Here is a 218,666-nt window from a genome sequence, read left to right on the forward strand (position 1 = left end):
CCACTATAAATTAAAAAATGATTAAAAATTATATCTTATTGTTTTGAAATAGCATTAATTCATATATTGTGTGATTAAGGAGACTTTAATTAACAAATATAAACTGTAGAACATGCAGATTGATATATTTTTATAACTTTTACATTGCATCAAATGTTGAGGACTCAAATGGCACCCGTTTGGTAGAATGACCCCTCTATACTTGCAGGGTAACCCAAGAACTAAACAAGAGCATGTCAATGTAAGTCTTTGGACTACCAGAAAAAGCTAATGGTTACAGTTTCAGAACAAAGCAAAGGGGGCATCTTATTTGAGGGCTCATTGGACTGAGAAGTTGTAGTTGAACTGTGTGAGTCATCACTCTCCACACTGACTGTAACACCAAGCACCAGGCACTTGCGGAAATTAAAAGTTTGTCTCTCTACTATACCCCAAGAACTGAGAAACTGTGTAACAACAAAGGCATGCATTCATCTCCATAATTTCAAATGAAAAGGTCAAAAATTAAAATTAAGGTACACCCTAGAGATCCATGAAGCAGCAAGAAGGACTGTGAGCTGGCTGCCCAGTGTTCCTGTATGCATCTAAGGACAGTTTTAATGCTGACAATGTTCCTGTGGACCAACTACTACTTTACTAAAAAATGCAAGTTTCTAATTCCATTACTTTAGTGTTGCAGTGCCCTCGCTGCTCTTATAGCTTTTCTGGTCACTTGTTTTAGTGAGAATGCCACCCTCACTACCTGCTTACTGCTACATGGCAGCCTGAGCAACTGCTGAACATGAAACATCACATCGTGACAACATAAGATCATATAAGTGATGACAAACCACATGTTTTAGTATAGTAACATGTTTGGAATTTCTTTTAAGAACAATTCAGACGATTGTATTGCTAAATGAACTGTGCACATAATCCACACTGCTAAAATGCTGTGGTAGTCTACACCATCCCATAATCTGCAGCCAAAGCAACAAAAGAAAAACATTTGCTGTTTTCCTCTGTTTGCCTGCCAAGAAAGGGATTTCGGCAGCACTAAAGAGACTAGAGATGAGCAAAATAAAGGAGCAGAGCTGTTTGGCTAAAAGCGTGCTGCATTCTTTGATTCTCAAGGACATTTCTGTGTCCTATCCTCCACCAAGTCCCACATCCTTTATCAAAGCCCACCCCACCCAGCCCCATTGTATCAGTTCACAGTTGCAGGGGGCTTAGAAAATAGAAAGCTATGTAAGCCTTTGGAACTGAAGGGATTGAAGATCCCTGGGGTAAATCTGGGAACATTGAGAAAAACTTGTTCGTTTTTCTGTTGGACTTCTATTCTCAGCACTGTTTCTTCACAGAAAATTGGCTTTTTAAATTTAAAAGGCCAACAAACCTTATGAGCAGTAAAGGTCTTATAAAACACGGTTGTTAAAAGCTAACTATATCATAAGTGGCACTTGAAATGGAAATATTCTGTATACACAGAAAAAGTATTCACAGGCTGATCTATTCAGACACATCAATTTATGTAATATGCCAGTGATTCAGTCCTAGCCACAGTCACAGCTTACGTCAGGAGCTCAAAAAACCAGCGGCCCTGAAGATATTATACAAAACAACACTTGCAATGTTGCATGTAGCTCACAATGAACAAAACATTGAACACATTCATATTCTCCATAGAGGCACATTCTGTGCCACCTGATTTATGAGCACAAGGAGCTTTCAAGGACCTTCTCTAACCTCTATATCAAGGAAAGGCACAAGTATGCATTGTTTCAAAGTGATTATAGATTCAAAAGCAAGATATGCTTGCAAAGAGTGGTTCTGGGTTGCTTCTTTGTTTATATGCTTCTTTGGTTCTGTTCCCTACCTTTTGTTAAATAAAAATTATAATCAGAACACGATGTTGTAGAAGGACTCCTCTATGTATTGTGATCATAATGCAATCACACACTAACATTCTAACACAACCTGATTATCTGGTCAAGTTGTAAGTTGACTGTAGTAGCTAGGAGCTTCCAAAACACCATAACTGATTACAACAAGCCCATGGCATTGTGTTGAACTATTTGCATTTATCACCAATTATTGCTGCACCTGCTGCTAGGCATGCTAAAAACTATAACAAACCCAAAAAATGTCAAACCCAGTCGTTACATAGATCTCACAACTTGTTGCTTTGCACAATATAGCAGAGCTGCTATGCACAGGCATCTCAAAAGAAAACAACCAGTGGATTTTCAGCCTCAAAACAACAGGAGAGCAGTGTAATTATGTGGGCTTTACAGTGAGTTTTGTGTGATCATTTCAGCTTTTGCCTGGCATCATAGGACTACACAAAGACTTGTGTATGGTAAGATTTGCTTCTAGGACAGTGGGTAGGACAGTTTTAGTGGGTATATACATCTACAGTAATTAGACAAAGAATAATAAGCCAATATATTTCTTGACACTTTATTTCATGGTCAGAATCTTTAGGGCCTGAGCACCAAACGGTGCAAGAGCCCTATTGAAACCCTTAGGGTTATTAGGGCCCAAGCACCAAACGTTATATCTTATACTATATTAAATATTCAACACTCAGACGCTTACAGGGAATTTTTTATTTTTTTTATTTTTTTTTAAAGTGTGTGTGTGTTGACTTAAATCTGAGAATTTACTCGACTTTTTCTTCAGAACTGTTAAATTCTGGAAAAAAAAAACAGGTAAAAATCTGAGATTTTTTTGCACAACTTCAAGAAGTTTTAGTGCCTTCTTTTCAGTTGTGTGTGTGTGTGTGTGAAGGGCGTCTTAAGGTTGACTTGAGAATTTACTGAGACTTTTTTTTGGACCTCCTTCTGTCTGAGCCTGGCTGCACTCTCCTTCATGTTTTCTAATCAACTCAATGGTGGCTGCATACCAGTTCTGCTGTTTTGAAAACTTTTGGAGAGAGCTCGTCATTACTGTCCTTGAGCAGAGTTACCTGTTCCTCTTGCTTATGAGGAAGAGGTAGCCTGCTGCTCAAGGTTCAGCTTCTCATCCAGGGAAGACTTCTCCTCCGCCAGTTTGTAGATCAGACTTATTGCAGGACGGCCTGGTCCAACTGTGCCTCAAACTGTTGTGTTAATGTTTCCAGAGAGTTCCAGAGACTGCTTCAGACAGACAGATGATGCCTGCTTCCTTCTCTGACAGCTTGTTCTGAAGGTTTTCTCTGTCCTTTTCCTGTTTCTGTTTTTTCTCCCATCCACTCTTACCTGCCTCAGCTGCTTCCTCCTGTTCTCCCCTTTCTTTCTGCAGCCTCCTTTTCAGCTCCGCCAGTTTTTGAATCAGACCTTTTCTTTTCAGGACAGTCTGGTCGGCCTGGGTCAGGTCAGCTTGCAGTTGCTCCTTTTCCAGTTTCTCCCTCTCCTTGCGTTCCTTCTTTTCCAGTTTCTCCCTCTCCTTGCGTTCCTTCTTTTCCAGTTTCTCCCTCTCCTTGCGTTCCTTCTTTTCCAGTTTCTCCCTCTCCTTGCGTTCCTTCTTTTCCAGTTTCTCCCTCTCCTTGCGTTCCTTCTTTTCCAGTTTCTCCCTCTCCTTGCGTTCCTTCTTTTCCAGTTTCTCCCTCTCCTTGCGTTCCTTCTTTTCCAGTTTCTCCCTCTCCTTGCGTTCCTTCTTTTCCAGTTTCTCCAGTCTTTTCCAGTTTCTCCCTCTCCTTGCAACCCTTCTTTTCCAGTTTCTCCATGTCCCCACGTTCCTTCTTTTCCAGTTTCTCCCTCTCCTCACATTCTCTCTTTTTCAGTTTCTCCCTCTCCTCACGTTCCTTCTTTTCCAGTTTCTCCCTCTCCTCACGTTCCTTCTTTTCCAGTTTCTCCCTCTCCTCACGTTCTCTCTTTTCCAGTTTCTCCCTTTCCTCACGTTCCTTCTTTTCCAGTTTCTCCCTTTCCTCACGTTCCTTCTTTTCCAGTTTCTCCCTCTCCTCACGTTCCTTCTTTTCCAGTTTCTCCCTTTCCTCACGTTCCTTCTTTTCCAGTTTCTCCCTTTCCTCACGTTCCTTCTTTTCCAGTTTCTCCATGTCCCCACGTTCCTTCTTTTCCAGTTTCTCCCTCTCCTCACGTTCCTTCTTTTCCAGTTTCTCCATGTCCCCACGTTCCTTCTTTTCCAGTTTCTCCCTCTCCTCACATTCTCTCTTTTTCAGTTTCTCCCTCTCCTCACGTTCCTTCTTTTCCAGTTTCTCCCTCTCCTCACGTTCCTTCATTTTCAGTTTCTCCCTTTCCTCACGTTCCTTCTTTTCCAGTTTCTCCCTCTCCTCACGTTCTTTCTTTTCCAGTTTCTGCCTCTCCTCATGTTCTTTCTTTTCCAGTTTCTCCCTTGCCACATGTTGCTTCTTTTCCCATTTCTCCCTCTCCTCATGTTCTTTCTGCAACTTCTTTTCTGCCTTCGAAGCTTCTTCTTCGAAGCAGTCTGTGGACTTGCCTGTGGCCTGCAGCTCTTCCACAGTGTCTCTGAGGTGCTGATTTTCATCTGTGGCCTCTTTAAGCTGCACATCCAGAGACTGTTGAAGGGAAATCATGTCCGCTTCCTTCTCCGCCAATGCACTCTCCCATTGTTTCTGCTTAATGGCCATCTGCTGTTTCAGAGAAGCCAGGTCGGCACACAGCTGAGCGTTTTCCTGCTGTAGCAGAGCAATACTCTGGCTCTGCACAATCTTGCAAGTTGTCGAATTGTTCATCTTCATTTGTTCCATGGTTAAAAAAATGGTTCTCTCTAAATGGTAAATAATGCTGAATGCTCTCGTGTGTGTACACTTGAACTGTGCTAAAATACTAAACTTAGCTCCTCAGCTATAACCTTTCTAGACTTTAATATGACATCATAAGACTGACGTCTTATGATGTCATATTAAAGTCTAGAAAGGTTATGACATCATAAGACTTCAGTCTTATGATGAAAGGTTATGACGTCAGTCTTATGATGTCATAGCCTTTGCTATGCTGAAGCAGACAATCCTTGAGTCCAGATGCCTCGATTTAAACTCTTGGATATGATGTCATCATTTTAGCCACGCACACGGGTTATAGTGAGGCAAAGTGATTAACGCAACATATTTAATGACCAGGAGAATATATATATATTAGTGTATGTTTTGATTTGGTGATTGAATGTCGAACTTTTGTTGTTTGTTGTGGTGTTCGCCGTCTCCATGGTAACTTCAATCGGTTAGTACGGCAACATAACACACATGAGATGTTTCAGTGTATCCACGGCATTCAGATTTGTGATTTTAACAACTGTTAAAATCAGTTAAAATCCAAATTCTTGAAATCCAATTGAGCTGGAACTCACTGTGTCCACTCAGGACACCATAGGGAATAGACGCATTCCAAAACTCTTATAAAAGTGTTACGGTGCGGCCGGGGCGTGGCCTCAAAGTTTGACCATTCGCTATTACAAAGGAACTGCCTGTATTTTTTGCCATAACGTGTAGCCCCTCTGGCCAGCCATCATGAAAATTGATCCCCCCCCAAACCCAACAGGAAGAAGTCTGCCATTTTGAAGTTTGCAGCCATTTGTGGTGATTTGTGACCCTGCTACAAAACTTTTCACGCCTCGCATACTTGATCCATTGAGCTGAAATTCACTGTCCACTTAGGACACCATAGGGAATAGACGCATTCCAAAACTCTTACAAAAGTCTTACGGTGTGGCTGGGGCGCGGCCTCAAAGTTTGCCGATTTCACAGTAAACAGGAAGTCCCTATAACTTCTGTGTTCCTCCGATCTGTACCAAATGTCATGTGTATGATCAGAGTCTGACACTAAACACATCTACACAACAATATTGAGGTTTTGACAGAGCGCCACCTACTGGCTACACAAAATGTTGTGTTTTCATAGGTTTTTCTGCCCCTCTGGCCTGTTTTGAGTAGGCTCATGAAAATTAGCACACATATGTATCACCCCAAGGCGCACAAAAAAGTCTCCTGGACACCCCATCCAAACCCAACAGGAAGTCCGCCATTTTGAATTATTTGGTCATTTTTGGCAATTTGTGACCGTCCTACAAAACTTTTCATGCCTCACATACTTCATCCATTGAGCTGAAATTCACTGTGTCCACTTAGGACACCATAGGGAATAGACTCATTCCAAAACTCTTACAAAAGTATTACGGCGTGGACGGGGCGTGGCATCAAAGTTGACCATTTGCCATTACAAAGGAACTCGATCTATTTTCTGCAGTACCACCAACATACTTCATGCAATGTGGACAAAATCTTACAGTACTGCTATGGACACAAGTCTGAACAGATATATATGCTAACAGTATGATACGGTCATAGCGCCACCTACTGGCAACAGGAACCTTGTCTTGTAAACGTGTCTTGTAAGCATCTTGTAAACGTGTACATTTTTGGAAATTAGAGGGGAGCATAGGACAGAAGAGCATAGGAGACAAGAGCAGAGGGGACTGCGATGGCCCCACGGATCACAAGGTGTGTGAGAGCCCACAATGCTGCTTGCAGCTTTAATTCTGTTTATAATGGAAAATAGAAAATATAGATAAAACCTGCAAAAGCTGACAAGTGTTAAAAAACTCTTAATTCTAAAAAAAAGATGGCTAAGAAGTTTATATTCGATCAGTAACATTCAAAGGTGTGAGTGTGTTTTTTTCTGCCCCTCGTGGTCAAGAACATCAACATTCCACTACAAACTGAATTTAATAGACCATGCTAGTCAACTGAAAATACCTCTAATTAGACTGACAAAGCATCATAATGCTCTTGGTTTAAAAAAAATAAACCAGCTTTCAAAATGCACTTAGTCTTTTTTGTGTCGACAATTGAAGCGGACAAGTAAAAGCTCTCTTTCTAGGCAGCTTCAGTTCTGAAGCAATCATTGCTTTCAACACACTCAACCCACACTACACTTCAATCAATGCATGCTGGATTAATAACCCACATGTGTCAGATTCAAGCACAATGCAGCTGCACAAATCTAATGTATGACAAATCTCAAGAAAAGTGCATATGAAGCATATAAAGTGAACTATGGATATGTAAGGCGCACAGATCAATTTCATGTTATGAGCCACAAAACAAACCATTCTCAGAGCATTTAAAGCATGTGATGGTGTCTCAGTTTGGGTGTGAAAATTAAATATAATAAAATGTTTTGTTTTTTTTACATTTCTGTTTGTGTCTGCACTTTCATCTTACCTTTAAGAACAATAAAGCCTCTGCCTGAGTCGTTTCTATGCTTCTGCATCTCGGACACAGATGGTGTTGTCATGGTTTGCCTCCAGCTTCGGTGCTGATAAAACAGAGAGAGCAAAACATTTTTTTTCAAGCCTGGGAAGCATTACCACCCCCGCAAAGCACATAAGATGGGGATAGAGAATACAACAGGGGGTATATGAGATTCAACAACAATTCTCCCTGCAGACTGGACAGCAATAGTTTCCAGCACACTGTTGAGGAGTTTGCAACATCTTCTTTACTTTCAAGCAAACATCAATTATTTACTTTTTTTCTATTATCAGGTCTAATGAAGTGCAGCCTCAACTCATGTGGGATAACATGAAGGAATACTAAATCAAGTCAACCATGGTAAATAAACAAGGAAAGAGAAAAAATATTACATCAGAAAGATGTGACCATAGATTTGATAAACAAGTGTTTATGAAAGCACCGGATTCCATTAGAATACATTATTGTGAGATACACAGAAACAAATTGCAAAAGTTGATCGATTTTTCGACCACACCTGTCAGGAAGGCTGAGGGAGGCATATTTGTATAGCCTGTCACTCTGTCAACAACAGGCATCAAATACAAAGACTTGTCAAGCAGCAGCAGTGAAAAATGTTTCCTACGGTTTCTAATTAAGAGACAGCAAGCAACAGATAAATCACCACCGTGCTGCTGTACATCCACGGCTCCTCAAAGGCCACCCTCAGCTATCTATTACAGAAAGAAAAGCCCTGCCCTTCCCCATGTACACACACTTAATGCGCCTCCTTCCTGTTGCCTGCAGAGCTGCACAGGGCCATAGATGTCATGGAAGGCCACAGGGACTGTAAACAAAACCTCATCCTCCCTCCACATTGATCAGTCAAGGCAGACAGTCTAAAGCATCAGTGATGAACCTCCATTTCCATTTCTCTTAAGGCCACAAGGACAAAACCAGAAAGAGTGTGACGAAGACGAAGTCTTTTATCTTTGTCATGAATCCATTCATGTTGTGAGAAGCTCAGCAAAGGTCTAATTTAACAAAGTTCAAAAATAAGCAGCAGACAGCAGACCAGAAAAGGAAAAAGAAAACTTTCTTTCTGTCAAATATGCCAAAATGTAAAAAAGCTGAGGAAGCTATTTTTTTAAACCCTGACTACATGAGGTATTGCTGCAGTTTGATGCATTCTAATAAATAATCGTATTTTTCTGTTAACCCTGTGTAAAGCTTTCTCGTATATTGACCTTAAACAGCAACCACAGAAGCCTCAAGGACAGTTAATAGGTCATTTAAGGCTTAGCAGGCTGCACTCTGGGGAAATCGACTGATAATAGCTGCTTAGCTCTGCCGATGATCAATAAAGCTACTGGATAACATTTGTGTTTGTTAACTGCTGATACTTCAAAGCTCACTGGCCGACAACAAACAACAGAACCTGCACGAGTAGCAGAGAACAGTAGATGGGGCTCACTACAGTTGTCTCTAAGAAACGGACGTTGGAGTACTCCACTTACATGAGAGGGAAGATAACTAACCCCCCTCAGGCAAGGTGGATGATAGAATGAGTGAGCGTCTCTGAGCCGATGAGCAGCAAACAGAAAGGCTTAGAATGATGGTCAGGAATTTGAGATGAAGAAGGATTTCTGTCAAAATATGTGAGACTCTATATTTCAGTTTTTAATTCAAAAAATAAAAAACACACACAGCCAGCCCAGTCTACTCTTGTCAGTCAGTGATCAATTCTCATGCTGGGAGAAGTTTAAAGACGTGCGCCTGTACCAAAATACAGCACAGGCACACCTAATGATGCATTCCTTTGATTGACAGGACTGCTCTGTGCAGCCTCTCTGCGTACCCTGTGCTTTCATGCTGCATTCTGGATTTAGCTCAAGATGTGATAATTATCTCTGCTGCTGGTATGGATATATTTTAGCAAAATGGAACACACAGAAAAGAGGATTTAGGACATTCAAAATAGCACCACACTGCTGTAACAGAAGTGAAAAACACATACAGTCTGACATGGTTTAATGAAGCGTCTTCAGAGCAAAAACACTGGACGTACCTTCTTTAAGATGTGGTCTGTCAAGTCTTCTGCACGCATGCCTGGACTGAAAGCTCTGCAAAAGTTAAGTCATGTTATCATCAGGATAGATTAAGCCTCTCTTGCTGACAATGAAATTATTTGAGCAATTTGGAAATCTGAGAGCATTTTCACATGTAAGTGCAAAAAGCTATGGAAACTACCACCTGGCTCCATTCTAGTTTGTTGTTCCCACTCCACAGCCCTGCTGGTACCTGTTTACAGACAACTGAATAGAATGAAACCTTCAATGATGAATCCTATTATTTGCGCCTGTGCTTCTGCTACCATAAAAGTCAAACTGTTTGGAGCAGAAAGGCTCCTAAATGACATCATGGCAGGAGAGAAATTAACATTTATTCACTACGCATTTAAAAACTTTTAAAATAAATAAATACCCCTAAGTTGCTTTGAATAGAAAGTAAAGTTTAAATGAAAATTATTTAAGGTTTACTGAATCTGCAGGGGGTCAAACTCAACAAACGTAAACACCTGCTAGCTTAACCACCATCGTGCAAGTAAGTCATCACACAGGATATGTGCAGAACACAGAAGCCCTCTATATTATTTCAGTACAAAACAACCTAAGTAAATGCGTACATATTTCCAGCATAGTCTATATTTCCAGTGTTCTTCCGAATGAGAAGCCTATTTAATTAATTAACTCCGTGTCACAACACATTTAGCATTTAGCATTAGCACTAGCTGGCTCAGTTTACGCCTGATTTCACAATAATTTCACTTTTGTCCCAGCTGTGATGTTTGACCCCTTACCTTCTGTGTGTATGTGCTCAGGCACAGTACAGCAGTGACAGTACGCCACCTAGAGTTCAGTGTTCAGGCTTCTCTGTGTGTGTGTGTGTGTGGTCATTCACAGCTCTGCACCTTCTCTTTTTACCAAGCAGCTTTAAAACCTGAAGACGTGTGCGCGCTCCGCTGCGCGCTCCTCCGAGCTGCTGTTCAATGGGCTGCTTCGGTGCGCGTTCACGCCGCAGGTCTGGCGTGTGGAGATGTCGGCGCCGTCTCCGCGCTCCTGGTGGCGGAGTGGAAACTTTTGTCTCCTTGCAGGAATCAACTAAAAGGACAAAATGTATCGGTAAGTCAGTTAAAAAAACAGAGTTTGTTTGATTCACTCGGGTTAAACGGGGGTATTAGTGTTTTTTTAAGAGTTAATAAATCTATATACGTATATATGTTTTTAACTTTCAGATGTTTAAACAGTGTGAAATAGGACTCTGGCTAACTGGGAAACGTAGTTCTGTGTTTGCTAACTGTGTTTTTTGTATCAACACTTGTGTTTAGATATATAGTAAAGGTGTAGTATAGGTAGCAGTCCACACAGTTTTTAACTCATACCCCTAAAAATATCGTAATATAACACTAACACACAATATGATGAGCTGAAAGGGGGGTGCTTTTAAGGAGGGGACAATAAAATGCATAAAAACTAACAACTAAACCACCATAATTTATTATGTTACTGAGTTTTATTTGCCTGATGCTTATTTCAATATAGAGAAGCTACTGTGTACTTATGAGGGGGGGAAAGAATCATGACATTTGTATTTATGTATTGAGTGAAATAATAATTGTAGCAGCGTTTTAATGTTTTTGGCTACTTTGCATCTTCACTTGTTTTGCTAGCACCTTCATTTTTTAATGCAATGTCTCTACAATAACACTAAAAGTTGGACCGTGACTAAAGTAAAAACCTGCAAAACTTCCTTTTTGCAATTTAGTAAATCTGTGGTGTTGCTATTAATCATCACAGATGCCACTGAGGAATGCGTGGAGATTACTGGCACTCTAAAATACCTCGGATCACTCTTGTTAGATTTCACATGTATTTCCCCAACTGTTAGTAGCCACTAGCCTGTGAAAGGGAAAGCGGCTCTGAAGCAGGAGAAAGCCCTGTATGATACGGCGAGCATAACACCAAATAATCTGATTAAAGAATTACAGCATTCCAAGGCACAGTCTCGTATAATCATCAGGTTTACAAGTTCAGCTACCCTGTGGGTAAAAAAAATAGTGCTTTGTTAGTGTCATGCCTAATTACACATCATTTATACACTATCTAGAGAGCTGTCCCTGTATCCAGTGATAGTTTCTCTCCAGGGTGTGCACACACACAGGCAGCCAGGTGCGGCAGGTGGCAGGTTAATGAGTGACTAGACTGGGCAGAGGGCAGGTATACTCATAGAAATTAAAAGTGTACTTAATCCAAATATACTTCAGCCAGGACTGGAAACAGATGGAAGAGTTTGTTTGGTTGAGGTTTAGATGTGTGTGTGTGTGTGGGGGGGCTTTTCAAAATGACACAGTATTGTGTGCTGTTGACTTGTCTTTAAATGTTTAAAGAATTATTATATTAAGTGTTTTTTGTCCAAACACACAATGTTTGCCCTCATTTTTTATAAACACGGCAAAATAAAAGGTCAAGTCTTCTGTGTACTCAGATAAAGATCAGTTTTATGTGTGCATTGGAGGTGTGTGCCATATTTAGAAACAGATGATTGCACTCTCAACAAACCGATTTCACTGCAGACATTTGCTTTTCCTTTTCGGCAAGACGTCTAAAAAAGCTCAGTGCTTTCAAAAGTAGTTTTACACAAACCTAAAACATTTTCACTGTAACAATAACGTCACTCTTCTCTAGTGACAATCAGACTCAAACCACCAATTATTGTCTCTTCAACAGATGATCGCCTATCTGTAATCGAGCTTGGACAATCAGCCGACCCTGATTGGACCTCTTTTGCTCTCTTGACAAGTCGCTGCCTGCAGCCTCCCCGGGAGCTAGCAGAGTCGCCATGGAGACGGTGGTGATTGTGGCCATTGGGGTGTTAGCCACTGTTTTCCTGGCATCCTTTGTGGCCCTTGTGGTGGTGTGCCGACACCGCTACTGCCACCCTCACGATCTGCTGCACCACTTTGACTCCAAGTCAGTAAAACTGTATAGTACTGTACTGTAAGACGGAAGATTTCAGTCACTATGAGAAATTTAGTTTGTGCAATATAATTAATAAAGTCCAAACACACTTGCACACTTTCATAAGTTGTGCAGTTTACTCTTCATTCAGCTGCTGTGACCCCTCCTACTCTGTCTCTGTTGTTTTACAGACCCACAGTGGATCTGATTGGTGCTATGGAGACCCAGAGTGAGCCCTCAGAGCTCGAGCTGGATGATGTGGTCATCACTAACCCTCACATTGAAGCCATATTAGAGAATGAGGACTGGATAGAGGACGCCTCGTACGTTTTACTGGTAGCTTTATAGAATGACATCTCCTGTTGCTTCTTTATCACTGATAGCATCTCCTTTTTTTCCCCAACAGTGGTTTGGTGTCTCACTGCATATCTATCCTGAAGGTAACACAAGTTACTGCCTTTCTCCTCCTCACAGCATTGTCATAGTTTGTCGTATAATTTGTTATTGTTTTGAAATGTCTTCCACACACAGATCTGCCACACTTTGACTGAAAAGCTGGTTGCCATGACAATGGGCTCAGGGGCAAAAGTCAAAGCACCAGCCAGCCTCAGCGACATCATTACAGTGGCTAAACGCATCAGCCCGAGGTAACACAACACACACCACTCATGACAACTTCATTTTATCACATTACTGCTACGCACTGACCGGCCTGCTTACCATCTGTCTCACAGGGTGGATGATGTCGTCAGATCCATGTACCCTCCGCTGGACCCAATTCTCCTGGACGCCAGGTAATCACATCTGTTTTCCAAAGGGGTCCTTAAGTGACTGACGTAACTTTTAGAGCTATAGAGAGATGCTAGAGACGAGAAATTTAATTTGATGTTGTGCAATTTTCACACCTGCTCAGCCAAACATATCCATTCTGACTCAAAACTGCTTGATATATTTTTTTTCATCCAAGAGCAGCTTAAAAAGGCAATTTAATTTAAACCTGTATGTCCTATTCTTCCTCAGGGCCACTGCTCTCCTCCTTTCAGTCAGCCATCTGGTGCTGGTCACTCGCAATGCCTGTCACACGTCCGGCAGTATGGACTGGATCGACCAGTCACTCCACGCAGCAGAAGATCACATGGTGGTCCTACGTGAGGCAGCGCTGGCCTCCGAGCCTGACCGATGCATACCTGGAGCTGATGCTCAGAGAGAGCAGGCCATCTAAAGCAAACATACACAAACAGCAGCAGCAGCAGGGCATGAAAACGTTTTATCATTGAGCTGTCACTTTTCAGAGTTCTAGCAGGCACATTTTCTGTCACACTGTTGTCAAGGCACAATTCCCAAACTTCATCATCAGTACCCAGTAATCAGGCTGTACAGGGATGTGGCACTATGCTTTACTTTCCACATAACTCACAGAAAAAAACAGCCCTTGGCATTTTTTAAAAATCACACTCACCATTTGGAGTCTGCACTAGAACTACATTTGTAAAGTAGATCTCATGTTCACACACAGGTGGTTTTTTTATGTAACCCTACTGCAGATACCGAGTGAAAGGTCTTTTGAAATTTCTTCTCGAGTGTGCCATCACCCAGCGGTGGGCCTAAATCCACTCTAACCAGGCCTGCACAGTCACATGGAGGCTTAGTCAGCTAATCCATTCTGAGGAAAATAACATCCATTAGCCAGTGAACCCAAAGGGGTTCCAACTCAGTGGACCAATGAAGTACTGATGCGACTTATTTATCATTTGTGAGGACAGTTACTTGTGGATGGTAAAATAATAATATTATATATATATATATATATTATAATCATCCTGCAGATACTCTTACACATCACCAAAGACCAGTAAGCAGTAAATTTTTTTCAGTGAAAAGTTTTTAGCCACACTAGCAATGTGCTGCAATGATGAGAATGCTGGACTCGGGGTCAGATCCTAGAAGCCCTCTGAGACCTTTTTGTAAAACTAATTATGGTAGTCAATGGTGAGGGATACATTTTTTTTAAATCCTGTTTAAAATGTTCCAGGAATATTCATTCTTGTTAGATCAAGCAGGAATAACTGTAATGACTTCTGGGTATCCTAAAACATTTATAAAAGCAAACGTTCTCTCACTATTGATCACTATACATAAACTTACCACTACTATCAGGCCTATATTGGTCTGAACAGATCGCATGCTGTGAAAAGGAATGGTAATTTGACTTAATCTTGAGATTATTTACACGGGCAACAAATTCGTTTTCTTCATTTAGCAGTAGTTGTCTAATACTAGCAGTAATTTGTGTTTCACTGTGCTAAACCTGTCAACACAGGCATGCCAGCAGGTTGACATTAGATTTATGGCTAGTGTGGCTGAATACAAAAAAAAAAACAGTAAAATGTTCAACAAAAAAAGTTCATATATTCTAGCTACTGTTTCCACCTGCTACAAGAAAATAAGGCAAATACACCAAAATCAAAGTAGACCAATACTTTTATCACTGATAGCTAAATGGTACAAAGGTTCCACAGATGATTGAAATATTGAGGTTTCACACAACAATGAGAGGTGTGGGAGGTACATCTCTGTCGTGTCATGAGTGTTGCTTTGAACAGTGTGTTAATTGAGATGAAGCAGAATTATTGTGTTGTTTTTGGGCCAGAGGGATGTTATTGGAGCATGTCTACCTGTCCCGTCATGCATAGCTAATATTAAATCCCCAGGGAGCCCTAATAAGGCATTTACCCACAGCCAATGAACACACTGGCCTTGGCTACAGTACACATGGCACAAAGCTTTATACACAAAAGGCTGGCCGACATATGAACACATCAGTATGACAATGACTGTGAAACTGCATTGAACACACACATGTTTTTTTTTGTTTTTAAGATTTTGGAGACAATCGTGGAGGTGGGAAGAGAAGCAGCAGTTTTCCATTCAGTTAGTCAAAGTTAAGCAGAAACCGCAGTGCACAGATGTTTTGTTGGAGCGATATCAAGTGGTTAGTTTTGTTTGTTTGTTTGTTTACATTGTTTATTAGTATTGATCTTTTTGTGAGCACTCATCCTTATCCCACAGTTTGTTACTGATGTTCTTCTTTTACTTGCACACCTTTTTTTAATATCTTTCACTGATTTGTACAGATAAAATTACATAGCAAAGTGTCTTTTTTTTCTCTGAACCATACAGTAACTATGGAAGAATCCGTGTCTGATAAAAAGTCCACACACTCATACTAATTTAACATAAATAAAAGTGATTTTTTTTCTTCTTTTTATTATGTTGTGAGAGTCCTTTGTGCAGCAACATGATGCTACGATCCCCAGCAGCATCTTCCTTTTGTCAGCGGAGGAGGAACATCCGTAATACTGGAGCATCCATCAGACTCCGCCTGATCTAACAAAACAGCCCTTTGCTTTTCTTCAGATCAATTTGCTTCCAACTTGGGAGGGAGGCATATTCATCTCTCTTCATTTCCAAAATAGTCTGAAACATAATTGCAGTGATTTATTTAAGAGAGAAATCCTTTTATAAATAGAAAGAAAACAAATATTCCTCTCAGAATGTATCATTAGATTATAAGTATGAGATGCTTATATTTATCTGCAACTTCTGGTGAACACTGCCGCCTGCTGGTTAAAAGCCCTCACTGCATACTTTTGCATTAATTTACCTGGAAGTCCTGGTCAGACAGATAGACCTCCAGGTGCTGGGGGTCCACTCCTTCAGGTAAGGGGCACCGCAGCAGCTCTTCCAGAGGGTACTGGGTCTTCATGAGCTGGGCCAGGGCGTCCTGCACCAAGGTCAGCTTCATTCGCCCCGTGTCGCCCTGGTACATATACCAAACAACACCCTGACATTGATAAATGGTCTGCAAGACAGGCAATATCTGGTGGGTCTAGGTTATGTTTCAGAATATTTTTCAGCAAATTGCAAAAGAAAAACGCATAAATTTGATGTGACAAAAATCCCAAACATCCTATTAAGACTTAACCAATGTGACTAACTGAAATAAGTGCATTTCTTTCTCCTTGTGGTCAGACAACAAAAATAAAACAGGAAGACAAACACTCACAGGTCAGAAACGTACCAAACAACAAATCAATTTGAAAGTTTTGAAGGATCTGTAAAATTATAGCTACCAGTCTCCAAATAACACATTTGTTTACCCTAAGCATCGTCCTTAAAGCTTCTTGTGCACACTCACATGATGAGTCATATTTGACACCAACAATTTTATGTGACAGAAAAGGCATTTTAACAAGGCTACACACAATTCTTTCAGGACAAAAGCCATTTATAGAACAATCTCAGTTTTCACTGCTTCAGTGTGAGGGTGATTTTTCTGCTACATCCAGAGAAATATGAAGGATGACAAACAATAACAGCTGAACAACAGGAGTACACAACATCTGATCTCACCTCCAGGTGAAAAACCTGTTCCCGTAGATGCATGTTTACCTGTGCGTGGCGTCCCAGGCTTCTCTCCCAGCGGGGAAAGACATTAGTGAAGGTGAGAGGTTCCAACCCCTCAAAGATGAGGTAGGCCTGTGGTGGCCTTCTTGGGTTCATCTCTAGAATACAGAGCATAAAAAGCCACTTTTTTTTAACCTTAAATAGAAGCCACAGTGCTGTCATGCAGAACATTTTTAACCTCCCCACCTCTGCAGTACTGCAGCGCTGTCTGCATGGCACACTTTCTCTCATTATGCCAGAGGGTCCAGGCCGAGGCTGAGCTCTCCGTCTGCTCGGGCTGACCTTTTTGCCACAGGTAGACCTCCAGACGGTTGTCAAGCAGGAACAAGGCTGGAAGGCAGACGATAAAGAGGGGAATAATTGGACTGTAAAGTAAAATTAGATTAGATTAGGTCTACATTCCTGTGGTAAAATTAAATAACAGAGAGAATTTTTACCTTTTCTTCTTATTATATCATTCAATAGGATAGAATAATACTTCATCCATCCTCATACAAATGAACAATTTTATTTCTATTGGATTCCCTAAGATAAGCAAGCTCATATTCATTGTTTAGGTTTGTCCTCAATTAAAAAAGGACAGTTAGAGGAAATTAGGAGATGTCAGATGTTAGCTTGGTGCCTGCTCTCACCTGGTTGTGGTACAGAATACAGACTCTCCTGTACAAAGGGCATTGCCATCACAAGGCCCGGCAGCCGAGCTGGACACTGAAGCTCCTCGGCCTTAAAACTTCCAGAGGAGGTACTCAGATAGAAGAGGCGAGGTGTGAAGTTATACTTGCCCGGATCTACCAGAGGACAGAAAATGTGGCTTCTTATATGATTTTTTTATGAGGAACAACAACAGTGACAATAGTGTGTGTCGTGTTGAAACCTTGAAGCATGCAGTCGTAGGCCTTCCTGTCCATCTGCCCAAGAGCTGTCCAGAACTCTGCAGGTTCTGAACCTTCCTCCACAACCTCCACCTTCACAGGGCTGCTTTTTCTGAGACCCAGCTCTGGTGGACACCTAACACACACACAAATATTAAAAGTTTTAAAATACTGCTAGTCTTAATTATTGATGATCAATGATGTCCACCCAGATGATGTAACTTACGTCTGTGTGAGACGTTCCACAGTCCTCTTGCTGACTTCTTTGGTGCTGCTGTGAGCTTTACAGCCATTCCAGAGGTACAGCACCCCCTGCTGGCTATTCAGCAAGACAACCGAGCCCCTGGACCTTAGACCAGCACAGCAGCACTCCACCTCTAACAGCAAACCCTCCTCTGGCAGCTCCCCTCGCACACAGAACAGACGCCAATCTGTGACCAAGGAAACATTTAAAAAAATCATTTTACAACATGAAGAAGGGGTACAGGAACAGATACTTCACATAAAAGCAAACTGATTTTACTGCACCTGCATTCGTAGCAGCTTCCTCTCTCCTGCCCATGTGAATGACCAGACCTCCCTGAAACAGCTGCAGGAAACAAGGAGGTTCCTTTCCCTGAGGTACCACCACCTTCAGAATCAAACACAACAAGAGCCCTGCTTAAAAACGTTACCATAGTTACAATAATGATCCTCTATTGTGATGACTCTGACCTGTGACCCATCATGGTTCTTCATCCCAATGGACAGGAAAGCAGCTGTGTCCCGCCCACTCACACTGGAGTTCCGCCCTCGCCACAAAAAGAAGGCGGTGTATTCCTTTGGACCAATGTCACACTCATCAGAGCTGTCTATAACAAAAATATGAATCATCAATAAAGTGCAAAAAAAGATTCAAATTGCAGAACAGGTGTTAGTGTCGTCATCAACACAGACCAACAGTGTTGATGCTGTATGTCCAGCGGATGACATAGGAGTCTCCTTCATGAAGCTGTCCGGTGCTCTCCACTGGGATCTCACTGTCGTCAAACTCCTGGACATGCCAGGTGTCCACTGCTAGAGTTTCCAGCTCCATCTTACGTCCTTCCTCCATCATGATAACACCATGGCCTCTCTGGACATCGACCCCGGACAGCACAGTGTGGATGACACTGTCCCCTTCCAACGACTGACCAGACACTAAAACTTTGGCATCACAGGGACTGAGGACATCTGAGGACGGGGACACAGGCTGGGACAACTGAGCTGGGACGGACTGCAGAGAAGACAGCAGACGTTCAGACTTTGAACATATTGGTTTAGCAACATGAATGTAAAGTGTGCTGCATTATGAATAAACCACTGAACTGTGAGATGAACCTGCGTCTCGTCTCTGATTGTAGCAGCTTCTTCTTTACTGACTCCACTCCTGCATGTCCAGTCCAGGAACTTCTCCCTGAACAGAGCCGTCTCATTGTGCTGAGAGAGGACACCAAACAGAGCCCATACAGGACGGCCCTCACCTCTCCTGTGATAAATAAATCAGGTCTAGACTTACGCAGGATTTAATAGCATGGACACATAGCTGTCTAAGGGTCTCTCTATGTGCAGTGTGGTCATTTATTGTATGAACTTAGCATCTGTAGTGGATCTGACTGGTTCTCCAATAAGCACAGTAAACATAATGTTGTATACACGTAGTGCACAGTGAGAAAAGGCAGCTCTTGTTGTTTATATTACATGGAATAATAGGTAAAGTAGCTGCTGTGGCACAGATCTTTTCATTGCCTGCAGTGTGTACACTCACAGCTGAATGCTGGGGTTACTCTGAGTGGGATCCAGTGGGTTGACTCGACAGTTGCTGTAGTCATAGGCACCGACCCACACTTGATTAGTCAGCTGAAGAGCAACATTTCTCCTCCTGAGGGACACATCCTGTCCATGCCACAGATACACCTCACTGCCGAAATCAAACACCAGGGCCTGGACACACACAGACACACACACACAAGACAATTATGAGCTGGTTAAAAACTTCCTGAAGTATGTGTGAAATATAAAACTGAATAAACAGTCAGGAAAAGGAAAGCTGAGACCTCAGAGGAGCCCAGCAGGGAGATGCTGGGAGTGGAGGCCCAGGCTTGTTCATGAGGCACCAGTCTGTTCTCCACCAGCCTGTAAACACAGTTAGACTCCACCACACCGCACTCATAGAGCTCATCCTCCTCTGGTGCACCTGCTCCTGTGTGGAGAATCAGAAACACAAAAATATGACATACAGTCCATGTTCTATAATATTCCACTTGGACACAGTCAAATCACATAAATTAATTAAATATATAAAAGCACGTGACCTCTTACCTCTGTATTGCGTTCTTCCTCCTAGAAGACTCCAGAAGTCTGCAGCAATGCTGCTGTCAGAGTTCAGTCCCTCCTTCAGATGGACAACCTGGACGGCCTGACATCCGAGGTCCCTCTGGCTCTGGAGGAAGGATGCCAGCTCTAAAGCCTAAGAAACAAATTCCAGTGAACACAGGGATTAAAAATAGTTAACATAATTAAAATTAGGAATTTCCACAGCAAATAATGATAATTAGTGTGATTTTATTCAGCTTTATGCATTCTGTAGCATGAAATTCACTTTAAAATAGGCGTTAAATTATTACAATATAATTTCCATCAGAATTCTCCACTGAGAATATTTGTAATTTCATGAATGAACGGATATTTACTGGCAAACAGGAGCATGTATTTGATTCATATCAGTGGAGGAGGATTTTAATGCATGTATAAAAGTAAACATGTTATTTCTTTTTACCCTGGGCTAATTGTATTGCAAATAATATCCTGCCATGATTACAAATAAGCACATTACTGCATATTGTTGTCTTTGTTATTATTACCTTTGCCTTTTCCTGTTCGTTGGCAAACTCTCCACTCCACAGGATGCAGTGCTCTGGTGTGACCAGCAGGAAGCAGTCTCCACTGTTCAGTGACCGCGCTGAGGGCTCAACCAGACGGACCTGAACATGCCGCCTACCTGTCATCACAGGTGCTTGTTAATATAAACACCAGCTCTATCACAAAGACATCCATGTGCACGGATGAACCGAATCTTTCCCTGCCTTTGATGTGGATGAGCATCAGACTGCTGAAGGGAGGGTACGTTTTGATTGTCTCAGCATCTGAGTGAGAGAAGCAGTCTACAAGATGTGACTCAGACGAGTTCTTAGACTCTAAAGAGAGGAAAACACAACATAAGGCAATTGGGCTGCAATAAGAAAATCAAAGTAAAAAGAAAAGAAGGAAAGTGAGCTCACTCTTCTCTGCTTGGATTCTCTCCTCAGCAGCTGTGTTTACTCTTTCCCCCATGTAGTAGTCCTGCCTGATGTCCTCTCTGGCTGCCAGAGCCCTCAGTGGGTTTCTGGAGCCCTGAGTCCGACGGGACGGACGTACTGCCCGCCTGTGTTCTGCAACAGCTGAGGTCAGTCTGAACACACACACACAAAAATAAATTTCGATTCAGACAATACGCAGTCACTGTGAGTAACAAAAACATGTCAAATAAAATCAATTAGTTTGTGTGCAAGCATTGAATGATTAAAAATAAATTTTTCAATCAACTCAAATCATAAACATCAATGTTTTGTCATAGAAAACTCTCACAGTCAATGTACCACAGCTTTATAGAGGAGCAGCTGTCTGATGTCACAGGTGGCGTGCCTGATATTTGCCTGTTTCCAAATGACATTACACAGTAAAACCTGTTCTGTATGTAAATTGGCTTCACAGCTGACAGTCAGCCTAGTGAGCCGCCATGCAAACACCCTTTTGTCCTGTTCAGCCATGTTTTGTTTATTTAATGTTATTCACATGGAAAACAGGAACATTCTGACCTCCTATTTTAAATAAAACGTACAATTTGTCTTTTCTTTCCCAAGATGATTAAGTTTAAAAGATGTAAAAAAAAAGTCACCAGCAGATGTCTCTGTTACAGCACAGAGGCGGAGAGGACAGGTGTTTGTAAAATGATCATGAATTCATCACAACCCTGTTGAAGTAATCAATATAAAGCTTTGTTCCAACCTGTGCTAAAAATTGGACTCACATGGGTGTGTTGGTCTGGCAGAGGATGTCCAGGTCCTGCTCAGTTTCTGTGGGAGCAGAAGGAGGGGACTGCTCGCTAAAGAAACCTCCACCACATATGTTCGATTCCTGTCCAGGTGTCTCCACCCTCCCCTCCTGAGGAGCTGTAACACAGACACAAATGTAAACATCACAGATCTTTATTGATGAGCTGATTCTGCTCTCCTTGGTGGTTTAGATCTTACCGTCCAATTCCGCCACAGGCTGTGTGGAGATCTCTGCTGAGAAAATCAAACTGTCAGAAACGTGGTTGTCAGAAGTTTTTATTATTTACACTAAAGCTACTCTGACCTTCATACGTGCATGATGAAACTTCTGTAGACTGTCTCCTGTTGTGAGAGACATCATTTCTGTCTGGATCAGGAGATCCAGCATCTATAAGCAGAAAACACAGAATACAAATCAAAGAGGTAAGCATACACTGTAGTATGAGCATGAGAATAAAAACCAGAGTAAACTGACCTATTCTAGTCACGCATGCAGCCTCATGTTCTTTGCTTTCCTGCTGTGAATTTATGTCTTCGGCTTCTGAGATCTCATGCTCAGCTCCTTTAGTCTGCACAGCCAGAGAAACAGAACTGTAAGGGCGCATATGAGCTCCTCTATAAACACCAAAAACAGCAAAAGTAAATGCAGGGATGTGTCACCTTCTGTCTCCACTGGGGCTGACTCAAGTTCTTTGTAGGGGAGGCGACTTCTTGTGCCTCAAAAGACAGATTAGTCTGGGGGTAAGAAGAAAATGGAATGCATGGATAAGAAGGTAGACAGGTGAGGCCAGAAGAAGCAAACTGAGACATAAACTTTTAATCCATCTGCACGATGCACATGCTTAACAGAGAGGTGTGGTGTGTGGATATGATACCTTTCTGTCTAAAATTGGGCATAAGGAACAAATGCATGAGAGAACTGTGAGCACACAATTAAACAGAAAGTGTAAAACGAGAGTCGCAAAGTGTCACTTCATCATTTCCAGACAAATATCTCACTGCAGGAGACAAAGCTGACTCGTTAGCATGAGTGAAACTTCACACGCTGGCTGTAAAAATCACATCCACCTGTGAATCTGTGCCATGACAAGAACTTTCCACTGCAGTGCAGAAACACTCCAAATCAGCCACCCAGCGGCTCACACAGTTACCTGGTTGAAACACATGATATACTGGGGCGTACTGATAGAATAGACAGAGGCAAAGACGGGCTCCTGGGAGAGAAGACAGAGGGCCAGGCTAAAGATATTTAAACAGGCTAGATTTTAGACTGATAGGTTTCAATTCATTAGTCAAAGTCTTACCCAGCACTGAGTGTTGATGCACTCATCATTAAGATTTTCTGACTCTTCCTGCTGAGAATAGCACAAAAAACAGACATAAACAGAAAGACTGAATCATAAACTTGTGTGCACACCTACAGTGGCATCAGCCTGCTGCAGCTGAGATTCAGGTCATTAAAGCGGTCGACATTTAACCACCAGTATAATCGGTCTGTTTTACATTCCACATGACGCTCTGAGACAGTCAGATCCATCCGAGTACATAAACACTAACTAGTCTCAGTGTATTCCCCAGTAACTTAACGCTGAACGCAAGACATTTAGCACATACCAAATCCAAAGTGCTGCCACTGAGAGACGCTATATCTGGTTTCGGTGGTGTGTCAGCCTAATCTACCAGCTTTCTTTGTGTCACTTTAAAGCTGGCCGAAACAGTGCACTCAGTGACCTATAAACAGCTAGAGGCAATATGTTCCTATGGATACAAGCTTTCAATCCAAATATATAACATCATAGTTCAAAAAGGTGTGATGCTTTTTTAAAATCAGTTTATATAGCCAGTTGTCCTCCCATTCATTTTATTATCACAGTGATTATATCAATCCTGTTCAACATGCTGCACTGCATACTACACGATGGTCACTGCTGAACTGCTGATTATTGTCCCTCTCTACTGGGAGCTTGGATTGTGCCGGCTCCCTTAAGGGACTTGTGATAATGGAGGATTTACAAATGTGAGGTGAACCCTTTCCACTACAAAGAACAAATCCAGTCCGCTGAGAAAAAGGAGCTCTTTGGAATGTTTTGCAGAGCTTTGCTCTCCAGTACTAGTATGAGGAATAAAAAGGGATGCAGCACTATTTTAAGTCTATCTTCCTCATCTTTTTCAACACCAGATCTTACTGACTTGTAGAAGAAGACATGTTTCTGTGTCTCACCTGATGCCTGCTGCTGCTGCTGCTGGTTGTATCCTGCGTTTTTGGAATACAATCTGCCGGGGTGACATGAACGAGTCCTGTGGCTTTGGTTTCTCCATCCATCTTCCTCACACTGTCTGGCTCCTCTTCTTGCCTTTTGGACGAGTAAATTACACTTTTGGCGTCACACATTAATGCATACTATCTCATATAACACAAAGACACAGTGCACATGGACTTACTGGACTCTGTTTCCCACAGATGACAGGGTCTGTTCCTGTGGTTCGGTCTGACAGGGCCTCTCCTCCTGAGGAGCATCCTGCTCAGGCATGGCTCTTACTGGTGTGCAAGCAATAGTTTCCCTTCTGTTCCGACCCCTCTGTCTCCATGGAGCAGCAGTCCCCTCTTCACGTCTCACTCTTCGTGGTGCCGCAGAAATCTCCTGCCTCTCACTTTCCTCCGTCCTCCCATGCATCACTGCTTCTCCACAGCCTCCACCATTCTGCTGGTGGCTGATGGGTGTATCCACTTGACCACCCTCCATTCTGCTCCACTCCGGGCCTGCAGAGCGGCTCTTCTTCAGGATTCCCTTCAAAGCCGGCTCAGAGTCATAGCGCTGCAGGCCCTGCTGGGTGGGACCTGGGTCTCCGGGAGTGGGGCAGACCTCTGGTCTTGGCTGGGAGAGACGTAACTCACTGGGTTTTAGGTTGACAGATGAGCCCTGCTGTCTGTCAGTCAGATCAGGGGACAAACAGAAGGCAGGAAGCTGGATGGGGCCTTTCTGGAGCTAAAGATGAATAACAAGTCCAGTGAAACACAAATATTACAGGTAGAAACATAACAATGGCTGCTGTTCTGTTGTTATTTATGCTCTGGTTTTTCTTACTCACCAGACTGACCTCCTCTACAGTGATGGGCTGTGTGCGGTACCGAGCACCCTTCTGCCTTCGCCTCTCTGGGGGCCCATCAGCCGGGCTGGCCCCAAGCCTCCCGGGAAGAGACAGTTTGTTGAAGAGGGCTAGCTTCTCGCTCATACTCAGCTTGCAGCTCTCATCGCCGTCCTCTGCTGACTCAGCCTGGACAGAGGGGACTTCCACTGGAGGTGCTGGTTTGGGAGCACTGCAGGTTTAAAACAGTCAAATAAGTCTTTATGCGAATCTCTTCTTCCCAGTCACTGGTCTCCAGTGGGCCTCATCACAGCACTGGGCACCATGTGATCTATTTTTAGCTGATATGTCAGATGCAATCCTTCTGCTGGAAATTCCCACTCAAGCATCTCAAAATAGTCTTTAAATGTAAACTGACCTACATTTACTGTATAATACAGGTTTGGTAAGACTGTATCGCCCCCCCACCTGATTGCCACAATTTCTTCACAGGTGATTGGCTGTGTAAGAAAGCGATGGTCGTTGCCACGCCGCGTCCTGCGTTCATGACTGACGCTGCCTGAACGGGGCTTCAGGAGAGCCGAGGCCTCGGGGGCGGCAGACTTCTCCAGCTCCTACAGAGGAGTCAGGGAAGACATTAATGCCAGCACATCATATCAGGTTAGTCTTTGCTGCAGGTGGACCACAACATTCAGGTCATATAATGCAGCAGGCCGTCGATGGACAGCGAACACCTGTTGAAGGGAGTCCACAAAAAAACGGCAGCGTAAACTCCCCTCCTGTTCTATTTGTATGGACAGATGGAGGGAGGGGGAGCGGCTCAGATAGCTGGTGAATAAAGCAGAGATCTGTAAGGTGGAGCAGCTTGGCTACTTGCTATATGGCAGTGCAACAGGTCACAGTGTAACCAGAGACCTGCTGGCTTCAGTTACCTCCCTGCCTGCCTCCACAGAGGAGCAGGGCTAATTATAACACAGCTGCTGTGGTTGTTAATGGCCATACAGCGTCTGGCACATTTTCACCTGATGCTTGAGGAATAAAACCGTTCAGGAGCCGACATGTTTGAAGGCCTCACTGTATGTTTCATCTTCTGCATACATTCAGACCCAATCATCAGGACTCTGCGGGCTTCAGTGCTATTTTAAATTTGCACTGATCACACTATAAATTTAGTCTGTCTTTTAATAAGTACCAGTGAAAACAGTGTAACATCACAGCAAACAGTGTATCCATGGACAGCACCTGTTTGGCCATTCATATTCCCCCCGGCATGATCAGGTTGTGTTCTGCGTGCTCAGCGCTGGCTCACCATGCCTCTCAAATTGTAAGGTGAGCAGACGAGGTGACTGTTTATGGCGGGTGGACCTTCAATATATTCAGTTATAATGGCTACATTCATGTTCTGTCTGGTTAGACAAGTTTATCTAGGAGGTCACGAGCAGAAATAAAGATCATGTTTCAGCAGTGCACACTTACTTTAAACAAAGACATCTTGGCTGCAACACTCATTTTGGCTCTGTCATCTGTTTTCACATCCGCTGTGTGAAACAGAAAAATCATCATGTCACAGAAGAGTTAATGAGAACGACACAGTCTCCGGTTAGCGGCTGGAAATAAAGGTGCTGCCGGTGTTAACACATGCAACTTGAGGTGACATTTCTCAATGGACCGCGCTTGAATTTGATTTTATCAGTTTTTCTGCAAGCATTTATCTTGTCTGATTGACAGGTTTTTTCAGCTTATGGTTGTACAAACAAAAGGAAATATAAAAAAAATCTTTTGCATGTGTCAGTCCAGTGTAAGTCCTGAATGAGTAAATTTTTCCAAAATTCTTCAAAATCTTGACCCCCTCAGGTTTATCCTGTGACTCTGTGGTGGAGGATGAATTCTTAGCCTAGCTTAGCTTAACTTAGCTGCTTGATTGTACTAGATACAGTAACAAAATAAACATGTAATATATCAGATACAGGAGTCCCTTTTATTTGTGCACATACATACCTAAGCACGAAATAGAGTACATTAGCATGAGTACTACCTCCACCACGGGCAGTTATGAATAATTTTAATATACCAGTGCCATTTAACAGTGGTGTAAATACTCAGTAATTCAAACTTTGGTAAGACTTGCTTGTAATCTTTTTATGGTGAGGGGTCAAGAGAAGGACTCTGCTCCACTGCTCCACATGGTTTGTGGGACATAAATCTGTCATCACTGAGGACATTAAACATTGTGAGTTTAAAAATATAACCGGATTTATTTCCTGGGCTAATAAAAACAAATGTATGAAGGCAACCGTGCAAGTTGCACACACACACTAAACATTTGTTGGGTTTTACCTTTGCTGTTCTCCTCTTCTTCTGCATCCAGGAGCCTGGCGGGATAGAAAAAAAGGTGAGGTCATCAGGTGAAATATAAACAGGTAGGTGACGTGGAATTTTTAAAGCAGCTCTTTCCGATGCTGCTTGGAATTTACAATAAGACTCTTTGTGCTTCAGTCTGCAGCCCAGACAACCGAGATACTCATTTTCATATTTACATGGTGGTGAAGGGACACTGTGGAGGCAAACTCATGCAAACCACACAACCCATGGGATTATGTAAAAATGCTCCATAAGACACACCTCAGCTGAATCACATAAACAACAATACAATTCAAAGCCTCATCCTGTAAGATGACACTTGTAGTGTTGTGTGAATGCTTTTATGTGTGTCTATTTTTATGTGGTGATAAAAATATCAACACGCCAAAAACAGCCCACTGCAAACAGCATTTTCTTTGGTAGTAACAGACCAGGTGCCACAGCAAACAGCCCCTACCCGCTGCTCTCCTCCATCTCATTGGCTGTGATTGGCTGTGTCCTGAAGCGTTCGCTGGTCTTGCGACCGCCAATTGACCCTCCTGGGAGGTAACGCCGAGTGCGTCGCCGGCTCCCCTCAGAGCCCGGCTTCACAGCCAGGTCCAGAGAGGAGGTGGCTCGCCCTGCATCAGGGCAGCTACAGTAGTATCCACATACACAGAGCAGGAGGAAGGAAAAAGGGAAGAAGATGCTGAGATAAAAACAAATATAGTCACAGAGGCACACAGACTCATGGTCTGGATCACACCCATGCAGGTGACCCTACACTTTCTCGGGCTGCGCTCCACTCTCCGATTGCTGCAGAAGGGCACTTCTCAACTGGCCCACTGACACCCGTGTGTGGAGCTGCGGAGCGTCGAGTCCGAGAGGGACAGTGGGCCCCTCCTCACTCTGAATGCTGGCAGAGTCCTGGCTGGGGGTGGTGGGAGTGAGGGGAAGGAGGTAAGGGTAGAGAAGTGTGGATCTTTTGGGATGATTGGGATGTTCCAAAACACAAAATAATGAAAGGTGCAATGGAAAAGACTAAAGTTGTAGATAGTTCAGGAACAGCTGGCAGAGTACCAACCAAATGCAACAAAGTAACAGACTGGCTTTAAAATTCCCTGCTGGGACCAACTGATTTAGACCTCTCAGTTTTAATTAGAAACAAAGGCTACAGAGCAACTGGTGGAGTCAAGGATCTGGTCCTGCTGAAAGGTCACTGGTGAGGAGGAGAGTGGGTTTAAATGTTGGTAGTACAGCATAGCCAGCCTGGATTACTAGTGTCTGGAAAATATAACCTACTATGCACAGGTTTGGTACTCAGACACAAATGACACACAGATACCCACAATATGCACAATTACACAAAAGAAGCAAAAGCAAAGAAAAGTGAATGAGATTGCTCTCATGGCTCTGTATAAGAGAGGAACCTTAGTGTTTTAGTCTTGGTACTATGATTCCACAGATAAGTATTAACCATCTATTTAGAAATCTTAGGATAATAAATATAACATGCACTGATGTTAAGGTCAATACTTGCTATGTTAATGCCCACTGCTTGAAGCAGGTGAGAGGTGCTGTCAAGGTTGTGTAGCCAGAGTGGTTTTATTGGTGTTTTGACAACTTGCTCCCCAGCATGCTCAGCAGCAGGAGGAGACATAGACAGCTCCACTACTCTTCCTCTACCTATTTCTTATTCATCAAAATGATGTCAATAGTACTTTTCTCATTTTGTTTTTGCAGCATGGAGTTTTTCCATCATCTCACAAGAAATAATGACCTCATTCAGTCCTGACTCACCTTCTCAGGTAGTTGGTCTCTGGAGGAGTGTCTGCCTCCAATCCATTTGTAAGCTCTGCTTGTGTTCTGCCATTCACTCTTTCACCACGGCCGTCCGAGTTAAACATCCCTCTGTGTGCTGGCTCGTGCACCTCTCTCGAATCTCTCCTCACCCATTTAGAAGGAAGCTCCTCCACTGTGCCGAAGCGTTCAGCCAGCTCTCGCCTCCTCTCAGCCTTGTAGCGGGCAATCCGCTCCGATCTGGGCTCCAGGACCGGATTCTCCATGGCGTCCCTCAGAAGGATTTAACTGACTCTTTACTTCTCAAAAAATTGCAGGAGCATTTATGAACACGAACCAGACGGTGTGATGATTCTCCACTTGAAGGCAAAACACAGCAGCCAGTAAAACTCAGATTCCATCAGATCAAAATAATGTGTTTCGCTCATAGATTCCACCAGTCAGGGGCTGGGAAACACGGTGAGAGGGATGTTTTCCTGAAAGATGAAAAAATGAAACAGTTAAGAAAACATTGTACCACTCAAGCTCAACCTATCTTCCTAGAAAGGCCCATGACGACACTGATGAGCTGCTGCCTTCATTATAATTTAATTTTTTTAACAGTGCATCTCTCATCTAAGTCCATCTCCTTTTCATGTAAGATGACCTGTATCGGGCTGCAGTGCCATGCAGGAATCTCTCCTTGCACTGAAACATAACACCACAGCTCAGCTCCACTTTGGGTCTGCAGGCCTCGGTGGCACTGTGCCTGCAGGCTTCTGCGAAAATGTAAGTAACTGAAGCCGAACAAGTCAACGTTATTTTGTTTAAATGTCACCTAATCCTGCATTTTACTGCTGCATGTCAACACACATGCAATATATGATGAGCTATTTAAATTACGATAGGACACACATACAAACAACACAAGCTATTGCCCCCAGCACCAACAAAGCCTTAAGATCATTCATAAATTGTACAAATGTGGCATGATTTACATTAATTTGCAGCAACTAACCACTGCCCATGTTAACAGATAAGCTCACAAATATGTACAAACATAAATGTGAGTTTGCACGTGTGTCTGTGTGCTTTCCAAAACTGTGGATGTCAGCATTCCAGGAAGCACAATAGAGCCCGAACAAAGAGGTGTGAGCCACAGACTTAGTACATGAGATAGATGCTCAATGGTCCTGATGGCAGCAGAGTTAAAAGATCAGTTTCACTGCTGCCCTCAAACTGCTGGGAAGACATACAGTGAGACACTACACAGCACAAAACATCAATAACCTGAAGCCAAAGGAAGGCTTCCTTTGCAGTCAATGTCAGCTGAACAGTGCAGATTTAAAATGATTGAGACAAGACCAACCAGAACAGGAAGAACTCACCCCCCCTGTTCAGACCCAAAGAGAGAGCAACACCCGGGCATCCCCAGTCTCACTGACGCCACACTCCTTTCTGGTTTTTTTGCTGGCAAAACATGAGTAAGAGTTGAGTGTGGCCACACTTGTGTACAGAGCAAAAGTCATGTGATGAGCTGGAGGACTGTTGATTGGAGGGGAGGTTGCCATTGAGGCTCAACAGGGATCATGGACATCTAATCCAGTGGCACTAGTTGACACTAGCTTGAAATGAAGCCAGTGGATGAGCAAAGAGAGCTGATTCTCTAGCTGTTGTCTGGGATCTGAACTTTAGCAGTGATAGCATATTCTAATGAATATGCTTTCATCAAGTTAGACAGAGACCAACATACATTTAAATCTCACATCCCTACAACTTTCACTGACCTGTATCTGAAACGTTTCTATGGCAACTGTCAACTTTCTAAAAAACCGATTTCCCTTCTGGATTCAGATGAGCAAAATGTTACATAACGTACACACTGGGGCCTGAATGTAAACCAGATTAAAAGGTTGGCAAAGATTAAGCCGCCGACCAATTACACCTGCCCTGCCTGCTAAGATACCTGCACTAAAGCCCCCTTGTTGATCTCCATAATTCAAGGACAAATTCTAAAAGGCCTCTCCTGCATGCCACAAATGGAGCCTACTATAATAAATCATGAATGCGGATGGGTTTACACAGCCTCTCGCTGCATTGTCCAGGAGTAACTTACGGCTGTTTTAAATTGTCATCAGCAGCCCCAGACACTGTTAAGCCTTTTAACTGATGTCCACATTACAGGCATGCGGATGGATCTTGTGCTCCCCACATAATCCACTCAACAGCCCCTGGTGAGTTGTACACTTGTCTGTTTGTACGGTAAACACACAAAGTTTATTCATTTGTCCAATAAACAACCGCACAGGATATCAAACCTCTGCTGACAATTCATTTGTTTTTGTCTATTTCAGACGTCCTGTGCTACCAAAGCCGGCTACTTAATGATGCCTTATAATACATTATGTCTATTAAATTTGTATCAGACTAAAATTAATTTTAAAGTTAATTCGGCTGGATTAATGCATTCTCAAAAACAGGAAATCCGTGCGTAAAGTGTGCGTAAAAAGCATTTTGGCACAAAAACAAACACAACTCGCGATACATTCAGAGTGCGACAGTCAGACAGTCACACATTTATTCACAGTGTCTGCACATCTCAGCTATTCTGTCTATTGCGCAGCCCTAACTTTAGCTGGTCAGACAGAACCCCAGGAGGTGACCGTAAAGTTGTTATAAAACACTCAGAACTCGTCTTTGTCTGCCATTCGGTCAACAAACTGTAAATGTCTTGGTTACACACCATGAATGCAGAATGAATTAATACATGGTTACTCACACACAGCGCGCACCGTGAGCCTTCCCTTCCTTCCTCCGCCTGGCGCGGTCCCTGCCCACTGATCCTTCACTGCCGTTGAGTCGCTCCAAATGTAGTCACACTCGCAGCTGTGGATGGCTCTCTCCGTATTATGGGGAAGAGTATAAATAGATGCGCAAAACGCAGGACGCCCCATGCACTGTACGTTTCTCCTGTTGAACTGTGGATTACTGCACAGTTGTAGCAATTCATATGAGGCCCGGGGTCACTTTATGTCAGTCAGTAGATTATCAAGGATTATTAGCTGCATGCCAAGTTGTTTAATTTATAACAGTGAAGTAGAATACTAACACTTACACTGATGACCTCAAACACGCATGTGCAAAAACTTTAAAAACTGAAGACTATGTTCTCCCGCCATGCGAATAAACTAACTGAAAATAAATGCTTAGATTTGTTATATGCTCTACTGCTAAACTACCCTGTAATATATTTCAAAATGGTCACCCCTATTTTCACTGACAGTAACACTGAAGTTTGGTATTTTGGGGTATAGGTAACGTCCAATATCTTTTGATGCCCTGTTAGTGCGTAAACGGCACAACATCGCCACCTTCTGATCACTTTGTGAAATCGCATTAAAAACTGATATAGACACACATCAGTGGTGATGGTGGTGTTGCATTCAAATACAGAGACAGTTATGTGAGAGGTAGTTGTTTATAGAAATGCTTCTTGAATGAACAGTAACTCGTTTAGAGAAATGTCTGAAAATTAGTCAAAACAAACTGTAGTGTAAGCTGTGTTGATTACATAAATATCCTCAAAAAAGTATCAAAAATAAATGTTACATTTCCTTCAATGTTTTCAAGTCTAGAACTTTTAAAACATAAAACATAAACTTAAATGTGTCCATTTTAAAATTCCTAGTTTTAACACTCAGTAACAACAAACAGTAAACATGCACAGTATACTACAAGAGTACATATACTCCCAAAGAACAGTAGGAGAGTGGTAGAATATTTAAAACTGTTAAGAGGGCAGTAAATCATAAATCCAAATATTTCATTCTATTTTGTTCTGGAAGGGGTTTCTTTTTTTGTGCCATGAGATCCACATTCTACAAGTTCGGCATCACAAACTTTTATTTCTTACCAAACCTGACCACAGTCTCTCATGATACTGCTGCTGAACTCTAAGGACTAATAAACATGCCACGCCCTGAACAATGTGGATTTTATGGCAGTTTTATAATTAATATGGCTGACTGCAGAATCCTCGAAATCTTCAGTTCTTCGTAAAGAAAGGATGGGCCAGGGCTTTGGCAGCAGAGATGCGGCCACTTGGTCTGAATGCCAAACATTGCTGCAGGTGAAGAGTTATAGACAATCACTGTGTTTGTAAGCTACTTCTGAATAATGAACTTATTGTCACAATTTTGCTCAGGAGGCTTTGTAATATGACACAGAGACACAAAGGTTGACTCACATTCAGTAGGTCTTTCTCTTCTGCGCCCAGGTTGGGCAGCAGCTTGGTGCAGGAGCCTTCAGGTCCCCACTTGACTGAGTATGAGATCAGGCTGTCCTTAGGCCAGTCCTCCTCACTGGGCAAACCAATCACTCTCAAAAACATAACACAAGAACACAATGAACAGCAACACAGCTGCAGAATAATGACTGAAAAATATGATTATACACTGATGACGCAGAACAAACAGGGATCCCAGGTTATCATTAAAACAAAAACAACAATAAATACTCACTCAAAGATTTTCTGCAGCTGCTGTGCGTCTGTGTATCCCTGAAACAACGGTCTGCAAGACACAACAAAAGTCACACAACAGCTTTATACTCTTTTTCACAACCGCACTAAAGACACAGACCAAGACATTCTTACCTCAAGAGGAAGAACTCAGCAAAGATGCAGCCAGCACTCCAGATGTCTACTGCGGACATGTAAACAGTGTTCAGCAGCACCTCAGGGGCTCGATACCACAGCGTCACCACCTGTGCAGGGTATGGATGAAGTGACAAAAGAATATTTGTCACCTCAGGCCAAAGACCTGAGTACAGTACAAAGAAAAAAAATATATGGATGCAGCTCACTTACACCTGGAGTGAGAGCGATATTAAAGGTGTGGATCCGAGCCAGTCCAAAGTCTGCAATCTTGACTTGTCCACAGCTGCTGACTAGGACGTTTTCTGGTTTTAAGTCCCGGTGCAGGACCATGTTTGTGTGCAAGAAATCCAGACCTCGCAGTAACTGCAACATCATATTCTGGTAGATGCATGATAGAAATCAGCATCCTAACATCCCACTGAGAGCCACAATGGTAAATAAAAATCTGATGAAGATTTCAGACCTTGATACAGTCATGACTCAGGCCAGAAGCCGGAGCTTTTGAGAGGAAGGTGGACAAGTCCTGGTCTATGTATTCCAGCACCACAGTGAGATCCAGACCCGTGTCCACGGGGACAACATGTGCATCCAGCAGCCTGCAGAGCATGTCAGTGAAGTAAAACAGAGGCTTAGAAGGACAGATATATATGTTATAATTACACTTTTTATGTTTATGTGTAAATACAGCCAGTTAAATGACATCACAACAGTTTAATCGTAGTGCATTAGCAGGATAAATAAGGCAGAGCCTTACTTGACTATGTTGGGATGGTTGAAGTTCTCCATTTTGCGCAGCAGCGCCACCTCTCGGATCATGAAGGCAGGGATCCCGGCCTCTGAAGCGGATGCGTTCGCACGTATAATGAATTTCTTCACCGCTAGGAGGCGCCGTGTGTCCCCCACCTCTCTGGCTTTGTACACTCTAGCGTAGGCGCCCTGTCCAACCTCTGCCAGGAGCTCGTAGCTCAGAGGTTTAGTGCCGGTGTCCATTGTCCTTCACGTTCAATTAGCCTGAACTTTCCAGAAAAACGTCAATTTTAGGACGAATGCGGTTTTATATACGTCGCGTTCAGCACGCTTTAGCTGCGGGCGGAGTAAGCTAGCTAACGAGGCTAAATAAATGGGACTTTGCAGGTTTGCTAGTTAAGTATCACCTGTCACAGCGCAGCTGCTAACACACATGTAATGACACCGTTTGATGCAATAAACAATGGTGTTGTTAGTACAATATCTGCTGTTTACGAGTACTTTACCTCGGCCTGCTGCTGAGCGAACCTCCACCACCAACCTGCAGGCGGCAGGAACATGTAGCTGCATAACCGGCGCATGCATCACAAAATTATGATCAAAGCACGCCCCTTCTATTCCAACCAACTAATCAGAAAGCTCTAAATAATATTAAAAAAAGAGAGACAGAAAACTTTATGCATATTGTAGACTCTTTCACTGCTGGACAGAGGCTAGCCTTGCTACTTTAACCCCTGCTGTTCTTCCTTGGAGCACTTTTGGTATCAATAAACAACATGCTACACCGAATCAAACTGTAATCGGTTTATCATTTGCACACTTTAATCAATATCAAAAGCCGTAAAGTGACAATATTGCACAATTAGGCACAAAGTTAAATGCAAAGGCAGATCTGAATATATTACACACAAAACAATGCATATGGATTTCAACATATCATGACTCAAGAGGTCATGATAGCTTGGATTAGCACACTATTTATGTGCATATATGAATATTTCAAATGAGCTTACTAGCAGTATGAGTTAGAAAATTAAACACTCACACTTTATTTCAGCATTAGTAATATAAGATTTGACACTCCAACTCCCTGTATGATGTAGAAGTGTATTGCTGTAGTGGTGTTAAGCTACACTTACTCCCCCTTTAATTTGCCATTAACAAATTTCGTTTTCTTTGCCAAGGCGATGGCATCCAGATGGAGGTTGCGGTTGAGGATGACTGAACCGCAGGTGAGAGCACCCGCGAGGGCGCCAGCGAAGCCGCACAATAACACGTCTTGACCTGTGGAGCGAAAGCAGCGAGTGTGATAAATCATCCATTTTAACACAGAGACAGGATGATGATGAAGATGATGATGATGCAGAGAGACACAAACCTGTCAGATAGAGGTTTTTCACAGGCGTCTGTGGTCTTACTGTGGCGTTGAGCTCTGGGCTGAAACGGGCGACGCCATGATCCGCTCCATAGATCTCACCTTTGGGGGCTCCAATGTAGTGTGTGTTTGTGATGGGGGTTCCTGCATCAATGTACTCAATCTGTATGAATGAATGAATGAATTAATCTATTAAATTCACTATGTCTTGTTTTGACAGATAAACGAGCGTGTCTGAGAGATCTTCAGAGAGATTCTGGTCCCCACCTTGTCTCTGGTTATCTTTGGGAAAACATCCATAACCACCTCCAGAATCGACTCAATGAAAGCCTGTTTCAGCGCTTTGTAGTCAGGCCCTCTGTTTGTCACCTTGTCGTCCTTCCACTCCTCAAACCATGCATATTTGGCAAAACTGACCAGACTCAAAGTAGACTTTCCTAGAAAGAAGGAAAAATAAGATGAAGCTCATAGCAAAACAACAAAGCCCTGACCTGGAGTCATTCTATAATCCTGATAATCAGGAATGCAGGAGCTGAGCCTGTACCTGGTGATCTTTCCTCCCAGGTTGAATCTTTTGCCGATGGAGAGGCGACAAACAGCAGTGGTATTTTTTTAGCAGATTCTTCCCTCTCCCCATTCAGATAGGACTCCACCCTTTAAAGAAAATGTGTCAATACACAATAAAATATTAATCATTAAGAATCAATTAAAATCAGGACACAAACATACAGCTCATCAAAGTTGTTCTCAGAAAAGATCCAGTAGTTGTCTGCTTTCAGGCCCAGCTCCTCCTTTGTTCCATTCAGACCGATGAAAATGCTCAAGCCACCTTCACCATGCTTCATCATGCTCAGCTGCTTCTGGATAGCTGCAAGCACAAAGTGAAACTTTATAAACATGAAAAGTAGTGTTAGAAGCCTGAGTCACTGTCCTCATTAATGTTGAAAAAAAAACAGGCTCTGTGGCAAGCAGCACTTTGCACCTCTACTGTTTACACTTTACAGTCCCCTCGAGTGCTGATAGGATGAGTCACAGAATTAGTCAACAGAAGATAAATCAATGTATTTATTTATTAAATTCATCTCTCAAGAAGAGAGTCCAATTTTTGCTATTTAAATTTTTCCTTTTTTCTAACCTGGCATCGCCTGGAGCTCTTTGGGCAGCAGCTTCTGGTAGGTGTTGAAGATACCAGCATTAGAGATGACCATAGGGGCATGTATATGTATTTCCTCCTGACCCTTCATAACACTCACACCTGAAACCGCAAGAAGCAAACACAGTGAATCATCTGCCAATTGGTGTGACCGTGTTCACATAACTGGAGGACATCACACCCACCACAAGCTTCCTTGGCATCATTCAATAAGATACGGTTGACCGGAGCCCTGACCAGAACAGCGCCCCCTGCCTTCTCAATGATGGGGATCATATGATAGGCAATTTCACTGGCACCACCTTTAGGGTACCAGGCACCATTCAGATAGTGAGTGACCAGCAAACTGTGCATGGCAAAGCTGGCATCTTTTGGCATGTTGCCTGCAGAACAAAGAACAAAAACTGTAAGCAGCGTGCTGAAGAATAAACCTGCTTCTGCTGACAGAGCTGGACTCACCGTAGGTGCCAAAGATGTAGGTGAAGACAGCCCTGAGGTCCTTGTTTTCAGTAAGCTCATTGACAACGTCTGTCAAGCTGCGGGAGGCCATTTTAAAAAAGAAAGAAAGATGTTTGGCAAGGCCGGTATAGACCAGGAACTTGGCCAAGGGGACAGGGCAGAGCTTTAGCAGAACAAGGAACCAAATGCCCCGCCCAGCTTTCTAAAGACAAAACAGGTTATGGTCAATAAAGTAGCTAGTTTTGTTTGTTGTAAACTGAGGTAAACAAAATGACACTCCTCTGCCTGCATGTGAAGCAAACTCTGTTGCAACTCAGTCTGGGAGAACTTATGCAATGCTGCTGCAAATAGAGACCTCACCAGTTACTCTGACCTTTGATTTCAGCCAGTTATTTGTGCAATATCGTCATGGTATGATCATGTCATAACATGATCAGAAATTTGGATAAGGTGGGAAGTGTGTCTGTGCTAAAATGCAGGGAGAAAAGGCATTTGCACTTTGAAATAATAAAGTTTACATTACAAAAATGGGTTTAATCACGACTGAAAAAGTAAATAGTGATATCAAATATCAGTTGTCATGCAACAGGATCCCACCTTGGCCAGTCTCAGGTACTCGTCGATGGCCTTCTCCTCTCCAGGGAAACACTTCTTCAACTCCTCAGGAAATCGGGTTCTACCACTGTAGATGGGGTACTGGCGCCGGTTCTCTGGTGGTCCCAGCACGACATGGTCGAACGGGTTCTCCAGAGGCTCCCACTGCAGCTGTCCGTTAGTCATCTGGTCCAGCATGCAGCGAAACGGCTTGTGGTCCAACAGGTCACCGATGTAGTGGATTCCTGTAGGGCAAAAACAAACAGCATGATCACGAGCCTTTAATGTGTGCCGCTCAACTATTCAATCGAAGAGAGGGGACACAAGAACTAAAGAATTATACTGTCTGAGGTGAGCAGTTCTCCTCACCAACATCAAACTCAAACCCCTTCTCTGTGAATGTGTGGCAGCATCCTCCAGCCCGGTCATGCTGCTCCAGAACCAGGACTTTCTTTCCAACTTTAGCCAGCAGCACTGCAAGTCCGAGCCCACCAACCCCACTGCCTATGATGATGGCGTCCAGGTTTTCAGGCACTCTGCTTGCCACAAAACCTAAAGACATGGAAACAAAACATTCATACAAAATACTGGCACAACAAATAATCCGACAACAAAATGTTCACAGTGTGTTTCAGAGAATTTAATTCATCTATTTATATCTATTTCTACTTCAAAAGGAACATGGTGGACTGTACTTTTTGTAATGATTTCAGAAATCACTTATAATAATGATTTTACAACTTTACATTCCTCTTACTTCAAAAAAAAAAACAAATTTCCAATTAACACCTCACTCCATTTGGAGGTTGATCTTCATTCTTTACATTCCTTATTTACACTCTAACTTGTTACCTGCTCTACAGTGTAATAATAAAAAAAAATAATCGATCTAACTTTTGTTGTTACTCAGCAAACAATTCAAGAGCATCATACGTTAGCCAGAATCTCAGTTCAGTCTGTCAGATAAAAAATAAAGCTGCACTACTTAGATAAACATATTTGCCTCACCTTGCTTTAGAACTTTATTTTTCTCTTTCTTGTCGAAAACCATCTTTTTCAGCGGTTCACGAGTATCCGTCTCAAAGGGGTTGGGCCCGGAGCTGCTGAAGACATATTTAAGTATAAATATGAGCAGAACCACACAAATAATCGGCACAATGATCGACATTGTGACAGTTCTTCATCCAAAAGAGAACTCCTTCCCGACCGTCTTCACTTCCGTATTTGGTCCACAAAAACACCGCCCACACTACTGGCAGGTGACAAAATTGACCAATTAGAGCTGGTCTTCAGGACGAGTTGGGTTCTTTGGACCAATCACCGCCAAGTTCAATCGGGGCTACTCCTCGTCTAAAAAAGACGGCTGCACTGTACTGAACTGTAAATAAACAAAAGCTATCATTGACTTCTGCGTCTTTGAAAAACAAGAAAAAAAACATAAGTACATTAAATCTTAATCCACATACTGCAGTTTATGTCTCCACCAATTATAATCTGCAGCAATATAGCCAACAAAAAATCTAAACTCATAGATTGCCACCTGCCAGTGGAAAAATACAATCAACAGCTTTCATTCCTATCTGTCAGATAAGACGTAGATGCTGCCCTTACAATGTATTTAACCTAACTTCACTCTCCGTGACAGAATGCTCAAAAACCTCACAGTATCTTCTAGATTTTATTTTATTTTTCTGCTCAAAAAAAATCACCTGCATCTTCACATTCATTTCCTGCATCATTAACACCACATGTTTTATTTAAGAAACACTTTAATTGGGGGCATTAACCCCATTGATCATCATCCACACTGCACATCCAGACTGCTGTTCACAGGCCCAGCTCCAACATCCACCCTGAAACCCCTCACCTACTTCAACTAGCACATGTATGATGAGCAGAAGTTCAATATGCTGAAAGAGTTGACATTTTTTGTGTAGGTTTGTTGCCACTTACTGCAGATAGCTGCAAAAAAAAACATGTTTTCAACCAGGCTAATTCTTCAAATAAGACAACACAGGCGTGCCTTTATACAGCAAATAATCAAACATGGTGCATGCTATGTGAATGTATCCTTAATTCATGGTTTATCTGTTATTTTGTATAAAAACATTTTCTTTCTCCTTTCATGAGCAAGAGCTCTGAATTGGATTTCTGTGAATCCAGAGTTTTCAGAAACAACTGTCAAAGTCTGTGGGATCATAAGGGTGGACATTGCATCTGGGTCACAGTTAAATCAAGAGGTGTCATTACAAATCTCATCCCTGCTGATTAATGTGAGTAAACACTGACAAAATGCCTTTACAAATCCATAGCAGTCCTGCCTCCTCAAAAATGATTTTTTTTTTTTTTTTTAAATCTCCAACTGAACTGATTGATTATCAGTCTGTGTTTCAGGCTTTCTTTTGTTAGTACAGTTAGCTGGGGAGGAGGGAAGTTAATATCCAAGAGGGGGAACTCCAGACAATGAATGCCAGCTCTGGCACCATCCTCATGAAGTCTTACAACAACTGCATGACTCTGAGAACAGAACAGCAACAGCCAAAATAAAAACAGACCCAGGGTTCAAGCATGACATGAAAGCTCTGAACAGAAGCCCTTATCCTTGCGCCCACTTTTGGTATATTTATTACCTCTTGTTTTTGAGCCTTTTCCTCATTTAAATTATTTTTGGATTTTAGTTTTTATCTCTAAAACTTAAGGATGACAGATTTATTTTTTAATTGCAAAAACCACTTCCAACATTTAGGAATAAAATAAAACAGTAGGTTTTAGTTCTTTATGTGTAGCGGCATAATCTGCAGTTGTGTCTGACAATATTTACATGTACTGTATGTTTTATGAGTGTTTGGTATCCGGTAACCTGTGCAAACTGTTTGTGTGTGTTTGGTACAATCAAGACAGCTTTCAGATGTAATACAGTTGTTGTTTGGGATGGTAACTACAATGGCTTAAGGTCCGTGTGATTGAGGGAGGAGGGAGAGCAGAGGACCCTCCCTGCCTTCCCGCCTGGCAGCGGTAGTGCAGGTCAAAGTTCAAAAGGTCAAAAAGTAAAAATGGGCGGTGAGGTTCCATTCCTAAAGCAGGAAGTCATCAGTCCATCTGTCAGGTGGTCAGTGTGGTGGTTACGGTCTCTCTGACCCGTTGATGACACTTATGGCGTATAAGCGATGTCACTGCAAAACCAACCCAACCTGAGAAAGAAGCATTGGAGATAAAACAGTCACTGAATGTAATTTTCCACAAACCTTTGGCCACAAGATAAAAATATAATGCAGTCAACTGTCAATTTTGTAATTAATGAAATTAAATTGCAAAAAAAAAGAAGAATTCAGTTAATGCTTGCTAAGCTACTGCTGCTAAGATGACAGGTAAGAAAGAGCTATGTGGACTCAACAGCTTCCTGCATAGAGTGTACTGCATACAGTTAAATTAAAGGACATTTTATCATGTACATTTCTACCCATAACCAGCTATATATATACATTCATACTTTCGAGGTTATGATACCGATAACAAAATCTTAAAAGTAAATACCTTTTCTGCCCCCATGCTGGGACACTTCCAATTGTACAGATAATACTGTAGATTTCCATCACCAATGCCGAACTTAAGCTTCTCCAAGAATGTCTTGTTTTCCATTAGATCCAGTGCATTAAAGACATCAAAACCTTTCTGAATATACAGACAAGAAAATTGTATTAGTGCCTTGTGTGTAAACATTTCAGAGAATACATTTTTTTTTAAAGAGCAGAAACACTCACCGATTTAGCCAGGATGAGGGCATCAGACATCAGGTCAAGCAGCGGGGTGGTGGTGTGCACATTGTAGAAGGAGTATGCTGCTTTTAGACTACGGTGCACAGGGTGATTCATAATGGTGGAGGGCAGTGTGTAGAAACTCAGAAAATCCGTCACTTTGCCATCATTCTGTCAAGAGAACAGAACCCTTACTGCGACTCTGGGTGTACAACACAGCACAACAAAACCAAAGACGCTGTCTCTGATAAAACTTCCTCTGGAATATTCTATACCTCCACCAGGTAAGTGTCAATAATGTTCTCCCGGGGGAGCAGCCAATGTGACACCTCCTCCTGGTTCATGACAGGCACCAGGTTAAACTGACTCAGGTAGTCACGAAGGAGGCGATGCACCACAGGTATATCCTTCCTGGTCATCGGCCGCAGACCAGAAGTCTTCGGGGCCTGAGGAAGAAAAGACAAGATAAAGGAGGAGATATAAAGACATGCTAGAAGAAGAGGTAAACTTCTAACTGGAAATATGTTTTAACACCAACCTCAGGCAAGCGGTATAACTTCATGGTGCGCTGCATAGTCATGTTCCTGCTCAGATGAGAAAACTTCACTTCAATGAGTTTTCGTGGGTTTAAGGAGCGATGCCAGTACCTGTACAGAGAAAACGTCAATAAGAATGCGATGATAACACTGTAAAACAGCGGTCCCCAACCTTTTTTGCACCACGGACCGGTATCATGTAAAACAAAACTTTAAAAAAAAAAAAAAAAAAAAGAAAAACAAAGTGCATAAACAGACTCTTACTCTTATGCTTAATTAGTGGGAGCCTTTGAGCTTTCTCAGCAATGAGGCGGTCCCATCTAGGGATAATGGGAGACATGACACCCGAAGTGTGTTTCTTATGTCCAGTCCACTCCGTAATTTTGTTTTGGCCGTCATTAATTGCTTCAGTCGTTCTTGTTCATGTTTTCTTCCATGGCTTGTCTTTTAATGCAGGGTGCTCGGTCTCGCAGTTTTGAAGGCTTCGTTGCCTCATTTGCGAGTCTGTCGCCACATATCACTCAGAGCGGACTTGGTGTGTGAGAATCACCTGTTGCAATAAATCCGTATTTTAAATAGGACTCCTGATATAGTCTTTTAAATGCGGGTTTCTTTTTCTTTGAAGGGGTAGGCTCCTCTTCTTCTGTCTCCTCGTTAGGCCTTTTCCCCTTTCCGAAGAAGCTCTCCAAAGACGTTTGTTTTTTATTCATTTTTGCTGCTTGTGGGCTTAATTTTGGGGCCGTATCCCGTGACCGAGACAAGCGTCTGGGCAGGTGCTTAAAGGCACAGGCGGATGAATCTGATCGATTTATAAATGAAACAGCTTTCAGACTCAGATAATGAATAATATATGTTTTGCTCAGTCTTTCTGTGCGGCCCGGTACCAAATGACCCACGGACCGGTACCGGTCCCCGGCCCGGTGGTTGGGGACCACTGCTGTAAAATAAGAAAAAAGAAACCATGATTCTTGAGGAGACCCACCTGCATGTGCCCACAGGTTTGGGCAATACTACCCCAGCAGTGTAAACTGCCTGGAAGATGCCCTGCAGGTTAACGCGTCTGGTGATCTCTCTGATCAGGACCGGAGCCACTCGTTTGGAGCGAAGCTTCTTGTGGACGCAGAGAAAGTTGATCTCAACCATCTTCTTCTCTCTAAAATCACAAGAAAACCTTAATATAAAAAACTAACACTGTGTTGAATACAACTTTTTTACAGTTTAACCCAATGATATAAGAGGATTTCAATGGCTGAGATTTCCCCCCACCATGCACATTTTACTTACATGTCATAGATGCGGATGTTGGCAGGAATGGCACTGATGAAGCCGACCAACTTCTGGTTTGAGTTAACCCTCACTCCACAATGCCACTGAGGCAACCAGCCAGGAGGCCGCAGAGCCCTGAGGAAGAGACGAGTGAGTCAAATGAAACAGGTTACTCCCCTCTTGTACTTTTAAACTAAAGAGTAGTTGGCATGTTATAGATGTAATTTTATTTTGCATTAAGGTTAGCATCATCACAAAGTTTAAAACTGAAAAACAGAAATTACCAGAGCAGGAACTCAGGAGAGTAGTCAAATCTAAACATGTTGTCATCATCTTCCACATAGTTCTCATTGAGAAGTGTGTAAAGCTCCTTGAGCTGTTTGCAGTGAAAAAAAACAACCAAAACTTTAATTAGGTTACCAATTAAACGGTCAAGACCAATGGTGTGCCAACAGTCAAGGACTCTGATATTGAACAATGTATTTCCTATCTGTATCTTTTTATTTTCTTACCACAGCAGGATCCCCCAAGTCAAGAGTGTCCCAGCTGAAGCCCTGTGGCAGGCTGTAGGGTTCCTCTCGGATATGGTCTTTGTCAGGTTCGATGGAGCCATGTGATGTCACCGTCTCTCCTGAAGTTAAGAAAACTTGAAGCATGTAATCAAACAATCCCCGTCTGTGGGTTTTGGAGAACACCTGAAAGACACTTCACACATACCTAGCTTAGGTACAGGCTGTGTGTCCCAGAACTGGTAACTCCTCCGACTGGCCTCCTCCATGGTTTTGGCTGGACCTTGGCCAACAGAGAACAATTCAATAGCCTTTTGGATCTCCTGTAGCTTATCAGCTGGCAGAGAATTCACCTATTTGGGAAGATACAAAGAATTAAAGGACAGACAAAATCATAACTGAAATCGGATATTAAACAAATGAATAAATTCCTGCCTTGGCAAGAGGGTCCTGAGCTGCTTCCGTGGCACCAGATTTCTTTTTCTTTTTCTGCTTCTTTTTCTTCTTCTTGGCACCAGTGTCATCACCCAGACCCCGGTCACTGGAACAGGACAGGAATAGATTCCATTCATTTTAAAAACTACCTTCCCACAGGTAATGTGTGTCCTGGTTAAAATGTATTTTCTAAAATACAAGCCTAGATGATTAAACCAGTGCACCACCTACACACACAATTTTGTGACTTGACAACTTCAGTGTCAACTTACCAGTAAGACTTGGTCTCACTAACAGACTCTCATGTCTAACATATCTGTGTGTTTAAGCTGACAAGTGATAGGTGTAGCTCTCAGGCAGGTAGGAAAACTAGCTACACTCGTCCATTAGGTTAAAAAATTTCAAAATAAGAAAGCATAAAGTTGAGGTAGGACAGACTAAACTAGCATACTCGAAACATGTTGTCCGTGTCCCACTTCACAATCAGTATCTGCTGCTCATACTGAGACACAAAATGCAAAGGCCATGAGTATGTGTGTCAGAACCTCCCCCTTATCTTCTGATCAGTGCAAACCTGAAAAACCACACACCCTTACCTACCTACCCCACTCTCTTGCCTAAGAAAGACAGCATACTTACAGAGGATAATCTCATTAGTGTCCGAGAGGGGAGCGAGGCCAAAGCACTGGCCTCTATTTGCAACCACAGCACAGATGGTGAATCACATGACCTCTGGAAGAAGAGTACATGGTATCTATGTGTATGTACATATGTATGTCCATGAGGTCAGTGAGTGACTAGGACAATGGAGGACAAAGGATTCAATGGTTTGTTCTCCAGGCTTCTATGTCAGTGGATTGGTTCAGCCAGGACAATTCTTTGTTTTTGTGGTTGGTGCTGGGGGGATTGCATGTACTGCTGGTTTAAAAAAGTCGAACTCCTATTTGATTCAATTAATAAACGGTGTCACGATTGGTAGTCACATATCTGTATTACATAAAACTTTCACATTTGCATGAAAAAAAAAAATCAAGGAAAAGCACATTCCCTCTGTAATCAAGCTTACTGCCCCTCACAATCAGACAGGGACTGATTTCCAAATGCTGGAAAGCACCGCCTTACAGAACCACTTTACCCATTTGCTCTAATAAACGGTTGCTGCATGGACACGCCTCGACAGTGGCACGCTTGGGTTCCTCTCATGTGTGTCACTGCTGCGTAAACATTAAGAGAAGCTAATGCCAAGCGAAGTAGGATTTCCATTCAAGCCTACTTTCAGCATGAGCTCGTCAAAGCAAGCCAAAGTTCAGGATCTTACATATTTCTATGACTAAAGGGGGAATTAAACGATCCCAACACTCCCAGTCAACTAGGCCAGCGTTGGCATGTAACGTTATTAAACTACGTCTAAAACAACGTGCACGTTTGGTGCGTTTCACTTTTGATTTTGCAACGACTGCACAGACAATAGGAGTTTGACAGCTAGATTAGCACGCAAGCTAACTAGCTAAATGTCAACTGAAGTTGACGTGAATTGCTTCCGTTACAGGCAGTCAACAGCTGCATGAGAATGATATAATAAATTGTCAAACTTTACTAAAAAATACAATTTCCTCCCAGTTAACTAAATGTCACAAAATATTGCGTTTTGTTACATGATTAGGTTCCAAGCGAACTATAGATTTCCTTCTACCCCCATATTACGCCTTGCTATCAGAGCAGGGAAAGCGAAGTCCCGCCTACACAAGAAACAGAATGTATTCTCAGCCAATCAGATCAAAGAACTGTCAAGCAAACGCATACTCTAGCCAATAAGATGAAAGCGAGTGGGCTGAACAACTTCCAACGATGGCTGTCTATCCCCGACAGCTCGCCGAGGCACAGGTTTGCATTCGCTTTGCTAAAGTGTACACCAACGTGTTGTATTTTGTATCGCAAAGCGAGAGAGCCTGGGGTCTTACCCATCGTCAAAGTGGTGCTCTTCATTTTCACAATCGCTGCAGTGTCCGTGGTCCTCTACATCTTCTTTCTCCGGCATCGGTGCTGTCTCATTCTCATCCGCCATCTTCAACCAGGAAGTGAGGAGCTGAGCCACCGCGTGCCCTCGACGCCTTTAAACCTGCCTCGTTGCTATTGGCTAAGAGCGGTGATGGAAGCGTCTTCGCTGCCGTCTGAGGGACCGTGTCCAAATATTGACAATAAAAACACAAAGGTTCATAATCGCGGCCTAGTTTTGAACTCCCCACTTCAAAAGATATAGATGTTTGTCTTTTTGTTTTTCGAACACACACACTCGGATATTAGAGCCATGTGATCCGTGTTTAGGTTGGAATGTTTCACTGAAAACACGTGAGGATCATAAAATCTGGTATGGTGAGATGCGAGGATAATTAGGTTATTGTTGCAAAGTGACCAAAAACAAGATATTCTTCATTTTACAGTTATGGATGGATAACTGTGGAGCAAAAAGAACCCATGTGACCAAGATCTTATTATATTCCAAATAGAATATACATGAGACAGATAATTTCATTGACTAGAAAAATGCATAAATAGCATTTAATGCTTAATGCTACATCATTTTGAAAAGATAGAGATGATAGGATGTGATGAGACAATTAAAATACTGTTAAGATTTAAATCTAAAGTGTGAGCAGCTACAAAGTGTTTGTAAATTAATAATGGATCAGGCAGCTGAGTTCAAAATTCTACCAATAACCTTCTCTTTGAGTTGTCTGTGGCCCAGCTCATTGGTCTTCTGCAGGTTGTAAAAGAAACATTTACATTACACACTCAATAACAAAGCTGGGAAAAAAACAAATGTTGGCATTAGTGCTTTATCTTGCATACATAATACAAACTCACATTCACCAAACAGAAGCTTTAAGGCACTGCAAAGTCTTACTTCACAATTAGTTGCATGTTAAAAAAAATCATCATATAAACTGCAATCTGTGCATCACCATCCATACTTTCAGTGAATGGTTCACTGTGGCCTAGTGGTTGTATTACATTGTTCCAAGTAATGTTAGACATAAGATAAAGACATGCAACCTGATTTGACCTTATTTAAAAACACGTTTTTATCACTAAAAATGTATCTGCAAGTAAATACTGCCTCTGTTTCAAGTGCACTGGAAATACACTGCTGAAGATAAAGTGTCAAAGTCTTTCCACACTCTTTGATGGACTAATCTGACCTGAATTACATCACAGGGTTGAAACAGGAACTTTTTAACATTGTTTTTAAAATGTTGTTAAATGTTTTGTTATTTGTTTATTACTCATAGCACTCATATAAGCTCAGTTAACTTAGTTCAATTAATGATTCTATCATATACTCAAGTATGTAAATTGTTTACTACTCAAATCAAATGAACAAATAATATGAACTAACACGTTTGCCCTGCCCAACAGATATGGGTGTACATATAAGTGATTGACATTAAAATGAGCTTTTCAAGGTGACCCCTGTCAGTGTGTGTTATGAACCACCATCACTGGTTCTGCAGTACTTTGCACTGAACTGCCTGAAGGTCCCACAGTGAATATGACAGCCACTGTGCTGCTTCATCTCTGATAATTATCTCTCTTTCAGCATTGAGAAGGGTTGAGTATAAATTGGACCACTTGAGGTCTGGACTGGGAGACCAGCTGGCAGCAGCAGTAATCACTCTCTCCACACATTTAGAGCTCTTTCTTACAAAGCCATTTGTCGTCAGAAAATTCATCCTTCCATCTGGTTCAGATGTGTCATGCCTTGCCTTTGGCAACGGCCATACGCTCAGACACAGTTTTGATAGGAACCCCTTTGCGGGTCACTTTTACATGGATAAAGAGTGAAGCAGGGGACAGGCTGGAACCATCTGCCTTCAGTAAGTGAACATGTCGATAACCTGAGAAGAAAGAGCGCCATGCACACGTTATAAACAGCAAGTCAAAGCACCAATTTGATATAAGACTGATTTATGCTAACTCTTCTCCCGTACCTGTGCGAAGGCTTGTGAAAGGTAAAGTGAACTGTGCCACAAAGTCATTTTTGGCAGTGTGATCGTGGTCTTCCACTACAAACCGCACCAGCGCCAGTTCAGGAACCTGCAGCTGGAAGCTGAGAGTGCAGTCCCACCGTGGGTTAAAACCTGTAGAGGGCGCACATGTGCTGTAAATACATCATCTGGTGCTGAGCCTTTCAAACAATATGATCATGGCGTTTGACGGAAAAGGGTCCTAGAAAAATGTGTCACAGATCTGCTGCACAGAACCAAGTATGAATAAGCTTGTTGGTAATATTTGTCCCTCTTGTCTGTCATTTCATTGAAATAAGAAATGTATGAATAAACAAGTATGCATTCCTTCTAATGTCCTTCTTTTATTGCTGTAACTCAGTAAACATCTCTAAATTACCATTGTTGTCAATGCGTTGGGTTTTGTCTCTGGCATTATCAATAGCCACCCCATGAATTTCAACCCATACTTGTGGATCAACGATGGAGCTCGCTTTCTCTGTGTTGATTTTAGGCAGCTGCTGTGCTGATATTATCTGAAAAGGAAAAAAAGGTTTAGTACCATTTCAGATTATTTTTATATTTATTTTTGAATAGCCCAAACCCAAAAACCATTTGATTTGTGCCACAGCTTCTCAATGTGTTGCAGCTCACTCGTATAGTCAGCTGGGTGGGCACGTGCCCTGGACCTCCTCCCGTGTTTTCAGGGTTAAATTCAGATGTGCGGCTGCATAAGAAGCTGGGTTTGAGGATGTATCCGCAGCGGCCATTGGGGAGGAAGCGGCCCTGGTTCAGGTCCATCTGCTCCCCGGCTGTCTGGAAGTTCAGGGCCACTACGGAGCATCAACAGGAGAGTGTGATCAGTAACAATGTACTACAACATTACAACCAATGACTCACTATAAGCCAGTGACAACAATGTGTTAAGGCACCAGCTATATGCAGAATTGTGAGTCAGTATATTTCTGTGCTGCTTGCTAACAACCTTTTTTCAAAAGAATTTGAAGAATCTGAATTTGCTTCCATATGAACAGCATGTCAGCTTTGACTAGTCTGGAGTATACCAACCCATCTGGCAGCCGCCGTTCCACATTTCCTGTGGATCATAGTTGGATGATTGGAGGCGCTGGCCAGAGGGGTAGATCCGGCTCAGCTGCACACTGTTGTGTCTTACAAAGAGCTTCCCTGCAAATGAAAAGATAGAAAACCACATGCCGTGATACATTAGAGGCTGATTATATTATCAGTACAACCGGCTGCACATGAAGACATGAAATCTTTTTGACTTTTCCCTTTAATGTCAAGATGCAATTATTTCCACTGTTGTACCCGAGTCTTTGATGAGCTTGAGGGCATCGCTCTCAGAGAAGGAAGACATTTCATTTAGAGCCATTTCAGACATGTTTTCAAACCCACGGAACTGGACGCTCCTGCAGTACACCACCAGATCTGACAGATCAGGGCTCAGTTTAGTGCAGACCTAGGGTAGGCAAATTAAAAATTAAAAGAAATAAGTTACAGAGTTAACAGCTTCACAGACTTACATTTTCTTAGCTGACCTTTGCAGGAACTTTCTTAGGTGAGCTCTTCATGCTGCTTGCTAACTCATCTTCAGAGCTTGAAGAGAAGCTGGCAGAGCTACTGTTCTTGCCCAGCTGACCCAGGTGGGGAGTGTGCTTCTTCCCTTTTACCAGAATATAACCTTTAAGCTCCTGCAAGGAATGCCATTGGAACAAATGACTTCATTAGTAAACCAGACAGCCAGAGGTATTTTAGAAAAAGGTTCCAGCTGTCTGTGTGTGTGTGTATGCACGCTGTACGTCAGGAGAAGGCAGCTCTTTGAGCGGCTTGTCACTGAGAGGCTTGGTGAGCAGTTTTCTCCCCAGGATGGTGCGGAGGTGTTTGGCCATGACAGCCTGCTGCTCAACAGAGCAGTGGTTTTCCAAGGACAGGATTAGAGGGTATGGGGATGCCTGCAGGGGGAGAACACATGAAAACTCTCATGGCTAGACCATTAAAATGCAATAAGATCACATAATAGCAATGCAGAACCCAATAATGTCATAACATAGTGTGCAAGAACCAAAATACCGCAGGGTTGCCTCAGAGCCAAATATGTAACCACAAGAAGAGCAGTAGGTTGTGAAAGCCAGTCAGTTATGTGGAAGTGTTTACTGCTTACTTAGAGCAGCATAAACATGGCATGAGTGTCTCTTACCTTGAAGGCATACTGGTTGATAGTTTCGATGACCTCTTTAAAAGGCACTTTGGAGGTGAGTGTGTGGCCGTGGTAGATGACAGGCTCACCTTTATCTCCATCCCAGCAGTCCAGCTCCACACAGCGGCACCCCTGATTCAGAGCCCTGACAGTGACATATGACATTATTTCATTTTCACCCACAGGAGAATCCCCGTAGGTAGATTTTTTTTTTTAAACAATTGCACCGTTCACTGTTATTTCATCAGTCTCTGTCTGTCTGTACCTGATGTACGGCTCAGTGCTGCTGCTGCTGGTGACTTGGTCCTTGGTGAGGTAAGTGTTGTGTGACGAGGAAATGAAGTAGTGAGCCAAGGGCCGGCTCATTTCCTGGTAGACTCTGGCATGGTCAGGGTTAAAGACATCATTCTCCATAGACAGCATGTACATGGTGAAACCATTCTGCGTCATGAACTGGTTCTTCTGAGCTGCAATGAACGGCAACACGTTTACCATCAAGTGGTTATCTTTCAGCAGGCTTATTGTCGGTCTCTTCTAAATCCTTTAATGAATGTTTTTAGGACCTACCCCAGTCATTGAGCTCGTAGGTGAGTATAAGGCTTTGAGCATGATTCAACGAGGCGTCCTCTCCTTGGTCTCCCAGGAAGTCTCGCAGCTCTGCTGTGGAGAGCACACAGCCGTTGCTCGAATAGTGTCTAAACACGCCGTCCAGCTCGGGTCGCCGCAACAGCTCCCTGCAGAACTCCTCAATCTCTATATGATCCAGACGGCCATCACCAGATCGGTCGCACCGCTGGGACACGGGGGGAGAGGTTTGAGTTAAAAAAAGATACACAGAGAGAGGAAGATGGACAAATATCTAAGGCTGAATGCTTTTGTATTGGGAGTGCTGCAAATCCCCTGTAGGGAAAGCATTCCCATAAAAATTCAACCCAGCTGTGCACACTTACATTATGAATATACGTCTCTAAGGAAGAGAAATTGCATAAGGAAGGAGCATAAAACCAACAATTTCGTTGTAATAGAGAGGTGAGGGACATAGCAGGCAGTAATCCCCCACAATAAAGAAATAAATGACTCTTGATTTGTTGTGGGGAATATAAGAGGGAGAGGATAAAGATGAGGAGGGGGGCTGGTGGTTGGCTTTCAGCTGGGTTGGTAATTGAACACAGACTCTGGACTCCAGGGTGCCAAAGGAAAATGATACCACCCTAACTAGATATGTGCTTCTACCGCCTCCGCTCTGTGCTGCCAGGATTCAGCTCATATCAGTTTTTACCACTTACCAAACGCCGAGAACTAACATGAAGCTCACCTTGAATAAAGAGCGTGCGTACTGCTCGCTCAGGTCAATGTTGATCATCTGAAGCAGACGCTTGACCTCGTCGTAGCTCATCTTGCCATCCTGGTTCTGATCTGCTCGCCTCAGGTAGCCTCGAATCCAAGTGTAGAGAGTTAAGTAGTAAAACCAGACTAAAAAATGGATCTTAGTTAAGGCACTCTGTGAGTTAGTAAGATAAGATATTGGAGATTAAATTAAGTGTATGGCTCCTATAAACCTCTATTTTCTAAGTGCTGTTGTTTATATTTATGCGAACATGGAAAATAAGATAATAAAGTTATACATGTAAACAGCAGCTGGACAATATTATACTCATACCTGCACTCATATTATCTGTTGGCTATGAGAGATTATAATTAAGTGTGATGGTTGGACTATATTTAGACAGCACATTTTTATCTAGTCATTACTGCTCACCTTAGCTATGCTGTGGACGTGGGATGGCACATGTGACAGCAGAGTCAGTCACCATAGCAATGCTGCCTCAGCTACACTATATTTACTGTAGCATATTGGAAATTGGGCAGGATATTGGTCCAGTTTTTCTTTCTGAGTCATGTTAGCCACTCGCTCCCTTAAAGTGCGCAGCCCTCGCACCCAGCGCCGAGCCTCGTCTTCAGTGTTGCACAGCAGGTCCAGGCTCTTCCTGGTTCCCCTGAAGACCACCGTGAAGCACCGGCTCTCCGGCATCGACCCGGACAGCCGCCTCAGCGCTTCGGACTGGCAGCCCTCACGCACGCACTCCACCTCTGTCACCGCGACTTAGAGGAGAGGAGAAAGAAAAGTTTGAAAGGTGCTCGTGTTGATGAGTAAACAGCTTCAGCAGGGGCAGCTAAAGGTCAGATGCAAGGATGTTTTTAGAGATTCATAAAACCCAGTAAGCAGACATAGCTGAGAGATTGTATAATATAACAGTCAGGATAATTTTACACACACACAAATATAATAACACAAGAGAAAGCTCGGGTCCAGTTTATGCTGACGGTCAATGAACCGGGCCTTCTAATTTCTGGTTATTATCTCAGCCTGGTAGCTGCCAGCACAGAGAGGTTTATAAAATAAATAAACCTCAAATTAGGAGCTATGAATACAAAAAGCCTGCGTTAACACTGTTACACTGTTAATGCACTTAGGAGGGCGCTAGTATCTTTTTTAACGTGGGGCAAAAAGGTCACGATTCACAGCTACAAATGATTTTGAAATCACATATTTGCAGAGGTCTGGTGAGACCAGGACAAACCGCCCAACACAAACAACACACAACAACTTTATTCAGCACAGGAGCTCTATTTCTGCACTGAGACGCCTGTTGTGTAGTGATCGCTCAGTCGGGGCAATAAGCAGTGTCTGCTCCGACAATAACCTCATTCTCTCGCTGGAGGTCATAAAAGCCTCTGCTGTCCACCTCTTCAAAATGACATCCACATTCCTCCTTTGTGTTTATCCCAGAGACATGATAAAAGTGACATGCAAGTGCGTGTGCATGCGTGGAAAATAGAAATGTCCTATTTTATGGCGGTATGTTTGAGCATAAGACACAAACAACTGCAGATGTCAGATCAAACTGAACCTGGAGAAGCGGCTGGAGCTTGGAAAAGAGGAACAGAGCCAAGCCTTCATTCTGAACGCACACACAGACAGACAGCAGCCAGTCAGTGTGGCATTATCAGCATCTGTCTGCCGAAGTGTCCACCCTGTCCTCACGCTGCTTGCTGTCATCAGTTTAAGGAGTGTTACATACTGCAGCTAGGTCTATTTCTGGTTGCTGCGGCACAATCAAGACGGCCTTCACCACCCACTGACCCACAAACCTGCCCACACACTCCCTCTGTTAAGTCTATAGCATGGGCACAAAAAGAGCAGGAGGGGGGGGGGGGTGGCAGCAGAGCCAAAGGTTGGGCAACAAGGAAGAAAATAAAAGAGGGTTAGAGAGATTGTTCTCATGTTTGTCAGCTGACACCTTTCCACCTGGAGCTGCCTCGCGGTAAAGATTCCTTCCATGAGACAAAACGAAAGCGTGGAGGAAGATTAAAGAATATGGAACACAATTCCTGTTTTTACCGACACTTCCATTTGTGTTCCTGTAATTTAGGCCGTCATCGGTGTTACTCTGAGAAGCTGCGAGAGCGCTCTAACAAGATATGTGTCCTACATACTGACAACCTCAAACTGATTCCCTGAATAACTTAATCAAAGACATTAGCAGCTTTCTTCCCCCTGTTGACACAACATCCCATTACAGCTAGTACTGCATGATTAAAACAGTGGGTTGAAAATTAGTGTTTAAACATAATGGATGAGCTCTGGGAGGAAGTTCTTTACTGAGAATAACTCTGCTTTTATACTCTGTCTCATAAATGATGCTGTAAATACTCTAGTAGGGAGATTATCAAATCTTGTTATTCACCTCGTGAATAACCCTTGAGGAGTTTGTGTGTTGTTGTTGAGGAAAGATAGGACACTGAATTTTCAAAGGAGTGGAGCCAAGTTCTCAACTTCATTTTAATTTAAGTTTCCTTCTGTGACAGGCCCCAATGATCTCACTTGTTTTTTAACGTGTGAATCCTTTAACCCCTTTATTACCAGGTGTAAAGGTGAGAATGAAAGAAAATGAAGATCCTTGAACATCCCCTTATCGATTTTATCCATTTTGTCACCCCTTAATCGACACGTTTGGAAATTATTCAGACTCCAAATTACAAATAGCAACTTTATGTTTCAGGTTCTTACATCAAAACAGACTCAGATTCTTTGTATAGACTGGAGAAAGAATTTGGATGGTCGGCTAAGGGTTGTGCCATAGTGTTTCCTGATTGGGTCTTATCAGCCATCTTACATCCTTCCCTTATTAGTCACACCCGCATCCTGTGACCGTGTTTTGGAAGAAAATAAAGACATCACCTTCAATAAGATCCCAATCAGCCTTGTCAGCTGTTACAGTTTACTGAATGTACAGCAGTCGGTGGTTGGACTGTAAACAAGTTTTAACCTGAATATCATGAAATCTATTATCTAAGATAACACAGGCTGACTGCACTACATTGCATCAAACCAGCTAATGTTGTTTATGCTAACATCTGATATGCAGTTAAATAATAATAATAGTAATAATACTGCATTTATTCATACATTTAATGATTAGCCTCCTCGCTTACCAAAGAAACAAACAATCCCTTTAATGAGCTAAAGTAGAGGAGAGGGCATGAGACCGAGCCAAGATGAAACAGCTCAACAACTCGGAACAATGTGCAAGCCCAATGAGCGACTGACTCACATCCCTGTTTGCAGGGCACTGGTGCAAGGTCTTCTGCATTACTTCCCTGGAGATCAGTTTCCTTCCACTTTCCTCTTAATCTGATATTGGTTAAGTTCCCTGTCTTTTCATTAGAGAGAAGCAATTCTTATTTATGAGCTGCTCACTTTCAGAGCTCCTTGTCCTTCCTAATCAGCCTCACGTCTTAAAACCAACTCCCTGTTCCTCTTGTTTCAGTGCTTCAACCCTCCTTCATGGCGATGAGTCTGCTCATCCAGCCCACACACACACACACACACACACACACACACAGATTTCATTTTAACTCACATGTCTGCTGAGCTTTGGCTTTGGGGGAGCTCTTGGAGGACTCGCACCACACGGTGAGACCATCCTCCAGCAGCCGCAGGCTTCGGCTCTTCTGCCACCTTTGAGAGCGGACTTTCACCATGTTGGAGCCCTGCATCATCACACGTACGTCCTCATTATCCAGAAGGCCTGGGGGGCACACACAAATAAAACAGGAAGTTTGACTCAGTGGTACTTTGTGTCAATGCGTCAACAGGCAGTTGAATGATGACAGTGACCTTGCATGAGTTCACACTGATCAAATGATCATTTCTTGTCATTTTAGTAACACTTAATCATTTAAGACCTTGTGCTGGGTGTAGCTTTTAAAAGAAACCACCCTTCCTTCAGCTTCATGATTATCCTTGAAAACTGACTGTGTAAATCTAAACTCCATTCACACTTCTTTACTTACACTCTAAACCTCGGGTTATGTTTTATATACCAAACCTTGGAGGAAATGCCCAGAGTAAAGCTGTCAGGGTCCCCCCCCCCCATTTGATAAAAAATTCAGAATTTGAATTTGAATTTGAATACTCTCCAAAGAGAGAGAGTTTATTATCACATGTGATACAAGTACAGATATACAAGGGGAGGGGAGGGACAGACGACAAACAGCCAATATTCAGAACAACAATTTTCCATCTGCGATCAATTTGCCCAGATCAGTAATCAATCAATCAGTCTGGCCTTCATCCCGTGCAGGTGCATGGAGAGCCTTCGACATCTCCTCCAGCTTAACAGATAGTCCTTCCACTGATATCCTCAGGTGTCCAGGCTGTCGTCCGATGTCATCAATCCGTTTCCATCCATCCCCAGATTGGGTTGAAATGTCACAGCTTAGTCCTTTGATCCGGTCCATCTTCAGATGTAATTTTGTCAGCCGAGTTCCCATGAGCCCCGGGTCTTGTTTTATGTCTGCGCTTAGTGGCAATACCAAGGCCAATCAGTAATATTCCCACTAACAATGTCCAGTAGATAAATAGATCCTCCACGTCTTCTAGGGACAGCGCTTCAAGACATACCAGATGCCAGGAGTCCCTGGCGTCACGGTCATGTCCCGCAGCGATATTTCCTTTGTGGGAAAATTAGTGACCAGCTGATTAGCTCCATGTCGAAAAATGTATCCCAAGAATAGCAGAGCAGGGTGTTCAAGAGAAAAAAAGTCACATAACAAGACGAAAGAAAACGGGCCAGCAGAGAGACAGCAGGAGCAGTCAGAAACACGTCTGCACTCCTCAGAGACAGGAAGAAAGAAAAATGTAATTCAGTCATGATAATTTGTAGATTGATTTCTGTCTTGGGGCAGCAGCAGCCCAACAAGCTGTTATAGCAGTTAGAGTGCAGAAGATTGCAGATTGTTTGTCTGGCTGTACCATCAATGGAAATGTAATCACGGCTGCACTCTCAGATCTGTGGGATGTATCTTCATTATTTGGTGTGAGCACTGAGCAGAAAGGAAACAACACTTTTCAATTCATGAGGCATTTTATATGAACTGATTTTGAATAAATCTTGATTAAATGAGGGGTAATATTAGCATTATTGATCTGTTATTCAATCCCTCTATAGATCAGTCAATGTTAATGATCAGTTTTGGCATCTATTTTGTCATCTTTTCTGACATTTTAGTTACTGGCGAATTTAATTGGAGCTCTGGTATAAAGCTTACAATGATTTCAGACAGCAGGGCTCAAGCTGAAAGGAGTGTTTACACAGCAGTTTCCCAAACACTCATTCCAAAGGTTCAAATACTCCACAGAAGGCTCAGAGTGCAATCCAATAGTGTGGAACATTTCTGCACAACTCATATGTAAGATTATGTAATATTTACTAAACTCATAATCTGAACAGACATTAGATTATAAAGGCCAGCTTATTGTTGTGAGGGTGTGTATATTTACATTGTGCAAAACATAAAGAAAATACTACAGGTTTCAGTTTATAAGCTGTACTGCAAACTGCAGCAGCTTAATAATAAACAAAGCAACCAACGCTTTACAGTGCAAGTGTTAGAGGGCATTCAGCCATGCCTCATTGCTTCTTTTTCAGGGATGAATGGGACCTCTCACAGAGCTTTCTCTTTCAAAGAAGCAGCCTGAACAAGCTCTCACTCATCAGGTTTAGTCTCTTCTGCTCACCTCCAAACATTTGTCCACACACAGTTTTTTTCTCCTTCCCTTAAATCACAGCTCTCAATGGCTGCCAAAGTTCCACAGAGGCCTCCCAAAAGCTACAGCATGCAGACACTGTTCTCAGCTCCCTCCCCCCACCAAAAAAAAACTAAAAACAAACTGTGTGCAACCATGGATTTCTCCCATCAGGGTTGAACACAAAGAAATCCCCCTACCAGACCTCCATCCATAACAACCCTGTTTTTCCAAGCTGTTACCGCATGCGAGGCATTCCCACAAGCAGAGCACAAGGACCCGATTAGCTGCAGGTCACCGACCACACTAAGCTGCCCAAGCAGCAGCATGCTCCCACAAAACTTGATTTCCTACCTGTATCATTTTAATATCTACCCACAGCAGAACAGTAAGTCTGCACGTTTGGGCTGATTTACACAGAGTTCATTAAAACTGAGTAATGTGTGCGATTCTTCAGAGCCCCCAGAGCTGCACTGTGTTCTCTTTTCATCGTCTCCTGCAGAAAATCTGCTTGACATCTACTTTCTCAGCTGGTCAAGTCCCTGCATGCCAACTGGTTAGCAACCAAGTTGATGTATTCTAATGCAAACATTTCAACATAGCAAAGAAAACAAACTAGAGGCAACAGAACTGGAACATTAGAGAGAGCAGAAAACAACACCGGGTCTCAAGTTGTACCAGCTGCAACTGCGCACTATTTTGAGATAAATGCTAGTGGCAGATATGCACATATAAAGTCAGGAATGTTAAATTAGCATGTGTTGCTACCTTAAGTTTGCTAAGTAGATATTTTTAATTGATCTATCTCTTCTCCACTGCCATAGTCACCAAACTAAACATTTCACAAGCCAAATCCTAAAATGAAAACTACCAAGAATCAGAATATTTGATTCTGGTTGGTTAATCACAGTCTCTTTCTACAGAAAAGGCCGTTGCTATGGATAACAAATGGTTGCTATGGATGAAATTCAGTGAGATGGTTCACATGAAGCCTGCTAACACACTGATGATATAGGTAGTTGATATCCAGTGTTTACCATCTCAGTTTAGCATGTTAGTCTGCTTATAAGGTATAAAACCAAACTACTAACTATGCATTTGGGGGGATTAAATCATTAAATCATTTTATATTCCACCTCTCTCTATGAAGGTTAGTTTGATTCTTCCATATGTTTTTTGGCACAGCGTATCTTCAGCATACATGGATTTCAGCCATTCAGCTATCAAAATGTTCATCTCACAGAGGACATTCTGGGTCAACTTTTTTCAAATATTAAACAATTTCTGTGTCATCTGCCAAATGTATCTCCTCCTACAAATTTCAAGCTACAGACTCCATTTAAGTCTTGAAACTTTCATTAGATGCTGCTCTATCAAAATTGTATTCAGAATTTTCTAATTCCGAATCGTTTCCGCACGCCAGGCTCTCAAAGTTGGAGTGGTTTTTGAGGTCTCCTCTGCTGTTACCATGGTGACAGGCTGACACACAGAGGCATACAAAGCTCTGAATTGCTCTGATTCTCCAGGAATTCAGAGCAATCCTTCACATCAGCATTCAAAGCAATGCTTCAGCAATCAAACTTGCATTTTCTTCAGGAAATGCCCTTTTCTAGTTCTAATTAATTTCATAGAGGTATGAATCTTTGTACAAAATTCTATGACAATCCATCAAACAGTCAGGCATTTGATCTAAAAGCATCAGTGACAGCTCACAGTGGTGCTGGAGGAAAAGTGTGAACATTGCCAATGCCAGTCTGATTCATCCACAAATTAACATATTAACAGTTATTAAGATTCTTTTTTTTTTTTTACAAACTGGTGAAGAGACTGATGCAACAATCTCTGCATCCATGCTGTGCTAGCATGGATAAAAACAGATCCATATGTGAACACTGCTGGATCAGCAGTGAGAAAACAATAAACACTTAAATGAATCCCATAAGGCACATTTCTCCATCTGACAGAGTGAGCAGCAGTTAGAGCCACCAAGCAACATGAAGACCAAAAAACTAAATATCTATATCAGCCGGTCAGTCAGAGATTGTGACTGCAGAGTCCTCTACACTCAGGCCCACATACCAGCTCCTCCTAGGACACGGGTCACATTTCTCTCAACATAACAACTGCAGCTAGCGAAGATTCTACACTTGCATACAAATAGATAAGTCGGGGTGTTGTGGATATGATACGGGTAAAGGGACAATTAAAGTTTCTTAATTTTATCCCACAGCTGTCACTAGAAAGCAGGTCAGGCGACAAAAAGAGGGGTGTCTAGCCCAAGTCCTCAACAAAAACCACAGATTCCAATTCCAGAGGTGAGAAGAGACAATCAGGAGAAAAGCCTAAATCTCAGGGAGAGAAGGATCAGACCCAAACAGAAAAAAAAATGGCAGCCAATGGTTTTTTAGGACAACACAGAGCTGAACAGTTTTATATTCTTTGTCTTTCATAATGAATGAAATGTCATTTATTTTGCTCATTAAGAAGCAGGATGTGACCACACAGTGAGGAGAATATAATGACTCAGTAGATATCACAAGTTTAATATCTGGACTGCTGTGAAATGTTGTTAACAAGAGGACTGCGCTGAACTTATCAGCCACAATTGGATTCAAAACGAACAACTGAACAATAGAACGTCATGTTGTCTTAAAGTCTTTAACATCCAAAATTGTAGAACAAAAATCATAGAAAAATTGCATTTAGCCTATACAGTAGCTTCAGTCTAACCTCACAAAAACATGTCATGGCTGCTTTGTTCTCACAAGAAACTAATTGGTGTGGCCCCACACTCAACAATAGCATAGGCAACCTCAGACTTTCTCTGTAATCAAATGTACAAAAACCCCCCTGGGGGACATCTGTGGTGACAAATATATTTATCTGTGTGTCCTCTTGTCTGATTCTATCATGGATTATCTTAAAAAAACAACAAATCTCTGCCTCACAGCCACATTCACACTAAGGAGGCTTAGAGTGAGAACCAAATCTTTTGGGTTTTCCAGCAGTCCTGTGACACCACATGACCACACAACTGTGAACTCTACTCATTCTCATCTATGGATGACAAAATGATGTGCTGTTTTCCATCTGATGTAAGGAAGGATTAAAAAGCTGTGAGTTGAAGGCCACCACCTGACCTGATTTATGATGACACATGATGGGAAAGGGTCAGTGGTGGTGGGTGACCTCACCGGCTTCATTATGTAGCATTAGCTGGAACACTCAAACATAGCAGTGATGCTTGTGCATTACACTTTCAGGGACAGAGATATAGTTTCATAACTGAGACATCAGTAATACTTAAGCAAGTGTCTGCATAGTGACAGAGTTAGTGAGCTGGTTCACTGCAGGGGTCTGGATGCTGGTACACACGTGGTGGCTCTGTTCTCACAAATAACAAGCGTTCAGTGGAAATGCCACTTAGTGTGTTTTATTGTGAAATTCTGCACTTATATATATTTGGCACAGCATCATCAGACTTCCAGACATCCACTGTCCGCACGGAGACTCATAACAGGTGCCCTAACGCTGCTCAGCAGGTGTCTATTTTGGGGCGAGGTGTGACTGTATGGATGTAGTATAGGCTGGGATGGGAGCCTGAATCACAGCGGTGGCCTGTGGGAGAGCTCAGCTCGGCTCTTCATGAACACATGCTTGCTTTATCTACACCCTCCTCCCACACACACACACACACACACTAGTGCCACCATAGCTACTGGACATCACACTGTATTTTTTTTTTAATTAAATCAACAGCATAGAGTGTACCTTTGTCTTTTTATAAGGATGTAGAAGAGATGATTTACAACTACTACATCACAGAGGGAATAAATATAAATTATAAATATGATGTGATCATACACATGATAAATGCAGCTGATGAATGAAAAACTCACTGTGACAGTAACATGACTAGAATAAGTACTAATACACTGGAGCAGACCAGTAAGTGTGTGGAATTATCTCATGTTTGGAGGTTCCCCCCTTACCGAGCCTCCTGATGGGGTCCGTCGTCTTTTCAGCCACTTTCTCCTTCTGCTCCCTGGGACTGGTGGTGCTCTGTGGTTTTCCGCTGCCTAACATTATTTCACAACCTCAAGCAAAAGAAGAAAGAAAGAAAAAGAAAGCAACTTTCGGGCTGAAACTTCGTCTACTGCTTATTAGATAAGTCTCAAGTGGGGGTGCAGGTGTCCGAGCGCTGCCCCAGAAAGACCCCGAGCACGCATACAGGCAGAGAAAGCTGAGCGCAACAGTTTCTTCTTTTCCACATGTAAGAAAGTCCCACCCCGCGCTGCTGCCGCTGCTCCTCTGCTCTCTCCATGCCTGTGCGTAACATGACTCCAAACACGGCGCTCCCTACCTCCTACTACTCCAACTCTTGTACAAGTAAACACAGAAGCACCACTAATATGAATCATCTACAGTTTATTAAGTTTTTCAAACATACTGAAGCACAAATTGGAACTTTCTTTGACAAACCTGCGCACTTTAGCGCCGCGTGAAAATTTTCAATTGCGCGTGAATGTCGCACCTACTTCCTAAAATATGAACTTACAGGTGAATTGTAGCTGTTTGTATCTTCAAGTCCACTGCCAGAAAGTAGGGTGCCATTTTTTTTGCCATGGCAACAAGGGACATCCGAGCAGCTGCTGTCTGTCCATCCAGGTGAGGTAACGAATCATATATGCGCACCTAAGTGTGGAGGTTAGACTGATCACAGGGTTAAAATACCTTTACATAAAGGGTCAAACTTTTCCCCAATACAGCCATGTTGTTGTCAGTGAATAAGGGGGCAGCGCCCCCTGATGGTTATTTGAGGAAACTACTTAGCTTTCCACAATCTATTATTATTATTTTTTTCCAAACTCGTCTCCTACAGTCTGCGTGTATTTAAATGATGCTGTTCTTTTATAAAAGAGGAGACATGTGAGCAGAGAGTGCCCATAGCTCCAGAGCAGAGGCTGCAAACTTCATTAAGTCATAATAATAGAAAACAGAACTGATCTGCCCTGATCCTGATCCACAGCCAGCCGACAGCACAAACAGGCTATCAAAAAAAGCAGGTTTTTGTAGGTGGGGCAGAGGAAGCCTAAGGTGATGTTGCTTTAACTTTAATGATGATCTACTGCTTCTCTCTGTTACACCCATCCAGACCTGCTGGCTTCATGCACTCATCCTGTGCTCACAAATGGATGTTAGTAATTGCTTGCATTTACATTAGGAGGCCTGTAACAATGTGTATCTTTCATCTCCTCTCACTTGCAGTAACAACCATGTTAGACAGGGTGAGAGATTAAGTCATGCTTGCTAATCCTCACAAGCTGTGATCTATGCAGAAGCAGCTCTGCTTCCGTAGCTGCTGCATCGCTCCTTCCTTGATTTGAGAATATGGGGAAAGAAAACCCTTTTATGAATGTCTCAATCTCCATGGTCATTAGGTTTCATATTAACTGGAACGTATCACCTCTTCCTCAAAGGATTCCCAGCTCAAGCTTGCTTTTATTTGCCAGAGCTGAAACTCTGCCTGCTTCTATTAGTAGAAACAGAAGGCCTGCGTGTTGTTTTGTAGCCACTGGATTCTCCGGTCTCCACAGGCAGTGTTAGGAGAGACCAGTCACCCACTGCAAGAGGTCACAGACCAAATAACCTATTTCTTCCATTAAAGGAAGCAAAGTGCCTTTATGAAAACTGCAGACACTATATGTGTGTGTGGCCATACTGAAGATCAACACACAACACACTACACTCACCATGTCTTTCATGATGTGACATTCAGTCTACATTTACAGTAGGTGTATGTGGATTATATATATATGAATAAACACAATACACAGCCAGCATTACTGCATGTATACTCCACAACAATGTTTCTTTTCCCCATCAGTTGAATTAAATGCTTTTATTTGCAAAAGTAAATAACTATTATGAACACGTATAGAATATGTATGATTAGATTGTTAGTTTGGCGACTAACACCCAACTAATGCTTGCTAACTATGAGTAAACTAAAGGAAATCTTCAGTGCTGCCTTGCAAGATCAGGCGCTGTCTACTTCCTGAAACTAATCGAAGGTCTCATGTGACGGATAAATAACAACCAGGCCTGCTGCCAGGCTGCTTTTATTTATTAATACAGAGTCCGTGTTCACATGTTGCCACAAAACAGCACGGCGCTTAAAATGTTTAAAATAATCGCAGCATTGTTACTGGGACAGTCGCTTGGGAATTGTCACAATCCAGGAATTACGCTGACCCTTTATGAACACGTTGGCCTAGTTAGCAGATGGCTAACGCTACCCATCTCTGTAGATAACGATGATTAACTTATTTTGAATATTCCCCACTACTGCACCGACTACCGGGTAGCAATGACACATTTCTGTTAGACGTCGATCGATCAATGATTGTTTATTAACTTCTTTCTTTTCAATAATGATGCACCGTAGCATCAACTAGTTGTCGTTTGCTAGCTTAGCTTTATGTCCGATATGCGCGTTTCGTCATTTTGGCCCTGGCACAGCTCTATTAGTAGTGAAATATTGTCGTGCTCAAGCTTATGGTTTATTTTGTTTGTTGTGCATATGGCTTTACATTTTATGGAGTGATGCATTGTAGTTTGGGAGCGAAACCACGTAGCGCCAAATGGCTAACTAACGTTAACGTTTAGCTAACGTTAGCTAGCTAGCTAGCTTATCCTTAGCTGTTAATACGAAACAACAGTGTAAAACTAACACTGCATCTCAGAACATAGGTTGCGCCGAAAAAACTTAAAACTGATCTACACCACTCCGTCCACTGGCAACAGGATTATTGAGCAAGTGTGAGATCGCCTGACCCACCCTTTACCAACGAAGGGCTCGGGAGTGTGATCGTAGCGGCAGCTTCACAATAAATGTCGTTTGTTTACGCTGATTCCAGAGTTCCCCCCAACCCCTGCCCCTAGCCGTATCACTCCGCACAGCACTCAATATTGAAATGGAAACATTTAATTAACTAAATGTCTCCAAAATGACGCGTTGTTATGGTAGTAGACAAGGTAAGTATTTGGATTTTGAGAACGGGACGTTTTAACGGAGTTTGTTATGTGAACATTGAAAACGGACTACATTCAGAAAGTGGACGTCTTCATTTTGCATGAAATATAGGTGGATTGAACTATATTTTTTAAATCCGCCTTGGACCATTTGAGAAGCAAGTAAAAACAAACAATGAAGTGGTAAATACTACATTATCTAATTTCCAGCAACTACGCCAATGTGTCATTTAAGCATATCCACATCAACTTGTAATTCGTAACTTTGTTCTACGACCCCTTCGATTGCAAATAGAAGCGTCCACAAAAATGGCCGGGACTGCTTTCCTGGTGTGGATTGCACTTTTGATGGATTGTTGGAATGGCCAATAAGAAAATACTTCAAGCTTAGCAACAGCAAAGTTATCCTGTTGACCAATCCGGAAAGAGAAAGGTGGGCTTAGTCGCGCTCAAGACTCTACCATTTGATTGGTCCAAATGTTCGTCTGTTATAGTAGACTTGTGGACTATGTAGTTTCATGTGGGGTTTTCTGCCAACGTTTCATACGGTTATAAAACCACAGGCCCCACAATCCACTGGGCGTTACAAACAGTAGCATGCGCATGGCTAGAGGCGGAGCTGCTATATAAACACGAGCTCCCTCTTCTTGAGCAGCACACTGGACACTGTTGTGACGGCAGAACGCGGTCTCCGAGTGAACCATTGCCGAGGCAGCATCGAAACAGTTAATGGTAGTTAGCGACAGTTGCTCTGACAAACACTTGGAGGAGTAACAAGTGTTTACTGTTCGGAAGTGTACTTTTACTTTGTTTTGAAGCGTCAGAGATCAAAGTTACTTTAGTGATTTCGTCTCAGTCTGGAATCCGTATAATTTGTTCAAATTGAGTTTATCGCCTTTTAATGACTTTTGAAGCTCCGTCTTGAGAGCATGGGCGTAATCTAGCATGTGTTAAAGCGGAGCCATCAGAGCGGAGCATCAGGATGACAGAGCCAGCGGAACAGACCCATCACCTGAAAACTTCAGGCAGCCCATCAGGTGGGAGCAGCGGAGTCGCTTTGGAGCATCTCCCAGCCAGCAACCATGGAGCACCACAGAACGGCGACAGGGGGCGCCAGAGAGAGCAGAAACAGCAGCAGCGGGCGGAGAACTGTGCGGATATCAACACAGGCAAGTTATGGCAAATGAAAGGCGACCAGCGGAAGGTGTGTCCTGCCTTAGATGCCGGAAATGAGCACGATATCCACGCAGCAGGCGGTAATAATCACACCTCACAGGGAAAGAACGGCCAAGGAGGACCGCTGCCGGAGACTTTGAACCAGGTGCAGGAGGGTTTGCACATCGACTCCGACACTGGCTTAGATGCGCGCCTGGGCAGGAAAAGGCACAGGCGCAGGACCTCCAAGAAGAAGCGTCACTGGAAACCTTACAACAAACTTTCCTGGGATGAAAAGAAAGCCCTGGAGGAGAGGGAGACCGCTCGGGCTTCTCGGATGCGAGAGGAGATGTTTGCCAAAGGGCTGCCTGTAGCCCCGTACAACACCACCCAGTTCCTAATGGACGAGCACGACCGAGAGGAACCGGACCTCAACACTGAAACCGGTGTCAGGCGGCCTTTAGGGGTCGGTGGGCGCCTGGAGGACACCGGCAGCGAGGAGGACTTTTTCGACAACGAGGAAGAGGAGGACGATGACGGCAGCGGCGGAGGCAGCGATGGTATCGGGAGGGCCGGGAACGCAGGTGGGGAGTTTCTCCAGAGAGACTTTTCCGAAACCTACGAGATGTACCACGTCGAAAGCCTGCAGAATATGACAAAGCAGGAACTGGTGCAGGAGTACCTGGAGCTGGAGAAGTGCATGTCCCGGCTGGAGGAGGAGAACAACCGGCTGAGGCGTGCCGTGGAGCCCGGAGGTCTGACCGTGGAGAGCTACCTGGTCCGAGTCAGAGAGATGGAGAGGGAACTGGAGACACTGAGAGCCCAAAACACGGAGCTGCTCCTGCAGAGTCAGCTCAGCAAGGACAGGGGGCAGGTCGCTACCAATTAAAGGACGCCGGCCAAGTAGGGAAAACCATTTGGATAAGGTAAACATGGGACTACTTCAGTTATTTCATTTTATTAAAAAATAAAAAAGTCATCAGTTTTCTGTAATCAGTTTGTCATCTGGACAATGCAATACTTGACGTTTTCTTTTCTATTTGGACTCCAAGGTTTCCTGTTCAACTGTTCAATTGTTTTTTTTTTCAATATGAAATGTAAATATTTCCAAATCAAAGATTCTTTTATAAAGAGAGGGTATTTAACAACCAGGATATTTTGTTTGTTTCCCTGGTCAACCTTGTTGGTATTCATTGACGTAAACTGTTCTTTTTTTATTTAAAAAAAACAAAACAAACATTGTCTATGTGGCATTTCCACCCTTAAGAAAGAAAGAAATTCAAAACAGAAATTAAGGCTAAATTTGGCCACTTTGCAAAAGACTTGTTTTTGCAGGAATAAACTCCAGAGTGAACATTTTAACAGTTGTGTGTTAACAGTTCAAATAAAAAAAATCTGATACAAACTGTCATGTGTCTCAAAGCCTGCTCAAAAAAAGAGGAAACTGTTAATAAAAGCTGCAGCACTGAGGTATACTGTGCCTGGCTTTTGTCAGATTACAAATGATAACACAAGCTTGTCTTGGTCGGATACTGAAATGGGCCAGATGACATGTAAATAGGAAGAATACGCAGAGGGTGGAGGGGGGGATGGGATATATAGAGGACATGCGCTTCATGAAGACTCAGTTAAACCCATTAAGGTCATTATGATGCTCGTTTTTATGTGAAAAAAAGATTTGGTGCAAACGTATTGGAGTTAAACTAATTTTCACATCTATAAAATACATATGCAAAGACCATCAAGTTTTCTTCATGTGCACGGGCAATCTGTGCCAGAGGGCCTGGAGAGACCTTATTCAGCTGCAGCCTCTAGAGGGCGCCATTCAGCTCATATTTTTTTTGTTGCCTGCATTGCCAAAAAAAACCTTTTCCTGTGCAAAGTGTGAAAGTGTGAAATGAAAAACATTCAGAGTTTTTTTAAACATAGTTCTGTTTATTTACATCATATAACCTTGCTTTAAAGCACACAGCCATGAGGGGAAATGATTTCAGGCGGACAACTTGTTTTTTGTTTTTTTTTTTAGTCCAGTCATTTTTCTTATTAGTTATACTCGAAAGCAATTCCAAATGTACACAATACAATATGTTACATATTCTGATAGTATGTACAAAAAAGATTTTAAAACAATGACACATTAGGTAAAAATCACATTTCAGACATCACCTGCCGAGGTTTCCTTTTTTTGATGAAGCCGTGGGCTGTTTGTTTGTTTCATCTTTAGGAAATTGGATGTCGTCTGGCATGACCTAATGCGGGTTTTAAGGGTAGGGCTTGTTAGGTGTACCATATTCACACACTGTGGATTACTAGGCAGAGAGATGACCTTAGTTTTTTTTAAAGGAAAAGCAGCTGAGAGTACTATGCCTTTTCCCTCTTAGCAGCAACAGTAATAGCTGTTAATGCCTCTGCTGAAGGCAAAGAGAGTGCATAGATGTGTCCTTGGCTTTAAAGTGTGCTTTTCTTTCTGTTAGACCGCTTTAATGTACACATCTTTGGGTCAGTGCCTTGGTTATAACCGTCAACCACGGGAGAGGAGGGAGCAGACCAAGAAATAAGAGAAGGAAATGGAAAGATAAGAACCGAACATGGCACTGCAGAACAAAAACACATTCCAGGAATCAGGCACTTGTAGAACAAATCTTGAGGTAAGACGAGACTAAAAGTTATTTATTATTATCGTTTCGCTTCACTGGGTTATTTGGTCAGGTGACAAACAAGCCAGAACGTCTCTGTCTGTGGCGTTTTTTTTTTTTGTTGTGATGGCAGATCGGTCCCACGATAAAGACGAGAGAGAAACAATAGATTCATGTTGTGTTTTTATTTCCTCCAGTGTACCATTTCCCCAGTCAGGGAGGAATTATTAGAACCTGACCTTATGGAAAACTCCTCACCACGTATCCCCAAGGTAAATGAATGTGCTGACAAGTAGAACCTCCAGAGGGCAAAAGATCCCAAACAACAGAGGTGAATGTGTGTTATATGCCAAATTATAGCAGCCTGTTCAGGCTTCCCCTCTGTCTCTGTTACAAGAGGGAACATACTTTATGTTGAGCTCAGTAAATATGAGCAGATCTGTGGAGGCAATGCTCAGTAATCCCAGACATGAATAACAAAACAAAAAGGATGAGGTCAGCCTTCACAGTGCAGTGAGCTGCCTGCAAACTCTCCAGTATCATCTAACAATTACCAACATTTACATCTTGCTACATGTAGTCATTAGATAGCTGATGATGCAATCTTATTGAACTTATAGCCACGACATAATAAAGACTGGATCTCATGAGATAAAGGTTTTCTGCACAGTGCTGTGAATCAGAGAAAGGCCATCTATGAGGAAATAAGGAACAGGTTTAGTCGTGTTTATCTCCTTTGAACAGGTACGCCCAAGAGGTGAAATCACAATAAAACATTTTTAAGTTTTAACTTTAATACAAAATATATATAATATATAATATTTATATATATTGAATATAAAACAAACAAACAAACAAAAAGAAGAATATATTAAGGGAAACATTTCAAGTAACATCTTGAAAGAAATGACTGTGCACTTGTATGCACATTTTTGTAAACCATTAAAAAAGGAACTAAAAAAAAAGTAAAAACAAATAACATAATATTTATATTTACAAGGTTAACTTAACAAGGCTTTGTACAAATGTTACAAAATTGTTCAACACAAACACCAGCACGCTCAGACATGACCACGAATATTGTTGCGCAAACACACATTAACATTTATTAACAAGCGGAGAGAGAGAGAGAGAGAGAGACGACTGTGTTTCACGTGTTCAGAGTGTAACAGTGTGTGTGGTCAGAGGAGGAAGAGGTCAGGAAGACTGGTGTGAAATATTTTCCCTCTTTAAATGGGTTTTATTTGATTTTTATTGTAAATTTAAGTCTGTCTTTTCCGGCTCACTGAAGTAGGTTTAACAAGAAGCACCATTCTCTCAAGAACCATGCAGAGGCTGCACTTCAGCATCCCCCTCTGGACACTTGAAGGGATTAACCCTTTAATTTAAGTAATCTGTGAGCTACAGGAAGGAAGAGAAGACAGGAAGGATGTTCGCTTATTACTCAAATGAGAAATTCTTGGTCGTAATCGAGGTCGGTTTGTGTCTCTGTATCATTTCTAGAAAAGCACACAAATAGGAAAAAGAAAACAAAAGCTTTGGCAACACTGGAATGCCCCTTGCCATGCAAATGGAGCTTATTTAAAAAAAAGAAGGGTGAGCTGTTTTGTTTGTTTTTGACCTAACCACCGTGAAGCACCTGACCAGAGCCCTGTTTTTACTGACCTGCAAGGGAGTCAAGCGGCTCCCCCTCAGGATCAGCAGCCTCGTTCCTTGGTGTAGTGGGTGGCGTCAGCTGGTGGAGCTCACAGGTACTGGTGGAATCTAGAAGTGGGCGCCTGGCGTATAGATGGTCCCTGGTCGAGCGCGTCTGCATCCCGAGGCAGCCCTTGTGTTTTGATCTGGTTTTGATTGATAGGAGACAATGGCAACTCGTTAACAGTCAATGGGGGTCTCTTGTCGGACGTCTCAGTCGGGGAGGCCACCACAGTGTGTCTGCGCCAGGCCCGTCTCTTCCTGCGAGTCTCGGGTGAAAGCGGTTTCCTTAGTCCCACGCTGCGTAGGTCGTCGGCTGAGCCCAGCAGCCGAGCACGAACCTGCTCAGCTAGAGATTTGCCGCCCAGGCCGGTTGGGGTGAAGGAGGTGGCCTCGCAGGGCAGCACAGCAGACTTGGTCCGGGCCGGGTGCAGGCTGTCCTGGCTGCTGCCCGAGGAAGTGTTGGTCCTGGAGGTGTCCCCCCTTACTCTGGGAGCACCCTCTGAACCAGAACCCGTCCCTTCGCTCTGAGCTGCAGCCCCAGACAGCTCAAACAGGTCCAGGGAGCGAGCTTTGGTCTTCTCTGATTTTAGCTTCTTCCTGGCCAGAGTGTCACACTGGATTAGCTTGTGGGAGTTAAAGGAAGGCCGTGAGTGCAGTTTGTGAGTGGTGGAGGAAGAGGAGAAGGAGGAGGACGAGGGTGTGGTGGAGCGCGCCCCTCCTTCACTCCTCTCTGCAGAGTCCGGCGTGTGTGTGAGGGGAGTGGGTGGGGCAAGAAGGTTTGTGGGTGAGAGAACTGGGGGTTTGTAGTGTGTGTAGAGGAAGCTGCGAGGTGCTGCTGGCGGTTGTGTGTTCACAGGTGGTGTTGGGTGTTTATCGGGTCTCTCCTGGGTGAGGGAGCGTGAAGCAAAGCCGCTCTCATTGTCTGTCTCACTCACCAGCTCGCTGTGCTCATCGTCGGCATCGTCCCCCCTCCCCTCTGACCCCAGGCTCCGTCCTAATGTGGAGAGGGTGGAGTAACCAGAGACAATAGAGCGAGCGTCCTCTGGAGCTCGCCACCTTGGCCCCTTCACCTCCACCTGCACCTCCTCTTCCTCGTGTAACAACGTGGGTGCCTGCCTTTCTCCTGCCCCCTCTTCCTCCTTGCAGCACGGCCGGCTGGGAACAACCGCCACCACCTGTTCTTCTACCTCTTCTTTCGCTCCGCCTTCTGCAACTTCCTCATCATCATCCTCCTCTTCCTCTTCTTCTTCCTCTTCGTCATCATCCTCCTCTCCCTCTGCTCGAGGAGCAGTGTCTCCCACAGGCGACTCTGCCTCCTCTTCCTCCTCTGCCCCTAGGTGTCCAGCTTTGCTTGGCTCGTGTTCTGAGTCGTCGTCGGTGCTGCTGCCCACGCGGCGGGCGTTGTGGCGTTTCCTGCGTTTGCGGCCTGTGACAGCGGACATGATGGACAGAGTCAGGAAGTCCTTGGCTGTGAGGTCCTTCTTTGACCCCCACGACCCCTAAAAAAGGAAAGATGTCACTATTTTCTCCATATTTCTACAGAGGTATGAATTTAGGGTAACTGCGTAAGGAGACGTTACCTTTGATTTAGCTGAGTCACTGTTGGTTGAGTCTGGGGAAAAAGGAAATAGAGACATGACTGGGTCAGTACAGAGGATGTAAACAAAAGGCCAGAACAGTCATGGTGGAGGACACAGAGGCTGTTGTAAAGGAAAAATCCACAGACAAGAAACTGCCTCTGCACTGCTCTCTACACACACTCACACTTGATGTTTCTGAGGAAACAGCAGGTGTTTTTTTCCAGTGTAGAGCGGAAAACACCTGCTGTGACATCAGCCACATTCCCAACATGCTCTTTGGTTTCGGTTTGTAGCGAGCAGTGCAGCTGTAGTTTTTCCGACTTCAGAAAAATCCTTCTGATGAATTTTTAAGAACCGAAACTACCTCTGTGTCTTCAAGTATGACACCCCACTCCCCACCCTGCCAAGGACAAGGACACTGATTTACACACTGAAGTATGAGGACGTAATGATTGGGGAAGTAGGGTTTGGTGTTGGAGGAGCATTAGGAAACCACAGCACACGTCGATGACATCACCAAAAACACAGATGACATCAGTCAGTGAAAGAAGCAGAAATCATTGAGAGTGTGAAAAGAAGCACAAAACACATACACAACAATACAGCTGGTTTTGTCTTTTAAATAAAACTACGTCCAAACCTCAGGATGGACAGGGGATTTGGTGAGGTGGAGGCTAGGTGGAGCCATTTCTTATCATAAGAGGATTAGATCATTTTGTGGCCAGCTTTGAAATGGTGGCTGGCCACAGCACAATATAATTGAAAGGAAATTAGCATTTAAGCCAATTGACACATCAGAAATGGCACCACCTAGGGTCCCTTTAGAGCCACAAGTGTGATTAGGAGCCTCGTGACCTTGTTGTGCTGACTGACACTGCCCATTGGATGGGTGGAGCGCAGTGCTTGACAGACAACAGCACTTGTTGTCTCTCAGTGGCAGACCACAGTTTACACTCCAGTGTCAGATACAGCAGCTTTAACAGGCAGGCAGCATCCAGCCATCCATTAATTCATTAGTCAGACCGGGGCCAACACTGAAGTGACATGTTTTTTTACAGAGACCTCAGTCTGACACTGAGAGGGACACTTTCAAGGAGGGTAATGGAGACCATGGAGACACAAACCATCACCACCACTGACATGCTCGCTCACACACACCCATTATTACGCTTTTATGACATAATGCACTGACTCTGCGCACACACACACACACACACACACACACACACATACATACACACATATATTGCCAGGGGAGTTCCCATCCTACCGCAGTGGCTGCTCCACAGGCTCAGCTAAGAGAAGGAAATGCAGAAACGTACAGAGAAAGTGAAAGATGAGCAACGTGGAGGGGAAAAAAAGAGGTCAGCAGAAAGGAGAGAAGTACAGGCACGCTATCAAACAGAAACACTGCAAATTCTAATGTAAGACTTCAGTTCTCGTGCTGCCTTCCAGTTCTGCTGGAAAGTAGGGAATTTTAGCAAAAGGAGGTTCTGCATTATATAGTTTTGTCTTCAGTGCCAATTACAAAAAAACCTCTTTTCCTTTCCATTTCCTTAAACGAAAAGCAGCATTCATTTTGAATACCTGATTAAATGCTAATGGTCGCTTTAGGCAACAAAAGGTCGTAAGCAGTGTGCTCACCTGAGGCCTCCCCGAGCAGAGCGGTCCTGCCGATGTTGGACAGCAGGTGGTCAATGTTTGGGGCCGGCTGCACGTCCTCCGTGTCCACCGGCGTCTGGAGAGACAGACACAAAGCAGACAGTATTTGTAATGCATCAAAATGACATTTCGTGTATATTCGTCCTGAAAACATTGAGATGCAGAGGTGCAGCGCTCATTAATTACATAATAACTGCTGTTTACTAATGAGACATCGTCTTTACTGTCAGTCTGCTCGCACCGATATATGGAAACATACCTTCTCATCTTTGTCGAGCTCTTCTGTGAAAAACCAGATGCACTACAGGAGTGACACAGAAAGAAACATTCAGCATGAACAGGACTTTAATACATGCATATGAGTGCTGTATGGATGTATCTCTCACATGTTGGATGAGTGTTTCTACTATCTTGTAGCGGTCGGGCATGTGTGTGACCATGTCTTTCATGTTGTCCTCGGACGTCCGAACCAGCGTGGGCCCAAACACCAGAGCAAGGTTACGAGGCTCCATCTGAACACACCAGGCAGAAGATCAATGGCATTGGAACACCGAGGACTTCACTATGATATACACTTCACTGCGCTTCACACACCTTGTTTTTGTCTGAGTGGTCAGCTACAGTCTTCAGGTGAGTAACCAGGAACTTCAGAGTGTGGTAATAATGATCTGGAAGGTCTCGGATCTATGAGAGGCAGAGAGCAATAACACTACTGACAAACCTGTTTAACCTGCATACACAAAGCAGCAATGCAAACACACACCAGTTTCTTCATGGTCTTCAGTCTGTCTGATGCACTTTCCATCCGATTGGCATCAATGAAGTCATTGTACTTGTCTGTGAGGGCATTAGAAACATTAAAATGTGAGGTGAGGTGAGGTAAGATGGAGTGATTTGATAGTGCGACAGCTTGTCGGAACATGTTTGCAACTAACCGTTGGTGAAGAGCGGCTCTGGGAGTTTTCTGAAGAAGGATTTGAGTAAACTACTAACGACATTGAGGTCCTGCCATTTCTGTTGACAACAAGGAACAAAAGCTTCAGTGAAGAAGGTTTTCAGTCTGGATCATTTGGTCTGAAGTGTCAGAGTATTTCCTCACCTCCTCCGCTGGGTTGATTTCGACTCCTTTGTTGAGCTGGTCCTGAAGCAGCGACACCATGGCGTTGTTCCCTGGTACTCTGTAGATTCCGGTGTATTCCAGGCCCATCTCCTCTACCAGACCACAGCAGATCTCTACGATCAATGGGATGAACTGAAAGGGAAAATGGCCAAATTGTAACAACAGAAAGATGATACAAGATGCAGACAGAGACTGACATTATCCATTCTGACCTTGTTATTTACACCAGGCTGACATTCCTCCAGCCTCACACCAAACGCTTTGGGACCAGCTTTCTTTGTCTTCTTCATGATGTTAATTCCCCATGGAGACTTTGGAGGACTGCTCTCATCTGGAGACAAGATTGACCAGAATTTTTTTTAGAAAGGACTGATCATACAGCACCTCCAGAATAATTAAATGTAAAAAAGATGAGCTCTCTGAAACTACAAGACATCCTTCTTTAAATATCGCAGTCACAGGCTTTTCTAAATATAAAACCGCATTACTCATAGTTGCTGTTCACAGTGAAGATGTTTCTAGTTCACCACATGATGTGTTCTGTGGCAGTCTTAGTGTCAGCTAGGTTGATCTTTGTTTTCCTGACACTGACCTTTGCCTTCTGGTTTCGGGGAGCGTGGTGCTCCAGCAGGGTCCCCTCTGTTATTAAGTAGGAAGGGAGGCTTCATGCGATGCATCCTGGGAGACGAGTCTGGCTTGCTGGCTGTTGGACTGTAGGGGGAGACAGAGACACGAGTGTTAAGTGTACATTTTTTCCACTGACAGACAGATCCTTCACTATCAGTCTTTTAAGTTGCCAGTCAGGGGGGTCAGTGGGTTCAAACCCAGATCAGAAGAGTATCTTTTATCAGCTGACTCACCTTTGTTTTCTGTAATCATTCAGCTTCTTATTGATAAGAGCCTGTCTGGAAAAGCCAAGCTCCTGCAACACACAAACACATATACAATGTGTTTTTGTCCACAGACAGAGCATCTGGCAGGTAAAGGCGTCCCCTTACCTCGTTGTCCGTCTTGCTGTTCTCCCTGATGACCTTTATCCAGTCCAGCATGTCCTCCCGGTCCTCCGCCTGCAGCAGGTACTCACAGAAGTCCTGTGTGGTCAGCCGCAGTGCGTGCTTCCTTTTGGTCTCGCTGTACGCAATGTCCACCAGGCAGCCCCGGATGCTGATTGGCTGCTCGTCCTCAGCTGAACCTCCGATAGTGGCCCCGCGGAGCACCGCCTCCCTCTTATCCTTGTAAAGGAACAACGAATGGGAGCGGAGAACGGAGAAGACCCGCTTCCACGGCCGCATGCCGCTGCCCACCTTCTGTGAACGAGAGATGACATGCGACTGAGTGAGTCATGCAAATGTTGTTGCACCTCGATTACGTTCGGATTAAACTTCTTTTTACCTTGCCCTTCTCTGTGAGGATTTGTTTGAAGTGCAGCCATCCTTCTCGCCGTACATCGCTGTATGTGATGTTTCCCAGCTCTGAGGTGGAGTGGCGTTTGGAACGAACCTCATCCGCCGTCCCAAGGTTGTCCAGAGACTGAAACACAGACAGTCAGATCAGGTATTGATATGTGGATTAAAACCAAGTGTGAATTAGAAAATCCTTCTCTATGCAACAATCTCCATTTTTACCCATAATGTTTCATTTCATGACAACTTTCTCTGAGAGTTTGGTTAAGCACTTTCCTCACTTGTACCGAAGGGGGTTTCCAGTCTTTCCAGTGGAACATTTATGTCATGTTTTTTGAGATTTCTCCTCTTGCTTCATTACAGCATTTTGTAACCATTAGACCTTTTACACACTTTTTCAACAAAAGGAGGCATTTGAGGCCTGTTAAAGCTTTCAGATAGATGAATGTAACAGTTTTCCCCACCTCACTAATGAGAGCAGGGGCACCACTTGGGAGGATGTGGGAAGTTGCTTTTTGTGTGTTTCTTGCCAGAACTCCACACTAACACACTTGTGGACTTTGAGGTGTGTTGCTCAAAAGCAGGTGATGAAACCTTGTCAGACCAAGAACTCTGATTTGGCCATTTTCAGGGCATTATTTGCCTTTTCTGTGTTCAAAAACGTAATTGTTTTGAAACACTGACAGCGCAACAGCGTGTCCTAATCTTCCTTTTTATATCATTTTGTGCCCTCACGTACGGCAGCTGTGCACACTGTGCACGCAGTCTGTGAGGTTTATGGATTAGGCCTCAGGGTGAAGTCACACTTTTCAACAGAGAAAAGTGTTTGGATGAACACCAAAAAACATGTTGAACACTTCTTTTTAACATGTCTATTAAAGTTTTACTAGCTGGATGTGTATGATTTACATACACAAATAAAATGCATGCTTGCTCACTTGATTCCTGCAGTAGCTTTACTTAAAACTAATGTGACCAAGTACCTTGTGGTGCCTAAAAAGTACTATTTATATGGATCCTATTACATTTTTTTGTGTCAAATTTCCTAAAAATAATTTGTTTTTATCATTTAATAGGTGGAATAAATACAAGTTTACCATCTGTAAGTTAATGCAAATTTTGAAATGTTTTGTCTTTTTAGCTTCATGATAGCTAAAACTAGACTAAAAGTAACAAACGGCAAAGAACTCACCCCATCTGTAAAGAAACTCTTCACTCTTTTTGGTATCCTCCTGTACAAAACAACAACACCACAACATATCAAAATGTGTCTTTCATCCATAAACAGACAGGTGTTTCAGATGCTGCTTCAAAGGTGCTTCAAAGCACTCACAAGATTCGCCCTTCTTCTCTGAATGTGTTGAGTCCTTCATCACACGACTTGGAGCGCTCGGTGGTGATGGCTAGAAGATAGGAGGAACGGCGACTGGATTTAATACTGCCTGCTCGGTGAAAGGATGGATGAACGGAGAAAGAGAGACAGAGAGAGAGAGAGATGAAGAAAAGAGAAAGAAAGAGAGAAAGAATGTTGATGTAATGCCAATCACCAGAGTGGACGGTGTTGGATTAGGAGACGGGGACAGTGAGGAAGGAGGCGGGAGGTGGCGGAGGAGGTCAGGGTTTGTAGAGGCGAGTGGAATGGGTGACGTTGGTGGAGGTGGACGCTGTGGGCATGAGCTAGCGCGGTGGGTTAAGTTATCTCTGGACGGCTCGCTCACCACTAGCATGCAGATCAATCAAGACTCACATATATTATTTTTGTTTAAAGTATCACACAACTTTGGTCAGTTTAATCCAAGAATGGAATTAACCATAGATTACACAGATTTTGGGGCTTCATGCATACAAACATAACCAAGACCAACCAAGATAAGTGCATGCAATTTATAGTACATATAGAACATGCAAAACAAATCATATTTTCAATTCATTCTTGTCTATTTTTTGGCCTAAAAGTTGTGTTTTCAGGTGTCAGAGGTGTAAAAAAAAACACTTGTACTCAAAAATGCTTATTAGGATAGAGATATCCTACATAAAGAGCCTCTGAGACCCTAAAAACAAACAACCAGGCTGTTTTTTGTAAATCACATGCTTCATACATCCATCTCAAACGAAAGGAGATGGATCTAACTTTCAGCTGCATGCAGTGGCGAGGAAGGGACGGGAAAAATCAGGGGGGGAGGAGGGGGGCACTCACTGCAGTCGTGTGAGAAGAGCCTAGTGAGGGGGAAGGTGAAGGTGGGGGAGGCGGGGCTGGTGACCATGGCGGGCGCTGAACTCATGCCGCTGGACACAACGGAGGACGCCGGCACGTGACGGGCGCGCAAATCGGCGCCAGGGCTGGTCGGCTCGTCTGTTGGAGGGTGGAGGTCAGAGGAAAGAGGTGGAAAAGAAGTAGGAGGAGGAGGAGGGGATATGTTTAGGTGTTAGAGAAAAAAAAAAGTTCAGGAGGGAAAAAGGAAAGGAAAAACGCATGGGTTAGATCAGGAAAAGGTAAGGAGAGGATTTAAAGGCAAGGAACGATGAGGAACCGCACGGTTACCATAAGAGAATGCATTTCACAGCTTATATTTCTTTCACCTTATCCCTTCTTTCTACTGCAACATGTACAACAATTATGTCTGAACATAAAACATTCCAGGGGGAAGTAAACAGAAACACACAGCACAAAGATCCACGTAGAAACCCACAGAAGAGGGTAAGAATTGTGGTCATTTCTCAGGAAAATGAGTACATCCTAACTAATGTGAGAAAAGTCCCAGAGCTACATTGTAAAAAAAGCAAATATCTTGCAGAGAATACAGTACCTGTGTCTTCTGTTGCCATAGGAAGAGCTACTAATGGTTAGTACAGGGGGAGTTCCTGTCAGAGATTAACTGGCCTAAGGTTTCAGTTCTATATGAAAGATCAAGTATGTATAATCTGAAGCATGCAAGAGAAAATGTTACAGTCCAACAACACAGAAACAGTTTATAAATGAACAGCAATAGTAGGGGCATTTGGATGTTGTGAATGGCGCTTCACTGTTTAAACTATAGATGATAAGGTTAAGTTTTATTTGTCACAAAGTTCAAAAGTCATTAACACTTTCAGATGACACAAAGGGATCTGAAACTGTGACACACACATGCATACACAAACAGAGCACTTCCTGACTGACTGAAAGTGTTAGAGACTAGCCTGTAATTTGCATAATAAGAGGAGAAACTGGATTTGCTGCTGACATTTTAAACTGTCAGGACTGAACTGCTCCATGTCGGCTCTCTGTGGGAACAGCAGAGGGCAGCACGGCCTCAGACAGGCTCGCTGTGCCACCCCCACAGACCACCACACAGTCCTTTTAGAGAATTCGTGCTTATATTTCTTCATTTTGATGATTTTTCCATTTCCATTTTAATCTCATCTCATCTGTCTGTCACACCAGAACCTAATTTTGCTTTTACATCTCCCACCCTCACTTTTCTATTCTGTTCTCCTGTGCATGCTGGAGCCCGACATAAGGCAGAAAACATTCCCAATCTGGGATGAGGAATCTGCCTGTTTACAGCCAGCCTAGAAATAGCCGGGCTGTGGGTTTAACAAAGGCCGTCATTAACAGGCAGCCAGAGAGTGAGCTCAGAGCCACGAGACAGAGATAGACCAGCAGAGGGGAGCAACACACTGCAGCTCTCATACACTGCTCCACAGGACAGCATATCTGAGGAACTCAAGATGAAAATTAAACAGGAGGATTAAAAGCTATTCTGAAATGAATTCCTTTTAAAATCCACTAAAACTTATTGGACTGTTCAAAAATTACTTAAAAATCATAAAACATAAAAAATCATATTTTAGTATGAGGCTGTAAGTCTGCCGCTGCCAAGATGGTGATGGTCAGAGACAGAAGCAGGAAAGAATGAGGGAGTAATTAAAGGATTAACTGTAAGACTGAATTTGAGCAAAGAGCTTTGGCAGTATTTTATGCTCAGTTACATTTCGGTCAATGCCAAAAATACAAACAAAAACAAAAAGAAGACCAGGAATGTCAAGAAAACTAGTTAAAAGAGCAAGAAACTTGTGTTGCCTGCAAGACAACTTGAGGGCAAAATCAGCCACTGGCAAGCAGGACAGAGGCCTGTGTGGAAAGTCTGGTTTCTGGTCTGTCGTGTCCAATGCAATGCCTGTAAAGACAGTCATAGACTTGAACCCCCGCACAGACACACAAAACCCCTTCATCTACCAGAGAAGCACAATAGCAGCATTGAAGCCTGGAGCTGAATGTATGGGCCCCTACTGTTCCCCTCAAGGACCTCGACACAAACCTCATGGTAATTCACAGCTCAGACTCATGCTGAAGTGGGCGCAGGCTGCAGGGCACAGTGCAGTGGCTGCTAACGTCGTTTGCATATTCACTTTGAATGAGCTACACAAACAGAGTAATATGAAGTTTGGAAAGTTTTGATATACCAACACAAGCCGTCAGAAACACAGATTTGTCTTTAGTCACTGCCTGCTTTTGTGCTCATTATCTCACAGACATCAGTGCTTTGAAAAACAACAGCCTATGAAATGTTCCCAACAGACTCTGATCATATCAGCTTCTGTGTCAGAGATAAAGAGAAAAAAAGAGAGAAAAACTACATCTTGTCTTATAGAGAGAAACTATCCTACTTTCAGTTTATGGCCATTAAACATGTCCCGACATGCAGCTCTGACTGCTCGGTTTCGTTTGATTCAGGTGAAGGTACTAGACAAGAATGCGCTCTGACAGACATGGCCGAGAGACGCAGAGATGCCTCCTCTTGCTTTTTCTGATCGACTGGATTTCTTCTTGACTTGGCTCAAAATGTCCAAGATCATACCGAGATAGGTGGAATCCTCTCCCAGTCAGCTGATTTGAATCAGCATTAGTGTAATTGGCGGCTGTCTTCCTCAGGCTGTGACAGGGCGATGGAGGCACGCTCGCCTTGCCACTAACTTCATTTGCCTGTGGTTTAACTTGATGACTGCTGTCCACGTCAAGTGATACAAACCAAACTGAAGCCTGAGGGGCTCCTTCTCTTTTGAGTACTAAAGCAAGCTAGGGCATGATCACAGTCACCTCCTACTGACACGACATATACAGGCTATAACTGAACAGGACTAATGCGAAATCAGAAAAGAAACAAACGACAGCCGTGACAGGACTGCATATTCAGGAAGTCGAAACCTCCACCTCATTTCCGCGACTGGGTAAGGTCGGGTGCAAGAAAAAGTATTAGTGAACTCCCATTTGATATGAATCAATCATACGACTAATACTGTCTGTAAGACTGTGGGAAGTCCCAGTGTTACCCAACGCAAACATTCACAGACAAACAGCAGCATTTCTGTAACGGAATGGAAACTGCAACTGAGCAGAGCCTGAAGCCAGAGACAAGAAGGAAATTAAGGAAACACACACACACAGTCCCCAATTTCGTCTGAATTATAGCTTTGCATATCCTCTCAGCTAAGCTTTCACAGACATTCAATAAACACTAAAACATAAGTGAGATGAAAAGGTCAGTCTGAAGGGGAGGAGGAGAAGGGGTGATGCTCAGAAGCTTCCTACTCACCTATAAATGGGATGGAGGCCAGAGAGTCATCCTCTATGGGGAGGGGGGCGAGGTTGCCATTTGGTTTGCGTGGGGCTACATCTCCTGTGGGAGCAGGGGCAGTGGTTGAGTCTTTGGGATCAGGAGAAAACAAAGAGGGTTCTAGCCCGTCCATAGGCAGGGCGTAATGAGGGTGACGCATGCCATGAGGATTCCTCCGCCCGGTGGGAGGTTTCTGCCTCAGCACCACTTCCTGGGTCTGCGCCACCTCTGGGTGCCCTTCCACTGCCCCTCTTTCCCTCTCATGGTTAGTTGGCCTGTACGCAGTGTCCTGGGATTCTGAAGTGGTGGAGGTAAGAGGGGACGCGATAGAGGCAGTGAGAGGTGCAGACGTGACCTCTGGTGGACTCGTTTTAGGGGCCGGATTCCAGTTCAAGTGGGGGCCAGAGTATGAGGGGTCCCTGAAAGAGTGCGCTTGCTGCATGATGCGGCCAGTCTTACGGTAAAAAGAGGGGCTGTAGCTGCGGTAGCCTACTGGCTGGTCGTCCATGCTTTGTCCAGCAGGAAGCCTTCTGGTCTGAGGGGCTGCCTGTTGGGGCTGGGGCTGGGAGTGGGACTGGGTGTGTGTCTGTGGGTGGTGTTTACTATGTGACTGTGAGTGTCGGGACACTGGGGGAGCTTGTGCTGCACTGAAATGGCCCCCCTGCCTTGAGTAGGCGTCAGTCCTAGAGGGAGGCTGGGGAGCTTGTTGGAGCCACGATGGCCGCTCAAACCGAGGCGAGACCAGTCCAGCTGTTGCTCGGTCCAACATCTCCAAAGAGCGGCCATGGCGATCGTACTGGGCCAGCAAATTTTCAGATCGTGTTCGAGTGTAGTTAGAGGCAGATGGGTCCCTGCCTGGGCCCCCATCCCAGTCTCCATAGGACCAGTAGGGCTCCCCTTGGGGTCCTGGTCCTGACTGCTGTAGTAAGAAGAGAGTGTCCTGGGAGGCACTGTGTGGCCAGCCACCAGTCCGCTGCTGCTGCCTCCTCGATTCACTGAGCCGATCTTGAGAGTAGCTGCGGTGGCGTGTCTGCATGCTGCGCCCTGAGCGCTCAGGCAGCTGGCTGTAGTACCAGTCAGACAGGGCCTGCTGGCAGCGCTCGTTCCGACCATGACTGACCGGGGCTAGAGGGGGACTCGTCCAGGCTGGACTGGACTTACGTGGCTGAGCTTGGGATGCGCTGGCACTGTGGTGGTTGGTGTAATGGACTTGCAGTGGACTGGATAGAGGACCTCCTGAAGAAGAAGAGGAAGAATAGGAGCGTCCCCTGGTCTGGCCCTGAGGCTGCTGGCTGGTCATACCGTACTGGATCTCCTCTGTACGGTGAGCCGGACTGCTGTGACCTACGCCACCGGGCTCACCTGCCCGCCCGTCCTGCCAGCTGGCAGGGCTTCCCACAGTGGAGCGGTTGTCCAAAGGTGATGAGGGACTTGAAGAGCCTGGCCAGCGACTCCAGTTATCAAGCTGGTTCTGGCCCATGGGGGCAGACAGTGGAGCTCCAGCCAGTGCCGTGGTTTTGGTGCGTGGGTAACAGAGAGGAGGTGGCGGTGGGAGGTTCTCGGCTCCCCCAGTGAAGGGTTCGTTTCCTGTCAGGTAGGCATCCTGGGAGTACGCCTGCAGTATAAAAGGAATATGCAAGACAAGTTAGAAGAGATACGACGTGGAGAGCAGGAAGTATGAAGTAAAGTGTGGAGGGTGTCAAAATATGTTCCTACCATAAACAAATCTGACAACAACACAAAATACCCATAATTCTTTAGACATTACACAACAACTCGTCAAGTGAAAGGTTGTAGTTCAACCCTTCTGCCGCAGTTTGTCCCCAGGGCTCAACACAAACACGTGCAAGCTAGAAAACTGCATGAACTCCCTTGAGCAAAAGCCACAACAGTCACTGCAATGCAGCCAGACGCCAATACATATATGATACACACACATTTGTTTAAACGTATCCTTTCCAAATCTTATGATTACTTGATTATCAATCAGCTGCACTGTCACGTTTAAATCACCACACACAACTCCGACCTTAGAAACAAAACAAACTGGCTAAGAGTCATTCTTTTACTCACATGACTGAGTAAAGCAGCTAAAGCTCAGACAGCAGACAGTTTGACATGTTTTTTAAAAGTTTACCTAATTGTCTAGTCCATCCAACAGAAGTCAGAGCCTTCCTTGGTTTGTGTGTTAAGCTTGTAGTCACCACAAACAAACACAGAGGAAGAGCACAGGACAGGACAGCCTTATCCTCACCAAACACTCCTGACACGACACTCCTGCTGCTACAACCTGCAGTCCGTTATATTTTACGCTGCCTTGCTCCGGACACGTCCATTTTTTTTATTCTTTTCTGTAAGTTTTTTCCCCTTCCTGTTGATCGTGTTGTTTTCTGCTCTCTCAGGTCCTTCCAAACTCCCTCTCTCCTCCCTCTCATTCTTTGTCTTACTCCACCCTGTGGGAGTGTGGAAGGAGGCACAGCACTGCTGATGTCATGCTAGGAATGCAGCAGATGCAGGCGTAGCAGTGAGAGGGGAGGAGCGCGAGGACAGAGGAGTGGGTTTATAATGTTAAGACATGGCAGAAGGCTCAAACGGGGGAACACGGCTTTAAGCTCTTTTGTTAAGATGCATGTGTTAGAAGGGTCGCTTAAATCTGCCCATCTGTGTGTGTATTGCTCCGGGTTTAGTGGGAGGGGCGATGGATGATGCATGTTGGATCATGTGAAGGAGCATGGGGCAACCTGTGGAGCAACAAAAATGTGTTGTACAGTACATGGGTGTGTGTGAGAATTGTTTTTTTGCTCATGTAAATTCTGACAGTGGAGATTTCAGGGGCCTTAAATGAATGTGTGTTGTAATCTAAACACAGGGCAGCGAGCCTGTGAGTCACACGTCACGCTCCAGCCTTTCTAACTAAATCTCTATATTCTTCCTCAATGACAAGGGGTCAATCCTGGTGCATCTCTGCACTCCAACGATGCAAAATATCCTCTATAACTTTTACAGAGATACATGTTAATTCCCGCTAAGTGTGGCGAAAAGTGCGCAAAAAATGTTATACTCACACTTACCAACTGAAGCACATCTTCATCTTTTGGCATAATAGACAGTTCCAACACACTCTCACTGCAAGACACAAACAGGAGGATGGAAAGGAAGAAGGGAGGACAGTAAAGATAAACAAGAGATAGAGGTGATGAATATACTGAGCAAAATGCTATTTTTATTTATTTTTTGTGTGCCTACAATTTAATGCAAATGTGTATTTTATTTTTGTAGTAAAAATGCATTTTAACTGAACATCCCCACCGATTTCAGTGGATCAATATCAGCATTGATATTGAAATCATAAAAAACAGTCTATTCTTTATATCTTACTGCATATTTCTAGTACTCGGTAATGACTTTAAAACTCCCTTCCACTCAGGGTGACCCACTAAAATTAGGAGCACTAATGAGGTACGTCAATTTCTATAAAGAGAAAAAGTTGAATCATGCATCCCCACAGCCAGCTGGTCTTATTTAGATTTTATTGTATAATAGCGAGCCAGCATCTTTTCTAGCATGCATGACTTTGAGTCTGTAATTTCCCCCCGTGTTGCATCAAGGTATCAGGATTTGACACCACAGGTACATACTGTATGTGTAGAGCACACTGCTTCAGGCTACTATATTCAAAAGCAGGTCAAAGTAATACTAACAACTATGTCATCTCTATGGCAAAAAAAGCAAACACATGGCATAAGTCAACACAGGCAGGACGTCTTACCTGTTCTGAATAAGAGCGATCACCTGCGAGTACGTCTTCCCCAGAACGCTCTCACCATTCACTTTCACCAGGCGATCCCCTGCAGAACACAGACGTATCATTTTATTGCAGCTATAATACTAAGGTAAAAAACTCTGACTGTTAAAAATACTTGCCACCAGGAAATGGAAACACTGATTAGGACCGAGGCAAACATCAAAACATTCATGTTCCAGTGACTAATGTGCAGCAAACCAGAAACATGCAGGCAGGATATCAGCCTGTGTATCTGGAGGACAACAATGTGCAGCACGTACAGCACTTTAGGCCCATTGAAATTTTGATCTAAACAAACACATGAGTATTTGCAGTGACATAATGCAAGATGAAACTCAAAGAGCCAGAGCATGAGTGTGCACACTAGCGTGTTCAGGATTTGACAGCTTGTGTTAAACTGTGCGAGCTGCTGGGAGTGGACTGCAGCAAGACACGACATGAAACTGTCATTAGCTCTGTCACTTTCAAATACACTTTGAGCGTTTGAGCAGTTGTGCATTTAATCTATGCCCTGTCACATCAATTTTTTTTTTAATGTGTGCATGTCACATGACCAGACATTTCCTTCCCACGGATTTTCAATGCAAATCATAGTGCTCATGTTTCTGCACCACATGTTCGTGTTACCTGTGCACAAGCCCGCCTGATGGGCCGGACCTTTTTCCCTCACATTCTTCACAAATATGGTGTCCATCGGCTCCAGTCGGCCTTTCTGATACCCTACATGACAAAGACAAATATATTACTCTACACTTTATTGACAAAAATTCTTCTCTGAATACAGACTATTTTAACTGCAGTACTGCATAGTGTCCTGTAGGTGGTGCAGAGAGGCTGCAGAGCAGAGCTGACAGAAGGGAATTAGAGGAGGTCCCAGCTCATTACATCATCGTTATCCCACTGTAGTAAGGTTTAATTGGCGCCCTGATAGAGACGACTTACCCTTTCCATTACCGTTCTCCTCATCCTGCAAAGCACAGAAAGAGACAGGATTACTATTCAAATTTAAAAATATGTTGCTTCAAGCACTTTATTTTAAGAGCTCACATCAGGGAAATCGATTGTTGGATTAATAATTAATAAGATCCACATTCATAAAATGAGAATAGAAAAAAAGTCTTTATAATCAAACAACTGTAAACAGCTTAAGAGCTGAACCAGCCCAGCATTTAACATCTGGACAAACCTAAGGCAAAGTTTATAGGTTGATTTTAAATGGTTGTCCTGAGTTTATTTTTCTACAGTAACAGAGGTGTTAAGCTTGACACTGGATTTTCTTTTCACGTAGCATCTGTAATACCTGTCACAGGTGGGAGGGTGAGTGGTGACCTCCCATTGTGTCACAAACTAGTTTGTTTTTAAAGCTCGTAATTCTGCATGTTCTGAGATGGACTTTCAGGTTAGACAGTCTGCAGGTACTCATGACATCATGCAATGAAACACACACACACAGAGGTGTGGTGGCGAGATCCTGGAACCGCAGCTCGTCTGATCACCTACATACACGCGCACTAAGCTGACTGGACAGTTTGGGGTTAGGGGCACGGTGGGCTGACTGCTGCCTGGCTTTGTGCTGCGCTGAGTGGGCTCATTCCAGGCTCGGCAGACAATGGTGGGGGGTTTAGAGGCAGAGAAAGGACAGCGGCTGACCCCAGAATAGAACTTGGAGCTGGGGATACCCAACAATGGGCCAGTCCCAACCAACTCTACACATCCAGAACCAAGACAGTGTAAGGTTTGTATGAAACGTTCAGTTTAGTTTTGTCACAGCATATAATAAAGACATCAGAAAGACCAACATGAGGTTTTTAAACAAGGATTCTGGAAACACACAATTTTGAGCAGGACGTTAGCATAACTGAAGACCCTAAAAGACTTCCAGGACTTGCCAACACCACAAAAAATCAGCCAAATTGAGTCACGCACCGGGTAAACCTCTGATAATTAGGCTCTATGAGGGTAATTTAGGAGGTTCTTTAGATACAAACAGGAGGCTCTGTGAGTCCGATTGTCCAGAAATACCATGTGACCCTGGTCTCCTTTGAGGCAGAGGAGACAAGGACAGAACCAGGGCCAAAGGCCAGTAGTGGGCCTATTGTTTGGGGCAGGCCTGGTACAGCCTGACTGCCAGTGAGTGGTACCAGGCAAAGACAACAGATCTCATTCAATCTCCTCTTGCATCTGCAGCTGCTGGACGATGGTGTGGTAGAAAAATAAAAGAGGTCTTGTTTCAGCTGGCTCACCCCACCCCTGCCTCCAGATCCCTCAATTTCACATCTGGAGACGTTTGCCCCCCACACCTCAAAGAGCTAAATAACCACTCGCACACACAGAGGCTGATTTCACAAGGACAGAGAAGTCCTGTGCAATAAACGGGGCAACACTTTTCATGCTTCCATGTTCATCGCATTCATTAAATCTGAGTCATTATGACCCCTTTGACAGCTTTGATTTGTTCAGTCTGTTGCCTCGAATCTGCTGGGCTTGTTTTCTCCCTTTGTCTGTGTGCTCATTTTTGCTCAGCTCACCCTCGCTGACCCTTAGATGCTGTATGATTGGCTTTATCTCAAGCTCAAATTGGCTCTGCTCTGAGCTCAGCAAGTTAAACGTAAGGCTTATGAAAACCCTTTTAAGAGCCAGCGAAGATGAAATGGAGACCATGTGTGCTATAAAAACAAACACGGGACACTTAAAACTGAATTAAAAGTGATGTGTTTTACAACTTTTTTTAACACTATTCACAAATGTGCACTGTTTCAGGTCTCACCTTGAGGTTTGTGTGCAGGGCGGACTCTGGAGGGTAAACGATGAAGTGGCGTAACGTGAAGCCGAAACCCTGGGAGTTCTTATGGAGGACCAGTGTCCGAGGACCCTTCCAGCCCAAGCCACCCCCCTCCCTTCCCGGCCGGGTTGCCATCGGCGGCCGAGGGTTGTCACTGGCTGAGGAGAGACCATCCCTCTGCCCTTTAGCCTGCACAAATAATAAAGAATCAGGTCAACATGGGGAATCAAACCTGGAGAAATGTGTAGCTAAAATGTCAAAAAGTATGACTAGAGAGTGCATTCTTAGCCTGTGCAACAAAAGAGACTACAGGAATGAATCATCTAATATCAGTTTGACCATTATTAGCACCAGACCTGGTGAAACAACCTGTTTTCCAGATGCATTACAAGTTTTGAATCCCCAGAGAAGCACACTGTGAACTCAGAGACATGCTGGATTGTTCATTAGCAGCTTCCTCATGTAGCTCACAGTCTCAGCCTCAGAACAATAGCCCGTAAACACACCTGGGGGGTCTACAGTCAGAATGGGACCACCCTAACCCTCTAGACTGTGGCCGAGGAGGTAATGTGTGTGGCTACCTCTGGCTGCAGTGACCTTGGTCTTATCACAGTGGAGAGACGGTCCAGTTGGAATATGGACTGTTGAGGAGAAGTAAAGGCACATTTCCACCTGTTCTCTACATATCTCATTCCTGCTGCCGAGTAAATAAGCCCAGCGAGCTCAGCTGACAGACACATGTGAGAACTATCACCCTCATGCTGCCCCGACGACCCACATCTGTCAGTCAGACACAATCACCTGACCAAACAGGCCAGAGCAAGAAGGAAGAAGGGGAGAATTCTCCATGTCAGCTCAGGAGGTCAGGTCTGGCTGTGCATTGTGGTTTTTAGTAAAGCTGAACTCACTGCACCCTGTCTTCCCTACATAAAGGAACTGATCGTACTGCTCAACTCTATAATGATCCAAAGTTAACCCTGTCTTTAAATCACTGTGCCAGGCTTACACTTCAGAGCTGACTATGTATTTGTCTGTGTACACTGAGGAAGGCAAAGTATAAATGGATTTTGTGAGTGTGTAGCTTTCACAATGGAAACCCCTGCAGAATGACAAGTAAAAAGAGAGAAAATGTTTATGCTACCTCTGTTCTACAGTGTTAGTAGCAGCAGGAAATGCGGACACTACCTGGTACGAGTTCAGAAAAAACCCAAAATACTCTTGTATTTATATAATCTGGTAATCTTCAGATTCTGTCCACAGGTATGTCGGATTACGTTGTTCTAGGTCTTGTTTTGATATGCATGCAAATCTGAATGGCCTTTTTTACCAGCATGAGCTAATACATGACATAGGGCTGAGACTAATCACACCACGTTAGATATGAATGAACATGCCCTAAGATACACAAGTCTGATTCATGCATATTAACAAACAATTGTTTTTAACTATTTCAGATCAGATCAAAATGTCTAGACGACAACATCAACCCCTGCAAGAAAAGCACCCCCACGTCCCTTCCTGCCTACCTTACACACACTGACACATAGAAAACACAAATGCTGTGTAACACACACACACACACACACGCTTGACCTGGCAGGTCTACGCTTGGCCACACAACAACAGGAAGTGGCAGGCTGAAGGCAGGACGTGGGGCAGCACTGCGGGGCGGGATAACCAGCCATTCCTATAAATATAACCAGTCAGAGCTATTTCTCTTCATCATGGAGGCGCTTCCATTCCTTCACTCCTCTTTCTCCTTCCTTCCATTCTCCTCACTTCACCTCTCCTCCCTTCCACTTCTTCTTCCTCTCACGCCACTTGAATTAATGTAATGGAAATCCGGCTCTGCTGACTTTTACCACACAATTTCTGCTCCTCTACCATTTCATTCCATTGAGGAAAAACAAGAGTCCCAAAATAAGTTTGTTCTTTCCTTTGTGTAGGGATACATGTTGAAGAATTCTGTCTGAACCACAAGGTGTATTCTGGAGATTTAGATACATAAATCTATGTCAGACCCAAAGCCTGATCTTTAGTCTGGCAGTCTAAACAATGTAAAGTAACCCCTGCTATTTTCTCAAAGAGGCATGCAGCAAGGCCTATTATGTGGCATGAGAGCAGCATAAAGCAGTGCGTGAGGAAGGCAGAGGAGTGTCAAATTAAAATGATAAAGAAAAAGAAAAGAGGAAATGAAAGAGGCAAGAGGGGGTGAAAAGGAGGAAGAGACAGAGTGAATTCCTCAGAGGGAGCGGTTTGGTTTGGACAAGTTGAAACACACACTGGCACAGGAGGGGAGGGAGTGCAGAGAGAGTGAATGAGAGGGGATGAAGAGGATGGAGAAGAGGAGGAGGAGGAGGAGTATCGGGCCCCAGCAAAGGGACAGGCTCCAGCACGCCGGTTTCGACCACATGGCCCCTCCCGGCACTGGGAATACCAAACCCTGTGATTACCCAAAACACACAGGGTCTGACTGGGTCTGTGAGCCAGGACCGTTTCCCACTCGGCTGCTCTGGACTGTGTGGGTTGCTGCGTTTCTCCTCGGCCATTACAGAGTCAGATAAACACCTCTCCTGTAACCTGCCAGCTTGATTCCACAGCTTTATCTGCTCCCACCAAGAGAATAAAAAAGAACTTTCTGACATGTCTCTCTAGCCAGTTTGACATTCGATTTAACCAAGGCACATGGAAAATTTTCTGTGGTTTTTCAGTATAATCTTGACTTCCTGCAGGCTGGAGAGAAGCCTCACTCACTGTTTTCTGAGAGAAGAAGACATTTGGCATTTCCTCCTCTACTACTGTTCTAGTAATAGGTATTACCTGCTGAAGCCATTAACAAATAACCTCTGAAGCCCCGAGGGATCCTATTAACACCTGAAGATCACACACACACACACACACACACACACAAACTTCACTGGAAACAACTGTATAAGCAGAGAGGGTTGTACAGTAATGCCACACCGCAGCTTCCTGCTTCCAGAGGGTGTTTAGTGGGTAAAGTGGTGTACTTTGACAGCACACACAGCAGCAGGCTCTTCCCTGTGGATATTTCTCTTCCTGATTTCAATTAAGGAGCATATTATTAAGATGGAAGCAGAGAGAGAGGCAGCACACATGAACCAGGGCTTCTTTAAATGCCAAAAATGTAAAGCTTCCTCAGATTTATTAGAATATAAAACTGCTAAAAAAATAGTCATTGATAATCTTTGCTACAATCCAGGATTTTCTAATGTTGTAAGAGGCTTTTCTAGTACATGTCAATACTGTAAAGCTGCAGTCATAATCGTCAGGAACCAGCGTACGTGTTAGTGAGCACACACACACTCCTGTGCTCACTGCATCCAGAGGTAAAGCAGAACAGAGGAATGCACGGGCTGTCTGCGAGCCCGGCTCCTGCTAAAACCCCAGCAGGACAGAACAATAATGCTCTTTTAAACAGCTGAGAGCTGCAACCTGTTTGAAAAGTGGAGCTTTACGGCTGTTACAAATGCTGACGAGCTTTTAATCCTGATGTCTGCGCCCGCGGCCCTGAGCCGAGCAGCCAACAGGAGAGAGGGACGGTGAAAAAAAAGAAAAAAGAAATCACTCATTTTGGACTCACCGGCCACACAGAGGGAGCGCTCCACCACCTCTGCAGGTCTAAATGCATCCTACGTGTTGTGAAGGAGAGGCATGGTGTCTTGGAAATCCTGCTGAGCTCTTAACACTCCAGGCAAAGAATACAGTGTGACCTTTACAACCCGGTGCAGGATTCAAAATAAAGAGCAGCACAAGCTGTACATCCCTCTGTAATTTATGTAAGATGGTTTATGAGGCGTGCATGTGGCCTTGTTTTTGTATGTGTATGTGTACGTGTGTGTGTGTGTGTGTGTGTGTGTGTTTGCACGCACCTCAGTGTCAACATAAATATAGATTGTGTGCTCAAAAACCAGTCCGACTTCACCAGACCGGCAGGTGATGATGCAATGTCGGTTAAACTGGGTTTTCTACTTGAGCAGCAAAACATATTATTGTACTTTCCTTTTGTCTAACTGAAACCGGCCTCACTGTCTGTGATGATGGTCATTTTTAGCAGATTCAGGCCCGGAGTCATTTCCAGGAGGAGCTGCAGTTTTAGAATAACTTTTACAGGATGACTTGGTAGCCCTGTGGGCAGCTAGAGGCACGTGGCACACAGTCCGTGTATGACGTGGATTTAAATCTGGGTACTTTTTAATCCTTCTTGTCGCTGCTTTTAGCCTCAAGCAACAGGGCAAAATGTCTCAAAAAGCTTAGCAAATTATGATGTTCGTGTATATTTGTGTCCCTATAACCTAAATGTTCACATTCTCCACACTTTATCACCTCTGATATAAATTAAATAGATATATTTGGCTTCATTCTTATGCATCATGAGTTTTTTGATGCGTTTGATGCTAATGCCAATGGTCAGGCAAGCCATTTACATATATGTAGGCTCCAGTGTTAACCTGTTAAAGTGTTAATCCTGTGACACTAGACACAGCGACAAACAAAAAATACCTGACTTGTTATCTGATGCAGAGATAAGTAAAGCAGTTTGTGTGGAGTGGAACTGCTTTTCCTCTTTCCCTTCCAGTGAAATTCTAACAGACATGTCTGACTTAAAACGTAAACATCGTACAGTTTGTGTTTGTCCCAGCTGTGTCCACGCAACCTCTCTTATTTCTCCCTCCTCCCCCTACGCTCGCATTCCTCTTCATCGTGGCATTTCTTAACTGTGTCAATGAATCCGGGGGAGGGGGGGGGTGATGCTAACGAGGAGGAGAAAAAAAAAAGGAAGTAATATTCCACATAAATGCCCTCGCTAAAATGAGATCATGTGTGCCCTGAATTCTGAGGGCATGTGTGGGGAGGGGTGGGGGAGACGAATGCACAGCTCCCACAGCTTGCTGCTTCCACAACACCTCGCTGAAAGTGGCACTTAACAGCCTCCTTCATCTGTCTTTAGCCACTAATTAGAATTCCCTCCAAGGGAGGAAAGGGTCAATATGCCACACATTCACACAGATAGGAGCCGTCTAAAAATAACATCATTATGTGGTGGATTCTAGCTTCATTTATCCATATTTACAAGTTTATCACCAAAAACTGCCTCAAAGGAAATAACCAGACACTCAGAATAAAAAAGGTCATGTATACACTCCCAGCAGCAGGCTCATGACAGATTTAACTCCAACATGTCAGGGATGCTAGAACTCACTTCAGACCAACTGTAGCTTAATTTCACCCTAACAGTGTGTAACCGAAATCCATCAATACCAACATTTCCAAGAAGATCTGAACACACGTGCATAAAGACTGCGTAACTATCTGCCTGGAAATACCAGAAGCTTAAAGAATCTGTCACCAGCTGAGCGGTTAACAGTCCTCAAACAATGGGAATGGTTACACAGAAACACGCCTGACTGACAAACTGCACACAGCGGTTTCTGGAGAGCATTCTGCTGATTTCATTGTGTGCAGATTTAATCCTGGAGAGCCACAAAAATCAACATGGGCACCACAACAGTACAGCTGCACCATCTTGTAGTGTATAAAATGTCAAAGCTGCTTGTGGGTATTTATGTGCCACATAAAAGTCCCACATCACACTATTATTTTGTATTTTATTTAACTGTACTAGCAAAAGAGTTACAATCTGTACAAATACATCAACCTCCATGTCTTCATATCTGATAGGTGACCTCTCCTTACCCTGGTCTGATGAGAGCTTTGGCTGTGCCCAGTGGGCATGGCGGGTAGTGAAGGGGGTGGCAGCGGGCCCGTGGTTCCACGGAGAACCGCCAGCCAAATGCAGCGAGGTTCGGGGGAGCTGCAGTCCACCCCCACCGGGTTCTGGAAACTCCAGTCAGACCCGGCTGGCACAGGGCACGGGAGCATAGCAGCGGGCATCGGGGCGTGAAGTTTGCTCAGATCCGCATCGCTCGCCACCAGCATGGACTGCACGCGCTGCTCAGGAACCGACGCAAAGTCATGTACGAGGTCCAGATACAGAAATACACACAAGTACAATCAAGCCAGGGGATGTTGGCTGGTTTTTGCTTGCAAATCTTCCTCTGAGGATCCTCCTGTCATTCACTGAACTTCCTGGCTCCAATCCATTGCCGTCTCATTGCCGAGCCTCGGGAAAGTTTAATCCCACAAGTTCCACATCACAGACTGTCACTCCTGACCTCCATGAATCAGCCCTCTGGGGGACTCTTACACACTATCAGCAGGGGGCCAGAGCACAGGAAGCAGAAGGCAAGGTCCTGGGCAGCAGATGGAGGAGTGTGTGTGGAGCAGAGGTAGGTCTAGTTTCACTACAGACACACACAGAGAACAACTGACAGCACCGTCCCTCCTGTCGGTGTCCGGTGATGTTCTGCATACAAAGCCACTCTGTCCACCCCCCAAAAGACACACTGCTGTCCCAGAGGGCTGGATCCTCTGTCTCTCCTCCCTCCCACTGCCTGCTCTCCTCTCTCTCTCCCTCTCTCTCTCTCTCTCTCTTCTTTCACCCTCCCTCTGAGTCAAACACAACTCTTCATGTCAGTCTGCATCTTCAGGATATTTCAATCCTCTTGTGTCTTTTGCTTTCTCTTTCGTCCTTGTTTTTGTGACTCAGTCTCTATCCAAACAATCTGTCATTCTCTCCACACAAACCGGTCCGCTTGTCCTTAGCAAACGCACATCTGTGCTTCAAGTCCAAAAACACCGCACATCACTTCACTGAGGCCAGTCGTTGGGGATGAAGTGGGGCCCCCGTCCTACAGCAGTCAACAGTCCAGATGAAGATATCTCCTGTTGTGTTGCTGCTGATAGGCTGATGTGCTGCATGAAGAGGAAGCCCAGCGGCCACACGTGTGCTGCCTGTGTGTGTGTGTGTGTAAGAGAGCAACACATACACAGTGACAAAGCTGTGATCCCAGCGCTAAACTTTACAAAAGCCGGCTATGCCTCCACCACCACCCTCCACTCCAGTCGGGGGGGGGGGGGGGGGGGGGGCGCAAACAAAAAAAGAGAAAAAGAGGCCAATTTCCAACACAAAGAGAAAAGAAAACATTTGCCTTGCTGCACTGTCTCACTCCCCTTTTCTTCGGTTAAGAGGGGAAAATACAGAGGAGGGAGGATGGCAGTGGGAGAACATGGAAAAATATGGAGGAGAAAGAAAAGGAGAGCAACAAGCGCCGCGGTGGTTGTAAATGCTCTGAAAATAACACGCTTGCTACTGGATGTCAACATGACCTCTTTATCAAGCCTACCGTACACTCCCGCTCTCTCTCTCTTTCACACACTTCTATTCACCGCATCCACTCATCCAGGACAAACACCTAAATCAGTCAGAAAGGTGACCTGCCCCCACTCGTCCGGTCGCCCACTCAGCAGAGTTCTCACCAAACATCCAGGCGTCCAGGATACGTGTGAGCGAGGCAGACAGGTGACCATGATCCAGCAGACGACTTTCCCCTACAACGCTCATCACTGTTAACGCGCCACACATCCGTTACCAATGAGGCTAGACGGGTTTCACCTGCCACACAGTGAGGCAAGTATCAACTCGACCAGATAGAAAGCCGTCATACCGTGCAGACTCTGTACCCTCTGGATATGCTGCACTTTGCCAACGAGGGCACACGCCGGAGACGTGAAAAGTAATAATAAAAGAAAGATATATGAGGGGGTTAAGGAGTGAACTTTGACATACCTGAGCTTATTTTTTCTTACTTGTTTTGTTTTGTTTTTTACACCAGCAAGTGCATGCACATGACATACTTTTTTATATACACAGATCCCTGTTTCATTAACAAAATGATGCACATGAGTCATGACACGTTTAAACTATATTGCAAAAGAGTAAGGCTTAGGCATGGAGCTGCACACTGCAATGTGCACACAAATCTAAGAAGGTTTAAGGGGATATCTACTCCAGTCAACATGCTAATCAGCAAACACCACACTGCACCACTTTGTCATAACACTATGTACCACAAGATGGGACAGTGAGTCAAGGTTGCCTTTTAGTTTAAGACAGGCAGGAAGAAAACGAAGCGCTTGGCGAGCAACCACTGGAGAGCAACCACTGGAGAGCAGGACTAACAGGAAAACTGACCAGCTAGGTGTCATCTGCTTACACACAGGACACCTTTAATAGTCAAAAACACATCAAGATGCACCTTCAATAGAGGGGATCCTTTACAAACAAGGCATTTATACTCTGTACTTCTTTCCCTGCTTACAATTTAGGATGCATCAGTTACAGCCCATCATACGTCAAGCAACGGCTGCATTCTTTTTACAGCATAAATCAGCAGACTTCTCTGAAAACTGAACTCTAACAGCCAAAGAATAAACTTTCATCTCAGTCGAATCTCAGTCTAAACTTCCGGTTGCTAGGCAACATGAGGTTTATCAAGAAAAGTTAACATCATGCTGTGCAACCACTGGTGCAACCTTTGAGGACGACGCCTGCAGTCTATGAAGCACAGGCCTCATACAGCTTCTCAAAGGGGACACAGCCCCTATCAACAGCCATCTCTTCCTAAATATGTACACACTCTCGAAGAAACGGTGGAGACCATTAAGTTTATATCTGCTTACAAAATTCACTTTCCTTAATTCTTCTGTAAAAAGTGAGTGCAAAAATAACACTATTTTTAGGTGGATCTACACTCCACTTCATCCTGGGTTTAGTTTATTGAGTCAGCACACGCTTTCACTATTACACACACATGCACAGCATTTACATGTGAACACAAAGGCTGCCCATGCACGCACATTCACACAAACACATGCCACATGTACCACTGAGTCACAGCTGAGTATAAATACACTAGGCTGTGTAATTATGGTTCCTCTTTAAGTCAGAAGGCTGTGGCTATCGGGGAGGGGGGGGGTTCTCTTCTTTCTGCGGTCCAGACCAGAGCTTTGTATTCAATGCACAACCAGGCAGAACCACCCTTCTGGATCACCGGTTGGCGCAAGAGAGGAGGTCCAATTCTTGGAGACGTGAGAGAAAAGACCACACCCTTTCTGCCATGAGGAAGTCATCTACAGACATCTGCCAGCAGTGGGAGCATCTCTGGTGGAGAGCCAGACAAGGGTTTAATATCTGAAAGTACACAAGCGCTCCATTTCACGGTGGCAGCACTGAGGAGGGATTTCATATCACATTTTTCACAATAACAGTTAGTTTTGGCGAGCAGGGAGCAGTGCCTAATTTGGAAACAAAAGGTCTCTGTCTGTCCAGCTCCCTCCCTCTCTCTTTTCTTTTCATGAACCATGGAGGCATTTACAAAAAGAGCAGGATGAGCACGAAGAGGGGGGAAAAAAACAAGAGGCTGGCAAAAGAGAAGTGAACAAAAAAGGCTTTGAGTTACAGTTTACATGGTGGACACACGTGAAGAGACGTGACAATAGCAAAGCTCCCACCAGTGACCCGCACCGTCTACTGTTTGACTCAAACGTGCCCGAGCAGGCAGACGGCTACACATCCATCTTCTGTGCACGAGGCCTAATAAACCACGACACCACATACCTGTCTTATCTGACTTGTGACGGCAGAGTAAACACACTGCACCCTGGAGATGACCAGACTTTTTATTAGGAGATGTTTTTTTTAATCATAACCTGCCAGTACAAAGCTATTGAAGTCAGGAAATCAAAGCCTGACATGTGCTGCTAATCTCAGAGGAGTGATGCCTCGTTGCCTCCTGCCCGGCCCCCTCCGCTCTCTGATAACACACACATCAGTGGAAAGTGAAAGGGGAGGTGGAGGCAGAAAGGGGGAAAGAGCAGAGCGGTGCTGTCGGTGTAACGGACAGATTAGTCTGCTGATATGTTTTAATCCTCTTTATACTCATAACACAACCGTGGGCCAACAGATTATCACACAGAGGCCTCACAACCTTTTTTTCCATTGCAAGACAAAACAAAGTTTTTCTCCTCTTTCAGACCTCAAGGAGGAGAAGGTGGAGGAGGAGAAGGCGTATGCAGAGGCCTGACAGGAAACAAGCAGGAAAGAGAAGAGTGAAGAGTTTCAGACTGCTGAGTGAGCTCTTAGTTGGCGTGTCACAAACAAAAGCACGCTGCAGACACAACCATGGGGTGTTTTCTCTAAACACAGGGCTGCAAGGATTCAGAAGAGGGTCACTGAAGGACAGGCTGGGTGTAAGGCTCACAATGAAACCAATGAAAAGAATTTCACTGGGACTGGAATCAGAATTCTTTCAGGAAACATATGGAATGTGAATCATGTCCCCTATAGTGGTGCAAGAAACACTGCACTGATAAATTCCTGAGTCAATATGTGGCATAAGGCAGCACCCACAGGAGATATCTGTGTCATCACCACACACATGCTATACATTAAGAAGTGGCTTGAAATTATGCATGATGCACAAAAACTACTTATTTCATCCAAATTATACAGCCTCACGTTTTTGAATTTTAAACATTAAAATGACTCATATAGACTCACAAATTTCAGGAACTATGTGATTAAGCCTCTTAAGTCTATCAATGCCCAAAAAGTAGTCAAATCGAGTGACAATGTATGGTGATAGAGTCAGTTTCTCTGTCTAGACATTATGTGTAATCTGTCAAAGTGGATTCTACAAAAGCAGGCGTTGGGTGAAAAAAGGAGGGAGCTGTTTTAAGCAGGTTAATTTTAACTTTAATCTCCTGTAAATCCCCATGTCACAGAACCTATAGACCTAACAGACAGGATTCATGGTGCAGTTACCAGTCAGCAGCCACTAGAGGGCAGCTGCAACACAGAGTCTAACGGCAGATGGGTGGAGAGAGGCCCAAAGGGCACTGGGACACAGGGGACAGAGGGAAAGGGTGGAGAGCGGCATGCAGTGGCACAGTTTTACAACAATAGGTGTGTTAGGGTTCAAAAAGTCGACCTATATGAGCAGTAATCAGTTATCTGCGGTTGTAAGTCGGTTACTAATAGATAAGATCAGAGTTGGGGTGGGGGGATCAGAGAGGTCACACCTGTCGTAGCGCTTAGAGGTACAAGCAGCTCCCAGACCATAGCAGGTGGAGTCGAGTTGTGCGGGGGTCAGATAGCCCATCAACCCACAGCTGAGGGGAGCTGGGTGGTCTCCGACTGACCAGAGCACGACAACAACAATACGCAGCCCACTTCTGCAGACCAGAGGATCAAAGCAGCCCACCTGACCATGTGTTCCTCAGCCGCAAGCATTATGCATGCATTCTTTACATGTGCCTACTAATGTGTGAGCAGCCTCATGAGGTCAGGACGTATGAGCTGATTCAGTGTGGATTATTCACTTAAAACCGTTTATTGGTGAATCTGATGATTAAATGATCATTGAATGCATTTTATATCCATTCAGAAATCCAAAAAGTAACAACACTATTTCTTTCAGTCCTATTCTCCACAGCGTTTTTAAGCTTTAAACACTAAAAATGTCCGCAGCTGACTCAGGAGTCTACATGCGTCCATTGCGCTACATCCGCCACAAGGGATCGTGGGATACATGAGTCAGCCTGCCAGCCAGCCAAGCGTCTACGTAGACAAAAATGCCCGTTAGAGAAAGAGAGTATGGTGGGGCGGGGGCGTTGACAGATGTTGGAAAGCGAACACCAGGGGGGGAAAATATGCTGAGAATAAAAAATCAGGGCAGAGTAAGGAAGATGACGAGAGCAGATGGAGAGGAAAGAGTTGAGGGGGTTACACATTTGGGCTAAGACAGCAGTGACACATACACATATTTACCCACCAACAGACTCTAATTACCTCCCATACATCTACCCTTGTCTACTGAATCATTTGGGATGCATTGAAGGCCTTTTTAATCATCCTCTAAGGTCAAATTCAACACTCAAATGGATGGAGGAGAGAAAATCTCTTTCTGTATGTGTGGGTGAGAAGGAGCCATACTGGCGGAGACCACAGCTACACACATTATGTTTTCTAGAACACTAAGTGGAGAGATGGTGCTCCACTTCAAACTAATTAGCAGGGAGTTGCTCCTCCACCTAAGTGCACTGTTTGTGTTTCTCTGCAGACAAAGAATTTAACTAGAACTACATTTTTACTGTAACATAAAAATCTTCAAAGAATGACAAAGATGTACATGTGTAAACACAAAAGCATGATGCCTCTGATGGGGGCTGGTATGGGCGCAGATGTGCAACGTTACATCCAACAAAATTTCACATATTGTACTGCTGATGTAACTATTGAGGACAACTTTCATTCCTAAAGCTCTACTGTGACCATTACTAAGAATTTTGAATGTAAGCATATGTAACTGTGATAAATCGGGGTCAGTGATAACCCAGTTGCTTTCCAATCTCTCCAATCTCTCTGCAAACACCATTTTCAAGTAGTCAGGCTCCATTTTTTGACACACATCGTTCACCTAATCACCCCATCACCCATCACCTCCATGCCGACAGTTGCCATGAGAACCAACACACTACCAGTGTTGGACCATGAGAAAAAAAAAAAAAACAACCCTGCAGCAAGACAACATCAACTGTGACATTTACGCTCCTTACAGGATTTAAATTGGCTTTCACAGCTGAGTGTGAAGGTTCAGGGCTTCAAGCTAGTTTTTAAGATTATTCGATACAAGCGTGACTGTCACGGCTTCAGTCGCAAAGTCTGAAAACCCTAGAATGAAAATGTTTCACCTCTTGCATGTGATCCAGCGGGTCAACAAGAATGCTTAATCAATTCCGTCTAAAGTTGTGATATCTGTTCAATGTGTGTTTGCTCATGCAGCGAGCCGTCACAGAGTGAGCCACCATGAGGCGGCGGCCGCTGTCAGGTAAACTTTCAGCTGTACATTTTCTGAGGCTCTGTGCGTCTTAAAAACATCAGGGCCAATGACGACATCTGGCAAAGAGCTATCCCTGCTCTCTTTGCACTGTACCCCTTCCCTCCTCCTCCTCTTCCTCCTCCTCTTCTGTACTGACCACAACCGCTGGGAGCAATCAGAGCGTCACGTCTGAGCTCCACTGCAATAAGAGTCCCCCTCCTCCCCTTTTCTTCTCTTTCTTTCCTGGTTGTTTTCAGAAGCAGGCCTCAGCAGCAGAAAACCACAGGGCTCCAGCAGGCCTTTCGACTCTCTCCACCCCCATCGCCTGCGTTTTGGTAGCTGTACTTTGAGCCCCCTCCCTCTTCTTAGCTGCTTCCCTCCCCCCTCCATCTACATGCCTACATGTATATTTTTAGCTCATCTCTGCTTCTGTGTAATTAACAGATGAAAATTATAACTTTGGGGCTCAGCGATGACGTTACTGTTCTCCTTGACTGAGGCTGGACCCAAGGCCTTGAAACCAGGCAGTGCTCCAACATCTGGGGCGTGGTGGAGGCAATGCTAAGCCAGGTTGAAACTAACTGAGCCAAGCAAAAAAGAAAGAGAACGAAAGAGAGCGAGGGGAGGACTGCTAGATCCGAGTGTTTATTAGAGCAAATGAGATGGCCCTGCTCGCCTGCCTCCAACAAGCCCTGGAGTTTCCATTTGAGGTCATCTGGTTTTTACATTCCTGCCATGCACCACCGCTCACACCACGCTGAGGAAGTCCTCCATCGCTCACAGGATTGTACAGTCCAGCAGTTCTCAGATTGTAGTCTGGGGGTGTGGAATTGCTATTTAGGGAGCTCTCAGAGCAGTTTAATTTAATCAAACATGCTCATGGATGGAATATGATCACCTGGGAATCTGTGAATGTCTGGACATTAGAGAAGTGCTTGTGCAAATGCATTATGGAATAAAATGTACAAGAAATTTTCTAAAATTCCTTCTATATTTTCCCAAATTCACCCATAAGACTCACACATTCCTCTGTAAAAGATCATGCCACTGGGCAAAACACAACTTAATCCAATACTGCATGAGTTTTGGGGCTGACTAATCAATTCTTCCCTCTTGTAAAACTCAACATTTTTCTCAGAGCATAAAGCTGAGTCCACCTCATGTGATAAAAAGGCTGATTTTATTTGCAGTATGACCTTCTTTTCTCACACTGTGATCCTGAGATCGGGCCTTCCTCCTCCTCCTCCTCCTCCTCCTCTTCTCTTCGTCATTCTCCCAGTGGCACAAAGATGCTACACAGATACCGCCTGGCATGTTTTGAATACAGGAGGATCGGCCCATGCTATCGTTTCATCTTCTCCTTCCTGTTGACACACTGCAGAGAGGACAGGGATGCTGGTGTCTGTGTAGTCACCGTTTGCTAGACCCTGCCCTTTGTTGGGCTGTCTGCTATGATGAGATCCATATGCCAAGCTGACGATGATGCCGCCCCCGTCACTCTCGATTAGCGGCCTTTAAATGCAAGTATGGCAATGGCCCAGAGACTAAGACTGCAGAAATAAACTGTCCTCTGTGGCCTAATGGCTTGTCTCACCCCAGAAGAGAAGGTCAGATGCGCGGCCTCAAGGGAGGATGAGTCCAGCCTGTCTCCCTGTTTTGCCTCCCCAAAGCGACCGCAAAGGACTGCAACTGTTGACACGAGAGTCACACACTCGCATATGGTTTCACTCTGTTATTCAGATGAGAGACGTGCTGGCACCGCTTACAGCAAAGCAGAGTTAACAGAAACATACTGTACTGTTAACGTTCCTTCTGTAAACCAATGGAGGAAGTGGATACATTAAAAAAAAAAAATCACACTAAGACAAAGCTTTTACGGTGCATGCAAATACCTGAATGACATGGGACTCTGAGTGCACATGCAGACAAAAGCTGAAAAATGAAAGCAACAACAAGCAGAGGATCCTGAAAGGAGATGACCAAAGAAGGAAACAGAGAGGGGATCAAAGCAGAGGGCAATCAGTCAAAGTCTGTGGGAAATGAGAAAACAAAGAGTGCTGCAAATATTGAAGAAACCAGTAGATAATAAAAAAAAATACCTTGTCGACACAAAGGCGGAAAAAAGAGGAGGAAGCTATAACAGACAGGAGTGGGAGCAGGGATCAGAGTGTGCAGAGGAACAGAATTTGCATGCACATTGTATCCTGGTGCGCCTACTTTTTGATAGCTCACTTTGAGGGCAAGCAAACCCAGGGTCAAGCCACAGCCAGGGGGAACATTTACAATTATTTACAGGAGTACAGTGAGGTTCACTGCTTTTTAATGATGAGCACAGCATGATGAGGTTTATTTTGCATAATCCAAGAGCATCAAGGTTTCTGTATGAAGCAAAGATTTGTTTACCACCAAGTATGTGCACAATGACACTCCGAATTCTGGCCCCCAAGAGGACAGAGACAAACCAACTGTGTCACAAATATGGATAGATTTATAAAAACACAGATGCTGGTCACTGCAGACTTTGTAATGCAAAGCTAAAAGGAGCTAAATGTAAGCTGGGAACACTAAATATTTCTTATCTCTATTATAACTGAAACAATCATCAGTACAAGACAAAACAAAGAAAGTGGTCAGAGTTCTCCTTTGAGGAAATCTTAGGCAGCATTGTGTTAGACCAGCAGGCATCAGGAATCCACAGCAGTTTATCTCTTCCCAGCATCCTTCACCTCCTCATTAGCCAGTTGATAATCTCTATCCCGTGATCTTACCAGACTGTCAAAACAACCCCATCCTTCCCTCCGAGTCTGCTTACTCACATCAGGAAAGACAGAGCCAGCGGTTGTTGTTGTTGTTGTTGTTGTTGTTGCGCATGCGTTCACATTACAGCCCTGCCTTGTTTAGGACGCAGAGATAGAGGTCAGTGAGTCAACTCTCTAGTCCCAATGCGACAACAGTAATTCACTGCGTGTGACCTGCAATTCACAGTTCATCGACTCTCAACCGGAGCTTTGATGGATGGTCGCTGGCCGCCTGCCATTTACAGTATAAGCAAATGGAGAGCGGCCTCCTTCATTGGAAAGTGATGTACAGACAGCTGACATCTTTGCACGGTTTTTGCTTCATTTTTAAATAGACTGTTGACGTCACTGTAAAAATACAGCAACTGTAGCGCAATGGGAGTGCATTAGAGGAGAATCAGGGCATCATAAAGATGTGCAGAGTTTAACCGCCTGGTTGTAGCTGGTATATAGTGTTTGTAGTATGGATTTCCCATATAAGCCTCACTAAATAAATGTAAATATAATGAAGAAATAGGTTTTTTTAACTGCGGGAAGTCAGCCTTTGTGATTGAGCTGGGTATTATCCACAATGTTTGTTTGTAAGTTTTACCCAGACCCACCCACTGGGGTCTGCAACCACATATAAACCATGTTTCCCCACCAAACGGTTAGAACTGATGAAGCTGCTTGGATGAGCAGCGAAACGTCTTCAAGAAAACTCTACAAGTCCAGATGCCTTGCTTCAATCTTCTCTACGTATTATGACCTGGATGACTGAGAATCTTCCAACATTATCCACCATATTGAAAAAGTTGTGTAAAGCCTTGTCAATTGTGCATATGTGATGTTAAGCCATCAATACCTGCTTTTTCGCAGATTTTTGGTTTCGCTTTTCCAAAGAACCAACACACCAATAACACACTGACTGAACCATGCAGCTTTTTAGAGTCACCCAGAAGTACCCAGAGGTCTTACAGGGAAAGATCTAGTGATGGAAACATGCATAGAAATGTGCATTTGCACCTCACACAGTGAGGCAACTTGATTTCTGCATTGCAATGTGAGAATTTGCATATAAAGTTTTTGTATTGTTAAAAGCAAACATTAGGCTCACGTTGCATTTTCCATAAATCTTCCATCCCCACAGATATATTTCAGTGTCCTTGATGCTCGCAGTGAAAATCTTTTTCTTGTGCTTGCCCTCAGTTTCCATTGTTTCTCTGTGCCATCATTGTCCCCCTGTCACATCAGGATTCTCTACATTTTCTCAGCCCCCCACCCTCCCTTCCTCACCCCTCCTCCGCTGTCTCTCTCACATTCCGTTGCGATCCACGCAGTTTGTAAAAAAAAAAAGAAAGAAAGAAAAAGCTGTGCAGCTGATGAGAGCAGAACACAGGGCTCCATTCAGCTTTCTGCAGACACACACTCATTGTTATTGTCAGTGCAACGTTTTAATGTAAACATGTTGGGAATGCAATGTGAAAATCTGCACACATGACAGGGACAAAACACGGTGCAGGATCAGATCATCTGAATGGAAATCAGTCCGTGTTTAACCCCTTTGGCCCCTGCGGGACACAGTGACAGGGGTTCCCTCCTGCCTCTTTAGCCTCTTTACTTGGGAGCCAAGTGTGTGACGAGCGGGGCCCCTAACCTCTGAACCTTGACCCTGATACAAACCCCAGCCTTGCTTCCCCTTAGGCCGATCCTGAATCCAGACAGAGTCAAGTCTGCATTTCCAAACAAGACCCGGCTCGCTCCCCATTCCTCCCCAACGCGCCAAGCATCACATCACCATGAAGCTCCTCACGTCCCGTACTGTACAACAGCCTCATATTTTCCTCCACAGAAACAACACACAGACACACACACATCAACACTGCTCTTCAGTAGGAGCAAATACAAAGAGGCACTGACGCATGCCAGACCATCAACAGGCTGAATCTAATTACCTCTCATCTGTTTCTGAGAGAGGCTTTGTTTCGCACCAAACCTTCCAACGCCTGCCTGTCAGACGCCACACCAGAACCAGTGGGACACAGGACAGGACAGGGAAGAAGATCTTAGAGAGAACTGTCAGGGTCTCATACCCCACACACACCATCACAAGATATCACAAGACATCTATTGGTTGTGATACAAATATTTGGAAACCTCTTCAAGTTTTTCTTGGACTTTTTTCAAACTTGGCTGACATCAGCTGTATATTTTGTACTCTTCTATAAACTAGGTTAACTAAACTATTTAACCTCTTCAACCTCTATTTGCAGCAGAGCGCCACTCATTACAAGCTGCTGTTGGGAAGCCAAGCTATGTTCAAAAACAACACTTCAGCATGTAAATCAAAGTTTGTAAACATATCAAAAGTACAAGAAATTATCACATACAGAATTTAAATTAACTCAATTACACAGTTGGCTCTAAGAGATAGAAAATAGATCAACAATAGGAGATCAATAAGGAGCCATTAGCTACAGAAACACGCCTGCTTTGCGAAGCCACTTTTTCCATTTTCCCACAGTAAACAAGGTCAATGATGACTGATGTCCTTCGCCCACCGATATGCTGGCAGCCCCATGTTTGTACAGCATCAAGGACTTCCTCATGCAAACATCAAGGAAGAAGGCCAAATTAAAACTCTGCAGAGCCAGTCCTCAAAACAGACAGCATCTGTGTGTGTTTGTGTGTGTGAGTGAGAGAGAGAGAGAGCATGTTGCATGCACCTGCGCCCAGATTATGAGTAACTCTGACCCTTTAAGTGTGATGTAAACATGCCAGAGTGCCTATATTTGTGAACACCTGTGCTCCACTCTATGTTGGAGTGTGTGTGTGTGTGTCAACACACATACTCTCCCAGGTTAATGATTGTGGATGTGTGCGGCGGTGCAGCTGTTGTCTCCGGAGTGGAGGAATGCTTGCAGGGGTGACGGTGTCGAGGTGGAAGGGCGGAGGTGTGAAGGTGTGAGAGACGTTTTAATGGTGTTAATGGACTGATGTGGGACACTCTGTAACACACACACACAGACACACACTTTACTGTCATGTGTAAAGCTGCACATTGGTCTGCCCACTGCACTGGCTCTGTAAAAGAGGGTGCCTCCAAATAACAATTATATCTTCTATGACTCCTCTCACATCTTCAACAAGCTTCACCACCATTTTCTTGGCTACCATGGTAACAAGTCTGACCCTAAGAGCTAATTTTTGCTATATTGCATGAAACATTGCATTAAGGTGGAGGAGCACAGTGACGCACACAGCATCACAGTGTCTGCCTACTATGTGGTGTAGCCATCTGCTAATGATCACTAAAGTGAAATGCTTTCCTCTGCAGCATCTTACAGCTGTTTTCAGTTAACGTTGTCTTGACCAGGAACTGATGCTGGACCTGCTGACTGGATGGGCCTCTGTGGTTTGAGGTCTGCAGCCTTTCTGAGTGATCAGCTGGATCAGCAGGCATCCAGACGGAGCATTTGGAAAAGCCTCCGTTTAACTCTACAAAAATAAGCATCATGAGCCTATAAGCCTCACAAAGACAGCTAAAAGGACACAAGATGTAACAAAGACTGAAGATCAGCAAAAATGTAAATACTGTGTCATCAAGTAACTGTAGGATGATGCTGCATTAGTCTGCAGGCGAACTGATACACGCCACAGGAACAAAAGAGAGGCTTCAGTATCGACCTGCTCATTGCAAGATTCTCATAACACCGCTCTCATGTTTCTCATCATCAATAAACTCCAGCATCACGTGGCACAATGCTGCAGCAGCAGCAGCAGCAGCAGCAGCAGCAGCTCATCCTGCCCTCTGCCCCGCCCTGCTGCCTCTATTGATCTCACCCACAGACCCTGCACTGCTACATTAGCGCAGGACAGCTAACAGCATTTCACTAGTCCCACTCCACATCATCATCATCACAACCGCTCCCATCAGACGGACACTTTTGTCTCTGCCTGCCAGGGATTCTGGACCAAAGCCTGATTCACTTTGCGCCTCATTTTACCAAACATTTAATCAGATTGGAGCATAATTAGGCACCTCGCTGATCTGTGTTGATCAGCTCATGTAGGTCCCTCCCTCTGACCACAGAGGCAGAGAAAAGCAGTGTGCTGCTGGCTGAGGGGTCAAAGGTCAGGTATGGAACAGGTCAGGGACTGAGATGAGACAAGTTGAGGTCAGCACAGCAGAGACTGGCAGTTCAAAAAGAGCTGTACTTCAAACGCTTTAATGGAGTTTTATGGGTTCCTGCTAAATAAAATGACAGTTTAGTGGGGACACACATAGCAGCTGTATTACAACGCGTTTCATGTTTTACTGGAATGTACAGATAGAAGGAAACAAACAGAGGTTCAATTAAAGTGTGACCACAGAAGGGAAAACTGTTTTCTTTCCTGGAGTCTGCCGGTATACTAAAGAGCAAAAGGTATGAAACAAAAAAAAGTGTCTAATTTTAAAACAGTAAAACGTTCAGTGATACAGCAGAGATACTGACACACACACACACACACACACCAAGCTTACAAAGCAAAGGACAAATATGAGCCACCTCCACATAAATCTGAGCACCAAGCCTTATGCCTCCTTCAACAAGCAGACCACCGCCCAGACTGACATATCTTACATCATGCCTTCACTATGAGACTTCAATATGAGCCACAGCAACACTGCTCTCCACAAAGTCTCTTTTGGCCAACCTGGTCTTCAAAGGAGTAAACCTTTTACAGCCTAAAGTCATCAAACTGCTGTATGCCGCATCACATGGAAGATCAAGGTAAAGAGAAGTGTGTGGTGCTGGTGAAGACTTGTGATGTTGATTTACTTCAGGTCATACCTATCTCATATTCCCATTCCACTCTTACATCACACCCACCAGTCTTTGATGGGTTATTTATGAGGCTGTGTTTTTGCAAGTCCACTAAAAGCTCACAACACAGATGACACTAATTTGCGCAGCAGTGAGGAGAAGTAAAACAGCATCCCTGTACGGGACGTCCTGTATCGGCTGACAGCATGCAGCGAGAGGCGGACAAAAGACCGAACCAACCCGGGCGTAAAACGCGTCCCCGCGGGTCTTGGTGTTTTTGAAACATTCATTCGGCTGCGCGCCACAAACAGTGAACAAAAGCTGCAGGAAAACACTGATCAAAGAGCTACTTTCTGTACAGTATGTGGCTGAGTGTGTGTACACAGCGGCTATGTAAACTACAGTTAATCCTCTTAGGAAATCACGCTCTCTGACCAGCCCCACCGCGCTGCGCTCCAAACACAATATGTCCAGGTATCAGTGGAATGACACATAAACGGCGAGCTAACGGTGCCAGCTCCGCGTACTTACGTGGTTCTCAGAGTAGGGTGGTATTCCAACAAGGCAAAAAGCAACTCCATTCATTGGACAGCTGAAACTGTGTGTCTGCACCGAAGAGAGGCAGATATGTTGCTGCACGGGCGGCAACAGAGACAGACGGGGAGCGCTGAGAGTAACAATGCTCCGGTCAAACTCAAACTTATATGCTCAACGCCAGCTTCCTTCCTCTTGAAACTCTGTTCCCGTTGTTTCGGGCCGTCCAGCGCGCTGCCCCCCGCCTCCGCCTCCTCCTCCTCTTCTCCTTCCGCCAGACCGCATCAGTTGTACATAACTAAATCCCTCTGTGCGCGCGGCCCTGCCTGGAAACTGGCTGCAGCGCCGTCAAAGTACAGGAGGGGGCGCAGGAAGTGAGGAGACCCAGCCTTCAAAGTAAAGTCCAAGAAAGGAATGCGACCAAAAAAAAAATGGCGGAAATAAATGGTGAAGTATTTTTAGCGAGGGGGAATTCATTTCTGGTAAATTTGAATGACCTCACACACTTGGATAAATAATAAGTTAGGGGTTGATTAGTAAGTTTTATCAATGGAAACAGGCTATTAGTAAAGTAAAGAAATGGATTTTGTGCATCTTCTACACCGGAAGTAACACACTGATTCTTGTTACCTTGACAATAATTGACTGAGGGGAGTCAAATTAGACCAGGGTGCGTTGGATCAATCTGAGCGCTCCGCCCTGTAAACCTGCAGCGTGCGGGCTCCCTCTGGCTGCGCAGAAACACTTCTGTGTGTTGGATGGGACTGAGGAGTTTATTTTCTGTTACTTGAAGATATTTTAAAACAAAATCCTGCATAACTTGATTCACTGTGTGACTATGCAGGGTCATTTATGCTGTTTTGGATATCATGTCATGTCATAACATTTATGACATAGTAACCTGGACATACTTTTACATACTATATTTTGTTTCTATTTTGTATTGTATTTTTTGTATTGTATGTCAAGCTGCTCACTTGTGCCATAAATTGCCCCTTGGGGACAAATAAAGTTTAAAGAAAATATAATTAATGTATAATAAAAACTACAATATTTGCTATAATTAACTATTTACATTCATCGCATTCATCGTGCCATGAATGTTCTAAATGGGGAATCTAATCAATGTAATTATTTATGATTTGATTAATCTTCTTTTTGATTTAATTAATTATTCAAAAAACATTTATAAATAGGCACCTAACAACAAGAGGAAGACACTGCCATTTAATATATAGTCACACAGAAAAACTCACTCCACAATGTACCGTAAGAGAAACCACAGTGTGTATTAGACATCACTTCAGGGGTACCACTCAAACCATGTGACTCATGATGAACACAAACACAGACACAATAGAAATGGGCGAAACAAAGACCAAAAGCATAATTCATTGAGAGAAGCCAGAATTCCTTCCACGCCCAGACAAAAACGGGCTATAATTCATTCATGCATTCTCGGAAAACGTTTTGGCAGACTCATATTTTTAGACACGTTGGTCTGCAGATGTGAATCAGTAGAGTCAGTGGAATTTTACTCATCAACAGAACAGGAACTTCCACCTGCTGACAAGAAGTTACATTAATATATGGTCCACTGTAGCTCTGGCAAAGGAGAAGAAGAGAAAAACTTGATGCTGGCTTTAGCCGCTGTGATGGCTGAAAGCTGGCAGTCCATGTGGCTACTATTACTCTGACGGGGTGTGAGTATCAGAGAGCCACTTCAAAAGCCTGCCTGCCTATGGGGAAGCAGAGCAGAGTCATGGGGGGGGGGCAGCTTACAGGACTATTCCCACGCCAAGAGCTGCAGCTGCCAACTTAGCCTCTATCTCAACATGTCTCCACTGTCTGCTCACTCTCTCTTCGCGGCCTCCGACGTCTGCTCTGAGACACACAATCCCTGCCAAAGGCTTACAGGGGACACTCTTGAAAAGTCCTGGTTATGACTTTCACTCATCTCTCATTTGACACACATAATTACCATATGTGACCCAAATCCTCACCCTCCAGGTCACACACACAGAGAGGCCAACGTAGTTTCTGCTCAAGGAGCATGAGGGATGTCGCAGCTGGACATTTTATATCCTCTCTGACCTGCAGCCTCAATGTGTTTTCTATTCCAGCAGACAGGGAGATAAATCAGTCTGTGGCCCCGACACTTTTCTGCGGGGAGACTGATCTTATGCTAGTGTAACCCTTCCTGTGTTGGGGGTTTGTCCATGTCTCATCCCAGATTGCATGCAGATACACTCCACACATCAATTTCTCCTGTCAGGAGAGCAAAATGGGCCTTTTTATTATTAATGGGCTCTGCTCAGAGAAGGAAAGATTTATTTATGATCTTAACACAGGAAGGAGCTGTGATTATTTTCCACTTCCACTTTATTTGCCACTTCTACAAACTCACAGGAGGACTCTGGATCAGCTTCTATCCCTGACACACAACCTCAGGCATTGTGTATGTGCCCCTCCATCAACTGAGTAAACCTATGATATGACTGTGATCTGAGGTGACACGCCCCAATCTCTTCCCCTTGAGGGCCGGCTGTGGATGAACAGGGAGCATCCATAAACCACAAGAGCCCCAACACACACACACACCCTCAGTCATTACATAATCACACACAGCCTGGTGCCTTGTAGGACAAACCCCCAAACAGCCATCATCCTATTTATTCATTCGACCGCGCCCCTCCGACCATTGACTCCCACCTCCCTGCGCCGGGTAGTCAAGGCGAGTGGTCCTGCTCTGCTCTGAGACGAGGGATGCAGGGCTGGTGGGTGGGCGTCCCTCCTACCTTTCTAGGCCACTTCACAGAGCGCATCTACTATAAGATGTTATTAATTGTGGTCACTCCGTGTCTTTCAACTCCCCTCTCTCAGCCTCTCTCATTCTTTCGCATCTCCTCTGTTTCACTCCACTTCACTCAAGTCTGTCCCTTCACTAAATGTCCGTCACCCCTTCTGCACACACATACTTTCAGTCTGAGGAGTGTAGCTGCCAGACCTTTTCAACATCATTCGCTTAAATCCTCTGTAGAGCCTGTAACACTCCACTCTCTGTTAGGCAGGCTACACTATCCTCCTATTTGATACAGTTGCATTTAATGAAGGTGCTCGGAAGGTTTTTTTTTTTCTGCCAGAAGGACACCATGTGAAAACCTGGCCTCCTCCTTCTCCTCTCTCTCTCTGATCTAATATAAAGAATAACCTTGTTTTAGTCCTCCTCTCAAATGTAATAAGAAGCTGATTAACACCGTCTGTGCCTGACAAAGTGAAATATGTTCAGTCAAAGCTGTAAACAGACTCATAGAAACGTCCTTCACAAATACTCCGGCTGCTTATTGCTTAACACGTCCCACAAGATTGAGCCATGTCAGAGATAAACATTGAACAGGTTTGGATATTTCTGTACGTGTGAATGAGATGTAGATATGTGTGCGATCCTGCTGTATGTCTCTCTCTGTGCTTGTCCCTGGATGCCTGTTGACACAGAGGCTCCCGTGGCACCCCTTTGAAGAGGGGGGTTGCGAGAAGGTTACAAGGGGGGGGAGAGCGGGGCGACCCCGGCCTGCATGGATTCCATCCAGTGCCGTAAATCCCCCTGCCATCTCGCCTTCCTCCCTCCCTCCCTCCCTGTGTGACAGAGGAGTCCTCTTTGTCTGGCTGGACAACTGGCACGAGAGGAGGAAACAGCTGACCAGTCTGCACAGACAGGCAGAACGGCACTGGAACTGTACAGACACACTGAAGCTTTGCTAAAACAGTTCAGACTGCTGAGACTGAACTATCAGTCTAATCACAGCAGGATCGCCCTGAGGATGCTTTCCAGATATCCTTAATTTACTTTGAACACACAGTCACAGTCATACACACACACACACACACACACACACATTTATGTATGTTTCGACCCCATATTTAAACATCTGTGGGTATCATGTGTTCTATAAATATGAAAGTGATATTACCTCTAGGCTAAGGCTAATAAGGCTTATATCACCTGATAATATCAGTAGAGCTCTATCACATCTTCTAGTGCCCATGGGCATATTACTAATACATACTAATTATTAATAATAACAAGTAATACACACATTTACTTACTTATGGAGTTTCTCTCTCTATTCTGCTTCTGTGTCTGCACTGAAGAGCCCTTAGCCTATTTATTATTAAATAAAATAATGTATAAATGAAGTGTTCATTACATGATATAAGTCAATTAAAGTAATAAACATGCATGAAAAAATAAAAATATATAAAAACCAAAAGTGGAATCACGTTTGACAGCACTGGACCTGGACTGCCTGAAGATATGCCTGTCTGTAAATCAGCAATATATTTTCAGGTGTTGGCAGATGCAGAAAACTAAAAAATGGCTGATAAATTGACTGGCTTACTGATTAATGTGTCTACCTGTAGAAGACATGAAAATAACAGACTGCATCATGTAAGATCAATAGGGTGGTGATAGAAAGCTGCAGACCTGTAGGGGACATGCTGACCCCGTCTTCTCTCCCTACCTCTCACCCCCCTCTCTCTCACACACAGCTGCCTCTCTGGTTCCTGTAGAGACTAAATCTGACAGGTTAGAGGTGGGGCTGCTGAACAGGGCGTTCTGGGTGTAGGACATCGGAGAGAATGACTCACTGAGGTCGAGCAGGACTAGTACCACACTGATTTTTTTCACTGGACATGCTGATTTGCCACATCCTATAGTGCATGAATCACTTTCCAGCACAGATAAAGCTGGTCATTGTATTTTTATTAGGTTCTATACATCCAAACTTTCAAATCTATTCTGAGGGAGTTTAATCTCTCTGTGATACACTATCTCATCCCTAAACATGAACTCCACTTCATGCAGTTTTCCTTCTGGCACAGACCTCAACATGGAGTGCTGATTAGAGCGGCCATGTGGGAGCGCTTGAGATAAAGGAACAAAGAGAAGGAAATACCCCAAGTTTCACAAGACGTTAAATGGATGTTCAGGTGTCACAGTCTGCAGTCCCCACTGTGTCTCAATTAAACTATTCCTCAATTAAAAAAAAAACAGTGACACATCCAGGGTATTCCACTGCTTCTATAAATGACCTCTGTTACTATAAATGCTTGGCACATATTCTTCAAAGGACATCCCCATACTGCCCCCCCCCCAACCCCAACCCCACAGCTCCACTTCCTGTCCTCTCGCATCACTTCCTGTGGCACAATGGAAATGAGCTCTAAGGATGAGGCATGCCTTCGGGAACCAATCTGTCTGATATATCAGCAAAAATTTCAACAATTGAAGGTGTCTGCTGCTGGTCACTGATGAATCAGAAACATCCTGAAATAACTCATCAATGATGTATTATAAGACAAAGTGGCATATTTCCGTAAATATACAAAAAGGAAACAGACATCTGAATGAAGGCTATTTTTTGGAAAAGATCTTTCAGAACTTCCCTTTATTATTGTGAAGAGAATTTTGCGAGAAGCCCTGTTTTGTTGTTATACCAACAGCCAAACTTACAGGGCCACCAGACATCCGGGCGAGTGGATTTTGCTGCTATATTGGTTCAGTGATCAGCCCAATATGTTCATCAAACCAAAGCAGAAATGAGACTCAATCTTTAAGAATATATTAAGATTAATGAAATAACATGTCATAAAAAACTAATTTTATTCTCCAACAGACTTTGGTTAGAGAGTTTGGTTATTTAGTATTTAGAAAAAAAATGTCACACTTCTATCTATGCCCAAAACTCTGGCTGTATGTGATTTACAACACTGGGCTAAGTGTCTAAATATGGCACTGACTCTACCTCAGACCACCACTTATCAACCAATTAAGCATGAACTCAAAAAAAACACGCACTGCAGCTGTTACATTTTATAATCCGGAACATCTTCTAATAGCAAGGGGTAAAAATCTTCTTAAGATTTAAATAAAGGATTTTATGACCAATGGAAGATTTGCTGAGCATTTGTGGCACAACATAAGCTTTAAGCCACACCTCTTACAGTATATACTGTAAACTGAATAATCCTGTATACGTTGAGGGGGGATCATATCCTAATCCCAACGTTTCGCTGGCCTTAAAACTCAGAGATAAGTTTGTCTAGACATGGCCTTAAAGCAGCATGTTCTCCTTTTTGGAGGACAGGGGGCTGCAGGAGAGGAATGCTTTGATAGATTTTTAACCTTCAGAGAACTACACAGTTTCATGAAGACATGACGTTCACACGTCCTAAAATGCTGCTGTCGGTCTCATGAAATTACAATTGTGTGTCTGTGCCTGTGCTGAGATAAGAACAGAGTGAACAAAGGACTGCTGGTTTAAATACAGACTGGACACACACACACACACACAAATCATTCAAAAGGAATGTCAACACTCACAGGGACATTTTTACAAACAAAATTCTACTTTAACTAAGACACAACAGAAAGAAAGCCAATAAAACTGTTGCATTTTGTAATCAACCTGCATCAATAGAGAGGGATACATCTTTTCCCTACAGAATGTATATAAATATGCTCATCAGTGTTAACAGCAACATAAACAGACATCTTCTTATTCTAGGTTGAATTCTGTTTTAAAAAAATGCACCATCTGTTCCATTTCCCTAAATAGATAATCCTCCTGAAAAAAAGGGACAGAAATGGAGTCACAGTTGCATCTGGAAGCCACAAGAGGGCTCAGTACATGCAGAGAGAAGGCGGGCTGTGCTGTGTAAAGGGAGGGAAATGACACATCAAGTCCTCAGATGAAGACTTTTTCATGTTATCCCCATCTGTACAACAGAAGTTATGGTTTAACCTGTAAAGGCACAGAGTGTTGTCTTGTATGAGTGTGTGTCTGTCTAATGCTGGGTCTGACGGGACTGAATAAGAGCTAAAATCTGCTAAAATATTACTTTCAAAGAGACAAAACATCACATCTTTGTCCCATTATATAGTTTATTTTTAGATAAATAGGCCAAAGAGTTAAGCGAGTCACAGTTCACTACACATATGCAGCTGTAACAGTAGGGGCATCTCTGCAGCGTGCTTAATGATCAGATAACGAAACAGCAGGCAGCAGCTGCACAGCTGTTCATCGCAGACTGGCATCCTCGCACAGCACCTGGCCACTGAGGTCAGCCGCCCAGAGACTCAAGGACGACAGGGAAAACTAATACAAAGAGATGTTAACAGACCGTCATGGCTGAAACATGTAGAAAGGATCGCCGTGCATGCCAAACAGGCCCATTAGGTCAAATTGGACTCAGTAGCAAGCAGCCTCCTAATTGGATGGCCGACTCATGCTACTGATAAACCTCCCGTTTTGTTCCGTTTATCCCCTGTCATCCTGTGTCATCATCCCGCAGATCCCTAACATGGCTCGCACTGATGCAAAGTGCTGCTGACAGGAAGGGCTTTAACCACACGGGCTAACCTTTGACCCCAGAGGGAGGATACCCCCCTGCCCCTCCACCCTTTGCCATCTGCATTCATTGCTCCAGCACACTATGGTCCAAAAGCGGCTGTCCTGAGCCGAACAGGAGATGTTTACTTCCTGGAAGATGGGTGTCCTACTTTTCTTTCACAGGACAATCTGTCCATTGTCTGCCTGCAGGGCATGAATTAAGAGCATAAACCCTGTGCTGAGGTCCTTCACATGCAAAAAAAAAAACAAAACAAAAAACAATCTTATGCCGAAGGACAAAGCTAAATAGGTTCATACTCACTTAAGATTTTTTTCTTTATAATGAACAAGAAGTAAAAGACACATTTTCAAAGCATCAATTAAACTGAGAGGGCCAGTATGCTTCATCTCTTACAGAGACATGGTAATGGTGCCCAGGGTCATGTCCCACAAATATCCCCAGAGACCCCTGACTGTTTTTCTCACCACATGCGAATACCAGCTTTAAAAACAGACCCCACTTTCCTTCTATGGCGTGGCTAATGTTCATTGTAATTCCACTCTTCTCTCTAATGCAAACCTGACAATCTCTCATGCTCTCAGCATGGGTGAGAAGATCAATATATGCCTCTATGTGTGAGTTTTATTTCAATTTAGATGCAAATACAAGTTCATTCTTTAAAGTCTAACACACGGGACAATAGAGTGAGAAATTCCTCTGAGCCTAAAGATTGGAGGGCCTTAGTAAGGGGAGGGGGGGGGGCTCAGGGTGCCATGGGTGGGGCGTCAGATTAGACCACCTGTTCCACCATGAGGCGCACATACACACATATTCATTCTTCTCCTTTATCCGCCCCACACACTTGTTGTCTTTCACATTCTCTCTCTCTCTCGGTCTCGTTTGTAACTTAATAACACCCTTTCTTTTCTCACACACACACACACACTTTCACTCTCATAAAACATCTCCCTCCTTTGCAGCTCCGCTCTGAGCTAATTTTGACTGCATTCCATTTCAGTCACATCTATGGGAAACAGACAAAACTATTTGCCAGATAACTCTGGCTGGGAGCCACAGGGGCACACACACACACACACTTTAGAGTTAGTTGTCTCGCCTTGCTGCCTAAACTGGGCCTCCAGGGAGTCACACAGCAGCAATAACACAACAGTGTCACATCGATGTGGCTCATCCAGCAGTATCAGGGATTCCCTCCACTGCTGTGAAAATAAAACACAAGTTTGCACACAACAACGTCGCAAAGAAGTTGCTGTGTTTTAGCTCGGTTTGCCTGTTTGTTACTGTCTGATAGATGCGGTCATGCAGCTCCATCTCCAGTCACCACAGCTTTAATGAGTATTGATCACAAAGCACTAATGACCCAACTGATTTCCAGGAAGCCTGACACTTTAATCGCCCCCAGGCAGGAGAGAACTTTCATAAGAGGATGAGTTAAAGAAGAGCACATCGCCGAGAAACTCTGAGAGCGAGAGCTGTCCCACTGCTGCCCTTGATTCGATCTCACAGACACTTTATATAACGAACGTTTTCCTGCCCTCTTTATCACCATGGATGTGCGCTCTGACACTGAAAAACGGGACAAAGACAAATGCATGGCGAAGTCCTGTAAACTCTGCAGGACTATAGTAAACACCACACAGCTCGGTTTACATTCACACAGCAGTGTTAGCGCATGTTTGAGCTCCCAAATGACAACACATCCTCAGATGTTTCTCAGACGCTCACTGTACATCTGGACTCTGAGGCCGATGGTGTAAACACTCTGGGAGGCCTTAAGCAGGAAACACAAAAGGAGATAAAGCTTCACTGAACGACAATAACACACACACACAGTCACATGACGAACAGGAAGTGCTATAATCATATTGTGCTGCTACGTCGCAATGAGCTCCATCTATTAAAACAGCACTGACCCAACCTTAACACTGCACCAAGGTCGCGCCATGTCAGCATTTCATAGCATTGCGCAGTCTTATAAATAGTTTTGGTTTCCTGTAAGCGACACCATTTTTTTATCTAAATGTGAACCGATACTGTGTGTGTGTGAGAGAGAGAGAGTGTGTGAGGTAATGCACAAGTTCTTCAAACACACTCCTGAAGTTGAAGGTGTAAATAAGGACACACACATACACACAGTCTGTGATGACATCATGTCTATTTTAGTTGGTTGGGCGGGCTAATGTCACCCAGACCTGAGCAGGAGATGTCCCCATCCCTCCAACTGACAGCATGTATTATTCACCCAAATGAAGGGCAGGGCTTGGGTGTGTCCCCCATCATCCGTCCTCCTCCTGCTTGTCCTCATCATCATCAACATAAACCTGATGATTCCACCTCAGGAGAGGAGAGGCAGCAGAGGAGACGGAGGGAGGGGGTGGAAAGGGGGGATGAGGTAATCAATGAGCAGGCCTATACACACACACACACACACACACACACACACACACACTTGGAGATACTGTGTTGTTCGTTGTCTCGCCTCCACTGAACCATTCATCATCTGTACAACTACCAGCAGCTGGCCGCCTCTCCTGCACCTAAGGACAGCTGCAGCATATCAGGCTGCACACAGAGCGCAGACCAGCAGTCTGTGAAGTACACCAAATATTTAAAAAAAACGAAACAGTCCCACACACTGTGTGTTTAAAGTGCAAGGGAGGGAAATTCAACATGCACGGAGGAGAGGTCTGATCTCAGGGTAAACAAGTGGAGCTGCCAGTGACACTCTCTGAAAAGGCAGTGACATGAGCACACAATGTTACAATGAACTGCACACACACACACACACACACACACACACTTGCTGAGCTGTGGATGTGAACATGACATCTCCTGCCTCCATCCTAGGCACTCTGGGTGACTGCTCCATGATCATGACGGCCACACCCCTCTGTTTTATGCCCTTCTTTCATTCCTCCTCCCTGTAGTGTTCATCTAACACCCTGTAACACACATAAGCCGGTGATATTTTGAACTGTCATCCCTCCAGAGGCCGGTGGCGGCCGCCCCCTGTTCTTCCTCCTCCCCACCCCAGAGTGAAAACCAGCTAGCCGGGGGTGAAACAGAAAGCACATCCCGCATGCTGCGCTGTTTGTTTGCGCCTTCTGGGGATGAAACAGGGGGGATGATGGATGATCTGAATAGAGCTGCTGCTGCTGTGTGTGTTTTATGTCAGCAAGGTGTGGATGTGAGGTGGTGCTGCCCTTCCTTCCCCTCCCCTCCTCTGCATCCTCACCTGGTCCATGATTTCAGCGTGCCTCCTCCCTCCTCCTCCTCCCAGTCATGGCACGAGATCACCGGCTTCCTCTCCTCTCCTCTTTCCTCTCTTCCTTGTTCAGTATCCAAACAGAAAATCCAGTCCTGCTGTCTTCACACAGGCGAGCGAGCCTGGCAGCCGAGCGCTGCTGCTGCGCCTCCCCACAGAGGCATGATTCTGACTCTCCTCGCACGTCTCGGCGTGACAGTGGGATAAATCCAACTAAACACGCATGTCTTGTCCTCTTCTGCCTTCTCCCCCCGCTGCTCTGATGGGGGAAACAGGGCGTGTGTGCAATCCTCACCTATCTCCTTGATAACCACGCAGAGGAAGAGGAGACTCCCGCTCTCCGTTCTCTTTCACTCGCTCCCTGTGTAAGCTTGCCTCGCCTCCTCTCCCTCCCTCCGTCCCTCTTTCTGCCTCCACTTCCCTCCCCTCCCCCCCTCCTGCTGCACACAACAGAACCACAACGAGCAAATCAGAGAGGGAGAGAGGAGGGCGGAGGCTGGGATTGGTTGGCATAGAGTCACGTGACTCTAGAAGTCTGAGGGGAGGGGAGGGGAGGGGGGGACCCTCTACCAGCTGTCCAGCTCATGCTTCCCTGCAAACCTGTGTTGCCATTGACAACAGCTGCCCTGCAACCCACCAACCACAGATCCCCAGACACAAAGCCATTGGCTGACAGGATTTATGTTCCCCGCCTTCTATTGTGAGGGGGAGCATGTTGGGACGTGTAGTCCAATCTGAGGTGAAGGCAGGGCTGGGTGTTTTGAGAGCGAGGCATCCCAGTGCCCCCTGCGAGGAATGTTTAACCCTGGAGATATGTTTATATGATGGGCTGAAATCCCGAATAATAAAAAAATATATATATATGTGCTCATATTGTTAGCATGAACTTATACAGCACAGAAGGAGAAGAGGAAAGACCTCGAGGCCCGGGCATTCTTGGTCAGCCAGGAAAAAAAAAAAAAAAAGACATCCTCTGTCGTTTCCCTCTCACAGAGGGAAACTCCCACCCCACAACAACAGGAACTCCACAGCTGAAGGTTGAGCAGAGAGGCAACACGTCCCCCCTCCCCTCTGCTTCTCTTTCATTGCCTCCTTTTTTTCTTTATTTGCTTCATCTCTATCCTCTCTGACCCCCCCTTCTTCTCCACCTATTGTATAATACACTCCCCACTAAACATCTCACTAGCAGAGGGCAGAGGGTGGGGGGAATTGTGTCATGGGTCACATGAAGCATCAATTTATAGGCACAAATCCACACTGAGATCATTTGTTATGCATTCCAGAGGTTATTTTGTAATGTCATTTATGATTTTGGTGACCACATTAACACACATGAAGCTTGCTGTGGACTCACATCCCAAATGGTTTGTCTTCAACATCTGCCTGTGATGCCACATTGTTGTACATGTGTCAAATACAGAGGATGACTAAAAATGCCAGGAATGCTTCCAGCAGCTGTAGCAGTGCCAGAGTGCTGGATTTTTTTTCTCCTTTTAAAGTATCACTACATCTGCCTAAAAAACTATGGCTCAAGGCTAAAAAACAAGAGAGCACCTGTTCTGATTCACACACACACACATCACTGCGACATGATCTGAGCTGTAGCAGGACTGTGACAGGCCACTGAGTGAAGGGGAAGGTGGGGAGGGGTCAGGAATGCAAGTCTACATTACAACAGCTGTACAACAAGGTCATGCAACATGCGGATCAGACAACAACCAGCCAAACCCTGCCCTGTTTCTACGGCCCAGCTTCTCTGTGGTACCAGAGAGAACACTGTGGAGTCAGCTGGCTCCTGTGTCATTTGATCTGGCTGTGCCAAAAATGCTGTTTGAAGTGAGATGGCTGCATATATGTGTGTTCCTAGAAAGAACAGCGGGTGTATTGTAATGGTGAGAGTGGTAGATTAAACTATCAGCAGAGGAATTCTGATTATTTCCCAGAGTCTGCACACATACGCTTCAGCTAAGCGCTGCAGAGAAACTATAAGCTTATATGGCTTCTTGCTGAGTGAATCACATACCTGAGGAATATTAGCTTTCAGATTAGCATAGTTTTGCAGTTTTCAATCCCGTTCTCCCATCTGGGGTGAATACTCTCCAGTTTTCCTTATTTTTTTAAAAAAAGTTTGATGTTGTTGTTACAGTGTCACCTACTGGCAGCAGGAAGTCATATGTGACGAACATATTTCCATGAAATTTACATGCTGTATACACAGCAACATGGCATCAAATTGTTTCCCCTAACATAACATAGTGAGTACAGGAAGTGATATGTAACTCCTCACATCCACTATAAATCAGTAAAAACACAACCCTATATGACATAGGGGGATAAACCCAAAGGTGTACACTGAATACTGCAGATTTAATTAGCCAAACAAGAGAAATACATAACACAAAAACACACAACAACTCTCCCCTGTGTCCAGTCTTTGATGTTAAAATGACAAAACAGAAATAAAATGCCTATAAAAATGTAAACTGGCCTAATTTTTTAATCCCATTATATATCCTCTGCTCAGCTACTTCCAGAAGTCACAGGTAAACAGCACCATCTGCAGGAGCATAACTAGCATGAGCTGCTAAATGATAGCCTGTAGCATGGATGATGGCTGCTTTCAGCATCATGCCAGAATGCACTAATTGTTAGCAAATGTTGCACCTATAAATATGGGCCACTGTGAGTCACTCTTATGCTTAGAATAGACTGAGTGTCACAAAGAAGATGAGACATTTTGATCCAGGAATATCTGAAGTGGAGAATGCCAACAGGAAGACACACATATTAGATGAGAAATTCAGGTCAGAAAAAAAACAAACAAAACAAAAAAAGAAGAAGAGAAAAACAGAAGGAAACTGTATTTATTGGAATCATCTTTATTTATCATGTGAAATACTGTCATTAATCTCAGCATATTATCAGTGCATCAGTAAATGTAATAATAAATGTCAGATATATAAATAAGGTTTGACAGAATGACGCCATTACTCCTCATCATTTACAGCCAAAATTCAAAAAACAACAAAGGAAATTCAGATATGGTGCAAAAATAATACTGGATCACTGTACTGACCCCACAGGCCCCCTTTGATCTGGAGGACCATGCTGATTGTAGTGAGGAGGACATATTGGCAACACATATAAAATAAGATCAACACTGAGGTAAAGGCTGAGTCAAATAAACATGTGCTGAAGCTCTTAGACCGCGTGATGAAACACAACTAAATAAATACAACTGTAAATAAATAATCATCTCACAGTGTTATTAAAAAGTCAAATTCTACACCTGTGTCAAGCAAAACTGTCCTCCACCCACACCCACAAACACAAACCTACTGGACAGAGAGACACGCAGCCATAAGCAGCATAGAAAACACAGATTGATTCAGTAATTAGGGTGGGTGGGGGTGGGTTGGGTGTGGAAGTTTCTAGGGCATCCTGGGAAATAATGACAGAGTGCAAGTGGCACAGAGATAGTTTGGTTTCCACTTCTTCATTTGGTTTTCCTCTTGGCTGGGCTGAGCCTCTAACCCCACCTGACAGCTCCAACCATCAAAACCAGGCGGAGGTTCTTCTTCCTGAAACAGAAGAAGCATATAAATATGTAAAATGCCACCCACCATACAGACAACAGAAGCTGCACGGGACTACTGCATTAAAGATACGTCATTATGTATTTTTAATGCAACATATGAGGATTATTTAGAAAAGCAGCCTTCTTACCATTGTCCGTGGTGGAAACACTGGATGCAGAAGAGCAACACGCACATCCTCCCTTATGCCCGTGCACCGGCTGACCGCGCGGCTGAGCGGGACGCCACGCAAACGTCCTCATCTTCATCATCACAGCATGTAGATGATGTAGGAGAGGAAGGCGAGGCCCATGATGGCGAAAAACATCAACACCAATATGTCCACCATGATGGAAGCGCTGCTAGAGATGGACGGTGTCGGTGAGAGAGGGACACGCAGCACAAACAGCAGCTGTACGGTCGGTGACAGGAGTTCGGCAGAAATCGGAAAAGCTCGGGGGCGCACGAAGCGGCTCGACGCCCCGCCCTCTTGAGCCAAAACAGGAAGTGTGGGTGCGGATTCAATTGTGACCAGAATTCGGTCTTTCAGGCAGATTTTCTGCTCAAAATGCAAACTAAACTTTAGAAATGACAAGTAAAAATTTAGAAACTAATCGTTTTTAGGCTAAATTATTTTGTATTTCCAACTTCCAGCAACTAAAACGTACATACTGGAGGCTAAACAGAGTTCAGCAGGTCCCCCAAGTACATTCCTGACAGGTTAATCTTGCCACAGAAATAATCTCAGAATTATTTCAACTCAGATTTATAATCCCATTTCGTAAGTGAGGACATGACAAAGAGCAGTCTGAGAAAAAAAATGACATTTTATTGAATCTGCAGAATCATAAGTACAATTTGAAGTGCTGTAACAGGGCAACAGGAGATGATATCAGGTCCTTAATCTGAATATGTATTCTGTGAGTGTTGAATACATTTATATGTCAATATGCATATGGTATCTTTATTTTTTTTTTATTTAAAAAATAACAAAATTATATCAAAAACAATTTAAGATGGAATGCACAAAACTGGTCTGAATGCTAAACCTGCAAATGTGGATTATATGATATCACTCTGCAAAGTCTACAGTATAGAACCAGTATCATAGAAGCAGGGAATGATTTATCAGAAGCGCAGGAGCCTACAGTGATGAAGGCTGAAGGAATAGAGGGGTTGCAGCAGGAGGGCAGAGAAGATACTAAGACAGAAACTGAATGGAAGCGGGGTTATGATATGACATTATGGTTCAGTAGTGATGTCAGAGCAGAGGAGCGGTATTTGGCGCTAAGAGGTTAACTCCTGACAAATATCCAGGTCAGACAGACAACTTGCCCTGCCTCACAGACTGGGAGATTGAGAGCATCACATCAACTGCCCTCCACTGCCCACCCAGCCATCACACGCTTAGATTTGACCTTTCCTTTTACAAATCCATCCTGAGCCACACTTAAAACAACACTGGCTGTCTTTGGCCACTTTTCCATTTCATCCAGACCGCCAACTGACAAAAATTTCAAAGCCCCTTGAGATAAAAGAAGGTTTGGATTGGAAGCAATCTGCAGAGTAATGCAGGCTTTCAGTTCTAGTATCTTTGTCATTAAATAAAATTTTTGAGCAAACATCACCACGAGCCAGGAACAACAGTCATTTCAGTCAAAGCCAAATCGCCAACTCTTCAATTTACCCAAGAGAAACACACAAGCTCTAAAACAGCCTTCCGATCTAGCATCTGTTTCGCAAATAAACTCATCCTGTTGTCTAATGAATGCAAAAAACAGGCAAACATACTGTACAGTGTGTTCATTCATGTTTGTTTGGCAACCGGTTTGTGTTGTTTTTTTTTTTTCCTGATTCATTTTCCTCCGCACATCATCACATGAATGTTCAACAGCTAACTGACAACTTGCACCAAAACTGTACTTTTCAATGATTTGAACGCACATAACTTCCCCCCCCAACATTCACAAAAAATATGAACCACTTTTATCTGCAGGCAAGCCACTTCCCAGAGCACCATGACCTGTAAAAACATTTTCGTTAACTCCCCTTTATGATACAATTGTACAATGTTGTCTAGCTACATAGTGAGAGCCTTGTTTCTTTTAATAAAGCTGCTTCTTTTTTCTTTTTCTTTTCTTTTTTTTTTTAAACCCCCCACCTATACCTATAAACGCACCACCCTTAATCGCTCATGTCTGTGACAGTCACAGTGCATCACAGAAGAATGAAACTGCAAGAAAAGGGGAAGAGGTGTTTATGGTCAGGGGCCTGTAACATTATTTACACCATCGAGAAATGGAAAGATAGAAAGTCTGTTACAGAAACGCTGCGTCTGCAATAGAAGGAAGGCACAGCAAATCTGCACTGTAAATACAAGTGACAAGTCTGCCTTTGTGGATGTTTCAATGACCACATCATCCAATAAACTGCTTTCTTGTTTTTAAATGCTTTTTTTTTCTTACAGAAATCCATTTATCAGAAACTGGCTTAAACAACAAGCAACTGCAAGTTAATTAATCCCACTGATCTAATACTGCAACTGCACAATTAATCATGAATTTCTTTTTTTTTTTTCCTTTCACAAATTAAGTCGCTGGTTCATTTTTTTTGTACATTTTGATAATATGCATCTTACAATAACAAAGGAAAATAAAGGAAGAACAGCATTCCTGTGTGTGGGGTGAATAATAACAATGATCAGCATTTCTATCACATTTAATGGGGGAAAAAAAAGCCTGGAATGTTCTCTCACAAAAACAGTGGAACGCATTTAAAATAAGATTCACAATACAGAGTTGTGCTTTGCCTTCTCCTTTCTTTGTTACAAAGCAGTTTGTCGAATTGCTTCACCTTGAAGGCTTGAAAAAGAAAAGAGGAATAAAGGTGTGTATGTTGTATATTGAGCGTGGCTGCAAGAGAATGACTGATATGTCCCCTAACTTGTCCCTGATCCCTCCTGTATCCAAGATGCCAGAGAAAGGCAATGACAGGAGGTGCTCTTTAGTTAGGCTACGATTCCAGTTTCATAGCAATAACCACAACGCATTGCTGAACACAGAGCGTAGTCTTAAACGAGAAGACAACGGCGAGAATTGCGTCCGTCTGTAAATATATTTAAAAGTCTCTCTTAAGACTTAGAACAGGCTGATTGATGCAACAGCAACAGGGCTAAAGGAATGTACACAAGTCCAATATTTTCAAGCTTACTTCCGATTAGACTGAGATTCTACACTGTTTCCAGTCTGGCCAATATTAATATAATAAGCTGCAAAATTAAAGGAAAAAAAAACACACACTCCAAACATCTGCAGAGTTGACTGACTTGTGGGGATATTACAAAAATGTTGTTCATGTTGTGAAGTGCTATATAGCTAGGATGGAGCTGTGCGACGCGGCATGACCCCTGACATACTGCGATGAACTGTGAGTAAATCTTTTTTTTTTTCAGATGTTCAATTTCCACTTTAGTTGAGTCAGGATGTGGAAAAGACCGGGACAGACATCAGCACGAACGAACAAACAAGAGAAGCAAGCAGGCAGACAGACAGACAGACGGACAGATACAGGGTGTCTGTGGTTGGCAAGAAATGAGAGCAGAAGAAAAAAGGGGGGGGTGGGGGTTTAGGGTCTCACAGGACAGATTAAGGAACAAGAGTAAAATTAAGAGAAAGTGGCGTTAAGATGAGATGGCACTGGGCTTTTCCTTTCCTTCTTTCCCTTCCTTTCTCTACCTCCTCCTCCTCCTCTTTTTTCCTCTCCCTCTTTTTCTTTCCCTCTCACTCAAATAGCCTCCACGTAGTTGGCAGGCAGCATGCCCTGCTGGCCGGTGCGCTCTACGCGGCCGTACATCCAGCCCTCGTCAATCTGCTGCACGTCTACGATCACGTCTCCGTCCATGAAGGACACCTCATCGTCATCGGCAGCGGTGTAGTCGTACACTGCCCTGTATCGCTTCTGCTGACACACACAGACAAAGAGTTCAGTCAGAGTAAATCAAGTTAATAGTTTTCGTAAAGCTACAGTTTACATCCTGAAATGTGGCATAACAACATGGGGTGGGGGATCAGTGGAGGCCTTACCCCGCTACTGGGAGGGGGAGCAGCTGCCTGGCGCACAGGTTCAGGAGCAGGATCATAGTGGAAGTTTTGAGAGGCTGCAGGCTGCTGGTAAGCTCCTATTTAAAAAATAAAATAAAATAAAATAAATGAATGCGCTGTGGTGTGAACATTTTATACCGACAGGAGACACAATACATGAATTTACTCAAGCGGCGAGTAAATCAACATTCTTTCGGCACAAACTCATTTTAGTTCCAGGTGTCTGTACAAGTATTTCCAGGGAAGAACTCAAAAACTTGACAAGCCAAGACATGCATCCAATCACTTTTGATTTCCATGTTACACAATCATCTAAACAATGCTGTTCTGTGCAAAGGTGCACACCAGGCATGTAAATGCAAACACCAGGTTGAGTTCTCATACTTTGCTGTAACTCTCCACTTAACCGTTGGTAAGATCAGATATTCAAATGTCTGAACATGAGCAAAGCGACTTCAAGTCTAATGTTGTGAAATATAATAATTTCACAAGTAATGCAACTTTTTAAAGCTAAATGGTTTTAATGCAGTCAACAAGTAATAATCCTCATCAGGTGTGAGTGGGAAACATGCAGCCAGGTGAGCTCATGTGGCCTGTGGCAGGGAGGAAGCCAAGCACAGACACGTTGAGAAACGTCCAGCAAGATGCACATTCTTTGTGTACAATACTAAGAGATTTAATGCGTTCTTTAAGGAGAAAGTGCTCTTATTGTTTTAGATTAACTTTGTTGTCCTTCTTGCTGTCAGCAGTCGGCAAAACTGTGCGAGTGGAGTACCTGGGCTGATGTTGCTTGGCAGACTAAGTGGGGCATCACTTCCCGTCTTCTTCTTCTCATAGTCTTCGTGGTACTTTATCTGTAACAGACGGCAACAGACAAACAGTGTAAAGTTACAAATCAAGATGGAGATAGCATGATCAATAATAAGAGAATGGATTGTGCAGTCTTCTTTTCAGGAAGCTCTCACTACATGCAATTCACTCTCTATCCACCAGGGGTCTCCCATATGCTCTTCAACACCCCTGTGTAAGCAGTGATAGGTGGGGCGCATTATGTGCAGCGAAGGCTGGGGAGACAGTTTGATGCTGAGAGGAAATGACATTTGTGCAGCCGGAAGTAGTGTGAGCTCAGAGTTACATAGCAACCCAGGTTGACACATCAGGAAGAACAGGTGATGTGAAAAAGGAACTTAGATGAAGCTTGAACACTCAGGGTGGGAAACAGCCAGTTAAATTTAAAAGAAAGCACTGAGAGGAAGAAGGTGTGCTTGTGACTAATCACATCAGGTACAATTTTACAACTCAAGTGAACATTTCCAATATTTGCCCAAGAGCACATTCAATCTTTAAGTGACTGTTAGCTAGACTAATGAACTCAAGCTACCGTACAGAAAGGCAGTGTTCAAACATGAAATAGGCCACAATGATGAAACTGAAAGTGAGTGACTGCTCTATGACTGCACTAAATAACCCGCCCCACTTATTACCAGGCTGATAACAGACTGACTCACAGTGCCTTGGTCAAGATTTACAACTCCGATTCTGTCCCTGCTTACACCCCGGCTCAAAGAGCCCACTGTGCTGGCGGCTTTAGTGAGGAGTGTATTCACTGACTGGTTGGGGTGACGGAGTGTTTGTGCAAGAACAGTGAAGTGAGTGAGAGAACACAGTGGCTATTCTCGAGTGCAATATGGTAAGTGAGAGTATGTGAGGGAGATTATTTTGGTTTGTTATGAAGGAGCAGGTTGAACAGATGGTGTGTGTGTGTGTGGATTTACAGGAAGTGGCCAGGCGGCTGCTGACCTAAAACCCCCTGATACTTTTCAATCTTTGACTGCTTGACAAGAATAAGGTGACAGGAAAAGGAAGAGAATGGACAAAGGGTCAGGATAGAGCAAACAGGCATGGCAGAGAGGACAGGGCGAGGTGCATTGCTTCTTAAAGTCCGGGGAAGAGAACAAAGACGGTCACAGATTAGCATGCATCTGGAGTGGTTCCCTTATGATTGGCTGTGAATGACGCACTGATTGCAAGCAGATGTCTTGTTTATCATTTGTGCCTAAAAACACTTGACGATGCATCCAAATTCATCCCGCCATAGTGCGCTATTTATGTGTGTACGCCCATAAATACATGTACTGTATGTGTTTCTTACCCTGCCCTGCACATACCCTTGATCTCAGACATGCGGGATCTTTCATTGCACGAAAGCAGTAATTATCCATCACCCTCCACACTAATTATACCATTAGCAGGGACAGAGCACCAGAGCTGGTTATGTATAATGTTTTGTCTGTGAGCTTGCTTCAAAGGGAAGTAAAAGGCCGTTATAGTTATAACTTAAGCAGGCTGCAGACCCAAGGTAAACAGCACATGTGTTTTCTACATTGCTGCTCTGTATTTACAGAGAAATGGCAAATCAATAACAGGAGCTGAGGGAAAGGAGAGTGGCGGAGAATAATCCATGTGGAGAGGAGTAGGAATTCCATCACCATCATTGAGGAGAAGTGAGGGCAGTGGAAGCCAAACATTATGGTGATGACAGCGAATTAAGAAAGGCAAAAAACATAATAACAAAACTTTCATAATCTGGTGAAGCCAATTTAGAGATCCATTAAATCTTTCAAAAATAACCAATTCCCCTTCTAGCTGTTTCCACTGGTGAGTTCTGTGAAGTCTTTAAAACAGTGCTCACAGTAAGAAGAGGATGTGAAGTTAGTTAGTGTGAAAGAAGAGGATGCAGAGGATAGAGTTAGTTGGAAACAGATGATTCTGACGACCCCTGAGGGGAACAACCAACAGTCGAAGAAGAGGTGTCACTAAAAAGGCATCTATTTACTGAGCTAAGCTGTGGAATCAATATAAAACCAAAGAATGCTTTCTAGTGTAAGTCATGTAGACCTATTATCCTCAACAGCACAAATCCTCTCTTCAATATTGGCAAAGAGATTACGGCCACATAGAGAAACTAATGAACTCAAACCAGACTGGTTCCATACCAGGCTGTTAGGAGGCCAGACTCCTAAGCAAGCTCTCAATATTCTACCTATTCCACTTTTAAGATTGAGGGGCACCCTGGGTGGGAGCGGTTGATCGTTTTGGTGACTATTCTGTTGACACTTACATTGCTGATTTGGTCCTGCGTTTTCTTCATTCTCTGCAGCTCCGGCGTGTCTGCGACCACGCTAAAACCTTTCCCTTTATTCTTCTCAAATTCCTCCCTGTAGAGAACCTACACATAAAGGATCCCGTTAGAAACAAAGACAAGGTTAAGACATGGCACTCAAATCATATGCTACAACTATTATTCATGCAGAAGAACAGCCAACAAGGAAAATCTGTGGCCTCCGAAAATACTTTTATAGCAAAAGGAAGCTACATTTCCGTTGGTTTTATTACAGCTTAACACTGTTAGAGGAACATGAAAATATAACCTCGAAGGACATAAACCATTATGCGTGTTTCTATATTGTCAATGCAGATTTTTACCTAAAATGCAGCTTATAATAAATGGAATACAATCTGCTGTTATTATTTTATTACACAATAAAACCAAAGTTCGATGACCACACAACAAAATGTAGCTTTAAGTGTGTGTGTTATTTGTATGAGCAGAGCAAGGTTGGCCCTGAATATATTGCTTAGTCCTCTGTGGTGACGTTCACTTCCTGTTTGCTCTGGAGAGGGCATTACATGCAGGATGTGGTAGCAGCCATATATGGTTAAAATGAGAGGTAGTGTGTGACAGAATCAGTTTGTGTGTGGTGTGTATTTCCAGTCTTCTCCACCCAATTCTGACCTAAAGGGCAGAGGAGGAAATGTCCAGCCCATACAACATCAGATCAGACTATCAGAAATTACTACACGTAGGACTCTCCCACATTCCTACTCTTCACTAATTGTGAGCCCGCATTGTGAATCCACAACCACACACACACACACACACCACTATTCAAATCTGAAACTGGAAGACAGGTGCGTGGTTTATTTTTAAACTCAAGGCTCAATCATTTAAGCGTATGGAGAGAGATTTCAATTACTCCTCTTCACACTACACTCTTATTTGTGCCTCCGTGGTGACTACACAGATTTTCAGTCCTCTAAGAATTAGCCCTGCCTGCACAGTCGATTACAAGGAAACAAAGCTCCAGCACCACATCCTCTCTCCCCCACAGACGTCTACACAATGTCTGACACTCCCCAGCAGAGTGCTGACCAATCCTCCTCAACCGCTGACGCTTTGTGATGACACCACGTGATTCACAGCTATCGTGTACATGTGTGATGCATCTTTATTCGTTGTCACCCCTGAGGTGACGTCAACAGAGGAATTGAGAGAAAAGTACAGCTGATCGTCATTCTACAGCTCCCAATCCTGCACACAAATGTATGTCATGAAGATTAATGTGGCTTTGACCCATCTTTGTCCTTTATTCTCGCTCTGCTCAGTCAACACAATGATGCTACCTCTTCCCCTAAGCCTACCTCCTTTGTCTTTTAGCGTCTGTGCAACAGCATCTCTTTCCTCCAATCATGCCTCTGCTTTCCTTCCCCACCCACACTCCTTTCCCTTCTGTGCTTCTTTTTCATTCATTCATATTTTACTGCTTCAGCAGCAACAGACAGTCATCTCCATAGAACTGGAGCTTTTCCTCATTATAATCTTCCTCTCTGCTTCTATTTGCATTCCTCTAGCTCTCCTTCCTCTTGGGATTTCACTTTTATCTCTTCCTTCTTCACCCTACACTCCCTCCCTCTTTCTGTTGGTGCCTTCCTGTCTCTCCTTTTTTTTGGTCTTCGCTCATGTGCGCCTCATTGCTCTCCCTCTCCTCCCCAATTCGTTCTCTCCAGTTTCCCTTTATTTCTCTTTTTCTCTGTCGTGTTTCTTTCTGTTTTCCCCCGCAAAGTCTTGTAATGAGGTGTGACAAACGTCTACCCAGCTGCCATAGCAATAGGGTTCCCGTAGCAACGCAGCAGCAGTGGTGGTGGTGACGGGTTAGATGGCCACAGTTCAAACACCTTCAACTTGCTTGTGCTGACACATAAGCACTTAAAGGTATGACACAGGGATACCAAAAATATACACCTCAGCTACATATGCAAGTCTTTAAATCTGTTTTTATTTTTCATTTTGTATTAATTAAATTGAAAGGTCACATAAATGTGTCATTTTGATGGTCAAATAGGAAAAGATGTTTTCAAGAGTGTAACTAAAAAGGAAGCACTATGATACTTTTTTCATTTTAATTTTCTAAACAAAAGAAGAAATGATCTTTAAACAGTGTCATGCTGAAGGGAACTGTTCTGTTGACAACATTGGGTACTTTTTTAATATATAAAATCACCTTTCACCCATTGTGTCCTCCCCCGCACACAGAACCATCTTTATCTGATTCTTATAGCCAGTGACAGCAATAAACCATTAGTATAATAGCCATCTCTTAGTGTATGGATGAGTTGTTGTGGGGGGGCTGTTTGGGATGTACAATCCATGTAGAAAAACACCATCTGTCCCTCCATCCCTCAGTTATCCCCCTCCCCATATGACCCCCCACCCCCACCCCTATACTCCACAAACCCCTTTCTCACATACACACCCCAGTCTCATTTGCAGTGTTTTGATACCAATGTTTGGACAAGACGATGTGCCTTCTATGATAAGCCCTGCACCCTCTCTGCACAACACCTTCTCTCTTTTACAACATGCTAAGACAACAAGCCTCTCCTTCATCCTTTCCTGAGAATAATAGAGCGGGGCAACCCTGATCTTCGATCATTTTTAAGGATAAAGGAAACTGAAAATGACTTAAATTGTGCTCTAGGGAGGTTTTTGTTTGTTGTTATTTTTGTGATCACATTAACAGAATTTTCTCTAATACTTCCTGCCACAACCTTCACGTATATAGTGTTATGCTATTTAGTACCTTGGCTGTTATTTTATTAGTCATCAACAGGTAGTTAAAGGATAAAAATGTTTAAGAGCAAAAATCTCTCTATCAGAGCCTTATAATATCCTTATTAAGGCAGTCACACATGGCCCAGTTAAGGTGGATATTTTGGTCATTGAGGGTTATTTTGGAGTATATTTGGGTCTCAGTAATTTTTAGCTCCTACAGAAACAGTAGTAGTAGTAGTAGTAGTAGTAGTAGTAGTAGTAGTAGTGTACAAATCAGAACAAGACCGGAACAAACTAGGTGCACAGACAAATAAACATGGCACCACTGGAAAAGTATATGCAGAAAAAAAGAATCAGGATTGGTACGGGAGTTTCATCTCCACAATATTTATAGGGCTATAATCAAGCTCAAATACAATAAGACCAATGCAAGCAGCAGCAGTGTAAAAAGGCCGTTTCAGATCTGGTGTTACCTGGCTCTGCATCTTGCTCTGCTGTTTGAGGCGGAGGTTCTCTGGAGTGTCAGCCACACAGGTAAAGTTTGTCTTGGGGTAGTGTCTGTAAAACAAAGACAGAGAACCGCAGATTGTAAGTACATAGTAAACATACAGAGAGGAAACTGCCAGTTTCCACTTAGACTGTGACGCTTAAGCCTAGCCTCTAAGAGAAAAACAGCAGAACACAAGCAGTGTGCAGTCTGTGCCCCCAGTGTAGGGGTATTTGTTATTCAAGGTGGTCCTGAGGTTGAGTTAGGAGCCCCTGTAGACAAAAGGCATGTCAGTAGAACACACAATGCTCTGTCAGTGAGAGCCAAGGTAGTCTGAAAAAGAGGAAGTGCAGGCAGGGGCTGTGAGGGGGGGATGAGAGCCTCAAGGTTGCAATTTGGAGGGGAGCCATAGCAGGTGTGGAAAAAGCTTTCCAAGCTTACAATACACACACACATATGTACAGACACTCATGAGCACAGCTCTATGGGGGACAACAGGAAGAAGAACAGCATGCAACATGGTCAAAAAAGACATGGGATGATGTCATGGGTAGCCCCCTTTCAGCAGAGGGTGAAGGCGAGTCTTTTCTTCTGAAGAAAGATTCTTGTCTCAAATCCATAAACCACCCAACCTCTTTTCTGTCAGGGGAGAATGCTGTCTGAAACAAATAAAACAAGTACAAATACACTCATGTAAACATCAGCACAGTTCTCCCATGCAGACATGCAGCACAACAAGCATCATTCATCACACGCTTATTTATTGATTGTCTAAACTTCTATCAGTAGATGGTGTGCATGTGAATGTGAAGCACAATACTGCATTTTTATACACTGGAAGCTACCGTGCACAAGTAGCCTTCATGTGCACAAATAATGGTGCCTGCCAGTTCAGTGTGGTCCTGAAGGCAGCAAAAACACATGGCACAAGTCCAATAGGAGAGGAAGAGCCCTAACAGCACATCTAACAGCTCGTATGGACTGCAGTTCCCAGCCTGCCTCAGGGGGCTGGGCGACCTCAAAAATCTTTAACCATGGTCCATGCCTCTGGGTAACCCATTTAGGCAATATGTTTACCGTTTCCTTGACAACATGGCAAACAAACTAAATTAGCACTGCTGATAAAATAATGTACAAAGAACTGCAGATGACAGAATGTAGATATATATTATTAAAAAATACAGGTGCTTATGTAGAAGTCGGTAAATCATAGTTGTCCTACTGTTGTCATATACAATATATATAGTTTATCATTTCTACCCTCACACAGGCCTTTTACAAGTACTTATTTTCTCTATATCTGCAGCTTTCAGATGTAGTGGTTTGATACTCAAGCACATGTGACAAAGTAGCTGAACAATGCAAACACTATTTTTTTGCAGCAAGATATCTATTCGCACAGACCATTATCAATATCACATTGCTAAGTGTGAAATTTCCATTATTGCTCCTTATTTTTATTCATCAAGACCCATGAGTGACTAATTTTAGAAAGTTACTTGAGACTATAGGGTCACAATACTGACAAGCTAATATCTGTTCATTTCTCTGGCGTGTCTGCTAAGCGGTGGAACGTACTTCCTTGCACGGACAATCATTGTGTCTAAATGAATTGAAGTTGTAGCTTGAACACACATTATCAAACTCAGCATCTAGAGTTGTTCAAAGCGTCTTTAGAACTTGCAGTTGCACTTAAGGGTCACTCAAGTGTTGTACAAACAGACATAAGCTTAGAGACTCAGTGAGATCTCTTAATGTGCATCTGTGTGTGTGTTACCATGCCTGTTTGAGTGAGTCACACGAATACTCATCTATCCGTCAGGTTGTATAACAAGTTAATAAGTTGCAATCGGGAGAGGGTGACACATGCAGAAACACTAAAGAGGGAGTGATCAAAATGTAAAGGAAGTATGACCGGGGGGAGTCAGGGGGGCCATGAATGCGTAATCAAACACACACACACACACACACAAGCTGCCTACTGTGCAGGAGGGGAGGCCTGTTTGCATAGTGGAACCAGGAGATGCTGTGGCCAGCTTGGACCTGTGAGACCTGGAGAGGTTGTAATATATCATTCAGCAAATACATTTCACCTACATATATATATAATTCAACTCCCAACAAATTTCTGCTGAAAGAAGTTTTGATTGAACCATACAGACACACACATGTACACCGGTATATTGAAAAGCAGCTTTGAAGACATGTGAAGCTTCAAGCATACAAACCAAATTACCTCAAACCATGAATCACCATGCAGTAAAAATGGGTGGACACTGGCCTTGTAAATGATCACACTAAGTCATGACGTTCATGACAGGCTTGAATAATGTCAGATTGATGTCCAAATTAGTGTCAGATTATCAGTTATCAAGACAATGCTCCACCACTGGCTCCTTAGATTATTTCTGTCTACTTACTGCCCTACTTAAAATCCCCCTGACCCCTGGAAACTATAGCATCTAACCAAGGATGAGATTCTTGGGAAAAAGGTGGGTGGAGTAAAAACAAACAATGACTATATCAGTTACTAAGGACAAATATAGAGGAGTAATGATAAAGTAGCGATCCCACAGAATAATAACAGACAGCGTAGCATGCATTCCTTTCCTCAAGCAGGAGGCTCTTCTACTGATGATGTTTACTCAAACAAGGCTCATTTTAAATAAACGGAAAGAGGCATAATAAACATGCTCTGAAGGGCTTTGCTTATTTGCGGAGGAAGCATTGGAAACAAGTAAAGAAGAACTCTGCACTGTGACAAACAAAGGTGACACCTGCTGTAGCTGGTTCACATCTTAATCTAAGTAAATGATTGAAAGGCTCACAGTTATCATGTTATGTATACGCCTAGATATAGGCGTTTTCATTCATCATGGCTAGTTAGACCTTTACTTGGGCTGAGGCTCTCCACAGCTTCACAAAAAAATTGCAGTAGTCACCAAATCTCATACACTCTTATCAATCATAAAGTGACTTTACAGGTGTAGTGATGAGGCTGACATGGGTGGGGTTTTGATTATATCACACACCTACTATGCAAATTTGGTTCAAAGACAAGAGACAACCAGGCACTGTTGACATGAAACAGTAGGAAAACTACATGCATAAATAGGAAAATTTTCAAGCTGGCTGAATTACATTTAGCTGCCTCAGTTTTAGCTTCCTGTTACACTTGCACAACAATTGTTTGTGTTAACACTTTTGCCCTTTTTTCTTTGCATTCAAGATAAACTGTGGCATAACATGTGACCTGGCTAGTTTGCTTTTTCTAGGTAAAAATCACAGGAAGTAGAAATGTTCGAGAAATTACAGTTTTCTGTAGAAATGTTACAGTCGTTTTAAGTTTCATTACCATAGAAAGCCAGGAAAAAGACCATCACAGAAAATTAGAGAAACTAGGTACACTGGTTTTCATTAAAATGTTAACAACCCTTATTTCGTTATGACTGCAAGAAGGCAACAAAAATATTTCATCAACAAAACAAGCCAGCACACTACTTCTCTTTGCATCTAAAAATGACAGAACCAGGATGTTGTCTTTATTTAAAGCTTTAGCAATAAAATGGAAGTTCAGCTGCAGAGCGTGTCAGAACATGAAGCAACTCTTTTGCATTCCCTCTCAAATACACACAACTTTCACAAACACAGAGAAAGGAGAAAAATCATTACAAGCAGAGAGAGAGGGGGATTCCATGGATTCCTGATGAGCTTTTACAGTGTGAGCATGTGCTGTAGCATGAGTGGACATGCTAGTTTTCAGAGTGACCGCCTGTGTCACTGTAGAGGAACTTCAGGAATTTCCTTTGTTGATACCCCCCCCCCCTTTCCCCGACTGAGGAGGAAGAGGAGGGAGGGAGAGAGGCACTTTCCCACACCCCATATAGCCCTTTTCTCTGAGGGGGGAGCCGGAATAGTCACAGATAAACAGCAGAGCAGGCAGAGAAGAGGAGGCCGTAGTTGGGTTGCAACATGCACAGTCAGACACATTTAGAGAGTCCTATTTCAGGCTGTGGACAGTTCAGACACTGCTGTCAGTGTCTTTGGGATAAAGGCTCTGCCCACTTGAGTATAAAACATGAGACATGCTCACTGACACACAGAATGATGACTTAGGGACAACTTACGCATTGCAATATGGTCTCTTCTCGAAGCCTTTGTAATTCTTCATGTTTAGAGTCATTTTGCAGACCTCGCAGCTGAAGCATCCTTTATGCCAATACTGTGAAAGACACAGAGAACACATGTTTGTGACTTTATATTCTCACTTGACCAAATACACAAATGCATCAAATAAATTAAATAAGTAAAACTTAAAAAAAAGTTCCACTCCTATCCTGTAGACGGAATAAAACAAAATTTGACTGTTTGTAGTTCAGGGTATTGTGTGAAATAAAACTGAAGCAATCACTCAACAGTTACAAATTAACCCACTTCCCCTTCGCTAGCAAACTGCATTGTTACTATTTAAAAGTCTGGGCTAGCTGCACTGGTGTGAACGACCAAGAGCAGTAATGTTTGTGATTGAGAAGCACAGATCTTGGTTTTTGCCAACCTTACAGTCACAAGTTCTCACACTTTTATTAATAAGACATGAGTTCAGTTGCAATGACAGAGGTGCTACAGAACAGTGTTTGGTCTGAAGGCCCCCCTTTGACCTTCTCTCTGTTCATTTCTGCATGTTTCTTTAGCTTCTCCATCCATCATAAGAAGCTTGTGCCTCTTTCTTCCTCACCACCCTTTCTCCCCTTCCTCCCACAACCCACCCTCTCGCCTCTTTTCCTTCAGAGTCTCCTGGCACTGGGCTGATCTGTGGCCTGAGGGTTCAAAGAGGAATTGATGGAGGGAGGATTGGAGGAAACTGAAAGGAGGGAGAAAACATGAAAGTATCGTGCTGGAGAAAGCAAGAGGAAGGGAACAACAGGGGAGGGGTGCACGAGAGAAAGAAACTGCCAGAGAAGTGAAGCAATGATCTGGCTGCTCCGGCTATCATCAAGGGAAAGGGAGGAGTGCAAAAACACAGAGTGAGAGAGAGAAGGAAAGAATGGGAGGAAAAGAAAGAGGGAGTCCTTATTAACATGGCCTCAGGGCATTTTGCCATCGTTCTTCAACCACTCTTCATCACTTTCGAAAACCAATTGCCCACACACAAAACACTAATCTTCCAAACAAACAATGATTTAGAGAAAAACAAATAGAAACATCAGTTCTGATACACTCTTAAAAAACAAATGCAAAATGTCAGTTTAGTTTTGTGATTATTTCAAAGCATAGGAGGCCAACATTACTGGCAGAAAAATCCATAATTTCCTGACATGCAAAGCTGCTGTTTGATAATGTAGCATGTGTTACAGCTCTGATACACAGCTAGCAATAAATCACTAGGATGTTGAGGTTTACTGCCTGAGAACGCTCTGGATGCTACGTATTGAAACATGACCAAATGCACAGCACAATCAGCAGTTCACTTCAGCCATTGTTGAACTAAAATATAGCTTCAGGCTGATTTAAAGAACAGCCTTGTCTGTTCTGTCTGGATGTAAGAGACCACCCAGTGTGGTATGCACTGACAACAAGCAAGTGTATGTGTTTGACATGGGTGTTTGTAGCTGTGGGCAAGCAATATTGCACTGAGGCACTCAAAAGAAGGGGCTCACAGTAGAAAATGGGACTGGGCTCTGCTTAGTGGAGGTGTGATCCACAGCCAAACGACACTGGGCCAGTTTTCTGAATGCAAACACCTTATCCCACTACAACTCAGTTGGGGCCTGAGGGAGTTGCAGATGGACACTACATGCTACTCTTTCCACTGCTCTCCCTATTCATCGTTCTTGCCAGGTCTGCAATGGCAAATCCCTTTTACAAACAAGGCAGATTCCATCTCCTCTAGCTTCAGTTGATCTACAGCTGTGCTATCTGTGCATTCATATTGTCTGGTTCATCTGCTAATAATGCAGCAACGCAGTGAAACTTTCTCTATGGCTACAGTGACAACTCTTATGTCCCAAAATCAGCAATAACAATAAACCTGGGATGATCTGTTAATGTTTCATCAAAAATATCTGTTCTGATGCAAATGCTGAAGAATGAGCTAAGCCCATACAGTGAGCATGGACTTTGATTGTCTTGTTGTTTCCCAGAATAAATATTGACCTTGGGTTTGTTCCAGAGAGCAAGCCTGCTGAGCATAACTTTTCCCAAGCCTCGCCAACCTGCTAACCCACATTCCACCAGGACAATCATCGTCATCCCCCACCTCCACATGGATAACATGACCCTCTCAGGTGGAACGAAAGGATCACAAGCCGACAGAGGGACATGTGTGGAGAAGCACAGAGGACACACTGAAGTCTTTTTGGGTGTCCACATTTGAAGAAAGAAAAAAATTTAGACTGATGACCACCTCTCAACATGTGTGGCTGAACACACATTTTATATGCAGCAGTTAGTTCAGTTTCTGCACAGAAAAAGTCAAAAGTGCAGAAGGAGGAGAAATATAATCACAAATAGCCACTTGAGACAGATTTGAGATACATTTTAATGCCAGGCATGAACAGACACCTACTACAACTGAACCAAGACATTCTGTATCTGGAATATAAGGCTACCACAAACAGACACCAGGGAAACATCCCCAAATGTGTGTGACACGTTAGAGAGGCCATCCAGCAGTTAGCCTTGTCCAGCTTCAGGAAAACCTGGCTCTTGGGTGCCAAGGCAGGATCTGGCAGTCAGCTGGAAAATGAGGACACTGCAGAGAGAGCCCTAGAAATAAAACACCAATAAAAAAAACTCTGTCTTCCTGCATCAGCGCAGCTCAAGGGCAGATGTGTATGTGTGCCTACTTGTGTGTAAGTATTAAATGTGCATGTCTGTAATACTGTAAGTAGGTTATATGTCTCAATGCAGGATGTATGTATGTCAGTGAGTATCCAGTGCTCCAGTCAAGAGCAAAAATGCTCAGTCAGCCTCACAGCTCACTCTCGGTGAGAACCAAACACAAAGTGGGCCTGGGCAAAAACCCTGCAGCTATATGGGAGGCCAACACAACTTTACACATCATATATACCTACACACACAGGGATGGCTAATAAGTCTGCCTGAAGCATGCTCTCACATTGATTTTGGATTTTTACATTTTATAAATACTCTGGCAAAATAATTTCCTCTGGGATCAATAAAGTTTTATCTGATCTTGTCTTATATAAGATAGACAATAATATATCTGGCTCAAAGAATTAAAATGCTTACACTCAGTAGTGTAATGTAACCACTTCCTGTGTCGGCATGCGTGCTATCTAAAGAGAGCAGGCTACTCGCTTGGGTCAAAATAACCATTCACCAAACCATCACAGTCATTTAATTTTAACAGAAACCAAGTGAGAGAGCTGACACATTTATAGGTGTTATTTTTTTATACCGATTAATTTACAATTCCTAATAATATAGTGTTATTTTTAGATGATAGCGCAATATCTTTACAATCTATAATCCATGTTAAATGGATTTGCATGGTACAGTCCCCTGGTAATCACCACATTAGGCATCAGAGGAAATTTAGTGCTTTGTAGCATTGAAGGACATCTCGTGGGACTGCTGAAATATTTCATAACTCTCGGTTAAAGTAGTAGCAATTAACTTCAGTCTAAACAACTTTGTTTTTACACTTTTAGAGGCCGAGTAGGCAGTAGAGTTTGAAATATGCTGTAGTGGTTCTTTGCCTCCAATAGTGGCAACACACACCCACAGTGGGCCATAACAGCAGCTTTGTGTGAGTGTGGAAGATTATTGTTGCGTGAGATAGTAGCCCAAAGACAAAGTGCCCACATCTGGTTGGTGCTAATAGAGGAAACTCTAACTCATTAATGCAAGCTGGTGAATTATTAGCAAACCTGATGCTATTAATTTTCATCCAAGCCCAGGGCTTTGTTTCTGGCCAGCAGGCAGACAGGATGATTTGAAGTCACAATATGTTAGTTATGAGTAGAGTATGCAATTAACTTTTCAAACCACTTCAGACTGTGATGTGTCCTTAATATGCACATACTACTATCCCACATCTAGAAGAGAGCTGAATAGTTAAGACTAAAATGTCAAAACGCTTCTGTTTTGACATTAGTCACGTGCAAGCCAAATGTCTGATCATGTTACCACTTCATGTTGTACGGGTTCCTTCTTTTCAGTTGTCAGTTCAAAGCAGTTCAACAATCAGCGGCCAGATTTTTTTTTTGTACTGGTACAAACAAAACTGTAACAGATTGGAAAAGCAAACACAACATGTGCACAAGTTACATTTTCTGATAAAATTCCACAAGGAAAAGTACCTGACCGCTCGCTGTTGAGTCAACACCTCAGGTGATGTTTGTGAATGTGAGTCATGAGAGGGAGGCGACTGGTGGTGGTGGCTACACAGATTCCTCACCTCTTGTGGCATTTGGACAACATGAATCAGCTCTTAGAATAATCAGTCTAAATATAGCCTCGAGCAGTTGACAAATTCCTCCTCACACAGGGGTATTAGCAACAGACAAATCATCACCCTTTAAATAAGATACCATACACAGCACTAAACTAGTTACTTTTGTAGAAACTACAAACAATAAGACATTATTGATCACAGGTGGCAGGCTGGTTTTGTGCCTTTTTAATGAGAGCAATTATTAAAAGCAATATCACAAGCCCATACAATATCAGCATGGGATGCATGATATAAGCCCTTTCATACAGCAAAAGACTGAACTGAGTTGTGCAAGTTGAATACAGTCTGACCTTTAACCTCCTTTTCCAGCAATTTCCTGCGATTGAGAAGTAGCAGCACAATTGAGGCTTACATCTAAACCAGAAATCCAACACACTAGCCAAATAACAAAGCCACTAAACTGTTAAGTAATGACAGAAATGGATACATGTCAGCTGTAACTGTGAGAGAACAGAGCAGAGCTACAAACTGTCTGATACAGCAGTGTGAGTGCATCAAATCTGCTTACTGCCCACACTTTTTTTGTAACACCAACTGTGTCTAAAGTGCAGCCATCTTATTAGGTATTTACAGAACTTAATCCATACTAAAACACAACACTTTAAGTTCACATAAAACTTTGAAAATGCCTTTCTCAAGCTGATTATTTTGGGAGTATGTCAGGCGATGAAAGCAAGATAGCAGACACTCTTTCTTGTTTCCTCTGGAAAATCTTTCTATGATATATAAGGTAAATAACTTTTCCAGCTGGCTTATGTCCACCTGTATGTCTTCTTTTCAACCAAATGATTGCTTTGTTTTGTGACTAGTGGGAGGAAGCTGTGTCAGACATGAGCAAACAATGAAAAGTGCTGATACTGAAACAAATGTTTTGCCATTGCCATCACATTCAAGACCAAAAAACACATCAAGTTATTTTTAACACACACGTCAGTCTCTCTTTCCCATTATTCATAATTCATTCAAAACAGTACTCCAACAATGCAGACTTATTACTCAGGGCATGTATGTAAAAACGTATTACATGATTACTGTATATGACAAAAATCCCCATAAAGCTGTAACTGTCTTGTCATCTGCAGGTGGGATCAGGCTCTGTAGTTCATTCATGTGAAACGCAGACAGCACAGAGAGCAAATAAGTAGCCTACACTCAAGCAGAGTTGAGCTTTAAGTCTAAAAAAAACATACATCCTAAATGCTGAAAATGGCTGTTAACTCTAAAGTGAGACACAAACATCATTTAATTCTTTTAGACTGACATTAACTTCATTCCCTCATTCCCTGGTAATGTTTGCATATTAGGCATTGGTGAATGAAAATACTTCCTTGTTTTAAGTTTCATTGGCTGCACTTTAACAGCTACAAGCTACAAAAAGCTACTCTGATAGAGCTAAGCTTGAGCCAAATATGCATCTCATACATCCTTTTCTAGCAGCAAGCATTTCAACTACTGAAAGGAAGCCAACTGAGAAGACAAAAACCGTTACCAGCAGCAGCCTCAACCAAAAGTCACTTCCTGTCTCTACGTCTGCCCGCTCCTTTTGCTGGGCCCAGCCCTGCTATACAGGAATGCAGCTAACAGACAAACAAGCCTCTGTCGTTCAGCTTCTACAAAGAGGGATATTACAGATGGACACCGTCAGGTAAAGGTGTTTGTCAGCGGCTGAAAACACCAATGCAACAGTGGCTCCGATCCCGTGTCCTTACCTGAGCTAACCTAGCACATGGAGAAAATCCTAAGCCAGGAAATCCTTGTCTGTGTGTCAAACAAACAAGAATTGCAATGTGTGTGTGCCACAGTGAAGGAAAACGGGAGCTTGTTTTGGCGTGTCTGAAAGGGTGAGCGCTGATGCGGAATGGCAGAAAAGACAGACGGCAGTCCAACCTCCTGTGCTGGTTCAGAGCTGGGAGATGGCACAGCAGGCCTCTGACAGAGCACGTTTTATGGGAGTGTCTGTCTGCTGGAATGCATTCTGCTTCAGGCCAGATTCCAGAACACATTCGGGCTGTACTTGTGGCAATTTCATTCTCATCAATACAAGGCTTCTAACATACTCACATGCTTTGTAATAGGATGTCTAATATCACTTGTAGTATTGAGACATGTGTGAATAAGGGTTTGAGGTAGATCAAATCCAGTTCAGAGAATTTTGGGAAAACATTAGTCACATCCATTCAGCGGAACAGTAATGCATCCAGTCAAAAGCTGATGCTACTTTAGATAAAAAGCTTTGTCTGCTCTTTCTCCACCTTCCTAGTCTGTCAACCCTGACAGATAAGCACGTCTCAACAAGTATTGATTTTATATAGCACTTCAAATGTCCATTAGACAAATTATCTACTTGCCCCAAGCAAGATATAAATATTGCTGTGTTAATGGCAAACAAAATGACCCCACCCAGGGTAGCATGTTACATGCAAAGTTATACCCTAACTGATTGCAGCAATCGCAAGTAAATGCAATGTTCAACTAGGTCTGGTCAACTTTATCTTCACAGAGCTCAAAGGGAAACAGGAACAAGATGTGCAGTGGCAGTGTTAACTCTAGTTGTTCCTGTGTGAATTAGTGTTTATCTATCTATGACTCTCTCTAGTGAACCCGCCAGAGACACTATGGGTAGAATTGATAAGATTACCACCTTGACTGAGATTAGGTGAGTGATTTGACTGAAAACTAAATGAAGCTGCTGGACTAATCATCCCTGACTTGGATTAGCCAGTGAATTGGACACAGTTATGTCCCAATCAGTCCATGCTGGATTGAACATTGAAGGCGTGAAAACCCTGATTATGGGACTGTATTATTCTCTAAAGACACATAAAAGTCAAGTATTGATAAGTATTTGTAAGAAACACAAGTAAAACGCAGAAACGTTGGCTCACATTATAAATCAGTTTTCTTCAAAGCAGGGGTGCCTGCCAGGCCCAGACCAGGCTCTGCTGTCGGAAGCACTGTGAAACGCTGGTTCCGGGCAAATCCCCATCACAGCCTCAAGCGACAGTCTTATTGAAAAATACACATCCTTATTCGTTAAAGTAATAAATGATCGAGATGATATGATATGCTGTTTCAATTTCGGGTCCGCGTTGCTGTGCCATCGCCTTTGAAGACGTTAGCTAGCCGTTAGCGCGCCTAAGCTAGCGATATACCTGTCCTGTTGGGGTGTTCGATTCATTCACAAAAATATCTGAAAGGTACAGTTTTAGGAGCAAAGAATGTCTTCAGCTTTCGTACAAAGAGAGGGCGACCTGCTGAGGGTATTAAAAAAGAAGAACACACAAGAAGACGTTTAAATGTTCTTACCTTGTCCAGACAATTCACTTTTTCCGTGGGGTAAACGACTAGATTACATCTGCTACACAACGGATTCATGTTGGAGGAATGCTCTTCTAGCTAGTTAGCAAGGAATCCGCCGATGGTAGAGGCTGTAGCTGCGTGCTGGCGACTATTCACTTCAAAAACTAGCTATAGTGTACGATTATGATCACTAGGAGACCAACACTAATCTAGTTGTTTGTAGCAAATCCAGTAGGTTGTTGTTGTCGTTGTAGCCGCACAGCTGGCTGTCAGTCCACTAACCAGACACGGAAAGCGCGCCCCCGCGACGCCCTCTCCCTCCCTCGTTTGCGCGTGTCCGAGCAGACAGGGAAGAGGTATTGTAGGAGGTTCAGCTTGTTTTTTACTTTCATTAAAGACGGGATTATCAAAGGTGGAACAAGGACAGCTGCACACATTGAAGACTACAACGCGTATGTCTGAAAAGAAAACAAAGTAATCTCCGTTTTGTGCAACTATGAGGAAATCCAGTCGAGCCCTGTGCATGTGCAACATATCTGCCCTCATCCCATCTGGGCTTGCATAGCAAACCCATGCGATCATCCTTATCGTTGCAGATTTTTTGGGGCTTTACCAATCCACTGTTCTCAAATCACATTTTTACACATCTGCCACGTTCACTGCATGTCCTACTTGAGTCCACGTGATACATTTGGTTAGGGTGACATCTGCTGACAAAACAGTTGCACTGTATTTCTTTAGTAATTTTCTTTATTCTGTTTTTTTCCCCCTAAAAAATCATTTATTATCAAATAACACATAAAAATACTACAAATACATTTTCTTTTTTGTTGGAGCACTGATCAGCATCTGCAGTATGTCTGTAAAACTATTGGTGGAACTTCAAAGACAATTAAAATGAGCAAGAACTGAAGCACACCCACATTTATTTGTTTGATGTAAAACAATACAGTTTATATAATTTTCTGAAGGTTGTCAACATTGTGGCATGCATTTCACATTTATTTGTTGCAGTCAAATTTTAGAGGCAAGTATGCAGCTGACCACCAGAGAATTATTTGGTATCACATAACACTCAGCATTAGTCAGACCTCATTTTTTTGTGTTGATCAAACAGCTTTTGTAATTGGATTCGGCATTTACATGTGCCTTGATGCACATATTGTGATTATCCATTCTTCAACATGGCCTAGCTTCAACAATGCTGTCTTTATCATGACCCTCTCCTTCTACCTCTGTATAACCAGGCTGTTGCTTTTGAAACTTCAAGTTAGGCCAGTAGCTCCTGCGTCGCTAAAAAGCATAAAGATAAATAATTTGACATTAACATCGAGTATTTCTTCTCTCAAGTATGCAGTGCTGAGACTATATCGTGCTCACCTGGATGAGGTAAAGTGGTGATGCAACACTAGGATGGTAGTTGATGTAAAGAGCTACAAGTGTCAGAGCCACGAGCAACACCAGAGCAGCTGCTATACCAGCGATCACTCCGGTGTTAGCCAAGCCTTCAGTCTTGGTTGAAGGATCTGTCTTCACATCTGCAGCCAAGATGAAGACACGTGATTCAAAACCTCTTCCAAAGCTTCATCACAAGAGTTCCTACAAACAGGTCTGTAACTCACCATCTGAAAGAATTTCGTTTCCATTAAGCAACAAAACAAAATGCATGCTTTAAATGTAAAGTTCATTGCCCTCACCATCCCTTTCACATGCTTTTTGTAGAGGAGTTAAAGGTGTTATGTCCTCCACGTCCCCTGGTGTGATGGAGCCGTCACCTCTGGAGTAATCTTCACAGGTTGCATCTTTGCTCTGCCCAGACACAGTGCAACGAATATGAGCTTATATTATAAACCGACATAAAAGTAAACATGCACAGATTATTTTCAAGCTATACCTGTTCGGCACAGGCAAAATCCAGCCATTCTTGTCTGTGTCTATCCATGCCATCAGAACACCTAAAACACCAAATTTATATGAAGTAATGGGTAAGACTGCACTCATGTGGGTATGTAAGGTGTCCTCCCCTTACCTCTGGAGTACATGACACCAACTACAGCCAGCCGTCTGGTTGCAGAGCTCACAGTTGTTTTGTAGAAGGCAGGCTAGATAGAAAAAGACAAGCAAAGGCAGTGAATATGAGTGCTGGTGCATGTTGCTTTGTTAAAGTTTGTTAAAGAAATCCAGTTATTTTGGACAGGCACTTACTAGGCAGAGGAGTGAACTCTACAGCAGTATGGTTTGTGATCTTTGTGGTGTCAATCTCAACACGATGGTACTCATAGATCGTTTGCCGTGGAGCATCTGTATAGAAGATATTATGATAGAAAATAAGTACAAATACTACCTGACAGTTTTCTTATATCTTCAGGGACAAGCTGACCTGATGATTGAGATGAAGGTGACATGACCATGAAGGCATCAGACAAACCAGCCTTCACTGGGTGTTCAGCTGAACTGATCATATCTAATGACAAAGGTATCTGGTAAACAGAAAAAAAACTGGTATTATGTACCAAACAAGATGGAGAATTACAATACATGATGTCTGTAAGATCACTAAATAGAGAGTCTCACCTCTCGGTAGCTGAAAATGATGACCCCTGTTTTGTAAAGTGCAGCCTGGAATGTAAAGCCCCCGACTGACTCTTTGCCTGGAAGTCTGACCTGCTCCCACTGGACCACAAACTTCTGTCCTGGAAACATGTTTAAAACCAGAATCAAACACATCACCATCAGAGACACAATGACACAGGGATCACATGGAATCATACCATCATCCAGATATTGAACAGTGGATTCTTTAGAGTAGTTGGGGTTAAAATCGGCCATGAGAGGGGCAATGTACTGTGTCATGGTCAGCATACGGTGAATTACATCCCCTGTGAAGATAAACCCTGAAAAGCCAGATGGAAACAGATGTAAGCTTTGGTGCTTTGCAAAAAAAAAAAAAAACACTGGACATATGCAAGAAAGGTTACTTGAGCATCTGCTAGAAAATCAAAATGTACTGTACCTCCTGTTGCTATGGTAATCTGCCTCAGGTAGTGTCCGTAGAAAGGAAAGTCAAACGTCAGGGCAACCTTCTGCAAAGAAAAAGATTCAAACAAAAATAGAGATGTTTTCATATAGATTATATTTTCTCGTTTGAGATGTGATTCTGCAGTGCAGAGAAATGTGAGCTCCTGGAAAAAGACGAGGAAGAGAAAATGCAATAGGAAAAAGAAGCTGCAAAAATGCTTAGTTAGCCTGGAAAAAGCTGTTTTGTTTAACCTTTCTCAGTGAAAGATCCATTTACACATGTTGCATACAGTAACTTCACCTTTGACCCTGATTTTGATACTATTTGACAACTATTTGTTGAAAGTTTTTCCATAAAAAGTAGTTATTATTAAAAACCTGATTTTGCCACCTGTGTTCACCTGTGCATCCAAAGCTCTGCCACCATTTGAGGTAAGTAAGTGTAAACAGTGATAATTACAACTAGATACCAGGTGTATTCAACTGTGGTGTTTATACTATAAATACCATTTGTCAAATGCATGATTCCAAGTCTGACAGCTAATGCAGAATCATAAATGTCGGCATTCCAATATATAAATTCATACAAATAAGGGGGCACCCGGATTTGAACCGGGGACCTCTTGATCTGCAGTCAAATGCTCTACCACTGAGCTATACCCCCTCTGCATGTGTCATGAAATCAGACACACAGTAACACTGATCCACTGATTTGGACCTGTCCATGCAAACAAGAATTTGATAGCAGCTGTGTGCTATTAATGTTTTCCCAGTACGTAGGCTGATGTAACTATTTTGCACTGAACTAGTTAGGACACAGACACAACTTGGCTCTGTATGAGTCGATCATTTGAATCTCTGGGTGTTAACTTTTCAAAACAGATATTCGGCCTAAAAATGAAAAGATCCTCAACACTGATTCATTTTAATAATTCACATTATCTGCAGCAAGATTGATACGGCAAATACGACAAGTGACCTTGCTGTAACCACTGATAACAATGATTACCCTTCAAGATTTATTCCAGGATTTATCATCTATCTGCCATATCCATTTACAATCTGATCCTAGCACTGAAAAAATGCGTTTCCAGCTGTACGATGTGGTGGCATAAAGCCAAGCTATAATCAGTCTGGAGCATAGAGTTGTATGTAATGTTTCAGATTTAATTATGATGATTGTATAAGCAAAGGTACCCAGTTTTACCCAGTCAATTGCTGTAACACTAACTGGCTATCCCTGTGTGCATACCAGATTAATTAAAGTTATTGATGACTTACAAAGAGAGTGAATATGAGAGTAATTTCTGAGACTTACCACGGCCTGTTTGTATGAATTTGAGAGAAGTCCATGGACTCTAACTTGGCCGTGCCTGACGTCACTCATGTCTACCCACAGGTCCTCTGTGCGCTGATCCTCAGGCCCAAAGCTACGCCATGTGTAATACTTGCCAGAATCCTCCTTCCAGACAGAAAAACACAGGTTGTAAAGGCATGACATGTTTTCAGTCGATGTGTCATACAGACATGAAGGGTTCACTGAGAACATGGTCAAATATGTTGTATGCTTATCCAAGTGAGGAGGGAGGAGTACATTTTTTTCCCATAAGAGGGCAGTGTTTAACTCCAACTAAAACAAATACTGCTTAGAAAGGGCCAAATACATAATAAATGCCACAACCCATTACAATCACTGTGGTGTAGCACTCACCACTACGCGTGTCATGTTATCTGGCAGGGAGGTAATGGTCACTCCTCCACTCACGACTGCCCTGCTTATCCTAGTGGGGCCTGAAGATGATCTCTGGGCTGGGTGAGCATGGCTGCCACTGCCAGTCTGTGACATCACATTGTACCAGTCATCTGTCCAAAATAAGGCACATCGATTTACATTGTTGCTTTGGTTAGTACAGGACAGTGATGATGTGTGACAACTTATGCATTTCAAATCCCAAATCCACATGCACAACATTTGGGAGACATTTCAGATGCCAGTTTTGTTCGGACTCTTGAGAAAGATGTTTACAGCTAAGACTAAGCACTTGGCCAGTCAGCCAAATGAGAATTTACAATTTGCTTTTAAGTAGTCCGGCTTAGCCTCGTCAGTTAAAGCCATTGTTGAATGAAGGCAAAAACAATACAAATAGCATTCACTGATTCTAGAAAGGAACTGTCAAAAGCTACAAACAAAATAAACCACATGTGGTAAGCAAACTGGGGTAGGTAGGTAGCTTCGGGTCTTTTAATTGATGACTTGTCTTTCTTTCAAGCCACATATCTCTGCTTGATGTGAGGTGTTTATTTTAGCACCATGCTATGATTTTTTATGAAGTGTGGAAAATGCATGTCTGCTCCCGGTATGTTTATACTGAGATCTGAATGTAGACCTGTGGACATATTTGTCCTTGGACAAAAAAAATTTATTTCCTTATTTTTTTATTTCGTTTTTTTATTTGTATTTTGCACAATTACAGCAAAATAAAAATGATAGAGGATTCAAGCTTATGGTAATAGGAAATAGGTTGCGGATTGCGCCTTTATTCTATACATTACGGAGCGGGTCAATGACGTCACTCAGGCTATATATGCAGCTCTGTGCGCTCCTCTTTCGCGGGGTGTCTCTTCTAACCCTAAATGTGGGTCGCCTCCTGTACTTAACGTGTGCTGTTTTTCTTTCTGGCTTTCAGCACACTACGGGAGGTATTCTGAAGTAGCGGTGGAAATGTCTTCGAATCAAAAAAAAAAAGCCAAGATAATCACCCCGTCAAGCTCGGTTTCCTGCCTGGAACACCGTGAATGTCTTGCCGTGGTCAGCTTGGCTGTCGCGAAGAGTTTGTCTCTGTTGCTCCGGTGTTTTCATGCAGGAATTCTGTTCTGCTGAGCAGATTAAAACTGAGCAGGGTGACCCTGCCGGACCTGCAGTGGTTCGGTTGGGAAACCTACGCTCAAACAAACGCTGAAAAGTTGTCCATTGTTCCTATTCATTGTGTTTGTTTGCTCTGCTGTTTGTGCTAACGCTAGCTAGCAACACCGGTCCACCCCTTGAAGCTAATACTCAACTACAAGAACCGTCAGATGAAGACATTTATACGCTCAACGGCGATTTTAAAGTGACATTTGGTATGTAAAATGTGCTTTTAACCCAGCACACCTGACTAGAATAAGCTGTAATGATCCCAGCTCCCATGTTTTATCATGATTTACCAATAAAACAAGTTCTGAATCAAACATGTATTTAGAGCTCATGTTTAGAACACATTAAGGGTTTGTAGCAGCTTTAAATGGAGGTGTTACGAAGGCAGGGTTTAAATATGGTGTGAAAATGTGGTATCACAATAAATTTGAGCTCCGCCTCTGACCAAACCCACACTATACTATTATTTATCCCAGACATGAAAAGACAGCTAACCCTAACCACCTGATATACCCTCTTTATTAAAATCAGCCATTCACATTTTGGAGCCTAGTTAAGAACAGCAGAGGATGTCTTTGCATGCAGACACGCTGCACGCCCTCCCTTCTTTTACTAGCCTTGATGAGGAAATTAACTGACCAGAGTTTAAACCTTTTCTTGTTGCACTTTTGCAGATGTCATCAGAGAGTATAAGTTGAAAGAAGGGCGTCTCAGCTCACAGCATTTGTTCATAATTGGCTGTTAGAATATTAAATCTGGCAGTGTGGATTTGCCATGAGCCTCTAAACAGATCCCTAAGGGTGCCCGGTGCCCAGTGGAGCTGGGTTTCTGTGTTCTGTGTTTCTGTCTGGAGAGTGGGAGGAGAACACAGACCTGTCCCTCCTGTGCCAAACCTCACAGAGCTCAGACTGTGTGGGACATTGGAGAGGCTGCGTTCACACTGTTACAACACTGATGTCTTGTGCAGTCATCAAAACTACAATGCAAGTTTGTGAAGTGACAGCTTAAATGCCTTGACCTCATAGGGAACATATTGTATGAACATCTCTTTCCACCCTTTGATTCAATTAGGTGATGCGTCAGTGCATTTGTGTGGGACTCTTGCTGTATATTAGACCTAGACGTGCGATTGTCGAGCGCCGGGTCCGCCCTGTTATGGCATCTTATATGAGGTAAGAGGAGAAATGATGCCTGTGCTGCAGTGCAGAGGATAAAACATATTCTGGGAGGAGTGCAGATGCTTAATATGAAGTTATATGACTTAGCAATATCTGCTCAGGTCATCACTCCCCCATGCAAACAGAATTATTCCTCCCTGGCAGACAATCAAAATAGTGAGATGAGAGTTAGATTCAGTAGATTTGCCCTGTACACACACACACTCCAATCCATTACAACATGAATTATTTTACCGCATAACAAAATATCGAAGCTCTGCATATAAAATCAAACCTAATATCTGTATAATATCCAGTGCATGCATCTGAGACAGGATTGCAATCAAAGGAGTGAATCAAAATATGTTTTGTGCATCTGCTCCTCCTTGAAGAAAAACACAGGGTGCTGCCTCGGATAAAGGATAATCCCTAAGAATAGATAATGGCCTCTTTCACTGTCCATTTGTGCACCAAGTCGGTGTATGGGTAAACCACACCTGGTTAAGGATACAGATGCAGATACAAATTGAAGGATGAGTATATAAATGATCCATGAAGTCAAAGAGGGACTAGTTTTTCAGGCACAAGTGGTGAACAGGCAGATGTTTTGGACTGAAAACTGACCTCTGCCCACTCTTTTAGGAGCCACCACATTTAGTTCTGTGAGTGGTCAGAGAGGACACACCCTTCCTGAGCAGAGGAAGGAGCTGGCATGGATTCCTGAACATCACCCACAATAAACATCCATAGTTCATTTTCAAGGAGTGGGGGCAGCAGATGTGCAGGTCCCCAGTGTCAGTGCATGAAAAACAAGCTTTACCAAACGTTTGTCCTTTTGTCATACAGTTAGTCTGTATTTTTGGCCGGTGATCGCAGCAGCTGACAAACTACAACAATTCTTTTTTTTTAAAAATGATTTTAGGGGCGCCTCCTTCAATAAATATTGCCTCATTAATTTTAAATATGTCAAATACAATTGATAACATCCAAAATAGGGTGCAACAAAGTTACATTTCACAATTAAAATGTAGAGAGGAGAGAGCAGGCTTTGTCAAGAAAACACAAATGATGAACACAAATGATGAATGAATCAGGGCCAAAACTATTTCCCACACTGACTGTGTTCCAAGTGACTGCAGAATTCACAGAATAAGCAGCTCAGTTGTTGGCAGATAACTGCTTCTGCTCTTGCCACTTTCCTAAAAACACATTTATGTTTTGCTATCACAAGTCAAATTGCACATGACTTTTATAAAATACGAGTCAATCTGGGATCCGCAGACGATAACATCCTATCAGCGGTTCAATCTCACAAAACAATTCCTTTTTCACTTCGTTTCCAGTTTATGCTCAGCTCCAAAATGTTTGGATCCGCTTCAGGCTATTTGTTAAGAAAACGTTCTCCTCAGCAGGACGGGAGACGAGAGGCCAAACACTGAGGTCATCGCTGGGTACACAATTCATTTTCAGCTCGAGGCGTTATGTTTTTACAGTCTGGTTCAGATGGCGTGGATGGTTCCCTTAGGACCAAAGTCATTTTTCAAAGAGTGAACAGTATATAACGATGAGTGACAGAAGATAAGATATAAATGCAAAAAAAGGGAAGGAGGATTATGGGAGGTCAGTATAGCTGACCCGTTATGTTGCAAGCGCATATCTGAGCGCCTCTTGCACTGAACCCTCCTGAACTCAGTAGGAGTAAAAGATGATTTAACTTCAGGATGATTCAACTTTTTTTTGGTGCTGTTTTAATAAAAAAACAATGATGATTTCTATCAACATCTTCTTCACTGACAGCTGTTCCTGCTCAGAATCAACCCAATTCCCAAAACACACACATGCATTTACATCAAGAAATACAACAGAACAAGTGATGCATCTGAGCTTTGTGCAGCAGCTTCCTAAAAGGTTTGTGCCAGACTGTAGCAGAGAGGAGGCAAGAAGAAAAACAAGTCCAAATCTAATTTTAAACCTGAGACAGGCTGTTTGCGGCTTGTCGTTTAGACTCACTTGCATGCTTGTGGAATAGGGTATTTTTATTGTACACTTTATTATAAACTAGGTCATTCACTTACGTGTGTAAAATGGAAAGAGAATGGCACGCTCATTTGCTGCACCATAAAGATTCCTACTGAAGTTTTGTGGTTTACAGCGCATTGAAATAGCACAGTGGCACACATTGAATGAGACTAACATGAATAAAGTACTTAACAGATAGGAAAATTGCTGTGAGAAATTAAATAAAAAAAAAAAGAAAAAAAAACACAAGCATAAGCATCAGGTTAGGTATCACCACACATCATATTCAGAGAGGAGGCAGGAATAAAGTGATGAAAGCAGCTCACCTGTCTGAGGTTCATCCCCACCTTTAGCCAAAACTGTTTGGGAGACACAGAGGAGTAGCATCACCAAGCTGAAACACATGATGGACAGCAACAAGACACACAAAAACTGACAGCACGGTCTCTGCTCCACTCTTTTCTTCTCTTTACAGTTTGTCTCCCACTTCCACTCCTCTCCAAAAACCCTTCTCTCTCCACACACACATACACATACACCACCCTGTTTCTAACTACACCCCTTTCTCTCCTCCTTCGCAGCACTGTTCCCCTGTTGCCATGGGGATCACAAAGACACAAGCGTCAGCTGATAGAGAAGAAAATCTGTCATCTGCACACTCAAAAGGACACTGAGTTTTTGCAATATATTTCTCAGTGAGGGATCCCTGAAATCACAGCATTATTCAGGGTAATAAGTGTAAAACACCAGCAGCAGTGTGGCGCCTCCCTCTGTCTGAACCAGCAGTGAGGACAGTAAGGAATCTGACATGAGAGTTTAGACATGAAAATCATGATGCTACCAATGCCAGGCCTAAAATCAGTGCTGATTTCAAGTATTGCATATTTCACGTCAAATCTTGTTTGTAGCTTCTCAAAACATTGTGTCTATTTTCTAACAACATCAGCCTTGTATAGCCACATGGAACAAAAAAGCACTTAGGTTGAGCAGTTTTAATTTCCGAGAGTTATGTAAAAGCCTTGTTTTTTATGGCATGTAATTCTGACAGAAAACACAAGCTTTACAAGCAGTGTGGCTGACTCCACCACCTCTCGTAGCCACGGCTTTCATCATTTTTATCTGCTCTGGGATCCCCACAGCTGGAAAGTCACTCAGTACCATGTTCCATAATCCAGACTATAAACACAGAGCGCAGGCTACAGTGTTACAGCAGCAGGTGTGAACCTTCACACAGAGGGGACACCACAACTTTAAACAAAGAGATAATACACATCTTTCTGTTGTCTGAAGATGACTATGTTATACTTACCATTCAGTCTCCTTCACATTCCAGTTGATGGACTCCAATGGTACTTTTGTTTTGTGAGTTTAGGCCCCACAGTCAGCAACAAGTCTGCAAAATGGAGGGCATTTTGTCATGCCTAATTAGGACAGCACAGGTGTACATTATTAGAAATTAAGTGTCAAATAAATGCAGAGACATCTAATGCATTTAATGTGCAGTAGAACATTCATTTATGTACCTTTACCTGTACGGCTGTTGCTTACAGCTTGTAGCCTGTAGCTTTAAAAGTAGCCACTTTTCCCCCTAATGGTCAGAACACTCCTTAAAGACTGGAACCTGAGTGGCTGTTAAAATCACGTTCTATCGCGTTAAAAGAACCTTTATCACAATGGGAAACGTTCCCATTTCAAAAGTAGTCCGTGTTGTTACCTGTTTTTTTTGAGAGTGAGATCCGTACGGGGGTATAGCTCAGTGGTAGAGCATTTGACTGCAGATCAAGAGGTCTCCGGTTCAAATCCGGATGCCCCCTAAATGAATTTTTTTTTTTTTACATAGAAAAACACTGCTAACTACACAGACATAGAGCAACATTACGCTCATTGCAGGTACCACTGTGCAGCAGCATGCTGTGCATCTCCTCTCAAAACAGACCAAGCTCCACTTAGGATGTGTACACACACAGACAGGATATTTTGTATTAATAATATTTATTTAAAAACAATTACACAATATTTACATTTTAAATATGACTCATTGTCTTTAGCAGCAAGCTCCATTTTCCATCCAGGAAACAGCTGTAATATACAGTATATAGTCTGAGAGCTTTTTTTAGTAAAAGAATAAATTAACATCTTACATCTTTTAGTTTAAAAACCGTCCTTTTGTTCACTGGCTAGCATTCAATTTCATTTTAATCCACAGGAGCGGGCTTCTATACCAAGATTAGGTAGAGAATGAGAGGCCACAGGAGCTACAGTATGTGTTAACTGTACAGTTTCTTCTCATCTTCCATTGACGATCAGTATAATACTACGCAGCTGCTTAAATGTTTTGAAACTAGTGAGGCATATGGTCGATATAGAAGTAGTTGTGTGACAAGAATCAACAGTCAGAGGTCAAGGTGAGCTCATGATTGTCCTGCTTAAAGGTTTCTGTGAAAAATTAATGCTTTGCATGCCTTAGCATGCATGTATTGATTTGTTTGTAATACATTTGGTACAACTTAATCAGTCCTATTAATGCCATTTCAATGATCACTAGGTGGAATGTGACATGTCTACTCAGTTAAGGCATTTCAGTGAAACATACTTCACCCCTGTGCTCAGCCCACTTCAGGAAAATGCTTCAGTAAATGCACAGGTCCTGATAGAACCCCATTCATAAGCACCGGTGAGAAACTAAAACATTTCCAAACAGCTCTTGTAGAGTAAAAAAAGTCTGGCAGCTGTCATGCAGGTTTCTCTCATCCACCCGTGAACAGAAGCTCCGTGCAGGCTTTCTTTCTCACACAGTAAGACATACTGTAGGCGTGGCGAGGCAGGCCTTGACGCAGGTGCCATATTGACAAAACACTGTAAATAATCCTGACACCGCGGCCTCTACAGCACTTGAAGATGCTGGCTCAGATTGAGGAAGTCTGATTAGCTGAAGAATGCTTTAGTTTGCTATGACGCGTGACTTCATCCAGTCCAGACTGGCAGGGAGTCTGTAGTGAACGTACAAGAAAGCGAAACATTTTCAGAAAGAAGTCAAACAAGTTTGCAGAAGTTCTAGGAATTGATGTCGGCTGTATGAAGAACTACAGGACTGACTCAGACACAGTGAGACAGAGAGGGGGAGAAAGTGAGGCGTGTTAGACTCACCCTTCTCCTGTCAGGGCGCAGCAGGCTTGGACATGCCAGGAGTGTGTTGTGATGGAGTCGAGTGTGAGGCACTGGGAGATCTCTGCTGCTGTCATGGAACCCTTCACATCTTGTTTGTTGGCCAGAATAAGAATGGCTGCATTCTGTAGGTCCTACATACAAACAAAGATAAAATGGATGAACCATTATGGCGTAATCTACCAATTTTTATTTACAAAGTTGAAAAAGTTTCGGTGGAAACCCTGAAATGTCCACACAAAAAAAAAGCAACCTCAGCGGAACAAGAAAACATGTTCCGCTGACTCACACAGTCTATAAGATGAGACTTCCTCATCACATTGTGTCATGGGTTTGTGAGCTGGTTTTACATGCCGCAATCAGTCACACACTGAAAGCGGGAGTGTATCTCAGAAGTGTAAACATGATTACTAGACGTGGGCAGTTTCACTCAAGCATGAAAGGCAGCATTCAAACCAATTCACTTAAATGGTTCATAATAGTTTATAATGTAGCTTTATGAACATAAAACATTTAACTCTTATGTTACCACAAGACCTGCGTATAGTGTCCTATTAAAGGGAAATCTCAGGGTATAAACTGTAGCCATGGCAACAAAGTGAGGACATAAAATAACACTTATCTTAGGAAATGACAACCCGTGCATAATCAAGAGGTTGGAGACAAAAGTTTTACACTACATCTTTACAGGAGGTGACGACAATGTAAATGTGTACTTCTGATCTGCTTTAATAAGCCATTTATGCCAACAAACTCTACACAGTAGGTGATGAGAAGTGTTTAATAAATGTAAATGTTACCTCATGTGCGAGCATTTGATGCAGCTCATCTTTTGTCACAGTCAGTCGCTCTCGGTCGGTGCTGTCCACAACCAGAATGACAATCTGAGAGTGCAACAGGATAAATGAGCACATTATCAGGAGGGGGTACAGACACATCACAGACACAGGTCATCCACTGTACATTAATCAGTAACAGAGACATCAATACAAGAAGCAGATGCTGATAAACAGAAGCTAATATAATGTGCAACAGATCAGCTTATACCGGTATGTGTTAGTATATTTTAAATAAGTGAGCTGTACCTCTGTGTTGCAGTAGTATGAGTACCAGCTGGCTCGAAGACTGTCCTGTCCTCCAATGTCCCACATCAAGAAGTGAGTGTTACGTACTGTGATCTCCTCAACATTGCTGCCAATGGTTGGTGATGTCTGGACGGCTTCTTTCGTCACACTGTTTATGTGAGAGGACAAAGTCTGAATAAGGTGAAGCTGCCAGGACACACACACACAAACAGCTGCTGCAGAAAAATCACTTACAACTGGTAGAGGATGGTGGTCTTCCCCGCATTGTCCAAACCCACAATGACCACTTTGTGCTCTGGAGGAAAGTGAAGCATGTTCAGTACAGGTTGCAGTTTAAAGGTGCAATAACCACCGTTGCATAATTTGTGTCAATCTCAGCATCAGGAGATTAGATAACGAAAAGGACAGAATATAACACGTCTCATCCCGATGGTTGTTACGTCATTATACGATCAATGTCAATCCATCTTCGTTTTTAGTCGAAGTAGTCGATTTGTGGTTGGCTTTATTTTGACCACACGTCTTTCCACCCCTTTGTCCTCGTTATTTGATACCTCGATGAGATTAAATAACAAAATCAATATGAAATCATCGCTTTACCTCTGTCCCCGAACACAGCCATCATCTTGGTCAGCAGGAATCCCATGTCCAACAGGTGCGTGTGAGATGAGCGACGAAAACAATACAAAAAAAATCCACAAAAGACACCGAAGAGGCCACAAATCCGTAAACTGTCAACTGACTGTCAGACAAAAGCTGCTCTCATCTAATATCACTTTGTACCTTGGCATAGCGTTAGTGGGAGGCGCTTCTTACGGGGAAAGTCGGTGTTTTTCAGCCCAATCGAGTCATGGACAAAAGAGCATAGTAGTGATGCGTTCGGGGTTGTAGGACATATAAGTTTTATACAGGTGAGGGATTCGTTAGCACAGAAAACACGCCCAGGTGTAAGAGCGGATCCCATGTAGACTGCTAATGTTGTATTTAGCTATGTGGCTTTAATGTAAGCCTGTAGGTTGTATGACATGTAAGACAAACACATAAAGGTCTGTCAGTAGCCTATCCTAACTTATACAGAGTGACAAACATCATTATTGTTTTTAATATTTAACAACAAGCATTAATTAACCAAAGTGATTATGTTGCTAAATGTTCACTGACTTTATTCCAATCAAAATAAACTTACCAAAATATAGGTAACAACAAAAATGGACTGGAAAGCTCTGGAGTTCGGAGCTTAGCCATGGACCCCTGAATGCAACGCGGAACACATGTGTTTCCTCTGTCACACCGACGACAGGAGAACTTTCGTGACGCAACTGCGGACACACAGGTCCAGTCCATATATGGAGAGGGAAGTAAAAGTGTTTTACCATATCTTCTGGTAATCACGGGAACTTTAAACTTTACTGGGAACAAACAGAAAGCGAAAATTAATAGAAAAAATTACTGGGATTTCCAAACAACAGATCAGTACATTTCCCTTTTATTGTTGTTATCTGAAGTCTGATTAACAATTATGACCTTTCCTGTTTTTAACCCAACCTATAAGACTGGGTGCATTTCACATGACAGCTGTACTGGTATTTTATATGTGAGTAAGGGTGTAGATAACCCTTTAACCCTTCCTGCACCCAATAAGAGTCTGTTTTGTTTTTGTGTCCATGCTAAAACTATATAGACCCTTGTGTGAGTAATATTGTACTTTTTTTTTTTTTTTTTTACCATAAAACGAATACATAGTGGCGATACATATGTGGAAATTACATGCTGCTTGTGACTTTGACCCCACTGTTAAGTAACACTTGGTGTAGGGCTCACGTTTGGGTTTCAGGATAGAAAACCACACTGTTGATTGTGACATTTCCTCCTGTGCAGAACATCAGTGAGTTGCAGATAGTGACATGACAAGAATGTGAAAAAAAACCACATCCTGGAGCCAGCTGCATCTTAACTTCAGTTACTTGTTATATTTCAGACCTATTGTGTTTCCACAGAGACTAAACTAAATGGAAGGTGTCATAAAATGAGCTGTAATTTTAGAAGTGTGTTTAGAGTTCCTGTGAATGCCCAAAGTGGAACATTTCCTAGAAAATACTTGTTCTCACTCAGAGGTCATGTTGATCCAACAACCTGCTCTTTGTTTCGCAGGTTTACACCCATCACATCGGCAGGTCCTACAGGCAGGGCTGTTTTCAGGTGTTTTTGTGGGAGATAATACTACTACACAATCATGTTTTCTTGCATAAAAACATGATCACCTGTGTCCTGCGGGGACAAAAAAACAAACATTTTTCATACTGACACAGTGACGTTTTCTGATTAAATTTTTAATTAAAATACGAATTTATCCACAGATTAAAAATGAAAGGCAGAAAAAGCAAAATGTAGCTACAATCAGGCACCAATGATACATGTTATTTTCATAATTTTAACAATTGCGATAACGCAACAATAACATTATTTACTGATCGTTATTTAATATTTATTTATCCAACTGAAGACAGGGGCAGGCCGAAAGCAGCCCGCCAAAGACATTCATGGATTCTCCATTATAGATAACCGAGTAAAGACCAAAGCTGATCCTATCACCCCCCCACCCCTCCCCGACACTCCTCTCACTACCTCACAAGAACTGAACATTTAAAAAACAATTGCAAATGTCACAGGAAAAATAAAATAAAATAAAATAAAACACTAATTCAGTCAGAAAATCAGGAGAAGAAGAAGAGAGTGGTAATTCATATCAGAGAAGCTATAACTGTTGGGGTGGAAGTTGGGAGTGATTTACCACACACACACGCACGCGCGCGCACACACAAGTACTTTTTATATCACTAATAGCCCTGATAAACAGACGACAAAGCTGGTGCAAAGAAAACAAGATGCGCTGGAACGACAGCAGGGCTACAGCTGCGGAGTAGCCACGACACACAAAACAGACAAAGGTAATGGTATGAAAACGAGTGTAACAAGAGTTAAGACATCCCACCGTGGCAGTGGTGGACATGGCTTGGCGAGACATTCCGGCACTTGTGATTGGAGTTTTCTTCAAATAAAGGTGGGAGTGACTAAGGCGGGACGATTCATTCACACAACTACAACAACTTGCAGTGCTGCTTTGAATCTGCATCACATCAGGAAAAAACAGAGAATAAGCAGTGAGAATACTGCAGGTGCCCTCAGCACCTGTGAAGAAGAGGGAAAACAGAAACGGGAGCACTGGGTCAGACGGGTTACAGCGACTGAACCAGGTCAGGGAAGAAGTAAACATCTTTGGAGTGTTTTTGTTATCAGGCTGATGTGAGCGTAGTGACATTAATAGATTCATGTGTTAATATATGGCGACTTCTCCACCAGCTTTTTTTTTTAAGGTCTAGGTGATAGGAAATTGAAGGTGAGTGATTCACAACTTCTGGATCTCAGTATGGGAGGAAACCCTGAAAGCCAAAAGCACTGAGTGAAATCAGACCCTGACACTGTACATACATGGGGACGGTGGAATTAGACCCTGTTTAAGACTGCAGAGGACAGACGTGACAGACTACAGCTCTACCAGCCTTCACACTCTACAACTGAAGGAGAGGTCAAGTCATACAGATCACAAGGGTTTACTGTCCTCGTACTGTCAGTATAGAAATCCATGATATTCATGCAGTATTAACATAGGAAACAAAACAGACCTATATTATCTTCTCTAAACAGAAATAAATTGCAAGAAGAGGTTGATGAGAATGGCATCTGGCAGTTGATGTGTTTCTTTACATTGTACTGGGATGTAAACAGATTTGTTGTTAGCCTGACTGGCATGGCCCCGAACCCACACTTTAGGTCCATCTGAACCCAAAACCAGAAGCTTACCCCTCCCTCCCCTCATCTCCCTCCGTCCTCAGTCCATCCATTAGCTTTCTTGCCTCTGTGGTATGATGAGCGTTCAGCGGATGTAGACGTCCCTCCCCCAGTCATCCTGGTTCTTGTTGCGGCTCATGTTGGCCCCTGTGTCCACAGGGTCCTGGCAGTAACGCTCCCTCAGCTTGGCACGTCCATGTGGCTGTGTCTGGCTCGGCATCGGAGGGTGGTTCAGGTTTTCCTGGTCTGGCTCTGCACCTTCATCTTCCCAGGAAGCTTGTCGGCCGTGATGCTGCGCCAAGTGAAGCCGGCTGCCCCCGCCCCCTCTGTAGGGCTCGGGCTCTTCATACGGGTCAGTCTCAATGTCCATACAGGAGTCACCTGCCTCGGTGTAGGCAGAGTCCCGGCTGCCCTGGGTCTCAGAGTCGAAGGTGTCCTGTCGTGAGAGGCCTCGCCCACTCCCTCCTCTTAGCTGGCCACGAGAGGAGCGCAGGTACGCCTGCTGCTGGTGCTGCTGCTGAGGCTTTCCTCCCAGGTCTGTCTGATAGTCATGCAGAGTGCCGCCGCCACCGCACTCTGTCAGGGGCCCTTCCCGCTTCTGCTCACCATGCACCAGGTACGGCCCCTGCAGCGAGCCAAACCATGCCACATGAAAACCATGCAGAGACACAAACAGCAGAGCAGGGTTAGTCAGCAGGGTTAACACACAAAGCATTCATGTTCATTCACTGACAATATAACTCACATACTATTTCACAGTGCATACACACAATGCACATTGAAGTTAGTATACCTGCCAAACAACTACACACCCAAGCAGTCATTCAACAGGCTTAATCAACAGTGCCATCTGCTGGCTGTTTCAGCTCATAGCAGAACAAAGCAGCAAAAATCCACAAAATGATTAAGTGTAATTATCTCAACTCTGCATCACGTTAATACTGAAACAGTTTGATGCAAATTAAGAAATACAAACAAGTTTGGAGTGCAACTTTACCTCATCTTCACATATTTTTGTCGCTCAATAATTTAGTGCAACACTGTCACTCGAGTGCCATGCTGTCAAACACATAAGTACATTTGACAGCATGCGACTTTAGCCAGTAGCAACATAAACAATCCTGATTAGTATTTTTGCTGTTACAGTAATGATACATTGATTAAACTAGACAGAGTGTTAGCAACAGCCCACCAAACTAAACGTTTCTATTTGAAGAGGCGGACTTGACTCGCTGTTTTCAGGGGCGGTACCATGGCAACACGGAGGAGGACAGCAAACTGAACTCAGCCTCCCAGAGAAGAAAAAGTGCTGGAGAAAGGAGGCCACGGTGCTAGAGAGGGCAAGGTGGGAGCAGCAGATATTATTTTACTCTTGATTATAGCGAATTGGAAAGGGGCCTTGAGGGCAGGGGTACCTTTTGAGTCCAGTATGCCTCGAGTTGAGCTGTTTTCACATTTTTAAATGCTGCACAGAAGGAAACGGTGACCTGATATGATACAGACTATGTCATTTTACTTGTAGGTGTGATCTAAAGCTGTTTGTGTGTGGGAAATTGGCTCCTTTCTAGCTATTTGAATGTCATTTCCTGCATAGGTGCATTAGTGTTTTCTTTATACAGCATTAACAGGGTTTTAATGCACTCTTCATTCAGGGTAAAGACTGCTGAGTTTGAGTTGCCGGAGTCCCGCCCCCTCCCATCGACGCTGGACTTCAGAGAGCATGCTCTTCCTCTTTCCCCTCAATTGCTGGAGCACCGTCCATGTCAGGCCACAGATCCATATTTCTGCGCAGCGAGGTGAGCACCTGTACCTGCAGGTTGGAGACGGGCTCGGGGGAGGCGGCCAGGGCCGCCGTGGCCATGGTGCGGTTGAGCAGGGGGTTGGGAGGGTTGCTGCTCGGCGGGTGTGTTGCCTTCCAGTAAGCTTCAAGGTAGTCGGCCAGGTGTTCGCATGCGTCTTCCAGCTGGTTCTCGTCCAGGATGATGTCAAACAGTTCCTATGCAACAACAAAACAAGTGTTCAATGATGGCACCAGAATTACTATTTAATTGTAACAGAAATAGTGACAAAAAAAACTCACAGGTGGGCACTGAGCCAACTTGTCAGCCGCAACCATCTGCACATTAAGGTGTTTAGCCTGGGACTTCCCTCTGGATTTAATGAGCCTCTGGAGAACCTGCAGGGAGGCATCACAGCACACTGTCAACTGACTGAATGTATTACAAATGTTAAAATCTGCACAAGTAAAGATTAATCATAAACAATGCATTATTATGGAAAAATGGAAAAAAATTATGGAACATTTTCCATTCATTTCTATGGGATTTGTAGTTATGGGTGTCACGGCTGCTAACAAACACAATGACACTAATTGCTCTAATCCTAACCCCAGAAGTCTCCACACCACATGTGGTGTTTCTACATCTGAAATGAAGTTGATAATCATTAATGGGTTAAAAGCATAAAAACCTATTATCTGTTCTTATACTGTACCTTAGGCGAGGCTATTTTGATATAGACAATGATGGGAGCCAGGGAGGTCTTTGCCAGCTGAGAGGGGTGGTTGATGGTGTCTGCATCCAGAGCGACTAGCTGGAGGGTGCGGGCCAGCTCAAAGATACGCTCAATCTCACTCTGCACCTCCGCTGCAGGTCCAGGAGACAGACAGGACACATCAATACAGCGAGACAGCCACATAAACGCATCCTTTTCCCCTCATCGAGGAGACCATCAGCCATTCTCCCTCTACTTTGTGCACAAGCACATAACCGACATGTTAGTACTTACTCATGCATGTCCACGTTTTAGAAAAAAACAAAAACAATTCCAAGCATGTGAATTAGATCAGACCACAGTTAAAAAGTTCCATTTACGCACAGTTAAATGGAGCACTGCAGCATCCTCATTCTGTTGCCACCTCCCGACATTTCAGATTTTTTCTAAGTGCTTCTCATGGTTTTTATTTCAGCGTTGCGGAGGAAGGAGGCACTTAAGAATGAGATGCCTGTGGTACTTGAAATAACTGACAATAAGGGCACAATTTCTCACCATGTAACTAAAACAGAAACAACAACAACCAAAAAACAAAAAAACACCCTCATTAAACAAATGAAGTGGAACATTAGTATTTGTTAGTGCTAATATGCACAGCAGTCATTACTCTATCAGGTGAAGCACTCAAGTCTGTGGACTGCTTGGGCATTTTGTTTTCATTGTTCCTCAACAAACAGCCAATATGAGCTTGTTATTCAGCAGTTAAAATACCCGTTTTTTTTTTTTATATCAGTATGTTGACGTGTAAAGAGAGATTAAAACTGAAAAGCAGAATGTTCCCCGCCTCTCTGGTCAAACCTCAGAGCCTCTGAGGTGTGAGCGCTGCCGACCCAGCAGTGAAGACAGATAACGGGGGCAAGGCAATCTACAGAGAGACGGGGCCCCGCGTACATTTCAGCAGCCTCCAGAGGGCTGAGGGACACAGAATTAAAGCTGAAGGCGAAACAGGGCCTCTGCAGACTGATAAGAAATGTGAACTTTAACTCATATAAAGGAAATAGCAGGAAAGATTTCCATTAACCTTAACAAAGTCTTTTGCAAATTTGGATTTAGCTGCAGAGAGAAACTTCCTCTAACGTCATGATGAGTTCATGAGACAAGCTCCAGCTTCTAAAGAGGCCGTCTGTGGATACTATGGCTAACAAATAACATTATAGGTCAAGACATATGGGTGACGGCAGTATGGGAAAGTATCATCTTCCCTCTGTGCTCATTTCAGCTGACAGCCGCTCTGCTGCCCTCCCACGGACCTCTTCCTGCTTTGATTTTGTAATTCTTGTCTTTTTGTTCGAGACTACAGGCTGTCACACACAAGTATGAGGAACAGAGAAACTGACAGTCAAGCAGACAGGCAGACAAACGATGTATGAGCGGATGATGAATATAGTTAGAAGGAAAAGGGGCGGGAAGAGGGAGAGAGGCTTCGTTGTTTTGTTGCAAGGAGAGCATATACGTACCCAGTACGTCTGAATCAAAAGACAGTGGAGGAAGAGTATGGGTGGTAGGTGAAGGAGAAGAGGGGAAAGGATGGGTGGAAGGGCAGTAAAGACGGGATGAAGAGAGAAAAAGGAGGCCAGATCAGACTCAGAGCAATCAGAGCATGTATAAAAGGGCAAAAAAGGACACTTTAAGGTGTTTGGATGATAAATAATGACGCCTCACTGTGCTGATTACCATCCGGCAGCAATGCCAGGAGTACAAGGACCCTGTGGATACAACTATATGGAGTAGTCCTAACTATATGTTTTTTTCACACCCTTTACTACTTTATCATCTTCAGCAGTTTCTGAGTATTTTAAATCCATTGAATGCAATTTGAAACAGCAAATATTCTATATTTGTATTATTGTTAACAAGTGAAGTCTCACTAGTATAGTTTGTAGCACAGAGCTCCCCTGTAAAAAAAATTAAAAATAACAATACATCCATGTGACACAGATATATCACCGTGGATTTAACCCTACATTCTCAATCCTGTTAAAATAAAATAACAAATACAATGGTTTATTACTCCATGTTTCTTTTTATAAAAAATAAAACCATCAAAATGTATTTTTGTTTGTTAAAAGAGAAAAAAACAATAACACTCACAATGAAGATGTTCAGCAACACAACATGATGAACAGAAATGTGTCTCTGTCTACACTATCACCTGTCAAATCACCAAAATCACTTTCTAATTGTTGTCTTACCCAGGCTGGAGCGGGTACTGGAGCGTTCAATGATAGTGTGTTTGCTGGGGTTGTTGAGGACTGATCGTTTAGCCAGAGAGATGTCTGCTGTCACCCGTGTGATGGATATCCTGAAACACAAATCCCACTATGTAAAAAAAAAGAGTTAGGCAGTGCAGTCTGTGCGGGCTGTGAGCTCTCACTCCTACCTGCCCTCAAACTTGTGTTTCAGAAAGTCAAAGAGTGCCTTCTGCATCATGTCTGTCACCTACAGGGGGAAAACATCAGACATAAGATTATAATAGAAAATGTATGTAAATGAAATGCTTCGTTGTCCTCCTCACCTCATAGCCTTTGAGTGAGGGTCCAACTAGGATGATGGGTCTCATGGAGGGCACCACGTCATAGGGAGGGACATGCTCCATCTGAGCCAGGAAAGTGACAGAAATTAGCTAAGCTGTGTCGCCATGAACACAGCCCGCTCTACAGTTCCAAAAAGCTCAAATAGATCTGCAGCCACAGGGGGAACACTCACATAAATCAACATTAACTCAACCCTAACCACCCCCCCAACCTGTCCCCTGTCCTCCTTCTTTTCTGTGAGCAGTAAGATTGATGGATGGTGAGTTAGAGACGCTGGAGTCCATTTGTTTTATTGACTGTCTATGAATGTTCGGAGGCAGAGATCAATTTCTCACTGAAAGTGCCTGCTTCTATTTCTTAGACTGAAGTCTCACATAATTAAAGTGTCCATAATTAAACCAGACGCCGGGGTGTCAGGAGAGCTCTCGTGACTCTGCCGCAGATCTTAACACAAGCGTCATACTTCACACCTCTCTTTTTATGTGGAACTGTCAAATTATCAGTGCCAGTAATTGCTGGAGTACAATTAATATGATAAAAACACATTTAAAAAATTTACATCTGGGCTGAAATATCAAATAAAATTCTATAATCTCAGTTATGTCCATGTTTATGATATTCATCAGAGCTTTTTATTTCATTGTCTATTGACAGTGTCTATTCACACCCAGGTGAGAACCGTCAGAGTCACAGTTTGTCTTTTTACACTTAAAAATAAATAAATAAATAAATAATAGACCCTTTCAAAATGTTAACCATGTTTAGAGCCATTGATGGGTGTAAATAGTACATGGACATATTGGTGCTAACCAAGCTGTGCTGTGTAAATAGCAACATTGGCTATTTTTTTTATCCTGGTTACAAATAGCCTTGATGACACATGGGTGCAAATAGCACAGTTGCCTAAACTGTGTTTGCATGCTATTTTCAATCATTTCTAATGATCAAAGTATCTTTATGTGTATGTTTACACTAAAAACGGTCAAACCTATAGCTGAGAGCCGTAAAGGATACAGAACACCCACGCACAAACGCAGTCCACACTCCAGTGTTTTTAAGGTGTATTTACATTATGAATCACAAACACAATGATTCATCTACAGCAGATCCATAAGCATCTGTCCTCTTTATGAACAGCTTTTCTGTGAGAACGGGGTGAAAACAGTTATGTGTTCTCTGACAACAGTAACAGTAATATTGGATGTTTTTTTTTTTCCATTTTAGATTTCTATTCCAATCACACCCCCTTCTCTGTGCGTGCTGTACAGCACTTCAGGCGAGGCAGAAAGTGCTGGAGTGTCCCTCTCCTCTACATTACATTACATAAAGTAGACCAACGGAAGCTCATTTCACCTCATTTGTATTCACAGGAACTAAAAATACATATTTTAAAAGCTTCCAAATGGCTCTTGTCTATAAAGGGGGGCAGAGCAGGAGCACCACACATAACAATACTACTCATTCTTTTTGAATAACATGAGCACAGTGCACAATTCAGAGCAGTGAGTAACAGGAATGATACATAACAGGAGCAGGATGATAGTTCAGTATTTACTGTCTGCCTCTCAAGTCATATCTTATACAATACAGTGGTAAAATACTATGGTGTGATGTTTGAGGTATTTTGGGGGGAATTTAGTTTGAGGCTAAAAGAGTCACTGATCAATCACATGGTTTTGTGTGAGTGTTTCATTTAGTTCTAATGTAACACGTAGGATTTAAATTAGGCTGAAAAGCATATGAACAGCTGACTGTAGGCTGCTGTCGCTCCAATCAGAAAGCATGTCGGGATGCATTACTGCTACACTCAGCAGCTGTCATAGCTGTGATAGGAGCTCCGGGGAAGCGATTAAAAAAATGATCCTGTTTTTTCCCCCTTTTAACACGACACAGACGACGAGTTAAAATAAAAAATGTTAGAAGTTAGTAACAAACCACACTCACCGACTTCTGTTTCTGTTTGGCTGGGCCACCTACAGTTTCATTCCACACAAAAGAGACAAAAAAAGCCCAAAAACAAGAGCATAGTTAGTTATTGACATGTTAGGATTCGCAGGGAAAATTGGGAGAGGAGCTGTTTATTGTTAAAAGCAGAGTTTACACAGACTGTGGTTTTTAAAACAGATTCAGGCTGCAGCTGTTACACAGAGCATCCGTTAGTTTAACGCCTCTCCCAGCTCTACAAGCACAGGGACATCCAAACATATCTCAGCATAACCATCGGGACTGGAGTCTGAGGGGCCACACGGTGTTAGATTTAGGAGCTACAGCATCAGCAGCAGGGTCAGTTTCACTTGTGAGCAGTTAGTGAGAGGAACAGATTACACCGCAGCACGTCTCAGAGGGACAAATGCAGGATAGAGGAGGACAGAGGAAGGTCCTGGGCCCCTAATGTTACCTTCTTAAAGAAGGGCAGTCGGTGGATGTTGGCCTGGGGGGATGTTACGCTGCCTGACATGCCCTTGGAGGAGCGAGGGTCACCCTGGGATTCAGGGGGCTCCTCAGCATCCAGGTCGAGGGGGTCAACGTCAAAGGCCACAGTGGACATGTCCACGTGAGCTGATGGCAGGGAAGGGTGGGTGGTGCAAAGGCAGAAAAAAACAGGATAGGAGGAAGAAGAGAGAAAGGAAAACAAAGCAAGATAGGGTAAAGTGAAAGAGGACGAGAGCGGAGAAGAAGCAAAAAGATGAAGAATAAATAGAAGAAAGAATGTGAGATGCATCCAGAAAGAGACGTGGAAGAAATTGCAAAAGAGAGATGATACAGACTGACACAGCATGATCTAAACTGGACAAGAGTTTAACATGAAACACGTCAGATTATCATGAAGCAGGGCACAGATGTAAGAGAAAGTGGATTCAGTGTGACCAGAAAAAAAGTGTTGATGTGAAGGAGCTGGGTAAGGGAGGAGCGGCGGCAGAGGAAACTGGAAGTAGGAGGTAGGGAACAAGGAGCTTAGAGGAACTAAAGTGTGCTGCCAATTTGTTGTCATCGGCGAGGCAGGTGTAGTAGGGTAGGTAGTAGGAGGGTGGGCAGGGCTTGGCAGGTGTCTGATCAGTTTAGGATTCAGGGGGAGATAAACCTGTGTTACCTTCTGGTGGGGAGTGAGATGATAGCACTCTAGGTCTTTGGTTACAGCTTAGTTTATCACAGAGATTGGAAACAGCAGCTGCCCTGGTTCTAATCTCACCAAAATCCACAGATATAATAGTAGTGATTCTCATCAAACTCGCTCACCAGGACTTTTAATATATCAGATTAGTGACATAGGATTCAGTGTGTTCTCTTTACCTTCAAGTTAGAGCTGTTTACATTTCCCCATTTTCACTCTCCTCTCTCTGGTCATGGAGCAGTCGCTTTGTGTCGTCACTCTGATGCACGCACGCACAAGCCAGACATACTTAACCAGTTTAATGAGTGCGTTCCATTCTCAGCTCTATTTCAGGCCTGTCCTGTGCACTAATGACAGCCCTCCGAAGACCTCTCTTACTTCACACAGCAACCCGCTGAGAGGCGCCGTGATTCATCATCATGCCTGAATAACTAACCAATTAAAATCTTCATCTAAATATCAGATGCATCTCACTTCACGTTCTCTCTCTCTCTCTCTTTCAGACAGTATCGCACACGTTTTGCAACCGGACAGGGAAACCCGATGACCTCACCTGTGCCAGGTGGAGTGGGCCTGCGTGTCCCTGTGGCGACGTCCAGGCTAGAACTTCCTCCAGATTTACTGTCAAAGGGGAGAGATGATAAAGTCATTACACCCCACCAATCATTTTATTTCCTTCAAACTGAACTATGTCGCCATTGTATGTGCAAATATAGCGACCACAGAGACCTGTATACATACTGTAGTGGCACTGAGTGATTCAGTGACTCACTGCAACACTTTTGTCTATTTAAGGATGTTTTGCATTGCCTGGTGGGTGATGTGTGAGTCATGTTTGACCTGTTTTAAAAAGTGGGGTTGCTGTTTGTGTCGCTGATGACTGTAGATAGAGAGGGAGCCTGTTACCTGGAGCTGAGTCGGTTCTGTCTCATCCTTTGCTCCTGCAGCAGACGGGTGTTCTCCAACTTGACCGGGCTGGGAATGAAGCCCACCTCGCAGCCTTCCTTCACCAGACGTCCGATCCACCAGTCATTGTTGTACTTCTGCACACAGAACAAGCAGCACACCATTTGCCGTTATTGTTGTAAGTACAAAGAATTCAGGCCACTGCTTTTTATTTGTTTCTCCTTATCCCAAATTTGGATCACCTAATTCTCACTGCACTGCAGTTTTTGTTGCTTCTAACACCCACTCATGTCCTGGCTAGGGTTTACACAGAAGGAGGCAGTGCAGCAAATCATGATCCCTCACTGGCTTCCCACCCACCATCTCTGCCACTTGCCTAAAAGGTGCCAAACCTGAAGCCTCGCTGCTGGCACCCTCTACCTTACACCATCCAGGATCCTCAGTCAGTGTACCACTACTACTCCTTCTGTTTTTAGTTTAATATAATGCTCTAGGCTATGTGAAAATGCAGCACTCATAGTCCAAACCTCTTTGATGTGCAAGAAGTCTTTGGCTTCAAAGGAGATGGCCATGCCCTGCACAGGAACATCATCGCTGGGGCCGGGGTTGTAGCCCACATTTGTGCGCACAGCAAATGCCACTGGTTTGGTCTGGAGCCAAGATGGTTAAAAACAGATATCACCAAAAACCCCCAGTTTAAAAGACGACCATGCCAATGTGCAACAGCGTGACCTCTGACCTTTGCTTTCTCAAGTGTGGCAAGAGCCTGTCTGTCGGCCTCCTTCCTCAGAGCCTCAGGGTCCTCCTCCAGGGACACGTCTGAGTCTGACGGCCGGCTGGTGTAGGAGTCTGCAGAGCCCTGAAAGACACAAGTTTGCATAAAGGTGAGGAGGAAGGAACTGAATCAGTCAGAAAGTCATCACTTGTGGAAGCCCATCATTTCTACGTGTGTGTGTGAGAGAGAGTCTAAACTGTGCACCTGTGTGTTCATGTTTTCTCGCACTGCAGATTCAGGTTTGCCCAGACTATGAAGAGGAGAGGTCGCTGCTTGTACCTTTGCTGTATTCTGAGATCATAGTGTCAAGACTGCTTTGCGAAGCGCAACTCACATAAACACAAAAGGGTCCCTGGCCTTCACAGCACATGAAAGCTGACTCTGTGTAATTTGAGGTGGAAAGGATGCATAACAACGGGCCAACATTTCCACTGCAGCCCCAGCAAGGCCAAGGTGTAAAATCTTTCTGTACAAAGGATTCAACGTGTGGGTGTGTCAAGTAGAGACGAGATGAAAAAAAAAAATGACCTGAGCACTGTTTATAATATCAGTGAGGATATAAATTTCTCATGAAGTGGCTACAGTTTCCAGCACATTCACCACTCATGCACTGTAACTTAACTCTCCCGCTGACCCTCATCCAGACACCCATGCCACAATAAAAAACCCGAGCCTGCTGCAAGCCTTCAGCAACCGGCCCACTCCGCTGTTCAGCAGAGCAGCGCAGTAAGGTTGGCAGCATGAACTTCTGAAGAGTTTGAGTGTCCAATTTATATAACAATCCCACTTGTTCTCCCTCTCTCTCTCTTTTTTTTAGCTGACAAGCTGCCTGATGATTTGTGGGAGGTACTGACAAGAATGCGGACAGCTGAATGTGCCAGGCAGAAGAAGTGAGTCACTAGGTGTGGGCTTTTAAAATAGAGGTGAGAATGCACAAAGATGACATACACCATATGCAATGATGATGAAAATTTCCCTGCCCATGTGTAGTCAGACAACACATTCAGTGAGTACATCTGATATCCCTACACTCTGTAGGGTCTGGATGATAATATGGTATCTTTGCTGTCAGAAATAGGGACATGTTATAAACATTTTCCTATTTTCAAAACATGCTTAAGGAACTAATTAGATATAATATGTTGATAATATGTATAGAAAAATGTACACATAGTAGACTACAGTGCAGGAAATCTCCTTGAGATGAGGTTGGCTGTTTGACCTACTGTCACTCAAACCACCCACATCCTAAATAATGCATAAATATAAACTAGGTCAATAAAAAGCATCATGCACAGTACAGTTAATTTGAATTAGGAAGTTACCTTGAGGCTGTTGTTTATTTAACCTCAGAGATTGCTGCTTGGTGAAATCTGTGAACTCAATTAACTCATGGGATGTCATTTAAACAACACGATACTGACGCTTGAAGTGAAAATAAATAAGAACTACACTAATTAGCTTGATATGATGGTCTGTTTCTGTGACGCGTCTGGAACTGATGAAAATGTATGATATTGACACCCCTCGAAACACATGCATTGCATAAATTGCACTCGGCTGTTTAGCTTTTTTTTACTTCCATGAGCTTAAAATAACTGCACACAGCTGACATGCTGACAGCTACCGTTCCTGTGACACATGCTGCTTGTCTGTGTTACTCGTGATGAATTAATGTAATAAGTTAGGGTCATGGATTGTATTAGATTATAGTTTATCAAATATAATTCAGTCATTCTGGCCATTTGGATTTGAGTTTGAGTTTAGCCAGAGGTCTTTTTTAGAGGGGTCATATATCTCCCCTTACAGCCCACATTTCATGTCAATTGTTTCTATTATAAATGCACACAAGAGTAGGTCAAAACAACTGAATACATCCTGAGAGGGAAAACCGAACATGTGTGACTCATCTGTGCATTGTCAGTGTTTGCGCGTGCGTCTACATGTGATTAATCCATCTGATTACCATCCCTTTGTCTCTGTATGATTTCAAATGGTCATGACAAACACTAATGTTGATTCTAGCTCCGCCACCTGTCCAGGCGCTCTGTGACTTGGCAACCAGACGTAGACACTCCCTGTTGCCAAGGTGATATCTAGCTACTCCCTGTGTCCTCGGGTATTCAGAAACCATCTCCACTTCCTGTTTCATTTACTCTAAATCACTCCAAGCGGCATCCCACTCAAGTATAGGAGGAATGATCCTGTGAGCGGCATGCCGCATCTAATGAGGACAATAACAGCCACCCACTCATAGCGGCTCTGAATCATCATGTAAAGCATACAGGTGCATCCCGACATGACGCGCCGACAAAAAAAAGGAGGTTAACAAACCTTGATGGGGGACCCACGGGTGTGTTTTAGAGGTAATAAAAAGCTGATATGACGTCTGAGGCAACTTGGGACCTACCCGCTCACTATAACAGGTCAGTGATGCAGCACAATGTAGAGTGGTGAGTGGGAGGGACAGGCAATGACTGTGTGTGTATGTGACTGTCTCTGAGTCACTCAATCACTTGATTCACGTCACACACAACCAGCAAAAAAAGTATCATGGAGAGAAGAGGATGAGAGAGATGGAAACAGCTCAATACTTATTTCAGAGAAAAAAAGAACGTACTTAGCAAACCTTTCTCCTCATCAGAATGTGTTTATAGACAAGTGAGCAAAACTTCCTTCATTTCTAACACTCTCCTTCCTCCCTCCTCCTCTTCATCTCCTTCTCCTCTCACGTCAATAGCTTGTGTCTCTAATTTAGCTGCTTGCTTCACTTCACATACAGCTCCCGTTCAAAATAGCTACAGGCCACCTGATGGCGGAGCTGCTTTCCTATTGGCAGGGGCCAAAGCAGAGACCCCAGCAGTGTCATAGTAACCATCTCTGCAGCTTATTACAGGCATCCAGTGAGAGCTGCATGAGGAAGGTGATAGATTAGAAAGAAGATATAGGATTTGATAGAAAGTAAAAATAAGAAGCATGGAAATTGCAACAAAACACTTTTCAACGGGGTGATTGATGATGTATGTGCTGGTGATGCATGTGTTACAGTGGAGAGGTCACTATCTTGAGAGAAGCGTTTTTATGTCTGCAAATTAGAACTGCACTGCACTGTCGCAAAAAACAGAAGGAACAGAAAGTACAAGAGGTGAGGTTCTGTAATTATACTGAAAATGAACTGACTGTTTTTCCTCCATTTTCTGCACAGTGGCTGCCACCATGATGAATTTACACCTCCTTAGCGTTGATATTGAATAAATGGAGGGGGGAGAAAAAGAGAGCAACGGAGCAGAGGGGGGTAATGGAATAAGGAGCGAGGGCGGGATGGCAAAAGACAAGCGCTTTGAATAATGAGGGCTGAAAAGAGTCACCCTGCAGCAAGGAAATGAGTTAACGTTGTTTCTACTGTTGCGATGGCGCAATAATTAAAAAAAAATGGAAAAGCGAGAGAGGTGCAGCAGATTCGCTTTGCAGTTTTTTCATTAAACATACAAATGACTTGACGAAACACAGGAAATCGTGACTACAGTGACTTTCTGTCCTGATGTAAGAAAACAGAACAGAGGGCAGTTTTAATCTGTTACTGCCAGCAACATCACAGCAGGTGTTGTCAGACTTCACAATGTATGACTAAGAAGGGATTAGCATCAGAGGGCTGACACACACTGCGAACCCATGCCCTGATAATTAAACAGATAAAAATATCTTATGAGATCAGATGATGTGAAAATCAAACAAAAAAATGAAGGAAAGGCGAGAACATTAAATATCCACTTTTCATTTGCTTATCTTTTCTCAGGGCCCCACTCATCCGAAAGAAGAAGACTACAACAGCTAGAATTTATGAGCAGCTGGGCCTCACTGTGTATTCACATCACATATTAACTCAGCGAAGACACAGTAAACATCTCACAGGACACACAAACTGAATGCACAAAGGAGAGAATTTCTGTCTGAAGCTCATGGCTGGAGGCTGCAAATGGCCCTATTCCTTTTTCCTCTGTCACAGCAGCGTCATGGCAACCAGGCTGGACAGTGTGGTGATGACCAGAAAGATGAGTCATGGACTGAATTCACAAGAAATCCCCATTTCGACGAAACACGAGGGAATCCAATTGCACATGCAGCAGAAATGATGACATGTGATTTCCATCAATCACTATCATAATACAGATATCAGATATCAATACCTGAGTTAAAAAATATATACTTTAAACAGATTTTGACAAAATTTGGTACTTGTTGCAATATGTCATAAATTTTTAAAAAGTAGCTAGGCGATCTCAGTACCGTCTCATCATAGAGCAAAATATGCATTGTATCCAAAAACATCCTCACACATGAATTGTTGTGATGAAATTGTTATCAGTGTATCCCAGAATGACATAAATGTTCATTTGGATGCAGCAGAGGCATACAAAACTAGACAAATGGCGGTTAACGTTGGCAATAACCTTACCTCTGACTTTCAGCCGTGACGCTGGGGTTTGTACTTTTTCAATTACCGGTAGGTTAGGCACCAAAACTACTTGGTTAGGTTCACACCAGGCACGTTATGGGAAAACTTCCTCTCATCTTCAACAAGCTTCTTTGCCATTTTATGTATTTACTTTTGAAGCCACTGGTCATTTCGCCCTAAATACTTGACCACCACTGTATTAATCTGTTTTAAATCATTTTCATTTAATCAATCAATCAATATTGATCAACAGACAGTTATCAGCTACTATGTTGATTGATATCAGATATTTCTAAAAATAAAAATCTACTTGCAATCTTTGGATATGATATGACTTTTGCCATGTATTGATGAATTAAAGAAGCAGTGACCAACATGTTTAGAAAAACAAAAACAGTTATGATAATTTGTGAATTATTATCAGCCAACACAATCTGCAAACATAACAGAAAGTCCATCAGCAGCAAACATATTGAATCTTGCATGAGTCCAGCACAGGCCTGTCAGGGTTAGGTGGGTACAGTGAAAGAAAAGAAGCCCCTTGAAATGGCCACAGGGCTGGGATGGCCTGACAGGCGGTGCACATAGCAGCGGAGGCGACCGGTATCACTGGAAGTCTAATTAAAAACACAGCGCCTTTACAGCAGCTGTGGCCCGGCCCAAAATGGAATCGCACGGTACAGTAAGAAGAGGGGGAGCAAAGAGAGCCGCGGAGCAGGAGGTACGGCGGAGCTCTCAGGACATGGCACAAACTTATCATTTCATAACTTAAAGCAAAGGTCTGCTGCTATACTTTCAAAACTCAATCCACACACACACACACACACACACACACCAGGATAGAAATTCATACATACTGTTTTTCTCCAGGTTCAGTCAGACGCAGCAAAAAGTGCACAGCTTGTAGATTTATCCAGATCCTTCTTACCATTACAGGCCTTGGAATCCTCTCAGTCCTCTCCATGCCTCGTTTGCCACTCTCGCCACACCACGGCAAACCAAGGGGGCAACGCCAGAGTCCACACACAGAGTTACGTGTGTGTGTGTGTGTGAGAGATATCTGCCTGTTAGTTTAACAAGTGCATCAGTGTATGTGTGTGTGTGTGTAGTGTGTATGATAGGGGAGAAAGCCAGAAAAGAGTGCCGTATGTGTGAAACTAAGAGAGCACTCTCTTAACCTCCAACCCCTTCACACACACACATACGCCCACCCCCCCCAGCTCCACAACCCAGAGGAACGTGAACCTTGTGTAGAGGAAGGGAGCTGGAGCTGGCCGGGGGGTCGGGTTGCAGGACTTGTGCTACATTTGCAAACTGGGAAAATATATTTAGCCCTGGCTGGGCAGAAACAGGGACGTGAACACACTGAGACCCAGAAGGAAGCTTGGTATGCAGCCGTCAGCCATTCAATGCCCCAGCTGACGTGGGACAGGACTGGGGCAGTGTCCAGGGAAACCCCCCTCCTCCCTCTCTTTGCTTCATTCCTCCTGGCCTCTGTCCTGGACTCATTCTTCCCAACCCCTCTCTATGTCTCTTTGTCGATCTCTCCGGAAAAAGGGTATCAGACGGGGCATTAATATTTATATGAGGGGAGGTGCATAAAAAAGGGGGGAGTCAGTGCTTCAGTGCAGCAAATTGAGACCATGAAGCGCAACGATCAGTAACACTTTGAAGCAACTGGCGCCTGACGACTTGATCCTTTGAAGTGCCCGTTGAATAGTTACTGCTAAAAATACACCAACGTGACAGTCGTGCCTTCAACCTTAACAAAATCATAATTTACACATTATTTGGTATTTGTTCTATCATAATGACCGTACACTAAAGAAATGAGCATGTTGGAACATTGTTAAAGGAGTGTAGTCTATGGTTGAGTGTAGAGGAGGGGGTGGCGGAACGCGTCCACTAGAGGGCGACCTCTGACACAATCAGAGGCAGCATCAGACATGCCCACCTCTTCCACGCTTCTGTTTGTAACTGATGACAACACAGTCAGCTGGAGAAGGTTATAAAAAAATGGAGAGCTGCAAACAGATCCACCAGCTGGCTCCGCGAGCAGCCAGACACAGCAGCAACTGGGATTCTGCTGGGATTCATATGTCAGGGCTGACAGGAGGGCTGCTCGTCTTCCTCCAGGACATAACCCCTCAAGATCATTCACATAACCCAGCCAGGACTTGCCTACAAGGCAATGAATGGCTGTTATGATCAGTGTTTGATAGGCCGTTAGTAGTAATGTGTATGACATGAAAATGAAGACAAGTGTGACATAGTGAGACAAGGAAGAACATGCAACAAAAGGTCCTCAGCTAGATGTGAGGGCACTTGTTTCACAAATGACTACCACTTGCAAATTGTGCATGACTCAATTGATTTGATTAGCTGAAATGAATGCAAGAAGGAAATCAAACATGCCACAAGAACATTGTGTATCAAAGACCCTCCCTGCATTCTGATAAAAAAAGCATTTTGGCTAAATAGTGCATCCTAAGACAAGAGATATCATGTGACAACCAGGAAATTAGGTAATCAATCACTCAGTGAATCTATTACATTAACTCAACCACTGAATAAGCAGCTGCAGATTGTAAACAATGGCAGCCAAGCATAAAGTCTGCTGTCTGTTCTTGTAGAGGATGTGACAAAGAAAATGTTGCATTATGTGAGTTTTACATGTGATTTTATGATCACCCCTATAGTTCTTAAATGTGCAACACTAGATAATGCCGCCCTAAAAAAAAAGATGGAGGACATTATAGCTTGCCAAAAATAAGGCCAATTGCCCAAATATATATTTTTTCTCCCAGAGATTTATAGCTATTTTGTTTCATGTTGATCTGTGACTTTTTTTTCAATATGATAGCATTTAATTACTCATTGTTGGCTAAAAAAGGAGGATAAAAATATCATGGTCAGAGCAAAAAGTTGAGGGAGTGCTGTGCTAGACCCAGACCTCCACTTCACAGATTTTGGTTTCAAAATAGCATCTTTTTTCCAAGATGGCAGCACCCAGGAGAAAGATATTTTGGCCTTACTTTTATAAGATGGCCACAAGCGGAGCCACATCATCCATATTTATATACAGTCTATGGCTATCGAATGCTTACAATTAGTGAATACATATCAAACATGTAATCCAAAACATACACGGTGTGTTCTTGCTTGTCATGTTTGCTCACTGTAATGTATCATGTTTACTGCATGTTTGTTCCTCTCTCTCTCCTTCTTCCTCTCTGTCCTGTCTCCCTCTTCTTCTCCTCTACCTGGCCGACTGGCAGCAGGAAGGTTCTTCCTTAAGAGACGGGTCCTGCTCAAGGTTTCTTCCTCTTAAAGGGAGTTTTTCCTTGCCACAGTGCTCTTAAGCGGGGTTCAGGCTCTAGGTCTCACACTCTGGTTTTCTGTGAAGCGCTTTGAGACAATTTCTGATTGTAAAATGCGCTATATAAATAAAACTGAATTGAATTGAATTTAATTGTGTGGAGAGGGACTGCAGTTCTCCTAAAGTACACAGGTGTCACTATTAAAGAATTTCCAAATTCAAGGATCCTCTTTAAATCAAACTTTAGGCATCTGTCTGCAAATGTAAAAGTTTCGCTTGGTAAGATGTGAGTGTGTTCTTGTCTTAACAGCTGTTTATCCAATCTACCTTTAACTACATTACCTGGAGAATGCAGCCTTGAGATTTTATTTAATGTTATCATATCACACTGATAATAAAGGTAAAAATGGAAGAGAAACATTTGTTTTCTCTGACAACATCACTAAATCATACAGGACCAGCAGCAGACATGTAGCCTTATTCACAGCAGCAGCAGCAGCAGCAGCAGCAGCAGACCGTCGCCTGTTTTCGCACACCTGAAGAGTGTGTTTTTGTTGAACTTGACACACAAACTAACAAATGCGTTGGCTGCACCCACACAAACCCCCCCACGCACAAGCAAACACGAGCCCATCTAAACATCCTCTCCTCCATGTCTTCATCCCACTGTGCCTGCACACAGGGGGAGATTCAGTAGCCTGGTTGCCATGGAAACCAGGCCGAGTGTACCAGCCAGCTCAACCGTTGGCTGATTGTGGCTCTTGTGCATTTGTGTATGTGCGAGTGTGTCGAAGGATTCTACACATGCGTAGGTGTGTGTGAGACTGTAAAGCCTATACAGGGCTCTGCCTTTGGTTGTTAGGCTATATGTACAAAAACCTCTTCAGCCCTTGCACGCTTCTTTTTTTTCTGTAATTTGCACCTTTTATCAGCACAGTCATAAATTTAGAAATAATTTGCAAGTGTGAAAACAATCCATACACTTAACAGCTGAGTTGCTAAATCAATTCCTGCATTATGGGCAGCATTTTTGACAGTTTTAAGATCTCTCCCAGTGCCAGCCTCAGTGAGAGGAATGCTTAAGTGTCAAATCACACAGGTAAAGCTCTCCTTATGAGACCTCATGCGCATGTAGGCGCATGAGGATCCAATGCTACGCCTATTCGTAGAGTTAATAAAGGATGCGGCAGTGGGAGGGGGGGTGTAGTATTTGCAGGGCTAACCTTTAAAAACCACAGGAGAGTTCTGCTTCCCGTGCTCACCAACAGCGATGTTTTTTTTTTCAAAAAGCATCACCAGTGCTGAACAGGTAAATGCCATTCAGCACAGGGCACATCATTTCCTTTCACAAATGAAGAGGTCAGGCGGGAAAAAAAGGGGACTTGTTTAGCTGCGACACAGCGTGGCTTTGAGAAATGTCATGTCCAGGCGAGGACTGCCGCATGGGTCAGCAGCGTGTGATGTCTGAACCAAACCTCCCCGAGGAGAGGAATGTTCTCATCCGAGGTGGAAAGACAGGCTCTGTTGCCCATTCTCAGCGGGAAAATGTATCTGAACTTAAAGCCAATTTACATCCATAGGGCTTGAAAATATATCTGTCTGATCAAACTGGAATAAATCTGTGTGTTGGAGCACAGAGGGTGTTTTCCTGCTGTTAGTGGTGATGCTATCACAGCTGTTTGTGCAGTCTGTGGGCCACACAGGTGAGGAAAAGTGTATCTTGTTTAAAGACGAGAAAATAAAGGCTTGTGATACTCAGATCTCGAGTAAAAACTGGCTTTGTAATAACAGTGAGCAAGTACAGTCATACCAAGGGAAGGCAGGGAGGAAGTATTAAAATCTAGAGAGCCTTTTATTGGATGGAAAATGAGCAAATACCCACAAGTGCAGGATGTGTCACTGGAAATTATGAACTCTAAAATACCATTGAGAGTATCTGCAAAACATTATTCGTGCTATTGTGTGTTCAGACACCAGCAAAGTAAGTTTCCGAAATTGATAAAAACTTTAAGCGATGATTCATGCAGTTGCAAATGTTGCTAAGCAGCCATCATTTCCATTAAAAGTCTTCACTTTGACTCCATAAAACTACACAGATGAGAGCAAAGTTGAGGCCACGTCTGGTGCCCTGATTAATCAGTCTGAGGGAAGGATTAATTGCATTACCTGCCGAACAAAGCTGTTCGAGGTGGTGTCTGAGGAGGTACTTCCATCCGAGCGCTTAAACCGGCTCTTCCTTTTGCCGTACTTTCCCTAAAACCCAAGAGGATGGAGAGCAGGGTGAGGGAAGGAGGAAGAGAGGGAGGAGGAGGAGGATTAAGAAGAAAAGAGAAAAGCAGAGGAAAAAAGTTTAATTATGTTTCTCTTGAATAATTATCTTAGCAAATTTCTGTGAAAACCTTGTTTCCAGGAACAGGACAGCCATTAACATTTGGCATAGCATTTGTAAAAGCTTCTGAATATGATAAGGCAGTCAGATAGAGCCAGAGATAAAGCAGCAGGAGTCCCAGGCCACACAGGAAGTGGACCAGAGAGAATGTGCACAGCCTTCATTACTTGCCATTTTTCATGTTCTGATGCAAACTGGGACCTTGTAATCTGATTGGCAGACCGCTGGCAAATGGCCAATCCGGGTTGGGCAGAGGCCACACATTACATTATGAGCCCACCCAGCTCATATTGTCTTGGTTACACAATGCCGACTAATCACATTTGTTGGCAATTCAGAGACTAGCTATCCTTTCTTTAAGCATGGGAACAACTGAACACAGAAAGTAAACACAGAAGGTACAGAGTACACACCTGTGTGCCCATACACAGACAGAGGAGCTCTCAGCAGGGGGTATAGCTCAGTGGTAGAGCATTTGACTGCAGATCAAGAGGTCTCCGGTTCAAATCTGGATGCCCCCTTTTTGTAATACCTCCCAATTTTGCAATAGAGTCCCTGCATATTTTATCTTGTTTACACAGATCACCTGTGCCAAATGTGGCACCAGACAATGTTTTTTTCTGCCTTTTTTATTTTCAGGCAGTCACATTTTGCAAATTCATGATAAACAACAGTAGTACAACATAACATAGTAATACTATGCACTAAGTGGTTGTAATTTTGTTAACATTTTCTCATGGTCATGTTTTATGGATGCAAAAGGCTGCACCACTTCCCAACATTGAATGGAAACGCCCTAAACCGTGACAAAACACACATCTGATTCTATGATGATGGATTTCTACATAAAGAATTTTATGTATTTTTAGAAATTTTCTGTTTTTCCGCTTTCTCTGCAAACCAATCACCTCCACAATCTCCTCCACACCCATGCAAACTGCTTCAAAACTATTTAATTGCTGGTCCGGAGACAGTTGACCAGGCAGGCCACAGACAACTGTCCTTTACTCAGTATTTTGTTATCACCATCATATCATCCGCACCGAGGCCCCTTGGATGGATGATGCCGTCGTGCCTGCCTTTAAACAAACATGACCTGTTACACCAGCGCCAACTGGTGCGAACATAAAAACACAGTGCGGCCGAGAGGTTTTCCAGTGTTAGCAGATAAAAAAAAGAGAGGCACATCTGCTACACACTCTGCTCCAAAAACAGAAGAAGGAAAAAAAACTAAAGCCCAGAAATTCATTTTTTAATCTCAAAACTGCTCTAGTGCAAAAAAAACCTGGTCCATCTAGCCTCTTGTGTTATGCTTGATTTACTATTTGTGATGAACGCACAGCAGGATGTTCCACAGCAAACTAACTGTGACAACACTGTTTCACACATTTATGGGAAACAGGCTTTTAATGTTGAATAAGAGGTTGTGACATGAGAGTAAAGAGACGCAGATGGGCAACTGTTCTAATGCAAAAATAGAGGATGACATCACTCTTTGGTAAATCTGTCCACCTACATTATGACTTCTGTTGAACTGCTGTGTGGAAAACATTGTGTCGTGCAGTTAAAACACTGTTTGGTTTGTTTTGGTATGTATTTAATAAGATTGTGAGAGAGCCGGAGAGCGATCTGTAACATTTCAGTGGTTTGTGGCAGCAGATAATGACAGGAACTGCATTTACACCTTATTCTTATTCGTATTTTCTACAATAGATGGTGGTCAGCGTGCACACATGAGTAGCGATGTGCAGGCGAAGCCTACTACCTGTCCTCATCACGAAACTGTAACATGAGGTCAGTCTTTCAGTTCTACAGTTAATGCCTCATAGACTCTCTACTCAGAACCTCAGATAGCAGACCTTTATGCACTGATATGTGCATCTGTGCTGATAGCCTATGGAGGACAGCATGCAGCCATGGCCCTGCTTTGGTTAAAATGCAGACGACTGCGTGTAGAATATGTTGCCTTTGTTGTGCACAACATCAATTAGGCAATCCAACAAGAAAGACAAATTATTTACAGCAACTGTTGTGGCCACACCCCAATTCTGAAGACATTACTCACTGTACTGTAGAGACGCTGTGTTAAACCTGAACCAGGTGATAAATAACAGGACGATCGATAATTCTGTCACACATCTCTCTTGGTTGCAGTGCGTATTTGATGATAACCTGTCTGCTAGACGGAGATGATGTTCTGTCACCAGATCTCTCCGTTGGTAAATAGAATTATATCATAACAGTTGGCTAAACCGCTCATCAGGACTCCTGGTCTGGAAGTCCGTGTGGGTGCAGGTATGTATGTGTGTGTGTGTGTGTGTGTGTGTGTTATCATGTTTAGAGGGATCTCCACAACTACGATGGGGCTGGTTCCTGTCAGCAAAGGGCAGAGAAAATGCCAGAGGAAGTGGGGAGGGGAGGCTTCCTGTTGGTAAACATCCTCCCAGATTAAGTATGTATAATTAAGGAGGGTGTTGTGTGTTCAAGCAGGGGGCTTTAAACTGGAAGGTGCAGAGCGCTGTGGGCACGTGCCGGGGTGCAAACTAACCATGACTGTCACTGCATTAGACCCTTTCAGCCAGAGTGGTCCACACTGATCTGCAATCTGATGGCGGACAACAGACATGATCTTTAATCTAAGCTGCCCTCAGGTGCTGAATTTGGATCAGTTCTCCGGCCCGCAGTTCATTTCTTCTTCTGTGGTACAATGCCAGCAGGGTAAAGAAAAGAAAAAAACTCGGACCATCTCCTTCAGGATATTAGAAAATGTGCTTCATGTGTCTCTTAGAAATGCATATAACAGCGTGGGTCAACATGAACTTTATAATTGATCACGCACACACAAACACACCTTTCCCCGCTGCCTGGAGCAGGGAGAGTGTCCATCTGTTTCTCAGCAGATAAAGATTTGATTTCTAAAAACAGGCAGGACGAGGTGTGAGATGTGGAGAGCAGGATGTGGGACATTCAGAGTGGATACAGAAGGAATCAGGAGAGCTGAGGGGGAAGACAGAGATGAGAAGGAGCTGGGAGGAGTGGGAGTAAAGAGGAGAAAACAGGACTTGGCATGGGTTGAAGCACTGGTTGTCTGTGTTGAGGTGTTTTTTTTTCTTTCCTCCTCTAGAGAGACAATGACTGAGCTCAGCGTGGGTGTGTTTGTTCTAGATATTCTCATCCTGCCATTTGCTTTTTTTTTTGTTTGTTTTTTTTTCATCCATTTAAACTGTTCTGACTAAACATGCCCATAATCATGTCACTTCCTAAAAGACGGCGCCTATTTCTAGAGAGTGACACCATAGAGGGATGAAGAATGAAACTCTAAATGAAGGGAAATTATTTTAACACGTTTTTTTAAAGGTTGGCAGAGGTGTTAGACATTTATTTTCCTATCTGGTTTACAACATAGAAAGAAAAAAAACAGACTGCATGTCTCAGAATTAACAACTTTACCATTTAAGGCTAAAAAGCTAACATCTTTTTAAATACCACAAATCAGCTGAAACTCCTCTGGGCTGGTCTGATCAGCCTTCTGTGTAACATCTACTTGGATACTCACTGATTAATTTAACAAAGGCGTGGTTTTTCATTAGAATCCACTAGACAGGTTATAAAAAACAAGCGTTACATCACAGCATTGACTAATTAAAGTAGACTACACTCAGGCCAAAGGTGCAGATATACATCAAAATCCATATGTAGACAGAAACTATAGGCTGCCGTCCATTTTTCCTTTTCATAATAATTAGACTAAGATTAACACGCAAGCAATCCTGAAAGCAAATTAGGCGACTTGATTGCCGAACAACCTGTTAATCTCCAGGAGTGGAGCCGCTTCCCTGTACAAAGCATCTTTATGCGCATATGAACGCACCACAGAGTCTTTTCCGTCATAATACTCCTGCCGCTTCCGTGCCGTGGGCTTCTTACCTGTGTGTGTGGATGGTGGTCGAACATGTCCATTTGGATCTCCTGGGTTGAGGTCGAAGGCGTCCTGGACATACTACTTTTCTGTACCATTTGATTGAACTTTTTTCTAAAAATCTATTTTCAGTTTGGTGCGTCTATGATGGTGTCCACAGACTCATCATCTTTTTCTGTTCTTTCTTGCTCAGGGAGGGTGTGAAGCCGCTGATGGATCTGAGCTGCCTGGTAATATAATGGCAACAGCTGCCTCCCTCCTCCAGCCTATAGCGTTACACACTGGCGCACAAGGCTTTTTTTACACGAGAGTCAAAGCCGAAGCAATGATGCTGCGACACATCCGGTTATTCTTCTTTCAAAATAAAATCATTCGATGAGAAAATAAAAGGTCATGCATAGTTTGTGCCTTCATCCTTTTTCCAAAAAACATCACCAGCAGAACTGAAGAACGTCTTTAAAATCAAAATCAGAATTGTGTTTAATGCCATGTAAGTAAAGAGGTCACATCACTAGGAATTTGCCTTAGTGATTTAGTGCATAAAACAAGTAACAATAAGAAGCATACAAGATTTACAAATAAACAGAACAAAGTGTGAGGGTTATGTAAGATCACAGCTTAGACTAACTCTGTGCTGCAAAATAAGAAGGTAAACAGTGCAAATAGCAGGTGGGTCATGGCAGGGTCATGTGACTGTACTAAAGAGTTCAACAGTCTAACAGCAGTGTGGCGTGAGGTATTGGGCTGAATAGACTTCCTCAGAAAGACAGTGGTTCAAAGAGTCCATGTCCAGGGTGAGACGGGTCAGCTGTGATCCGACCTGCACGCCTCAGAGTCCTGCAGGTGTACAGGTCTTTGAGAGATGGGAGGCTGCAGCCGATCACCTTCTCAGCAGAGCGCACAACACGCTGTAGTCTGTGCTTGTCCCTGGCCGTGGCCCCAGTGCTCCACACAGTGATGGAGGAGGTGGGGAGGGACTCAATTATGGCTGTGTAGAACTGAACCATCATTCAGGCTGGCACAGGAAGATCATCCTCTGCTGGGCCACTTGAGGTCCTGGATGATGGTGGTACCCAGGAAGCAGAAGGAGTCCACTGTGGACATGGGAGTGTCCGTCAGGGTGAGGTGGAGCGATGGAGCTCACACTGTCCAAAGAACAAATCCTTGGTCCAGTTGCCTCGATTTAAACTCTTGGAAATGACTATGACCTGGATGACAGAGCATCACCAGCAATGTGATGGGATTATTAATGGACTTCTCATATTATTTTTCATTGGCTGTCATTTGCCATGTTTGACCTACACATAATGCAACTTCATCACGTTGCACGTTTATCCTATGGTATATTTGATATTTGTTAAAAGTTATATTAGTATAAAGGACTACAACTCATACAAACGTCTGTGCTTTTATTTTGAAGGTTGCATCCATTGACTACCGGTTAGGCTTCTGTGCGTCTCTTTCTGCCTTGACTTATTTTCTGTCTCTTGTGTGCGCTCATCAGACTCCAGCTGGAAGCCGAGGTCCACGCCCCACTGAACATACCCCACCTTCACTTATCGATCGGTGATGGAGACAGGGAGGCCGTGAGCGTGGACAGGCTGCGGGGATGGGATCCAGCTGGGATCCAGCAACCAGTTGTCCTACAGGGCTGATATAGAGTGGTTCAATTTTACAGTTAGTTTGTTGCAGCAGCATGGAGACTCTGTAGCTGAAGCCTTTATGTGGGTATCAAAAGACAGACCCAAGGACCAGCAGAGGCGACGTGGAGTCAGGGGAGGGCAGAGCTCTTCTGGGTCCCTGAAACATACCAGAAAGGAATTATTCACATTGAGCTGGTAGTTTTTGAACATATGTTGTGAATAAATACATAAAAAATACATGTGACCTATGATGATTCACTTAGACTATTGTACGAATAGCCAAAACAATGAACTAAAAGACACTAGGACTCTGGTTATCATTGTCTAATTCAGTTCTTTCAGTGTATTACATCTCCCTGGATATATCCTATTAAATAATGACTAATACCGAGTTTACAGAGCTGATCTGAATCACACTGATTGATCACATAAACCCAACTAAAAGTCATGTTTCATCCACCTCCACCTCTCATAGAAAACACCCACAAAGTAATCCCACACCTGTTGCAGCGTGTGACGGAGTCCTCCTGGAGGGAAATCTGTGTGACGCTGAGATCTGAGCCGATGGCGTCTGATTGAACACCCACAGCTCGTCCTTCTGGTGTTAGCAGCAGCAGTGGAAAATAGGATTATAGTCTTCTTTTGAATTGAATCAAGACAGAGACCAAACATAATGCGAGGTCGGAGAGTTTTGGGTTGTCCTCAGCTGGAGCTCTCTTCTTGTTCATCTCTCTGCTGTTGCCCAAGGTTACAGTGGAATGAGTCAGCTAGCTGTCTCTCATTGGCATGAATCAGTATGAAGCAGTCTAATTAACCTACATCCCTACACTGGTGCACCTTCGTGTCATTCATTCTCTCATGTTGTTAGCTGCAGTTGTGTCTCTTCACAGAGGTTGTTAGTTGTTTGTTTTTATGAGTAATAATGAATGTTCCCCGCAAATAAACCTCATGACCCTGTATGTCACCATAGTAATCATTAGATGCTGGAGTGGATTCACTGCTGGCTTAGTGCTGATTACAGTGACACTGATAACTCATTAAATTCTCTCTTAAATTCCTTTGGGGCACTTTACATGTGGTGATAATGTAAATCTGCAAATGCAAATCCCACGTTTGTTTCTCCTCCACAGCAAAAACATCAGCCTGTGGCTGTGTTCCTAATACTGCAGTAACTTTGGTGGATTAGTCTGCATTAGGCAAACTTTTAAACCACAGTGAGGTGGCATACAAATACAGTGTAAAGAATTTCACTAAAGGCACACGAGCAGAGCTGTTGCATTTCTTCCTGCAGACTGTTGCTTACTCTCTGGACACACTCCTCTGCAGTGAGCCGAGTGCAAGCTTGTGATCTAGTACATTAGGTCATGCTCGATGGTGATTTCAGTGGGTATTCTGGGTTACCTGAGGTGAAGAAGTGGTCCTCATGCACCCACACTGTGAGCGTGCACTGTTACCATGGTGACTGGCTGCTGCAGAGTTACTAGCAACCCTAATAAGCAGCCAGTTAAATGATAACATAGCAGTTGGCTATTTTTACAAGTGTCTTGATAAGTACCCACTCACTGAAACAACTCACTGTCATTTTTCATTCTTATAAAAACACTCAAAAAAGTAATAATAATAAAGTAATGGCATTTGTCTAATCTTTACATTTTTTTAAAAAGTTGAAGGGATTTTGTTTGTTATTTTTGACTCAAGCTGAAGTGCATGTGGATATGCTATTGTTAATTTTACACTCTTAATCAAGGGTGTCTTTCACACCATTAACAGAATGATTTTCACAGTGTATCACTTCCCATGTGAAGGTGCAATATATCCAGAATGCAAACTTTTGTTCGGTCTTCAGAGAGACAGCAGAAAAAGTGTTACCAATGTTTATATGCTTTAACGTTCATGACAGTAGATTATACATATACCTATACGTATATTATAAATAATGCTAATATTCTCATTTAAACATGTTTCTATGCCAAGGCTACACATTAAAAAAATAATAGTTTTTCTTTACTATGACTGGCGATTTTTTTTATTACTTTTTAATTGTTTAATAATTTATTCTCTGAAAGAAAAGTTAATTAAAGCTGATTATCATTAATATTATGCGTTTTTGGTCTCAACACCGCCCTCATGTGTTACAACAGCAGAATACAGCTTTTACTACTACCAACTCCCCCACAATGCATTGCAACCACATCGGCTGATACCATTATTAAAAAGGGGAGTTAACAATGTATACTTTTAAAACGTGGTTTAAAATATTTTTTTATCTATCACATTTCTATTAATTACATATCTAATATAAGCTTGTTTTCAGTACTTCAACGTAGCTACAGTAAAAATAACGTCTAATGAGGTGCGAGTTTCACAGTCAAAGATGGACTCTCCTCTGAAATGGTACCTTCCACGCAGCCCCTGAAACCTTCCTTTTCCTATTGAAGTAGCAGCCATGAGGTAGGATTGCAGTCGATGGCTCAGTAAAAGTCTCAATTAAACTATGAAAACGCACATCTGTTAACCCCAAACCACTTCATAGACACACACGGGTTGCTTCTGTGTCAATATATTAAGTCTGTACTTCATTCTTAAGACAAAATCCCTTACTTTTGTGGCTTCTTTGTAACACGATGTAGCGTACAGAGAAGCCATGTTGTCAACCCGGCTGGCGGAGTGCTAAGTGTTAGCTGCGTAGCGAACAGACTCTTGGCTGATATCACTACAACACTTTGAACTCTTTTAGATAAACATATCATTCGTAAATTATAGAGGTTGTCTGAGTTGTAGCCATGATACTGACCTGGTGCTTTTCCCCCGTCCTGCAGCATGCTCAGGCTCCAAAAGAGGCTGGCCTCCAGCGTCCTGCGCTGCGGCAAGAAGAAGGTCTGGCTGGATCCCAACGAGACTAATGAGATCGCCAACGCCAACTCCCGTAAGCAAAAAATAGGATGTCTTCTAGTTTAACTAGTGTCACAACTTTATTGCGATGAGCAGACGACATCCTTGGCTAATGTGCAAAGTTTCAGTGGCTTGACCACAGAGTTGACTGTGTGTGACCATGTCTGATGCTAAGGAATAGGTTAATGACCTGCACCTCCAACACACAGGTGTCACAGAATCTGTTTATTATGATAATTAATGATAGTCTTGGAGGTGTGGCTGTACAGTAGTGTTCAGTGTCATTGATCTTTTCTTCCTTCTATGTTCAGGTCAGCAGATCCGTAAACTGGTGAAGGATGGTCTTATCATTCGCAAGCCTGTTACGGTCCACTCCAGGGCCCGCTGCCGCAAGAACACGCTGGCACGTCGCAAGGGAAGACACATGGGTGTCGGTAGGTTGTAACTCACATTTGTGAAAAAGTTTTAAGGGTTACGGTTCAGGATATGGTGATGATTTGATTCCACCAGCAGCCGAGTTAACGTGTATTCTTAATCCTTGCTGTCAGGTAAGAGAAAGGGTACAGCCAACGCCCGTATGCCAGAGAAGTTGTCCTGGATGCGCCGCATGAGGATCCTGCGTCGTCTGCTGCGTCGCTACAGGGAGTCCAAGAAGATTGACAGGCATATGTAAGCTCATGTTTTTTTTCAGTGGTTGATGGGGTCTAACATTTGGCACAGTGTGGCCGTTGCACTCTAGAAGTTTTCTAGTTTATTTGGATTCACAAATGTGCCTTCTTCAGTTGAGATTCTCTAAAGAGTTTGAAACCCTTTAGATGGTAATTTGTTAATTCACCTTCGCTCTCCTCTTATTATTCAGGTACCACAGCCTCTACCTGAGGGCAAAGGGTAATGTCTTCAAGAATAAGCGTATTCTTATGGAGCACATTCACAAGCTGAAGGCAGACAAGGCCCGCAAGAAGCTCCTGGCGTAAGTATTCAGACCTTGGCATGCCAGAAAGCACTGCTGGAGGTTTCACAGTTTCACACATGCATTTGTTTTTTCATATTAGATATAAATAGTTAAAGTTGCCCGGTGTTGCTATGAACCTAAACTATATGAACACTTATCTCTTTTTGTCCCACAGTGATCAGGCTGAGGCTCGTCGTTCCAAGACAAAGGAGGCCCGCAAGCGCAGAGAGGAGCGTCTCCAGGCCAAGAAGGAGGAGATCATCAAGAACTTGTCCAAGGAGGAGGAGACCAAGAAGTAATCTGGCTCTTTGCGTCCCGCCTGACTCTGCCACCTGTCAAGTGCTGACAATAAAAGTGTACATAAAGACAATGATGGTGTCCTGTATTTACTTCATTCATTATCAATACGATTCTTTGAGTGAACAGCTGAAATCCAAACATGGCTCTTTATAAACAACTCACCATTAAAAAAAAATGCAGTGAGCATGATTTTTTTTTAATTAAAGATGAGTATCCTCTGCTGTGCAGGGTAATGGTTAGCATTTTCTCAGAATGTGTTTGCAGGATTTTGAGTGTCATTATACACTGCTCAAAGGGAACACTAAAATAACACATCCCAGATCACAATGATGAAAATCAAGTTGAAAATCTTCATTCATGACATAGTGAAATACATTAGTGAAATAAGGACAAAAACTGAAAAATGTATCAATGAAAATAAAAATTATCCCATGGAGGTCTGGATTTGGAACTATACTCAAAATAAAAGTGGAAAATCACATTACAGGCCGATCCAACTTGAGTGGAAATTCCTCAAGACAAGTCAAAATGATGAGGTGGTGGATGTTCTCCTGAGGGATCTCCTCCCAGACCTGGATTAAAGCATCAGTCAACTCCTGGACAGTCTGTGGTGCAACAAGTTGTTGGTGGATGGAGCGAGACATGATGTCCCAGATGTGCTGGATAGGATTCAGGTCTGGGGAACATTCATATTAGTGGCCTGCTGGAGGTCATGTTGCAGGGCTCTGGCAGTGCTCCTCCTGTTCCTCCTTGCACAAAGGAGGAGGTAGCGGTCCTGCTGCTGGGTTGTTGCCCTACTACGGCCCCCTCCACGTCTCCTGGTGTACTGGCCTGTCTCCTGGTGTCTCCTCCATGCTCTGGACACTGTGCTGACAGACACAGCAAACCTTCTCTCATTGATGCGCCATCCTGGATGAGCTGCACTACCTGAGCAGCTTGTGTGGGTTGTAGACACCACCTCATGCTACCTCTAGGGCTGAGAGCACTGACAAAATGCAAAAGTGACCAAACATCAGGCAGAAAGGATGAGAGCAGAGAAATGGTCTGTGGTCAGCACCTGCAGCACCGCTCCTTTATAGGGATGTCTTGATAACTGCCTCTCATTTCCACCTGTTGTCTGTTCCATTTGCACAACAGCAGCTGAAATTGATTCACAATCAGTGTTGCTTCAATCTAGTACCTGGTGTCTAACAGTTTCAGCCTGCAGAGGGCAGTCACTACATACATTTAAAAAACCATAAAAGTAATACCATTTATCAGGATTGGAACCTACTAATAACACTAATAACACTAATAAATGAGCAAAGTAGACTTGGTATTGACCAACATATACTTTTAAACTGACTTTCCAGTTGTGTGAAACAGCAGTGATTTCAATAAGAGGAGCCAAAACATGCACTGAATGGTTTCCAAGAATACACAAAGATTTTGAACTGAATGGTCTATTTTTCCTTTGACTAAACTTCTGTCAGCTGATTTATATTATCTCAGAAGCCTTTGAGCTAGTTGGAAATAAATAAAATGTAATTTAATTTCCATGTTTCTAATTTGTTTTCCACCAAATAACTTTCCCATATGACCATACAAATGTATCTCCAATGTCCTGATTTTAAGTCAGTTATGATTAGTTTTATTGCCTGCACTCTGAGGAATGATGATCCTTCTGTGAACCTTCTGCCTGGTTTTTGTTTTGACGTCCAGTAACTCAATGTCTCCAAACACAGCATGGGTAAAACTGAGCCTCCTGTTTTATTTGTTCCAAAGCAATCTGGAGGTTATTTGAATGTAATAAAATAAGCAAATTATTTTACAGATTTGTTGCCATCTAGTGGTTACAGCTGGTGTGAGAAACATGTACGTGTCTACCAGATATAAAAAGGATTTGATTATTTTATTTTACTACTGACGTAGCTGATTATTGACAAAGTTGAAGAAAGTATTGTGTATGATGTGGCTGCAGAGAACACAGGAATTTTTGAGCAGCTTTGCATGAGCAATATGTATTTATTATGTCAGCACACCTCACAGCCTGAATGTATCAACAGTCATTTAGCATATTAAAGATTCATTTGTGATACTTTAGAATGGAGGGTCTCTCATGTCCATTACAGCCCCTGCAGGAAGTGTAAATTATGCATGTGCACCACTTAGTGATCGCATGTGTGCCTACTGTGGTAAACAAAGTGTGTTTGTGTGTCGACGTCATTCGTCAGTTTTGGTAGTGAGCAGGGTGGCAGTAGTTCACACAGCCGCGAGAGTACCAGGCCCTCATGCTAAGCAGCTGTGGAATGCACAGGGATCAGCTGTTCCTCAACTACATGACCCCATTACTGCCCCCCCCCCCCCCCCCCCCCCCCTTGGGTCTTCCATCACACCTCCCTGTAGAGCCATTCGTGTAGCTTCAGCCAGCGTAAAAGAGAGGTGCATTGTGATGACAATTTAAGGATTTAAGGGCCTACAGCTGAAGAAATGACTCACTAAACGATTCCCTCAGGTGACCCCCTGGAGTCCCAGAGCTCACGATTGGATCCAGCAGAAGCTTTTCAGTCAAAGTATACTTGTTGGCAGGGACTATAGATTTGTGTGACCCTTTAAACCATCAATAATATATCCTTAACCAGAAGAAAAGCACATTGTTGACAACAGTAAGAGAGAGCTTGTGCACGGTGCCTCAGACTCTTTGTGGTGTCTCAACCTGTAGTCCACGTGCCCCCATTAAAAACAATCTGGGTAGGATTTCCTGTTTTATGTGGTAATGCTGAAAGTGCATCTGCTGCACACATAATGGTGTGCAGCAGTAATAATATGTGTGTAATAGGGCAGAAGAATAAAGGATGTGGGGCGTGTGTATTGCTCAATAGGTGAAAATATTGACTGCATTCAATGGTGATGTTGTGCTTTCTGTTCTGATTGGAGTACACAGGTGAATACTTATTTTCTAAATGTTCAACTAAATTATATGTTTTCCACTTAAACTGAAGAACAAGAGACATGACGTCTGCATACCAAATCATTTTCTGCTCGTGCTGATTGAGTACATGTGCTACCTCACTTGAGGTCAGTGTGGTCTGCCTATGACAGATCCCAACACTCTGGATGCTCACGCAACCTGATACTGAGCATTACTTACAGGCAGCAGGCTCCGACTCAGTTTGCATGAAACAAATGTTTATCCGCCTTGGAGGGCAGAGATGACAATGGCAGGAAGCACCAGGGGAGGCCTGTCTCTTTAGTAGTATGTTTGCAGCATAGAACCGTAATAAATCAATTCAATTCAATGTTATTTATATAGCACCATTTACAATCAACATTGTCTCTAGGTGCTTTACAGAAACCCAGACCCTGAAACCAGACAGTGCCAAGGAAAAACTCCCTTTATAAAGCAGCAAACCATCTGACAGGAAGCTTCACACCAGACCTGCATCCTGTGTCTTAAATGCCGTATGTTACACATGACTCTGCGTCAAAGAAGAACCTGCAGCCGCTTCATCTCTACTGAATGACAGTTTTACTGTAAGAACAAGGTGAAGAATGGGGAGGCCAATTTATTGGGGTGCTGTTTAAATGACAATGACACCATTGTCCCTTGTGTTGGTCTTGTGATGTCACATGGCATGATTTTGTAGAGGAAGTAGCAGGTTCCAACCTCTCACCCAAACCTCCTCAATCATTGTTTAACCCCCTGAAGCATGCTGCTGTTACTTCCTGTCAAGTGCAGCAGGGGGTGGGTCAACTCTCAAACACACAAGTTGTGTTTCCATCATTTTTAGATGACACACTACACAACATTACATGCATGCATAAGACATAAACCAGTCTTAATTACACAATAGCTCATAAAAAGCATGATCCTTCCTAAATACAAAAAACCTCCTGTTACAAGATTATCAATGTCATCATGATAAATTACGTCTTTGCCTTTAATGCGGTTAAGTAGCTAATAGGGTCTTTGGATGGAAATGGCATTGTCTGCCATAGGCCTAATGACTGACTGTTGTGTGTGTGTGTGTGTGTGTGTGTGCGTGGAAGGCAGCAGAACCAGCCTGTAACGTCGTGGAGTAACCAGATGCTCGGTCATCTTGAACCTGCTTGGAGGAGCAGCGAAATATTGTCAAGAATACTCTACAAGTCCGGTTGCCTCACTTGAACAGATGCTAGGTCTGGATATTTGATTTAACAGACCACTAAGAAAGTCCCATCCCTTTTTTCTCTCATCCACAGACTTGTTTCCACACTGGAGGGACAGCTCTCACCACATTCCTTCTTCACATTCCTACTAGTATCTCATGATGCATGAAAAGTCATGTGTGTGAGCGTTTTCTGCCTGAGATCTTACTCTGAAAGTTGAGTTTGAGTGTCTCTAAATATGCAAGTCACTCAGCATCTGTGTGTGTCTGAGGTAAAAAGCAGGTTAAATAGCTTTTACTTTCCTTATGAACCCTTGCTGCTCTTAGTCTGATTTTATTGATCGTCCCTCATTATCCGCCTCCGTCACAGCAACCCCAACAAGTTCCTCGCAAACCCCTGCCAACAAAGCCAAACTTTCCAAGAGCTCTTTTGTTTTCAATTTCAATGTGTGGGGTGGTAAGGTTGCCGAGGCACAGCTTGGCTTACTCAGCATGTAGACATTATTGCTTTACTGCACGGAGCACAGCGTGAAGTTTTCCACTGAAAAGATTAAAATAAAAAAAACAACCGGAGGGCAGGGTGTGCCCATCGCTGTGTGTGTCATTGTGAAATGCATCCTACATGCTCGGTCAATTTACCATAATCCCCCCTTCGCCAGGGTTTCTGGTTTGGGGGCTTGTCCCAGTGAGGTTTAACCTGTTAACCCAGCTGACATGTGGAGCAGGTTCCCATCTTTGTTGAGCAGAGACTTTTCTTCCTCCCACCTCTCACACTGAGAAACACTTTGTCTGAGGATATGAGTTGATACAGCGGGCAAAGTTTGACACCAGAATAAAAGCACCTTGTGTGTGCATGTAGGTACGAATTTGTGGGAGTATTAACAGCCCCTCTGATTGGACGGACGGCTTCAGCCCCTGGACCTCATTGGTTTTGAACACACACTAGCAGTCAAGAGGCAAACTGGGCTAATTCAGTACTGGGCACTCATGTTACTGCCTCCTTTTTGTGCAGAGGGGGAGAGGGGCTTAGGGAGTGTGGGCGGAGGATAGCTAGGGGGAGGGTGGGGAAAGCTGAGAGAGAGAGAGCAGGCTGGGGCTCTGGGATGGGGGGGAGACAGAGAACAGAAAGAAATTTAGTGGTGGGCTACGGTGGGAAGTAGGACTGTGAGTTTGTCTGCATGTTAGAAAAAAAAACAGAGAAAAAGAAGATGGGAGGACCGGAAGAGACATGACAAGAGCTGAAGTAGGATGTGGTGCTACAAAGTATCGATTTTAACTCCGCTGACCTGGCACAGAGTGGAAACAGAACCAAGAGGTGCACGCAAGGCTGAGGACTTGTCTGAACAAGAGGCAAAGAGAAGAAAGATATGACTGAGAGGGCTCACTCTCTCAAGGAAGAAGACAAACACTGAGTAAAACCAGACAGGAAGAGAGGGGGAGGAAGAGGAGGAGGAGTGGGGAGGAGGGGGAGGAGAGACAGAGGTAAAAGAAAACAGAAGAAAGCAGAGAGGCAAAAGATTAACACTCCACAGTGAGTCAAGGGTGAGTAAGCGTACTCGTGGAGTACTGAGGAACATACCGGCAGGGTTATAGCAGATACAGAGTGAGAACTGTACAAGGCAGAGCAGAGCAGAGAGACACAGACGGACAGAAGGTGAGAGGGGCTAACGGGTGAAGTTAGCAGGAGGGGAGAGGCATGAGGGGACAGCTCTTGAAGTTACTCTTCTCCTTCACCATCATCCTCCTCTTTTTGGGGAGCCTGCTGAGCACACTGGTCTGGTACACGTACAACAGCAAGTAAGTTTGTAACACTCTCAGAACACACACACACACACATACAATGTCCTCGTCAGTGTGAGCCAGGCTCTGGAAATGTGCATCAAATCTTAAAAAGGCATGCTGGGATTTAAAGTTGCTGATACAGCAGTTGGTGATATATGGAAAAAAAACACAGAACCACATTTTTGGCAGTCTCTCCCAATATTCTTTTCCACTCCTGTCATCCCGTCTTTACTTGCTGTGGAAGCACTGCTGGTATTAAGAAACTCAGTTTTCATCTCTTAGGTGTATAAATGACAGCGAAAAATGTCCAACGCTTATTTCTCAGGTGAGCTCCTGAAGTGTTCGCTGTGACGAGCACTGCAGAAAGAGAAACGTTTAAAACCTGAGACTTTGAAAATGAAGTAGTTGATTATTTTTCTAATGGTTGACTTACTTATTAAATAAATAACACTCTAAGCACCTGGAAAAAAGTGACCTCAAGAAAAGATGTATGATAAAAGATTAAAGTGTTTTGTTTTATTTTAAAATGTCATTTTAAGATTTTAAGAATCTCTTTTTTTGCAAAACTAAACCTGTTTTACAACACCGCCATCTGAACGTAAATGAAAGTGAAAGGTGTCATCTATACAGAATTAGGTTTGCTTCTTTTATGCAAACTACAAAGAGGAAGGTATAAGGCTCAAAACACACACAAGCTTCTTATATGATGTGGTTTAAAGTCTCATTTATCTAGAAATTTAAAGCTGGCCTCTGTCAATAAGATGACCCTGAATGCAGAATTTTGCACAATTATTGCTTTGACAAAGTCAATAATTTATTCACAAAGATCTTCATATTAAATTGCCTCGATGTTTGCGTCATTGTTCAGATGTCCTGATATCATGTTACTTTATCTTATCTGTCCTGATTGTTCCTCAGTGATGTGGTAGTCTACCAGCCGCCTCCTCAGAGGAAAGGTGGCGCTCAGCCCTCTGGATCCTGTAAAGGCTGCAGGTGAGTTTATTTTACAACCCTACAGATCATGTGTGTCACATATCTGCGTTTGGTTGCTGTATCTGTCCTGTTTTTTCCTCTTCAGTAAAGTGGAACCTCACCAGCCGCCTCCTCAAAAGAAAAGAGATGCTCAGACATCTGAAGTTTGTAAAGGCTGCAGGTGAGAACGCTGTCACAGCTTGAGCAACCTGTTTGTTTACCCCATCATCAAAATAAAGTCAAGTCAGCTCATTGGGATTACACACATGACTGTGTATTTGGTTGTGTGTGTGTGTCACAGAGAGCTCGTCGACAAAGTGATAAAGCGTTACTCTATACCCTGGAAGAAGCAAGAGAACAATCACCAGAAATTTAGGTAAGGAGTTTCACTGTATATTCTGTGTCTGTGTCATAATATTGAAACCTGATAGAGCTCATTTGGGAGTCTCAGTTGACCTGTGCATTAGCTTGAGCATTTGTTTGCCATAAAGACAGAAGCAGACATAAAAAGGAGAAGTAGACGCAATGATGTGGATCAAGGCAGAGGAACTTATGTACACAGTCTAAAAATAACCTCTTAAGCTCATGTGAGTTATGGTAAAACAGAGGGATTTCACCTGAAAAGGCCTGACACTGTTGTCACTCACTGTGTTTGATATATTACACACATTCATTCTGTTCCAAAGTAACCAGTCTGTCCTCCTCAGAACTCGGCTGAGAAATTCATGCCAGGGCTTCGAGAAGGCCATCATCACCCAGGCTAACACTCCGGTGGGAACAAAGATTAACTACGACGGGGAAAAGAAAAGGTCCATCCAGGTGACCCCAGAGATCTTCAAGACTTTTATAAAGGTAGGTTGATTCTTGTATATACCACTGAAACAAGACGAGCTGGGGGTTTGATTGTTCCTCAAATGTCATGTGTCACATGTTGGCTCTCTGATAAACAGCCATACAGCGCGGTTTATTTTTGGTAAGGTCCTCAAAGATTAAACTCGATGCTTCCTGAGCTGGAGCCACCCTGTATCAGTAACACACACACACTGCACACACTCACTGTGTATTTTAAACACCAGCACATAGTGAGTATTTGAACGTAGTCATTTAACGGAACTAACAAATGCCACTTGCAGACAGAGAGCAAGTGTCAACAAAGCATCAACCAAAATCAGGCTCAAGAAAGAGGGCTGCTTTCTGAGGCCTGTGTTCATAAAGACTTCAGTCAGGTGAAACCAACCCCTTAATGTGGTAGGAGGAGCCAACACCAATCTGGAGAGAGAGAGAGAGAGAGAGAGAGACATGACATCAGGCATGTCACCAATTAACCTAACAAGCACATCTTTAGATTGTGGAGGAAGCCGGAGTGCTGAAGCATTATTTAAAAGAACATTTAAAAAGTGCCAGACATACACAGAACACACTCTACCTGTTCACAAAATACAGACGCCAACTTGCTGTTTACAACTCACAAATTCACAGTGGTCTAGTTCCTCTTTTACAAACAGGACTGCACAATAAAGTGTTAAACTGTGACTCTGTAACACCACTGACATGCGGTCTGGGTGAATGCAAGTTTCCCCTTTCTGTATAAGTAAACACATTTTGACCACAATCATAATTCAGATGCAACATCCCAACAACCACAAAAGACAGTGGAAAACATGATCATTTAATTCATTGTAACTGATTTTATTATATATAAATTATTATCAATGCACTTTTAATGACACATATTTTATAGTAGTTAAAAATCAATTCCTTTTTTATAATAAAGAAACAGAATGGACAACTTTTTTCTTATTATTTTACAGCTGGGTTCACTCCAGACTGATCACTGTTATACACATACTACCTACTACTACCTACTACTACATACTACCTACTCTCATAGGTAAAGCATTAACAATATAATTGTTCTTACACAAATCCAAAAGACACAGTGTTGCACCAACAGTTCACTTTTATATATAAGGTACTCATATAAAACCAGATTATTCAGTATTTACAACCCATAATGTGTAACCCATTAACCATATAAAGATATGAGCTCCGCACACCACCAAACATGCTTCACGCTATGTACACGTTACAAATTAAGCTTTGTCTTTTTGGTGTTTATTCCAGGATCATCCTTTCCCAAACAAAACACTGGACACTTGTGCTGTGGTAGGAAACGGTGGGATCCTGACTAACAGCAGCTGTGGAAACCAGATCGACTCAGCTCAGTTTGTGATCAGGTGAGAGAGGTGTCCATGTGCTGGGGGTTACATTAAATACTGGGAAACCAAATGATGATTTCTGTGACCTTTGTTCAGGTGCAACCTACCTCCTTTGGAAAATGGATATGAGAAACACGTGGGGGTCAAGACTGACCTTGTGACAGCCAACCCGAGCATCTTCGTGGAGAAGTGAGCGAGAGAATAAACATTTGTCAGTTTAAACTTGTATTCCTGCTTAACGTTAACTGTTTATTTGCAGGTATGGGTCTCTGATGGGACGTCGGCGTCCATTTGTGGAGAGTCTGCGCAGCTACGGCAACTCCCTGCTGCTTCTCCCAACCTTCTCCTTCGGACAAAACACTGCTGTGTCCATGCGGGCTTTATACACCATTGAGGACTTTGAAAGCCCTGCTCGACCCGTCTCCATAAACCCTGCGTACCTCCAGAATCTGGCCTCCTTCTGGCGCTCTCAGGGCCTTAGGGAAATGCGGCTCAGTACTGGTGTAATGATGGCGAGCTTGGCGCTGGAACTCTGTGCCAATGTGCACCTGTATGGATTCTGGCCTTTTGGTAATCATCCACATGACCTCCGCGTCCTCACTAACCACTACTACGATGACAGAAAGAGTAAAACAAAAATCCACGCCATGCCGGTTGAGTTTGAATTCTTGCTGCAGCTGCACAGTCAGGGTGTCCTCAGGCTTCACCTGGGAGACTGTCAACCAGGTGAAAAGTAAGGACGAATCACAGGAGCAAAGTGCCTTCTCTGGATCCTCAGGATGAAGCGGACACTCCTTTTATGAATGAATCTTAATGAGTCTATCCAGCAGGCGGGACAACTGGATTGAAATCAGTGACTGTTCTGTAAATACTCCTACAGTGTATTTATTTATTACCATGAATGTTCCAGCTGGAGTGTGAAGGGAACCATTTCTGTTTACTGGATTGCCTTTGTAAGGCCATTGTGAGGATGTGCATAGTAGTGCCTTAAACTAATCAAGGGTAGTTTTTAGATCCGAATGAATGTATTTTGTAGGAAATCAAATACCTCCTTTACATTAGGATTGTCTGGATGTAAAAAAAAACAATAGTGAGAAACACCAGCAAACTGAATGTAAAGAAAAAAATGGTCATTTATTTAACCACTTTAAATATTAACAGGCGAGCTTAGGTGAGTGGTACTCAGTTAAGTTGTGATTTATGGACTCTTGTTCTCACTGACAGTGCTGGATGTGATATGTCGAAGCAGCTTCAGATGCCGTCTGTGGTCTTCAAGGGACCCTCAGTGTGGCATGTAGACATGGACTCTGAAAAGAAGACACAAGTAAATACACACAGGGGGTCCCTGCTTACAACGGTTGCTATGGTGAGCTCGCGTGTTGCAATCTGCTACCCTCTTGTCACCACGGTAACCAGACAGGGTTGAGCAATGTACTGCCACAAAGTGGCAACATATGAGTTAATGTGTGTTTTAAAGTGCTTTTTTTTTAAAAGAAAAAAATCAATGCAGACTAAACTGGCTACTGTAGGGGTTATAATTGTGAACTGTGCACTTTGGAGGAAAATTGTTGCAATTGTAAATTATTTTCTTCAGCAACATATGTGTTTTTTTGTATGTTTAACTGGCAGTGTTGCCTTTTTATGTTTTTACAGTGAATTTTGACAACAAATAATGTAAAAACTATAGATGACCAAACTTGATAAATCTTGAATGATGTAAACGATTGTGATTATTGTTATTTTTTCTTTGTGGAGACCATAAGAAGACAGGGGGGAAGTAAAAGTTATTTGTCTCAATGGCTCCAGTGGAATTCACTTGTCTTCACCAGGCAAAAGCCAAAGCTTTTTCCCAGACCTATCAGTTTGCGTGATTTAGTGTCTTTGAGCCATTAAGTGCCTAAATGCTGCCAAAGCAGTTTCAGGGCACAGATCGTACTTGGTGCTCATTTGAAGACCAGAACATCTTATGATCCAGTGATTTACAGGCATATTTTCCTCTTAAACATATAAAACATGTATTTCTGATGCACAAGTAAACAAAATATTAAAACCTGCCATAAAAAAAAGTTCCAACAGGCCAACCAGAAAAGTCTGGTAAAGACATTACACGCAAAGTAAAAGCACCTGTTACACATCTCCCAATTAATCAGGTCATCTGACCAAAAAGTGAGCAACATGATTGGTTGTGGACGGGGAGGAGCTCATCTCTTTACAAGCATTTTTTTAAATGTTCCTCAGTGCTATTTGCATATTAGGATTACAGTACTAAAAACAGGTATATTATCATGCTCTACATTAAAACAGACTGGATCATTTAATCTATAGATTTATGCATGAAGATTTATCACCATCTCCACAAATCATAAAAAAGTTAAACATTCAGTATGTGAGGTTGAAGTGGGAAAACTGTGCTGTGGTCCCCAGAAGAGCACAGGGCACTAATGGTGAATCTGCCAATCGCCCTGCACAGTGCTGGCCTGTCTCCTGGTGTCTCCTCCATGCTCTGGACACTGTGCTGACAGACACAGCAAACCTTCTTGCCACAGCTCTCATTGATGTGCCATCCTGGATGAGCTGCACTACCTGAGCCACTTGTGTGGGTTGTAGACACCGCCTCATGCTACCTCTAGGGGTGAGAGCACTGACAAAATGCAAAAGTGACCAAACATCAGGCAGAAAGGATGAGAACAGAGAAGTGGTCTGTGGTCAGCACCTGCAGAACCTCTGCTTTATAGGGCTGTCTTGATAACTGCCTCTCATTTCCACCTGTTGTCTGTTTGCACAACAGCAGCTGAAACTGATTCACAATCAGTGTTGATCCTAACTGGACAGGCTGATTTCACAGAAGTGTGACTGACTTCTCCCAACATTAGAAAAAGACATGCATACATCTTGATGATGTATTAACTAGAGTTAGAAAGAATTAGAAAGGGCAGGATTTTTCCTACTTCTCCTCTTTATAAGTATGTGCACACTGTCACCCAAACAGGGTCAGTGCATCTGGCCAATTAGGCCATTAATGGAATGAAATGTTTGATTGTTTCTTAGAGAATACAAGTTTCCATCCCAGACATTGCTGCTGGGATTCCAGTTAGAGCGGCGGTGACCTCGTTGCACATCCGAGCTACACCACTCCACCCCTTCCCACCAACCCGTCTCTCCAGGGAACGTTTTTATTCGAGAGGATGACAAAAACATACGTCTCAATTCCATTTTTGTTTTCTCCAGGCAGAGTGGCTGAGAAAAAAAAAGAAACAGAAACAGATTAAAGCTGCAAGCAGCATTGTGGGCCCTCGCGCACCTTGCTATCCGCAGGGTCATCGCAGTCTTCTCTCCTATGCTCTCGTCTCCTATACTCTCCTGTCCTATGCTCTCCTCCTCTCATTTCCACAGATATACAACGAACACATGTTTACAACCAAACTTTCCTGTTAGCAGTAGATGGCGCTATGACCGTATCATCCTATTAGCATATATATCTGTTCAGATTCGGGTCCATAGCAGTACTGTAAGATTTTGTCCACATTGCATAAAGTATATGATTAGTACTGCATAAACACAGCGAGTTCCTTTGTAATGGCGAACGGTCAACTTTGAGGCCATTTCCCCGCCACACGGTAATACTTTTGAAAGAGTTTTGTAATGCGTCTATTCCCTATGGTGTCCTGAGTGGACACAGTGAATTTCAGCTCAATTGCATGAAGTATGCGAGGCGTGAAAAGTTTAGAAGCAGGGTCACAAATAGTCAAAAAATGGCCACAAGAGTCAAAATGGCGGACTTCCTGTTGGGTTTGGAGGGGGGGTCCAAGAGACTTTTTTGTGCGTCTTGGGGTGATACACATGTGTGCAAATTTTCATGATCCTGTGTCAAACTGGCCAGCGGGGCTACGCGTTAGGGCAAAAAATACAGGGAGTTCCTTTGTAATGGCGAATGGTCAACTTTGAGTCCACGCCCCCACCACACCGTAATACTTTTGTAAGAGTTTTGGAATGCGTCTATTCTGTATCGTGTCCTGAGTGGACACAGTGATTTTCAGCTTGATTGGATGAAGTATGCAAGGCGTGAAAAGTTTTGTAGCAGGGTCACAAATCGCCAAAAATTAACAGAAATTTCAAAATGGCGGACTTCCTGTTGGGTTTGGAGGGGGGGTCCAAGAGACTTTTTTGTGCGTCTTGGGGTGATACACATGTGTGCTAATTCTCATGATCCTGTGTCAAACTGGCCAGCGGGGCTACGCATTAGGGCAATAAATACAGTGAGTTCCTTTGTAATGGCGAATGGTCAACTTTGAGGCCACGCCCCCGCCACACCGTCAGACTTTTGTAAGAGTTTTTGAATGCGTCTATTCCCTATGGTGTCCTGAGTGGACACAGTGAGTTTTAGCTCATTTGGATGAAGTATGCGAGGCATGAAAAGTTTTGTAGGAGGGTCACAAATCGCCAAAAATTAACAGAAATTTCAAAATTGCGGACTTCCTGTTGGGTTTGGAGGGGGGGTCCAAGAGACTTTTTTGTGCATCTTGGGGTGATACACATGTGTACCAATTTTCATGCCCCTACTCAAAACAGGCCAGGGGGGCAGGCAGAAAAACCTATGAAAACACAACATTTTGTGTAGCCAGTAGGTGGCGCTCTGTCAAAGCCTCAATATTGTTGTATAGATGTGTTTAGGGTCAGACTCTGATCATACATGTGACATTTCGTACAGATCGGACAGAAAACGAAGAAGTTATAGAGACTTTCTGTGTCCTCAGAAATGGTCAAACTTTGAGGCCACGCCCCGGCCACACCGTCAGACTTTTGTAAGAGTTTTGGAATGCGTCTATTCCCTATGGTGTCCTGAGTGGACACGGCGAATTTCAGCTCAATCCGTTGAAGTATGCGAGGCGTGAAAAGTTTGGCAGCAGGGTCACACATCGCCAAAAATGGCCACAAACCTTCAAATGGCGGACTTCCTGTTGGGTTTGGAGGGGGGGTCCAAGAGACTTTTTTGTGCGTCTTGAGGTGATACATATGTGTGCCAATTTTCATAATCCTGTGTCAAACCGGCCAGAGGGGCTACGCGTTGGGGGCGCTATAGAGCCATTTTTATATGTGCATTTCAAAAGTCAGCAAATTTCAAAATTTTTCGGGCGAATGAATTTTTCTACCAAGTTTGGTGAGTTTTTGGGCATGTTAAGGGCTCCAAAAATGCGATCTCGGAGGGGGAAAAAAAAAAATTAAAGCTGCAAGCAGCATTGCGGGCCCTCGCGCACCTTGCGATCCGCGGGGTCATCACAGTCTTCTCTCCTATGCTCTTGTCTCCTATACTCTCCTGTCCTATGCTCTCCTCTTATTTCCACAGAGATACAACGAACACATGTTTACAACCAAACTTTCCTGCTACCAGTAGGTGGCGCTATGACCGTATCATCCTATTAGCATATATATCTGTTCAGACTCAGGTCCATAGCAGTACTGTAAGATTTTGTCCACATTGCATAAAGTATATGGGTAGTACTGCATAAAACACAGCGAGTTCCTTTGTAATGGCGAACGGTCAACTTTGAGGCCACTCCCCTGCCACACGGTAATACTTTTGAAAGAGTTTTGGAATGCATCTATTCCCTATGGTGTCCTGAGTAGACACAGTGAATTTCAGCTCAATTGCATGAAGTATGTGAGGCGTGAAAAGTTTTGAAGCAGGGTCAAAAATAGGCAAAAAATTGCCACAAAAGTCAAAATGGCGGACTTCCTGTTGGGTTTGGAGGCGGGGTCCAAGAGACTTTTTTGTGCGTCTTGGGGTGATACACATGTGTGCTAATTTTCATGAACCTGTGTCAAACTGGCCAGCGGGGCTACGCATTAGGGCAAAAAATACAGTGAGTTCCTTTGTAATGGCGAATGGTCAAGTTTGAGGCCACGCCCCCGCCACACCGTCAGACTTTTGTAAGAGTTTTTGAATGCGTCTATTCCCTATGGTGTCCTGAGTGGACACAGTGAGTTTTAGCTCATTTGGAGGAAGTATGCGAGGCGTGAAAAGTTTTGTAGGAGGGTCACAAATCGCCAAAAATTAACAGAAATTTCAAAATTGCGGACTTCCTGTTGGGTTTGGAGGGGGGGTCCAAGAGACTTTTTTGTGCATCTTGGGGTGATACACATGTGTACCAATTTTCATGACCCTACTCAAAACAGGCCAGGGGGGCAGGCAGAAAAACCTATGAAAACACAACATTTTGTGTAGCCAGTAGGTGGCGCTCTGTCAAAGCCTCAATATTGTTGTATAGATGTGTTTAGGGTCAGACTCTGATCATACATGTGACATTTCGTACAGATCGGACAAAAAACGAAGAAGTTATAGAGACTTTCTGTGTGCTCAGAAATGGTCAAACTTTGAGGCCACGCCCCGGCCACACCGTAAGACTTTTGTAAGAGTTTTGGAATGCGTCTATTCCCTATGGTGTCCTGAGTGGACACGGCGAATTTCAGCTCAATCCGTTGAAGTATGCGAGGCGTGAAAAGTTTGGCAGCAGGGTCACACATTGCCAAAAATGGCCACAAACCTTCAAATGGCGGACTTCCTGTTGGGTTTGGAGGGAGGGTCCAAGAGACTTTTTTGTGCGTCTTGAGGTGATACATATGTGTGCCAATTTTCATAATCCTGTGTCAAACCGGCCAGAGGGGCTACGCGTTGGGGGCGCTATAGAGCCATTTTTATATGTGCATTTCAAAAGTCAGCAAATTTCAAAATTTTTCGGGCGAATGAATTTTTCTACCAAGTTTGGTGAGTTTTTGGGCATGTTAAGGCCTCCAAAAATGCGATCTCGGAGGGGGAAAAAAAAAAAAAAAAAAAAAAAAAAAAAAAAAAAAAAAATTAAAGCTGCAAGCAGCATTGCGGGCCCTCGCGCACCTTGCGATCCGCGGGGTCATCGCAGTCTTCTCTCCTATGCTCTCGTCTCTTATACTCTCCTGTCCTATGCTCTCCTCCTCTCATTTCCACAGATATACAACAAACACATGTTTACAACCAAACTTTCCTGCTACCAGTAGGTGGCGCTATGACCGTATCATCCCCTTAGCATATATATTTGTTCAGACTCGGGTCCATAGCAGTACTGTAAGATTTTGTCCACATTGCATAAAGTATATGGGTAGTACTGCATAAAACACAGCGAGTTCCTTTGTAATGGCGAACGGTCAACTTTGAGGCCACTCCCCCGCCACACGGTAATACTTTTGAAAGAGTTTTGGAATGCATCTATTCCCTATGGTGTCCTGAGTAGACACAGTGAATTTCAGCTCAATTGCATGAAGTATGTGAGGCGTGAAAAGTTTTGAAGCAGGGTCACAAATAGGCAAAAAATGGCCACAAAAGTCAAAATGGTGGACTTCCTGTTGGGTTTGGAGGGGGGGTCCAAGAGACTTTTTTGTGCGTCTTGGGGTGATACACATGTGTGCTAATTTTCATGAACCTGTGTCAAACTGGCCAGCGGGGCTACACATTAGGGCAAAAAATACAGGGAGTTCCTTTGTAATGGCGAATGGTCGACTTTGAGGCCACGCCCCCACCACACCGTAAGACTTTTGTAAGAGTTTTGGAATGCGTCTATTCCCTGTGGTGTCCTGAGTGGACACAGTGAATTTCAGCTCAATTGCATGAAGTATGTGAGGCGTGAAAAGTTTTGAAGCAGGGTTAAAAATAGGCAAAAAATGGCCACAAAAGTCAAAATGGCGGACTTCCTGTTGGGTTTGGAGGGGGGGTCCAAGAGACTTTTTTGTGCGTCTTGGGGTGATACACATGTGTGCCAATTTTCATGATCCTGTGTCAAACTGGCCAGAGGGGCTACGCGTTAGGGCAAAAAATATAGGGAGTTCTTTTGTAATGGCGAATGGTCAACTTTGAGGCCACGCCCCCACCACACCGTAAGACTTTTGTAAGAGTTTTGGAATGCGTCTATTCCCTATAGTGTCCTGAGTGGACACACTGATTTTCAGCCTGATTGGATGAAGTATGCGAGGCGTGAAAAGTTTTGTAGGAGGGTCACAAATCGCCAAAAATTAACAGAAATTTCAAAATTGCGGACTTCCTGTTGGGTTTGGAGGGGGGGTCCAAGAGACTTTTTTGTGCATCTTGGGGTGATACACATGTGTACCAATTTTCATGACCCTACTCAAAACAGGCCAGGGGGGCAGGCAGAAAAACCTATGAAAACACAACATTTTGTGTAGCCAGTAGGTGGCGCTCTGTCAAAGCCTCAATATTGTTGTATAGATGTGTTTAGGGTCAGACTCTGATCATACATGTGACATTTGGTACAGATGGGACAGAAAACAAAGAAGTTATAGCGACTTCCTGTTTCCTCTGAAATGGTCAAACTTTGAGGCCACGCCCCGGCCACACCGTAAGACTTTTGTAAGAGTTTTGGAATGCGTCTATTCCCTATGGTGTCCTGAGTGGACACGGCGAATTTCAGCTCAATCCGTTGAAGTATGCGAGGCGTGAAAAGTTTGGCAGCAGGGTCACACATCGCCAAAAATGGCCACAAACCTTCAAATGGCGGACTTCCTGTTGGGTTTGGAGGGGGGGTCCAAGAGACTTTTTTGTGCGTCTTGAGGTGATACATATGTGTGCCAATTTTCATAATCCTGTGTCAAACCGGCCAGAGGGGCTACGCGTTGGGGGCGCTATAGAGCCATTTTTATATGTGCATTTCAAAAGTCAGCAAATTTCAAAATTTTTCGGGCGAATGAATTTTTCTACCAAGTTTGGTGAGTTTTTGGGCATGTTAAGGCCTCCAAAAATGCGATCTCGGAGGGGAAAAAAAAAAAAAAAAAAAAAAAAAAAAAAAAAAAAAAAAAAAAAAAAAAAAAAAAAAATAATAATCCTAAGGGTTTCAATAGGGCTCTTGCACCATTCGGTGCTCGGGCCCTAAAAATTAAAGCTGCAAGCAGCATTGCGGGCCCTCGCGCACCTTGCGATCCGTGGGGTCATCGCAGTCTTCTCTCCTATGCTCGCGTCTCCTATACTCTCCTGTGCTATGCTCTCCTCCTCTCATTTCCACAGATATACAACAAACACATGTTTACAACCAAACTGTCCTGCTACCAGTAGGTGGCGCTATGACCGTATCATCCTATTAGCATATATATCTGTTTAGACTTGCCTCCATGGCAGTACTGTAAGATTTTGTCCACATTGCATAAAGTATATGGGTAGTACTGCATAAAACACAGCGAGTTCCTTTGTAATGGCGAATGGTCAACTTTGAGGCCACTCCCCCGCCACACGGTAATACTTTTGAAAGAGTTTTGGAATGCGTCTATTCCCTATGGTGTCCTGAGTGGACACAGTGAATTTCAGCTCAATTGCATGAAGTATGTGAGGCGTGAAATGTTTTGAAGCAGGGTCACAAATAGGCAAAAAATGGCCACAAAAGTCAAAGTGGTGGACTTCCTGTTGGGTTTGGAGGGGGGGTCCAAGAGACTTTTTTGTGTGTCTTGGGGTGATACACATGTGTGCTAATTCTCATGATCCTGTGTCAAACTGGCCAGCGGGGCTACGCATTAGGGCAATAAATACAGTGAGGTCCTTTGTAATGGCGAATGGTCAACTTTGAGGCCACGCCCCCGCCACACCGTCAGACTTTTGTAAGAGTTTTTGAATGCGTCTATTCCCTATGGTGTCCTGAGTGGACACAGTGAGTTTTAGCTCATTTGGATGAAGTATGCGAGGCGTGAAAAGTTTTGTAGGAGGGTCACAAATCGCCAAAAATTAACAGAAATTTCAAAATTGCGGACTTCCTGTTGGGTTTGGAGGGGGGGTCCAAGAGACTTTTTGTGCATCTTGGGGTGATACACATGTGTACCAATTTTCATGACCCTACTCAAAACAGGCCAGGGGGGCAGGCAGAAAAACCTATGAAAACACAACATTTTGTGTAGCCAGTAGGTGGCGCTCTGTCAAAGCCTCAATATTGTTGTATAGATGTGTTTAGGGTCAGACTCTGATCATACATGTGACATTTCGTACAGATCGGACAGAAAACGAAGAAGTTATAGAGACTTTCTGTGTCCTCAGAAATGGTCAAACTTTGAGGCCACGCCCCGGCCACACCGTCAGACTTTTGTAAGAGTTTTGGAATGCGTCTATTCCCTATGGTGTCCTGAGTGGACACGGCGAATTTCAGCTCAATCCGTTGAAGTTTGCGAGGCGTGAAAAGTTTGGCAGCAGGGTCACACATCGCCAAAAATGGCCACAAACCTTCAAATGGCGGACTTCCTGTTGGGTTTGGAGGGGGGGTCCAAGAGACTTTTTTGTGCGTCTTGAGGTGATACATATGTGTGCCAATTTTCATAATCCTGTGTCAAACCGGCCAGAGGGGCTACGCGTTGGGGGCGCTATAGAGCCATTTTTATATGTGCATTTCAAAAGTCAGCAAATTTCAAAATTTTTCGGGCGAATGAATTTTTCTACCAAGTTTGGTGAGTTTTTGGGCATGTTAAGGCCTCCAAAAATGCGATCTCGGAGGGGGAAAAAAAAAAAAAAAAATAATTAAAGCTGCAAGCAGCATTGCGGGCCCTCGCGCACCTTGCGATCCGCGGGGTCATCGCAGTCTTCTCTCCTATGCTCTCGTCTCTTATACTCTCCTGTCCTATGCTCTCCTCCTCTCATTTCCACGGATATACAACAAACACATGTTTACAACCAAACTTTCCTGCTACCAGTAGGTGGCGCTATGACCGTATCATCCCATTAGCATATATATTTGTTCAGACTCGGGTCCATAGCAGTACTGTAAGATTTTGTCCACATTGCATGAAGTATATGGGTAGTACTACATAGAATAGAGCGAGTTCCTTTGTAATGGCGAACGGTCAACTTTGAGGCCACTCCCCCGCCACACGGTAATACTTTTGAAAGAGTTTTGGAATGCATCTATTCCCTATGGTGTCCTGAGTAGACACAGTGAATTTCAGCTCAATTGCATGAAGTATGTGAGGCGTGAAAAGTTTTGAAGCAGGGTCAAAAATAGGCAAACAATTGCCACAAAAGTCAAAATGGCGGACTTCCTGTTGGGTTTGGAGGCGGGGTCCAAGAGACTTTTTTGTGCGTCTTGGGGTGATACACATGTGTGCTAATTTTCATGAACCTGTGTCAAACTGGCCAGCGGGGCTACACATTAGGGCAAAAAATACAGGGACTTCCTTTGTAATGGCGAATGGTCAACTTTGAGGCCACGCCCCCACCACACCGTAAGACTTTTGTAAGAGTTTTGGAATGCGTCTATTCCCTGTGGTGTCCTGAGTGGACACAGTGAATTTCAGCTCAATTGCATGAAGTATGTGAGGCGTGAAAAGTTTTGAAGCAGGGTCACAAATAGGCAAAAAATGGCCACAAAAGTCAAAATGGTGGACTTCCTGTTGGGTTTGGAGGGGGGGTCCAAGAGACTTTTTTGTGCGTCTTGGGGTGATACACATGTGTGCTAATTCTCATGATCCTGTGTCAAACTGGCCAGCGGGGCTATGCATTAGGGCAATAAATACAGTGAGTTCCTTTGTAATGGCGAATGGTCAACTTTGAGGCCACGCCCCCGCCACACCGTCAGACTTTTGTAAGAGTTTTTGAATGCGTCTATTCCCTATGGTGTCCTGAGTGGACACAGTGAGTTTTAGCTCATTTGGATGAAGTATGCGAGGCATGAAAAGTTTTGTAGGAGGGTCACAAATTGCCAAAAATTAACAGAAATTTCAAAATCGCGGACTTCCTGTTGGGTTTGGAGGGGGGGTCCAAGAGACTTTTTTGTGCATCTTGGGGTGATACACATGTGTACCAATTTTCATGCCCCTACTCAAAACAGGCCAGGGGGGCAGGCAGAAAAACCTATGAAAACACAACATTTTGTGTAGCCAGTAGGTGGCGCTCTGTCAAAGCCTCAATATTGTTGTATAGATGTGTTTAGGGTCAGACTCTGATCATACATATGACATTTCGTACAGATCGGACAGAAAACGAAGAAGTTATAGAGACTTTCTGTGTCCTCAGAAATGGTCAAACTTTGAGGCCACGCCCCGGCCACACCGTCAGACTTTTGTAAGAGTTTTGGAATGCGTCTATTCCCTATGGTGTCCTGAGTGGACACGGCGAATTTCAGCTCAATCCGTTGAAGTATGCGAGGCGTGAAAAGTTTGGCAGCAGGGTCACACATCGCCAAAAATGGCCACAAACCTTCAAATGGCGGACTTCCTGTTGGGTTTGGAGGGGGGGTCCAAGAGACTTTTTTGTGCGTCTTGAGGTGATACATATGTGTGCCAATTTTTATAATCCTGTGTCAAACCGGCCAGAGGGGCTACGCGTTGGGGGCGCTATAGAGCCATTTTTATATGTGCATTTCAAAAGTCAGCAAATTTCAAATTTTTTCGGGCAAATGAATTTTTCTACCAAGTTTGGTGAGTTTTTGGGCATGTTAAGGCCTCCAAAAATGCGATCTCGGAGGGGGAAAAAAAAAAATTAAAGCTGCAAGCAGCATTGCGGGCCCTCGCGCACCTTGCGATCCGCGGGGGTCATCGCAGTCTTCTCTCCTATGCTCTCGTCTCCTATACTCTCCTGTGCTATGCTCTCCTCCTCTCATTTCCACAGATATACAACAAACAAATGTTTACAACCAAACTTTCCTGCTACCAGTAGGTGGCGCTATGACCGTATCATCCTATTAGCATATATATCTGTTCAGACTCGGGGCTATAGCAGTACTGTAAGATTTTGTCCACATTGCATAAAGTATATGGGTAGTACTGCATAAAACACAGCGAGTTCCTTTGTAATGGCGAATGGTCAACTTTGAGGTCGCTCCCCCGCCACACGGTAATACTTTTGAAAGAGTTTTGGATTTGCGTCTATTCCCTATGGTGTCCTGAGTGGACACAGTGAATTTCAGCTCAATTGCAAGAAGTATGTGAGCCGTGAAAAGTTTTGAAGCAGGGTCACAAATAGGCAAAAAATGGCCACAAAAGTCAAAATGGCGGACTTCCTGTTGGGTTTGGAGGCGGGGTCCAAGAGACTTTTTTGTGCGTCTTGGGGTGATACACATGTGTGCTAATTTTCATGAACCTGTGTCAAACTGGCCAGCGGGGCTACACATTAGGGCAAAAAATACAGGGAGTTCCTTTGTAATGGCGAATGGTCAACTTTGAGGCCACGCCCCCACCACACCGTAAGACTTTTGTAAGAGTTTTGGAATGCGTCTATTCCCTGTGGTGTCCTGAGTGGACACAGTGAATTTCAGCTCAATTGCATGAAGTATGTGAGGCGTGAAAAGTTTTGAAGCAGGGTCAAAAATAGGCAAGAAATGGCCACAAAAGTCAAAATGGCGGACTTCCTGTTGGGTTTGGAGGGGGGGTCCAAGAGACTTTTTTGTGCGTCTTGGGGTGATACACATGTGTGCCAATTTTCATGATCCTGTGTCAAACTGGCCAGAGGGGCTACGTGTTAGGGCAAAAAATACAGGGAGTTCTTTTGTAATGGCGAATGGTCAACTTTGAGGCCACGCCCCCACCACACCGTAAGACTTTTGTAAGAGTTTTGGAATGCGTCTATTCCCTATGGTGTCCTGAGTGGACACAGTGATTTTCAGCTTGATTGGATGAAGTATGCGAGGCGTGAAAAGTTTTGTAGCAGGGTCACAAATCGCCAAAAATTAACAGAAATTTCAAAATCGCGGACTTCCTGTTGGGTTTGGAGGGGGGGTCCAAGAGACTTTTTTGTGCATCTTGGGGTGATACACATGTGTGCCAATTTTCATGACCCTACTCAAAACAGGCCAGGGGGGCAGGCAGAAAAACCTATGAAAACACAACATTTTGTGTAGCCAGTAGGTGGCGCTCTGTCAAAGCCTCAATATTGTTGTATAGATGTGTTTAGGGTCAGACTCTGATCATACATGTGACATTTCGTACAGATCGGACAGAAAACGAAGAAGTTATAGAGACTTTCTGTGTCCTCAGAAATGGTCAAACTTTGAGGCCACGCCCCGGCCACACCGTCAGACTTTTGTAAGAGTTTTGGAATGCGTCTATTCCCTATGGTGTCCTGAGTGGACACGGCGAATTTCAGCTCAATCCGTTGAAGTATGCGAGGCGTGAAAAGTTTGGCAGCAGGGTCACACATCGCCAAAAATGGCCACAAACCTTCAAATGGCGGACTTCCTGTTGGGTTTGGAGGGGGGGTCCAAGAGACTTTTTTGTGCGTCTTGAGGTGATACATATGTGTGCCAATTTTCATAATCCTGTGTCAAACTGGCCAGAGGGGCTACGCGTTGGGGGCGCTATAGAGCCATTTTTATATGTGCATTTCAAAAGTCAGCAAATTTCAAAATTTTTCAGGCGAATGAATTTTTCTACCAAGTTTGGTGAGTTTTTGGGCATGTTAAGGCCTCCAAAAATGCGATCTCGGAGGGGAAAAAAAAAAAAAAAAAAAAAAAAAAAAATTAAAGCTGCAAGCAGCATTGCGGGCCCTCGCGCACCTTGCGATCCGCGGGGTCATCGCAGTCTTCTCTCCTATGCTCTTGTCTCCTATACTCTCCTGTCCTATGCTCTCCTCTTATTTCCACAGAGATACAACGAACACATGTTTACAACCAAACTTTCCTGCTACCAGTAGGTGGCGCTATGACCGTATCATCCTATTAGCATATATATCTGTTCAGACTCGGGTCCATAGCAGTACTGTAAGATTTTGTCCACATTGCATAAAGTATATGGGTAGTACTGCATAAAACACAGCGAGTTCCTTTGTAATGGCGAACGGTCAACTTTGAGGCCACTCCCCCGCCACACGGTAATACTTTTGAAAGAGTTTTGGAATGCATCTATTCCCTATGGTGTCCTGAGTAGACACAGTGAATTTCAGCTCAATTGCATGAAGTATGTGAGGCGTGAAAAGTTTTGAAGCAGGGTCAAAAATAGGCAAACAATTGCCACAAAAGTCAAAATGGCGGACTTCCTGTTGGGTTTGGAGGGGGGGTCCAAGAGACTTTTTTGTGCGTCTTGGGGTGATACACATGTGTGCTAATTCTCATGATCCTGTGTCAAATTGGCCAGCGGGGCTACGCATTAGGGCAATAAATACAGTGAGTTCCTTTGTAATGGCGAACGGTCAACTTTGAGGCCACTCCCCCGCCACACGGTAATACTTTTGAAAGAGTTTTGGAATGCGTCTATTCCCTATGGTGTCCTGAGTAGACACAGTGAATTTCAGCTCAATTGCATGAAGTATGTGAGGCGTGAAAAGTTTTGAAGCAGGGTCAAAAATAGGCAAAAAATTGCCACAAAAGTCAAAATGGCGGACTTCCTGTTGGGTTTGGAGGCGGGGTCCAAGAGACTTTTTTGTGCGTCTTGGGGTGATACACATGTGTGCTAATTTTCATGAACCTGTGTCAAACTGGCCAGCGGGGCTACGCATTAGGGCAATAAATACAGTGAGTTCCTTTGTAATGGCGAATGGTCAAGTTTGAGGCCACGCCCCCGCCACACCGTCAGACTTTTGTAAGAGTTTTTGAATGCGTCTATTCCCTATGGTGTCCTGAGTGGACACAGTGAGTTTTAGCTCATTTGGAGGAAGTATGCGAGGCGTGAAAAGTTTTGTAGGAGGGTCACAAATCGCCAAAAATTAACAGAAATTTCAAAATTGCGGACTTCCTGTTGGGTTTGGAGGGGGGGTCCAAGAGACTTTTTTGTGCATCTTGGGGTGATACACATGTGTACCAATTTTCATGACCCTACTCAAAACAGGCCAGGGGGGCAGGCAGAAAAACCTATGAAAACACAACATTTTGTGTAGCCAGTAGGTGGCGCTCTGTCAAAGCCTCAATATTGTTGTATAGATGTGTTTAGGGTCAGACTCTGATCATACATGTGACATTTCGTACAGATCGGACAGAAAACGAAGAAGTTATAGAGACTTTCTGTGTCCTCAGAAATGGTCAAACTTTGAGGCCACGCCCCGGCCACACCGTAAGACTTTTGTAAGAGTTTTGGAATGCGTCTATTCCCTATGGTGTCCTGAGTGGACACGGCGAATTTCAGCTCAATCCGTTGAAGTATGCGAGGCGTGAAAAGTTTGGCAGCAGGGTCACACATCGCCAAAAATGGCCACAAACCTTCAAATGGCGGACTTCCTGTTGGGTTTGGAGGGGGGGTCCAAGAGACTTTTTTGTGCGTCTTGAGGTGATACATATGTGTGCCAATTTTCATAATCCTGTGTCAAACCGGCCAGAGGGGCTACGCGTTGGGGGCGCTATAGAGCCATTTTTATATGTGCATTTCAAAAGTCAGCAAATTTCAAAATTTTTCGGGCGAATGAATTTTTCTACCAAGTTTGGTGAGTTTTTGGGCATGTTAAGGCCTCCAAAAATGCGATCTCGGAGGGGGAAAAAAAAAAAAAAAAAAAAAAAAAAAAAAAAAAAAAAATAATAATCCTAAGGGTTTCAATAGGGCTCTTGCACCATTCGGTGCTCGGGCCCTAATAATAATCCTAAGGGTTTCAATAGGGCTCTTGCACCATTCGGTGCTCGGGCCCTAAAAATAATAATCCTAAGGGTTTCAATAGGGCTCTTGCACCATTCGGTGCTCGGGCCCTAATAATCCTAAGGGTTTCAATAGGGCTCTTGCACCATTCGGTGCTCGGGCCCTAATAATAATCCTAAGGGTTTCAATAGGGCTCTTGCACCATTCGGTGCTCGGGCCCTAATGACACATGTTTATTTACTTATTATTATAATTTTGAAATCCTTTGGAGCATTTCCTCTGGAGTAAAGCGACCATTGTATCATCAAGGACAATTTAATTTTTTCGAGTCATACGCTGAGCTCATAATGGATGTATGTAATTTAAGGCCTCGCAGACTCACATGTTCCCACCTCACAGGCAGTGAAGTTCAACTGCCGCCGAACAAACTGCCAAAGTGACAAACAAAAATGACACAAGCTGAAGTGACATCTCCTCTGCCTGCTGTATCGTTCCTGGCAGTGACACAACATCAGTTTGTGCGGCTGTAATTCTCCTGATAGGATTGTGTGGTGT

General features: G+C 43.5%; 14 protein-coding genes, 1 long non-coding RNA gene and 3 other non-coding genes across 43 annotated transcripts; 7 read left to right on the plus strand and 11 right to left on the minus strand.

The window, feature by feature from the left end:
- The first annotated feature begins 10,248 nt into the window (after positions 1-10,248).
- Positions 10,249-14,639, plus strand: tmem98 (transmembrane protein 98). Its single transcript, XM_028412735.1, has 7 exons — positions 10,249-10,350; positions 11,956-12,198; positions 12,378-12,509; positions 12,593-12,626; positions 12,718-12,833; positions 12,921-12,980; positions 13,207-14,639. Exons 2-7 carry the CDS (start codon positions 12,068-12,070, stop codon positions 13,406-13,408), a joined length of 675 nt encoding a protein of 224 aa, XP_028268536.1. The 5' UTR covers positions 10,249-10,350; positions 11,956-12,067; the 3' UTR covers positions 13,409-14,639.
- Positions 14,640-14,649: 10 nt separating this feature from the next.
- Positions 14,650-31,724, minus strand: svilc (supervillin c). 8 transcript variants are annotated; one of them, XM_028412688.1, is made up of 34 exons: positions 31,623-31,724; positions 28,865-29,340; positions 27,849-27,995; positions 27,543-27,719; positions 27,062-27,096; positions 26,201-26,262; positions 25,193-25,338; positions 24,728-24,956; positions 24,080-24,624; positions 23,859-23,991; positions 22,942-22,992; positions 22,789-22,851; positions 22,298-22,372; positions 22,113-22,206; positions 21,942-22,025; positions 21,836-21,871; positions 21,613-21,754; positions 20,825-20,994; positions 20,630-20,740; positions 20,408-20,544; positions 19,866-20,013; positions 19,601-19,746; positions 19,312-19,487; positions 18,873-19,032; positions 18,462-18,780; positions 18,240-18,376; positions 18,054-18,156; positions 17,752-17,956; positions 17,528-17,661; positions 17,286-17,441; positions 16,840-16,983; positions 16,639-16,751; positions 15,851-16,006; positions 14,650-15,663 (listed from the first exon to the last, which is right to left on the minus strand). In XM_028412688.1, the coding sequence occupies exons 2-34, from the start codon at positions 29,128-29,130 to the stop codon at positions 15,574-15,576; spliced, it is 4,890 nt and encodes a 1,629-aa protein (XP_028268489.1). In that variant the 5' UTR covers positions 29,131-29,340; positions 31,623-31,724; the 3' UTR covers positions 14,650-15,573. The 8 variants fall into 8 exon arrangements, with proteins under 8 accessions (XP_028268489.1, XP_028268487.1, XP_028268488.1 ...); XM_028412686.1 differs by having other exon boundaries at positions 21,836-21,868; positions 27,849-28,046; XM_028412687.1 differs by having other exon boundaries at positions 18,885-19,032; positions 27,849-28,046.
- A 969-nt stretch (positions 31,725-32,693) lies between these two features.
- cdk21 (cyclin-dependent kinase 21) lies at positions 32,694-34,490 on the minus strand. Its single transcript, XM_028412731.1, has 7 exons — positions 34,255-34,490; positions 33,964-34,096; positions 33,711-33,878; positions 33,498-33,607; positions 33,364-33,414; positions 33,090-33,222; positions 32,694-32,966 (listed from the first exon to the last, which is right to left on the minus strand). Exons 1-7 carry the CDS (start codon positions 34,488-34,490, stop codon positions 32,889-32,891), a joined length of 909 nt encoding a protein of 302 aa, XP_028268532.1. The 3' UTR covers positions 32,694-32,888.
- A 557-nt stretch (positions 34,491-35,047) lies between these two features.
- Positions 35,048-38,996, minus strand: retsat.2 (retinol saturase, tandem duplicate 2). Of its 2 annotated transcripts, XM_028412717.1 has the most exons (12): positions 38,837-38,996; positions 38,198-38,380; positions 37,832-38,073; positions 37,235-37,436; positions 36,961-37,158; positions 36,758-36,877; positions 36,352-36,490; positions 36,167-36,276; positions 35,890-36,059; positions 35,626-35,785; positions 35,347-35,531; positions 35,048-35,314 (listed from the first exon to the last, which is right to left on the minus strand). In XM_028412717.1, the coding sequence occupies exons 1-11, from the start codon at positions 38,994-38,996 to the stop codon at positions 35,383-35,385; spliced, it is 1,833 nt and encodes a 610-aa protein (XP_028268518.1). In that variant the 3' UTR covers positions 35,048-35,314; positions 35,347-35,382. The 2 variants fall into 2 exon arrangements, with proteins under 2 accessions (XP_028268518.1, XP_028268517.1); XM_028412716.1 differs by having other exon boundaries at positions 35,048-35,531.
- Positions 38,997-39,579: 583 nt separating this feature from the next.
- Positions 39,580-46,439, minus strand: nmt1a (N-myristoyltransferase 1a). Its single transcript, XM_028412718.1, has 12 exons — positions 46,291-46,439; positions 44,330-44,435; positions 44,103-44,247; positions 43,898-44,016; positions 43,670-43,761; positions 43,404-43,520; positions 43,102-43,272; positions 42,122-42,230; positions 41,859-42,029; positions 41,590-41,754; positions 41,363-41,500; positions 39,580-41,019 (listed from the first exon to the last, which is right to left on the minus strand). Exons 1-12 carry the CDS (start codon positions 46,392-46,394, stop codon positions 40,999-41,001), a joined length of 1,458 nt encoding a protein of 485 aa, XP_028268519.1. The 5' UTR covers positions 46,395-46,439; the 3' UTR covers positions 39,580-40,998.
- A 709-nt stretch (positions 46,440-47,148) lies between these two features.
- Positions 47,149-61,978, minus strand: plcd3a (phospholipase C, delta 3a). The gene is made up of 15 exons (XM_028412698.1): positions 61,637-61,978; positions 55,477-55,644; positions 52,426-52,654; positions 51,867-51,996; positions 51,119-51,344; positions 50,817-51,018; positions 50,552-50,696; positions 50,154-50,306; positions 49,893-50,045; positions 49,663-49,813; positions 49,402-49,518; positions 48,988-49,166; positions 48,734-48,869; positions 48,319-48,468; positions 47,149-48,225 (listed from the first exon to the last, which is right to left on the minus strand). Exons 1-15 carry the CDS (start codon positions 61,728-61,730, stop codon positions 48,083-48,085), a joined length of 2,376 nt encoding a protein of 791 aa, XP_028268499.1. The 5' UTR covers positions 61,731-61,978; the 3' UTR covers positions 47,149-48,082.
- A 3,368-nt stretch (positions 61,979-65,346) lies between these two features.
- hexim1 (HEXIM P-TEFb complex subunit 1) lies at positions 65,347-67,288 on the plus strand. The gene has a single exon (XM_028412729.1). It carries the CDS (start codon positions 65,662-65,664, stop codon positions 66,721-66,723), a length of 1,062 nt encoding a protein of 353 aa, XP_028268530.1. The 5' UTR covers positions 65,347-65,661; the 3' UTR covers positions 66,724-67,288.
- A 1,303-nt stretch (positions 67,289-68,591) lies between these two features.
- On the minus strand, positions 68,592-120,090 carry arhgap23a (Rho GTPase activating protein 23a). 10 transcript variants are annotated; one of them, XM_028412673.1, is made up of 24 exons: positions 93,836-94,613; positions 88,103-88,306; positions 86,278-86,302; positions 85,963-86,055; positions 85,300-85,378; positions 84,596-84,656; positions 81,510-83,145; positions 78,131-78,286; positions 77,267-77,375; positions 77,126-77,165; positions 75,923-76,060; positions 75,529-75,837; positions 75,391-75,452; positions 75,123-75,241; positions 74,743-74,861; positions 74,510-74,662; positions 74,346-74,424; positions 74,174-74,247; positions 74,005-74,094; positions 73,797-73,922; positions 73,670-73,711; positions 73,393-73,486; positions 71,749-71,780; positions 68,592-71,667 (listed from the first exon to the last, which is right to left on the minus strand). In XM_028412673.1, the coding sequence occupies exons 1-24, from the start codon at positions 94,076-94,078 to the stop codon at positions 70,216-70,218; spliced, it is 5,535 nt and encodes a 1,844-aa protein (XP_028268474.1). In that variant the 5' UTR covers positions 94,079-94,613; the 3' UTR covers positions 68,592-70,215. The 10 variants fall into 10 exon arrangements, with proteins under 10 accessions (XP_028268474.1, XP_028268482.1, XP_028268478.1 ...); XM_028412681.1 differs by lacking the exon at positions 93,836-94,613 and adding an exon at positions 119,691-120,090 and having other exon boundaries at positions 70,216-71,667; XM_028412677.1 differs by lacking the exon at positions 93,836-94,613 and adding an exon at positions 109,037-109,293 and having other exon boundaries at positions 70,216-71,667.
- Positions 120,091-125,107: 5,017 nt separating this feature from the next.
- Positions 125,108-145,873, minus strand: lasp1 (LIM and SH3 protein 1). Its single transcript, XM_028412734.1, has 7 exons — positions 145,561-145,873; positions 137,903-137,997; positions 133,762-133,846; positions 130,517-130,624; positions 128,171-128,249; positions 127,378-127,472; positions 125,108-127,252 (listed from the first exon to the last, which is right to left on the minus strand). Exons 1-7 carry the CDS (start codon positions 145,627-145,629, stop codon positions 127,079-127,081), a joined length of 705 nt encoding a protein of 234 aa, XP_028268535.1. The 5' UTR covers positions 145,630-145,873; the 3' UTR covers positions 125,108-127,078.
- A 676-nt stretch (positions 145,874-146,549) lies between these two features.
- On the minus strand, positions 146,550-155,109 carry LOC114440326 (plexin domain-containing protein 1-like). Of its 3 annotated transcripts, none has more exons than XM_028412725.1 (13): positions 154,989-155,109; positions 150,284-150,435; positions 149,891-150,034; positions 148,568-148,634; positions 148,326-148,448; positions 148,129-148,247; positions 147,935-148,034; positions 147,760-147,855; positions 147,584-147,656; positions 147,449-147,509; positions 147,252-147,363; positions 146,935-147,092; positions 146,550-146,847 (listed from the first exon to the last, which is right to left on the minus strand). In XM_028412725.1, exons 1-13 carry the CDS (start codon positions 155,065-155,067, stop codon positions 146,734-146,736), a joined length of 1,398 nt encoding a protein of 465 aa, XP_028268526.1. In that variant the 5' UTR covers positions 155,068-155,109; the 3' UTR covers positions 146,550-146,733. The 3 variants fall into 3 exon arrangements, with proteins under 3 accessions (XP_028268526.1, XP_028268525.1, XP_028268527.1); XM_028412724.1 differs by having other exon boundaries at positions 148,568-148,637; XM_028412726.1 differs by lacking the exon at positions 154,989-155,109 and adding an exon at positions 151,333-151,541 and having other exon boundaries at positions 148,568-148,637.
- trnac-gca (transfer RNA cysteine (anticodon GCA)) lies at positions 149,165-149,236 on the minus strand. Its single transcript has one exon. It is a non-coding gene; the product is annotated as a tRNA-Cys (tRNA).
- Positions 155,110-156,404: 1,295 nt separating the features above from the next.
- On the plus strand, positions 156,405-156,476 carry trnac-gca (transfer RNA cysteine (anticodon GCA)). Its single transcript has one exon. It is a non-coding gene; the product is annotated as a tRNA-Cys (tRNA).
- Positions 156,477-156,637: 161 nt separating this feature from the next.
- arl5c (ADP-ribosylation factor-like 5C) lies at positions 156,638-159,769 on the minus strand. The gene is made up of 6 exons (XM_028412737.1): positions 159,513-159,769; positions 159,147-159,207; positions 158,913-159,060; positions 158,628-158,711; positions 157,810-157,961; positions 156,638-157,652 (listed from the first exon to the last, which is right to left on the minus strand). Exons 1-6 carry the CDS (start codon positions 159,556-159,558, stop codon positions 157,604-157,606), a joined length of 540 nt encoding a protein of 179 aa, XP_028268538.1. The 5' UTR covers positions 159,559-159,769; the 3' UTR covers positions 156,638-157,603.
- Positions 159,770-162,254: 2,485 nt separating this feature from the next.
- On the minus strand, positions 162,255-186,979 carry cacnb1 (calcium channel, voltage-dependent, beta 1 subunit). Of its 6 annotated transcripts, none has more exons than XM_028412712.1 (15): positions 186,733-186,979; positions 182,583-182,669; positions 172,606-172,725; positions 172,394-172,516; positions 171,867-172,003; positions 171,514-171,581; positions 169,793-169,821; positions 167,830-167,910; positions 167,695-167,753; positions 167,507-167,616; positions 166,772-166,780; positions 165,255-165,406; positions 164,842-164,937; positions 164,572-164,757; positions 162,255-163,386 (listed from the first exon to the last, which is right to left on the minus strand). In XM_028412712.1, exons 1-15 carry the CDS (start codon positions 186,820-186,822, stop codon positions 162,847-162,849), a joined length of 1,887 nt encoding a protein of 628 aa, XP_028268513.1. In that variant the 5' UTR covers positions 186,823-186,979; the 3' UTR covers positions 162,255-162,846. The 6 variants fall into 6 exon arrangements, with proteins under 6 accessions (XP_028268513.1, XP_028268511.1, XP_028268515.1 ...); XM_028412710.1 differs by lacking the exon at positions 169,793-169,821 and adding an exon at positions 170,247-170,407; XM_028412714.1 differs by lacking the exon at positions 166,772-166,780.
- On the plus strand, positions 173,301-177,280 carry LOC114440337 (uncharacterized). Its single transcript, XR_003671123.1, has 3 exons — positions 173,301-173,372; positions 173,459-173,564; positions 176,438-177,280. It is a non-coding gene; the product is annotated as an uncharacterized LOC114440337 (long non-coding RNA).
- Positions 183,255-183,326, plus strand: trnac-gca (transfer RNA cysteine (anticodon GCA)). The gene has a single exon. It is a non-coding gene; the product is annotated as a tRNA-Cys (tRNA).
- A 3,781-nt stretch (positions 186,980-190,760) lies between the features above and the next one.
- rpl19 (ribosomal protein L19) lies at positions 190,761-192,581 on the plus strand. Its single transcript, XM_028412736.1, has 6 exons — positions 190,761-190,818; positions 191,187-191,293; positions 191,571-191,693; positions 191,808-191,928; positions 192,119-192,229; positions 192,387-192,581. The coding sequence occupies exons 1-6, from the start codon at positions 190,814-190,816 to the stop codon at positions 192,508-192,510; spliced, it is 591 nt and encodes a 196-aa protein (XP_028268537.1). The 5' UTR covers positions 190,761-190,813; the 3' UTR covers positions 192,511-192,581.
- Positions 192,582-197,751: 5,170 nt separating this feature from the next.
- st8sia6 (ST8 alpha-N-acetyl-neuraminide alpha-2,8-sialyltransferase 6) lies at positions 197,752-203,315 on the plus strand. Of its 2 annotated transcripts, XM_028412727.1 has the most exons (8): positions 197,752-198,435; positions 199,339-199,413; positions 199,499-199,573; positions 199,694-199,768; positions 200,100-200,244; positions 201,517-201,629; positions 201,708-201,800; positions 201,871-203,315. In XM_028412727.1, exons 1-8 carry the CDS (start codon positions 198,335-198,337, stop codon positions 202,346-202,348), a joined length of 1,155 nt encoding a protein of 384 aa, XP_028268528.1. In that variant the 5' UTR covers positions 197,752-198,334; the 3' UTR covers positions 202,349-203,315. The 2 variants fall into 2 exon arrangements, with proteins under 2 accessions (XP_028268528.1, XP_028268529.1); XM_028412728.1 differs by lacking the exon at positions 199,499-199,573.
- Positions 203,316-218,666: the final 15,351 nt, after the last annotated feature.

This window comes from Parambassis ranga, chromosome 8 (genome assembly GCF_900634625.1).
Source record: "Parambassis ranga chromosome 8, fParRan2.1, whole genome shotgun sequence".
Lineage (NCBI taxonomy): Eukaryota > Metazoa > Chordata > Actinopteri > Ambassidae > Parambassis > Parambassis ranga.

Bases quoted from the DNA above. Each gene is read 5' to 3' on its own strand.
- tmem98 (XM_028412735.1), top strand. From the start codon at position 12,068: ATGGAGACGGTGGTGATTGTGGCCATTGGGGTGTTAGCCACTGTTTTC. The intron at 12,199-12,377 runs GTCAGTAAAACT...GTTGTTTTACAG, and splicing joins CTGCACCACTTTGACTCCAA to ACCCACAGTGGATCTGATTG. The intron at 12,510-12,592 runs GTACGTTTTACT...TTTCCCCAACAG, and splicing joins GACTGGATAGAGGACGCCTC to TGGTTTGGTGTCTCACTGCA.
- svilc (XM_028412683.1), bottom strand. From the start codon at position 29,130: ATGGAGAATCCGGTCCTGGAGCCCAGATCGGAGCGGATTGCCCGCTAC. The intron at 23,992-24,079 runs GTAAGTCCATGT...CTCGTCCAAAAG, and splicing joins TCTGTGGGAAACAGAGTCCA to GCAAGAAGAGGAGCCAGACA. The intron at 17,957-18,053 runs GTGCAGTAAAAT...CCTTGGTCACAG, and splicing joins GGAAGCTGCTACGAATGCAG to ATTGGCGTCTGTTCTGTGTG.
- cdk21 (XM_028412731.1), bottom strand. From the start codon at position 34,490: ATGGACACCGGCACTAAACCTCTGAGCTACGAGCTCCTGGCAGAGGTT. The intron at 34,097-34,254 runs GTAAGGCTCTGC...CATGCTCTGCAG, and splicing joins AACCATCCCAACATAGTCAA to GCTGCTGGATGCACATGTTG. The intron at 33,223-33,363 runs GTGAGTATTTAT...TATGTTTTTGAG, and splicing joins CAGCTGCAGAAAATCTTTGA to AGTGATTGGTTTGCCCAGTG.
- retsat.2 (XM_028412717.1), bottom strand. From the start codon at position 38,996: ATGTCGATCATTGTGCCGATTATTTGTGTGGTTCTGCTCATATTTATA. The intron at 38,381-38,836 runs GTGAGGCAAATA...CCATGTCTTTAG, and splicing joins AAATAAAGTTCTAAAGCAAG to GTTTTGTGGCAAGCAGAGTG. The intron at 36,060-36,166 runs GTACAGGCTCAG...CCTTCTTTCTAG, and splicing joins CTGGGAGGAAAGATCACCAG to GAAAGTCTACTTTGAGTCTG.
- nmt1a (XM_028412718.1), bottom strand. From the start codon at position 46,394: ATGGCGGATGAGAATGAGACAGCACCGATGCCGGAGAAAGAAGATGTA. The intron at 44,436-46,290 runs GTAAGACCCCAG...GTCCTGTTCCAG, and splicing joins GAGCACCACTTTGACGATGG to TGACCGGGGTCTGGGTGATG. The intron at 44,248-44,329 runs GCAGGAATTTAT...CTTCCCAAATAG, and splicing joins CTCAGGACCCTCTTGCCAAG to GTGAATTCTCTGCCAGCTGA.
- plcd3a (XM_028412698.1), bottom strand. From the start codon at position 61,730: ATGTTAGGCAGCGGAAAACCACAGAGCACCACCAGTCCCAGGGAGCAG. The intron at 50,697-50,816 runs GTACAGACAGAC...TGTCACTGTCAG, and splicing joins AGCACTGAGCCGTACATCAG to GGCTCTGAATCAGGGGTGCC. The intron at 50,307-50,551 runs GTAAGAGACACT...CTCCCCCTGCAG, and splicing joins TCAACCAGTATGCCTTCAAG to GCATCCCCATACCCTCTAAT.
- hexim1 (XM_028412729.1), top strand. From the start codon at position 65,662: ATGACAGAGCCAGCGGAACAGACCCATCACCTGAAAACTTCAGGCAGC.
- arhgap23a (XM_028412673.1), bottom strand. From the start codon at position 94,078: ATGCTGGTGGCGAGCGATGCGGATCTGAGCAAACTTCACGCCCCGATG. The intron at 76,061-77,125 runs GTGAGTTCTTTG...TCTGTGTTTCAG, and splicing joins AGAGTTTCTTTACAGATGGG to TCTCTGGACAACCTTGGGAC. The intron at 75,453-75,528 runs GTAAGGGGACGC...TGTGTGTTGCAG, and splicing joins ACAGCAAGACGGACAACGAG to GAGCTTGGCTTTTCCAGACA.
- lasp1 (XM_028412734.1), bottom strand. From the start codon at position 145,629: ATGAATCCGTTGTGTAGCAGATGTAATCTAGTCGTTTACCCCACGGAA. The intron at 130,625-133,761 runs GTAACACCAGAT...CTTTATGTGTAG, and splicing joins AGAGCAAGATGCAGAGCCAG to GTTCTCTACAGGGAGGAATT. The intron at 127,253-127,377 runs GTAAGGCCTCCA...GTGTGTCAGCAG, and splicing joins CTCCCCCTCCCAGTAGCGGG to AAGCGATACAGGGCAGTGTA.
- LOC114440326 (XM_028412724.1), bottom strand. From the start codon at position 155,067: ATGTGTTTCAGCTTGGTGATGCTACTCCTCTGTGTCTCCCAAACAGTT. The intron at 148,248-148,325 runs GTATGATTCCAT...ACATGTTTCCAG, and splicing joins TGTTCAATATCTGGATGATG to GACAGAAGTTTGTGGTCCAG. The intron at 146,848-146,934 runs GTGAGCACGATA...TATGCTTTTTAG, and splicing joins CACCACTTTACCTCATCCAG to CGACGCAGGAGCTACTGGCC.
- arl5c (XM_028412737.1), bottom strand. From the start codon at position 159,558: ATGGGATTCCTGCTGACCAAGATGATGGCTGTGTTCGGGGACAGAG. The intron at 159,208-159,512 runs GTAAAGCGATGA...ACTTTCCTCCAG, and splicing joins GGCTGTGTTCGGGGACAGAG to AGCACAAAGTGGTCATTGTG. The intron at 159,061-159,146 runs GTAAGTGATTTT...TCACATAAACAG, and splicing joins ACCACCATCCTCTACCAGTT to TGTGACGAAAGAAGCCGTCC.
- cacnb1 (XM_028412710.1), bottom strand. From the start codon at position 186,822: ATGGTACAGAAAAGTAGTATGTCCAGGACGCCTTCGACCTCAACCCAG. The intron at 182,670-186,732 runs GTAAGAAGCCCA...CTTGGGTTTTAG, and splicing joins ACCACCATCCACACACACAG to GGAAAGTACGGCAAAAGGAA. The intron at 171,582-171,866 runs GTAACAGGCTCC...CCCCTTTGACAG, and splicing joins CAGAACCGACTCAGCTCCAG to TAAATCTGGAGGAAGTTCTA.
- rpl19 (XM_028412736.1), top strand. The intron at 191,294-191,570 runs GTAAGCAAAAAA...TTCTATGTTCAG, and splicing joins GATCGCCAACGCCAACTCCC to GTCAGCAGATCCGTAAACTG. The intron at 191,694-191,807 runs GTAGGTTGTAAC...CCTTGCTGTCAG, and splicing joins GGGAAGACACATGGGTGTCG to GTAAGAGAAAGGGTACAGCC.
- st8sia6 (XM_028412727.1), top strand. From the start codon at position 198,335: ATGAGGGGACAGCTCTTGAAGTTACTCTTCTCCTTCACCATCATCCTC. The intron at 198,436-199,338 runs GTAAGTTTGTAA...ATTGTTCCTCAG, and splicing joins TGGTACACGTACAACAGCAA to TGATGTGGTAGTCTACCAGC. The intron at 201,801-201,870 runs GTGAGCGAGAGA...GTTTATTTGCAG, and splicing joins CCGAGCATCTTCGTGGAGAA to GTATGGGTCTCTGATGGGAC.